Source organism: Camelus ferus, chromosome 7, assembly GCF_009834535.1.
Source record: "Camelus ferus isolate YT-003-E chromosome 7, BCGSAC_Cfer_1.0, whole genome shotgun sequence".
In the NCBI taxonomy this organism is placed as follows: domain Eukaryota; kingdom Metazoa; phylum Chordata; class Mammalia; order Artiodactyla; family Camelidae; genus Camelus; species Camelus ferus.
In genome coordinates this window covers 14,392,668-14,632,548 of record NC_045702.1, presented here as the reverse complement: position 1 = coordinate 14,632,548, position 239,881 = coordinate 14,392,668, and the positions used below count along the sequence as shown (strand labels likewise).

At 37.2% G+C, this 239,881-nt stretch overlaps 1 protein-coding gene and 1 long non-coding RNA gene across 2 annotated transcripts; both read right to left on the bottom strand.

Moving 5' to 3' along the window:
* Window positions 1-18,403: 18,403 nt before the first annotated feature.
* Window positions 18,404-26,405, bottom strand: LOC116665097. The gene is made up of 3 exons (XR_004321673.1): window positions 26,345-26,405; window positions 22,472-22,504; window positions 18,404-18,417 (listed from the first exon to the last, which is right to left on the bottom strand). It is a non-coding gene; the product is annotated as an uncharacterized LOC116665097 (long non-coding RNA).
* Window positions 26,406-105,800: 79,395 nt separating this feature from the next.
* Window positions 105,801-235,846, bottom strand: CHRM2 (cholinergic receptor muscarinic 2). The gene is made up of 2 exons (XM_032483431.1): window positions 235,732-235,846; window positions 105,801-111,194 (listed from the first exon to the last, which is right to left on the bottom strand). The coding sequence occupies exons 1-2, from the start codon at window positions 235,744-235,746 to the stop codon at window positions 109,746-109,748; spliced, it is 1,464 nt and encodes a 487-aa protein (XP_032339322.1). The 5' UTR covers window positions 235,747-235,846; the 3' UTR covers window positions 105,801-109,745.
* Between the last annotated feature and the right edge of the window lie 4,035 nt (window positions 235,847-239,881).

Sequence of the window (239,881 nt, the reverse complement as noted above, 5' to 3'; positions counted from 1 at the left end):
TCCCAATCATACTGAGTTTTATGAAATTTGCCCTAGTGTTCTTTAAGCCTTGAGGAAGTCAGCTGTGTTTCCTTAAACGACCTTAAACTGAAGACAAGCTCTCCTTCCAATCATCAAAAACAATCCTTCACTGACCAGAACATGTCCTTATTCAGCTCAGTGATTGCATCCTCCGCACTTGGACTCGGGTAGACTTTCTGATTTATCCTGAACGGGTGCATACTATCACACTCTATTCCGGGAATGACATTGTAATGTCTTGTTGACTTTGCAGAAGTCCAAACAGATTTTAATGCTCTGAATAGTTAACCGTTGTGTGGGTGGAAGGATGTGGGCATAAAAAAAATCATAATTTCATTTGTGGGTCCTTGACCATAAGAAGCCTTATTTGAGGAAAGAGAGGCTACAGTCATTTTCCCACTAAGAAGACAGATACTTCTTTAGGATTAAGAGAGACACACTATTTTCCATAATGTGTAACTCTTGACTCCATACTTCTGAAAGTCTTAATTGTTTTACAACTTCTTTAAATGAAAAAACAGAGGTAAATATGCTGTAGGAGGTACTGGATGAGACAATAGAAAATACTGTTCTTGAGTTGCTTTAAAATAGTTCCAAAACATAAACATTTGAATTTTATTAACCTTTGGTCATGGGATTTTCTAATGGAGGGAGGCAAAGGGTTTCTTCTCATTAATCTTCTTCAGAAGTAATAAGGCAGATCAACATCCTTGGCTGTGGGATATCAAAGGATTCAATCCCTCCCGCCCCCTTTTTTTGGCTGGCTTCCTTTTAATTTAATTAGTTTTAATCCTTAAGTTTTAAAAAGTGGAATCAATCAGAAGGCGAGAGTGTAGGAGAATGTTCCTACACTTCTTATGTAAACTCAAACTTTAGATTCTTCTTTGGAGTAAAACATGCTTCTCACTGTCTACAATCTTATTTCTGAGTTGCAAAAATTATCTCCATGTCTTCCCCTGTATTACTGTTCTTCTGTACCCCCCTGTTTTATCTGGGCTGCTGCAATCAGACAGTGAGAGACACTTTTCTCTTGCATCTGAAAACCTAAGCAGCAGCGTTTTCAATCACTTTTTAAAGAAGATAGTCTTGGGATACATTTACATAAGGAGTAAGGCGCACAGTGTTGTTCTGAGCATTCAGCAAGTAACGCCTACCTCAAAACTATGTGGACTCTAATTCCCCTAGAAATAAAAGAAAAACATATCATGGTCTTAGAAATCCACCCCTCCCCCACTGTTTCTGTTCTTCCCAACCTTTCACTTTTCCAAATAAGACACCAAAAGGAACGTCAGTGCTCAGTCCTATTAGGGTCACAAGTAAAATCATGGAATTCAAGAATATTTCAACACAAAGGGATGCAGACCAACATGTATTTGTTGTTTGTTGTTTTTTTCTTTAATTTAAAAAGAAAAATGAAGAACAAATAGCTCTCAATATCAATTTCTGTGTTGTAATTTTTTTAAAGGACAAAACTTTAACCATCAAAACACTGTTTGATGCATTTATTATGTATATAGCCATTACAATTACTGTGTTAAGTTATTTGTGGTGTTGGCTAAGGAGGTTACATACCTAGATTATCGCCATGTATTTTCTTTTTTTCTTTGGAAACGTGCATGGAAGTCATACCATCTACATTGGAGAATGACAACGTGGAAAATCCTTAGATCATATCCCTAAGGGAATGGAGGGGTGCCCTAGAGAGTATACAGATAGAGTGACTGAATCCACACACTCAACGTGGTCTTAGTGGAGATACAAATGTTACATAAAATACACTAATCACAGAGAATCAGTTTTTTCCTCTGTCTTTTGATTGTCAGATCCATCAAATACAGGACAAAGAAATCTTCAAGTATCTTAGTTTATGAGATTCTTGGAGAATTACATGAAAACCTCAGTTACTATAAGTGATCAACAGACTAAGATACATGCAATAAGTGATATAAATTTTAGACTTTTAAGTCCAAAAGTTGTATACTTTTAAGGTGGTCATAGCTAATAATTAAAATTCTTACCAATTTATTTAAAGATATGCCAGTCTACTGTCTTGTAGCAAGGAGGAAGGGGGAGTTACTAGGGATCTGTTCCGAGATGTGGTCAGGGGAGAGAGTGGGCAAGCTGTATATAACTGTTCTGATCAAGAATTTCTGAAATCTCTGAATTCCTTCCCTCTTTATTAAGCTAAATGATATCTGGCCATCTAAGGGAGGGGCCAGCATTCGGTTTAGGTTTGTATTAATTAAATTAGTCAACTTAATCAGTCCTGGAAAATTGAATTCAGACTTTCTGGTGAATGTATCCTTATCAAGAAATTTGACCGTATCCAAAATAGGATTCTGTTCTCCTAGAAAGTGCATCTCTGAAGTCTGTTTGAACAAATGTTATTCCATGATAATTATATTGATTAATAGAGACGAATTAATCTCTAAAATTTCTTTTAATATATTTCCCCTTCCAAATTCTGATTATACATGCCACCCCACAGTCTCTGTCTAGTTTAAATTCATTAACTAATTTATGCTTTCCTGCATTCAGAATGTTTTATTAGGTGCTCAGCATGTTGCAGTGCTAGGGATTCAGTAAAGAACAAAGTGACCCCCCCAAAACCCCTGTTTTCATGGAATTTACACTCTTGCTGAGGACACAGATAATGAACATAATGAATAATGTTTTGGTTACATTTCATTGCATAACAGGCCACCTTGTGGCTTAAAACAGCAATTATTTTATTATCTCATGACTCACCTGGGCTGACTGGACTCACCTGGTTGGTCCTTTTGCTCCATGAGATGGTAGCTTGAAGGGCTGGGATGTCCAGCATGGCTCACTCACACGCCTGACGTCCTAGCGGAAATAGCTGGAAAACTGGACTCAGGTGGGGCAGTGGAGGGCTAGGCCTCTCAATTTCTCCGTGTAGTCTCAAGGACTCTCTCCTCCCACGTGGCCATGTCTCTCTGTACAGAGTCTGCTCAGCAGAGTAACCATCCTTTCCACAGGACAGCACAGAGGTCTCCAAAGCAAGAAGTTGGACGCCACCACACCCTCTGCAGGCGTAAGCCTGGAACTGGCTCAGCATCTTTTCTGCCACATTCTCATGGTTAAAATGAGTCGCAGGGCCAGCCTGACTGTAGAGGAGGGACCTACCACGAAGGAGTGAAGGGCTCACTGGGGCCCCTGTCTGGGGACAAAGTACACAAAAAAGTAAAATATATATTAGATGGCGGTAAGGACAATAGAGAAAAATAAAACACTGAAGGGCAATATAATCTTAGGCAAGGGTTGCAATTTTAAGTACAATGGCCGGAGAAAGCCTCCTGGAGAAGCTGACATTCAAGCCAGCAGAAGTTTGAAGGAGATGAGGGAGCAAGTCAGGCGGGTATCGGGAGGGAGAGCATCACAGGCAGGGGGAGCAGGACGGGCAGCGGGCTCAGGAGCTCTGAGGTGGGAGCTTCCAGCGTAGCCCAGGAACAGCAGGGAGCCTGTGAATGAAGTAAGCAGAGGACGAGGGGCAAGAGATGGTCAGGGTAACGGGAAATGAGGTCAGTACCAGTGCAGTTTGGTGCCAGAGGAATCATTTTCTCTCTCCTGTGGGAGACTCTGCTTCCTCAGTCAAGAGGGGCAGGCGGGGATGCCGGCAGGAGCTGCGGTGGTTCAGGTGTCTTCAGGTTCTCCAGATGCTCACCAGCACAACTGCTGAACAGCTCATAGCCCGATATTTCCCTCAAGATTCATGTAAGATACGTGGCAACATTCTCACTTGACCTGATCTAATTTAACAGGCTGAATGATCAATCCATCTCTGTGTTTGGTTTTCATCTGTCTCAGTCCCATGACAGCTATAAAAAGAAATGCTTGGGGCATGGTGACAAGCAGACTGGATTTTAGCCCATGCCTCAAAGTGAAAATGTTAACATTTGAGCTCCTAATTCCCTCAGTTTCACTTATCCAGGTTTGTTACAAAAGCCAACAGTTCCTAGAAGTTTCACCCAGTGTCCCAGGCAGCCCAGTCAATGACCTTATTTACCAGTTCCCACTATATATCATGGACTTTTAATTTCCCATCTTAGAATTTTAATGTCAATCCCATTGCTTTTTATGACATTTTAGCTTGATAATTAATTCTACAGACACCAGTCATCTGTGGGAGTCTGTGCCCTATCCCATACCTAACAGCCGCCCCTATGCTTTTGTGCTCATTTCTGCATCATTTGGTGTTCTTTGATTGCAAGCAATAGAAACTACTGTTCTTAAGCCGAAGCATGTGTGTGTGCAAAGGAATTTCTTGAAAGGATATTGAGTAGCTCCAAGAATTGAGTGGAAGAGTCAAGGGAAGGATAGAGTATCAGTGGAGCATTAAGGTCAGTGGAACATTCACCCAAGAATTCCTCACATGACTCAGTTCCAGTCATTTTTGGTCCTTCTCTGTCCTTGTATTCTTGGGCCATTCCTCCTGGGAAAGAAACTCTGGGTGGCCTAACTTGGGCCACATGGCGTTCCTCTTGTCAAAAGTCCATGGTCTTCGGATCAGCCGCCCATCCAGCATCATACGGAAATGAAGTAGAGCAATTCTTCAAAGAAAGGCACACTTGTCAGAAGTAAAAAGGAAATATTAAAAAGGAAGCATTAAAATAATGAATATTTAAAGTATTTATTTTAATGATGTTTAGTATTAAAAATAAAGAATACTAGGAATAAGCATTGACATGGGTTGGAACCATATTGCACAGAAATTTGAATGCAAAGAAAAGGAGCTTGTTTAGGTGACAAGAGTTGTTGGTATTTTTTAGTTAAGAGACTGAAGTGAGAAAAAGTGTTTACACTTGAAGAATTTTTGTCTGTCACCTGGAAGTGGTTTTTAAGATAAATTTGGATAGTGAAGCACTTAAGAAGGGGAGGCAATTTAGGAAGTTGTTGGAATTTTCCAACTGAGAAATAATGAAGGCCATTTGGATCTATCAAACATTTTGCCTCTGGCCACCTGGTCATTTTTTCCCTCTGGATTGTTTCTTTTTCTAATCTTCTATCACTGTCGCCTTATTATTTTCTTGGTGATTCAAGGAGATCTGACTTAGTAACACATTCTGCTTCATGCTTTGGGAGCCTGATGTCACCTAGAGCAGATGCTTCTGAGAGTGAAGCTGATTTGGAGAGCTGACCAGTTGTCATAAACTTCCTGGTTCTCTGCCTTCACTGCCCTCTGTTTCTGTTAGTGTAAATGAGGTCACCTTGCCAGGCAGACTTACTCCCAATGTGGGCTTTGTGAACCTCCTCTCCTTAGTTATTCAAGATGATCTGATCCATATTTTAATGTATATAGTACCTGCTGCCAATTCCCTGGGCTACATTTCAGCAAACATTTCACCTTTTTTCTGGACGTCTCTGATGCTAGGCTCTGGCCAATCTGTGGCTATGTCTATACCTTCTGGATACTGAGTGCTAATTTCTGTCTGCTGGGTTGGACTTTCCTTCTACCATCTGCAACTTTGTCTCCTCCCCCATCCCTTCCTTTCCTTCCTTTCAGTAGCTCTCATCCATGTGTGGAGGGCTCTGCTATTATATTTAAGCCCTTCTGAATCTCCCCACCTGCTTGAAGTTACTCCTTCATCTCCAGGTGTGTGCTGAGATAGGGAATTCATTTAAATGGAAAGAGAAATGGACAGAAGAGAGAGTAAAGACAACAATACAAAAGGGTGGTGTAGAAATTATTTATCTTATCCACAATAATATGGATTCCCCTAGTTATCAATTACATAAGAATTCTAGAGAGAGCTAATAGACGGAGTTGTTTACCTGGAGACTGTTGGAGAACGAATGTTAGAGAAAGGGCCGGGAAACGCTAAAACCAAAATACTAATTCTAATGTAGAGATTCTTAACATTTTTTATTGCATGAGCTCCTTTGGCAGCTCCTTCTGGAGAAGCCTATGGATCCCTTCACAAAATCGTGTTTTTAAATGTTTAGAATAAATTGTATAGGATTATAAATGACTCCAATTATATTGAAATGCAGTTGTTACTATACTAAGAAAATTTTTGGATGCAGAAATATTTTGCTTCACTATTTACCCGTTAAATAAGAAGATCTAGAGTTAAGTCTAGTAACTACTGAAAGTGGTGGTAATATACATGATATTTGCAGGTATCTGTGACAACTGGAATGTGATGAGACTGTCTATGATCTCTATTTGCGACAAAGTTCACAAATCCTGCTTATACTCTTGTGGTTTGTTGCCCACATTTGCAATGGAAGAAAATGTTAAATTTTAGCTTGGTTAGAGATGAGTGAAAATAAACGTGATTTGTTTTTCTGTTTTAGTCCTGGACCCCCAAATTAATTTCAGGCACTGGTTAGTTAAGAACCCTATTGCAATGGAAGTCAGTCATAGGGAAGACAAGAGTGTTGTGCTGCACTCCGTGGTGGACCCATTCACTATTTCATCAGACTGGGATCTGCCTTTCCCGCCGAACACTAGGCTGCCCTTCCTGCCAAGTCCCAAACACCCCTCTCTTTTTTCTCCTTTGTTGCTGTTATCTCCTCTGTTTGGAATGCTAGTTCTCCTTACATCAGTGTCACCACAGTCTCCTCCCCCAATTCTTACCTAGCTTCCTTCTTACTCATTATTCTCACACTCATATGTTGCCTTATTCATTAATTCAAACAACAGTTTTTAAGTGCTACAAAAAAACACATGTTACATCTCTGTCCTGACTAGATTTCAAAATCTGTTCCCTGCCTAACAATTCTTATATTTTTACCATCTCATTGCTTAATACTCACTTCTAGTAATGTTTCTCATGCTCAACCTTTTTTAAATAGATAATTACAATTATATGTTATGCATATTTGCAAATATGATAATTTCTTCTGGGTGGATAATATTAATAGCAATTTTCCTTTTCTACAGATCAAATCCTATTATGGATTTGAAAATGTAGAACCCTTTGAAAGCAATATTAATAATAATAATTTAGTTTTATGAGTGCCTGCTATGTTTAAGATATTGTTGTATGTGCTTATTGTGGATTGTCTCTTTAATTCTCATAACAATTCTGAGAGATAAGAGCTATTGATAGCTTAATTTTATAAAGAAACTAAGATGCAGAGAGGTTAAATAGCTTGCCCAAGGACACAGTTTGAAGAACAGAAAGTGTATCAATAGTTGTCTTACCCACTTTTTCCACCCACCAGTATGTGAAATGAAAATTATATAAATTCAAAGTTGTATGAATATGCATCATAATATTTAGCTACATTTAAATAATGACCACTGGACTCCATTCTGCTATTTTAATATAAATTACTGCTGGAGTTAGTAGGTTGAGTAACAGCTGTAAAAAACAAGGAGATGAATCTCCGAATGCCTTCCTGCAGGTGAAGTGTTCAAATACTGACCTTCAGTTGTACCTGGGGAGTAACGTATACATTAATGTACATTATACACTAATAGCAGCTATAAGTTTTGGGGCATTGTGTTTTCTATTGTAATTTCTCTTGTGTTGAGAGTTTGTACTTTGTTATAAACAAATTTTTGCACTCTTTTTCTAAATATGAAGGAATTGTCTTCACTTCGATAATAGGCAAAATCCTGAAATTTTGCTTACAATAAAGTAAAGACGATTGTTTTATCAGGTTAATTCAGGGATGATATATGGGGAAACAAGATCAAGAAAAACAATCTAAAGAATTACACACATGTTATAAACATTTGCTAGATTCTTTGTGGTAGCTCTACTCTTATTTCTTTTTTTTTAAATGAATAACAAAATGAAAATATATTAGAAAAATACTAGTAACTCCCCAATATTTTCTTGAGGTAATTAATGTTAACATTTTAATATGTATTCCTCCAAAATATTCTGTGTACATGTATATGCAAAAGCTCTGAAATATTTAGCCAGATCAGAGGGGAATAATACATTCTGGAGGGGACAGCCAAGTCATACTTACAGGGATTGATTCACATTCTAGATGTGAGTTCACCTTCTCTGCACTCTCATCACGCAAGAACTCAGAGTTCCAGACTTACTGACAACCCTCAGAATGTGGCCTCATACAAGGGACCCATTTTACAGGGAAAAAAAGGCATTACAATAGGCAAGTGACCACAGGATCTGCCAGTCCTAACATATACAGCGTCATCTGAAGCTGCTGGCCCTATAAAACTTTAGAATGACTTCTTAAAAGCTCAGTAACATGTGAGCTTGGGAACAGACCTGTGGAGTTTGGGCACTGAATTCTATGACATGTAAGGTGCCAGGTTTAGCAGTGGTTCACAGATGGAGTTGGTTAATATTCACAGGGATGATGAGGCCCCCAGGTAAGGGAGACCAGGTGTTGATGCTTAAAAGCCAGCAGCCAGGAGGCTGTAATTATATTAATGACTAGCCAAGCCTGAGTGGCAGCCAATTGGGCTTTACCTTCAGGGAGTTTTGGAGATGTTTAAGGGAGTCTGGTGTTCCTAGAGGCACGATGATACGGCAACAAGGCTGATGCTGAACATCTACAACCAGGAAAAGGTAAGAACGGAGGAGCAGGAGACTGAGGGCATTTGCCCCCAAAGTAATTATGATTTCTTGTTCAGTTACTAAGTCCGAGCTAGTTTTTGTATTCAGAACCCAATTACTGAAAAGATGTCCAGGTCGTGAAAGTAGAGACTGCCAACATTGTGGCAAGAAAACACTGTAATAATTTATACAGTTCTTCCCCAAAGGGAAATATGGACACTTACATAAGGTTAAGACTTTACACTGGGGAAAGGAGACTAACTAGACCTTTTGAGAAGTACTGACAAAGTTTCTGACTTGGTGTTGATACTGAAAGACCCAAATCATCATCATTCGACACCCTTACCTCTGGCTTGAATGGTTCTTAAGGAAACAAGTCAAAAATGGTGCCCTGGATAAAGTTCAGGTCACAGTGAGCCCATTCTACCCACAGACCCACAAAGTGGTCATTTTTCCAGTCCCAGAATTGGTGTATTTAGCAATAGGAATAATCCCCATGTTGGGTCATTGGCCTTGAGTAAAGGAGATCATAGGATATCTCTTATGCATCCCAATGCAGCCAATATAGTTGCTCAGAAACAGTATCTCATCTTTAAGGAAACTAGTAGAGATTAGTGACACTACTATAAAGTTAAAGGATGCAGGGGAAAGTGGTCCTGAACTTCTCTGTCTTTGACATCATGGCCCCTGAAGTAACTGATGAAATTTTGAAAAATGACTGTAGACTACATCAAGCTTAACCAAGCAGAAGTCCCAACTGAAGCTGCTGAGTCAGATCTGGTATGATTGTTAGAGAAGACTGATGATGCCTGTGGTGTATTGTAGGCAGCCATGGATTTGGAAAATGTGTTCTTTTTGATTCCAGTTGGAAAAGAGAATTAGAAACAGTTTGCCTTTGTGGAACAGACACTTCTTTTATAGTTTTGCCTCAGGACAGTATTAACTCCCACATCCTCTGTTGTAATGCAGTCTGAAGAGATCTGAGCTACATGGACATCCAGCAAAACAGCAAACCAATCTATCCTGCAAATCGGCAGGATGAACAAGAGGTGGCTAGTATGTGGGAGACCCTGGTAAGACACTTATGCTCCGTAGAGTGGATGATAAGCCCTATGAACATTCAGGGAACTGGCACTTCAGCGATGTCTTTAGGGGTCCTTGGGTAAGGGGCTCACCGAGCTATCTAGCACTCTAAAGTAAAAGGCAAATTACTGCAGCTTGCCTCTGCCACCACAAAGGATGCACAGGGCCTGGTAGACCTCTCTGGGTTACATCAAAGTGATTATTCTGGCCTATGTTATTCGTTCTCTCATTATAAATTAATACGAGGTGGGGGAACTGTTTATAATATGGACTTCTCGCTGTTTATACTGTACTGTCTTGTTTAGTGTTGCTAATAAACGTGCAGTTCTCAAAAGGAAGTCACATGGAGACCACACATGCCACGACCAGCCATTGCTGCTCTGGCCCATCTACCAGGTGATACCAGGACTGTCAATACTGTGTGGATCTTAATTAGGAAAGGGCTCAGCGACATGTCCAGGCTGTGGTGCAAGCAGCCCTGAAGCTTGGGTGTTGCGATTTAGCAGACCCCTTGGCATTGCCTGTGTGTCAGTGGTGGGAAAGGATGCAGTGGGCAGCTAAAGCGAACCCCGGGGAGAGAATTATAAGACAAGCCCCTGGAATTCTGAAGCAAGCAAACTCTTGCAGATTTGTACAAAATGTACATCCCCACTGGCAGAGTGTGGGAATTTCCATTACTCCTTATTTTTATCAGTGCTTGGTGTTGTCAAATTTCTCAGTTTTCTTAAGAAATGACTTTAAACTTGACTAATTTTTATACGATTTCATACCATTTCACATGGGAAAAAAATGGAAAAAAAGCCTTATTTCCTGACATCATTGCCTATTGTAGATGGCATTTTCTTTAATCAGGTAGACTCAGAGTAGCTGGGATCCAAAGTTCCTTCCACTCAAAATAGTAATTTCTAAAAAATCAGGGAAAATAAATCTTAATAATATGGAAGGAAGGAAGCTTCAGGTATTTTCATGATCTTTACACTAGTTGATACTTTACAATCATTTCTTTTTCTGTACATTCCTCAAAACACATGATAGCATTCCAATTCTTGACATTAAGCCCTTAGGTAGTAAAACTGGAAAAAAAGAAAAAGATATATAAGTAAATACATACATATGAACCTACATAACTACATAAATAAATAATAATGACAAATAAATTTAGGTAGCTGAGTTTGACACATTCAGGACCGTTGATGATTACCTTTCCAGTGCTGTTGCATTTGGCTTTGTTTATGAGATATTTAAGCCTGGAGGATGCTAGAACATCTGAGAAAAAAATGAAAATTCCATTCAAATATTAGATGGAATCATAGATGAATGATCATATTCCCTGCTTTTCCTCCCAACGTCTGTTTTTATATTTAACATCCACTTTCTGTGGCTGAGATTCTTTAACTTAGCAAGAAATTTTCTTCTCTGAAATAGTGATGCTAGTCATTCGCCTGGGCTCTGCCAAACCAGGTTTAAGGCGCTCACAGCTACGGTCTATGTGATGAATAAGGTAAGTTTAGCCTGAAGAAATAGATATGAATCTCTACATAAAAGAGAAAATTAATCCCATGTCAATATGATTGTTCTAGCCTGAGATATTATTATTTTTCTCATTATAAATTAACACTAGGGTGGGAAAATTGTTAATAATATAGGTCTCTCACTTTTTATACTCTGTCTTTTGTTTAGTGTTGGTAATAAGTGTGTGGTTCTCAAAAGGAAGCCACATTATTTCCAAGGATCATAAAGATGTTTTTTTCTGATGCTTCAATGGCCAGCTGCCATGAACTCTGCTTCATAATTCCTAATTATGTTTCTCTTTTCAGAATTGTCTTTAATTTATATTTCAATTTCTGATCAATTATGTAGCTATTTTTATCTATTATCAATAGTTGGAGTCTCCAAAGAGGAAATCTACAAGAATTTGAAAACATATTTTAAAAAGAAATGGATTATCTTCTGAAAATGAATCTAAGAAGTCAATGTTTACTAGGTCACATGCAAAGAAAAGTTAAAAACAGTGGCTGTTAGATCAAGGAACTGAGTGGTGCAAGATTAATGTCACCGAGTTATCACAAAAGGATGTATTGATAGGAACTAGGAATCTGGGGGTGGGGAGGGTAATGAGAAAGGATGGTCAGCCTGGGGAAAGGGGAGTCGCAGTAGCCTGTATTGCAGTGCCATTATGAGCATGCCCAGAAGAGGGAGAACCTTAAGTAAAAACACCCTATTAGGCCCCAAACCACTGCCTTGACAGAACTGATCTGAGAAAATACCTGTACCCCACTTATGTCTACATGTAGGAAAAAAAACCATGCCATGTCAAAATGAGCAATGCAGCCTGAGATAGTTATTTTTATCAGTATCAGTTAATACATAATAGATTATGATTTTACATTTCAGCTCTAAAGCATGGTTAATGTGAGTCTATTCTGCCATGCGTGTCCAATATTAGTACACTGGTAATTCAATCTTTGAGTCAGTTGGGGTCAGTCTCAGAACCATGAAATACTACTCAATGTGATGCTGTCCTACGAGATAATTTCTAGTGTGTAGCTTGCCTTTTCCAAGTGATACTTCTGTTTCATGTGACTGTTTTTGAAATTTCTACTGTTGATATGTCATTAGAATTACTAGAGTAGAAGGTACTCTGTATTAAATTATTTAAAATATCGTCAACTTCATAGTAATGCAATATACATTCATAGTAATGTGTTCTTCTTTACTCTGGTATCTATTGGGATGAATAGAGTTAAACCTAAGTTAGGAAACACCTCAAAATTAAAATTACCAGGAACTCTCGTTCCCAACCAGTGGACTGCAAAACAAACTTTAATAATCTCCTGAAAGAAGTCTCTTCTCACATTTTATGAGGGTGGAGAAAAGACAGACTTGAAGATGGTACAAAGGGAGAGGAGAGCCCTCATATATCAAGAAAAATCTTCAAGGCTAGAATGACACTTCTTACAGTATTTATATGAGCTGTATAAAGACTTACAGAAAATGTGTGTGTAGACTATGTCATTATCAAAGTGTCTGGCCATGTTCTGGCTAGCTAAGAAGCCAATTTGAGAAGGAAAATTTAATAGGGCAGAGATGGATAACATGCAGCAAAGGGACATTTATTTTCTTTCTGTCATCCTGTTGCATGATGGGCTCAGTTTTAATGATACTCCAATATACCCTAAGCACACTATTATTAAGGAAAAAAATATTTGGCAATGTGGAAAATATATGAGAGATGTGCTCTTTCTATCAATAGCTTGACTAATTGGATAGAATCCACAGCAAAGTGAATTTGCCCTCTGGGTCTTCCAGCAAAATCTCTCATATCGTTTTCCTATCCCTCAACTCAAATAGAACAGTCTTGTCTTAAGTGTATTTATTTAAATTATTGTTTTTTTCAAATAAATACCCAAACATATTGCCAAATGCGTGTGAATGTGCGCCTACCACCCCTGTTCCACACATAACCCACCTTTGGCTGCCTCAGAGGGCAAAGCATGACCGGTGCTGCTGTGTTAGTCAGCTTGGGCTGCTATGACCAAGACCGAGTGGCTTAAACAGCATTTATTTCTCACAGTTTTGTAGGCTGGGAAGTCCGAGATCAAGGTGCCAGTGGATTTAGTGTCTGGTGAGGGCCCTTTTCCTGGTTTGCAGATGTCCATCTGCTTGCTGTATCCTCACATGGCAGGGAGAGAGGAAGGAGGGAGGGAAGGAGGGGTTGGGGAGGGGAGGGAGAGGAGGGGAGAAGGGGAGAGAGAAAGAGAGAAAGAGAGAGAACTGTAGTTTTTTTCCTCTTTTTTCTCTTGAGGACACTAATCCCATCATCATGGGGACTCCATCCTCATGAGCTCATCTGAACCTGATTACCTCCCAAAGGCCCAATTACCCCATAATTCCACTGGGGTTAGGCTTCCAACATGTATTTCAGGGGGGATGCAAATGCAGTCTGTAACAGCTGCTGTAGATTAATCTCTACCTAATGGTAACTATAATAAATGGTATGTATTTATATATTAATAAATGGTATATTTGATATCAAAGCACCACACAACAGTGCAGATCAGAAATCAGATCCTTCATACATACTCAACACCGAGAAAAATCCTAAGGACCTCTCTGATGAGTTTTAAATCAATACACATGGAGTTACATTAAAGCAGCTACAGAAATAATGGAATTATTCTAGTAAGAGGTTTAATTAGATATGCAAAAAAAACCCCAAAGATTTATGAGAACATGAGGAAACCTTCATAGAGTTGAGTGTCACCAAGTCTAGAACTGAGAATGTTCGTTTATCAGCAGTGCTGGAAACCTCAGAAGCAGCAGGTCAACCCTAGCGCTCCACAATGAATGTGAAGTCAGGTCAAGTCCGACTGTCTCTGCTATCCATCCTAACATCTTCCAGGATGCTCAATATTCTGTTTGTGCTGTCCATGATCACATCAGCAGGGCCTCCAAAAGTTCTGCAGTGCCCAAGAAGTTGCTGAGTTTACAGGCTCAGCGTGCAACCCCCCACTCAAAACCTGGAGACATAATTTGTCCACTGATTAAATAGCTTTTCTACCAGGGTGGGGTTTTACTATATCATTAATACACCTCATCTACGACTGGTCTTTAATTTCAAGGGCAGGTTGTTTTGAGCTCCACCATATCATTACTATGAGAGGTACTTCTAAACCAAGATAGCCAACAATGGTGCCTGCCCTGTCGTGTTTAGTTTAAACCCTCTGTTCCACTTGGTAATTACAGTGAATTCAGTTGGTCCTCTGTTTAAGGGACCTAGAGCTTTCTAATTACACAAATTAAGTAAAATTGTAGTAGGCTATTCATTTATATCAGTTCTAGGGAAACCAGGAGCCACTAGCTAATACCAATGATTTTTGCCAGTGAAACCATTCCTATGACTGATTTTGGCTCTGCCTCTCATTCCAGTATGCACACATTTCCCGTCTTTGGTGACTTAGTGCCACCACGTGGCCTATGACACTCAGGAATACCATCATCATTATTAAATCAGGCAACCCAGTTTGATAGCAGCGCTTCCCAGCATCAAACCTGGCCTACAAAGAAGAGCCACCGTAAGACATCAGGGCTCCTCTCACTAATGAATTTTGCACACCCCTAGTGAGGGAAGTAACCTCCGCACCTCCTAGGGGATGTATTTAAGGAGTGAGTAAGCAAGTCTTACACCGCTCTAGCATTCCAGTCTTCCTAAACCTTTGGACACCTTTCTTTACAGCATGCCAAGGAGGGTCTAGCAAGCACCTCATCTCCACTCTGTGTAGATCACTTTTGGGTCCAGGTTTTAGTCAGTGGAGCAAACTGCTAGGGCCCTCTGGCCACCTTTGCCAATGTTTTGAATACAGTGTTGTGTCTTAATTCACCAATAGCAATATTTAGATCCAATCCAACAGTATATTCCTTCCACTCTCGGCAGACACCTTAGGACCCACTCCCAGGTATGTTTCCAAGATTTCTAATGGCATAAACTGGCAAATCTTTGCAATTCTTTGTGTGTGTATTACACCTCCTCAGAGGTTACACTTTGTGCTTTACTGGAGTCTGGTCACAGGAATAGAAACAATGAGGAGTGTGGGGGGTGTTCCTAAGGAGGACCAGTAGTTCCCTAAACTGACAAAATTACATAATTACTCTGAAATTTTATCAGAGTAGGCCATTACATGGTCTCCTGGCAAGAAGAGACTAACTCTCCTGACTGGACGTAAAAGGCTGCTTTATGAGTAAAGGATACTTTGCAGAACATAGAAAAAGTCTCCCAGGTTTATCAGAATCAGCCCATATGTCCTCATTCCAACTTTTAGAGAACTCTCCTTCACACTTAATAACCTAACTTTAACATAAGGGACCAAGAGATACTAGGAATTCAATTTGTGTTATAATTAATCCCCTTTCAGGATTAAATACCAAGTTTGTTTTTCAGAATTCTATGCCCTGAAGCTACAGGAAATAAGGCAGCTTTTTAAAGGTAAATAATAAAATTATTCTGGTCCTTAACTAGCATCTCTGATGGGGCATTTTCTTTCCCAAGGTTCTCCAACTAACAAGGAAACAACCAACCAATGAACCTCATTATAGTTATTTTTTTCTAACACGTTCTACGGCAGCAGCTGTATTGACCTACCAAAGTTGTGCCCCTTCTATAGGCACTTGATTCTAAATGTCTACAGGCAATAATTTAAGTACCCAGTGCTGTCCCATGTCGTGGACTATCAATATCTCTCTAAGCAGAACATCACAACAGCACAACAACAGGTACAGATAACACAGAATCAATTCAGAGAACCCCTCCTTGAGGTTCTGCTCCTCTAGAACCACTTCCAGCACCAATTTCTGAAGTCACGGTTTTTATCAGAGAAGCCATTTTTACTCATGACATAGAACAAGAGATTTACTTTATATATTATATATATAAATATATAGGGATATATTAGCCCCTGCCCAATTCTGGGGTCTGTGGACAAATCTATGTAAACTGTTGCCTCTGAAGCTGGGTTGGGCTTGAAGTCTTTATGAAGCCAGAGAGCAGAGAAAACTGTAACTTGTGGAAACAAACCAGAATCCATAACACAAACTGGAAACAGAGTCTGTTTCTGACCTACCTGGATGATGCTGGAGGCCTGCAGGAAAGCTGGCATCTTTTACAAGGAAGCTGCTTGTGACCTAGGCCAGGACTTGAGATGTGCTGGGAGTCGGAGAGGCTGGGTTAGATGCTGCCCCAGGCCAACCACTGAATCAGCAGCTGAGTGACCACACACGGGTGCCATGTTACCTTGAGTTCTGTGCCCACTATCGGAGCATAAGATGTCTGCTTCTTCTCTTCCACCTTCTAAATCTTGAACCCATTTCTCCTGTGACCGAGTACAATCTAGAAATTCAAAAACTTGTCATTAAACAACTTTTGAACAAAAAGATAAAAATGTCAGCAATTTAATTTTTTGGAAAAATAATGGTAGTGAAAATCAGATAATGAACATATCAGAATCCATAGGATACTCTTAAAGCAATAATCAAAGGAAATACATAGCATTGAAAATTTATTTCAATAAAAGTAAAAAAAAAGAAATTATTTTAATCATCAATATAAAAAAAGGAGAAAAGAGAGGGGGGAGGATATAGCTCAGTGGCAGGGAACATGCTTACCATGTACAAGGTCCTAGGTTCAATCCCCAGTACCTCCATTAAAAAAATAAATAATTACTTCCCCCCTATAAAACAAACAAACAAAACAAAAAGCAAATTTAAAAAGTGGAAAAGAACAATGAAACCAAAAGAAAGCACAAAGAAGGAAAAATTAAAGATAAAAAAAAAGTATTGAACAGAAAAACTTTAAATCAAATTAATAAATCAAAATCCTGGAAGGTGGGAAGGAAGCAACACAGACCAAACACTAACTAGTGATCAAACTTAAATATGGAGAAAGCACACATTTATAAAATAAGAAATGACAAAGGGGAGAAAATCCACTTCCATCATGGCTGAATTAGTTTACGTGAGACCAGCTCTCATCAGACAACAACTATAAAGGCTTGGTCAAGGCATAAAATACAATTATTTGAAGGCACTTGAGAGAGAATGTAAGCATAGTGATTTGGGAGGGGTGTTAACACTTGGAAGAAGAGAAAGGCACAGGTTAATCTTCCCACTTATTATGGATTTCAGCCTTAGGGCAGGTCACGGTCTTCACCACCCAGGACGGCAAAGTCGCTGCTAGAAAATGTACATCCATTTTCATCTAGAGAGTTCAGAGAAACCACAGCCAACAGATGATGACGGAGGAATTTCAGAAGCAGAGAGAGGGAATCCCAAGCTTTGCGGAAATCTCTGCCCAAATCTCTGGCTGACACTTGGGTCATATATGTGTCAGGTAGACTCACAGCAGTCTACCAAAAAAAGTTTAAAAAAAAAAACAAAACTATATTGCAATGTCAATGCAATTCAAGCAAGATAATTGGCTGCTGAAGCTAAAAACAGAACAAAACAAAACAAAACACCTCACTGGGAGACTGCAGCAGAATCCAATCATAATATTCACAGTGTCCAGGAAAAAAATTTTACATTAGTTGCTATTCAAAGAATGGGGGTGGGTGGGAAGTATGACTCATTCTCAAAAGAAAAGACCATTGACAGAAAACAATACCAAGATGACCCAGATTTGGGAATTAGCAGCAGACAAATTTTAAAGCAATTATAACTAAATTTATGGTTATTTTAAAAAATGCTTGAAATGAAATAGAATGTGGAAAATAATCAAATAACTAAAAAATACAATCACTGAAAAAAATTATCATATGGGATTAACAGAAAAATGGAGATAACATGCCTGAGAGATGGCATTGAAGACAGAGCAAAGATAATGATGTAATCTGAAGAATTGAGGAAAATAAACCATTGAAAACAAATAACAGCCTCAATAACTTGCAGGGCAACATTGAAAGTTCTAACACATGTGTAATTAAAGTTCCAGAAAGAAGAGAGGGAAGAAAAAAATTAATTGCCATAAACGGAATATGAACTGATAATATTAAAAAAAAAAATCTAAGAGTCCTAGTTGGTGCTAGTGCAAATGCATTATCTGCATCAAGGTGATGAAATTCCACTGCCTTTACCTTGTCCAGACAAAACCTGAATAATGCGTAATGTTCTTGGCAGCACATTTTGAGGAAGTATTTCTACTACTTTTAATTTGTCTGCAGTTTTGAGTTTATAAAAGCAACATAGGGTACTGGGAAGTCATGACTCGTCTTTTAAGAAGCAATATTCAGACTTCTCTCTTTCTCGTATTCTGGACCTAAAAGTGGGAAGACAGAAAATGAGAGAGAAGACTGATTAGCACGGACAAGAGCTTGAGTTTGCTGGGGGTTGAGGTGTGTGTCAGTGAAGCTCTGAGACAGGGTTACTGGGTGAGGAAAGCTCCTCATGAATTTTCAGGATGGAATTATTCCTGCAGGTACCCCTCACTGAAGTGATTTGCTTGAAAATCTCATCCACTCATTGTGTCATTTGGGAAGCCACTTGTTTAGACACCTTCCCTGTGTGTGTGGTGGGTTCCCCTACTCATCTTTTCCACTTTCTGTCTTCCCCATCTCATGTGACAAACGATACTGTTTATCAGCATAGACAACATTCTTCTAGATACAGCTTCACGACCCCACCTTATACTTTAACATCTGAACATTTCTGGCTAAGGTTCTCTTTCCTACTATCTTTGGTGCTATCCTACTTTCTCTAAAGGATTTGTATTCTTTGTTCTTCAACTTGTAACAGAAGATTTGCATTTTTGTTCTAGTGGTTACTATTCTATTCTTTTTAATGCCTTTCTCTTTTTTTTTTGACAATTACTATTTTTAAGGATTGAATTTCTCATTTTAGATGATTTATGTTGACTTTAAATGCTATTATATCTTAACTTAGTCTGTATTATAACTATATTACAGTATTCTTTTGCTTCATGCTTGTTTGTTTTTCTCTGAGACCTTTTTTCTCCCCCCGTAGGTATGTGTTGCCTATTTGTTTTCTGATTATTTTTATTAATAACATGTGGGTTTATTTGTTCTTTTCTTTTTATGTTCCTGGCACTGTTGTGGTTTTTAAAGATTCCTAGTTTAATGGCACTGTCATCTTTTAGTTTAACCAAGTCCTGATCCTTTTTGAATATTTAACTTTTGAGTTGGTGGGAAAGTGTGTGTATGCCCTTCAGCCATTTTGTACTCTTGTTTCTCCACACTCAAAATTTATTTCTTTTACTTCTTTTCAACTTTTTCAGTTGGAGATGCTTTTAAGTCTCTTCCTTGTAAACTGTGTTCTGTGCTACAGAACAATAAAAAAAAATCTATTTGGTGTGGAATTCCTCTTACTCCACTTTAGGCTGGTCAATAATTCCCTATTTTCTCTTCCCTGAAGCGTTTCTCAGCCTGGCTTTAGGGCCACAAGCCTTGAACATTCTCTTGATCCAATTATGCTGAGGAATTTTATCATGTAGTTTTCGTTTTCATTTTCTTTTTACTGTTTTTCGATGAAATATTGGGAGGTAGCAGGGACCTAAGCAGCCACCAATGTCCCCAGGTGCCCAGAAGTTTTCGATTTAAAAACAAACAAATAAAAACAACCTTTATGTTATATTAAAGAAATGGAAACTGTGGAGTTAGGTTCCTGTGAACTTCTGCTCGCAATAGTTTCATCAACCAATCAATAAACAACCTTGTTTTACGCATGTTACTGTTTAAAGACGCCATACTTAATATAGACTGTTGATTCATTAACACTGAACTCATGGTCAACTGCACTATCACTCAAGCTCGAACAAAGCTTATCTAACACATGTATTTACTCTAAGTCACATCACACATTCTCATGCTTCGGAACACTAGAGACAGCACTACATTTTAAACAACCAAATCACCAACAAAAACACAAAAATGTGGAAAACATGGCATTAAATAGACTGTTAAAAGGATGCTTGTTTACAGTATGAGAGCTGACAAGTGAAGGCAGAGTGTCACCTTGTTCAAACTCAGCTGGGGATGTGCCTGTTGGGCACCCACATTTTTCTCCACACTGTGTGTGCATGTCTGTGATTGACCACGAAAATGCTGTGATTATTTATTTTGGGGTTTATAAATACATTTTATCAAGTAGGCAGATTTGCCAATATAGCATCCACAAGTAATGAGGATCATTATATATGTGCTTAGTTTGCCATATAAATTAGAAATCCTTGAGCAATAGAAAATGAGTCTTCACTTAAATAATTTTTTGAATTCTTAGTAAGTATATTTTTCTTTTTGGTCTTAACCTGTGGTCTTTAAATCTAACTGCAAGTTGGATTATCCTAGAAAGGAAAACAAGCAAATATTCAAACCAGAAAAAAATTATATCTCTGAACAATTGATTCAGAACAGTATGGCACTGGGCCAGGAATTAGTAGTTGTAAATGAAATTTTGTTACCTGAGAACCATAATTTTAGAATAAATGAGATTTTGTGCCATTCATGGATGTTGGGTGGACATACTGATTGTGAAAGCATCTAACCATATTGGCACACACTTTAACCAGTAAAGCAGATATAAACTCATCATGATAGTCCAAGAACCTCACCCTACCCATATCTACTGTGTATTCAAGATAAAACATGTAATTTTTTCAAGGAACACTTGTCCCATATGTTTACTTTGTTCTATCCCAGTCCACAAAGCAGAGTTAGAAGAATAAATATGATATGACAGCCTGTCCCTGGAGAAACCAATGAAGTGCATATCGTGAAGTGAGTGTCAGACCTCACAGTGACTTTAGCTGCAGGATTTAAATCCTTCCATTGTTCCTACCCAACTCTTCCTGATATGTTCCACTCTCATCTAGTGGTTACTTACTATGATCCTGTATTGAGTATGTGTACCCCTTTCTTGTCAGGGTTCCTGGACTAGCCTGCATCATGTAGTTTCCCTTTCCTGAAGCAGAAAATGATACTAACATAGGAATAGGGTTATAGAAAGGGAAGAGTGAGGGAATGGAGAAAAATTTGTTGACTTGACAACTTCATCTTTGTGGGATACATATATACTATAAAGTGATATTTGTTACCATGACTCATGTAATTTGGAAATAACTTGTTCCTCAACAATATATGCAAACAATGATAATGTCTTCTTTCTTTTTTCGTGTGAAGTCAATTCAATTATTTCACAAGATAAGGAGCATTTGTTCTGAGCCTTGGTGAGGCTTCATTTTGGATTATTAAGACAGTTCATTTTTTTGTAACGTCAAGTAAAAGTATTTCCTTTGTACTGTCTTCAGTGGATTTGGGAATAGTGCCACTAGACAACATGGCTTAGTATCCCAGCTTCTTCAAGTCTTGTGTGGCTTTCAACTTAGCCTCAGTGACCCTAAGTTTTCCTATCAGCAAAATAGTGACAATAATATAACCTCTCTCAAAGAGATGCTGTGAAATAATCTATGAAAGGTAGTTAGCACTATTTGTGACTCCTAGTAGGTACTTAAAAAGCGTTAGCATTGTTATTATTAATAGCTCTTTCATGTTCTTCCAAATTTCAACAGTGACAGAAGTGATGTTCTTAGTGTCAGTTATCTGGTAATCTTCTGGGTAAAGAACACTTTATGTGTGTGAGACTCCCCTATGGAAGCAGAGACTATTTTGTTTCTTGCTTTATCTCTAACATCTAGTATGTATGAAATAGGGAAACATATTGTAAATGGCTAAGGAGAGTAGTGGTTGGATCAGTTCTGCTAAAATTTTATATTTTCATATTAACCACTGCAGAGAGAACATGGGTTGAACAAGAGTGGACTGAGGGTTGCCAAATGCATTCCAGCTCCTCTTTTTCTCTAGTAAATGGTCAAAAGTACACCATCTACCGAACTCAATTCTGCAGGCTGTTTCAAATGAACGTGTTTTACTTTTTTAGAAGCTTTTGTTTCATCCTAAGATAGCATATGTAGCTTAGGCAAAGCTCCATTTGTTTCAAAATGTGGAAAAGTTGTATTTAAGTAATGGAGGAAAATGCTGATGGCTCTCCAATCTAAAGAACATCCAATGTATGCAATTTTATAATTACCTTCAGGAAAATAGAGTAGGGTGCAGAAATTCTGTATAATTTTGATAGTTATAAGTCAGCCTCTTAGACTTGATGGTCAACTGGCTGGTTTTCTTGTTATGCTCATGTTCTGATTACATAACTGAATGTGCCCTACTTTGAACCACTCTGGAATATCGCTGAAGGTGGCAGCCCTCAGTGCAACTCTTGTTCAACCCAAGCTCTCTCTGAGGCTCTCCAGTAATCATGCCTCTTTCGCATCAATTTCTTTAGGCAGCATGGTATTCTCCTACCTGGAAGTCACTCCTTCCTCGTAGGTAAAGGACCTGGAGAGGAAGGAAAAAGAAAGAAAGAAAAAAAACAGTAAAACATCAGTCAGTCCATATTTATTGAATTAATTTATCTGTAGAGAGGATCGAAAATCAATTAGAAAGTTGTCCCCACGTCATCCTGATGATCAGTTATGACCCAGAGGCTCTTGTTTGGGACTGCTCTAAAATGTTTCCATGCCGTAGCCACACTGAGGTTTCCAACTCTTCCCAAGAATTCAGATTCTGGAGTCGATCTGATAACTGTGCTGAAGAATTCAGAGATGTCTAAGAACACTCAGTGCTTAGTAAACATCACCTACCTTCTTCCAGACAGGCTCAGTCCAGTACAAATACAACGTGAGCCACAAATACAAGGAATGTGTAATTTTAAATTTTAATGTGTAACCGCCTTTAAAAAAGTAAAAAGTGAAACTAACGTTGACAATATACTTTATTTAACCCAAGATACCCCAAATTATGATCATTTTCATATGAAATAAGTATAAGCAATTTTTGTTCTCTTTTTTCATATTCAGTCTTTGAAATCTTGCGTGTGTTTTACACTTTCTGCAGATTTCGATTCGAACTGTAACATTAAAGTTTTCACTGTGCAACGTCAGCCTCCATCCTCAAAATTTGAATTGCGCTAGAAAAATATTCCACAGAGAAATAAAAATCAAGACCAAAGCCCAGTAATGTACATAAGAAACGTCTGAGTGTGTTCAGGTATCCCCGCTGCTTTCCTGCAAGTGTCATACAGCTTGAAATACCTGCACCTCAGCCACAGGTGTGGAGTCCAAGCTGAAAACCTCAGCCATTTGGCAGGGAGTCTGGCAAGTCGACAGCTGCTTTATTACTGGGGCTTGAAACTGACGCCAATAAACTTCTAGCACATAAGGGACCTGAAGTCCGGTTTGCGGAGACAAGGTCACCATCATGTGGAACCTGACGGAACTGCAGTGAGATTCACGTCCCCATTGCAGGGGGAGACTCAAATGACCAAGATATCAGTGCATCCCACGGGGAGGAAACTTCAGGAATGCCTGCTCAAGGAACCTAAGAAATGTTCGAGAAACCTTGAGAAGATCCAGAGAAGGTTCAGAGAAGACCAATTACTGCTTCAAAAGAAATAAAGATCGAAAGAACTAGATACGTGATCAAAATCAATGAGATTGTAATAAAACGTAAAATAGACCCTGTGCCTGCTAAAAGCAGGGTTCACGTGGTAAAGACTGAAGTATAGTACTGGGTAAAACTCACTTTTGAACAGGAAGCTTTTTGGCAATCTTTATTATAAGAGGAGATAGAGATTTTAAGTAAGTGCTGTGAGATGAGTTTCCCAAGCCAGCAGTCAGTCAACAGGAAGATATGAAATGACGAGATGTCTACTTCCAATTGGAAAATTGCTTTGGCCATATTAAGGGACTTAGCCTATTTCTAAGACAATGCTATACCTAGTCAATCTTCCAGTTTCAAAACACTGTAACCGGGTATATAGTATTTTAAGAGAGTTTCAAAATATTCCAACCACCTAAGATGTAGGCACATGTAATTGTGAAGTTAATGGAATGACCAGGATGTGTGTTGAGGAAAATGAGAGACAATGGTATTACATCCAACAACATGGTACTGCAAGTAATGTCATCTTGTGTTTGCACCATTATCTTCCACTGAAAGATCCGTGTTCTCTTTTTTCAGAAAGAACCTCCAAGCACAGAGATATTTGTTCCCTGGAAAATTCCGGGACATATTACAAACCTTATGCTTCCTGAGCAGATAGAAAGGATTTTGTGATTACCGGGAGCCAGTGTGGATTCACTAACTAAGGGTATGTCAGAACAAATTACCCTGTTTTGATAGGGTTGACATGTAGGGTATAATGACTTCTATGTGGCATTTAAACAAAGGTTACTCTTGTTTCCTGTTAATAACATAGTAAAATACAGTCTGGATTATTGTCCTGCAAACTATTGCACAGTTTCTCCCAGAGATGCTTACTTTTTTCTATACTTTGGGACATTTCTAATAGAATATTGATAAATATTTATCTTGTCCTTTTAATATTTTAGCCATAATGTGAGGAAATGCTTAGAAAATAACAGCTATCAAACTTTCAGGTGATATCACTTTTGGGGGCTAGCTAATATGATTGATGTCAGAATCAGGTTTTAAAATGACTGTGGCAGGTCTAATCCAAAATGGTGAAATTTAACAAAGATAAATGATCTTGTATTTTAGTCAAAACAGTAAATTTTACAGCTGGATTGGGAAGACCTTTCTTTGAAATAATTTGCATAAAAATTATCTAGAAGTTTTGTTTACTAAAAAATAAATGTAGGTTTGGTAACACTCACACAAATTCATTTTACTACAATGGAACTGCTAGGTGGGCCCGAATCAAATTTGGCTTAGTCCCTGCACTCTGGCCTAGTCAGATAATGTCTGAGACTTGTGTTTATTTTTGTGCTGCATTTTGAGAGAGACATTGATAAGTTAAATGGTATATGGAGAAAGGATTTTGAGACGGTAAGTGCTAAAGAAGCCACTTTTTATAAGATTCATTTTGAGGAGCTGTAGTACAGCAGAGTGGTTAAGCTCGCAGATTATGGAATCAAAGAGAACTGAGTTCAAGTCCCAGAATAGCCACTGACCCTGGCATTCTGATTTTGGACAAGTTATTTAGTTTATTTGAGCTTCAGTTTCTGTATATGTAAATTGCTTATGATAATAATGAAAAAGAGTATAGATGCTAGCAGAAGTTAGATTTTAAAGAGGGGATACACAGAAGGAGACATATTCCATTTATCTTTGCAAGGTAAAATCCACAGAAGAAAGGGAATGTTAATACATTCTAATAATCTAAATTTGTTAATTAAATTACCCAATAATTTAAATTACCCAGATTGCCTTTACAGGTAATGAGCTCTTCGTTGTTTTTTTTTAAAATGGTAGTATTGGGGATTGAATCCAGGACCTTGTACATACTAAGCATGAGCTCTACCACTGAGCAATTTCTCTCCCTCTAAGATCTTTGTTCTTGAAGCTATTCAAAAAAGTCCAAATTACCAGCTCTCAGGGGACGTCTGCTGTCAGTTGGAGGTTTGACTCTTTGTATGGCCACTAATTCTCATCCATATAACTATGTCATTCACTCTTTCAGCAAGTAGTTATTATCACCGGGCACTGAACAACCAACAGACAGGCAGGCATCCTGCCTCTGAGCCTCTGAGTCTAATGGAAACAGACACACATGCTCAATCACATTGCAACGGGTTAAGGGAATAGCGTGGAGCAGTACAGCTAAGTAGATACAGTTCACCTGTCTGGTAAGATTATTTTTTTAGCCCCATTGCTCATCTTCTTATTTGAAATGCCACCCTTTGGAATTAAAACACCAGAATAACTTAAAGGTTTTTTTTTATTGGTCTGCAACAAATTCTCTTTTCCAAAACCTAACTCCGGCTTTCTATACATTTCTCTCTTCCCCAAACCCTTCCTGACTCTCCCGCTGTAAGATTTTTCATCTCATCTTTCCAGTGAAGGAAAGGGGACATGCTGCACGCTTTTTCCCACACTGTCTTCCTCTTCTCAGAGACTTTATTTTTAAAAATAGATCAAATCTCACCATTTGCTGAGCAGTGGCCAATAGTCACGACGGACCTGTGCCTAAGGTCCCAAATCATTTCTATTGACAACCATTTCTTCCAATAATTAAAAGTCTCCATTTTTGACTGGACTAGAGGGTTTTATAATTGCTTTGGTTCTTTGGAAAAACAGAGTCATCATAGTTTTCTGACTTTATTCCCCAGATCTTTGGATAACTGGCCATATCCTTTCCCTCCAACTGCTGCTTACCTTGGCTTTCAGTACTGTGGGCAGCACAAAGACGTCCCATTTTGAAAGGGATAGAGGAAAAATATCTGTTCCTAGGGTCCCAGCATCCTGCATCAAATCTGAAGGAAGAGAAGGACACCTGTGTGGAGAGCCAATAGGATAGCTGTGGACTTAGGGTGTGGCTGCTTAAAACACAGCTTTTCCCTAAGTCCCATCACGTCTCAAACCATCGGAGCCTTGTTTTCCCACTTCCTCCTCTGACTGCTGAATCCATCCCACATTCAGTGCACAAACTGATTAGGTAATGAAGACATATAATCAATGACAAGCCTGGCAGGAAGGCATCCTACCCAGAGTCATCTGATCCCTGAGGAGAGAGGATGTGCTGAGGTTGAGGGACCGGCCGGAAAGAAACAATTCTCTTGAGAATGACACAGTTCAGGACATTTTTCTCCTCAGGCAGGTCACATTTGAATCCTTGAAGTATTGCCAGAGTTACTTAGCAGAAATTTAATTTCTAAGTGTTTTGTTGTTATTCTGTTCAAATCTTGCTTTAATTTCTAGTTTTATTATCTAGTTAGGAAAGCTTATGGTATGATAATTTCTGCTTTTTGAAATTTACTGAGGCTTTTTTTTAGGAAGTTTATGATCAGTCTTTGTCAACATACTGAAAACTTTTAAATGAAAATATACTTTAATTTTGAGTATAAAGTATGACTAAAGGGAATGAGTGGTGAGAAAAGGTATTGGATAATTCAAATAATGGCTAAAACAAAAACTGTCACCCGTTTTCAATAATTCTATAGGCACATTGACCTGGATAAAAAAAGCATAAGCCTGGGGTGGCTATCCTGCAGCCCTTTGACGTCCTGAATTCCCTTTTTTTTTTCCCTGATAAATTTTCTGTTAAATTACCTGGGTTTCTAAATACACAATTTTATCATCTTCAAACGGCTACTGAATTTCTTTTCTGCTTTTGGACCTCATTATTGCAAAAGGTAGTCTAAGTACAGGCAGATTTTGTTCTTTTGAACAGAACCAGCTTTTATATTTTTAACATTTTGGTTTAGTTTTTTTTTTTTTTAACCCTGAATACCTATAGAAATTTCTCTTTCGCCCTTAAAATAGTAGGGAGAAAAGTTGTGTGGATTTAAGGGTGGATTTATTTTCATTTAATTGTCTGGCACGTGGTTGATCCAATTCTATCCTCCTGCTCATGTTTTTCTAATTGTTTGTTAGATTTTCCACTAAAGACATTGTTCGTTATGGTTTTTGTTATTGTTGTTTCAGATCTAATTATTCTGTTGCTCATCCAGGAACAGATGTTATTCTTAGTTTGTTATCTCCATTATTTCCTCTCATTATCTATTGAAGTCTTCATTGTTTTCTTATCTTGTCCTTTCTTTCTGCCTTATGGAAAACTTCTCAAGTTTGCTATGTCACTGATTCAATTTTCTACAATGCCAATTCTGCTCATCATTGCTGCCAAAAAAGATGAATACTCTTCTTTTCAGTTGTACTTTTAGTTTTCATGAAATTATTTCTTATCCCACTCATCTCTAATACATTGTACCTTGTTTTGTCTTTAAACTAACCTATGCTCTTTTTCTGTTTTTTATTTTGCTTGTTTAATAGAAGCAATTTTTTTTTAAATCAGAGAATTAAAAACTGATTTCTAACTGTTTGGTTTTTTATGGCTATACATACATTTTAGAGGATGTTCATTCTCTAAATTTAAGTTGAAATTTTCCCTTTTCTTAACATAGATGTTTTTATTCAATTTATGTATAGTTATTGGTTTAAAATTTTTACATTTCCTTTTCTAAGTGTAAGAATTGTTTTCCCAACATGATTTTTTTCAGGAGAGAAATGTTTTATCTCTACCTTATCTCCAAATATTAAATCCTTATTTGGGCTTACAGCTGGGAGCAAGGAGTTTTAAACTCTGTTCCAAGCACCTGGCAGAATTTCATAATAATAAGAGCTAACATATAACATTAACTAACTATAACGTTAACCATACACTAGGCACTGTTTCAAGAGCTTAGCATATTCCATTCACTTGCTCCTCCCCAATGCCCTATGTGGTAGATACTATTATTATCCCTATTTTACAGATGAGGAAATTGCAGAACAAGGAGGTTAAGTAACCCTTGGAGATCAGTCAGTTGGTAAGTGGGAGAGCCAGGCTCTGAAGCCAGGCTGTTTGAGCTTAGACTCCACCTCCTCCTATTCTTACCTGAGATAAGCTTGTCCTCTTTTGTTGGTTTTCTCTCCACATCACAAGTTCATGAACTTTTTGGATCTCAGTCATCATAATGGGAAAAAAAACCCCACTTACCCATATGCAGACAATATCTGCATACAATTTCATAAATCTTATGTACAGCGGATCTCTGGACCCTCTAAGTTTACAGTCCCTGCTCCAAACTGATCAAGTACAAAGTAGACTCTCTCTGGGACATACTGATGCCAGGGCTGTTCCTGACATGTTTGATGGGCATTCAAAATGTGTCATCTACCTTCCCCTGACATCTTGCTTAATTGTTTCTTGGAAATTGTGTCCACTAGCTGAAAGACAAATCTTGGTGGGATAAGGTGGGGAATAGCATTCCAAAAGCATAAACCAAGCCCTCACATAATAAGGAAATTTCTGATTAACTTTCTAGGGATTACTGTTCATGGGGACAAGCAAGGTGGCAGAGTTTGGTCAGGAAGTCTTGTATTCTTTCTAGTAATTTAGTGGCAGTTTGTCACAGACTGTAATTTTCATTAACTACAAGAACAGTGGGGAAATTTTGCAGTTTCAGTTTTATTGTGCCATGAACTTGTATACTGTTTCTGTGATCTCACACACATATTAGTGGAAATGAGGGACTAATTTCCAAAATATACAAATAGCTCATACAGCTTAATATATATAAAAAAAGAAAAAGAAACAACCCAATCAAAAAATGGGCAGAAGATCCAAACAGACATTTCTTCAAATAAGACATCCAGATGGCCAAAATGCGCATGAAAAGATGCTCAATATTGCTAATTATTAGAGAAATGCAAATCAAAACTACAATGAGGTATCATCTCACACCAGTCAGAATGGCCATCATTTAAAAAGTCTACAAATAATAAATGCTGGAGTGTGTGAGGAGAAAAAGGAACCCTCCTACATTGTTGTTGGGAATGTAAATTGGTGAAGCCACTATGGAGGTCAGTATGAAGATTCCTTAAAAAACTAAAAATAGACTTACCATATGATCCAGCAATCCCACTCTTGAGCATATATTCAGAGCAAACTATAATTTGAAAAGATACATGCACCCCAATGTTCATAGTAGCACTATTCACAACAGCCAAGACATGGAAACAACTTAAATGTCCATTGACAGATGAATGGATAAAGAATATGTGATATATATACACAATGGAATATTGCTAGCTGTAAAAAAGAATGAAAAAATGTCATTTGCAGCAACATGGATGGACCTAAGTGAAGTAAGTCATACAGGGAAAGACAAATATAATATCACTATATATGTGGAGTCTAAAATATGATACAAATTCTATTTACAAACCAAAAACAGACCCATGGGCATAGAAAACAAACTATGGTCACCAAAGGGGAAAGGGCAAGGAGGGATAAATTAGGGTTTGGGGATTAACAGACACACATTATTATATATAAAACAGGTAAACAACAAAAATTCTACTGTATAGCACAGTGAACTCTATTCAATGTCTTGTAGTAACATATAATGGAAAAGAATCTGAAAAGAAAAAATATATGTGTATGCATTTGTGTAACTGAATCACTTTGCTGTACACCTGAAACTAACATTATAAATCAACTATACTTCAATAAAAAATTAAAGTTTTTTAAAAAGCCAATAAATATTGGTTAAACGATTATGCTTTTTCATTGTGGAGGCTGATGTCAGTTTTTGCTGCATCTGGTTAAGTAAATCATGCCACACCCATGGTAGCTGCTCATTTATCTTGCAACCAGAAATAACATGGACAAAGTATTTGTATGTCACCACATTACAAGCTTTGCACTCACCAGGGTGGAGGGTAAAAATTACTCTGCAAGCATTTTCTTCTCCTGTGCACTAAGCAAAGGACCTTATGTGGCAATACAGTTGTTCTGCAATAGAATCATAAAATCATAAAATTTTAGAATGAGTGTGAATCTAAAAGATGGTATATGACTGTCTCACTAAGGTTTTTTATTTCAGTATAAATGAAAGATCAGAACATTAAATGCTGGCATCAAAAGGGGAAATAGATTGCAAAATACCATTTAGTATCACAACTAGACTGTTAGAAAAATATCAGATAATCTAAATATATATTTATTCCTATATGTCTCAATTTATTTATTTATATTTAGTCTTAAAAATAATTTGATATGTATGTTCGTGTTAACATGAGAACTGTAGACTATTTCAAACTATGAATTTTCTTGATTATATTTAAAAATGGATACAGACCTTACAGGAATAGTATATCCTATTTACCATCAAAATATCTAAGGGTGTCATTTCTTTTAATTTTAATTAATAGAATATCAAATTTTCAAACTGAAACTTCTGAATTAAAGACAGTTGCTTTATAATAGCACCAAAATGTTTGATTCTACAGAAGAACTGGTGACTTTCACAGCTCTCCCTGAGGAATAATGCTTTTTCCAAGTAAACCTTGGCAGGTAAGCAAATTAAAATAAAAACAATTGTAATTAAAGACAGGTAAACCCATAGTCTTGATTTTGGCTTTGTTTCTGCATATTACTCCATATTAACAGTTGCTCTCATCTACTTTCTATAAAATGAATGAAAAAATATCTAGCATATGGAGAGAGAGAAAAACAGAAAAAGGAGCAATTAGGCATCCCACATTAAAAGGGAATTCAGCCTCATCTTTGTTTCTGTCCATTAAAGAAATTCCTTCTTGTCACCATTTTCAAAGTACTGATGGACAAAGGAACGAGGCAGTTCAGACAGACCTGAAAAAAGTTTTTGTTGTTTTGCTATCTCCTTCTATTGAGGTTACTGCCATTCTTAATTACGTTGTAGCAAAATGGCAGAAGCCAGTGATAGTTCAAAGCAGCCTTAGTTGACCTAGTGGTTGGTATTTAGTACTTGGCCTAAGACTCGCCTATGAACAGGCCAAAGATTAAATAAAGCTCCAAAAAAATGGCCAAATTGGTCCTTGACGAAGTTCTTAGTAACTTTAGTTTTTGAACCATTATCTACCTACCTGTCTATCATACCTCTTTATTAAATATTATTAATAAGACTAACACTTATTGAGTTTTATGAGCCTTTGTATTTTTATATAGAATATAGATTTTTGATACTGCTATCAAATATATTTTAACCTGCAGAGTTTACTAATACTTAATGAACCCAAAGCATCTTGGTTAACATTATTTTCTTGTGTATTATCTTATTTATCAGATAACTACACGCACGTGACCTTTTCTTCTCAGATAAAAACAGCTTCATTTTTTTATTATAATACATGTTTGTTATATAAAAATACAGATATAAAATAAAATATAGCTGAAGCCCAACGACCAGTTATATTTCTTTCATGTTCAAATTGGACACGGTTTTAAAATTTTATTTATTTTTAACATTCATCAGATTTGTTTATTTAATTCAGGTAGCATTGATTTATAATATTATGTAAGTTTCATGTGTACAAATTTTATTTCTGCTTCTGTATATCCTACATTATGCTCACTACTAAAAATTTACTTTTCATCCACCACCATATAGTTGGTCCCCTTTACCCATTTTGCCCTCCCTCTCAACCCTCCCCCTCTGGTAACCACTACTGTGTTCTCTGTATCTAGCTGTTTGTTTTGGTTTGGTCGTTTTATTTGTTTGTTTATTAGCTTTTTATATTCCACATATGAGTGATATCATACAATGTTTGTCTCTTCATCTGACTTTTTTCACTTAGTATAATATCTCCAAGGTCCATCAATAGGCCCTTTGGACTCTAGGGTCCAACACAGAAATACACTGATTTTAAAAAACAGCCTATATATGGCCATATTATATATAATCAGGCTCATAATAGTGGACATTCAATTGTTTCTAGTCTTTGTAATATAAATAACACTGATTAATTCTTTGTATATTTATTATTTTGTATATTTGCATGCTATCCAGTCATCAGTTTAGGAAATATTCCTGGGTGTGGCTGCTGAGTCAAGGATACGTACAATTAGAACTTTGACAAATGTCTCCAAAATACTTTCCAGAAGTTTAAACATATTTACACTTCCACTAAAAATACCAGTGCACATATTCTTTCATATACTCTTCAAAACAGACAGTTAGTCTTTTTAATCTTTGTGAATCAGATGGGTGAAAAGTAATACTTTTTTTCAAATTTTTTCAATTTTGTTTATATATATATGTTTTACTATGTATTACTGTTTTACTGCCAGTTTCTGGGTCTATGACAACATGAGTCATAAAGACGCTGGGAGGATAAGAAGGAGAGAGAAGGTGTCTTCTTGTATTTTACCCATTTCCTTCGGGATATTCTCTCTTTTTTGGTTCTTACTGAACTGTAGGAATTTTGTATAAATAGGTAGTTAACCTCTTTTGAGTCATTATTATAATTATTAAGCACACAGACTTTGTAATCAGTGCAAGCTTAGTGTAAACTCCAGTTCCTAGAATTACTAGCTCTGCGACTTAGAGCAAGATTACTGAGTGTCACGACTCCTTCACGTCACTCTTTCTGTAAAATAGGAGTACAGAGTTGTCATTATTAAAGTAAATGATGTATTCAGATGCTGAAAGATCACTTGGCAATTGATAAAATAATATCAGATACCAATATCCTTACTACTAAAATATGTTACAGATACTTATTTCCATTTTATCAGTTGTACCTTAAACTTCTTAAGCTGTTTTATGTCATACAGAATTTGTTATTCTTTTAAAAGCCAGCTAAATGTTCAACAATTTTCTTACTTTTGGTATCATGTTCTAGAAGGGATTATTCTCAATATCTAGTAAGATAATCATTACCTATATTTTCTTCTAAAGCCACTATGGTTTGATTTTTGCATTTTGAGTCACGTGGAATTTAATTTGCTATTAGAAGTAAGATAAAACTATAGTTTGAATTTTTTGCCAGAATGACTAGTTAGTTGCCCAAGCTGCTATTGGAGAATCAATTTTTATTATCTTTTTATAGTTAAATAATACTTTTATACTAAATTATTTTTAAGCCGATTTCTGGACTCACTACTGATCAGTTTATTTATTTCTGTTTAATCGCTGTATAGTCTGCATCTCACTCTACTGTTCTTCCTCATCTAATCCCCCTTCACACGTCCATATATTCCACAGCTGTACCAGAGTCTAGTTTCCCAGGTAAGTCTCTCTATATGTCTCACTCTCACCCTAATACTGTCATTCTACTTACCTTAAGAGCTTTTTACACCCTCCAACACACACATACTCATCACGTAGCTCTTTCACAGCATCATGACCTCAGGTCATCTGCTCCTTCCACTAAGCAGTCTTTCTTTAGACTCTTGTCACATTTTGAGATTCCCGCTTCCATATTGCCATGGAACTAAGCCTGAATTTCCATCAGGGTAGTTTTCACACGGTTAATTGTTGATTGACTTGTATGCCTCTTCCTCTAGAAAGCACCCAGAGACTATGCCTTATTCAACTTACATCCCCGGCACCTGGAGCATAGTAGGTGTGCAATAAATATTCTTAAGTGAATGAGTAAGTGATTTTATTAAATGTTGTAAAACGTTCAGAGAAAGGAAAACACATTGTTCCCTTGAATAATTCAGAACCATTTCAACCAAAGGCCTGAGCCAAATGGTAAATTATGGAAACCAGAGAAGTAAGCAAAAGCTGTGCTTCTGCTAATGTCTGATACAGTTGGAGGAGGGAAGTGAGTGATTTCATGGCCTAAAGTAACCTTTTTCTAATGGGGAAAAATATTTCAAGAGGTATGCCTGGCTGGGGGATGGAGGTGGTGGAAACAAGGTGCATTTAACGATTTTAATTTGCTTTTTCATCTTTGTTATTGGCCCCGAAAACAGAATTCAGATTTTGGAGCAGAAAATAGCAGTTTGATGGAAAGTTTCTTCCATTAGGGAGCACAAAGGGTTTGGGACTTGAGAGGCAGAAGAATGGGCATTACAAAATAGAATGGCTCAAATCTGGCCCTGGCTACAGGGACTGGGGAGGTTGAGGCTTGGAAGATATTTGTGGCATAATCATTGATTAGAATAGTGAAGCTTTTACACACACACACAAAAAATCCCCAAGACATAAAAACCAAAAGGTTGTGTCTCAGAGCATTCACAGTTGCATCCCCAAATGATTTGACTCTGAGAACACACTGCTTTTATTCAACAAATACTTACTAAGTCCATACTCTATGCTTGAGACTGTTCTAAACTGTGAAAATTACAGCAAGGAGTGCGGCAACGTCCACGCCCTCATTCAGAGTGCTGTGTGTTCAGTCTGGTGAGGAGGAATAGGGGTCAACGATGGTCAAAATTAACCTAAGCTTAGGTGGAGGGAATTAATGTGTACTTGTTTATACTCCTTTCCTTGGTCTTTGTTTCTATCCATTGACAAAGAAGTTACTAAATTATTTTTATTTTAATTATCACTTATTTTTCCAAAAAAAATCTTCTTTCCTTTGTATGTGCCCATCCAGTCGTGTACATGCCCATGGGCTAGCAGTGGCTACTGGTTCGGCATGGATGGCAGCTCAGAGGGAGCGGAAGTCTCTAAAGTGGTTCTTGAAGCCTGGTATCGATGAGGACCAGCTGTGGAGTTTTACAAAAGGGCCTCTCCTCTGGGTATTATGACACAGTAGGTCTACATGGAATTACGTGGTTCTAGGGGCACCCCAAGCTGGGAGCCGCTATTCTATGAGACTGAACACACATATTAGTGATTGCAACTGACATCAGTATTTACAAATTAAAGTGGTGGTGTGTGAACAAATGGCTTTTTCTTCCTCAAATGGTTTTTCCATAGATACTAAAATGTTGATTGCTTCAGTGAAGTCGCACTTTCTATGAGAGGCTGAGGGAAGAATTCCTGTTTTACTGTTGGTGGTAGCCCTATTCCACACATAGGGACTGTGTGAAGCACTTATGAGAGAATTTTTGCTTTTATATAACCTTTTCATTGACTAGATAGTAATTTTTATCATCGCCAGCTCGTAACAGATTATCATCCCCAAATAGGCATACGATAACTGGCATCCAGTTCAGGGGCTAAATTTTAATGTCGGCTCCATAAGGGACAGATGCAAGCGGTATGCTGAGTTTTATATGTGTTCCTTTCTCCGCTGATTAAAAAAGCCATTAAATCACTAACTCACTAATGGACATATAAATCTTGCCAATGATTTTTCCCTGAACATATATATACCCTTAAATTTGGCTGGTTGGAAAAATCTCTCTCTCAGTTTCACACACACACACACACACACACACACACACACACACAGTATGCTCACACATACTCATATAGGTACACAAATAACCTCTCTTTGGACTTTTGTTGGACTCCTCTCTTTGTAAAACAATCAGGATGACAACTGAACAAAGAGTTTGAAAGAAATATTTTTCTCCCTCCTCTCCTCTCTGGCTGCCTCCCAACAAACTAAGCTATGCAGTTCTGGATTCTGTCTGACACATCTTAACGACTGACATTTAGCAGATGCTTCTCCAAGAAATGGGGGAGGGCGAAGGTGAAGCAGGGGTGTGATAGAAGTAATTAGACTAACGATGTCTCAATTATCAAGATGTTCCTGCAGTGTCCCCTTCTGTTAGCAAATCTGGAACAGGAAGGCTCTCTTCAGGGAAGGAAAGGTTGAGTAAAAAGATGTATTGATTTGTGTCTACAATAGGATAAAGCAGAAAGTTTAAAGAAGTTGTGAAGTGTATATCCCTTTTTAAGGATTATCTTTTGCAATCAACGCACCCCCCCATTTTGGCTTATTTTAGATAGTAATTTCTGTTACTTGCACCAGAGAGTTCTACTAGAAAAAAAACTTATTTTTTTCCCAATTAGGGCAATCAACTTGTCAAAGCAAACCATAACAAGAAGGTTGTTTTGAGACTTCAAGTTTGGAAAAAATAAAAGTATGTCCATGAAATAATAAAATATTCTCTTTGAAAGTACCATAAACCATTAGTGCCTATTGCTAATGAAATGAATTGCATGGTATTGAGAGAATAGTTGTTAAAGCTCTGGTGATACTCCTTCCTCCTGGGGATGTAAGTACCAAAGGTATTGATGTTTTTAAGGTAATAATTTGGCGCTTCATTATCTTTGGGCAGTACTATAGGCAGAATGAAATTTTCTAATTTTCAATGACTTTTTTTTTCAGCATTTTTTTCCCCAGCATTTTTCATCAGTGTCCAAACAGAACTATTGTGATTTCCATGACTGCAGATTATTTTATGTTATTCTCATTTGGTGTGTATTTGATTTTTGGTGCCTTAATTTCAGAAGTAAACTCTCTCTTAGAAAACCCACTGCAGGACATGTTACAGACGCTGCTGTGCCTGGTTGTACAGCGTCGATTTTGTTCGCTTCAGAGCCTGACTTTTCCTGACCTCACCCTGAGATTATGTGCCCGATTCCATTTACAGTTCCGTAATCGCATAACTACTGACTATAATGAGTATCACTCCAGCAATCTGGTCTGGCAATGCCACAGTGGAAAACATTGAGGAGTCTGGATTTGCTGCATGAAGTCATTAGTGACCTCTGTTTTTCTGGCATTTGAAGATCAAAATGCCTCTTGGGACAGATGATTCCTCCTGCTGTGAAACTGAGGGCCCAGGCAGGCATGGAATTAGTGTAATTCCACATGAATGGAAACATACATAGTTTAATTAATAATATTTTCAGGTAAACTATTTAAAGACAGTAGTAAGATAAGTTTCTATAGCAATATATTTTCTTTGTATGTTTTTTTTTAAATCATGTGTTGACCATAGAGGTTAGCAGAATTCTAAGTTGCCCCCCAAATTTTCACCCCTGGTGTACATGCCCTGTACAAACCTCTCCTCTTTAGTGTGGTTGGGAACAGGGACCATGACAGGATATCAGCCCAGTGATCAGGTCACTAATCAGTTGACTTTGAGTTAATCAGAAAAGAGTATCCTGGATGGGCCTGACCTGATGAGGTGGCCCCTTTACAAGAGAATCAGATGCTGAATCCCTCTCTTGCTGGTTTGGAAGAAAGTAAGCAAGCAAGCTGTGAGCTGCCTGTGGAGGAGGGCCACGTGGCGAAGAGCTGAGAGCAGCCCCCCGACAGCCAGCAAGAAATGGGGCCTTCAGCCCTGCACGAAACCGGATTCTGCCAACAAGCTGAATAAGCTTGGAAGAGCACCTCAAACTCTAGATGAGCCTGCAGCCTTGCCAGCACCTTGGTTCAGCCCTGCGAGACCCTGAGCAGAGAACCCAGTTCTGCCACGCTCAGCCTTCTGACCTTCAGAACGTGTGAGATAATAAATTGGTGTGGTTTTACACCACTAAGTGTGTGGTAATTTGTTACCCAGCAACAGAAAACAGACACAACCACTCTTCATAAGTGGGCATTACAGACCCTGAAGGACATGCTTATTGTAAACTCAGATTTCTTTGGAAAACAATGAGAAACCCATGTTAAGTGGTTTCAGCAGAGTGGAGCGGAGCCTGCCTGGGATCCCTGGTGAGCCTGAACACAGGCGTGCTGCCTGGCAGGACCAAGTGAGCCCTCCCGAAACAGAGCTTCTCACACGGCGTTTGAAGAGGGGTCCTTTCCCCCTCGACTCCATTCTGTTGTGGGCTGATCTTTTTGTAAAATACAATAAACATAAATGAGTAGGAAAATGGATCTCTTTTGAAAGGACAGACAAAACACAGGCCCCAGTTTTCTATTATTTAACAGACATAAAATTACTCTGTCAAATTGCCACGAAACGTTCCAACTGCTTTCAATTTTGGTGCCTGTCACATTGCGAACCAGTTACAAACCGCAGACCAGCACCAGGATGGGAACAATGTTCTGAGGGGTGCTGCTCTGACAGACCTCGAATGCTCCAAATATCCTCTGCTTCTGTGCCTAGAAGGGACGTCCACAGTTCAGCCCAGATACCTTGCCCTGTTCAGATAGGGCTGTGCCTGGTAATAGATGGGTATTATCCAGCTAGTTGGTTACTTTTTAGTTTAGTGTAGATAGTCCCCCTGAACTTGTAATAAAAGAAATACATATTGTAACTCTAGCTCCACTATTTAAAAGCCATGGATCTTGCAAGTTACTTATGCTTGAGAGACTTCATTTCTCTTATTTGTAAAAATGGCAATAGTATTAGTAATCTATCTCATATGGTTGTGAAGATTAATGAGGTAACATGCAAGTATGTGTTTTGTAAGCTGTTAAGAACTCTACATATGAAGGAATTAATAGTATTTCCTGTTCATAAATTCTCCCTCCCTAACTCATTCCGGCATGCCTGTACAGAGGAGAGGGAATGAGAAAAATCTGATCATGTGTTCCAAACAACTGGATTTTACTGGTACTATCAGTTTCTGGGAATGCCTGGGAACTGATGTGTGTGTAAATTGCAGATACAGAAAGGATCTCTTTGTTACATTCATTACAGGCTCCTCTGCACATCTTGTTTATGTGTAGTGTGCTCTTATTTAAAAACATAAGCAGCAACAGTGGTCATTGAATTCCGCCCTCTAATCATAGTGTCCATTGTGCAGTTTTTCTCAGGGGTATGTGAGGCAGGAGTGATACTATCCCGTCTAGTACCACCTGGGAGCTCTGTGGAATCATAACAGCACAACTTCCAGGCATGGAATAGGGGACGGAAGGCAGCAGCCTCAGGCTTTACAACAGGAATCCAGTCCCAAAGCAGAGCATTGCTCACTGAGACAGACGGCTCAAGAATGTGTTTATTTTAGACATAAGTAGAATAACAATTTTAGATCACTGCAAGGATTTTCCTTTACTCTTAAAAGGTTAAAATATCCCCCTCTGTGTTTCTCTCCTACCTTCTCCCTTTAAAGAGTTTAAAATAGATTTACTGTATGATAGTCTCATTTCATTTTGGGATTAAAAGGCAGGAGCACTACTGTGGCCTCCAGTTGGTTATTTTGCCCCTTGATAGAAAACAAATTATTCCTTTAAATATATTTTCCACTATCCACTGCATATGTTTTTCATTTTTATGAGTAAAACCACACACAAAAAATTCCCTCAGAGAGGAGGCCGACTCTCTTGTGACTGACACGCTGTAAATCACTTTGTGTATTTATTACAGCCTTGTGCCTTCCGTATTACCCAAACACTGTCTCACAGAATCTTTCTGAAAACGGAGTATGTTTTGGATATGGGGGAGACCAAGAAGTAATATATTTTATCAAATGAGAAAGCACATTCCTTAGATACAGAGGCTGCAATTTGTGGGTGAGTTCCAGTTCAACAAACAAGCCCAGTAGGCACGTTCCTGAGCAAAGACCAGTGGAACGTTCCCTATTGGTCAGGGGCACTGAACTTCAGCTGCTGACAGTGACCTCAATTAAGAACATACCTGTGAGGCATTCCAAGGTGTCTATGCACGATTTGGGGATTGACCTTCCTCTCACGTCAGTGGAGCCTCCACTCCAACAGTTGAGCCCCGTAAATCCATCACCCCTCACATCGTCCTCCTTGGAACAGGGGGCTGTGTCAGGACTTGGGACTCCCTGCTGTGTGACACAAGGAGCTAAGTGACAAGCTTCAAGTCCTCCACTATTCTAGAAAGTGTAGTGGGATTGTGTGCAAAGATTTGAAATTTAAAAGTACCAAGTTCCTGAAATTCAATAAAATATTTTTTATTAATTTTAATTAAAAAAAAAAAAAGAACATACCCGGAGGAACCATCCCTTTAAATTACATTGATAGCCAGTGGAGCCTGTAATAGGATTAAGTGTGAACAGATTCATAAAAATAACAAAATAGGAAACATATTAATGATAAGAACAATGGATGATGGCATTTTAAGGTAGGTTTTGGTTACATCATAGAGTGAGGGGGGAGAAAAAAGAACTCAGCGATTCTCTGAGTTTTCAAAGCTTTTCTGAACTTTATACAATTCCTCAAATCAGAACCTCTCTTCCTGTCCTAATTCATATTCTGTTTTATTCAGAGTTTCATCTTACTCAGGTGCATTATGGGACAACCATAATTAGAGGTATAATTTAACTCTTCTACACCCAGTTTGATAAGGGCTCTTAGCCCTGTTGCCTAAAATGTGTTCATTTGGATTCTGGTACAGTATTAATTCCTATATTTATAGTAATATTAACAACCAGGACATACCTTCACCAAGCACTCTCTGCAGGTTTTAGAAAGGTCTTCCAAACAATCCATCTTGTCAGTGTATGATGTCTGCCACCACTATGAGGTCGGGACTAGGCTGATTAAGAAGCCAAGGACATGCAAGATTCTAGCCACATCCTTAAATCAGCTGCAACTGTCTTCTGCCATCCATGGAACTGAATCAGGGGATAAGCAGATGAGAACATATAACAGGGTTTTACAAAGTGGCACCAAGAAAGGTTACAACATAGGGTAGAGGCAAAAATTGGAAGTAAGAAAGATACCTGGTTTGGACATGGGTGGCTTGAGAATTCAGCTGAAGGATTATTTTAATTGCACTGTTTGTCCTGGCTCTCCTCCCCTCATTCTATAAACCTATCACCTGTTTTCTGGAACGAAGACTTCCTGGGCCAGCAGGACCTATGTGAGTTCAGGGATGGTGGGACATGTGATCAAAGTTAGAGACTGTGGGCAGAAACTTGGAAGGAATTATCTGCAAATACTGTGTCTATCCAGGCGCACTTTCTCAGGGTTAATCCCTGTAAAAGCATCCTCTCTATTTTTGTCTGATTCTGAAGATTCCAGTAATTCATTGATTTCTTAGTCCCCCATTCCTCTATTTTTGTAGACATCACTTTCTGATTTTTGGTTTGGTCTTATTTGCTTTCCTCCATTCTCAGGTTAGTTTTCTCCCTGGCTCTTATATCATTTGCTCTGATTTCCTTGTTTTTATTTTTTATTTTTGTGCCCTGTAACTACTCTTGACTCTCCTCATCTGTGTGGCATTAATGAGACCAGCTGGTCCTTCTGGTAGCGCCTCATGCTGACACCTCTTTGTGGTCTCACCTACAACTGGGTAAAAATAGCCACAGCTTCTGCCACCTTTAGTTCCAACAAGACTTCAGATTCTGCCTGAGGACACTATCACGTAATAGTGATAAGACATTCTTGCTAATCATTTTGTTGAGGCAGTGTAAATAAAGGGTATCCAACTCCCCAGGACAAAGGCAGTTTGAAGTAACCAGGGGCATTTGTTCATGGAGTGGAAGAAATAAAATAATTAGGAGGAAAGTTTTGGAGTATGTATAGAAATGGGTTATTATGATACTGTTGGTGCACACAAATTTATAACATTGTGAAAGGTCTTAAAACAACAAAATATGATGAATTGTTGACAGAACAATGCCACTGAAGAAAATAGGATGAAAATTATTAGGAAGAAGCTGACAGGACACCTATTTGTCTTGATGAAAGGAATAGCATGATTTGTGTTGTTTTTAAACGGAATCGTTTTTTTTTTTTTTTTCGCATGTGGTTGTGAAGTCTCTTACAATAGAAATATATAGGAGTTGACCAGATAATAATTAGAAGCAGTGTAAAAGAACATTCTGCATGAGGTATTTTATTACATGACTTCTCCCCAGCTTCGTCGACACATCATTAATATAAGATAAAGTTCATCCATTTTAAGTGAACAGTTGGATGAATTTTGGTAATGGAATACTGCCCTACAGTAAGAACCAAAATCATAACAACATAATAACTTTCATAGGTTTTTCATAGATGCTCTTTATCAGGTTGCAGAAATTTCCTTCTAATCCTGATTTGCTAAGATTTTTTTAAAAAAAGAAATGGAAGTTGAATTTGGTCAAATCCATTTCTGCATTGGATTGAGATTATCATATATTTTCTTCTTTTTTTGTTTATTAGTATGGTGTGTTGCATTGATGGATCCTTTGAATGATAAGCCATTCTTGCATTCCCAGGATAAGTTTCATTTGCTCGTGAGGTATTATCTTTTTTGTACATTGCTAGATTGAATTTACTAAAATTTTGTTTGCATTTATGCTCATAAGGGATATTTATCTGTACTTTTAAAAATATCTTTGTCTGGCTTTGGTATCAAAGTAATATTGGTTTTGTAGAATGAGTTGGGAGATAGTAAAGACTGAATGTTTGTGTCCCCTCTGCAAATTTGTATGTTGAAGCCCTAACACCCAGTGTGATAGTATTTGAAGACGGGGCTTTTAGGAGGTAATTAAGGCTAGATGAGGTCATGAGAGTGGGGCCCCCACGATGAGATAAGTGCACTTATAAGAAGAGACACCAGAGATCTCGCTGAAGTCTCTCTATTTCTCTCTCTCTCTCTTCCTTCTGCCACCCCCATGCTTGCACAAAGAAGAGGTTATGTGAGCACACTGTGAGATTGTGGCCACCTACAAGTCAAGAGAAGAAGCCTCAGAATGAAATCTACCCTGCTGGAACCTTGATCTTGGATTTCCCAGGCTCCAGAACTGCAAGAAACAAATTTCTTCTGTTTAAGCCAGTCAGCTTGTGGTATTTTGTTATGGAAGCCAGAGCAGTCTAAGACAGGGGACATTTTGTCCACTTCAGTTTTCTAGAAGAGTTTGTACAGTATGAGCATTATTTACTCTTGAAATGATTGGTTGACTTCTCCAGTAAGGCTACCTAGGACTGGCGTTTCCTTGTAAGGAAGTTTTTAACTACAAATTTAACTTGTTTATGAGATATCAGATATTCATATTGTTTATTTATGAGTGAGCACTGATATACTGTGTCTTTCAAAGAGTTTGCCCATTCACCTAAGTGGTTGAATTTACTGTCTTTAAGTTTTAAAGAGATAGTACTTCACTATCATTCTTATAATGCCTGTAGAATCTTCAGTGATGTCACCTCTCATTTATTATATATTTTTAAAATTGAGATATAATTGACATATAACACTTTATTAGTTACAAATGTATAACATAATAAGTTGATATTTGTGTGCTTTGAGAAATGATCACCACAATAAGTCTAGTTAACATCTGTCACCTTACGTAGTTACAAAATTTTCTTTTTTATTTATTATGCTTATAACTTATGTTTTCTCATGGTTAGTGGTTTATCAGATTTATTACTCTCTCTAAGAAGTAGCTTTGGCTTCACTGACTTTCTTGTTTTTCTGCTTTCTATTTTGTTGCTTGTCACTCTGGCCTTTATTATTTCTTTTCTACTACTCATTTGGGTTTAGTTTGCTCTCCCCTTTCCAGTTTCTTAAAAGGATGTTGAGACAATTGATTTAATAGCTTTTTGTCCTGATGGAATACATGTTTTAGTGCCACAAATCCTCTCCCTACCAGAACTGCTTTAGCAACATCCCAGAAATTTTGGTATGTTGTGTTTTACTTTTCATTAAAAATATTTTCCAAATCTTCTTTTGATTTCTTGTTTTATCCATGACTTATTTAGGTTCCAAAATCTGGGTATTTTAAGGTATCTTTCTGTAAGTGATTTCTAATTTAATTTCCTTGCTATCAGAGAACATACATTGTATGAATTGAATATTTAAAAATTTATTCTGATTTGTTTTATCTTTGTTCCTCTGAATGTAGGTGTATCTTCTCTGGCTGCTTTGTAGAATTTTATTTATCACCAGTTTTGAGCAGTTTTTGTATATGTCTTCTTAAATTTCTTGTTTGTTGAGTTTCTTGGATCTGTGAGTTTATAGCTTTCATTAAATTTTGGAAAATTTCAGCTATTATTCCCTTCAATAGTTTGTTCTGTCCCTTTCTCCTTCTCTGCTCTTTTATGGGCATTATTTACAGGTGTATTAGGTTTCTTAAAGTTGTCCCATAGCACAGCTCATTGAGACGCTGCTCATTTTCCCTGGTTCTCTTTTATGTCTTTGTTTTATTTGAAGAGCTTCTATTGCTATGCCTCCAAATTCATTAATATTTCGTTTGGCAAGATCCAATCTTCTTTTAATTTTATCTAGTGCATTTTCACCTCGTACAGTGTAGTTTTCATTCCCAGCGATCTGATTTGGGTCTTGTGGCGTCTTCCATTCCACTACTTAGCTTTGAACACGTTGTTTTCATCTCGAGTTGTAGTGGTAATAATTGGTATAATATATCCTTGTCTGCTAATTCTAACATCTGTCTCAATTCTAGGTAGGTTTCAATTAACTGATTTATATCCTTGCTATGGGTCTTATTTCCTTGTTTCTTTTCATGCCTGGTGATTTTTGATTGGATGAAACACATGATGAATTTTACCTCATTGGGTGCTAGTTAGTTTTGTGTTTCTGTAAAGAGCATTTAGTTTGGCTCTGGAATGCAGTTACTTGGAGATAGTTTGATCCTACTGATTGCAGCTTTTAAGATTTGTTAGGTGAGACCAGAGCAGTGCTCAGGCTAATTAAATCCTCATTAGTGAGAAAAGAGCTTCTGTGTATTCTGTACAATGGCTCATAAATCATCAGAATCTCCAGGGGGAACTAAGCATGGTTCCCTGCCCTGTGTGAGCACTGAATACTGTTACCTCTTATCCTTTACGTGGTTTTAAGTGATTTTTTCTTTGGCCTCAGTTAGTCCCCTCACGTGCGTGAGCCAATCAGTATTCAGTCGAATAATCAAGGGAGGCCCTTGGTAAATCTGCAGTGTTCCCTCTGTGTCCTTCTCTGTTCTCTGCTACTCTGTCCTGCAAATTCTCTTGGACTCTGAGTTCTGTCTGCTCAACACAAGGAAAAAAGATGTAGAGAGAAATGGTATGAGGTCACAAATAAACAGAGCTTCAGAGGTATTATTCTAATGTGTAAATATTTTATTTATTTATTTAAAACTTTTTTTATTGAGTTATAGTCATTTTACAATGTTGTGTCAAATTCCACTGTAGAGCACAATTTTTCAGTTATACATGAACATACATATATTCGTTGTCACATTTTTTTTTTGCTGTGAGCTACCACAAGATCTTGTATATATTTCCCTGTGCTATACAGTATAATCTTGTTTATCTATTCTACAATTTTGAAATCCCAGTCTCTCTGTTCCCACCCCCCCACCCCCTTGGCAACCACAAGTTTGTATTCTATGTCTGTGAGTCTATTTGTTTTGTATTTATGCTTTTGTATGTATTTGTTTGTTTGTTTTTCAGATTCCACATATGAGCGATCTCATATGGTATTTTTCTTTCTCTTTCTGGCTTACTTCACTTAGAATGACATTCTCCAGGGACATCCATGTTGCTGCAAATGGCATTATGTTGCCAGTTTTTATGGCTGCATAGTATTCCATTGTATAAATACACCACATCTTCTTTATTCAGTCATCTGTTGATGGACATTTAAGCTGTTTCCATGTCTTGGCTATTGCAAATAGTGCTGCTATGAACATTGGGGTGAAGGTGTCATTTTGAAGTAGGGTTCCTTCTGGATATATGCCCAGGAGTAGGATTCCTGGGTCATATGGTAAGTCTATTCTGAGTCTTTTGAGGAATCTCCAAACTGTTTTCCACAGTGGCTGCACTAAACTGCATTCCCACCAGCAATGTAGGAGGGTTCTCTTTTCTCCACAGCCTCTCCAGCATTTGTCATTTGTGGGTGTTTGAATGATGGCCATCCTGACTGGTGTGAGGTGATACCTTATTGTAGTTTTGATTTTCATTTCTCTGATAATTAGTGATGTTGAGCATTTTTTCATGTGCCTATTGATCATTTGTATTTCTTCCTTGGAGAATTCCTTTTTTAGGTCTTCTGCCCATTTTTGGATTGGGTTGTTTGTTTGGTGAGAGTTTTTATCATAAATGGGTGTTGAATTTTACAAAATGCATTTTCTGCATCTTTTGAGATGATATGGTTTTTGTCCTTGATCTTGTTGATATGATGTATTACATTGATTGATTTGTGTATGTTGAACCATCCTTGTGTCCCTGGGATGAACCCCACTTGATCATGATGTATAATCTTTTTTATGTGCTGTTGGATTCTATTTGCTAATATTTTGGTAAGGATATTTGCATCTGTGTTGATCACTGATATTAGTCTGTAATTCTCTTTTTTGGTAGTGTCTTTGCCTGGTGTTGGTATTAATGTGTAAATATTTTAATTAAGCATTTGTTGGCATTATTTTCCACACAGAAGGAATCAAAAACATGACTTGTAATTTGAATATGAAAGAAACTTTCTTATCTTGGTGAAAAAAGGTACCAGGATATTTACAATGTAGTAATAGCACAGAATAAAGAAGCATTATACTTGATTTCTAATGTGTTCATCTTTTGAGAATCCCTTTCTTTGGGAGGGGGTGGAGCTTAGTTTCCTCAGCTCTAAATTTGGGGTGAGATGAATAGAAGGGATCAACCTGATGGTTTATTATAGTAGCCTAAAAAATCCCTGTTTGCTATAATTCTTAGATAATATAAATTGCATTGCAATATATTGATAATCATTTTTATTTCTCCTAATGATGCCAATTGACAGTGTACAAGATTTTAAAATATTTGGTACAAACAAGGGAACCTGCATTGTTTGATTATGAGATGCAATGGCTCAAGCAGCTTAAACTAAGCCATAATGATACCTAATCAGCAGAGCTGGAGGTAAACCACTGGTGAGACTGTGTAGGCAGTGTGATAGACCTTCTTCTCTTCGTGTTTAAGTTCTGAGTCAACATAAATATGAGGAAGAAGAGCCAAAAGTGGAAAATACTCCTGATTATAGGGGCACCTTGATATTATAGCAATAGGCTCCTGTGGTGCTTTCCCAGGGTCCAAATTAATCATGCCCCTTCTATTTTCAATTAAAATTCATTGTTAACTTAGCTCTAAAGATCCTGGATATAAAGTGACAGGAAAAACAATAAGCCCAACTTAAATGTTTGTGAAACAAACACTTGTATTTAAATGTTCAGTCAAAACATGATTTATTTCTAAACAGTTTTTTTGGCAAGTGGTGTTGGGAAGGTTGGACAGCCGCATGTAAATTAGTGAAGTTAAAACACTCCCTCACACTGTACACAAAATAAACTCAAAATAGCTTAAAGACTTAAACGTAAGACAGGACACCATAAATCTCCTAGAAGAGAAGACAGGCAAAGCATTCTCTGACGTAAATCTCAGCAATGCTTTCCTAGGGCAGTCTACCCAGGCAATAGAAGTAAAAGCAAAAATAAACAAATGGACCTAATTAAACTGATAAACTTTTGCACAGCAAAAGAAACCATAAATAAAATGAAAAGACAACCCACAGACTGGGAGAAAATATTTGCAAACAGTGTGACTGACAAGGGCTTAATTTCCAGAACATACAAACAGCTCATACAACTCAACAACAACAACAAAAAACCCAATCAAAAAATGGGCAGAATATCTAAACAGACATTTCTTCAATAGAGACATTCAGATGGCCATAAGGTATAGGAAAACATGATCAATATTGCTAATTATTAGAGAAATGCAAATCAAAACTACAATAAGGTGTCACCTCATACTAGTCAGAATGGCCATCCTTAATGAGTCCACAGACAATAAATGCTGGAGAGGGTGTGGAGAAAAGGGAATCCTCCTACACTGTTGGTAGGAGTTTAGTGTGGTGTGGCCAATATGAAAAACAGTATGGAGATTTCTTAAAATACTACATATAGACTTATCATATGATCCAGCAACCCCACTCCTGAGTATATATCCAGAGAAAACTACAATTCAAAGAATCCATACACTCCAGTGTTTATAGCAGCACAATTGAAAGAGAAAAATAAATGAATTTACAGATGCATATTCTAATACCATATGTAAATTCAACACTATTTGGAGATTACTTTTTATCACAAGGAAGGGTTGCTAAGAAAGATTATCCTAAATCCACGTAAGGCAAAAGAATGACAGCATGACCTTCATTGTCATGCTGTGCTAATAAGCCTGCCTAAGGATCTACTGACCCCAGGGACATGTGCCTTTGTTTGATTTACCAGTGATTAGCAGCAGACGTTTTATAGCTCTTTAAAGCTGGATGTTAATTTGTAGGAAACTAATTATATGCAAATAGTTTTCTCCAGAAAAGAAGACAAATCTAAAGGGTATACATTTTCCCTCTGTAAGATGAGTCAATTTTGGATTTAGTTTAGTAATTTTATTCCAGCATTATTTATTTATTTTTTCATCTCTCTCTCTCTCTCTCTCTCTAAATAGATAGATAGATAGATGGGTAGATAAATTGATCGATAATCTTCTTGACTTATTTTTGTTTCCTATATCCTTTTACCAACTTTTTAAAATTCTAAAATCTATTTAACTATATCCTTATTGATGGAAATTTTTTTTCCCCTGGAGCTTTGAAAGCTACATTTTTATCTCTGATTTGAGAGTTTGCATGTGTTACTAAGTTATTTTTTCCAGCAATGATTTGTTTCTTAATTTTTAACTTTTTTCTTTAATTTTAATATCTTAAGCAAATTATTCTAATTTGTGAAAAACTGCTGGTCCATACTTTTCTGATGCCTATAATATCCTTCATTTTGGGAGCTGGGGCGTTAATATTCCAGTCTTCCCTTTTAACCTGAGTCTGATGGGCACAAGATAATCCATTTTTTGACTTTTACTCACTTCTGAATGGAGACTGTTCTTTATGGAGGGTGGATCTAGAAGCTTAGTGGTAGAGAGCAGGGAGCCCTGGGTGTCTCAGCACCCACACTCACTCTCATTCTCATGCTGAGACGCATGCCCTGCTCCAGGCTGACAAGAATTCCTGCTGGCTTGTGGTGAAGCCACTCCTGTAAGAGGTATTCCATGCAATGATTTCGCATTGCTTTTCCATCTATTGACCAAGGTGCTGATCCTTCCATCAGCCCTGGATGATTTTCACTGTGCTCAGCAGCTCATCACTGTGCTTTATATGCATGTGTTGTTTCCTGACTTGACTTTTTTGAAGCTGTAGCCTCTGACCTGGTGACCAGCTTTTTCCCCTACAGGCAGATGCTTCCAGCTGATTCTGAGCCAAACACAATTTGAGGCTTCTTCCTTCCATGCCTCCTTGTCTTATATTTTTCACTTTACCTCTTTTAAAGGAAAGAAAAAATGCAAGATTTTGGATTGCTGTTTGTTTTCGTTTTTTAGAAATGCCATTTCATGTGGTCTTGAGCCAAAGGAAAAAAATGTCAGCTTGATTCCCCTTGCTTCCAGATTTTTGAGCAGTGATTTTCCTTGGAATTTAGCACTTTTAGGAGTTTAATCATGTGAGTCTAGCAGAGCTGATCAGATTTGGTAATGCCAACCCATGCTACAAATCTCACACAAGATATAAAAGCATAATGCTGATTTACTAAATTTCACTGAGAATTATGATCATAAAGGGACAGACTGTTCACATCTTTCTAGTGCATTTCTTTTTCCTTGAGAGCAAGCTACATAGAAAGATAACTTATTCAAAGATAATTTGGTGAGCATGAGTTGGAGTAAAATGACTTGGTATGATGTAGAGAATGTTCAGTGGAATCAGTCCTAAAGGTTTGATGCTTCCATCTCTGTAATAGGACCCCATCTATCAGAAAGACCTGGTGCTCATACTAGCCTGAGGGGTCCAGCATGGTTAGAGCTGAAACAATCCCAGCCAACACTTGCATCCAGTTTTTTCCCTCGTACTTCTTCATGTGAAATAAAAAATTTTACATTGATACACCTAGCAGATAGCATAATAATTTCTTATATTCTTTTCTTCCTTCTTCCAGGCATGTGGTAATACTGTACCTTCTGATCCTGTTGATCTTAGACATGAGTATATTATTTGCTTTGGTGAATTAGTAGAGATTGGAAGCCATGAAGAGTCAGCACACAGTTTGCAACATTCCTCTTAACCTGCCAGGGTGATTAGTGAGGACTTCATGGTCCTGTGTCTCCAAGTGAGGATGATTTGGAGGAGTTTCAACCAACCCCAAATCATTAGCATGAAATAAAACTTTGTTATTTTACACCCCCCAGATTTAGGTATTGTTTGTTACCATGGTATTTTTGGCTTCCTGGATCCAGTTCCAACATGTGTGTCCCCTCTGACGACCAATAAGCTCTTCTCCTGGACCCAGCTGGATAGCCTACAATTTGACTCAGTTTTGACACTGTCTACCTAGAGATAGCATCAGAACCAACAGATTAAGGGCTCAGTCCCACAAGACTCCCCCTTTCCTCAATAAAGACTCCAGTCACAAGCCCAGAACCTGTGCTTCTGACCAACTGGCTATAGACTGGAGGTTCTCAAGATCCCCTCTTTGGGTTTGATTAATTTGCTAGAGCAGCTCACAGACGTCAGAGAAACATTTTACTTACTAGATTGTAGCTTATTATTAAAGGATGTAACTCAGGAAGAAGTGCATAAAACAAGGAATAGGGAAAGGGCACGGAGCTCCCATAACCTTTCTCGGCATGCCATTCTCTCCAAATCTCCACGTGTTTACCAACCCAAAAGCTCTCTGATCCTTCTCCTTTGGGGTTTATATGGAGGCTGGATTACATAGGCATAATTGATCCAATCACTGGCCATTGGCAACTGAACTCAATCTCCTGCTCCTCTCTCCTCCCTGGAGGTCAGGGTGTGTGGGTGTGTGTGTGGTGGTGGTGGTGGCAGGTGGGGAGAGGGGGAGGGGGAGGGCAGCTTTTAGTCTCCAATCATCTAATCACAGGGTTCTGGCAACCAGTTTTTGTCCAAAAGTCACCTCATTAACATAACAAGAGACACCTTTATCACTCTCCTCCCAGGAAACTCAAAGGGTTTTAGGAGCTCTGTGCCAAGAACAGTGGACAAAGGCCAGATACATATTTCCTATTATAAATCATAATATCACACATGGCAAAATCAGGCTCATGATGACTGATACAGATCCTGGTACCTTGATAGAGGGGGTGCTATCAAACAACCTTAAATACATGGTATTGGTCTAATGAGTTATATGCTTGATAGTGAGGACAATTTTTATTATAGACCGGAGAAGAGAGAGTCTTTATTATTATGTACTAAATACTTGGTAAAAGCTACAACTACAGTAATCGAGGCATTCATACAGGTGTCAGGTACCCACAGCTAAGCGGAGAAAGTGAGAGAGGCAAGGAGAAGAAACAACAAAGGAATATTCAAAGTGAGAATAGTGACTCAAAAGAAACTTGGGTGTGGTCATTGCTCATAGAGCTGATTGCAATAACACAGAGAAGTCAAAAATATGTTTTAGAAAATTGTTGATTGTCAAAAGAATCAACAGCATGGACTAAAATAAACCATGGCTGTTTGATACTTAAAAAGATCCCAGGGCTCCTGACCATCTATAAACAAGAAGTGAGCTGAGAGTGTTGCTAGGTTCTAGGAAGAACATCTTGCTGATGTCCACTTCAGATACAGCCATGGAGAATAACATAATTTAAAAAGTGGGGAGAGGGGGAAGAAAAAGAAGAATTATCCAGGGATGAAATTGGACAAGTTAGCTATCCCAAGGAGGAGAACCATTGCCTATTCAAGAATCACTCCCCACCAACTTTTGGGGATGGATTCCTCAGTATGTCTTTTGGAAATTTTTTCAGAATTGCTATAGACAAGTCTACGTTATCTGGGACCAATGTATGCTGAGTGATTCCAATTTTTCCTCTGCCAGAATGTGGACTGCAGTGTTCTGTCCTGATTCCATTACTGCATATTGGGTTTTGGAGAAGTTCATAGGCCTTCAAATCACAAAGAGCCACACTCAGACCTATTATCAAGATATTGCACAACATCACCATATTCCCTAGATATTCTGGGTTGTGGAATTGACGTCACGATTAGAAAAGACTTTTGTATTAATTCTCTTGGGTGGGAGAGAGTGCACATTTTTGTATGTGAGTAGGTGAGAAACTAAATTTTTTTTACTGCAAGTGTGAACTATGGTAGTACCAATCTTTTAGTTATTCCCCTTCTGCAAACCTGAGAGGACTGCAATTGCCTAATCCCTCAAAGAGGGCCATGCTATTTGACCTGGTTTTGGCTAAGGAAATAGGAGTAACTATGATTTGTCTGACTTCCAGAAAAAAATCTTTAATAGTCAGTGCATGCTTTGTTATGTCTCTCTCTCTCTCTGGTTACTGGCAATGTTCCAGATGGTGAAAGCTCTGTCATCCTGAGTCCCTGTGTGACTGATGTGAGATGAGTGTAGCATGAGCAATAAATAAAACTATAATGCTTTAGCCACTAAAATTTTGGAAGTATTTTTACTGTGGTGCAGCATAATTCATTCTGACTCATACAACCCCAAACTAGATCAAATCAAATAAAAATTATAGCCCATTTTCCTCATGAAGGAAGAGTTAGGATCCTAAACAAAATATTAACAAAGGAAACTCAGTACGCTCAAAAAATGCATCTCAAACAAGTTAGACATATCCAAGGAATGCAAGGGTGGGCTTAACAGAAAATGTGTTAGTTTAACTCATTGCACGAACAGATTATAGAAAAAGCCATATATGCTCATGTCAATAGATACAGAAAAAAATTTTGACAAAATTCAAAACCGATTTAATAAGCAAAAAATAGAAGAAGACTTATTGTACTTGATACAAGATTTAACAACAAATCCCCAAAATATGCACAGTTATAAATGGGTAAATGTTCAAATTGTCCCCTTTAGTTTTAGGGACAGGACAGGGATTCCCACTTTTACTACTTCTATTTAGCACTACAATAGAAGCCCAAGACTGGGATAAAATAAGTGAATTAGGGTGTAAAGATTGGAAAGGAATAAATAAAAGTCTTATTATGTTATTGTTTTCATAGGAAATTTTGAAGTACCTAGATACAATCAACAGAACTTGAGCAAGGTTGCTAGAAGTAAGATTAAATGCACAAATACCAATTCAAGTCTAGTCACCAGAAACAAACAATTAGAAAGCATAACTTAACAAATAAAAAAGATGCTACCTTTTATAATAGCAATAAAAACTATAAACTATCTAGAAATGAATCCAACATATGATGTTCAAATTGTGCCTGTTAAAATTATGAAACTTTGCCAAAGAACGTTAAAAATACTTATATCAAAGAAAAGATAGCATATGTTAACGGATAAGAAAAGTTGGTATTGTAATGATGGTAGTTCTTCTCAAAATTATCTACAGAGCAGAACTTAACTTCTCTACAAAGGTATATATATAGTTATGGATAATATAGCATGAAGGTACATTTTGATGTGCCCTAAAGTTAATAGCCTTGTGAAAAGAGGGATGTCTCTACATGGAGCTATCTGGAGATGGAAAGATGGAATCATCTCCTATTTAAAAGCTGTAGTTTCATCCTCATCGATGAAGTGAACTCATGCAAGACAGACAGACTGGTTCCCATGGCACCCATAAACACCACTATGTGTTGTATTAAATACAACTCCAATTAAAATCACAGGATACTTTTGTAAAAATTGACCATTTGATTATAAAATGTTTACAGGTGCACAAAGGACTTAGACAGTCAAAATAATCTGAAAAAGTGTAAAGAGGGGAAGAATTGCCCTGATAAATATTAAGCAATTTCTTATCAATATGTACAATTACTTGAATAAGTCTCAAACATCATGCTCAGTTAAGAAGCTAGACACAAAACAGTTTAAACAGTTTCCATTTATATGAAATAGCTGAAAAGACAAAACTCCTTTTTTTTTTTCTGGGTAGAAAGCTGATTAGTGGTTTCCCTAGGCTGTTAGAGGGGATGGGTGTGACTTAAGGGAGTAAGAAGAAATGTCTTGGAAGCTCAGTTCATTTGATTTTTAAATAATTTAACTTTAAAACTATTAAGGCAGGAGTAGTTTTTAAATCTGGATATCACAAATAACTTGTGACTCTGGACCTATGTTAAAAAATAATAGCAATTAACAATTATTGATTGCTTAATATTTAACAGGCACTGAGCTAAATGACCTGTATAACTTTATTTTGTCCTCATAATAACCTTTGGGGTTTAGTTAGTACTATTATCCCTACTTTACATTTAAGGAAATTGTGGCTCATCAATATTAAATAGCTTGGCCAAGGTCCCTTAGCTAGTAAACATAAGAGCCAATAGTCAGTTCCACATCTGTATGGTTTCAGAAAGCCTGATTTTAGTTAATTGCCATCTCCCTGGTCTTCAGAGGTTTAACACTGATTATCTTATTTCCTTACACAGTCCTCAAAGAAGCACACTAGGTTATGTTATTTTTTATATACACACCCATTCAATAAAAGATACTGTGAGTGTCTTAAGAAATCATGGAAAGGAAAGGAGAATATATAAAAATAGCAATTATATGAGGATGCTGCATATATGTTATTTTATGTTTCTATATTTTATAACATTTGTAGCAATATTGCTGTATTACTTCTATGTTTTTTGTAAAAGCCCCACAAGATTGGGTACTGGTTACACCTATCTCAGCATATTCTTCCTGTATCTATTCTAAAACCTACACTTCTTGGTCCCATAATAGAAATTTGATGTGAAAAGCACAAGCCAGGAAAATGTACTCAAAATACCAAGCCCAGAGAGGTAGCATTCCACTTGAAAGTAGCTCAGCAATTAATTACATTGTATCAATGAATGGGGATAATCCAGTACCAACAGCTTCCTGTTCCTAACTTGCATGTTTGCCCTTATATTTACCATCTACTCATCATCAAAGTTTGCTCAAAGTTTATAGATTACATTTTTGGTTGCAAACAACATTTCTATGCACTGACAAGTCTTCCACCTTCACATTATCAATCCATAGTCAAATCTGACTCAAATCTGACTCAAAATCTGACTCAAAACTCACCTCCTTCCAAAAGATTTTTCCAATTAACTTCTCCCTTCTGAATATTTTATTCTGCATAGTCCAGGATTTAAGAAATAATCCTTAATTTAAGCTATAACTTTTTGACAGCCTTCTGCATGTGATGTCATTGTTTTTATGTTCTTTGAGAGTTTGCTGTTAACATTCGTCACTATTATCTGTACCATTAGAATTCAATAAACAACTTAATCATTGCATAAATAGCATCTATCTATCTACCTACCTACCTATCTACATATACTTACCTTATTTGGAAGAAGCAAATGCAACATTTTTGTCTTCTGTGTCCCTGAAATGTATGAAATTAAACCATATTTTTTTGCTAAACTTAGACTATGCCCATATAGTTAGATTCTTTCTGCAACATTGTCTAATTTTCACTTTTATTTTGTCACCTCTTGATCTGTGATGTGTGGTTGGGTGTTGCTTTCTTAAATCCCAATTCACAACAGAAAGTATTGCTTCACCGCACTGCCAAATGCCTCAGTGTCTCAATACCATTATAAATATTTCAGAATTTCCTATGTGGACACACACTCTTACTCCTTGTCTTATTTTAGTAACCTCCAAAATGTCTGCATGGTTCTCTCTGGGGCAATTTTTCTCCCATTTTCAATTTTCTTTCCTACTGTATACCTACATATTATGAGATTTTTTTTCCCTCAGAAAATTGCTTCTGTGTAGAAGATCTTGCTATCTTGGGTAAAATGGTCAGAAAGTACAAACTGCAATCTGGTCCTTTCTAAGGGGAGATCTAATTACCCAGCTGGCACTGGAGAATACAAACATTTTCACTCTGGACAGTGTTTATCTGGTTTTTTTTTTTTTTTTTTTTTGCAAGTACATCACTTTGGAAAACTACTTGCTCAGCTAATCTGTAACTGTCAGGGAAATGTAATTTTTCCCTTCTCCAGACCAATAACAGGCACCTGGTAAGACTGCCTTACGCACCCATGCATTCAAGCCTAACTGTTTCCATGGAAACCTAAAAAACCTAGCGTGCAAGGTTCCCAACATCCTGCCACATTTCCTTTTCTGTATGCTGCTCTATCTCTCCATTTCTTTAGTGCGCTTGCATGAGATTACAGTGCTTTTGCGACTGCTCTGTAATAGACTTATTTCCCTTTCTTGCCCCATCAATGATTCATTCTTGCCATGTTAAAGGGCAGATATTGGGTCTTACACAGATGTGTAGCCTCCTCAGAAGTTAGTCCAGTGCCTTAGACTTAACGGGCACTCAAAGCATATTTGTTGAATTGCACTGGATTAAGAGCTTATTGTCTTAGTGAGTTTTACATTTGTGATATCTAAAACATGCTCATTAAGTGCTTCCTCAGCAGAGTAATTGGAAAGATAAAAAGAGCTTGCTGACTGAATACAGAGTTTAAATCACCAATTTATATATTTCCAAACTAAACATGAATTTTCAGGCCTCTCTCATGTCTTAAAACTTTCTAAAGTGTAGAAAATTTAGAACGAAAGTGAATTAGTATTTATTGAGCAAATATTAAATATAAAGCATTTTAATTTTTATTTCCCTGTGAATTCAATATTATCACCTATAGGATCTGAGTATTAAAACCTTAGGAGGTACTATATATGCAATTTGGATTATAATTTACTTACTTAACCTTATGATCTCCCTAAACACCCATGCTGGCACAGAATTTGTGATCAAGCATTTGTAAATGGTTGGGGATAAGGACATTAGAAAAAAAATTAGCCCAAACTTAGTATATAAACTCATTATATGAAAAGATAAAACATGCTAAAAAGATATTCTTAAAGACTTATTGAAAAAAATTACTAATGGCAGAAGCTATAAAATGAAAACTGGGACATTCAGGAGAGATTACCTTAAATTTGAGGTACACCAACATATGCGAATAATAAATACTACTGTGTAGTGGTAAACAGCAACACACAAGAATGCGTATAATATTGGCAAAGGCTGATCGGGGTCAAAGTGTTCTAAATCTCTGTATTTATGACACAAGGCCCCAAGCAATTATAGTAACATTTAAAAAGGGAACCAAACGTGAAATATTGTGACCCCACTGTGCTAGAAGAGACCATGTTGGGAGTTCCACCTACACTTAGTAACAAGCCACCTCCTCCCCTAGAGGAGACCTAGGGGAGGGTAAAGGCTTACATTCCACTCAGGGGCAACAAGGCTGCCTCCCCCGTGGAGTGCCAGCAGAGACCACACGCAGAGGCTGTACTTTCACCCCATCCATGGTAACGAGGCATCCTTCTCCTTCTCTGAGGGAAGGGTACCACAGGAAACCTACTGGAGAGTCAAGACTTTCATCACTGCTCAGCAGTGGTAAGAGCACCCCTATGGTGTTAGTAGAGGTAAGGTGGGGAAGTGTTCCCTTCTAGGCAAGTTGGTATCAGTGGGAGTCTAGGGTGGAGCCCAGACTCCAACCCCTACCTAGCAGTTCCAAGGAGTCCCTCTATCTCAGGTGTCAACAGAGGCTGAAAGGAAAAACTGGACTTCTGTCCCCACCTGACAGTAATGAGATGGTGCCTCCCTTCAACCACAGGAGCATTGTTAGGGGAAGCATGTTAAAACAGAAGATTTCAATAAAATCCAGAATCTTATAACATAATAGACAACATATCCAGATGTCAGCTGAAAATCACTTGTTATATCAAAAGCCAAGATGATCTCAAATTGAATGAAAAAGGTACTGAGACGATAGAAATGTTAGATCTATCTAATGAGGATTTTAAAGCCGCCATCATAGAAATGTTTCAACAAGCAACTATAAACATGTCTGAAACAAAAAGAAAGTCTTAGCAAAGAAACAGAAGGTGCAAAGGAACACTAAGTGGAAATGTTATAAAGAAAAGTACCTGAAATTAAAAACTGATCATACCAAATATTGGTTAAAAAGGAAATTTGTTGGCCAAATAAGGAAACAGAAAACCCAAAACTCTAACACACTGCCTATGGAATATAAGATGGTACACCCACTTTGGACAAATGAAATAAAAACATACATCCATACAGAAACGTTTGAACATGAATGTTCCTAGCAGCTTTATTTGAACTAGGTAATACTGGAAACGATACAAATGTTCATCAACATATGAATGCATAAACGAATTGTATGTCCCTCCATTCAGTGGAATACTGCTCAGCAATAAAGATGAACTACTGATGTACACAACATGATGGATGTACGTTAAGATAATTATGTGGAGTGAAAGAAACTTGACAAAACTACATACTGTACTGTTCCCATTTATATAAAATCCAGAACATGCAACTTAATATCCAAGGACGAAAAATAGATCAGTGGCTTCCTAGGGTGGCGGAATGGGAGGGATGAGAGGAAGGGATTAAAAAGTGACAAGAGGACAGGCTCTGGGCATCCACATTAGTTGTCCATGGACCACTTGTGCAGCCCTCTGGGAAGGGTGAGGGGGTTACTGGCCTGACTGACTGAGCACGGGTGTCACACGGGTCCCTGCGAAACTCCCTGTGCTACTGGTCGGGCTGCGTGGCTGCTCTGTGCCCTTGGTTGCCAAGGGCCTCTTCCCGGGTCACTTCTGGGGCAGGAGCTGGACTAGGGTGGACACTGGGCTCCCATGTGGCCCTCTTGGCGCATGTGTGACCCCCTGGCCAGCAGGATGTGGGATGTGGTGACTATGCAGGGCTGCCCCGGCCTGTGAGGTCTGCCAGGCCTTAGTGAAACACAGCTCTAGGATAAACGGAAGGTTAGCACTACAAAAACTGCATCTGGTTTCATGAAGTATTTATCATTCACATCATCCTACCTTAAAAGCTACGAAGACTACAATTCAGCATATCATTTCAGAAGTTCTGGTCTCTAACTAGCCTTCCTTTACATAAATGGACACTTTCTCCAATTAAATATAGCTACTAGCTTCGTAGAAATTGTTGGCCAGCAAGATTAGCTACAAGACCTAAAACTTCAGTGTGTCATACTAGGATCTGCTGTTGGGGGTGGCCATACAGCCAGTAAGACTTTTGATCAGTAGAAATATGACCTGTGATCTTAGTGACTATAAATGGGTTGTGCCTGACATTGTGTGGGAGATGGATGAGTACACTGACCTAGAGGACATTAGAAAAGCCCCTCCTAATAAGAAGACCTTGCAACCAACTTTGTTGTTTGTCAAAGTTGTTGGCACCCAACTTTGACAAGATTGTTGAAAGCCAAGCTTATTGAAGGACTTTTCCACTACAGATTCACCTGGGAAAACGGCATTGAGAGCAACAGATCATGGATGTGAAAGTGACAAGCATTGTAAGAAGAGTCTGCTTGGTGAGCTCATTCTCTTACAACAGTAAAATCAAGAACATGGAGAGGAAGTGTGCAGAGCCACTGGCCAGTACAGCATGAGTGATGCCCAACAGAAGCACATGGTGTCAGGAAAAGAGAAAATTGGCCAACTTAGAGAAGAACTTCAAGAAGTACAGAGAATCTTGAAACGATTAGAAAAGGGGAACAAATAACCGAGAAAGTATTTCAGAAAGATGATAAGGGCACCCATCATAGGAAGCTTAAGAAACCTTTGATTGACATGTATTCTGAAGTGCTTTATGTTCTGTCTGATTATGATGCCAGTTATAATACACAGCATCCTCTGCCAAGGATTGTTGAGATTGGACTCAGGTGGCTGGGGAGGGAGGATCAGTTGAATCCAGAAATTCTGGCTGTTGTAAGCTCTATGCCCACCGGGTACCCCACTAAGTTTGGCATCAATATGGTACCTCCCTGGAATAGGGGGCCACCAGGCTGCCCAAGGAGGGGTAAACTGGCCCAGGTCAGAAACATGGCAGGTCAAAACTCCCAGGCGAATCAGTGGTGGGACTGCACCTGTAAATAGCCACTTTGCTCCAGCCTGAATTAAAAAAAAAAGTGGCATGAGGAAATTTTGGGAGTGTGGATATAGTCACTGTCTTGATTGTGGTAATGGATTCATGGGTGTTTATATAGCTCAAAATATTGAACTGTAACTTTAAATATGTGCCGTTTCGTATATGTCAATTTTACCATAATAAGGCTGTCAGAAATTTTTATTTATATGACTATGTGAAAGTCTGAATTTTTCAACTTAACTAATTTTCAGTGATACTCATTTCTATTCTCTCCTTCATATAACTTATTTAAATGATGTCTGAAGGGACCTTAATTTGAAATTATTTCATTGTTTAAAGACTTATCTGCCACCTAATAGAAATCTTCAGTTGGTCAGACTATGATGTCAAAGGGCAGATTACTTTACTTTTGTCAACAATGGAAACAAATAATCAATCAGCTGTACACATCAGGATTATAACCAGAAACATGCTTCACCAAGAAATACACTTAGCATGGTAGATCTGAAGTACTGAATCACTGCACATGAGACTTACCAGAGGAACCAAGAGAAACTGAGCCCATGGAACCGCACAATTTAGATGTTAGGGTACACAATTTTACCGGCTGCGATTTTAGGATTCAAGTCAATAGTGCTTCACTGGAAACTCCAGACGTTAAATGTCAAAGGGCAACTCAGAGATACCGAGTTAGTTATATGCACATTAATAATTTACTTAATACATGAAGGAGAACATTAGGCTGCTGTCAGTCAGCAAAGGCAAAAGCAGATACAGATGGATAAAGAGAAAGAGGGGAAGGAAAGCTTGGAAGAATGAGTTTTGTTTTTATGTATTGGCAGCTAGCAAAGAGGCCAGTTGTGGCAGAATGCGCTGGAGCAGCCCAGTGAGGTCATCCAAACAAGTCATTTCAGTTCTTCGTGGATTCTTCAGGAAGGCTTGAGAGTTTAGTTGGAGCACAGAGAAGATGAGTGGAGATATGGTTTGGTTTCAAGAGGAGAGCCATTTTTTTCCCTCCTAAATTCTATTTAATCAATGAATATAGGATAGAATTGTCATCTGAAGGTTGTGTTATGAGGTGAATGCCATGAGTGACGTGTAGAAAGAAATCTGATTTAAAAAAAGGAATCTTACAAAGCTGAAAAGCAGGCTCATTATAGAAATATGGTAGGATTATAGAAATTTTCCAAATAAAGAAGTGTTATTTTTTAAATCCAAGTAAAACTTCGTTTTCTTTATCCTTAATTTTACTGTGACATCTGTATTTTCCCCACGTAGGTTAATTTTAGGTGTGATTTTAAAAATCCCAAATATAAACAATGTGAATTTCACTCTTCACAATGTTTCAATTCTGGTGGCAAGACTTTTGTCCACTTCTCTTGATACTGACTCTTTTAATAAATGTTGTATTATCATGATTTATTCCCCCCCCTTTTTTTTTTTAAGTAAAACTGTATTTAACAATGTATTGCAGGTAATTGGTAAACAAATTTTAACTGGACTAAAATGTGTGCAAAAAATGTAAGTCTCCTTCCCATCTTTGTGCTTCAGTTCTACCCACTGTACGAGTTTTTTGCTATCCTTCCCCAGAGAAGCTGGGGGCATATTTGTACCTGGACACTTGTCTGTGTGCGTGAATACAAGTACTCTCATTATAACACAAATTATAGCATACTGTGTATAACACTTGGCATCTTGCACTATTCATTTAAAAATATATGTAAACCCTCAGCATGGTGAATAGAACACAAAACTCCATCCAGTAAAATTCAGGATTGCGTTAATAATGGGGTCAATAAAATGACTGGGGTGAGATTATCCAGATAAGCCTTCAGGCAGCCTTCAAGGGCTTAATCTTTCCTGGTCTCAGCTGAAGTTTGCCCTGGTGGCAAATAGTTTTCTGTTTCTACTTAAGTATCTAGTTTAAACTCTGACCCCTATTGCTGGCTAAACTACTCAGTAAAGCGGCAGGGATTCCAGGACTCTGGCTGAGGTTTTGTCAAGAGAGGATTGGCCAAGCAAACCTAGGAGCTATAGGTACCCGCCCTCTGCTTCCCAAATTGGAATTGTCTGCTGTTTTGCAACCAGGCCTTACTTTCTTCTCACATCTTTTTTCCCTAAGATAAGGACTTTAGTCCACCCACATTGGGCTGGCGGGAAGCCAAGCGCTAATAGCCAATCGAGTTACATCCAAATTATGTTTTCCCAGGGCTGTTTATACTGTCGTTACTCCTGGTTTATCAAGGTTATTATTTCATATCAGTGAATATAGATACACCTCATTCTTTTTAATGCCGCATAAAAATTCTTCACTGTGTCCATACAGCATGGGCAGACCTCCAGATAAGTTTGTTTTACTTTCCAAATGACATTTCTGAGTCTGATCAATAATGTAGAAGCTATTTAATGGTGCCAAACTTCTCCAGGGCAGGTCTGGGCTTTTAATATGCTATGTGTTTCGCTGCTAGAAATTTATGGATGAGTTTCTCTAGTGTTTAAAGTATCTATAGTCTGCATTTTGTCAATATTTACAGTTATTTTCCTCTGTCTTCCCGTCCTATCTAGACTGGTTTTCCTGTAGCCTCATTGTATACCTGCCACCATCTCCTGCCATCTCTCTGCATCACCCTCCTGAACTGGATTCATTCTTTCCTGCACCCCATTTCTCTGACTTTTCTGGTTTGGTAAATGCAGCCTCCAGCATCTTCCTAAGGAAAGATTTATTGGAAGATAATTTTATAAACACCTAAGTGTCTTAAAATATCTTGATTCTCTCCTCACACTTGATTAGTTGTTTGATAAGGCATAGGAATCTAGGTTGAGAGTAGTTTCCTTAAGATATGGACCTACTATTTGTTGTCAGCTGTGGCCAGTTGTCATGTTTATTTTATATTTTTATATTTTTCATTATCTTTTTAATTCCATTGTTACTTTCACCAAAGCACTACCTGTGCATAATAAAGTATATAAGTTCATGAGTCTCATGATGCAAAGGAGTATTTCCCTACTCCGTTTCTGCCCCACTAACCAGTTCCTATTCTCCACAGTCAACTGCTTTCAATTCTTTTTGTTTTTCCTTCGGGTACTTAGAGTGACATTCCCTACACTGAGTGGGCTCAGGCGTCGTTTGTGTCCATGAGGACCAGAGAAAGCAGTTCAGTTAAGGCTGCTACAGTCACTGCAACCCTGTCAGGACTTGCCAAGACAGTGAACGTCAATGACTCCTAATTAAAAAGAAAAAAAAAAAACAAAAAACAAAAAACAGCTTCTACATAGATATTAGTTGGTGGAGAAATAGATGAGGCAAAGTAACACAAATATGACTACACTGATTTATTTAAACACACAGGGAAGTGAGCTAGGGAAACAACAGACTGGAGCATGCTAGAAATAGTCACATTTGCATGCTTGCTATCTTTACTGAAAACAACAGCAGCAGAAACAAAGAGCTCTCCTTCTTCCCACAGACCCTGTATTGACTCCCCTTTAATTGTCACTACTACCTGAATGGCCTCGTGGTCCTGCCCACATTCATGACTCAGTTAGGTTTATTAATTCTCCTTCGTGTAATACCAGGTCAATTTCATCCTTTTTTTTTTTTTTTTTTTTTTGGTGTGTGCCAACTGGTTTTCTTCCAGTCTCGTGCAAACCAAATTATACTTCAAAAATCCAAATTATACAGAGCACCACATATTTATCTTCTGTGATGTCCTCTAGACACCAGTTGGTTTTAAATTGTCCTGTATCTTCTTTTCACTGCTATTACCTTGTGTGTATGTACAAATCTTTCCCTCCTTCTTTGTTTTATGGTCAATTTTACCAATTTATCATTGTATATCCAACATTTATACTGATATGTCCTATTTTCAGGTTTAGACATTATCTCTTAATGTCTTAATATGAAAAATGAGTATTTAGAATATATATATTCAGAATATAATGAACAGACCCTTTGGTTAAATCAACATTCGTTATTTATATTTGAATAACAAGTGGCTTTCAGTTCTCTGGTCAGTCTTATATCTTTTTTCAGTTTTCCTTTCCATCTTCCAAAAGGACACAGAGTTCTTGCAGGGATGCAGAACTATAACTAGGAATAGGAATAGGCCTTTTAATACAGATTAGTTCTTGTACAATGACAAAAGCAGGCGAAAGTGTCTATGGAAAGTGTTGCCTCTGTATCTCTGGTGGTGCTGAACTTCTGTCGGTCAGAAGGACTAGCAGTTGGGAAGAAAAACTGAATGAGAAGCAGAAAACAGCAGGACAAACTAGAACCCAAAGGGGAAAGGTGTACCCTGACTAATTACCTCCAGTCTCCATGACCCATCCCCTGCAGAAAAGCTGCACCTTTGTCATGAACTGCACTTGTGCCTAGCGCAGGACTTGGCGAGTTTGAAGAAAAACCTGGCAGAAACTGGAGGGTCTATGGCCTGGCTACCAAGAATAGCCAACAGATCAGTGACAACATTTGTGAGCTGCATTTGGTGAAATGGCAACTCTAACCAAGGATAAGAGAGGAAAGGGAATTCTGGGAAAAATAATTCCAAATTAGACTAAGTGGATGACCATAAGGTACTTATAGGATCAAGCTAAGATATCCAAACAATTGAATTGCAAGAGAGAGAACAGAGAAAATCAGGAGGAGAAAATTATTTGGTTTATAGAGAGCAGGAAAAATGGACTGCACTGATGTTCAAGACCTCAATTCCTCTGCAAAGACAAGGAGCTTTGAGTAAAAGAATTAGTCTAACCCAGTAAGTTCCCAATTAGTCTAACCTCAAAAAGTTCAAAGAGCCCTACCTTCTGCCAGCTTCTCTCTTAAGTCAGAAGACATGTCCTTCTAATGTGGATATTTCCCTTCAAGAAGACAGACACCATAAAAACAAAGCCAGTTTAAGAGTCAGTCACCTTATGAGTGGTTCCAACCATGTAATACTAGGCAACAGCAATTAAACACAGAAATAGAGAAAACCTGGACAAGTCTCTAGCTGAGAGCTGCGTATGAGCCATTTCAGACCCTTCCTGCCATACTTTTGCTCTCAATCTTAGTATTACAATCTTATGAACCAACTGCTCTTCACGAGCCTCAGTATGTCTAGGGATTCCTGTCACCTGCTGAATTCCATGTATTTCACAGCAAGCATCTGGTTTTGATTCTGATGTTATTGAAGCACACTCTTATTCAGTGGTATTTTTTCAGGTTAACTTCACAATTAGTCTCCTTCTAAAGGCCACTTGGAACCCCATCCCCATGGCCAGTGAGCAAATCCCCTTCCAATTCTCAGAGAAAGTGATGATAAGTCTACTTCAGGAACCAACCCCTTGGCTCATTACTAGAATTTTATGTGAACTCTTTATACTGAGAGTTGTATGTCAGAACTTAGGATATGCAACTCCTAAGTTTGTTGCCTGAATCCTAGGAGAATGCCATGTAAGTTAATGGCTACTAAATGCTGGCCCCTTGGTCAAAGAAGATAGCCTGGGTTTGAAGGGAAATGAGATGAATAAGGACATTTAATTAATTTGCCATAAAATTAAATTAATCTAATTTAAAGATTCTGAAGTCATACTTTTCTCTCTTTTTTTTTTTTTGTAAAATTTTACTTTATTTTATGAAATGATAGAAGTAGTTCTTGGTTGTTTTATTTGAAATGACCTTATTTGGCCAAACAAAAATCCAACTGCCAAAAGAGAAAAATAAACATCACATGCCATTTTTCAAATATTGAATTCTAAACCCTGGTGACAATTGACTACCTCACCATGACAGGAAGAGCCACCCCTCCCAGTATATTACATTTCAGAGCTGACTGTATTTCTTTCCAAAACTACACAAACTAATCCTAAGTATAAGTCAGAGTCTGAAATGTAATTGATTAGAAAGGTGTGTATAAAACAACCAGGATTCCGAGGAGACCTTATTTTATAGCTTAAACATTTCTGTAAAAGTTTCTACCTTGAGTAACAACTTGAATTTTTGTCTCACTAGCTACAGGTATGACACATGAGGAGAGCCCCACAGAAGTCCAGCTGCTCTGGCCTGGCTCTGCCTCTTCCCCATCCTCATTCTCCATCAGTCTGTACTGTCTTCGTGAAGCAACAGCGGCATGGGATTCCATTCATGTTCCTGAATTTACCAAGTTCTGTCCCAACCCAGGGGCTTCATAGTGCTGTTCAGTTTGCTCGAACCATATTTTGTGTTCAAAATTATGTACTCACTTTTTAGCAGTTTGCCTCTTTTATAATAGGCATATCATAAATGCTTCTTAAATGAATAAATCACTGTGTGGTATTTGTCAATATACAAGCTAGGCAACTGATAAGAGGAAGAGTAAGGATGGTGTTTCAGCAGAGGAAAATAGAGAGGAAAGTATAGGACAATTTCCCTATGCAAATAAAGAGGCAAGGTATTACTGACTTTCGACTGAAATAGCTGTTGCTATGTATAGACAACTTGAAGATATCCAGCAGATGGACTATTTCTTCCATATTTACCTATTCTGCCCAGAACCCTTTTAGCTGCTTGGAATTTCTTTGAAGAATTCCAGTTTTCCAGCAATGATTTTCCAAGCCCACAGTTTCTGCTAACACAAATTATAAATACTTTAATGCCAGGCTCTAATCCTGCGCTAGATGACGATTTTGCATCTCTAATTCTGAGTCAGATGGAGGCATTTCACACGCCTGTGTGGCAGCAGTGGGTGTCCAAGCTGTTGCGTTTGCTGATCCTTCAGCATTTATCGTCTTATGGAAATTTTGAAAAAGCATAAAAATGCTGAAAAAGCTAACCTTTAGGTCTAGCATGATGGTTTCTAACCCCAGAACTGACAATCATTCATGGGAAAGATTACAGTATGAATAGCTAGAGGCTTTAAAAAGACTTGAAACTTGATGAGTCCCTAAGCATTTTTCCTGGTTTCATGATGAGAAAGACAAGAGGGCACGTTTCTAGGAGAAATTTCACAGCACCCCTAAAGTGCCAACACTTTAATTAGAACAATATTTCAAGTGTCAGTGGATAAGACTACTAAATCAAGCAAAGGGATAAGCTGCTGGAGGTGAGAAAGTCCTTGAAGGCACTTTAAGCTCAGTGGAGAATGAATAAATGTGTAATATACATCACAGAGGAGAATAATAATTAAATATAATTTATATCTCTAGACCTCAATATAATCAAATGTCATCTTACTTTTCTCACTAGTGGACTTCTGTTTTCAATGACTGCCTTGACAATGCATTACATTTCTTCACAGACAGTGGATTGCTTAGCTTATTTCTTCTTTACATTACTGTTTCCTCCATTGTACCTTATCCTGAATTTAGATCTAGTCCATAGACATGGCACAGATATGCCATTTGCTCTATCTGGAATATTCTTTCTTCTTTCTCTACTGCTCCTTCATCAGATTTAATCTTACATGTTCTTTGGGACTCAGCTTGAATCTCCTCCACAAAGTCTTTTTATGACACTGGAATTTTCCTCACTCAAAATGCCATAACCCTCAACTTTCTTCCTATCCCACCACTTGGTCTCTCTGTTTATTTCTGAGTTTCTACCAGGAAGCCATAAACCTCTATATTGTCATAGATAAAAGCTTAAACTCCAGAGTCAAAATAAAATTGTATTGTCATTTTTGCAGCTAACTAGCTCTGTGACTTGAAAAGTGAGCTAACCTTCCTATGTATCATTTTTTCATCTGTTAAATGGAAATGATAATTGTGATGGTTTCATAGGCTTTCCATAATGCTAAAATGAGGGTAATGCATTTAAAGTGCTTGGTTGAGTAAATGGCTCAAAGTGTTTTTACCATTTTTGTTAGTATCATTATTTTCCATGATAACAAGAATTGTGTTTTAGATCTAGTTCCTGGTTCATAGTAAAGGCTGAAAATATTTAGTAAATGCATAAGAAACATTTCTTTTTTCTCTTCCTGTTCAGTAACCAAGAAAAATTCATGTTCAATTAAAAAATATCTAAAAGCAAAAAATAAAATCCTTCCCTTCTGATCCTAGTAAACATGAGAGTAAAATGGGTAGTATCTTTAGAGAGAGATGTGTGCAAGTTAAATAGATGTATCTTGCATTAATGTCAATGCAACAAAGACTATTCTCATAAAAATTTGTAACAAGGATCCCTGGTGGCAGAGGTCATTACAGCATAATATCTATGTTTGGTTTGAATTACTGGCACTTTCTAAAATATCACATATACCCACATTCAAATACACAGATAGCCTTCCAAAGTATTCAATATTTTAGATTTTTCATTTTCTGCTTTTGTTGCACAAATGAATTATCTCTCTTTACAATGAGAATCTGCCTGTCCCAGATGGGCAAGAAATCTAGAAGTTCTGAGTCATTACCTTAGAGCTTGTTTGTAAATCAGTGATTGCTGTCCTAGTTTGGATACTGCTATGGAAGAGTCACACCTATTTGGAAGGGAATTGTTTCCCAGCAAAAGAGGGGGGGAAAAAAAGGAAAATAAGACTTATTATAGCATTTCTTGTTAACAGTATTTTGTATTTCCTATCGCTTATTGCATTGAGTCTCAAATTCACTACTTGGCTTACAAAGTCTTATTGACAATGAAAATTATTATGTCTTGCATTTACATACTGCTTTGTAACTTACAAAGTGTTTTAACAGCAGGCAGTTCATTTTCTCCTGGCATTTCCAGTCTGGATGGAGACAAACCAGCACAGACCCACAAACAGCACAGACCCGCAAACCCTGTGTATATCACTGGCCCTTCCAGAATGGCTTGGATGTATCACAGTGGGGCCCAGTCAGGCTATGAAAATGTTCGTAAGTTGTTAAGGAGAATGTGTTGCTCACTATAACCAGGAATGCCCTATTTTGGAAGACTCGATGAAGAAACTTCCTAGTGTCATACTTTAGGGAGTAACTGCTTCTCTTAAGCAATTTAATCACATGGACATTGTGCACTACAGAACTGATCAGATGTTTTTCTATGTGTTAAATGATAAAATGATTAAATCCGGTTTTGTTGAAAACCAGTAGCAAGGACATAGAGCTTATATTAGCTTCATTCTTGGTTACTTTATATGTCTTTGTTCTTTTTTTTTTTCTCATCTATTTCAAATTTATGGTATTTTGCCATTTATGTGTCACTATGAACTGCTTTAAATAAAGTAGGACATACATTATTAAAGTGTTTTCACATATAATATTCTATTTGATTTTCATCAAATAACCATATTACTAACCCAATTTTATCTATTCATCCATGTTTTTCACTATTTCCCCTGCAAACAGACATTTTCTACAAAGTTGAAGGCTGCCGGAGAACTGTGAGTGGGATTCTGTGCTCTGCAGCCTGGATTTGGCTTTGTGTAATAGATCCCAAAGTAGGCTTATGCAAGCTGGCAGCCCAGAATCTAAGCAGGAGCCTGTCTCTCCAGCACTGATTAATTCCTCTGTCTAAAAGCCATGTGTTCACTGTGGATGATAAGCTTGTTTCACAAACATAAAATAACCACACTGAGTAAGTTTGGCATTAGTTCTGCTCAAATCCCAGCGAGGAGGATATTTGCCAAATGGAAAAAGAAAATTCTTGCCAATTTAGGCATGAATGAAGTGTTTGAGGCATCTGTAGACTCTTACATACTAAATAGAGAAAACATACATTTATAAAGCTGATATGAAATTTATTCAACCAAACTGGTTGCACCGAGGAATCCCAGATTCTAGGCTTAGGAAATGGTATAGACCTGTCCTTAGGAGCAGACACATATAAATACAAGTAAATATAAAATCACTAAGAGGTCAAAGCACTGCTATTGTGTTAATTCCGCTCTAAATATTTGTATACGAAGATAGATAGGGATACTATTTTGCAGTGTATTAAAATGCGGTATCTGTGAATTTGATTATAGAAGCCTGAAAATTTCCAGATCAATTTTCTTCTCCTCCATAAGAAAAATTCTACCACTTTATTTTTTTAAAAAGATTTATTTTCCTATTTCTGGAAGAGAAAGATGAAGTGAGACCACGTGTATATGACCCAGTTATAAAAACAGAGATTAGAGCTGGAAGGACACTTTGTGGTTATTTACTGCATCTTCTCACCTGATGCAGAAAGTCCTACTGCTGTGTCTCTGACACAGGGTCTCATGGAAAACCCCAGCCCTGAGAGACTCAGCACACCCCCGGGAGCACCACCATCAGGAGGAAGGAGGCTGGCTCTCCCCTACACTATCATCGATAAGCTCTTTTGTTTACATGTATGGAGGTTCTTACCCTGTCACTTCTGTATATTCTTGCCCTTTGTAGCATCCTAGGACCTGCATATCCTTTCTGCTATGTGACAACCCTTAAAATAAAGGGAAGAGCTTTAACAGCTGCTTCATTATGATCCTACGATAAACCCATGTGCTTTTCCTTATCTTTCTACAGGTAGTGTGGATTCCAGAGCCTTCATCAGTGTGGCTGCTCTTCTCTGAAGAGAATCAACCTGTTCATATTTCCCCTAAAATGTAATCTGCCTGGTGAGGATGGATCAGTGGGACTATGACTTCCTGTCATTAAGTTAACACAATGTTTCTGTTGACTTGGCCTAAGACTGCCTTGCTTTTTAATAGCCTTATCAACATCCTCTGCTTTTGTGGGAATTAAGAGTTACAAAACCTTTCTAAAATGTCTAAAATGTTCCATATAAATATGCTTACCCCATTATAATTATTTTTTACCAAATACTGGATGGGAAGATTTCATGCTAAATCTAATAAAAAAGTTTTAGAACTACCTGTAAACCAACCCAAAAACGTGCTTGATTTTGAACTACAGATTAATTATCCAAGTTTTGTAGATACATCTTACTTTGAATTATCTTTGTGTGCCTGTATAAGTGTGGGTTAATTCCTGGGCTCTTTGTTTTGTTCTATTGATATATGTGTCTGTTTTTGTGCCAGTACCATACTGTTTGATTACTGTAACTTTTATAGAATGGTTTGAAGCATGATACTTCCTGTTTTGCTCTTCTTTCTTAAGACTGTTTTGGCTATTCAGGGTCTTTTCTATTTCCATACAAATTTTAGAATTATTTGAATTTAGAATTTAGAATTAATGAAAAAAGCCATTAGTATGTTGATGAGAATTGCCCTGAATCCGTAGATTGCTTTGGGTAGTATGGTCATTTTAACAATATTAATTCTTCCAAACCATGAGCCCAATATATCTTTCCACTGTTTATGTCATCATCAATCTCTTTCATCAGTGTCTTATAGTTTTCTGAGCACAGGTCTCTTATCTGTAAGATACGTATCTTTTCAGATTCATCAGTAGGTACTTCTTGCTAACTTCAGAGAAATAGAAACCAACCAAATCTTCCTGGTTCCTTGTTCCCATTCAGACTGATCACAAAGAATCTCTCATTGTATTTCTGAAAAAATACAAATTTCTAACAATTCCATGGTTTTGAGGGGGGCCCAGAACTGAGTAGAAGAACTCTTGTTTACACCTTCAACCTTCATACTGATTTTGGGAAACCTAAAGGAACTGTCGTACGCTGAGCCATCTGGCACTCTTACACTTGACATCTCACGCTTCTTGGTAGATGCAGGGCAGCTCTGTTCCCTTCAGTCTCTTCAGTATCTTCAAAATCCAGGCAAAGGTTTTTTTTTGTTCCAGAATTCCCTCAGTCTTTCAAAGAAAAGTATTGGCTTTTCCAACAAGTTGAACATGTGCTCTTTCACAATTATTTATTTTTTCTGCATTTCATGTTGGTCTCCATTCTTATACTCAGTCTTGAATATTTTTGTTCTCTCTCTTTGTCTATCTCTTTCTCTCTCCAGTTCCTTCTCCTTCTCTCTCTTCCTTACTCAGATTTATTGAATTTTGATAATGACAGTGATTTAGAAAGGTATTTATCTGGGTTTGAAGGGGCCTGGAGATCAGTTTTTCCTCCTCCTAGCACTTGTCTCTCAGGCAATTATAGGGATAAAGCACAGAAGCATCTAGGATTGTGTGCAGTTGAACACATCAGTTTTCAATGCTTATGAACTTAGGGCACACGCTCAAAATTACAGGCATAGTCTGTCTAGCCCAACATTATTCATATTGGTTTTATTCTGCCTAATTTTCAAGAACATACATGAATAAAAAGTATTTTCTTTAATTAAAAAAAGTTGATTCAGTTGTATTTTTGAACAGCCACAGCCTACCTTTCTACACAGTGAATTCCTTATTCCATTATTATTTATTTTAGTTCAATATTTGATAGGCTGTGTCCCTCCTTCTCACTGCCTCATTTCCCACAGATAGGAATATAAGGGAGGGTGTATCTGTGAACATCCTTCTGGGTTGTGCCCAGAGAGATGTAGAGAATTGTAAAAAGTCTGTAGACTCCATCTAATTTTTCTCTGACACCTAGTGCTGTGGAAAAAAGGTCTGATTCACACTCAGAGCTCTCTGGTATTGCTCCTCAGCTTAGACCCTAACAAATCTAGTGAACAATAAAGAGAAAAGACACAAAAATACTGATTATTAGACAAGAAAAGAGACATAGCCATAGATACAGAAGTTATAGGTTTAGTTGCATGTGAAAATACTGTAGGCAACTCTAGTGCAACATGTGTGGAAACCTAAAGGAAATGCTTTCCTAGGAAATTGTCATTTGGCATAATTGATACAGGTAGAAACAGGAAACTTAAATAAAGTTCATATGAGAGATTGGAAAGGAGATTGTAATTAGGATATCTGCACAAAGATAGACTCCCTGCCAGGACTATCTCCTGCTTGTGGAAAGTGGACATTATTTACACAGAATCATACTGCAATAGAGCTCAATGCTTATGTACAATGAGACCCTTTGAAATGGAACACCTAGGGCTTCAGAAACCTGATATCCCTCTGTGTGCATTAGCCACAGAGATATTTGAATAAAGAAAGCAATTGAGATAACCAAAATTAAAGGTCTTTTAATCCCTTAGTTTAAGTAAAAAGCAAGAAAGTAAGCTAATTATTTCATTTTTTGGAATTTTCAAGGAAAAAGAGAAAATTAGGAGTGTTTACAGTTTGGAATTGGTAAGAAATTATTACTTGTTTTCTCTAGGAGTTTTTTTCTGTATATTTTTGTTTTTTAAGTTAAGTAATGTTAAATTCACTTTTAAAAATAAATGTTAACAAATACACTTTAAGATGATTTTGCACATTCCCCAAAGTAGTGATTTCCTTTGGACAAACTACACCACTTTGTTTAAAGGGTTGCACAGAAGGAGATCGAAACAGAGGACTTGGATTTGTAGAGCTACAAATTTCCATGTTAAGCTAAGTGAAGGTACATGGTAGAGAAGCCCAGGACATCCTTCAATTGTCCCTTAATAGGAAAATAGTCTTATCTCAGTTGCTATTTTTGCAATCCAACCTCTGGACCAATCATGAAATGCTTGACGTTATCTCAATGAGGCTACTAAATCATCTCTGCCTGGACAGTCCTGCAGAAGCACCCCTGTCTGGAGCCATCTGGAACCACAATACCCGTCCAGACCAGATCTGGGCTCTGATTTGGGCAGTATGAATTTAATGCTAGTTTGCTCAGGAACACCCACCCAACAGGGCTGCTTACAGCTTCGCCCATGCTGGCCTCCTCTTGTTTTTCTCATGCAGTTAATGTCTGAGGTATCAATGCAGAAACAGATACCATTTATAATAATACAAAATTTACAAAACATCTACGAATTAACTTAGCAAAAATCTGTAGAATTTGATAAATCAATCAAAAATAGTAGAAGATATACAAGATAACTTGATTGCATATAATAAAATAAAGAACTTTCAATGGGAAACCTTACCATTGTAAAGATAAAATTTAGACTTAGATTTATATACACATTTATGTAATCCTAATCAAAACATATATAGGCTTTGGGGAAGGTTATTTTTGCAAAATGAGATTCCATATTATGATTAAACTGAAATGAATGAAAGTAATCATGAAAATTTTGAACAAAAAGAATGAAGAAGGACATACCCTACCAAGCATTGACATATATTGCTACAATAAATAAAATCACATGGTATAAGAGAAGACAGGTTAATGGAGCAAATACAGAGGGAAAAAAATGCATTATGGTGCATTCTTAGTGGACACTTTCCATCTGGAAACACATCTTCCAACTCAGGGAAAGTTTCCTGAATTATTTTGTTAATAATTTTCTCTTTCACTTTTTTTTTTCTACTCAGTTTGGAAATGCTTTTAGTCATGCATTGGATCTCCTAGAATCTTTCTCTAAGTTTCTTATATTATCTCTTAGTTTCCTACTAAGCTTCCCCTGCCCCTCCCTTCTGTTTTCTAAATGATCACCTCAACTATACTTTCCACATCTTTTACTGACTTTTGAATATTTGCTATTATGCATTTAGTTTTTAGAGAGCTACTATATGATTTTTTCTCAATATTTGTCAATGTTTGTAAAAGCCTTCTCATTAGGTTTTTTATCTTACTGTCTTTCTTATGATGCCAATTATAGCTTCTTTCTTTCAGAATTCTCTTCTTAGATCTGCTTAACCACCTTAATCAAGTGATCTAATTTAGCATCATTAATTATTCTTATTGGTGGGCCAATCTAAATTTATATGCTCTTTTAATGTGATACAATAAAAACATAAAATATAATCTATAGAGTGGACCTATTTTGGGGAAATACAAGAAATAGGGAAATACGTTGAATGAGATTGTGATGAAATAGTCAAATCTAAACTGTAGGATGTTCTATCTGCAAGACAACTGATCTGAACTCCTCAAAATACTAATGTCATGAAAAACAAAAGACAGCGAAACTGTTCTATAGCAAAGAGTTTAAGAGATGCAAACAAAATGCAATTCATGAAATGAAGGAATCACTTGTCAATCACATATTATCCCAAATCACTTGTGGGATAATATGGAAGATTAATGATATAGAATTATTATTAATTTTCTTAGATATGAAAATGACATTACATAGTGAAAGCCCTTATTTTTAGGAGATACATGCTGAATTATTTAGGTGTGAAATTCAGCATCTGAGAAGGGTGGGGGGAGAGAGAGAGAGAAATCAAACACAAATGTGGTAAAATATTCACTGCACTATTTATTCCACTTTTCTTTAGGTTTGACACTGCCAGATAAAAGTTGAGGAAAGGTGTTCTTTTCCTGCAGAGTCTGTTTCTTCTAAGTCATCTTTTTTTTTTTTTTTTCCTGTCTGTTTCCTATCATTCATGTTTAGAGGACTTCATTAGATGGCAGGTAATCCTTGGTTGTCTGCTCATGTTTAAGAGTACAATATTAAAATGCTGGCCGTAAACTGCATGCAGTGGGGCTTGTTTACTATGGTTTACCTGTTACATTATCTGTTTGGGCTGTTTTTTTGTGGATAACCCTAATATAAATATTGTTTTGTATTTCCTCATGGTTCATCAGATTCTCTAGAAAAGAGTTTCTCAGTGTCTTATCTGGAGTGTTTAGGCTGGGGTTCTAGTAGGAAAACAAACAAACAAAAAAGCCAGGAACCTCATCATTCATTTTATATACCTAAACTTATCTCTCCATGTTCACTTTGGCACATATCCCAACTACATCTGTCCCCCGATCTCTCCAGTGCAGAAGTCCTTCAATTATCCTCCTCACAACACAAATCTCAAGTAAGGAAGAGTCCAATATCCGCTTAAGTATGGCAGGAAGTAGTTGATGGGATATGATAGACTTTGACACAAGCTTTGTGCTTTAATTGATTTTCACTTCTATTCAAAGGTAGCTGGCATTGTTAATTCCTATGCTTGCCTGGGACTCCCCATTGCCTGTCTAGGATTCTGCTCTCTTGTATTTGCTAAATCAGTTACCACCCACCCATCTGCCTTCAGTTCCAAAAGTTTGTTGCATTTGCCACTTTTCCAGCTTTTTTTTGTTCTTGTAGATTCCTCATGGCTTTTTAAAAAAATCCCTTCAGTCTCCATCTTAGTGGGATTTTGGGAGTAAGCAAGGGAATATATACATGTATAATCCATCATTTGCAACCAACTTTTCTAAGAATATATAACTGATAAAGAAAAGTGTTAAATATACATTGCTATTAAAATGTCTTTCTATTTTTAGGAGCTAGTACTCAATAAACCCAGTCTTATCAGGTTAACTTATATATAAGTAGAAAGAGTATTGAAAGGACATATATCAAAATTATACTGATAAAAATTGCTGGAGTAGGACTTCAGGTTAATTTTGTTTTGTTTCTCTGATTATCTCTATTGCTATTTTTATAGTGACAAATATTAATTTTTTTAAGTGAAAAACACATGTAAAAGCCACATCATTAAAAATAGCAAATCACCCACACTTTAAATTGATTTCCTATTAGATAGCTAGAGTGCCAGAATTAAAAGACTTACTAAGAATAGCAAATAGAATTCATATAATTTCAAATAACGTTCTTAGTTTTAACTACTAATATGCTATTCTTGAATGACAAGTCCCTTTCTTGCTGGGGAAGTTACGGTATGACTGCAGTAGAGAACTAATAACTCTGTTCCAGGAATGAATTACCATCCCCAACCATGATAACAATCCAGAAGTCTAGTCTAACTAGGAAGGCTGGCTTACTGTCCCTTCTTTTAATGGGCAATGAGCTTTTTGTATTATGCAAACCGGAGCTTCCAAACTATGGCTGCCAGGCAGATGGGATGAAAGCAGTGTCAGCTTAAGTCCATCAGGCATAGAGAAATCTGATTTTGAATATATCTCCATCCATAATGAATTCAGCAGCACACTGGGAAGGAGGAAAGAAATCATGAGACCTTTGTTTAAAAGCTTTCAGAGGGCTTGATGGCACCCAGGTCTACTGTTCGATTGTCTGCCAACAAGAGGCCAATCCCAGGGGGCTGCAAATTCATTTTCATTTGCCTTCTCTCCTATGCAGAGACAGGCAGAAAGGAACTGCAGTTTCAAGAATTTGCTACTGTATTCCATTATTTCAAGTCTAGATCAAAATATGATAATGATATGACACATGGTGAATTGTAAATTTCCACGAGGAAAAGGTGCCTGGAAACAGCTTTCAGATAGCCAGGAACTTAGATGGTGAAGACCTACGTCAAGATCTACTTTGCTTCCTACCGATGGCCCTTCAGAGTTAAGGTCAGATATCCTTCTAGAGCTCCAGTTTCTGATGATCTGATCTCAAGTAAGGGAGAGACCCCCGACTCAGACTTTTTAGCTTGGCATCAACTTTCTGCTGAAGCCTCTTCACAAGTACCTGACCACTTCTTGTCCCATATTTTCTTCAAGGTTACTAATCTTTTAGTTTCCATTCTCCCACTGTGGTTCCCAGTCCAAGCTACTATTCTCTTACACTTTGGAAGTCTTACATGCATTCCACCTACCTATTGCTCTTTTGGCTGCCTTCTCTGAACATAGTCCTAGAGCTGTGTTGCTCACTGAACCACTGTTAAGAGTGACACTCTCTGCCAACAGCTTTCTAATCAAGTCCAGAGTCCTAGTTCTTGTGCATTCCATGTAAATCTTCCTGTATAAACTCAGAAGAGAGAAAGTATCTCTTTCCTTAGTACAGATAACAGGGAACAATTTTTCTTGTACTTGTACTTCTCTTGATTATAGGTTTTTTAATCACTCAGCTTCTAGAAGGTGGTCCTTATAGACTGTATCCAATCTCTCTCCAGTTTGGAGTAGGATTCAGGCCACAAGCTGAACCTATTGGAGAAACACTCCATGCAGATTCATGAGACCTCAACTTAATTAAGTTACGAGATGAGCTGTTCTCCACAGCTTGTTCTTAAGCAAGGCTATGTAGGATCAGGATTACATGGTCCTAGTGTACCTGGAACAAAACCCTGAAACTCCATGGACTCTTACAAACTTTCTATGTCTTTGAATCTATTCCTTACCCAGGCAGCAAAGATGGATATTTAATAGTGTCAGACATCTGATCTACAAGATCATAGGAATCAAATCTAAAAATATAAATAGATAGATAGGAAGCTGCACACAGCACATAAAACAAATTTCACAGATTGAATTAAGTCAAGTTAATTTCCTATTAACACAATGACAAAAAATAACCCTCAGAAAAACAGAACTATATACTACATACATTGCTTTCAAACAAAAATTACTAGACATGCCAAAAAAAAAAAAAACTGGCATTTGTGACTCATACTTCAGATTTGGAGATAGAATTTCTCATAACATAGGGAACTAATATCTTCTTGAATTACTTGGAAGAAATTAAATGTGTATTTTTTGGTTTTCCTTTATTCTCTAAATTATTTCTGATTCCCCCAAGTGTTTTTTTCCTTATTTACTTAGCTTTGTTTTTCTATTCCATGTTTCTGGCTTTACTTTAATATCTGGAATTCCTTATCATCCATTAATGTTCAAATGAGGCCATGAAACACAGACCATTGGCTCTCCAACCGAGACTCTGCTCTTTCCGCCCTTCCTACCATCCTCTTATCTATACTTATTGATTAATAAGTCCATAAGAGTCTTTCTTGACTTCACGCTTATAATGATACTAGTCAGGGCTAAGGTCTGATGTTCATCCCCCCGCCGCCTCAATTCACATAGTGTAATCCTGTTGCCCAATGTGATGGTATTAGGAGGTGGGGCTTTGGGGATAACTAGATCACAAAGGCACAAAGGCAGAGCCCTCACAAATGGGTGTAATACCCTTATAAAAATAGGCTGGAGAAAGCCACCTTGCCCCTTCTGCCATGTAGACCCAATGAGAAGTCTGCAGTGTGCAACTTAGAAGAGGGCCTTCCCCAGAACTAGACCAAGCTGGCAGCCTAATCTTGACCTTCAAGCCCCCAGAACCACAAGAAATAAATTTCTGTTGTTTATAAGCCACCAAATCTGTGATGTTTTGCTATAGTAGCCTGAATGGAATAAGACAGTCAGGTAATACTTAAATGTTGGGCAGAGCTGGGAAATTTTTCCAGATTCTCAGATAACAGAGAAATTGCAGTGTTAAAGACCCTGGCATCTCAAACCTAAAATGGATTATCAGAGAGAAATTTTTTTCAGTCCTACAACTTTGGGCGGATCCATACTTCTACCATTTTAGGAAGATAAAAATCTCTTCTCTTTTGAAAGATACTTAATTTAAGAATTAGTAGGAATAAATGGATTTTTCCTGCAAAAGAGATTAATTTTTAAATGGCTAAACTAAAACAATATACGATATTTAGACAATTTATATTGGGGAAAAAAATCGCATTTTCCAGTAAGTCAACCAATGAATTATTCTGAATATATCCCATATATCTTCCTTCAGTGTATATGTTTAATATAGTCAAACTTTTAAAATGGAGGAAATATCTAGGTGAGTGATTCTCCAAAAGTGTTTGCAGAATAGCAATCCCAGAACATAATCCTTGAAGGAAAGAATTTCCTAAGTAATTTACTTTGTTTTCCTCATGGGACTCACAGTGCAAACTAGCACACCCTAAGAAGCCATCAGTAAACAAACTTGTATCACTTTTAAAGTCCTTTCCAAATGGTTTGCCATAATAATCGTTTTCACATGAAAACCAGTGAATATTTTTTAGGACCATAATATTAAATAGAAAATATTTTGGGAAATGCATATCTAAGTTCATGCTCTATGTTGTAAACTAGAAATCTATGGAAACATGAAAGAAAGCACAGTCATTAATTATGGTACACTTTCATCAAAACAGAAGTTTTTTTTGAATTTATGCTGTTCTAGTCAAATCATGTGGGAAAAGATCATCAAAGGTTTGAGGCAAAGTTTTTTGTACTCAGACCCTTAACAACTCAGGCCCTTCCTCCTATCATTTAAAAAAAATAGAAACTATAAATAATATTTGAAAATCCCCAAGAGACAACAATTTTTTTGCCAAAATACATAAGCAAATGGACCCTTACTTTTTTAGGAGATAAATATTTTGCTGTCAAAATATATCTAAAACATTGCTGTTTTGTAAGTCACAGACATGTTTCGTTAAAATACGTCTGAATAAACATGTCTAAAAAATTATAAAAATGAAAACATGGCATTGAACAGGACAGTTGGGGGAAATCCTTGTTTGAGCAGATCCTGGCAATTCTAGTCTTAGCACAGGAAAGGAGTCTGTAGAGTTGGAGACAGAATTAAAATCAAAATGTCCCTTGATGTTTGCACCTATTTTTAAGAGACAAGACCATCATTTTCAAAAGGATCTTACTCAGAATTCTAATATTTAAAACGAATCAAAGTTGTGCTGGAAGTGATTAGAGTTAAGTACCCTCCAGGCTGCCTTGGTTCTAACAGCTCCTGCTTCACCCTATGCAATGGTTCAACAGAATCATGTAGAGAGAACTTTTTAAAATATAGAATTCTATGCCTCTTAGAAAATGGCCTTAGATGTCTGAAGGAAAACACTAATAATGTTTAGTGTAGCCTGATCTAATTTCAGAAGTCCCCTTTTGTTCAAACGCTTCCAGTATTTGGACCCTCACCTCCTAAAATAATATGATTCTAAGATGTGTCTTTTAGTGTTTTCTCCTAACTTGCATAGCTGTGGGTTTCACTGCCATTATCCTTGCAGTGTCTTCTGGGAGGGCTACCTTTTAATGCCAGATTTCTGTACCACCAAGGTGGATTATGTGCTTTATGGTGTCATTATGAACGACACCTGTGATTCACGAGGGAAAAAAGAAGATAGCTGTACTGAGGACTACTGGATTCTAGGCTCACCTTCAAGAAATCTTTTACTGGTTTCTCTGCCAGAATAAAATTTAATCATCCCTCTTTTTCTGTTTTATCCTGTTGTAAGTAATGAGCTGCATTTTTCTTTTATGCTGATGCACATGAGGTGTGATGCTTGGTATCCCCAGTTGGTCGGGGGCATTCTTGAATATAGAAGTGGACTTTCTACTTCTTTTACTTGTTTCAGAGCACAGAATAGAAAATTAACAGCAATACTAACTGACAAAGAATTAGAACTAATCTAGTATTATAAGTGGTTTCAATAATAGAAAGATGATCATACAGCAGAAACCAAAGTAATAGAAAGGTTTAAGATCTAAGAAAATCATTTTTTAAATGAAAATGTTCCTGTCAATTAATTTGGAACATCAAATTCTATTCCAAAGGCACTAGGAAATTTAACTCAATAGGGGAGGCTCCTGGAAAATCCTTTTGAAAAGTCATCAAGCCCCTCCGTTTTATTTTGATTATTTTGTGTTCTTATTTATCAGGATTTCGCTAAAGCAAAGCCTATCTTTTCAGTGCAACAAAAAGGAAATAAATAGAAAAAAAAAAAGGACTAGAAATGGATTGTTCTTTCTGGTAACAGCTTAATGAGATTAGAGATTCTCTTGTTTTGTTTTCAATGAGGGCATTTTGATTCTGGACTAAAGGATTCTTCATGACACTGTCTTCTCAGCATGAGAAGATGAATCACCTTCATAAGAGAGAGTGTGTGTGTGTGTGTGTGTGTGTGTGTGTGTGTGTGTAAACTGTTCCTGTTTGTCATGCCACAGTAAATAGTTTAAAACCATAAAGTCCTGGAAGCAATTCCAGTAAATAATTAGAAAGTGCTTGTGTTTGCCCTTCAGGGAACAAGGATTTATAGAGCACCTATAGACTCACTGCAGACCAAGTCGAATTAAAAATCTGGTATTCAAAAAAATTCTTCCTTGCATTCAGAGTTTTATATGTCCAAGATTACAATTCTCCTCCTGTGAGAAATGACTAAGCATTCAAGTTCTATCCTATTCATTTTGTTTGCATGCTTTTGTGTGTCCTATTCACTCTTGTAGACTCAGTTTTGTTGCTTGCAGCCTTTTTTGAATTTTCTAGGCAGACTTACCTCCATTGTCACAGTTACACCAATCTGTTATAACCGCTTTCAACAGAGCATTTCGTATCACATTGTAGCAATTTGGCTTTTTCTGAACAACTGAGACAACTGAACAAAGATGACTGAATAATTTAAACTGTTCATCACACTTGCGATTTGTCACATATCAAACAAACTGGCATTTTTTTTATCTTTGGACATCTCGTCTTCCCTAAGAGCTTGTATATCACATTCCTACTCAATCAATTTCCCATGTGATGCTATTGGCAAGAGGAAAGGTGGGCACAGCAGCTCTAGAGGAAAGGAAAATCACTCCTCCTTTGTGTGATTCTAACCGTTGAATTGCTGTGGACATTTAATGAATTTCCCTGTCAGAACAGTTGCACTGGAACTGAATGCTTCACAAGTCTTGCCTTTGTTTCCCTTTTCTTGAAAGTATTTCCATTGTTACTATGTCAGGATTTAATGATCAAGATTTAACACCAATTTCTTGGTATTGAGTCCTACTCACTGTTGGAGTATTAGCTCCAAATGCTCGTGACTAAAACTAACCTGTACTCAAATCTGCCAAGACTCTGGGAAAGTCCTTAACTAGAAGCAGCTGCTGTTGTCAAGCACTTTAGGCTTTTGATGCAAACAAACAAAAAAGGGACACATGATTTTAAAAAACCTAATCACTAAAAAGTGGTACTCTTGAGAGAGGACGTAAGAGGTGGGGTAAAAAACTCAGCTGCCAGCTGTTAGGTGCTCCAGAAATTGGATAATGTCCATCAACTCTGAGAACCACTGAAAGTGCCAAAAAATGTCATTCACACATACATTTTTCTAGGGGTATATGATTGAGTATCACTTGCAAGCAAAGCTGGTAGGCAGAATCCATTATGTGTCTGGCAAAAACCACAGAAGTCATAATTTCTTTATTAAATCAATAATAAAATTATCTAAAAAAAGAAAGCAAAGATCTTAAAAATTACTAAGTACCTAGCACTCGTTTAAGAAACAGAATTTACGTCTCACAATTACAGTGGGTCTTATTTCTACCTTACTGTGTAGAACTGAGAATTTTTATAGTTCTTCGAAAGGCAGGATTTAGACATATATGCTGAGTAAAAAAGAAAACAGTTTTTAAAAACTCACCACAGTGTCACTCCAGTAATAAAGAGCATTCCTAGTGTTCTGATCTGAGCTTCTAAAGACCATACTCCAATAAAAGAAATCAGAGCTTCTCACAAAAATGGATGATCCTAGGACTGGGGCACGGAAAACACAAGATGAGCCTAGAGATTGTTGTTAATGCTAGAAAGTAAAAAAAAAAAAAAAAAAACTCAAACAAAACAAAACAAACATGATGCAGTTTATCACACTGACATAAGAGCCAACTTCATAGTATTTCCAGTGGCCCAAGTTGAAACAACAAAAGAAATAATAATAATAATAATAATAGTATTGTATTATATCCCAAATAATAAAATAAATACTCATGAGTCCATACAGATAAAAATAAACAATGGAAGAAATAAATAAGTGGTGGAGAAGGAACAAATGATCCTTACAGAAGAATTCCAAATAATAGTCAATTTCCCTCCTTTTAAGTATGGACTGGACTTAGTGACTCACTTCCAAAAAATAAGAGTGTGGAAAGGAAAAAAGAAAGTAACTTAATAATGGAGAAACCTGACAGACACCACCTTAACCAAGAGATCAAGTTAACATAATCAGTGATCAGCCATGTTGCCATATATCCTATGATTTAATGCAATGAGAGGATACCTCACCGCTGTGGTGTTCTTTCCCTAGATCCACAGACCTTTGTCTAATTATGAGAGAGTATTAAGCAAGGCAAAACTGAGGATATTCTACCAAAGATTTTATAAGTTCTCTTCAAAGGTGTCAAAATCATGTAAAACAAGAAAAGGCAGAAAGTCTCACAGAGGAGGCTAAGAAGACATGTTGACTAAATGCAAAGGGCTACCCTGGACTCTATCCTGGAACAGAAGAGGGAAACGAGTGGAGAAGTTGGAGAAGCCCAAATTAGGTCTGAAGTCTAAGTGACAGCTTCCGATCAATGTTAAGTGTGAGTTCTGACAAATAAATTATGGTTAAGTAAGATGTTAACATTAGGGGAAGCTGGGTATATGAAGGGTATATGGGAATTCTCTATGCTATCTTTGTAAATTTCTGTTAATCTAAAATTATTCCCAAATAAAAAAGTTAAAAAAAAAAAACCCAAACCAAAAAACTTAAGACAGTATCCTTGAACAGACTGCATTTTTGGTGCCTATGTTAGAATAAGTGCTTTCCCTGTAAAGTAGGGAAGTATTTGCTCCATCCAGTAACTCTACTCCTGTTCTCCCCACATGCTGCAAGACTTGCATTCCAAGGACAAGACTGGTGTTTATGTTCTCAAAAAGGTTCACAGATGTAATTAGGTCTGCAGGGCTGAACCCATAAACACAGCTAATGGTTCTCAACTCTTACTGTTCATCAGGCATCTTGGGTGCTTAAAAGTACAAAGGCTTGGATCACATTCTCACATTGTTCTGATGTGACACCAAGGTATCAGTATTACTTTAAGATCTTTATAGGGGACTTTATTATGTAGTCAGGTTTGGAACTCACTGTATCTAATCTATTAAGGCAGATAGGAATTGGATTTTCAAAAAGATGAATAAATGTCATCTTAAATTCCTAAAAGAGCCATTGGTTTAATATCAAGGACAAAAAAGCCAAACATGCTTGTTCTACTAATAGACTAATTATTCACATATTACAACTGCAAGATAGATATAAGAAGTAGCAGGAATATCAGGATTCAATGCAGAATTGTTTTCACAGATTGATGCCGGTTTTTCCACTTTGGATTATAAAGCAAGGGGAGCAGTGAGTCAAGGTAGGATGGAGGAGATGCGTGAAATGAGGATCTGTCACTTATTTTGCCCAAGGCTCCCTTATTAGCCTCATCCAATCAGAATAGCAGTCTTTCCTTTATGGCTGCTACCCATTCAGATTAGTATTCAAAGATTGCATTGTTATTGGTAAGTGACTTTCATAGCAGATCAGATACCATGCATACTAATTCTGAATGAAAAAATTTGCACTTGAGCTTTTACCATTTCCAGGTGACTTCATGGTCCCTCTGAATACCAAGGATGAGAGAGGCGGGTAGAGAGAGAGAGGGAAGCAGTTTGGTGTCTGTAGCAGGGTCAAGTAGAACAGAAATCTTATATGCAACACTCCCCATTCCTGAACTCGGATGTCAGCTTTACTGAATTTTTAAATAGGAAGGCAACTTTGCTTTCCCTGTATTTTGCAACTGATAATTTATTCACTTGTTTACCAGGGATTGGGAATTCTTAGTGCTCAGAAAGGTAGTTTCTACCACTGACTTGATGACTTGATCCTAGAGCTTGATGACAGGGTCTTTTTTTAAAACTTATTTTGAATTATTGTATTACATGCATTTCATAACTATCCAACAAATATTTCTTGAGCACCTGCTATGTGCCAGGCCCTATTCTAAGTTTAGGGTGTTCAGAAATATGCTGAATAGGCAAATTGTTTTGATAATCAGTAGATATTTATATTTATAACTAAATCAAACTGGAACATTCAATTCACATAATGGTTATCAATAATTTCAGAGGTACTGTCTAAATTTTTGTCATAGGATGACTGTTTAAATGATCTCTTTCTGTTTAAAGGTTTTCACATAGAAGAATATTTATCAGTTTACTCATTCATTTATTCATTCTTTCCTTCACAGATAACTTGTGTTCATCAAATATTTCTGCAGCTTCTGCCAGAGGAATGAAAGTTTTGTGAGAGCCTGGATAATGTTACATTTTTCTTTCTATCAAATGCATGTCACAATGCCCTATATATTATGAGATGCTGAATAAATGTGAGGAGATAGAACATTTGCTATACACTGGATTAACAAACATGAAGGCAGGCTCCAGATCTCTATCAGCTGTTTGGGCTTCTTGCCTTAGCTAATTGATTTTTGATGGTGTGCTTTTAATGTTTGTTTTTTGAATCTCACCTCCACGACGGGTATTTGCATTTCCCTCCAATTTTATTAAGTTTTTCTGCAGTAGTATCTCCAACTACCCCTCCAAGAAATTCTCCCAAATCCTGTGAATGATAAAAATTATTGAGATAGTTTTAGTGGGAATTTAAAACAAATTATTTATAGTTTAATATTATGAGTCTAATGATACATTATATTTTTTGTTTATCATTGCCATTGTTATTTTTTCCCTGAGATTTTAATGAAAAAATCATCTTTATCTGGGTTGAAATGAATATTTCTTACATGTATGCTCAGAAAGGAAATATGAAAAGTCCTGAGCTATAAGAAGTAATCCTATTAATAACTGGCTTTTTCCAGAGTTTAAAGGTAAGGAACAGTGTCTTTGGCCTTTATGGAAAAATAAAGGGAAGGAGGCATTTAACCCAATTTTAAATTACAGCATCATTACCCTGATTTTGTTCCTTAAAAATTACAGCTATTTAAAATTAATTTGAAGAGTTTAAAATTAAGTTGAAGAGTTTACTATCAGATTCTAAATAAAATGCTTAAAATGCAGAGTTATCCCATTATAGCTGAGGGCCTTTATTTGAAACACTTAATTTGAATTTTCATCCAGAGAACACGGAAATCTGTAGGAAAAGGAGCTTTCCTTTACAGATTATACAGACTCAGGTCCACTTTTAGATGATATATTTAGAGTGTGGAGGAAAGACAAAATTAGATATTTCTTATTGTTTCCATATTTCACAGTAAAATTTTGAAGGAAATATTTAATAGTACTTGCTACTTTTCTGTTTGAAGTAATTCTTTAAAGTCACAGTGACTTTGAGAGGCAAATCTGCTCAAAAGGTGTTGAGGCTTATTTATAATTATATCCAAATATAATTGAAGTTTTCATGTTTAATTATGGAATTTTCTCTCCAGAGGATTATGCTTCTGAATTATCACTGAAGACTGAGACTTTGAGGTTATTTGGATAAAACTGTATGCTATATTCTTTACAAAAGTGGTAGAGAGGATTCTGATGTGAATGATGTATCTTTCCAGTTGTCCAAATTCAGCAACTCACTGAATTCAGCAAATTCACTGAAAACTGTGGGTTCTAACTAGCTGAAGTGATGAAATTAATTGGGTGGACAGTAGTCTTAAGAGCCACAAAGTAGTGAAACAGAAGATAGTGCCTGAAAATGCAGTTGAGTATCTCCCTGGCAGTTAGACATTTGCATATAGATGGTGCCTTCTAAATGTCCTTAGTCTGGCACACTTGACTACCCACACTTTTAGTCAAAAAAGAAAGAAATCTAGGAAAAAGGCAACTAGGAACAATCCCCTGATTCAGAACTCAAATTCTAGGCTGTTTTTTTTCTGTAGAATATTTCATGTGGCAAATGCTTTTGAGGGAAACTGTGCATCATAGGAGATGGTAGTTTTGATCCTTCATCCACAGCTTCTTCAGAAACTTTATATTGCTCATCTCTGTAGCCCACAAGTCTTGCCTCTTCCTCTTGCATATACCTGTGAGATATGAGTCCTTATAATAAGTTCTCTGCAAGCTGGCTTGTGGGGGTTTCTGCTTCTTGCAAATAAATGATAACCTTGATGGAAGAACTTTTCACATAGTGAGGTTTGGGGAAGTCATTCTGGCTCATACATGATATAACTTAAATTTTGTACTAACTAGAACAGACTGTTTTGTGGCCTGTCAAACACACATTGTACGTCTGCTTTAACCAGCAGAGGGTGCTTTGTCCAGAAATAAAGAATGTCCATTTTGAAGTTGGAGATTAACATCTCCCTTCCTGGGATGTCAGTGCTAGCACTCCTTTGATGACAAGGTTCCCTGCCCTGGCACCAAGGTCATGTTGACTTGTCGTGTGCGTCTTTTTGTTGAAACTTTGAAAGAATATACTCTGTCATATTTGATGATCTTTGTTCTGACAAGGTATAAAACTGTGCTTGAAAACTATACTTCTTTGGAACAGTTCCTCAGAGCTATGTGACAGGCATCCCCTGGGCTACAGTCCTCAGTTTGGCTAGAATTAAACACTTTTCCATTCTTATTATAGTTTGGTTACTGATTATTTCCTTTGAAAGTCTATGACTTTAAAGATAATGTTCTACTCTGCAACCTGTCCTTATTTAACCAGAGGGTGTGAACAACTTTCTATGTCAAAGAAATCACCCAGGTTTTAATGGGATAGCATCCCCTTTTATGCATGCATTGTAATTGATTTTCATTAATATGTTCTCTATGATTTAATATTTTAAATTCAAAGCTATGTTCCTGAGAAACACAAGAAAAATACTAACTGGAGCAAAGAAAATAAAAGGCAATCACAATTCAACCACCAGTGTCCATTATTAACATGTTAGTATATTTACACTCCAATTGTTATTATTGTTTTAATATTTTAAATTCCTCAAGTAATATTTTTTCTGTTTAAAAATTAAATCGTTACCAAGACTCTTAGCTTCCTGTGACAAACACTCCCAATTCTGATTTTTCAGTCCTCGGAATGAAGCTATTGTTAGTTTGTTGTGTAATCTTCCAAAATGTTTCCCATACATTTACATACATATTTATGTACTAGTGAAAAGTGTAAAACATCATTTTATCTGTGTGTCTGTGTTAACTTATACTTGTAAATACAGGATTTATTCTCCTTGAATATTATTTTACAACTTGCATTTTTCATATATATTTATTTAGTTCATTTCTTTAAATACCTGCATAGCATTTCATACCTACATAGTAAATTTTGCCTCCCCTGTCATTAGAAATTTAGATCTTTTAAAATGTTCACAAACAACACAGTAATGAAATTTCTTGTATATGCCTCTGTTTGAGCATATACAAGTATTGGCCTCTGGTGGTACTCAGAAGTGGGTGGTAAAGTAAATACATTTTCACTTTCAATAACCATTGTTTAAGTGCTTTCTCATGTAGCTACAAGGTACATCTCCCAGCAGTGAACCAGTGTACCAGTTTTCCTATATCCCATCAACACTTTAGAGTTTTAACTTTTACCAATTAAAAAAAGATCAAGTGTTGTGCTTTTTATTTCCCTGATTGTTATAGAGGTTGAATGCCTTTTCATAAGTGTCTTGGTCATAGTATTTATTTTTATCCTGAGTTGAGTAATCTACTTAATCATTTGTGTTTTTCTTAATAATTATTAAAGTTTTTAAATACTCTGAATTCTGATCCTTGGCATTTACACTTGTTGTAAATTTATTCTTCCAATCTGGGGATTACTATCAGTTTTTTCTTTACGTGGCTCACCCTCCAGTCTTTTTGCTTATGAATTGTGCTTTTGGCATCTGTTTACGAAGTCATTAATGTCATAGTCTATATTTTTTCTACCAATTTTATGAATAGTTTATTATTATTTAAATGTGTATTCCACATGTAATTTTTTATGCTCAAAGTAAGGAACAATTTTTTTTCCGTATTTCATTATTGAAAAGTCTTCTTTCACTTATGATTTAATACGCTTTTCCTGTCACTTATTATATTGTATATACACAGATCTGTTTCTGGATTCTCTGCTATACTCAAATGATTAATCTGTTTTTTAAAAATATATGTATGTATGTGTGTATATGTATATATCGCAACATTTTAATCTGACTTTATAATAAATCTTGAGATTGGGTAAAGCATGTGTGTCAGAGAATGGCCAGTTTCTTACTGATCTGAATCCCAGGAACACTGGAAACTAAGTTTCCAAGTTCCTAATGGAGTTTGATTATGGCCATTTGACCACTTTGGGTAAGAATGTGGGAATAGTAACGAACATCCCCAGGTGATTCTTCTGCATTAAGTTTTGAGGAACTCTGGTATCTCCCTTTTCAAGGCCAAATTCTTCTGCCAGCTTCCTGACTCCTCTCTTTCTCTCTTTCCACCATCCATATGCCAGAAAATTTAAGATTCTGACTTGGTGATATGACAAAATTAGAAAGAGCCTGGATGCCTGAGTCAGTATTTGGAAGCAAACTGACCCAGAGAAATGCCGAACCTCCAAGTGCTCTCTTAAACCACTGAGATTTGCAGCAATCAATGTTACCAATACAGAGATTTGTATCCTGGAGTTCAGCCATAATAACAATATAAAAAAATTTATTGAGTGGCTACAAAACTGGTATCAGGGGCTGAAAAGAGGGAAGTTAATGTTAAACAATAATAAAATGAAAGCTCGCAGTAACTTGTGAGGCAGAAGACATACCTTTTTGGCTCACAGCTCTAGGGGAAATCTGGAAAGAGTTAACCGTGTGTTGGCAGTTAGTGAGGTATTTCAAGAAGGGGTTGAGTTTAAAACTAATTAGCCAATGTGTAAACGAAAATGAAAGGAAAAGAGAGTAGAGGTTCAGAACTTTGCAGTTTGAAAAGCTGAGTGCTTTTATAGCCCCAGATGAAAAGACTTTTTTAAAAAGAAGCTTTGAGTGGTGAAACCCCAGTAAAATGTCTCACCTGCAATAAAGTGACTCAGGACAAAGATAAGATGTGATCTTTTCACCTATTTTCCAGGGAACTTAATATTAGATGCAACTTAATGGAGAGAGAAAGTAACATTAGTGAGAATAGAATACAAAAAAAGAAACAATACAGATTTGTTTTGTATGTCTCACAAAGGATGTTTCTGTGACATAGAAATGACTATTCTGAAGAGTAGAAGACTTCAAAATGTGTGAAGAAATTTTGTCTCCACAAAGACTGAGTGTGGGCAAAATTTCTTTGTTCAAAGCAACATACAAAAATTGACAAAAAAATGTAAGCTCCCTATGTTGGCAGGAGACAGGAGCATCTGCACTTTACATGAGGCCAAGTCAGTAATAGAGAAGAATACACATTCCTGAAGATGGAACCAGTAGCCTCGTAAAACAATGCCTAGGGGAATTTCTCCCTTAGAATAGAATCCGGGAACCACCCCCTCTCCCAGATCAGGGAGCCTTTGTGCTGTGCGAGGGGACAGCAGCATTGCTGTGGGCCAGGGACCTCCTATTCACCTCCATTCTGAATGGGAATGTTACTGTGGTTATCCTGTCCCTAGGCCACCATTGCACATGTGGTGTGTGTGGCAGAGAAAGGAATTAAATTAGTGTGTGTCCAGATAACTTGAATAATTTTTGAGTTCATACATAGGTTGTCAGACAAAGGAAGGACTATTTATCACACAGAGATTTTTGTTGCTGAGCTGGATGTATTGAAGGGATAGTTGTCCTGCTTGAGGAAGAGGTTGGCAGATTTTAAGGAAGGAAGAGAAAGTGAAATGAATATTTGGTGATCAGATGGTCAAAAAGATAGACTGTGGAGGAGATGCCTAGATGCTTACCACTGATTTTCCTCTTTTTGAGAGAAGAAAATTTACAAGTTTTATCTATCTATCTATCTATCTATCTATCTATCTATCTATCTATCTATCCATCCATATACATATCCCATTATAGGCATTTTCATAGGTATATAGTAATAATTAAGTGTGGTTTTAATTTCTTTCCCTAATGACTAATTATGTCAACAATTTTCATGTGTTTATTTGCTTTCTGTATATCCTCTTTAGTGAAATGTCTGTTCATGTACTATTCCTATTTTCTAATTGGGTTCCTTGATCCAGTGTTGAGTTTTGAAAGTTCCTCATATATTCCACATACTATTCCTTTATTAGATACATGGTTTGCAAATATTTTCTCCTAGTCTGCAGCCTGTCTGTTCATTTTCAGAGTCTTTCAGAGAGCAACAGTTTTTAATCTCGATGAAGTCCAATTTATCATTTTTCCTTTTGTGTGTCATGCTTTTGGTGTCAAATATAAGAACATTTTGTCAAGACCTAGAACCAAAGACATTTCTCCTGTGTGTGTTTTTACAAGTTTTGGAGTTTTACGTTTTACATATAAGTTTGTGATGCAATTGAATTACATTTTGTCCAAGGTATAAGATTTAGCTTGAGGCTTTTGGGTGTTTTTGTTTGTATGTTTGTTTGTTTTGCTCATAGATGTCCAATTGCTCCAGGAGTATTTGGTGAAAAGGCTATTTTTCTTCTTTGAGTTGCTTTTGTACTTTCATCAAAATCAGTTGGGTTTATTTGTATGGGTAAATTTCTGGGTTCTCTGTTCTGTTCCACTGACCTATGTCAGTACCACACAGCTTGATAACTGTGTCTATGTAAATTCTCAAATCAACTAGACTAATTCCTTTCAATTTATTTTTCTTTTTAAAAACTATCTTAGTTATTCTAATTTCTTTGCAGTTCCCTATACTTTTAGAATAATCTTGTTCATATCTAAAAGAAAATCTTGCTGAGATTTTGATAGGAATTATGTTAAGTATGTATATAACTTGGGAAGAATTGACATCTTTACTATGTTTAGTTTTCTATTACGTGAACACAGTATGCTTCTGTATTAATTTAGGTCTTCAAATTTTTTTCTTTTATTGGCATTGTTTAATTTTCACCTTATATTTTGTACATGTTTTCTTAGATTTACACCTATGTATCTGATTTTTTGGGGGGTAATTGTAAAAGATACTGTATTTTTTAAAAATTTTGTAGTCCTCATGCTCATTTTTTTTTTTATGACTTTTGTATGTTTATCTTGTATCCTGTGAACTTGCTGAACTCACTTGTTAGTGCTAAGAGTTTTTGGTGAATTATTTGGGATTTTCTACACAGACAGTCATGTTACTTGCAGATAGGGATGGCTTTATTTCTTCCCTTAGGATCTGTGTGCTTCTTCTTTCCCTTTCTTACCTTATTGCGCTGGATGGTACTTCCAGCATTATATGAACACATGGAGGGACGATCTTATATTGTTCTTGATCTTAAGAGGAAATCATTCAGTCCTTTGACATTAAGAATAATGCTGACAAATAGTTTTTGAAGATCCCGCTTATCAATGAGAAGTTCTCTATTCCTATTTTTCTGAGATTTTTTAAAAAAAATCATGAATGGGTGTTGAATTTTGTCAAATACTTTTCTGCATCATATAGTTATGTGATTTCTCTTCTTCAGCTTGTTAATATGGTAGATTACATTGATTTTCAAATGCTGATTCAGTATCTTGCATCGCTGGAATAAAGCACAATTGATCATGATGTATAATTCTTCTTATACTACTGAATTTTATGTACTCATTCTTCCAAGGATTTCTACATCTATATTCATGATGGGTATTGATCTACAGTCTTCTTTTTTGTGCTTTGTCTATTTTTTGTGATACTAATTTCATAGAATGAGTTGGGAAGTTTTCCCATCTCTTCTTTTTTCTGGTAAAGATTGTATATAATTGGTGTTAATTCTTTTTTAAATGTTTGGCAGAATTTTATAGTGAAACCATCTGGGCTTTCTTTCTCATTGTTTTTGTTTGTTTGTGTGTTTCTTTCTTTTGATATTTAAAAATTATTAATTCAATTTCATTAATAGTTACAGTTTCTCAGATTATCTATTTCATTTTGGATGAACTGTAGTTGGGTTTTTCAAGGAGGTGATCTACTTCATCTAAGTTATCAAATTTATGTATGTAGAGTTGTTTGCAGCATTCACTAATTATCCTTTGGATGTCTGTAGATCTGTGGTGATAGATCCTGTTTAACTTCTTACTGGTAATTTGTGTCTTTTCTCTTTTTTTTCTTTGTCCGTTTTACTAAATATTTATCAATTTTATTGGTGTTTCCAAACAACCAATTCTTTGCTTCATTGATTCTCTCTATTGGGGAAGTAATTGCTTATTTTGGGGATTTTATTGTAAATTGTCAAATTTCCCATGAAAGCAAAAATTTACTAACCAGCTCACCAGCATTCTGGAAATAAATGCTTTTGTTGAGACTAGATGTTATCTTTTTTAAATTTTGATAATATTCTCTATAAAATGGCATCAAATTATTGTTATAATTTGTATTTTAATTAATAATGAAGATAAAAACTTTAATGTATTTAAAAACTGATTTGTTTCTAATTGTTAAAGATTGCCTTTTCATGGGATTTTTTTTTGCCAAACTTCTGTGAAGCTCATCTTTTAACTATTGCCTTTTCAAAGCTATTTATATATTAAGGATATTTATATTTTTCTGTTATATATTAAAAATAATTCCCAGTTTGTTTTAAAGCTTTGTGGAAGAGAATTTTGTAACATAGATTTTCTTTTCTAATTTTAAAAGACAAATATGAAAATCTTTTCCTTTGGGATTTCTGCTTTGGATATCAAAGCCCTAAGTTTCTAAAGCTTCTTTCTCAGATATGTAAGATGAAAAAGGGGACAGCTAATAATAGCCACTAATTTCACAGGGCATTCTGTAATTGACAGTGTCTATAAAGAGCTTTATCTTTTCTTCAGAGAAAAGGGCATTATAATGTGTTTTTATCCTCTAATGTTTGAGCATTTCTAACCAAATGGAGTAAGATTAAAAACATAAACCAGACGTATTATTATGTTTGATTCAGAAGGGAACATATTAAAAGTGATACTTTTTTTAGCCTTGACAAGGAGGCCAGAATATTTAAGATTGTCTCATAGATTATTTTGTATCTAAATAATATAAGAGACGTCTCCAAACTTAGGGAAAAATTCTCAGATACTCCAAAATATTAAGATTATTGGCTCTGTCTGCAGATGAAGGGAGTAACTATACCCTGCCTAGTATAAGAACTAGTTCAGTTGCCTATATAATGCGGTAACTCCAAATTCTCAAAAAAAGTATTCCAGTGGTTCCTTCTAATGGTTCCATTGGTCTGTTCAATATTCCAATCAAAACAGCTGATAATATGAATTTTAGATTACCAGTAAATAGTTTAGGAAGATTTGAGTAATGGTTCATTTGTTCTTTAATTTTATTTATTGTTATTGTTTGTATAGAGCTAATGTATTCTTTGGCTTCTGTTTTAGAGAAGATATGTTAATCTTATGAGGTTTCAGGTTACAGTGGTGAATGAATATTTCCAAATAGTCCATAAGTAATCACTGAAACTTTGAAATTTTCTTTGTGTATATAGTTCCTTAAGGATTGTTCACAGGAAAAACATTTCATTTCTTTTAGGTAATATATTTCTGGTGCAAGCTAAAGATGGTTGACGCCACCATGATTCATGATTCATGATTACATTTTAGATGTTTCTGTGAAAATCAGATATTCGTAAGAAAGAACATTAATGACATTAGAAAGTAGCACTTTGAATCACTTCTTTGTTCAAGGCAGAAATCCCCTCACTGGTCTCTGTGTCCACCACCACCCATTGTCCATACCACTACAAGAGTGGGATTTTAAAATATCAGATCTGATCATATGCCATCCCTCTTCATAACCCATTAACAGCTTGGGACAAAGTTGAAATCTTCACTATGATCTGACCTAGGTCTCCACAGACAAGGGCCTCTGTGGACCATTTCCCAGACTTCTGTCTACTCACTGAATTTCAGACACACCGATTCCACAATGGAGAGGCCTTTTGTCTCTTCCCTGTGTAGTCCTGCACCTAGTGCATAGTCAGGCATAGAATTTCCACTCAATAGGTATTTGCTGAATCACTGATTTTATGAACAGACAGAAGAATTAATAATAATTGGCTCCTGATTTGTTTGGCCAATCCATCAAATTAGATCATAGTTCTAAAAAAAAAAAAAATTGGATGCCAAATGATTCTCTTATTTCTAGTCCCTGTTTTAATATTCTGCCTTTTGAATCCATTGCCTAAGAACTGGAATCTTAAATTACTTTTTTATGGATTTCATTGAAATGAAAGACATTCGCTCTGCTTCTACTGTAATGAACATACTTTGCTTATCACTTAGGGATACAGTAGGGAATAGACAGTGCATCAGAAATAGGTACTTTGAGGAAAGTTTAATAAAGGTACTATTTGCAAAGATGAAGGCAGTAGTTAAGAAATTCAACAAAGAGTAGGTCTAGGCCCTGGGGCTAGTAATGGTGAAGTGTCATTCCCACCCCTAGTCCTGAATGCCAAGGAAGGAGTAACTTATTGATCCCAAAGAGGTCACCTAAACAGGCCTCTTATAGAAAGACACGGTCAAGTTATGGTGGGCTAAAAGGGAGAGAGCCCAGGGAAATAAGTATTATGATCTCATTTTCCTCCTATCCTCTGACATCTTGCAAGGTCCCTTAGATGACTCCAACTAGACACTAGAGGGCAAAAGAGTATGTTAACACAGTGCATACAGATCAGCTTCCCAGAATCCAGAGTGGGATGGAGAAGAGAGTGGATCAGGGAGGGTTAAAGAAAAATATCTGACATGCTCCGCCCCGCTACTTGGTGTCAGGCCAGGCGTCCAGGTGTCAGGACTCTCCCTAATGACCGATGGTAACGTTCCTCTTTTATTGTGCTTCCGGTGCTAGGGCAACCTCTCACCTGACAGATCTCCACTTGCTGCTCCCTTCAACTGCCTGCTCTAGCTGTATGCCGTCATTTAATGGGCTCTCTAGATAGTTTGCTACAGTTCTTACCTCAAACCTATCTCTTCAATCTGACTTTTCCTTGCAAGTATGACTTGACTTTAAATTGAAAAACTGTTTCTAACTCTTGAGACACTTAATGTAAGAATATGATTAGAACTCTCAGGAGTGAATAAGGGAAACGGAAAACTAAAGTCTCAGCTTTCATAGTCAGTAACTTAACTTGAAAACCTCAAGCAGCTTCATAAGAATTTATCCAGAATATTTCTAAAGATGACTATGATTTTTTTCACCCTCTTCCCCTCACCAAAAATTTAAAAAAAATAGTTCAAAGATTAAAAAAAGGAAAGACTTCCATTTTAGAAAGTTGGATTCTAGTTAGGAAAATAGGTAACAGATCTTGGTGATTCTTGAAGTATCTTGAAAAGCAAATGTGTCAGTCTCTTGAATGGGTATGTTATTTTGAAATAAGTTTTAAAAATTTAATCATTGGAATCTATAGCTGGCCCCACCAGCACCATTTAGGGACTGACTGGTCTGCACTGACATGACCTCAAGTAGCATTTGCTTATCTTGTGACAATATCCTGAAACTCCAGATTCACACTTGAGAGTAGCCCCTAAAAGACTTTCCTTACAAACTTGAACTTGTTAGGGAAGGGGAACACAATATCCTCTACTGTAAGCACATATGAAACCTATCTGTTGTCGATCAATTTTCTACTGCTTGAGTGTTACTATATATAAACTAGATAAACAACAGGTTTCTACTGTATAGCACACGGAACTGTATTCAATATTTTGTAGTAACCTATGATGAAAAAGAATATGAAAATAAATATATATGTATATGTATGCCTGAACTATTGTGCTGTACCCCAGAAACTGACACAACATTGTAAACTGACTGTACTTCAATAAAATTTTTTTTAATGTGAAAGAGCAGTCTGTTTCCTTATTTACAGGTGATCAGATTGGTGTAGGCCAAATCTTTTAACTTCATACGTCACATATTCTTCATTTTAAAAAGGCTATAATAATGACCACCGCTAAGAGTTAGGTATAGGGAATAGCTTGGATAAAATACAGTTCACTGAAAACGTCACTAGGCATTTTGTGAAGGGGCATTTGTTCTACTAGTGATGGTTTCACTGTTTTGCTTGAGGTTAGCAGGAACTGTTCTGTTTGACGATGAATGTCAGAGCATCTGCAGGGGGAATAAGGGTCTTCCAATATTGTATGTATATTTTTTTCTTTCCTGTAGAATTTATCTGTATTTTTAATTTTCAGTAATGACATACAGGATTCCTAAAAATAGATTTACTCTGCCAGATATGTAGCTTGGTCATAAAGTGCTTATCTTCCACTGCTAAGTACAGCTAGGAGATAAAATCACATCTTGGTTAAAATAGGAGACGGTGCATTGCTTTGCTTTTCCTTGTTTATGGTGAAAAGCAAGTTTATCTTCATTCCTCATTCTTTTTAGTTTGTTTAGTTGAAACACTCATGCTTTCATTGATATTTTTTAATGTTACTTAGATTTTGCCTCTATTGTATTTTTAGGCAGAAAAGACGGATAAATGAATTTACTCTGAGGGGCATGCATTCCATTTAATTTCCTAAAGATATCTTTCAACTTAACACACAAAATAAGATTCTACACAGCATGAATTCTCTGCAACGCCTACCTAGTGGTATGCCCACTCTAATCCCAGACATACACAGATCAATCTCAAATCCTCAAATCAGATGAGCTCTTGGCAGCTGCTTAAAGCATCACAGACGGCAGATACCAACATTCAACGCCTAGCATCAATTCTAATCTTCTATAAAACATTTCTGATGTTATTTTGTTTAATCTTTAAAATGTAGTATTTTGGCTAAACCAAACAAATGAGATTTCCTGAGGTATTACAGCTAGGAAATGGTATCACCAGACCCAGAAGCCATTCTCCAACAGCTGCCCTAGTGCTCCTTCCACTCCACTAAAATAAAGGATGACCATATAATCCATTATCCAAACCAATACTTTACGGGGTGGAGGGACAAGAGGCATAATCAACTGCATCATGCTAGCTGACATGCATCAGGACCAGACCCAGGAAACCCGGTCACGTAGCTCCTATGTGTGTCCTGCTTGTGATACACCATTTGCAGGGTTTGAGTCCTGGCTGAACCACATACCAGCTGGGACCCTGGGCAATTACACGATCTCAAGAACTTCCAACTCCCCATCTATAAAATGGGCACAGTAACAACTTCTCATGTGATTATGGACAGATCCAAGTAATAAAAATGCCTGGCATATAAGATGAGTTATATCTGTGTAAGATACCGATAATTTTATTGCTGCGATATGTATGATTATTTAAGTTAAAAAAACTAAAGAATTTGAGCCACAGCCTGAAGGAAAGAATAATTGCCTTCTGGGTGGTTCGAAGTTAATTCACTATTCTGAAAAAGTGATCCTGAGGGTTCAGAAGTCTCACTTGTTTTACTAAAGCACAAGGTAAGTTGATGGGACACTGGGCACTCTGCAAAGTACAGTCTAAAAAGTCCTCAAATCTTTAGTCTCTAATACACTTTTCTACTGTAATAAGTGTCACAAATATACAGCTTTTATTGAGTGTCCCTCCTTGTTGGGCACTGTGCTAGGAACTTTTTAAATTCTACATAGTTACTTCCAGTCCTCAGAATACTGTTTATATAAACATATGTAATTTATAGCATTACTCTGTACATATAAATATGGTTAATATTTATATATGAAGACATTAAATGCCTTCCTCAAGGTCAAATAACTAGTAAATGGAGAAAGAGAGAGAGAATAGTGACCACGTATCAGGTACTGTCTCAGGTAGACAAATGCAAACATGGTCTTTGTAACTGTAAAGTCTACAAGCAGAGACAAAAATTTATTCACATAATTCTACAAACACAAATAGTGCTATGGGAACTCTAGTGAAGGACTTGATAGAGTAGAAAATCAGGAGAGACCCTCTTTAAGATGTCAAACTTGATTTGAGTTTTAAAGAATTATTATGCGTTAACCAGGTAATGAAAGGTGAGCTTTCAAGAAAGTTGTACCAGGTTCATGCGCAAAGGTCCTGTGGCAGGAGAAGGTGTGATGAGGGCAACTGTGACATGTGGCAATGTGGCAAAAGCAATGAAATCACATGGGAGTGTGGTGAAAGGTGAGGATGGAGAGGAGGGAAGGACTTGGATATAGGAATCTGGACATTTTCAAAAAAGAACTCACTAACAGCTTTTCAGTAAGGGAGTGGCATATTCAGATTTGCCTTCTGAAAAGGTCACTCTAGCTGCAAGACAGATAGGATGGTATCAGAGTTGACATGGCAAGATCAGTTAGGCTGCTTACTATGTTGTACCATTAATGCGAATGGAAGAAGCTGAGGGATAATTTGATAGATTTGATATTTATGAGGTAAAATTGGGAGGATTTGAAGTGTGATTGGGGTGAAAGTCAAGGATGATGACTTGGTTTCCATTTTGTGCACCAAGTAGATGGTTGGCTAAGAAATAGCAGAATAGGTCCAGTGTTATGGGAGAACTCATGAATGCAAGTTTGGACATGGAGAGTTTGAGGTATGTCTGACATATCTAAGAGGGGTTCTGAGATAGATGGACAACAGCATATACAGGTTTGGTATTCAGCAGAGAAGACTGGTGTGGTGATAATATTTATGTCTTATTACATTTAAGGTGATAATAAAAGCTGAAGTTATGGATGAGATTGTGTTGGGAGAGAATAATAAGATAAGAGAGAACCAAATATGTATGAAGCCTTGAGGAACTGGAACTGCCCATTGCTGGGAAAGCTGAAGCTGAGTCTTAATGACCATCAGGGAGGCTTTAGAGAATTTCTGCTGTTAGATGGAGGTGAGAATAGGTGGCAAAAGACATTTTGACCAATGCTGAGAATCAAAGAATCTAAGTTTACTTTTAAACTTAAGTATGCAAATGTCTGAATGGATCCTTTCCTGGGGCCAGAGTCAACAACACCTCATTGGCAAGGATATAGTCGTCTCTAAGGCCATTCACCATGTTACTTCTTGTATATACTTGAGAACATTTCACATTAGTTTGTGTGGGATTTGACTTGCTTCTCCTTGTTTGGAAAGAGGAAATGAATTCCAGACCAATGCCTCAAAGTCAATCATTCGGGCAAAGCACACAAAAAGAGGAAAGCTTTCCTATGCACCTAGCCCACGGAGTACTTCTAGAAACCTGAGCAAATCTGGAGTCCCTCTAAGCAATATTTTAGATGTTTGAGACATGGCAAGCAGAGGATAGAAAGAGTGCTCTGGAGACTGAGAAAGCAAAATGGAAAATTTCAAGGGTAGAGCTAGAGCTCACACTAATTTGTATTGAAATTACTGCTTTATCAAGTGAGGACCTTGCACTAGTTGGTAGACTTTTCTTAAAGAGTACCAAGGAGTACCTAGAATCTGACTTCCAGAATGCCCGCAAGTGTGTTCTAAACACGATGAATCATATGAAAAAATATTTTGTTGTTGAAACTTCTGACTGGTATAACGCTCCATTTAGGAATACAGCTTGGCCAGAACACATTCAAGGACACGGCATGTAATTGTTATCCTCTTCCAACTATTTCTGGGATCTGGCACCACTGTTTCCTCATTGCTGAATTTGGGAGTTGGAACGTCTTTGCACAGATGCCTCATCGACACTTAAGCCAACACTCCTGTGGTACGTTGAATATTTTCCATCGGTGCATGCCTCACTCCTTATATTTGTGAATCACTTTCTACTAAATTCCTACTACCATCTCTTTAAACATGCTCTTTTCCTTTTATAAATAAAATGTGTAATACATAAATGATTATACAGAACTATATAAACATATGTAATTTATAGCAATACTATATATATGGTTAAAAATATACCTACCAAAATTACACTCAATTTATAGACTATAAAATTTTTTCTTTAAGAATATACAATCTTCAATTATTTTAGTGTGTGCATTGCCTTTATTAAATAATCTCATTGTGGGATTTGGAATTCACATATGTTTAAATAACTGTCTTACAGGATTTTTAAAAGACTAAGATTCTATACCATGTCTGTATTTCTCTCTAATGAATGCTGTATTTCTTACTCTTAAATGAAAAAGCAAAGCAGTGGAAACAAGAAAGATACCAGGCAGGTTTTTAGGAATCATTCACGCTAATGGAACCACATAATCCTAATCTGCCTGTTACATGAACTAACCCGTGCATGGCCAAAGAAGACCTTGCGTCTGTTAAAACTGGCTTTCTTATAGATATGAGGACAGTGAGCATAAGCTTTAGCTCCCTTTTCATCATTTCTGAGACATTCAATAATTTTGTGCTTCCTCAGTCCTCTGAAGCTTGTGATAGTGCGAAGCTTCTCACACACTCTTGTGCCCAATAAAAGGCTTCGCAGCCTTTGTCTTCCGGATTTAGGTGCAATATTTAATCATGACAAATTCCCAGCTGATGGTCGTGCCTGCTCGTGTCCCCACAGGGCCTTGTTTCAAATAGCACATTGGCATGTCCAGAGCTCTTAGCTGGGTGACTGAGGGCCGGTGTCCACCACCTTGTAAGCAGCTGTGAGAGGGCCCTGAAGACCACAGAGGGAATCGGTGCCATGTTGCTCAGAAGTAATTACAAATGGAAGCCATTGTCTACACAGCGTTTTTTATTTTTTCCATTACAGCCTTTCATCCGTATTTTTGTTCTGTTGTTTTATTTTGATATTTAAAGCATATGTGTCATTATCAGCAGTTTTTAAAAAATTCTTTTTTTGCTTTCTGGAGTAGCAATGCCGACTACAACAAAAATCAAAAACAAGCTCTGGGGAAACAGTAGTTTTTGTGTTTGCCTTCCAAAGCATCTCTAAGCGTTAGTAAAGACCTTAGCAAAAATACTAAAGGAGGATGAAGGAAGTAAACACACAAAAAATTTACAAAGGACTTGGAAAAAGAAAAGAAGTTCTATTAAACAAGTATTGCTATTCCTTTGAGAAAGCTTAGGGGTAAGATTTTTTCCCCTCACTGGGATTTCTTATTTTTATTGCTCCTGGTTCATTCTTAATTTTATTCCTTATGGTTATTTTTTCTGCTTAAGCAAAAAAGTTGTTCTGATTATTACTTCTATGTAGGGTTGAGAGAAAGTAAAATGGCTTTAGTCAGCCTTTTAATATCTGGCCTTTGAATGACCTCCTGTACTTCTTTATTAATAAACAGAAATAGTGAGAATCCCAAGAAAAGCAAAAATAATCTGGTTGATAATCTTACTTTTTCTGTGAGATGAGACTTGCATTCTTTCTTGTTTATTTTTCAGAATACCAGACATTTTGACTATTTGACCATCTGTTACATATTCCGAGTAAATATCACTCCTAAGTTCTTATAACATTCAGAGGTAAAAAGAGCTATAAACGTAAAAAAATGTCTGAGAGGTTTCAGAAGATATATGCTGAGAAATTATCATTTTTTTCTTATACTTAGCTCTGTAGATAGTCACGTTGATATTAAAAGCATCATATTGTACAGTTGTAGACTGTTTGAGGGCACCAATCATAAAGTATGTATTTGTAGTTGGGTCTTCTGGAGTTATGACGTATCTCAGGCATGTTTTCTCACCACGACCCCATGTACTCACTAGCATCACACTGAAGAGATGGCTTTCAGGTGGTTGGGATGTGATAGACACAAAGCTAAGACTAGCATGATCCTAATGACTATGAGAAAATTCTGCAGGTTACTGGCCATAGCACAGAGGAGACAGTAGACCTTTTTCTTCAATACTATTTGGCTGACCTGAGGGTTCAATGTCTTCTCTGGCAGAGTTTCAAATATTTTTGGAAGTAGTAGAAAGGTTATGACTCTGGACACTGTCAAGATATATGAGGTGAAACTTGTGTGTTTACATGCATGTGTGCATTTGCATCTGCATATGTCTATCAGTGTGCATGTGTGTTTGTGTGCCTAAGTGTGGTTGCGTATGTGTATTAAGAAGAGATTGAAGAATTACTTCTAAATTGCAAATTAATTACCATTAATTCTAAACAATGAAATAAGGGGATGATTTATTCTGCACATTCATGAGAAGAATGTGTTTGCATACATGACCTATGTACATCATATAAAGTGTACATCTAATGTGTCTTTTATTGGAGATAACACAGAATTCAAGCATCTGTTGTATTTACCTTTAAACTTTGATATGCTAATTGATCTTTAAGTAAATGTATCATTGTGGTTATTTTTAAACTCTGATGTTAAAATCATGGCAGTCAAAGTTTCCCAAGAGACAGAAAATATGAAGAGTCTATTTGTAAGTAAGCAACAGAATTTATGTCTTAGAAAAACTTTGCTTTGCTGTGGATAGTGTTTTAAATGTAAATTTTTTGCCATAAATAATAAATGCCTTGCTGATTATTATAATGCTTTGGTAAAAATTTTCATTAGACTATCAGAGTCAGTTGTTATGAAGTATGGTCCACATTGGGGTCGCTTGGGAATTTATTAGAAACACAGATTCTCAGATCACACCTCAGACCTACTAATAGGACCCAGCAGCCTGCCAGTGACTCAATCACAGGCTAAAGTTTGAGAACTGCTGAGATGTAAATGATGTGGTCCGAGTAAAGACACAGCATCACAAAGGTTAAAGACTCGCTCTACAGACAAAGGCAGTAAGGAGAGCAAGACTTACTATGTTGAAGAAAATAAGGGTAAAGTGAATTGTAACTTTTGTTTTTTTTTTTATACAAGTAGTCCAACTATTATCCAGATTTAGATCAGCCACCTCTGCAGCGCACTACAATTCTTTCTGGACACAGACGCAATTTATTCACTAACACCATCCCTTATCTTCCAACACTAGCTTGAAAAGGATACTCATTAAAAAAAAAATCTTTTGGTGTAACTTCCAAACATATCCACATTTCAGTAAACGTATAGTTTGAGGATTCAGATGAACTGCTGGGTAAATGGTGCAAATACAGACGATGGGTACCTTTTTTTCCCTTTTCAGGTTCCCATGATTCACTGTGCGCATGTGTGTGCACGAATATGTGAGTGTGAAGAAGCCAAAGAATAGATATTCTAGAATGTCACCTACTTAATAAATATCTATCTATATTCCACAACTTACCACATTGTGCTTCTTCCATTTTTGGTTGAAAAAGACTGATAACATGTTATAAAGTGGAAAATCCTTCCATTGTGATGGCCAGATGTTTTTCTTGTCTCAGTACTTTCAACCACCTAGTCAAGAATAGCATTTGACAATTCATCAACACAGTATGCAATTCAAATTCTAAAATATGAAATGAGAACATTTCACTGGAACAACAATAAATTAATAAGAATTGATAAAAAACGCAACTTTTTTCTTTCACTTTTTTCCTAGAAGTGATTTTGGTTCAGATAAGGGACAGCAGTTCCCAAGAGTGGATTGTGGCACAAAAGGTAAAATTTCAGAAGTGGGTAGACATCTGATAATGTCATAAAATTCAAAGAAAACTAGAGTTCACTGAAAAGCATCTCTCCCACTGCATGCCTTGGTATCTAAAGACTAATAGGAATCTTCCAAATGTTCAGTGTTTATGATTTTTCTATTAAAATGCAAGCGTGTCTTGGGACTGCATGTCCAGTATCAGCTAATATCATAACAGTATTTGCTAAGTAAAAGTCTCGTACTAATGGGCCAAAGAGAATGCTCTGGGGGAGGGTAGTTGAGTGGGCAACAGGGGCATGAATTGCTATGGAGAAAATGTAGGACCCTCAGAAACAGATCATCTATTTCATAATTTCTTGGAGAAACTCACAATATCATACTACACTAACATTTTTTTGGCACTTATGTATGGAATGCTGTATTGCCCCAAACTGAAAAGGGTGGTTTATACATACAGTGCTTGTACAATTTTTCCTTGCTTTTCAGAGTGTAAAACATTCTGAAGGTCATCCTTTCCTCCCAGTATGATTATTTTTTATTTCACAAAAATCAGTTAATTTGGAGGAGAGCGAAGCTGTATGTCAATGAACTGGTTGCGATCTCATCAGGCAATCAGACGTGAGATCAACACAGCTGTTGGAACAGAAACAGCCAGGAAGATTCTGGTTAGAAGTCTGTCAGGAGCACAGAGGCCAAAAGCATTGTTGTCATGTGGGGTGACACCAGCAAAGATTTATTAATAGATTCCTCCAAGAGATATTTAAAATCAGTACCATGTTTTCAAAGATTATGAAACAGTGTAACAGTAATACAGGTAGGGTTTTGGTTCTTCTTAAATGTCTTTCTTCAAAAGCAAATACTACTTTCTTTTAAAATTGGGCATATAAAATCTAATTTTGTTACTCTGAAGCAACATATACCATATTACATATTCAGATTTTGTGTATAATATATTTATTTGCATACAGAAATATGTATTTCTATTATACATTTTATTACTTTATTTATAGAATATGTATATTAAGCATACAGCATATTCCAGGAAGATACATTAAATATGCACACAGTTCATGCTGTAGCGTGCACCCTTTTAAGAGAAGCATATTTAAAGAGGCATGGTATTGTATATACATGCTGAAAATACACTTTGCACAATTCATCCAGCTTTGGGTGCTTCCCTAATCTATTTGCAACACCAGTGATGTGGTTGTTGAAAGGGATGCTATCAAACTGGGGAAAAGGCAACTACCAGTGAACTAAGTGGGAGAAAACAAAAGTAGATTGCATCTCTAAGTATATGTTGCCGTCATTTTGAACTCCTATATCCCGCGATGTCAGACCTTCAGGATCAAAACAATAGTGAATGGACAAAGAGCAGGAGTATGTGGGACTTCCAGCTTCGACATTCAAACCAGAAAGTTTATCCTATATGAATTACTCTATAGATGACTCTGTCCTACCATTTGGGAGCTGGTGTTAAATTAATGGTGGGGCAATCATTTCCTTTTTTAAGAAATGAACTGCCTTTTTCACATTCTTAAACTCCTCTTCTTATAAGACCATTCTGGGATATTTACATTATTGCTATGAGGAAAGAAGAAATTCTGGACAGATATTCACCTTTCCGGTGAAAATAAAAGGAGATGAATCATATTGTTTCTGAAAGAGGCTCTTAATGTTTCTGACAGGAAAAATAGCAGCTCCAATAGAATGTGACCATATCAACTGCAACCATTTTAATGGCCAACTACTGCAACTTCAATTGACTGGACTCTGTGGCAGTCATAATTGGACATTAAGATGCTGGAAACAATGTGCTATGGGCCCGGTCTGGTGATTTTGGACATGTAGACGTGTCCTCTGTTCCTTATCTGTGAATTACAAATATACCAGACTCTATGGATGACAGTCTGTCTGATACATGACTGGTGAGCATTACCTTCTTCAAACAGGTGAACAATTGGCATTGATATTCTAATACTGATACAGGGTTATTTTCCCACTTACATAAAGCAAGCTCTAGAATCACTTTGGCACTGCTGACATTCTGACCCAAATAATTCTTAGCTGTGGGGTCTACCCTGGGCATTGTTAGCTGTTTAGCAGCAACCTCGGCCCCTAGTCACTAGATGGCAATAGCCCTCCCTCGAATTGAGACAACCAAAAGTGTGTCCATATATTGTTAAATGTCCCCCGGGAGGCAAAAATCGTCCCTGGTTGAGAGCCACTGAAATAGACAAATCCGGCAATAGTTAGTTAATACAAGCCTTTGCATACAGTTTCAATATCTTTCTAATCATTTACTATTTTCAGTGTTCTATTTTTCTGATTCCGGTTAACAAAGCTTCCATGTTGTGTCAGTCTATGGTCAATTCCTTTCTTTAATTTTAATGGCTTCTCTTTCAATAAGGTTATGGTGCATATGGTGAGGATCAAGAATAGAAGGAAGGAAGGAAAAGATGTAACGGCAATGGAGAGAAAGAGGCAGTTTGATTCACGGTCAGTTGGATTGTTAGAGCAGACAGAAAAAGACCTGAATCCAGAATCCCGAATTCTTGACTACAAAGAGTTCATCCCAGCTAGAGCTGAATCTACACCCTAATAGTACAAGAAGTTAATAAGCAGAATATTTAGCCAGTCAATTGTTTCGTTTATAGGAAACCAAATAGCCCATCGGCTTGATATCCCTTTTACTCAACTGATATGTTGACTTGAATAAAACAAAAATAAATATGGATTTAAAATGCAAAAGTTTACATTAAGGTAATTGTAGAGTAAAGGTAGAATAAACAAATCTGTATGGACTGATGCTATATGCTTATAGATAGAAGATTTGGTTAGGGGAGCGACTGAAGTTATCGAAACATAAAGGTATTTTTATAAAGGATAAGTTACATACAAATATTGTTGGCAATTTGCTTCTTAGCAATTGTCCTTTTTTGTTGTTATATACCTTGTGCTTTATTTATTAGCTCTCAGAATTGTTGAGATGCCATCAGTGAGGCAAGTCGCACAAAATAGCTCTAAAGTGCTAAGTCTCAATATTGACAAATTCATTGTGCAAAGCACATGGATATTCCTGGTCAAAATCCCATAAAGCCCGTTATCTACAGTGCAAAACATGAAGGTTGAAGAGGGTTTTATAAATCTGATTTCTATTGATTGGGCCATCTTTAGAAAATCTGATTGGAAGACTACAGCAAATACGGTAATGAAAAAAAGTTGAGGGATAAAAATAACTAAATGGGAATCAATATAATTGCATATTTATTTGAGGTACAATTAAAAAGTCTCTACATAGACAAGATTCTATATGAAGCCACTATTGGGTAATGGTTCCTGATACAACTTTTCTATGACTTATAATTAAAGAAATAATGAGAAGTGGCACAGGGAACACCACTATATTCTTTCAGATTCTGCTGAGTTCAACTGGCCTGTTTAGTTATCCATTACATTTCTGTCCTAAAGATTACTATACCTCTACTGATGGAACTTTAAAGTTAAAAAATTTTAGGGAGGATTGACGATTTGGGGAATATGAAACATGTGGTTTCAGTAAATGTTTTTGAAATTTTTTTTCCCTCCATAGGTCATAGAATGGTTATAAACCTTACTTGACTATGAATTGAACATCATCCTCTAGCCAGCACTGAAGAGAAGGTCTTATTCTCTTGGGACTGACCCAGACGTCACTGGTGCCCCGTCAGTATGTTAATCCTATTTAAGATTCCAGATGAATAAAGCAGCATCTTCTCCCTGCTGACAAAGGCCAGGAGTTCATGTTTTACAAGTTAGCATTTCATACATGGGTCAGGCAGATTCAGGTTGAAACAGGATGCCCTTTCAACCTTCTGTTTTCTTACCTCAAAATTCACCTGGTCTCAGTAAACTTTCTCCAACTAGAATGACTATTATTTAATTTGATGAAAACTTAATTTAAAAAATGACTTTGGTTTCTCATATGTTTATAAATTAGGTAGCTATTCCATTAAAATAAGAGGCTAGTTTAGTAGAAAACAAGATTGGCTAAAATATTTCACATGAAGGATTATAAGTGAACTAAATCCTTATAGGATTTTACACCCCTAAAGAACGCAAAGGACGTGGTGGGCAGGGGGGAAATGCCCCTTTCATGGTGTCTCTGGTTGTTTTTAGTGAAAGCCCTGCAGCTTTCGCCTTTGCACAGTGTAAAACGGGGAAGTACAGAAACCAATGTCATAACGAGAAAAATAATGATGTGACCTAGTTTTTTTTTTTGTTTGTTTTTGTTTGTTTGCTCTATTTTGATGGTGGGAAAAGGGAAAGGTAGAAACGATAAGCATTTATTATGTTGCGATTCTCCACACAAAACCATAACAAAAGAATAATATATGCTTAACACTTTGGAGGTCATTTCTACATCCTTTTTTTGATCTTCTTTCTTCACTTCCCCGTTGTATAATGGCTTTCTTTATGTTTAAGTCTCCAGGTTAGTTTGTAACTGTGGCATTTCATCCTCATATGGACACATGGGAACAAAAAAATTTTTTAAAAGGAGCGAGGTTATTATTCTTTTTGTGCAGAGATAAAATTATAGATTCAGAAGCCCTTCTTCAAGAGAGTACAGGAAAACGTAGATCATTCCTTAAATCCACAATTCCAACATATCTCTTTTATGGTCTCATTGCTCCTAAACTGACAGAGTTTATAAGATGCAAGTTTCTCAAACTGGAGCGTAGGCACGGTAAGAGTGTCACTGCTGGGCTCCTTAATTGCACATTCCATAATAAGACTATAAAGTGCAATGGCAGAGACTTTAAAACTAGGAGTTTTTTTTAACCTTCTTCTTATCCCCAAGCTCCCTTTGGCCACCTTCCTTCTTTACCAAGATGTTTTACCTTGTAGCGCCTATGTTCTTATAATGACACATGAGAAGGTGCTTAAAGGTCTTCTTGAAGGTGGCATTACAAAGTGCATAGCAGGCAGGGTTGATAGTGCTGTTGATGTAACAGAGCCAGTAACCAATTGTCCACACTGTGTTGGGGATGCAGGGTGCACAGAAGGTGTTAATGAGCACCATGACATTGTATGGGGCCCACGTGATGATGAAAGCCAACAGAATAGCCAAGATCGTCCTGGTCACTTTCTTTTCCCGAGAGGGAGGAGGCTTCTTTTTTGCAGGCTGCTTGGTCATCTTCACAATCTTGCGAGCAACAATGTTCTGTTTTTCTTCTCCATTCTGACCTGAAGAACCAACTAGCTCCACGGTGGTATTAGTGGGGGTACATGAGTCACCTTTTTGGGTCTTAGTGACAATTTTGATGCATGTTTGCTTTGAGTTCTCATCTTTGGAATGGCCCAGGGAAGTGGAAACTGTGTTTTCATCCTGGGTTATTTCATCATCTCTCATATTAGAGGCGACAGCACTGACTGAAGTAGAATCATTGGAGCTCTCCTTCTCCTCTCCCTGGACACAGTTTTCAGTCACAGCATCTCTGGGAGCTTTGCCATTCTGGATTTTGTTGTGCTCCAGGCCATCATCACTGCCAGGCACATTGTTGTTGTTTGGCTTCACTATCTTTCCTTGTACCAGACTTGGAGAAACTGGATCTTGGTTGGCCACAGGCTCCTTCTTGTCCTTCTTTATCCTGCTCTTACTGGCTCGGGATATGTGCCAGTATAACACAGTCATGATGATCACAGGCAAGTAGAAGGCTGCAATGGCAGTGCCAAAGGTGACAGCAGCGTTGGAAAAAAACTGAATGTAGCATTCCCCATCCTCCACAGTTCTCACCCCTACAATGAACTGCCAGAAGAGAATGGCTGGGGCCCAGAGGATGAAGGACAGGACCCACGCAGCTGCAATCATCATACCTGCCATTTTTGTGGTCCGCTTGACGGGGTAGGTGAGCGGTTTCGTGACACAGAAGTACCTGTCAAAGCTGATGATGAGCAGATTCATTACTGAGGCATTGCTGACCACATAGTCCAGGGCTAGCCAAAGGTCACACACCACAGGTCCCAAAGGCCAGTAGCCAATCACAGTGTAAAGGGTGTACAAGTTCATGGAGAAAACACCAATGATGAGGTCAGCACAGGCCAAGCTGAACAAAAAGTAATTGTTGACAGTCTGGAGGTGGCGGTTGACTTTAATAGAGACCATGACCAGAATGTTCCCAATAATGGTCACCAAACTGAGGGATCCAGCCACAAGGACAATAAAAACCACTTCGAATGTCTTATAAGGACTGGTCAGAGCCAGGCCATTGTTAGAGGAGTTTGTTGAGTTATTCATTTTGTGTTCTCTAATCAGTAGCCAAGTAGCCAAATACACATTTAAAACCTGCAGGGAAATAGAATAAAATGAACAAATACATAATATAAACATTGCTTTAAAATATATCAAATTTCTTTCTTTTGAACCACATTTTTTCTCCAAAATCTTCCTTCTTTCCCTTACATGTTTATTGTGTCTACCTGCCCAAATTCCCCATATAAAAGGCAAAGACTTTAAATGGAAGATTCAAAAGATCCTTCCAGGCTGGGAATGTATTTGAAGTCTGGTGACATTTTGAATGTGTCCATATCTAGAACTGAATATCTATCTATCGATCTATCTATCATCAATCAATTTAACTGGGCATAATATTAATGAATTGAACTAAATAAACCAAAATTATATACAAACTTTCCAAAGCATCATGGGGTTTCTGGTAAAGACATAAAAATTAATAAACCAATAGGAGAACAAAATTATGGGAGAAAGCATAAAAAGTGTGTGACTTTTATAGTCAATAGAATCTTTCTGCCTGGTTGCTTTAGTCTTTTTCATAATAATACTGATATTTATAATAATAAAGGCAAGATAATAATAATGATACTTTATTAGCCAATACATTCCCCTCAATGAGTTATTTTTTCTGATCTCCATTTTACACTTGCAGTTAGTGTCAAATAATTAGCACATTCCATGTAGTTAGAAATATTCCATAGCCTGGAAAAGAAGTTATTTACTAAATGCATATTGACATGATTACATCAATTTTATGAAAATTTTTTTCAAATCACTACCAAATCTATTATCTTACTTATCTTCCTGCCAAATCTTTGGTACAGTCAGGCTAGAATTTATATTTGTTTGGCAGAATGAGAATCTGAAGCCCAGAAAGATTAAGTAATTTATATAAGGTCACATATCAAGTCAATGGTAGAGACTAGAGACTGTTCAATCATTCACTCATTCATTTTGTCCTCACAAACTTATTAAGTAACTCTGAATTAGGCATTGTGATCTACTCTGGGTATTCCGTGATGATTAAGACAAGGTTCCTGCCTGTGAGAGGCATGTGCTCTAGTGGCAGCAATTGGGTGGTAAGGAAGTAACTATTAAACCCCATTTACTTTCTGCTGCTCAACCAAGTTGTGTTTAAGTAAACACATGCTAAACATTTTTCAGATAATATCGCCAAAGCCTGGTGACAACTGAGTGATCTTTCATAAGGGACATAGGAAAGAAAGTTGAGAATTCATCCAATAAGCTATGACACATTTCTGGGAGCACGACTTCTGAAGGAAAAAGTAGCCCAAGTTGACAAAAAATGAATGACGGCTGTCTGTATCAGAAAGCAAGCATCATTGAGAAGTTATTTGTTGGCATTTTGAAATTCAGTAATCTCTGTTCATTCAGGTCCCACTAATTACAAAGAAATACATATGGGCCAGGAGTCTTCCCTTGAAATGCACATGGAAGATGATTTGCTCAGTGCCTTTACAGTACAAATAGCATTTAAACCAAATGGGTTATTTTGCTTAGAAAGCAAGTTATCTTAAAGCATTTTTAAAAAGCAGTAACTTAGGAGGAATTTGGCCTTAATAAATAAGACCCAAAAATCATAAGCCGTAAGAAAAATATATGTAAGCACTATGGTAATTATTTGAGATTTTTGCAGAAAAAAAGTAAAAATAAAAATTGGGAAACAATATTTGTAAAGCACACAATAAAAAGTTAGCTAATGTCTTTAATATAAAAAACTTTGAAAAGAAACGAGGAAAGATTAAAAGACTAACAGTCTAGAACATTGACATACTAGTCAGAGCAAAAGCAAATTAAATGTTAACTTTTAACATATGAAAAGATATGCAACCTCACAATTTAAAAATGCAAACATGTTGTCATTAGTTGGGATACAAGAAGTAGTTTAGTCATTCCAAGACCTACTATCTTAGTCCTAAGTCATCATCCTAAGGCACCTTGAGACAAGTCACCCAAAGATGAATATAATCTAGACTGAGAAAAAAATAAATGCAGACACAAACAATGGAAATCATTTCTCCATCCACAGTTGTTAAAATTATTGGACATTATTAGTTGGACTTTCAAGTTTCCTTGGAGGGCAACTTATCTATATCTATAAAAATATATATACATTTATAAAAATTTTCAATGAAGAAACACTTGTCTCAGGAATACTATGGGGTAGGAATTTAGATTTCAGCTATCTTTATAAAAATGTATAAAGAGGTCTACTAAAGGATGTTCATTCAAAATATTATAGCTAAATAAAACCACCTGGAAATCTTAAAGCAATTCATTGACAGAGGTCTTGTCATAAATTTCTTAAGGAAGATATAAGGAAATTGAATTTGGTCTGGAGTCATGGAGAAAGTCATGGAGAAACTTTGAAGAGTTCAATAAAGAAAGGAATTTTGATAGAATGGAATTTACCATATTTTCTTCAAAGTTCTCCATATTCTATTTTACCCATCTTTGTGAATCATATTACCATCAAGTTAAAATTGTGAGCCATCTCCTGGCCTCCTGCCTCTCCCACACTTCCTGCAGCCAATGCCTAACATGACCTGTCAACTCTACCTCTTAAATATCTTTTGAATTTACATCTTGCTCCTATTTGTCACTCCCATTTCCTTATGTTACCTACCTACTTGTATCCTTGACATAAAATTTATAATCTTGCCCCCTTGCATCTTTCCAGAAGTATCTCAGAATTTCCCTAAGTATTCAACATTCAAGGCAATTACATGCTGTTCTCCAAACACAACACTGTATGTTACGACTTCTTGCCCTTTTTCATCTATCCTTGTCTCCCACCTTAAAAGCACCTCCTTCACATCCCCTCATCCTTACATCCTCACATTTCTCAACTGCCTGCCTCCTGTTCAGCTTTCAGGCATCATCAGCTTTATGAAACCCTTTTGATAGCTCTTGGCCTAGCTGCTTTGTTGTTGTTGTTCCAGCTTTGCTTCCATTCCTGCTTCCACGCCTCATATTTTATTCTCTTCTGTTCTTATTTGCTTGTTTGTTTAGGTTAGAGTTATTTGAATGTCAAATGGAAAGTCGAGTTAGTCATATTCCTCAGAATATGATTCTATACCCAACACCCTTATCAGTCTCTGCAATGTCCTTCTCTTATTTTTATATTACCAATATTTTCCTTCTCTTCATTTCTAACTCTCACACTCCATCACCCCTTCTCTCCTTAAAACTTGTTCAAATTGCTTATACTTATTCTTTGGCTAGATGTGTAACTCTGGAAAAGATACATTTTTTTTCTTATGATCTTAATTTACTAAATGATACTGTTAGATCTCTACTGATAGATATTGTTCTTCTGTTTCCTTTTATTTTTCACTCAATATCATGTTTTTATATTGCTGCAGCTATTTAAAATGTACTGCTTCTGATTCCATAGTGAGCAAATCATAACACCCTTTCTTACACATTTCTCTAGTGATGAGCACACAAGTTGCCTCAAGCTGCTTGAAATGGTGCTCAAATTAAAATTTTCCTTTTGTGTCATGGACTTGAGTTACACATTTCCCTACCACATAAGCCCAAGAGTGAGATCACTGGATCAAGGCATCATTGTAAGCCACCTCTGACTGCTGCCTTATTTTCTTGGATAGCTGTAGCAGACCCTGCTCTGATCAGGGAAGTCCTGTTTCTTAATAGGCTTTAGACAATTGTTATTATTCAACTTCCCACATTTACCAGTTCTAGAGAGACAACATGCATCTTTTTGTTTTAATTTGTGTTTCTCTGATTACTGGAGAGTCTGAGCACTTATTTTCATATAGTTAGTAGCCTTTCAGGTTTCCATTTTTTGTAGATCTCCTGTTCAGACCTTTGACCCATAGGACACTGATTGATACACTAAGTTTCTTCCTTCTTCACTAGCAAAACAGTGAATTTTGACTTAGTCTTTGTAGTTCTACCAGCCAGCCTAGTGTCTCAAATATAATTGGTGCCCAAAAGATGTTTGTTGAATCAACAAAGGATGAACAATTAATATTATTAATTCAAACTCTATTTACCTAATCAGTGGAATTGTTTCAATAGTACTGCTTTGGGCCATTATTCATACAATTGTTTATTCATGTAATTTATTTGAACAAAATAATTTCACTAACCCAATCATTATTCTAATGATTCCTTATCAGCTAATGTAGCAATAAGATCAGAATTCTGACTTCCTTGTAAGTTTGCCTTTGTCTATTCATTAGATAAATTCATGGGTATTTTTGGAACTGAGATATATATATATTAGTTTCAAAAATGTTCATTTTAATAAATTTGATTGAAAAATACAAAACATTTATTTTCCTAATGTTCTTTTCAACATTTTTATCTTCATGTTCATTTTACTAAAATATAGGGCTATACTTAGTTTAAAAAATATTTTTGGTGACTTCCTCTGGAGAATAATATACAAATATAGCCTTTAAGTTAAAAAATAAACTAGCTTGATCTCTTATTTTATAGATTAAGACACTGTAACAGTTAGTAAGGGATTTTTGTCCATGGTCATCTGGTTCTTGCCATAACTTGTGCTAATAACGAGAACTATTATTATTCTAAAACTTTCTAACATAAAGCTGCATGATTCTCATGCTGCCTTTTTCATATTATTTATTTGGTAGTTTGTTCTCTCCCTTCCTCCTCTTCCTTCTTTACCATGAGCATGCTCTACATTTTTAACCTAAAAAAAAAAAAAAAAACTAAAAAATCCCCATAATCTTAGGACTCTAAACATACGTTATCTCATTTAATATTAACAATTCCTATAAAATATACAGAACAGGTCCTATCATTTCTGTTATCTGAAGACGTAAGCTGAGGATATAAGAAGAGATTAAGCAGACGGTCATTGGTATCAAGGCCAGTAAGTAAATGTCTGCAACTCAAACTAATGTCTTCAGTTAGATACTCTTTCTGTTTCTCTTCCCATTACCTGTACTTTATCCAACAGAGGTTGTCAGCTAAGACAGATTCCATTTTGGGGGTCCTGGAATGCTTACCCAGGACACTATAAATTTATATAGTGTTAACATACTTAGCTGCTATCATATCCTCTAAACCTTCAGAGTTATAATATTTGCTTGTTTATACTAATGCTATATGTAAAAATGGAAAACATTTCACTTAGAAGCGAGCACAAGTATTTGAAGGATGGCATTCCTTTCGCCCCATGAGAGGCATAAGCTAAGTAAGGACTGTTTCTCTTCTATGAAAACAGCTTTCTTCCATCAACCTCTAGCCACCTCTGCTGCTTACATTTCTGTAAAAGTTTTTACCTCTGATACAGCATCACAGGATTTTATTAAAGCAATAATTGTGACATCATTGATGAAACAGCATAATCACAACAGACTAAACAATGACCTTTAAAGGACTCAACATCTTAATATGGCAAGTGTATAATAATCCATTTGGTACAATGTTAGTTTATGACTAAGTCCTGAAAGTACTAGGGAAACTTATGAGAAAAAAACTGTCCTTAGCTTCTTCACTACTTGAGTGTCTATATACAGCAGTGAGGAATGTATTGTGGTTTATTATTATCCTGGCAAAGTTGTGGGTGCTAATCTATGCTTTTAATTATTAACTGTATGGGTCTGGTCATGTTGCTTACCTTCCATAAACCTTACTTTTCTTTTTTTCTCAAACAGGAGTAGTAGCAACCCTATTTTTCTTCTAGCATTGTGGTAAGAATAAAAGTGAGATAGTGTCTCTGAACCATGTTAATAAATGGTTAAGCATTAATTAGATACTATTAATATTTATAATTATTAAATGGATATAAATTGATCACATTTCTTAATAGTTAACAGGAAATTGTGGGTGTGTACATGAAACAAATTACAAGTGAGGAAATGTGGAGTGTGGTGGTACTGATAATACTAAACTATCATTATCAATGATATTAAGTTATTAATAATATCAAATTATCAATGATAATAATAATATTAATAATAATTAAGATGTATTGAGCATGATTACTCTTCAGAGCAACTCCTGAAGTGATTATTACTATTATTATATGCTGTTTTATAAATATGGAACTAAAGGTCAAATAATCAAGGTATTTGTGATTCAAACCCAGAGTACCTGATTCTGGACTCCGTGACAAGTATTCAATGTTTGTCTGAGGAACAGTCTTACCTAGCAGCCAGTGTGAGCCCCTCAAATTTATTCCTTTGATCTACGTGACTAACCCAAGTTGGGTCCTTGAATTAGACAACAGAAAATCACTGTATCCAGGCCAGTATTGTGATTTTGGACAAGAAATATTTACAGTAAGATAAAGAGTTAATAAGTGAAGTTTTGCACATGAAAATATGGGACATTTAAAATTTAAAACATTTTTATAAAAGCAATCATCATAAAAACATATCACCATGTAAACTGATCTATAACTTTCCACAAAAGTTTTCATGTCACTTACACAGAAGTTCTAATATTGGCAGTAACTGATCTTTTTGAAGTGTTACAGACAAAATGCTAATTTTAATGATTAAAAACTTTTTTCTGATATATATTTGGATACAAAGTGAAAACTTAATAAAAATAAATGAGATTTTATCCACACACTGCCCAAGTCAGGCAAGATGTGTGATATATAATGATTACTTTCATAGGTGCATCTGTAACATAATAAGCTAATAATAAATTTATCAATATGTGAGTAATCTAAGTGCTGGAATTTTCTGCACATTATTTAATTCTCACAATGCTCTGAAGACAATAATCATTTTTCCAGCTTTACCTATGATAATGATCAGAGAACTGGCAAGTACAAGGGCTGTGGTCCAAATTTAGGTATCTGACTCCTATGGTCACATTCTTTCTACTATGCCACATCATGAAACAAAACATGACTTACTAAAAAAACTTTCTAGCAGAATTTAAAAAGTCAGAAAAAAGGGAACCTATGATTGACAACAAGTGGAATCCAGGGAAAGAAGATATTTGATTGCACGGAGAAAAAAATGTTACAATGAATATATGTATGTTCATGTATAACTGAAAAACTGTGCTCTACACTAGAATTTGATACAACATTGTAAAATGATTATAAATCAATAAAAAATGTTAGAAAAAATGAAGATATGTGATTGCATAAAATATTTACAACAAGAAATCAAGAGGAATTCACATAAACTTAAAATTTACGATCGCTTATATTTATTTAACTTTCGTTTTTAAAATTTAATCTTAGTGTATATACTATTTATAGGTTTATAATTTCTACAGCTATTTAAATACATTACCACAAATGGCAAAGTTTTCTGGGTTTTCTTTGTCCCTCTCTTTCAGACATGATCTCTAAGAAGCAGTCTAATCACTGAGCAAACACTAGGGATAAAATCATCAGCCTCACTAGTGTTGCCTGAAATTCCCTCAATGGATAGAGTGATAAGGTCCATTTTGGCCTTTTAAATTGTATACATAAGGGCTAAACACCGCAGTCTGTCCTGAGATAATTAAAAGTATATTTCAACAATGTTATGCCTAGATATCTAGCTTTCAGTACAAAATAACTACTATTATAAAAAACATGAAGAATATAAGGATGATACAATAAAACGTCAGACCATCATTAGAAACAAGACTATACTAGGAACAAAGAACTTAGTAGATGACAATCTAGGAGACTCACCCATTATCTCTTCTCTGCCTCAAGGATGAAATAATCAATTTACACCATTGTCATCAATTGGAAAGCGAATGAAGCTGATTTATTTTAAATTTTATATTATATATTTCTAAATGAATATAATATATTATATGATAATCTGATGAATGAGATTCTAACTAAAATGTCCCTGACATGGGAGAGATGACCACTGAGGTATATAGTCTCTACTCTGTTTTAGATTTTCTAAATATTTAATTAATCCCACTCATTTACAAATGGCATGGTATAGGTGTTTAATCAGCTTTGAGATTATTCCTATATCAGTAATCAATCACTCCTGCCATCAATGATGCTGGGAAAAAAAAAGGAAGAAAGAAAAGAGAATTGGGAAGAGACTTTTTAAGTCTTGGGAAATAAAGTCCTCTTTCTCTAAACAAAGATTTCAATGTACAGAGTGTTGGTATTGATGCAGTAGATGATACAGATTTCTTATACTGTGCTAACCCTTACAAATCTTACATATCTTTCAATTTTGCTTAAAGGTAAAGAGTTCTGTCCTGGGGCTCAGAGATGGTGCAGCTCTGATTTCTCAAGATACTGACTTTCCACACTTTGGCACTTTTTCAGCATCTGGCAGAAATGAAATAAATTTCCACTTCTTTTTCTTTAATCAGGTTGTCTTTCTATCCAGGTGACACATTTTAAGTCATTATTCTTGTGGAGAGCCTTTTCATGAGCTCCTGAATCACACTACATGAGCAGCTATGGTAGACATGGTGGCCACAGGGAGCAATGGCAGTCCTGCTAGGAAACTAGAGCTTTCTGTTTCTTTCTTCATTCAAAAACACCTTATTGAATTTCTGTTATGAACAGATCTTCGTATGCCTCCAAGGGCTGTGGAGGATGGAAGTAAGTAATGAGTGACCAAAAAATAGAACACATTCTTATCCACAAAGAGTTTATACTCTAGGGGACACACAAGTTGCTGATGAAATATCCAGGTACTTAAAACAACACTGGGTCAATACAATGACATGGACCACGGCTAAAAATCCATGTAGATATAGGTTGCTCATATTGAGATGAAAAAATATAGAAAACACAGAAAAAGACTTAGCCATCGACTCACCTACAATGAGATTTTAATTATATCTGAAAAGATGTGTTGAAAGTATTCTGGAAACAGTATGTAGTTTTTCTCATTTAGCAAATTGCAGCATAGTACTGCAGACTTTATTGTATATGCATTACATAAAATACTTGAAAAAAGAAAGCCTCACTTAAAACATTGCATTTATAGAGCCATACCCTTAAGGTTTGTGCACTTCACTGTATGTAAGTTGCACTTTTGTTAAAAAAAAAAAAAAAAGGAAAAAATATAAAAGAAAATGGTAAATAACAGCGAAAGTAGCTGAAACAACAATTTGATCCCCACATTAGTACAAGAGAATTCATTAATTTTTCCAATGTGAAAACCTTAAAGAATTTCCAAGCCCTTAATACGATGTAAACATGCTTGCAGTTTTGTCTGCCTGTCAAACATAATACTATTCTTAGGGATGCTGGGACGAACTTTCACTCCATGTTTGTCAAGCTCTCTCTTCCCTTCTTCAAAACACATCCTAAACAGCACTTACTCTAGAAAAATGTCATGCTTAAGAGGGAAAGAGACCCGACAATGATTTAACTAGTACCCTTGTCCTCATGTCTATGTCTCTGTCTCCTTTTAGTTTTTTGCTTTTGCTTTTTTTATTTTTAAACACACTACACCTCCTGCCAAAGGGAAAAGTGGTCTGGACAATTATAAACAAAGCACAATCCAGAATAAAACCAGTCTTTTGACTTTTTAAAAAGAATTTCCATCTGAATAAGCACTGCGTCACCCTTCCTTTTCTGTACCAGGAATTTGACAGAACGGCAATATTGACGATCAACATGGTTTACTAAACGGGGCTGACAAAGCAGTGTGTTCTAGAGCGGACAGCAGCAAAAAGCCGAGAAAGCCCTCTGCCTAACGGTGGTTATGTCCTCACGAGGAAGAGGAGTGAAAGGAAATTGGAAGCAATCCTCAAAGAGCTACTGAAAGTTGGCATGTGATTAGGCAGCTGTATTTGAATTGATGCCTGTGTCTTTCTCACTGTCTTGAGAAGTTGGAAAATTTGTATAGTCGGCTTTTTGTATTTTGTTTTGTTTTTTTCCTAAAGTTGGCAGGCTGCTGGTTTAATAACTCTAAATTAGTTAATTCATCGCTTGAATGAAACATCTGAATCAGATTTGCGGAGGGATGGAGGCTTGTTATGACTCTGAGAGAAAATTCTAGAATGAACACTATTGTTCTAGAGAAGTTGAGCAATTCTAAACAATGCATCCCTCTGGAAATCCTTCTCAATGGTGCACGTGCCTTCTTTCGAAAGCTGAGACTGAGCTACAAGCACACGGCAACATGGAGCTTAGTAGTATCAAGGACAGCTTTGAAGAGATAAATGAAAATTAGTTCAGGCTAAAAAAAGTAAGTTAATAGTTTCCTTTGAAGAGTAGACTGGAATTGTTAGGAAAAAATGGGATCAGAAGTTGTAAAAAGATTAGGAGTACAGGAGGAAGTGAAATTTCTTCTGACTGTAAAGAAAATACAAACTTAGATGACACATTTGTAACAGATAAGTAGAGTAACAGCCACTTGGTTGTATTTAGGAATCTATTTTAAGCAAGCAAGTCTCTGCTTAAGGTTGAGAAAATGGCTATGGAGCAAAAAAAAGTTAATCAATGCATGTGTTGATCTTTTCATAAAATACACAAGTGAAAAGAGTAACAGTAAGTGGATTGTGTTTTATAGGAATAATTTTCTCGGTTATAACCTCTGAAAATACGTGTCAGCTTAACAGACACATCATTCTTCTGGTAGTTATTCCTAGAATAGGTATAGAGTCCAAATGCAGAAATTCACTTCCATGAGGTTGAATCTTGGGTCCTTTAACTTTTCAATGACAGAAATGACACAGATCTCATATACTTATGATTCATACCAGATTCAATGAAGCTATAAAAATAAAGTAGTAACGAAGTGTAGGGAGTAATGGGCAGCGACTATTTTTATTGTTTCCAATCGAAAGACAAAATGATTGTTTCCTCAGAGTCTGATTGCAGCCTATTTCTAGAATGGAGCAAAATGACCACAGTGTTATCCCACTAAAATGTGAAAAATGAGAGCAAGGAGAAGATTAAAGTCTTTACTAAATGATCTAATGGCAATTGAGATGAGGAAACATAAAAAGCTACATCAACTCAGCAAAGATTTCTGTATCCAAAGCACTAATTTAGAGTTAAAATAAAGCAAGCTGGTTGAAGAGAATGAACTTTATGTGCTAAATCAGGACAGTCAACTCTCCTACCTGCTTGAAATAAAACCATTTTCTTGGTGATAACCACAGGGGACTCAGGACATAATTTAACAGATGTGATATATGTCTTATAGGTCATCACATGCCTCCCTAGCCCTCTCTTCCTCCAATTCCCCTCCCCTTTCCTCTCCCAACACCACCAGTTCAAACCCACCTAAATATTTAAACATCCCAACTCCTCCTCACCTACAGAGTCTCCTCCAAACACTATGAAAAATCAGATCTCTCATTCAGACTGAGCTAGACTTATAGGCCTTTAACTTTACCTTTCCCTAGGAGGCAGGTTCCATGTTGGCCAAGCCCAGTATGAAGGCTGTTTCAAAAATGACACTTCCTTGCTCAAACTATACCATCTTGGCTAGTAATTATCCCCAACACAATTTATATGCCTTCATGCCCACCATGTCACCTACTAAAAAAGTAACTAAACATTGAGCAGTTCTCATTATAGAGGTATTTAAAGGCAATGTCCAGACCTAAATAATGCATGAGAAGGGAAAAGCTTCAAGTAGATAGACTGTAAATGGATTGAGACTTGTGCACAAATCTGCTGGACAGGACACTTTGTCTTTTAAGCACAGCTGTACCATCAGCAGAACAGTTTTAGTTTGTACTGTCTGCTGGGACAGGAATACACGTAGCTGGACCTCTAAGAGAACACATTAGAAGAGGATTCTGCAAGTAATTAACTAATCTCTGAAACAATATAAAATGAAAAGGAATAGGAAGCCAACAGAATTTGCCCTGGATTCCTTCACTTAACCACTGTGTGCAAGTGTGTGCCCGCTGCCCCTGCATTAGCCAAAGAAGAAGGGATAATGACTCCTTGCAGAAGAAAAGAAAGAATGTCTCTGCTTTTAAAAAGGTAGTAGTCTGCAGAAAATTTCTCATAAAGTATCACTTCCTCTTGAAGGAGAGGGCAGCAAAGACCCACCAGGCCTGGATATTCTTCCAAGAGATGTGCCAGCAGAAAGGCTGGCCTCCTGGCCAAAGGGCAGGTGGTCTAGCTTTTCTTTCTGTAACTTTGATACACAGATAACTACGATGAGTTTCTGGATGCAGGAGATAAAGCTCTGGAGTTAAACCTGAGACTGAAACCTATCTCTGCTTGTTTCCAACTGTTTGAACTTAAATCTGCTGACCCCCTTTCCATATCTAAAAGAATGGAAAATAAAATTTACCATTTAGGGTTGTTTTTAAAAAAAAATACACAAGGCTCCTGGCAGGTGCTTATAAAGTGATCACTATTATTAAGTTCATTGTCATTTAACAAGCATTTCTAACCAACAAGTAGAGCTTAAAAAAGAAAAAGAAACAAAGAAAGAAAAGGGAATGAAACGTGCATTCTGTACTTATCCCAAGAAAATAAGAAAGTTATTTGCAGCAATTTTTATATCATATGAGTCTGTTCTATGCCACTTCTATTACTTGCTTCCATTCATCTTAAGGATTCAGGGAATTCCGTGATTATTCTATGGTATCCTGATTCTTACATGGAGACGGTAGGAATCTACAAACAGAACTTCAAGAAACTTGAATCTAAAAATGAATAACTTACTCTCTTCCTAACCAAAAGGTCCAAAGGCCTTGGACAAGTAAACTTCCATTTAAAATACCTGCTGTAGAAACAAACTCATAGACATAGAATACAAACATGTGGTTGCCAAGGGGGAGGGAGGTGGGAAGGGATAGTTGGGAGTTCAAAAACTGTAGATACTGACAGGAATATGTAGAATAGATAAACAAGATTATACTGTATAGCACAGGGAAATATATACAAGATCTTGTGGTAGCTTGCAGTGAAAAAAAAATGTGACAATGGATATATGTATGTTCATGTATAACTGAAAAATCATGCTCTACACTGGAATTTGACACAACACTGTAAAATGACTATAACTCAATAAAAAATGTTTAAAATAAAATAAAATAAAATACCTGAAAAAAATGTTTAAAATAAAATAAAATAAAATACCTGCTGTAGATCCAAGAAAGACTATTTAGCAATTTTATACCACATATTTGAGCTGAAAGCAGATCAGTTTACTTTGGAGGAGAATATGATCTTCTGGGGGGGACTAAGAAAAATTTCTGCCTCTACCCTAATTTAGAACAAATAAGAAAACTAAGAGATTTGTTGTTGAAAATGTAGAAATAGCAAGATTCCATTCTAAGTCAAATTGTGAATGCTTAGAGCAACGTGGTCACATGATCTGTGAATATGCATACAATTAATCTGTGACTTACACTTACCATATTACTCTAAATGCTGTTTTTTTTTTAAAAAAAGAACTATTTTTAAAACTTCATTTTAGCAGTTCTGCTAATTGAAAGTGAGTATCTTATAACAACAACAACAAAATAGAGCATTCATTCTGCCAAATGCTAGTTTTCTTGAGTGAGTTTTTTCCAGGCCTTTTCTTTTTCACCCATGCTATTTCTCGTGACTTCTTCAATCCCTTTATCCAAATACTTTTCTGCTACATATTTATTCACTGTCCCTCATCCATACTGTCTTCAAGTGAGTGTGGCATGTAAGAGATGGCATCGATTGTCTGAGGAACAGCCACAAGAGGCCAGTTTCCCAATCCCTAATGTCCTGTTACTCTTCTGCCATGACTGGCTAGAAGTAAGAAACTTTATTTATGACACGGTGACTACAAAACATTTATCTATTCCACAGACAGCAGACATAGCCTAATCATCTTAGAACCCAGAGGTCACGACTAGGTTAGAGCTGACCTCCAGTAGCAAAGTGAACGATTAGGACCTCCTGCACTGATGTCTTTTGAAGATCAGATGCCCCCTTGCAATCCGCCAAGCTGGCCAACTCCAGCGTGCCACGGTGCACTTTCCCATCCTAAGCCTGGACATGAGGTCTCCACTCTGGTTCATGCGTGGCTATTGGAGTGGGAGCATTAAGTCCAAGTGTTCCAAGGAAAGACTCATTTGTAGGCAGCCTCTTTCTGTTCTTCACAATAAAACATCTTCAGTTCTGTGTCTGCATTTAGGAATGTAACTTGTGAGCAGCCTGCCTTTGGCTCTTCCCTTGTTTGGTTGCTTTCAAAGCCCACTGTAAAGCTGAAAGGTGACAGCTTGACCCACTTTGCTTGTGTTTCTTTTTTTTTTTTCTTTTTGGTATTGTTATTAAAATAACAATGACTCTGTGCACAAAGCAGAAAGTCACAGTGGTATAGCCCTGTCTAAGGGAGGGAACAGAAACTAGTCAAATTACAAAAATACCAAAAACAGGCATGATGGGGGGCACGGACTATGAAATGGGTGATTTTTCATTACATTTGGCAAAATGTCCAGTACATCCTCAGGTTTTCAAACTGTGTTTTAAGGTAAAGATTGGGAACCACTTGAATAAAGTTTAATTTCTGTTCATAATTCCAAGTTTTATAACCAGGTTTTTAACAGCCAACCTATAAAGCTAGCTCCTTTATTCTTACTATGAACTTCATGCTCTTAAACAAAAACAAACTTTTAAATGGCTACTTTGAAAGACTCAATGGATTTATAGAACCCAAACAGTATTTTCATATGTTGAGGTTAAATGAATTAGAAAAATAAGAATTATTTTCAAGAAAATGGAGGTAAAATGGAAATTTTATGACTACAAAAGCCAAAGAATAAGAATTCAAGAAATGTAGTTTTGTATGTGGTCAGGTTTTGGATGAATAACAGAGCAACAAGGTGGACAGACAGACCCCTATTTTATAACTCGAGGAGAAAGCAAAGTGAAAAACAAAAAGATGATCTGAAGGAAAGATAGGTTAGGGAGGACTTCGAAAATATTTGGTTTAGTTGCTTTTTAAAAAAAATAAAAATAAAAAGGATGACAAGCTGAAAAGAAGAAAACCCTGGTAATTGCATATCTAAACAATTAAGAGCAATCAGTATCATCGCTGAGGCAAGAGCTTAAGGAAGCAGAAAAGAATAATATATGGATGACATGAAGAGAGGATGGCCCCAGAGTTAATCTTGCAAACAGGAGGGGAGGGGTTAAGGGTAAGAGTAGATTCAATTTGTTTTGGGGATGTGGACGAATAGGGGGTTTGGGAAGGTTCCTAAGGGCATCTATTGGTATGAGAAATGTAGGTTATAGCAGAGGACTTAAGGAGTATGTAGACTGAGAAATGGGGACTCCAAGGCACTGAAGACCACAACTTAAAGTCAGATTTAATAAACTATAGATAACATCAATCAAGCTGGTATCGAGTGTGATCTCATTGACCAGGATCTCTAACTGGATTTCAGTTTCAAATCAGTTTTTCTCATTGCCTGAATGGTTGTCTCCATTTCAAGAATTAAATGAGATGATACAAGGGAATTTAAACCAGGCCTCCCAGTCCAGGTTTCTCAAGATTTATCCATAGGCTTAAGTAAAAGCTTAAAGTTGGCTCTGGCTAGGTTGGGAGTAGAGATGGAAAGAGAGTTACATAGGCTTAAGTAAAAGCTTAAAGTTGGCTCTGGCTAGGTTGGGAGTAGAGATGGAAAGAGAGTTACTTTCACAGTTTGTAACATTGTCAACTGTGCCACAGGTCTGTTGGAACTGTTGCTTAGCTACTGTCTATTATTTAGAAAGTATATTCTTGAATTTCTTAAGCTCACATGAATTGCACAGAGTTCCTCTACTTATCCCATATGATGACAATTTTCATGAAGTCACAACCGCTCCCAAATAATCACCATTTATTACTGAACTCTACAAATTTATAATAAATAAAATTTCCAATAATTGCTTCCTGTTCTCCTACATGAAGCAGAAACTGATCCTAAGCTGACAGAAAGAAGCAGTGTACATACTGCTTGGGCAGTATGTGGTATGTGTTCTCTTTACATATCCTGTTACAAAGAGCAAACTGCATCAGATTATGAACACACAGAGCAAAAAGGTGTCATGTATGACTCCTGTTTAGCTGTTAATACATTTTTGAAGGATGATAAATAGAAAATGGCATTATTAATAATAATTGAAAACGCTTTCCATTTTTATGTTATAGGATTAAAAATAAATACATGAAAATGAAAAGAGGAATATAAATATAAAAGTGTTGACAGGACAAGTTTAATGACTACATTAAACAAACCTATAATGTAAAATAGGCCTTAGCTCAAAATTACCAATTTTTCTGAGTGAAAGTTTTCTTCTGATTTTAGGATTTGACACTCCCTGATATTGGCAGCTGAATGAATCTGAGGATACCTCCCTGCTGCCTTTACTTTTGCACAAAACCCCACCTATTTTGCTCTCTTCCAGCTGTCTCGTGACTGGTCCTATTGTCTTCTCTTTCTGAGACACTGTGTGTGTGTGTGTTTTCTTTTTAAATTTAGGAACTTGGGGGTTTTACCTGGAAAGGGTTTTATTTTGAATCTGTTTCATCTGAGAAGAAACATGTTCAATTATGCAAGATGGCTTCTTCAGGAATTCAAGGCAACTAACAGTAGACACATAATCACCCCACCACTGCGTTTCTCACATTGATCTCTTTGTTTTTAAACAGCAGTGTTCGTCTAAACTCAAGCAAAGAGCAGGGGTCTGTGATGTTAAAATATCTACAATCTCTGGATAAAGAAGTTGTGGTATATTTACACAACGGAATACTACTCAGCCATAAAAAATAATAAAATAATGCCATTTGCAGAAACATGGATGGCCCTGGAGAATGTCATTCTAAGTGAAGTAAACCAGAAAGAGAATGAAAAATACCATATATCACTCATATGTGGAATCTAAAAGAGAAAAAAAAAAGGACAAACGAACTTATTTACAAAACAAAAACAGACTCACAGACATAGAAGACAAACTTATGGTCACCGGGGGGCAAGGAGGGGGAAGGGATAAATCAGGAGTTTGAGATTTGCAGATGTTGACTGGTATATATAAAAATAGATAAACAAGTTTATACAGTATAGCACAGGGAACTATATTGGATATCTTGTAGTAGCTTATGGTGAAAAAGAATATGAAAACGAATATATGTATATTCATGTATGACTGTAGTATTGTGCTGCATACCAGAAATTGACACAACATTGTAAATTGACTATGCTTCAATAAAAAAAAAAAAGAAATAACCCAGATAAATCCTAGCACATGGGTGCTCAACAATGCTAATTCTGTGTTTCACCATATTAACTCCTTTGGTATCCAGTAAATTTCTTTTAGGATACAGAATATTCTTAATAAATATTTGGGAAATCAAAAAAAAATCTGCAGTCTCAATCAAGAGATGGTATTTACCTCCCTGAGTTTGATTTTTGTTCTCTGTGGCAGTGAGGACCTTCAACTCCAATGTCTCTTTCAGCTTAAAAGCATTCTAGGATTCTAATTTTACTTTAATTCTCATATGATCCTATGATGCTGACTGGGAGGTCAGAAATGACCATCACTGACTTCAGCCTTAGATCTATATTTTCCTGACTGCTGCACCGCACGTACCTTCAGAGAGAAAACGGCTCCATCTGTCTTGAATTTATACTATAGGGCTTTGCTGTACTTACTGAAGAGGCCACTGCTCTGTGTCAGCTGGTTTTCTTTGTCACTATCACTATGCTTCCCACCCCCAATATCCTGGTACATTTCAGCTTCCCTCTGTGACCTTTCATCCATGCAAGCTGGAAAATTAGATTCAAATTGCTATCTGTATCTTCATTTCGCCCTTGATATTGAAAATGTACAAGCATGAACTAATTCTCTCAATCTAGCTCCATATTTACCTACCAACTCATTAAAAAGTGACTTCAGCACTGGAGCAAGAGATCATGCATCTGAGAAGGAAAGCAATTTACTTGGCAAGTTCATTTGTGTATTCTCTCCAATGTCAGAGCAAAGGTTTGTCCTTGGGATAGGGGTGTTTACTCAACCAGTCTGAGCCCTCGGGCTGTCTGATTCCTCAATTAACTGACACCTCTGTGCTGGTGATTTCATCTTAGACTTATTTAGTGAACAGGCTAGAAATAGTTGTCCAGTGGCTTACATGCTGGCTTTATAGCACCACTATAATCACTCCCTAAGTATCCCTGCAACAAAGGAGGGAAGTAAAAGGAAGGTTCCTGGAGAGGGTGTGTTTGAGATATGCAATAATCTGCAAAGGGTAAGCAAGGCTATTTTGACAATATCCATTGGAGGCCTAAAATCTAAACAAAATTACAAAATCAGACAAGAATCAATTGGCTCTTATATTATGTTTTGTATCACAGAGCAGAATTCAGTGCCAAGGATTTCTGCATTGTCTCAACTAAAAATTGTGTCTCTGTTTTTCACTTAAAAAATACATGAGATTTATGTATGGTATAATTTTTGCTCTGCTTACAGACTTCCCTCTGCCTTTGGACATCACAAAATTAAAATTTATTGTGTACTTTCTTTATTATTTTTAAATTAGTACACTTGAAAAGTAAATGAAAAAAATGATTTTGAATTATTCATACCTGACTCATGAGAGTTACTATCCTCCAACTTGACCATTCAACAAATAATTCTCTTTTATCAAAATTCAAAGGATAAAATAGTGAATAATATTGACATGTTTCCTGTTGTCAAAGACCTTATACAATGGTCGGAGGCACCTGTGAACTTCTATTTCTACTGAAATTTTGTTGTGTGTCTTCCTACATACACCTACGTGAGCATGCAATAAATACACTCACCTATATACACATGTAAGCTTTAAAAGTTTTAGCTCACATAGTATACATCAAGTCACAGTCTCAGTGGGGCCAGATGGGGAACTGAAAGAGCGAGGGAATCAGGCTGCATGACTGGAAGCCTTGGAGAGATGGAGCAGAAGAGACCCTGAGTAGCTGGCAGCTACTCCACTGTCCAGCCCCAGCTCAGGTGGGAATATGATGGTCACAAAGCTGTCAGATGTTCAGAACTGTGAAGATTCACTGGACATCCAATTTGTATATGTGTTCTCCCAATTTGTTAAGTCTTGGCTCAAGGTTATAAAATACTGACATGCAAGCAAAATAAGTCCGAGTGTAGACAGATTTGGCCTCGAGGGCCCTACTTTAGGACCTTTGACATCTACTGGCTGATAACATGTTCAAATAAAGATAATCATGGACATTAGATAATCTTCTAATGCATCATTTTGGTGGGTACACGATATTTAGTTTTGTGGTCATATTATGATTTAATTAATCAATCCTCTTTTTGTGACCCCCCTAGGTCTTTTTTCATTTTATACTCTGACATACAATGGTACAGTGAACTTCCATGCACATTTTTTTTTTCCTTTTATAGATCACTAATTGTTTTCTTAGGATAGACTCCTGAAAATTGGATCATTGGCCAAAATGATCTACACTTGCTGTTTTGGATAGTAAAATCCCACCAGCAATTGATGATAATGTTATTTTCCTACAGCTGTTAAAAAAAATTATTAAAAATAACTTTGTAAATGAGATAAATAAAAATATCCTATCAGTTTGAGGTTTTAGCCATTATTTTATTGATTTGTGAAGTTTTGTATTTTTCGTATTATTGTTCATTGGCATTTTTATTTGCCCTTTATACAGGGGAATTTTTGAACATGCATTATACTTATTAATATTTAAATTTAAGGTATTATTCAAACATTGAGATTTTCGCCACTCCAAATAAGTAAATATTTAAGATAAGTTCCTTTAGCAATTTCACATATTTTATACTTGAAATTGCAATTTATATGGACTGTATTTTAGAATGAGGTATGAAGGGATCTAATATTGATTTTCTTTTCCAAATAGTTTAATAATCACCCTGGGAACATTTATTAAATAACTTACACTTTCTCCACAAATCTGAGTATCTAATGCTACCATCTACTAAATATTTTCACAAACTTAGGTCTATTTCTGGGCTTTTCATTCTATTCCATTGTTTTATCCAATTTACCCTTGTATCAGAACATTACCTTTCCTATTTTAATTCTGTAATATGTTTAAAAGTTCTAATTATAAATGTCATTTACTAGTGTACTGTTTTAAATTACATTTACTATATTTCTAAGCTGTTTTTATATAAACTTTAGAGTATTTTATAGACTCCTTTTCCTTATGAAATTTTTATTGGACTGTTATAAATTAATTTGGGAAAAATTAACAACTGTTTAGTATTAAGTCTTTCCATCCCGTTCAATCAAGTTTTCTCTTTTGTCTCTCTGTGATGTCTTGTAGTTTTCTTCATATATACTTAACATGAAACATATTTGTATGTATATTGCTAATATTGAACTTACTTATTTTTAGTTGCACAATGAATGTTTTTTGTCTAGCCCCATTCTTAAGTTAGTTTTTATCAAATAATCTAAAAATCTTTTCCAAAATATTTAGTATATTTGCTTTAACCACATATAACTTGAAAAATAAGCTAATAATGATGACGATTATTTGAGTAAAGACAGTAAAGCCAAATATGCCTCTATGTTGGAAGGGAGAAGGCACTTTGGAAAGTGACTATTGTATAATGACATAAATGCCTCTGTATTAAATAAGGAATTGATGTGGCTTATATGGTGTGGACCAGCAAGGCTGAAATAGTACTTTTTAAGCCAAAGATATAATATTTATTTAACTGCAATGCAAGAGAACCTCACAAATAACTTTCATATGGAATAACCACTAAATGTCAGTAAATGCAGACACAAAACACATTACTGCCTCTTCTGAGTTACCATTGATGTTTGAGCTCTGACACTGTTGACTACAAAAATGACAAGTTTATTTTTGCTTTAGAATGTTCCTTCATTCTCCCCAAGCTCTGTCACATTGTGATGGGGAGGTCAGGGAAGGGTTGGAGCCCGGCAGCAGGTACACTCAGAGGGGCAGGGAGAGCATTTGGAACAGCAAGGTCTTGATTTCACCTTTCATGATTGAGTCTTCTGCATTTACGTGGCACTGCCACAATCAAAGAAGCAAGTAACCTTTAAACAAAACAGTGGAAACGTAATCACACCCATTTTTTTAGCATTGTGTTTATGAGCTAATTGAATTTTTCACTTTTCAGTTGGTGGCTGTGGCTTCTATGTGGACTGACTTTGTGAGCTCTTTCTCCTTTTGGAAAAAAAAATCAGCTATAGAAAGCATCTGGGGTCTGTCTTTTCTTCCATCTTACTTACTGCTTCTGCTTTTGGATTCTATTTCCTTAACCACAGAACTTTGGAGTAAGAATTCCATGGCTAACGTATGTGAGAGCTTTCCTTTACTGATGAAATACGGTCAAAACCTAGCATCTACACCACTCCTATGCTCTTCTTAGGTGGGCTTATTCTGGGGACAAGCGGAAAGGCACTGTGCTAGCATTGGCTGCTTTCCTGTCGATGGCTGTCCCTAGCACTTCTCCACTTGCCTGCCGAGGGGCTGTGACTTCACCTTTGAGGGAGTTTGTGTGTGTGCACAGCCTCACTTCTCTCTCCACTCTCCCCAGGGAGCTGATGCTGAGAAGAGCTGGTATTTTTTTTTTGAATAAGTAAAAAGAATAGGCCCGATGTCAAGGGCAGTACTATTGTTATCCTCTCTTTTATACATAAGAAAACTAGGCACATACAGATGGGTAAGTTTCCCAGTGTCAGCTCGTGGTGGTGCTCAGACTTGAAGCCAAGGGGGTCTGAGAGCAAAACTTTTGTTGTTGTTCTTGATCATGCAAGCTGACCACACTCACTGTCAGATCAGAAACATGTCATCGCTCTCTCCCTCTCCCTCTCTGTTTGTTTGAAGATACTTATAACTTGCTTCTATAAATAAAACACCACTCAGTGAACTGGGCTCACCACAAGCTCATCAATATCTAACAAAACTATGATGATTACTTTTTTGTGTCAGCTTGGGGAGGCCTCAGAACCCAGTTATTTAACCAAACACAAATCCAGGTGCTGCTGCTGTGAAGGTATTATGTACACGTGGCTGACATCTATAGTCAGTTAAATTTAACTACAGGATATTGCTCTCAACAACGCAAGCAGGTCTCATCCAACCAGTTGAAGCCTTAAAAGCAATAACTGAGGGTTCTTGGAGAGGAAGAAATTTGGCCTCAAAACTGCAGCATCAACTCCTGTCTGAGTTTCCAGCCTGCTGGCCTGCTCTACTGATTTCATACTTGCTGGTCCCCATACCTGCATGAGTCAATTCTGCAAAATAAATCTAGACAGATAGATAGACAGACAGACAGACAGAGATGTACAGTACATCTTTGTTATTCTTGCTAGTTATATTCTATAAAGTTCACTTGAATACTAAATTAGTGAATACTGAACCTTGCTCCTGGGAGAAGTACTCACAGCCAACAGCACTGCAATTTATGTCCGAACAATGCTTACCTAACAAATGTATTTTCTCCATAAGGCACATGACTGCTTTCTTGTACTTGGGATTATTAGACAGCACTTTGGCACTATGCTTGAGGATCATTTTAAGCAGCAAAATCACCACAAAAAGCACAGAAAAGAGAAAAATGTGACACTAAGTGGACCAAGTAAAGGACAGAAGAAGACAGAGCATCACCTTCTTTGGTCACAGCTGGGAACATGTATGTCAGGTTAACTCAAATTTTTCACTGCTCTATTCATGTCTGGAAATGCCATGAGAGCACCACAAGCATTGATTTGAGGGTTATAAAGAAATTTTAGCAAGTAGGTGAATTCACAAATATGAAATCCATACTTAATGCTGTGTGTGTCTATCTCCTCTTGGCTCTGTTTCTCTGAGGAACTCTGATGCAATGACGATATGAACACAACCTCAAACGAAGTAACATTCTTCTTAATTATGAATAATAGAGTATAGAAAATGATACTGAAGCCTTGTGAAAACAATTAATATTATGCCCAATCCAACAGTAAAATTTATTAGAAATAATTTGAAAATTTGCAAATGTGCACCTGAATTAAGGAAATGCAGAGAGAGATTAAGCCTGTATTTATTACACTTCAACCTATTGTACGGGGAAAACATTTCAAATTATTGGTGAGGTGCAAGTTCAAAATCTTAGTTGTTAGGCTGCCTTTAATCACCGAGTCTACTGAATCCACGTACACTGCCTTGCCTATGGACACCACACATACTGACAAACTGATTTACATTGCTTCTTTCACTCCTCTTAGTTTTGTTATCAGCTATGAGCATCACATGTAAGGTAAGCATCCGCTGACTCAGAGAAGGTTTTTTGTGCTTTCTATGTGTGGTTGCATATGTATTATTATTATACATCAATCAGAACTTAAACATACATATTGCTATATATTTGTGATCTACCACCTCTGGAGCCAACAGTAGAATTTTTTAAAGCGTTACTTTCTCCGTGTCTCCCCCTGCTCTTCATTCCTTCCTCTCTGCCTCTTCCTTATGAGTGCGGCAGCCTCTGCCACGTGTCCCTCTGGGTTCCTCCTCCCCCACAAGTCCCTTTTTCCTTTAGTGCCGAAATGAAGCTTATCTCTTTAGCAGTCAACAGATAAGGGTCAAAAGCCTATGTACTGACCAGAAGAGAGGTTTGCTTGTTGATATCAGGCAGAATATCTAAATTCAGAAAAATTTGACCTATTAAGCAATATGCTTAACATAGTGTATGGACCCTTTTCCTGATACGTGGAATCAACTTGACTTGGAAGAGCAGATACACCTTAACGCATAACTTGTCTCTTGCCTGTGGTTAGTTTCTTTAGGGTGAGGTTAATAAAGTATCCTAATATGGCAACCTAGATTAATTGCTATTTCTAAAATAAGAAGAGTATCTTATGTTAAAATTGTCTACATTGTCTAACATATCTACATTGCCAAAGGGTTATTGTGACTTTATGCACCTTAAAATTGTGTCTATACAATGTGTTAATGTTAGCAACTGTGATTTGCTTTCATGATAAAATGTATTTGCCAAGTTCCCCTCACATGGCATCACTGAAAATTGATTATGCATATAATTATATCAGGCATACATGGCAGAGGAAAAGTTTCCATCAGAGAAAAAGAAAACCAGGAGAAGACTGTTAGTCTGTGTAAATATCTTTGAAACTGTGAATCCCCTCTAGAGTTCTAGATGGCAGCAACGGAAAGCTAACTGAAGCCTGGCGATGTTCTGAAATGGAATAATTATGGTTACCCATCTCAACAATTTTCTGTAAGAACTAAATTTGAGCATGATAATGTGGTAGGGAGCAGTCTGAGAAAATTTACAGAGGCAAGAAATTGCAGTGCATGTAAGTTCATTGGTGCTGGAAGTGCAAAATTGAATCTGGGAAGGTGAAAAGAGGTGGCTGAGAGTTAGAAGGAAATTAAATTATGGAACACTCATGTGTCCTGCGTAAGAATCTCAGACTTTATGCTGTAGTGTATGGAGACCTGATGAGAGGTTCTAAAAAAAAAAGAAGTATAATGAATACATTTGTATTTTAAGCAATTCTACAAGACCATTAAGCAGGGGATGCATTTGAAGGGACAAGAACCCAAGCAGGGAGAACAGTACTCAGGTCACAGCAAGAATCCATGACAAAGAACAGACCCAGGGCAGAAATGGTAGAGATGGAAAAGAGATACTAGGTTTTTCAATGTATGACTGAACGTAGGGGATGAAGGAGAAAAAGTCAAAGATAACATACACATTTTTATCATCAGTGTGAACTTGAAATAGCAGAGGGACTTGAACTCCTTACAAAAGGCTAATGAGACTACTGTGGAGATCACTGATGTGTATCTTTAGCTGTGAGCTTGCAGGACAAGGTAGATTTTATTCTCATTATGTAAAATGCTTCTCAATTAAGCATCTGGCTCTGCATAGGTCTGCATTTACCATGTATCCCGCTGAGACAGTAACAGCCCTTAGATCCTGACGGCCTATGTTTGAATTCTACTTCAGACATCAATCACTGTTTGACCTTGAATAAGTTAAGTAACTACATTTCCTTCATGTCTTTCAACATTAAATAAAAGTAAAGAAGATATTAAATGGGAGGAGATAGATGAAGGCAATATTCATAAGTAAATATCATTTATTACAGCATGGATTTTCCAGTAATGCGTATAGAAATAAATAAGTAAAATATGCAGTCAGTGTAGCATTGTGGTCAAGGGAACGAGTTCTAAAATCAGACTAATGAGGACTAGATCCTGATTCTATCATTTCCTGACTTCGTGACTTTCAATATTGCAAAGCATCCCTGTGTCTTAATTTCCTCTTTTATAAAATGGAAAAAGTGGTACCAAGCTAATAGATTTGATAGAAATACTATGTGAAATGATAGATGTAAAGCATTTTGAATATTTCATTAAGCAATATGCATTGCATAAGTGTTAATTACTATGATGAATGAATATATAGATTTGTGTCTATATATAACATATATGTAGGTATATAAGTAATATATTTGTGAATTTATCTTTAAAGTGTGATATACATACACATATTCCTTCTCATTCTAGAAGGGAAAAAACTAATATAAAACTAATCTATCTGCTTTTTATTCCCTACCTATTTGCTTGTGAAAAAAATATAATGAAATAAAAATGTTGAAACTCTTGGGATCAGTAAAGAGTGTTATACACCGTCCCTGAAAGAGAGAGGGACCTACTGAAGCCTGAATGTGTTTAAGAGAATACTTATGTGGCCCCTGAAAGGGCTATTTGTTTATGACTGAAAAAAGGAGGGATGCAAATTTAAGAGGCTGATCTCCTGTAAACAATCATCGGTAGCCCTAATTGATGCATCCTCGCCTGTGTCCAGTTTCTTCATTTGCCCTATCTACGGTCCATGGGTTTGGCTGTGGTCACTGTGCAGTGCAGTGGCAGATGTGTCCACCTGAGTGGCTTTGAAGTCTGTTTCTTCAACTGCTAGGACCATGCTAGGTGAACATTGGCTGTGCAATGAATGGTGCAAATTAATCAGATAACTAGAAGGGAGATTGGGCATAGCTTTGAAAGAAATTTTCTCCAGGCCCATCTTCTGGCTTCTAATTCAGCATGGCACAGGGGCAGGGGGTAGTCTCTGGTTTCAAAGCGTGCAAATGTAGGGCAACAATGGGTAAGCTATGAGATGGCCCCTGTCAGAGAAGAAAGGAGCAGAAGCCCAGGGATGAAGGGGTTTAGAAAGAGTCTGAAGCAAGAGAGGAAACCTCTGGATGGTTGTCTGCAGCAAAAAAAAAAAAAAAAAAAAAAGGTTCTGAATGTGGGCATCTGCTGTTTTAACACAGTCCCCCGGTGCTAGTCTGGAGCAAGGCTACAGAGGAAAGGGTGCTGTGAACCTGGACTTCAGGAAAAGGAGGAAAGGAGAAAGGAGAAGATGAAAAATAAAGGAAAAAAAGAGAAAGACTGCTTGGAGGGAGAAAGAAACTGTCAAGGACATTGAAGATGCATTTACTTGAGTAGAAAAGCAGACCATTTTTGTGTGGTTTGTTCTGGTTTTATCTGTTTGTTTGGTTTAGCTCAATACCAGGGTATGGGATATTTTGCACAGGATTAGAGTTAGAATTTAAGTCAATAAGTGAAAGAATGAATGAATGTCCTAATAAACAAATTGAATCAAATACAGGATGTGTGTATTTCATATACAATCAGAGTGACTTTGAACAACATAAAATCTCTACTGACTCGACAACTGGAAAGGGTCCCTATAGATAAAGAAGACCCAGGTAAGGTTTATATTATGCAGATGCTCCTGACTGAACCTGATCGAGAACGGACCCACCCCAGGGCTTGAGGGAAGCATTGTTTGACATTTTCTTAGCTGAATGTTTTTGGACATTCAGACAAATTTTTAACATGATAAACACTGTCAAAATTAGAATCAGGCAAATCATGGAAGGGCAAAAATAGCTGATCCTAACTGGCCAAAGATATCCTAATGGATGAACCAAAGACATAAGAAGGAAGGAAGTCTGTATCTGGCAGTCAGCTGAGCAATTCACAATGAATTGAACTAACCTGTTTCCAGGACCTTGCAGCTCACTGGAGTGAGAGCTTGTAGCTTACACTCTGTTGATAATAGGACTGCATCCATATGCACATTGCTTCGACTTTTTTAGAGAATGAATGGCAGACTGGAAAGTATCAATATAAATAATTTAGTCTCTGAGGAAAAAAATTGAGTACCTAGAGGAGTAAAATGAGCAGGATATTCTATACTTATTTTTTTAAATTGCCCCAATAAGAAAGTGCTTTGGTACTTTCACAGACATGAACTGGACTTAAGAAACAGTTATGGGGTGGGTTCAGGGTGTGCTGAAAAGGGTGATCATCTCCATTTCCTTCACTGCCTAAATGAGTCATGAATTAGCTGATTGTATTTTCACTTATTTTTAGAATTGTGGAGGGATAGGCCACTTGTATTTGTTGAGGATTCATTTACATAAAAGAGAAGAAAAACGAGGTATCATCATCTATTCTTAAGATCCCCCTCCCCTCTAACGGTTTGTACTATGGAAAAGCTATAGATTTTGTTAAATCACTGGTTAAAAATCTTCCGTTGTCATATAAATATGGAAAATACTGATGTAACCTTACTTGTTCTTCATCCAATGACATTTGTAGAGTAATTGAGTCCCATATAACTCAGCAAGTCTACTTTAATATCGGCCATTTCTGGTGGAATACTACATAAGGAATTTAAGGAAATGCTCATATTACAACAATTCCTGAATGTAAGATAAACAAATTAGGTTACACTGGAACTACCTCAAAGATGTTGATTTAGGTTCTTCCTTGGAAACATTCTAGGAAGACTGAAATGTAATCCTGTCTGAGATTGGCACAAATATTGGTACAAATTAATATCATGACTCAGGATATTGCAGGTATTAGAGGTGGCTTTCAAACTTAATTCTAGCAATCCCTGAAATCCTAGTAGCGGGTCAAAAATAATATGGTTGAAATGCACATGTTCACCTGTGGATTTCACCTCAACAACTCAAGAATAACAGTGTTCTTGTTTGTCTTTTTGAGATGAATGTATTGAGATATATCTATGTGAAATATACATCAGTGTTCGTGTGTGTGACAATGTTGTTTCGTTTGGTTCAGAAAATAAAGCATCAAGATTATAGAGACAGGGGAATGATCTTTTCAATGAAGTTCCATTGAAACTAGACCCCGAAGAATGGTTAGAAACTGACTAGTCAGAGAGAAGACAGGATATATTATGAAAAGGGAACCATATGTACAAAACCTGAAGGCTGGGCTAAGGGCTAAGCATGTTTGAGGATACTTGGGGAATCTCCATGCTGACCCTTGGAAAGCATAACAAGGAACAGTGGGATACAAAGTATGATATGAGAGAGAATATTTTCAAGGTTAGGAGTTTAGATTTGGGAAGATCTTAGATTTTGAATAAAGGAGGGAGGGAGTGACATTACTGCCTTATGAATGATAAATATTAGCATTATTAATACCAATGAAATTAATCATAGCTAACACTTAGTGCTTATTCTTCTAAGCACCTAATTAACTTAATATTGATCATGCTCAATAACGTAGGTAATATTATTATCATCCCTGCTTTCCAGATTTGTAAACTGAGAAAGTGGCCAGGAAAACGTGCCCAAGTAACATCTGAGAGAGCAGGTTTGTGAGCCGGGCACAGGCTGGCATCTTAACTTTTGCATGAAGCCTATTATTTGTTAAGACAAAGTGAAAGGGAAAAGAAAAGCTGAGAAACTATGTGGGAGTCTACTGTCATGTAGGTCTGAGATTCTGAGGTGCTGAACATTAGTGACTGCAGAGGAGGTCTCTACATGAGCCTTTGGATTTACTTTTACTTAGAGGTAGATGTCCATTCAAGTGAAATCTGAGCTTATTTAAAGAGAGAGACTTGTATTCCCCATTGCAGTGGTGGGTCTCACAACGAGGCCTGAATCCACTTGGTCCCTGGAACAACACCCCTCATTCTCCGACTGCATCCACTAGCACTAGTTTCTTTCCCTCAAGGATGGTCATTTTCTTAATCCCATTCATAGAGTTTTGTTCCTGGAAATGTTGCAGTCTATTGACAATGTAACTGGTGTAGTTACTTCTCCATGAAAATGAATAAAGTTCCTATTGTACTATGTGTACTACTATTGGCTCTTCAGGGAAAAACAAAAAACAAAAAACTTTAAGTAGCTCAGCATCATTGTGGGAGACAGAACATCTGTTTGCTCTGGAATCCAAAAGAAGCTCTGCACATGGCTTCCCTCTAAAGCATATTCGTGAGCAAGTGTGGAATAAATTATCCCAAGGGCTTTCTTGTCCACATGACGAAGAGTTTAATGTCCCCTAGAATCAATTCCATCATTTTAATGGTTACGTGATACCCATTCGCTCTGGGATAAATTTCTAGTGGTAAAGGGAAGCTGTGGTTTACTCTGATTCCCTAAATCTCTCTGCTTAGGATCTTATTACATCTCTTCCTGATCAGCCAAACCTGCCTGGGGATATGCTTCTCTGAAAAAAATTTTTTGTTTGTTTTTGTTTTTCCCACTCATCTATTTACCAAATGTTTCTCATTTCCCACATACTGGGTCTTATGAGAGGCACTAGGTTTACAATAGGGAACAAGGCACAACCAATTTCTTCAAATGAAAAAAGAGGTAAAAGAGTTGTAAATGCTAATGTCGAGCTAGTTCACAGTACTAGGAATGATCAGAGGCAGGGCACCCCATGCAGTCTTGAGGTAACAGGAAAGGCTTCCTACAGGAAACTACTTTTAAGCTAGGAGGTGAAAAGGTCTCATTCAACATACAAGCAGGGCAGGGGAGTGGGCGGATTACTAATGATAGACTGTCATTCTAGGGAGAAGGGACAGTGTGCACAAATGCAAAGATGTAAAAGAATTATTGGAATTTTCAGGAAACTTCAACTATTTCCATTCAAATGCCCCATAAGTTTATTGATTCATTTAGCATAGTGCTCCCAAACCATGCTCTAAGGCATAAACTTGCCGCGCGCGCGCACACACACACACACACACACACACAGCAAGATGTTAATACGTATCCAATGAAAATATACATTCTCTGGTCAAATAATTTGGAGAAATATTGAAATGAGCTACATTAATGGTTTCTTGACTGCAGCATTTTAAATTAAGCACTGTAAGTAATGACTCAAGAAAATACTTGGGAGTGTGACTTTGCCCACCTTATTTGACAATGAAATGGTTTATTCTAAAGAATGTCCTTTAACAACTCACGGAGCTAGTCTATGGAGCCACCTCTGTAAGTGCTGGTCTACCATCATGATAAAGGTGTTGGAAACCCTGATTTTCCTGATCTACTCAAAGTATGGTTAGAGAAGGGAATAAATCACCCTACTCTATTTTCTTGTTTTGTTTCTGTCAGTTGGCTCGTGTATTATGGGCACTAATCTTACATGTTTTTTTCCCCAACTTGCAAAAATGAAGCCCATAGGAAGAGATAAAAATAAATAGAAATATTATAGCACTCCTAGCAATGTAGCAAATATCTGCTCCCTGATATTATAGATCTTATTTGAAGGCAGTGAAAAAATGACATTTTAATATTTGAGAATGCCAGTGGGACTATTTTACTGTTGAATTTTGTTTTTGTTTTATTGGGGGCATTGCAGATTAGTTTTTCCCAATCTAAAAAGTAAAATCTTACTCTGCCTTCTTCCCCATCGTCTGTGAAAATAACTTCTAGTTAGCTCTTTTCTTCTTCCTTTTTTCCTGCTCTGTTTTTCTCTACTGGGATCTGTGATACAGAATGTATGTATTTCTCCACTTAGAAATAGAATTTTATTTGGGAAAGGGCTATAAGCCATGTCTAAACCCATTTACCCTACTTTTTCAGGGTAAGGAGCAGGGGGAGAGCTAATTCTGTGGGGGTCAAGTGACCCTCCAGAAACAAGCAGACACAAGAAACAAGCAGGAAACAAAAAAGTTCTAAGTCACTTAAGGAAATTACTTTTCTTACAGAGGACTTTGTGTACCACTTCTCTGATATCAACTTACATCCTGACACCTTCTGCAAGAAGTCTTCTTCAATTATTGCTTACTCCTATAAGCTTTAAAGTACTTATCTTTGAAACCGCATAGTTCAGTAACTAATTATATACTGTCTTGCATTGTTCAGTCCTGGGAACAAGCCAGAAACCTGGAAATCATCCTTAAATCTTTCCACATTTAAATTTTTTAAAGTTCTTAAGATACTATCTCCATTCTATTTTGCACATTAGTCACCACTTTTGCATTATTACCATCACTACATGAGTTCAGAGTCTCACCAGATCTCACCCTCAAAAGGCCACCCAACTGGTCTCCTGCTTTCAGTCTTACTCAAATATATCCTCTACTCTGACCTCTCAATGATCTTTCTAACTTAATAATGCCACTCTGCTGTTGAAAATTACTCAACAGAGAATAAAACCCCAACATAGAATGGACTACAAGACCTTTCATGCAATGGCTTCTGCCTGATCACCAAGACTTGTCTCAAGACAGTACTATATCCTCCCACACTACATACTCTTACATAGTGTATAGTGCACAATGGCAACACTAAGTTAGATGCAGTGATTGTAATAAGGCAGACACACTCAAGCCAGTGTGTTTTCATGCATTCTGTTCCTTCTATTTGAATGTCTCATTGCTTTAATCGTCCCTCCAAGTACTGGCTAAAATGTTCCCTCTTCAAATAAAGCCTTCCTTGACCACACCAGTGAAATTTAGATATTTTTTCCCTCTGATTTCCAGTACACTTTATGTATTTCCACTCTAACAAAACTCTTGTTATGCAATGGTGTTTGCAACTCCATGTTCTCGTTAGAGCTTGGGAATAAGCACTGTATCTCCTCTTAGCACAGTGTCTAGGACATAAAAAGTATTCAATATATATTTATGGAATAAGTGAATATGATATCTTTTGACTTAAAATACACTGACCTGAAAACAAAGATCAGGATAATCTTCTCAGTGACAGAATCAGTATTGAGTGTTGGGGAGAAGCTTATTAAGTACATTCTGATAAATAGACTGATTTATTCAAGTGACATAAACATAAGACACTCTCCAATTTTATTTCTTATGTTTATCATAGTATCTCCTATAAAGAAAATTAACAACAACAATAAAGATAGACTGGAGCTGAGACATTAGAATGACCACATAACAAAGTGTTTTATTCTCAAGAAAGGTAATTTAACTATTTTCCATTCTTGAGAATCAGACAAATAGTATATTGATTATAAGTTATTTGCTGTCACATTAGACTATTAAACTTTTGTTACATATTTTTTCTCTGTTATTCCATAATGGGATCAAATAGTCCCAAGAACTACTTGGCTCTTTAGAAAAAAAGACCAAGAAATAGATACCACAATCATCACCATCATCATCACCTACCACCACCATCATTACCTACCACTACCACCACCACTATCCCCACCATTACCTACCGCCATCACAACCACCACTACACCTTCACCAACAATTCAAATACTGGCCATAAGCATATGTTAAAGTACAGCCTAGTTCATTCAAAGCTGAGTTCCATTTGGAAGAACTATCAGCCATAATTTCTTTCTTTTTTCTTTCCCAAGAAATTAAATCTGAGAAAATGCTAGAGGGAATGGAATCACTGGCCTGGAAAAGCAAAGTTCTTGGCAAGCAGCAGACCGTTATGTCACTGACAGAAGGAGAGAGAATAAATAATGGAAGCGCCACAGGCCATTGTTTCTGGAAACAAGATATATAAAGTAATAGACGCTGTTATCCTCCAGCTTGGACAAAACAAGGCAGAGATTCAAAGAAGGAGGACAGATGAGACAGGTTTAAAATGAACACAGATACCAGAAACTCCTCCAAGGCAGAAGGTAGAAGAAGCATTTAAGAAATAAATAAGGATTTTACTCTCACATAAAAAAAATAAATCCTTTGGTTTTGTTTCAACTGTAAGTGGATTTACGTGCTTTTGAAAGATGGCCTTTATTGAACTTTAGCAGAGAAGCCAGGGTAAAAAAAAGAGTCATGCAGCCATTTCCCTAAGCAGCTGCATTTCCATTCCTCCAAGGCTTAGTATGCGTAATGTCCAAATATCAGATCAATCAGTAACAAAACAGTCAAACCATTTTGCCCTTTTTAGAATCATGTAAACAAAGCAGCAGTTTTCAAATAGTTAAACATAGAGTTCACAGATTTTAACCACTCTTTCCTCCCTTTAGAGATTAACACCAAAAATACAGACGCAAGTAGTGGATTAAAAAAAAAGAAGAAAGAAAAGAAAAAAGAAAGACTCTGAAGCTTGTAAGGAACACAAAACTCTTAGTTTGTCCTTTGTTTCTAATGCAGAATTTTACCAAACTCATAAAAGAAAGATAGCAATCAGCAATTGCTTTTTTAAAAAGTAAATCTACCCTCTTTCCTTTTACATGTTTTTCTTCCTGAGTCTTTTTATAACCATCCTTTTTCTGTTATATTTTCCCCAAACTCCTTCAGTGTATCTTTAAGCTATCCACCTAAACTCATTGAAGTAGGGTGGTCTAAACTGTGGGATATAGTTGAACAAGTACAGGGAGAGGGTAGAGTGAATCTAAGTCCCAATCTACGTTGGCTACTCTCTGTGTGACTCAGGAGCAAACATTTTAGCTTCTGTGAACTTCTGCTCCATCACCTAGAACGGTCAACAAGTTGATCAAGATGATCTCTGAGATTCGGTCCTTATTCTAATGTTTCTGGTCACTGTGCTGGCAGATTTCAGCAACTGTCCTGAGAATTACTTCACTCACCATCCAATCTATTTTTTTCAGTGCTTACTATTGCCAGATGCTGGGCTAAATTTAAGATTAATTAAGGGGATGGAGAAGACAAAGAATTAATTTATTTTGCCCAAATTTTCCAACTTATTTTCCTAAGATGTTTTGAAATTCGAGGAAGTTAAAAGAACATTGTATTCACCTTACATCTCTGTCTCACAGTGAAACTTGAAGGAAAAAATGGTGACCCTAGGCTTATGGCACAAGCAACATCTCTGAGAGTCAGTGGTGAGGCAGGTGAGTGAGACAGTCTAACTGTGTAAAGTTACAAAGAAAAAGGTGAAAAGAGAAATGCTCTTTTTCCTCTAAATATTGACATGGACATTTTCAGAGGGGTAAAAAATCTCGAGAACCAGATCACATGATAGAGAATCATATTTAGCTTACTAGTACAAAGTAGGTGGTCATTAAATGCTGTTGAATGAATGACTGAAGGTGAATCAAGCCCAAAATTATTTTTTTGAGACCGAAGTGCTCAGTACAAAGAGCTCTAAGACATGGTCTGGGCATTAAGGAAGAACTCCATGTAGTTGTGGAAGAATTATCTGTCCCTGCCCCGTGTAGTCATGTGCAAGTTAAATAAAATATGGAATTGAAAGAGTTTATGAGAATAATAGAAGAAATATAACATGCTAGGGATGAGTAGGGTTTGAAGAATCGAAGAGGGGTATATTTTGCATGAAATACATGAAAGCAGAAGATATCATGAAGAAAGAGTGAATGAACAGATTTAGTTGAAGAAGAGGAAGTATGTAAAGGAGTACAGAGAAATAAAACTAAATGTATGGTTTGGAACCAAACCATAAAGACACACTTTGTTTATGGACAGAGTGCTTGTGTGTCCCTCAAATGTATGCACTGAAGCCCCAGCCACCAAAGGGATGGTATTTGTGATGCAGTCTTTGGGAGGTAATGAGGGTTAGCTTTGGTCATGAGAGTGAGACCCTCATGATGGTACTTAGTGCCCTTATAGGAAGAGATAACAAAGAACTCTCTTTCTCTCTTCCACATGAGGACACTGTGAGAAAGCTGCTGTTAGCAGCCTCCTGACTGGGTCAGCACCTTGATCTTGGACCTCCTAGCCTCCAGAATTGTGAGGAAAAAAATTATATCATTTAAGCCACCCAGTGTATGGTAATTTGTTATGGCAGCCCAAGTTGAATAATGTATGCTTTATCCCATAGCTACTGGGAAACATTGGTTTTGAAACAGTAGTTTTGGGAAGATAAGCAATCATTAAAGTAGCATTTTGAAATATTAATGTGCTGGAAGGGTGCATGTTAGTTTATGGGAAATGAAGAGGTCCCAAACAGGAGGAAGATAAATTGGTGGCACTGCCCAGTGAGAAGGCTCTTATAATAATGAAGTGGGATGATGTCATATTTGTGGGAACCAGGACATGAAAGGAAACACTGGGCAGAGGATAAGCATTCAAGTAAGGCCTACTGAAAACAATGCTTAAAACCTGGTAGATGGTTTGGGGATGAGGCTTTTGAAATCAAGTGGAAAATCTGAAGTGGGATACTTTCAGGGTCTGGAGGTGAGCAGGGCACCTGGTCAAAATTGAATAAGCAGTAAAGGATTTGGAGGCACGTGGAAATCAGAGTGCAAGGTAAGGTCAGATGATTAGGAATCAGATGACTCCAGGTAAGAGAAACAAACGTTAATCTAGAGCCAGATAGAATATACGGAACCCAAAGAAACAGGCAATTTGGGATCAGAAAGTTAGGAGGTAGTATTAGCTAAATAAATGTTTTATTTTAAAAATACTCACTGTAAGTCATTCCTCAGTCTTTGTTTAAACATTTCTAATGCTGGAAAGCTTTCAACTTTGAAAACAGCTCATTGTACTTTCTTACAGATCTAGTTATTAAGAAGCTATTCTTTATTCTGAAATGAAGTCCACCACCTTGCCCTTCAAAAAAAGAAAACGGATTCTACATCTATTTTCTGCAGATATTTAAATTATGTTTAATTTCTACATAATATCTCCTCAAATAATTGACGATGATTATTGCTGCCTCTTTCTAAGCAAAAGATATCTATTACCTTCAAGCATTCCTCATATAACTTTGTTTCTATATTACTACATAGAACTGGGTATAACATTCAAATAGGCAAGTGAGTGAAAATATTACTGCTCTTTCCTTGAGCACAATATTTCCATTAATGCCTATATGATCATTGAACACATTTGGTGTTACTGGTTTATGCTAATGGATATTGGATCACAACAGAGAATTGAACATAGCGTTTACCCTTCTTACTTCTCAAACTCCCATAACGTGACATAAGTGTGTGTGTGTGTGTGTGTGTGTGTGTGAATCCACAACAGAGCTAGAAAGCTATAATTTATTTCATCATTTTACAAAACTCTTAAAAGATGGAAATATTTCTGATCATATTTTGAAAGAAAGGAAATCGCAGTGTAGTTCTAGGGGAACTCTAAGTGTATAGCGTGGACACAGTGAGTGAGAACGGGCCAAGGAACATCTAATAGAAATTACAGAACTAGAGAACAGAAATAACATAAGGGAGGAAATATAAGAAAGGAAGATTTATAGATGTCAATAAAGCTCCCATCTTCAAGTTGGACAGGCTTAATGTGTGCTGAGAAGGCTATATTTGCAGTTAACTTAAAAAAGGTCCAGATTTTCTTTATAAAAATTATTAACCAGATCAACTTCCCTGTACTTGGATAGTTGATATTTTGAACTCCTTCAAAATTTAATTCTGGTTTAATTTGTTTATTGTTTCATAAGGTCAAAATTTTTCTAAATTCTTACTCTAATATGATATTCATTTTTCCTCCCATATTTGCATTATTCATAAATTTGCTTATCACACCCACTTTGTCATCAATGCATTGATAAAATGCTAATAGGCAAAACCTTGCAACAGTCTACTTTGGGTAAGTTAGCCTTTATGGTCCTTTCAAGAAGTAATTAATTCCTCTTCTCTGGATAAAATTGCTCAATCAGTTTTGAGCTACACTTTATCCTCCTTACCTGCTATAGTCTTGCCCAAACACAGATCCTGAAAAATACTGCCAAACGGCTAGTTATAATCAAAATGTGCAAGACATATGACATTCTTCTGTTGTATCAGTTCAGAAACCTTGATAAGTTTTTACTTATACAGTGCTATGAATTCATGATTGTTTCCAGTCATCCTGAGACCCTAATTTTCAATCTGTGCCTAAGCCATCAGTCTAAATAAAAAGTTTGCTCATGACTAATATCAAGTTCACCAGTATGTAGGTTTTTAAATTATTCTTTTTCTGCTTTGTGAAACATTAAGTCAACATTCCATCCTTCCTGTGTTATGACCCTTCTTTCATCCTACAGCATTTTTAAGAGCTTCTGACACTGATTCCACAAGCACATCCATAAATCGTTTTAATATCTATATTTATTTCCTGCTCAAAATATAATTAAAATAGTAGTTCCCATGTCCTTGGATATTTATAGTTTATGTGAAAAAAGCAAGGCATGGATTAGTTGTGTATGCTGCCATTTGTGTAAAAAGCACAGGCAATTTTTATGCAAATTCCAGAATTTGTGAAGAATTATGTACAGAATTAATTACATTCATTGGCTCTCTGGGAGGAAACTGAGAGAACAAGAGGGTAGAGGACAAGAGCAGGAAAAACGCTATACGACTATATCTACCCTTTTGATTTCTATCACATCTATTCTTTACTCAAAGGGATTTTAAACATTGAAAAAAAAATATAGCTACTCTCGGGTTTTTGGATTTTGAGGCCCAATAAAACTTAAAAACAGGAACTAACCTATAATATTGCTAACTTTTTGTTTCATTCTATAAAGAACATTGCATCTGACTTACATTATATGACATAATAATCACATAGACACTGCTTTTTATTTTATTATATAAAGACATTACAACTAACTTACATCTACCATCACTACCATCTCATTAAAAGAAAAACAAAATATGTGAAACATGCAAAGGCAAATGAGGAAAATAATACCAGAATAAAGGACACTCTTTTAAATTAGAGTGTTATTAAAAATTCAACTAACTTGTTTTAATTATTATTATTATTATCATTTTACAGAAGACAAATATTTAGGAGCCTGTAATTTAAACCACCAAGACTCTTCTATGGTAACTTTTCCTTTTTTGGCTTCAATTGTTATTCTGCCCTTTCTAGTTTACAGTATATTCTCCATCAGAGAAAAGTGGAAGCAGAGCAGTATTTTCTGAGTTCCATTTCCCTGCGGGACTCTGTTAAAGTTACACTATACTCTAAAAGGCAGAGGACCCAGAGTTTTCTTAGAACTCTTTCTCCAAATAAAGGTTTGTGGTTATTTTTGCCACATATTTCAGTCTCTCTCTCTTTTTTTTTAATAATGTATCTTAGCTCTTTAGGTATTTTTCCTCCAAATGTTATTCCTACCATTCCAACATGTCATTCTTTTGTATTTATTTTTGTCTATATGCTTCACATCCCAATTTGTATATGTATCCCCTTAATACATGAACTCATCATAATAAGGACCTCTGTAGCTGGCCACAGGGAGGCTGGTTTAGAGAACTGTGATATCAACTCAGGTGAAACCTCTTTTTTAAATTTATTTTTGTGTCTATAGGAGCTTCACTTTCTTCTTCATCATGACTGTCTTAATTGTAAGTGTTGTTCCCATTTTATTTTTTTGGAGCCTTCCATTTATCTTGAGCTATTTTTTTCTTTTAGAGCACCTGAACATAAAATTTTACTTACATCTCCTCTTCACTTCTGAATTTTTTTTTGCAAAATGTTAATTATTATTATGCACAATAAAATGGGATGGCTACTCTCTCTGACAATTTATTTTGGCTTTTATTTTGCCTATCAATTTGCTTTTTTCAATGAGAAGTAAATGCACAGTAGCCATTTCATTTACTGCTTCCTCAATTTTGGGATATGGAATTGACAGTAGAACAAGACATTGCCTTTCATATTGTTTCTATTTAGCAAAATTGACTCCTAATCAATATGTAGGTATTTGAATGCTCCCATCCTTAATACATGTTTCTGCATCAGCTTGGATATCTGGATTAAGAAAGCATTTTGACCAGGCAGTCTGCATAAGTTAAACACTATTGCTTCCATTTCTCTATTATTTATAATTTAAAAGCTCATCACAATACTTCTCTATATTTATATATAGATTTCTATACTTTAAAATAATTTTCTTTTTTGGAGACCTACTTGAAATATAACATTATATTAGTTTCAAGTGTATAACATACTGATTCAATATTTGTATGTATTTTAATATAATTCTTGACACAGAAATTCCACATATATGTAATATAACATATGTTTTATTTAAACAAAGCATAACTTCTGTGGCATTGTGTCAGCTATAAGTCCTACTCTACAAGTTTTTCAATATCTAGAAAACTCTAAAATACTCAGAAAATGATTTGTTCAAATTATCCTTAAAAGTTTCTGAAGGGAAATGAGCTTAATTCCTTTCAAGGTAAGCAGAAAGTTGAGGTTACTTTTGGTTACTTTTAATAAACTGTTATCAATTATTTTATTACATGTCATTGTTCCATTGATCAGAAAGGAGAAGTAAGATAACAGAATAGATGTCACAGAGAGAAGAGGGACTGAGTACCTTGCTGCCTGTGCTACAGACCCCTATGGACGGCATACTCTGCCTATACTCTGTGAAGGCAGGGGCAACTCTGTCTTAATGGACCTTTCAGCTGCTTTTTTCCTAACTGCAAAGGAAAATGAGGTAGAAATCCAGTATTTCCTGTGGGAGACCGAACAAAGAAAGAAGAAAGCATTTTGACCACGCTCACTAGTCTTCTAACATTTTCTAACATTTTTCTTGCAGGCAGACAGTTGAAAATTGTTTTGCACTTAAACTGCCAAGGCCAACTGAGGACCATAACACAAAGGGCCCCGGCAGCCTTCTATGGGCTTACAGAGGTCACAGAATATTAAGATTTGGGTTCGTCTTCATTGCCTACAAAAATCTATAGGAGACTAAGAGTTAAAATCTGCATTAGAAAAAGATGAAGTAGAAGTGTTCTGCTAAATAGCAATAAATAAATGTATTTTATATAAAGGCTCTTAATGTGTTCCTAATTCTCTTTAAAATATACATTGATAGATTAAATATACTCATTTCTTAGAGATTGCAATTAACTTATACTGACAAATTATTTGAAAATTATATTCTCATGAAAATATTATACTGTCAGCATCTACTTTCTTTCACTAGATACACTTGAGAAAGAATTATCTGTTTAGCTATGTTGTGGCTAATACGTATGGCCCAGCAGTGAATAGCCAAACTTTCAAAATAAGAATATTCTGCAAATAAAATCGATTTCAGTGATCAAATGTCATATGGACTCAGCCAAACAGTGCAGTAGACAAATGGGAAGTGCAATCAAAATACATTAGTGTCATTAAAAGAGCAGGCTGTTTCTTTTACATCATTCAGAACCAAGTCAGAAATCTTTGATAACTTCTGCTATGGCAGGAGTCTGTCTCAGTCTATACATATAGGCTGGTAGTTCTCAATTCCAGAAGCAAATTAGAATCACTTGGAGAAGTTTTTAAATTAATGCTTTTGCCCAGGTTCCACCCAAGTGGTTTTGATTTAATTGTTCAGGCATGAGATGCCAGGCATTAGTATTAGGTGATTGTAATGTGAAATCAGGGCTAAGATCCCTGGTTAGTGAAACCATGCCTCTAGGTGGGAACAGATGAACCACAGCTGATACATCTGCACTAGATCAGTGGGGAAGTATGTCTTGAACAAAGAATAATTGATGTCATACATTAATTTCAGTATACTTTTTCTTCTATTTTCATCCTTGAAAATAGAACATCTTAAAAGGGAACCATCCTACACTATTGGTGGGAATGTAAACTGATGCAGCCACTAGGGAAAACAGTGTGGAGGTTCCTCAAAAAACTAAAAATAGAGTTACCATATGATCCAGCAATCCGACTCCTGGGCATATATCTGGAGAAAACTCTAACTCGAAAAGATACATGCACTCCAATTTTCATAGCAGAAATATTTGCAATAGCCAAGACATTGAAGCAACCTAAATGCCCATCAACAGATGACTGGCTAAGGAAGCTGTGGTATATGTATATATATACACATACATACATACACACACACACAAATGGAATACTACTCAGCCATAAAAAATTTGCAGCAACATGGATGGATCTAGAGATTATCATACTAAGTGAAATAAGTCAGACAGAGAAAGACAAATATCACAGGATATCACTTATATGTAGAATCTAAAATACGATACAAATTAACTTATTTACAAAGTAGAAACAGACTCACAGACACAGAAAACAAACTTATGGTTACCCCAGGGGAGAGGAGATGAGGGATCAATTAGGAATTTGGGATTAGCAGATACAAACTACAATGTACAGAACAGATAAACAAAAAGGTCCTACTGTATAGCACAGTGAACTATATTCAATAGCTTGTAATAAACTATAATGGAAAAGGATATGAAGAAGAATATATATATAAATTGAATCACTTTGCTGCAGAAAATAACACACTATAAATTAACTATACTTTAATAAAAAAAAATAGCAGTAGCACACACACACAAAGAAAAACTGGTTAAAACAAAACAAAACATAGTGTTTTATATCTTGGAACATGCAGTAAATTAACTTCTTCCTGAGCTCCCATGAACACCTTTTTCTGGCGAATCACTCCCACTGCAATGTAACCAATGTTTCCCATGAATTCCAAGTCCTTCTAGGATAGGGATTGTATGCTGTTTAACTCTGTTTCTTCATTGCTCATCACCATGCATGGTGCTTATGAGATGCTTGTTTGATACATTATTTAATGGAAAATAAAAAGGGACTGGGCAAGCATTCCGGCATTCCAGGGTCTCCATTACTCTGGCTGTCCTCACTTTATCTCTTTTCTCTTTTCTTCTGGTCTAAACTTTCTGCCCTCTTCCCTTCTGTTTCTTTTTTGTTTTGCTCTACTTGAACTCTTAGACAGTGTTTCACCTCAAAAGTAATTCCCTTCCCCGCCCCGCCCAATGCACACTTCTGCTCCCTTCTCTCATTCTTCAATGTAGTATCACAAATTCAGTCCTACTAAGTGGGTAGCATTCTCTCTGTGAATAATAACGTAAGTGCTTAATCATAACTGCATCAAGCCTATATTGAAATTTCTACCTTCAGTTTACTTGCAAATGGGTAAGTTCTTTGAAAATAAGGACTATATCTTACATTCACCATCATTCCTACTACAGCACTGAGCATATTTTAAGCCCTTAATAAATACTGGCTGACTTTCAGGGGTTTATTTTTCTGTGAGTGAACTCTGAGTCACTTTGAGGTGGTTTCTCCATAGTACAGAAAGTGCTTTGCATAAATGTACATTTTCATTAGACATTTACTGGCTCTTGTAACAGAGATGTTTTTTATTCCCAATACAATTCCACTCTCTAGCAGGTGAAGCGTATCTTTTAAGTGTGTACTTTTTTGACAAACTGATTCTAGGTAAATGAAATTCTCACTCTTTTCAAAAATTATATTTCTCCTTTAACTTTGAGTTGAAAGGATGTTTTCATATTTGAATATGAAAAGTCTAACAGATGACATCAGAGACCAGTGCATAGCTTTCTGTTCTTATTTAGAGTTTACCTAATTTTCTCCCCCTCCCACCCCCTACTACCCATTCAGTTGATAATAATATTGTTACCCCAGAGTTATAAAAATTTGACTATATGCCCCTCAGTGTAGTCCGTCCCAGGACTTCCAGCTGTTCCATTACCTTTTACAGATTCTTGAAAAGATGACTGAGAAGCCATTTTGAAGTGTGTGCCCTGGACCCTAAACTGCTTCTGGGATTAGAACCCATGGGAGGTGAACAATGGTGACCAAGTCCTCATGCCAGCTGCCCCTCATTCTCTTCCCCTCTGTAACGCTCTTCTCTCTTCTCCACATGTAAATGGCCAGCTCTTCTCCTGTGAGTTCCCATCCTCTTCCTTCGCTCATAGTCCTCTCCTACCTTCCTCATCTTTCCTTTTCTGGACCCCTTTCCCTACCTCTTTCTTCTAACAGAATTTATCTAGGTATCTCTTTTAGTTAAAAAGAAAAGTTTGAGAATTTACTCATCAATAAATTTACGTAAGTTATAAATAAATGAATAAATGTACATCTACTCCTGTCTTAAATTTTACATTAAAATATACCCCAAAGTACAAATTTTAAAGAATGAGAAAAAAATAAAATAAGTATCTTAAAATACTACTTTTTATTTATTAATTGAAAAGGAACTTTTTTGCTTTCATTTAAAATGTACAATTAAAAATATTTTTATTGGGAGCAATTTGGTTGATGACACATCAGCATAAAATTCTCTTGGGGTAACATTTTAGAATACAGTAATTTAAAGGCTTTGTTTTAAGCTTAGTTTATTTCTATACTTCTAAGATTGGTTTATTGAGTCTAACACAGTGAGCTATAAACATGAAATTATAAATATTTTATTACTATTAGCTCAACCATGCTTGGTCAAGTCACTCTTTAAGGTTATCTGAGGAATATCCCACCCGTTTTCAGTGACTGTAATTTAGTCCACTCCAGTTTAAGACACCCCGTGTCACCAGGGAATAATCCTGTGGTTCCTGAGTGGGGTTGGATCCTGATCTGTTTGTGACTCCTCCTCCTACTTGAGCACTCTGGAATGAGTGAGGGTGGTGTTCTGGCTCTGGGACACTGTTTCCCTCTGTGCCCAGGGTCTAACTCCTCTGGCGCTGGAGTCAGGAAAAGGGATGAGGGCAGGAGGAGCTCGTCTTGCAGTTTGTTACACCTGCACTTGTAGGGGTGGGTCCTAGTTGCAGGCTCGTTCCCTGGGCTTGTGGCAACGTCTGTCAGAGCGGCAGTCTCTATGTGGATGACACGGGTGGTTTTCCAGGTGAGTGAGCTTTATTCCAGCCCTCTCTATCTCCTAACAGCCAGTTACAGAGAAGTAGTTTTGTCTGTCTTGGGCCACTAGCAAGAGCTCCCTCCTTCCACCCCCTCTCAGGTTGGGGCACAGCTGCTTGGTGGCCTGGCTCCAGGACAGCCGCTGAGCTCCTGTCCTTCCCCCACTGCGATCTGTTCTGCTTCCCCTGGAGCCTCAGGAACCCCTGGGATACTATCTGTACTACATGAGGCTGTGAGAGACGGGTGGAGTAGTCCCCCACCCTTAATTTTATCCTCAACGCAAGCTCTAGTCCCTTATCACCCACTTCAGAAATCTCCAGAATGGAAAAATGAGGGTGCTGGTTTCTGTCTCCGTGTTTAAGCACATCTTCCACATTCTGGGGACACTGTGAAGCTCTTCTAACAGCTCTCGCACCGATGTCTGTCTCTCCCCTTTGACGGAGCTCAGAACGGGCCTGCTGGATTGGCAATCCTGGAACCTGATGTCAGGACCTGCTTCTCTCAGGCATTCTTACCTCAGTAAACAAATTTCTTGTTACTCCCTCACCCAAATCATTTATCTTGGGCAAAAGGGCACAGCCCCCTTTAAAATGTATACTTCGGGATTTATTTTAATATAAAAATTAGTTCAGTTGTAGATGCACATTTATTCATTTATAAGTTGTACAAACTTATGGTGGATAAATTCTCCATTTCTTTTTTAAGCTGAAGGATGTGTACAGAGAACACTGTTAGAGGTAAGAGGGAGGGAAAGGAGTCTGGGAAAGGATGGTAAGAGGAAGATAGAAGGAAGAGAATATGAAGAGAAGGAAGAGGTAAGAACCTCAGAGGAAGAGCTGGTCAGTCACATGTGGAGAAGAGAGGTGAAGGGTAAACAAGCAAGGAGGACCACTTGGGTCACCGTGGTTCACCTGCCATCAGAAGAGGTTCAGGATCTCAGGGGCTCGAACATAAGAAACAGTCTCTCAGCCTCCTTTTCCAGACATCTTTCAAAGGCAAGGGAATGACTGGTGGGCCTCAGACTGTACTGAGAGGCATGCAGTCAAATTCTTAAAACTCTGTAATAATAATTTACTGTCAACTGAAGAAGCGTTAAAGACAGAGCTGGTGGCCCATTTCCTTCCAGCGTTCGTTATAGGACTATTGCATATATCTGTGTCTCTTCCAAACCCCAGCACTTCCTTACTCTTCTCAATTCCAGTGGATGACCTTGTTCTTCTTCTTACAGTGAAAAAACAGAGGTAAATGAAAGAAAATGTCCACTTGTCCCCATTCTGCCACTGACAGAGCTGCAAGCACCATGGTCAAGAACTCTGCCCAAGCTGCTACTACCAAGGGTGACATCTCTGCATCCCAGCTGGGGACATCTACCTTGTTCCCTGGATTTCACCTTCTCTCATCTACTCCAAGATGTCTCTCCACTAATCTTCCCCTCCCCTTCTCACCTGGCTATTCCCATCAGCATGCAAATGTGCTCTTAACTAATAATCTGCCAAATTCTCATAAGAAATTTAGAAGAATTATTTAAAATACCAGTGTAACCAGCTTCAAAATGTGTCCCCAAATTGAAAAGACTGCATAATGTCAAGCAGCCACAGGGAATGATTATTGTTTTTCCAAATTTGGTGATCTAGCAGCAAATATTCAGTCATTAAACTTCTAGCTTGGTCCATAAAGTATCAAACATTAATTTGATTTTCTTAGTGAACTGATAAACATTTTTCCTGAATTGATAAAATTTTATGGCTAATGAGAGATGTGGCTTCATTAAACTTTTTATATTTTAGTCTAGAAATGAAAATTTCTTATGAAGTAATCAAAGTCACTAAGAGGTCATAACATTTTAAAATTGACTTTAGAATTCTATAAAACACGTCTTATATTCAGTAAAACAAAAAAACAACTTTTCAACTGACTGAGAGGTGACTAGACACTAGAAGTTTAATAGAATATTGAGCACACAGTCCTGGTGTATGTCTTGTGGTTTTCTCAGATATCTTTATATCTATATATCTGATATATGTTCCCATGTATTTTGTTATTTGTCAGCGATCCTGATTCACTTCTCAGGTGTCACTAGGCAGTAGTCCAAAAAAAATCCAATATTTTCATAATATTAAGGATGTAACTGATGTAGTTGCATAGCAAATAATTATACTCATCTTCTTTCTCTGACTTACGTGCTTGTCAGCTTGTTTAGAGACACCATTAGAGGATGATTCTGGTTCACTTGCAGGATCATCTACTCAGTAGACTCAATAGTAAGTCAACAACCTTGAAATCAGAACACTGAATACTTTGCCAATAATGAAACTACCTGGCTCGTTCCTTAACAGAGATATTTTAGAGGGAAAAAACACAGTGACAGCTTTTATATTGATAGGAGTGGGCTGCCTCCAAAAGAGGTGCTGGACAGGCACAGAAACGGCCGTTCAAAACCCTGGCTTCCTGCCCTGGGTGACCTCCTGACTTACTGTGTTGCCTACCTGGCACAAATTGAAGTGGAGTTCTGGCACTTGGTCTAGAGGGCTAGCCAAGATGGTTGTCAACCCAGGCCAAAATACCTCCAAAATACCTACTTTTTCCATTAGGCATACTTGAGGAGACTCGAAGGGAGAAGAGTCTCCCCAGATTTCTTGAGCAGTGGGTCACAGGGCTAACCGCACACCACCTCAAATGTAACCTCCAAGCACTGTATGGCCAGTGTTTGCTGAGGGGTCATCGTTCTACTGTTTGCACACATCTTGTGGGACAAGGGATACAATAACAATAAATGCAGAAGCAAAAAATACCCCTAAACTTCTTATGGTCCCACTGCCCCTCTCTGTTCCCTGTCTACATTGATTTGACATTTCAGTTTACATTAAGCAACTCTCTTGGCAACTGACTGTATAGCCACAGGCAAAGGGATTGGAGCTGAGGCTCCTGTGTCAGTAGTCCCCATTAATTTAATAAAAAAGGACAATACGAGGATGCTCTCACAACAGAGAAGTATACTAGTAATTTTCAAATCTTCTGGACAGAAGGGGAATGGGAATGTGGGTAGAGGCTTCCTGTCTCCTTTTACAACCGATAAGTCCCACTTCAATCTCTTTTATATATATTAGTGTTCCATCATGGAGAAGTTTGAAGCCAGATCTTTTTCCAATCTGGGCTTCCTGTTACTATCTATACCCATTAATCTTAGGTCAGAGTGAAGCAGCTTTTCTAGATGACTAAGAGTTGGCATTTCCCCTTAAACAGTACATTTATATTAAGGATCATCTGGAAAATAGTTCAAACAGAAAAGAAGTAGTATATAAAAAAGAATGCATAAAAACCAAGGGAGAATTAAAACAAAAAAGCCACCGACTAAGAATCCTTTCTCTTTTTTTCTCTAGTAAAGGCCATATGCTATATTCTATGCCATTCCAGAATCCTGAAATAGATTCCATCCTTTCACAGGATCACCCTCCTTGTTCAAAATTCTTTTTAAATTCTACTCTCTATGATGACAATTATAGTATCTCTCCTTTTCCCACCAAAAGTCTACCCAGGGTAGACTGAAAATTTTAACATTTTTCCTTTTGAGTTATTTCTAACACCAAGAATGGTACAAGGTTGTGAAAAGACACTCAACAAATATCAGTGGATGTATTATCACCATTCACTCAAGTAAAGTAAAATATATAACAAAGAAATTAAAATAAAAACTCATTATATATGCCGACAACAGTGTAGTTAGTGTTCATATGGTGATTTATAACACTTTGCGTAGGTAACATATGTGGAATGTGCCAAGTTGATTCAAGCATCAAGAGAACAGTCCTTACTAATTGTTATCAACTTAGTTTTATGATAGTGTTTTAAAAAAGAACTAGCAACAAAGGGCAATTCCCCACACTTCAGTGTGTGAGAGTAGTTAATCCAAAATTGTACAAAACCAACTGCTCAAACCAATGACCTTACTTTCTAGGACTCCCACAGACTGACAGGATCAAATGTGTCTCTTTAAGAACATGAAAAGAAAAAGACCAAGACACTCTTTGTGGGGATGAAATGGTGAACTAAGCCATGTCCTATCATGGCTGTGGATATAAAGGTCATAGTTGGCATTTGATGAATAATATGCTGCTAATGCACATAGTAGGATGTATCCCATTTTATTCTGATACTGAATTTGAGACTCTGCCATTGGGGAAATAATAAGGAGTCAAGCAGGAGAGGCTGAAGGCAGGGATAGTCCAAGGAAGAAAACATGTACCAAGTTGAAACATCAAAGGAATAGTTATGACAAGTGCCATTTTCACTCACATCATTATTATTTGGATCTGCAACATAATTTATAAGAACTGAATTAATTATTGCATTGATGTAGATAGAATATAAAATATCTTGGCTGGTGCTGGAGGCTGTCAGGACACATTTTAGAATTTGGTCATGAGAAATTGAGAGGAAATGTGAATGCTTTTCTCAAAAATGTGTTGCCCAGTATTAAAGAAAACACAAATGCTTAAAACTCTTTTATGACTAAATGGAAGTTGAGATTACTGGAGCAATAAGGGAAACTGTGAAAATGGTTTATTCTGCAGTTCTACCTGTGAAAATAATTAACATCCAACTAAATGAAAATTATCACAGAGATCAAGACCTGTTCCATTTAAATTAATGTGCCATGAAGCGGAGAAAACAATTGAAGCAGCCACTGAGAAATGTTATCAGTGAAAACGGAGTCTAAGCATTTCTTTCCATAACACATGGCACATGTCAAAAATTTTATAATGAAGCTTATTATCCAGATTCAAATATGCAATGGCTTATTGTTATGAGTCAGAATTAAAAAAATATTTTTGCTTATGTTTCTGTCCATTAAGGGATCATTCTATTTCTTCCCATGGCTATAATTTAGCCATTATATATTCTTGAACGGAGGAAATACTCATGGATAAGGAGAAGGGAAGAGGGCAATATGTCAAGAACACCAAGAGAGAACTCCCTTGGGGTTTCCAATGAGCTTCTCTCCTCAGCCACTTTCCTTTCTTATTCTGCACACCATCCCCAACTTCAACTAGCAATTTATACTTCTGTCCTAGAACTTCTATTCTGAGCCTCAGGTTCATATATCCTACCACCTACAACACAGATACTAAAGGAAGCTGGGAAAAGAAAGTTTAGTACCAGCAGTACCAACCAGCAGGGGTCATTAATATCCTTAAGCCTGAAAGGGAAAGAGAGGAAAGAGATTCCTGAAACCAGGGTGTAATTCTGGTGAGAGCTGCCGGACAAGTACTTCAGTCTTCAGTAGAGGGACAGAGTAATCTATGGTGACCTGGCAGAAGGAGAGATAAGGTAGTAAGTAATTACCCTCATCTAACTATCCTCTTGCTTTATGATCTTCTGGTGCCTCCCACTGGTTGAACCCAACTGGCAGGTAAAGGGCAAGAGAACCCATGGATGGAGTCCATTGGGTCAGCTTCCTGGGACACTAAGCAGGATGAAAGAGTGGATAGTGAAATATATCCAAGCACAACTACCTTTTAAAAGGTCTTTCATGGTTTTCATATGGTCTTCTATGTTGTTTGTAGCTCCATGAATTTATTGTTCCCAGGGGATAAATAATCAGAAAAGGGACACAGATAGGGAACCCACTGAATATGAAGAGAAAAACACAAGAAGGTTAGCCAAAAGAAATCAAATAAGCTGAAGTAATAAACGTAGACAAGAAGATGCAAGTTCATGGGACCTTATGGAAAGACTGGTAATATGGAGAAAGAGGCTGGCAGAATTGAGGAATGATTTACATTCTTTTGATTCTATAAGTAAGATGAACAGCAAGCAAAAGAAAGTATGGTGAAAAATCTAAGATTTCACACAAAACTAAACATATGTACCTGGTTTGTTTGCAAACAGGTTGCAAACAGGTCAGCAACTTTGAACAATGACACTGTAGAGGAAAATATATGCGTGTGTAATAAAGTAAATAACAGGAGACACAAACTGGTTGACCTTGGATAATTTCCTTCTCCATTTGGTATCTTATCAAGGTGCCACTCAGTCTGTGTTACTACAAAGGAGGAACACACAGTTTTGACTGGTGTCAGTAGCTAAGCTCTGGAGGCTCTCCTCATGTTAAAAAGGCCATCTCTTCACCGAGATTCATTTCTTGTTATGCAGTTGACTAGTTCAGCTTTGGCCCAAGCTCCCCTCTCATCATCGTGGTAAGAGGATAGAGGGATGCTGGATAGGAAAACAGCAGAACTTGTCTGTCTGAGGCAGACAAGTCTTCCTGCCTCCACTACAGGCCTCAGTGTGGATGGACCTATGGGGAGGGGCAGGCAGGGAGGGGTTCAGCCCTGAGCTCACAGGCACCACCTTCCTGGTGCTGCTGTGCCTTCTCTTGGCTTGCTCTGCCTGGAAAAGTGGGCTCATTTTTCAGGGCATACAATGGATGCTCTAGCACAGAATTAAAAATTTTGGTTCACATGTCTGTTTCTGCCACTGCCTATAAGCTCTCTGAGGGCAAGAATTGTATCTGTCCTCTGTATTTTCACTACCTATCGGGCGAATGCACATACCAGGTATTCAATGAATGTTTTTTGAATGAATTATCATACATGTATCATTAAATGTCCCACTTTATGTGAGGTTCCTAAAGGTAGGTAAAATATATTAAACCATTCATATAGCCAAGATAATTTGTGATCTTGGAGAATCCCAGAAAACAAGTGCACCAGAAAAGCTATCTCTATACTGAATTCATTTTGGTAAGTGACCCCATGAGGCATCTGCAAGGTCCATTGGTCAATACCATGAAGTCAAAGGTACTGATACTGACAACTAACCTAGGGGAAAGTGGGCACCTAGATATTCGGTCTCTGAATATTCAAAAAAAAAAAAAAAAAAAAAAAGAGAGAGAGAGAGAAAGAAAAGAAAAAAGAAGCCAGTTTACAAGGCTGTCAGAGGATGTCTAAGAGGGAGTTTCCTAGAGTAAAAACTCTGGTCATAATGAGTAGAGGATACCGGTCTAGCAATCAGATGGCCAGAGTTTAAGGATTTAAGAATTTAAGCAGGCAGAACAGTGTCCCTGGCCCTCAGTTCCTCTTCTGTAAAATGGCAAGTTTGGATGATAAGATCGTCATTAACAGCTTAATTAAGTCTCTAAATCAATAAAGTGAATATGGGAATAATAGTAAAAAGAAGTAAGGAGGAAAAAAAACAAGGGAATTAAGAGGGAAATTCATTTAAAATATTGCTTCTGAAAGAATATTTTGCAATATGTAATGATAGAATGTAGTGTAGTTACAAATACTATATTTTATATTGTCATATTAGAAACAAACAACTATTTGTCCTATACCAAATATTGGAAAGAGATGTTGGGTGTCTTCAAAGGCCTTTTCTCTTTCCACATCCCCACAGGCCCTCCCATCTACTTATGCCCTTGTCATGACAATCAGCCCACTGGCTATAGGGTTCATCTCACAGAACCAGCCAGTGACCCACGTTCTGCTCCCACCCACCCTGAAGATCTATGGTTTCAGTTCAGTGTTTTAAGGGGTTAGGAAGCCAGATTCTGTGCATCTGAGGAGGGGAGCAATCTGAGTTGCATACAAACAGCTTCATATTTTCTCCTCAATCTGAGAGCTTCTGAAGAAGGAAGAGAAAGTAAAGAGCAAGCAAGAAAGATGAAGTGGCAGAACCTGGGATACTGAGAGCAGAAGAGCTAAGAATGCATAGAGACCATAGGATGCCTGCTATTCAATTAGGAAAATACGATTTCCCTCCAGTTCAACTCAGCATATTGTTCAAGGGAAGTGATTCAGGACTTAAAATGATAAATGATGGGGGTGGGAAGACGGGAGAGAATGAATGAATCGATGAATGAGTGAATTCACTAAGGTGTTTCCTTTGTGCTGTATTCTTCCCTTCCCTATCCCAATTTATTATTTGAGGGAAATAATTAGGAAATGACAGAAAATCATTTCCCCCTGTCTTCTTATATGCCAATCCCCTACTCCTTCTTTTCTCATATGCAGAGGGGGAAGAATAACGAATTATCAAGTGCATTATAAATACCAAGAAACAAAGGGGAAGGAAGCTGCAGTAATAAAACCTAAATCTGATCAGCCAGCCAGCCTCTCTAGCAAGTCACATTTTATTATTTTCTGCTCCAACTGTCATTCCTCTAATGCCTGTCATATATCTTACACAAGGTTTCAGATCATATCCACATTGACCCCCATCTTTCTCCAGACTGGGAGTTCTGTGCTAGCGGTTGCTTTACAACAAATTCCATGTATCATCAAAATTGACAGGGTTCCCTTGTAATTGATGTGCCTGGCACATATTGTTACATTTCTGTTGGAAAAACAAAGCTGAAGTAACAAGAACCATCCTAGCTGGATGTCCCACACAGCCCCATGCAAATGGCCTCACCCAGGTGCCCCTTCTCTTTGAGGAGGAGGAATCTCAGTGGAAAGGAGGCCATTACATAGTGTAAAAGTACTGGAATCATTCAGTCCTAGCTCAGGCTTGTCTACCAATTTACTGTGTGGCTTTGTACCCCTCTCTTCCTCTTCTTGATGCAAACTCAACATTTCTAACATGGGAGGGTCACAGTAGAAAAGGGCAATCACCCCATTAGAAAAATGAGCAAAAGTTATCAACAGACATTTCACAGAATAGGAAACCATCATGACTAATAAACGAATAAAGAGATGCTCAGCCTCATTAGTAATCAGAGAAACACAAGACCAGACCACCATGAGATACCATTTTACTCCCAGAATTACGGGCAACGTCAAAGAAATAGGACAACACCACATGATGAAAAGAATGGGAGTGAGCATAATCCCTTCTGCATTGCTGGGGAAATTTTCCCCTCTGGAAAACAATTTGGTCTTATCTCACAAAGTTAAATATTTCTACTTTCTGCATAGTAAAGGTTTATACTGTAGAAACAAGATTACATTTAAAGTCAGTGAATAAATGGGTAGTTTATTTACCTGGATATAAGGGTACAGAAAAGAGTGGACGGAAGGAAGAATGAAGGAACTGATAAATGTGTGCACAGTTTTATATGTTTATTTCAGACTGTTTTTATAGACATCTCACTTGATTTAAAAAGTTTAAAAAGGTCAGTGTTAGACAAAATTGACAGTATTGTTATATTTTTGAGGTAAAGAATCAGACTTAGAAATTAATTTACTTACTAGGGAAAGTATGGATCCAGAGCTGGATGTCAATTCTTCTAAACTGGTACAAGAGAACCAAAGTTCAGACAAGCCTGGGTTTGGATTTCTGAACTAAGCACTCGCTGGTGTTAATAACCATGGAAGAAGTATTCTACTTCTCTGAGTTTCTATGTCTTCATCTCTTAAAAAATGAGGATAATTATGCCTACAGTCTCGAGTTTTTATGAAGATTAAATGAAATTTATCTATAGTGGGATAAATACTACCTGGCTTCTCTACCTTCTGTAACACAGGCTTTTTTGCAACGAGACACAGACAACAAATGCTGCCTTGCTGGGGATGCCACACATTGTCTCTGTGTGACTACGCACAGACACATCTTGAAATCATTGTTTCAGTTGACCAACACTGTCCTGTCACTTGATGTCCTTCATCACTGTCCCAGATCCTCCCCCTCAGATTACTGCCTTCTTTCACTCCACCTCAGTTGCCTTCCAGGCTTGCCCTCCCTTCCCTTCCTGCTCTGAACCTCTGTAGATCAACTGTGAACTGACATGCCTTTACTTTCCATCTCCAAAGATGCCGCCTCCCTGGATTACCCACTGGAAACCGCTCATTTCCTCACTCTCTGCACACCACGGGGCTTGTGGTAGGAGCGTCTTCTCACTTTCTTCTACTGTTCAAACCCTTTCCTCTTAACCAAATAAAAACAATTTGACATTCTTGCCATTTAATCCTACCTCCTCTGCCACTTCGCCAGACCCATGCTCACCCAATCACCTTTTCAGGAGATTTTGGCTCTGGACTTACATTTTTCTGCATTTCTGATCCCACAAATCACTTGCGTGATTTAAATGTCTACATAGTTAACCCAATGAATGTCCTAGACTAACTTTTTTTTTTTTTTTGAGATCTTTAACTCCACTTGCCCTCACTTCCACTCCATTTCAGTGATCCATTCCCAAGAGCACAAGTCTGACTCAGTTCTAAATCAGTATTCCATCTTTGAAATATTAAATATTTCACTGACTATAAGATAGTTTTCTTGCTCTCTACTTTTCTTACTAACAATATACTATCTTCTTAACTATAGAAAGACCTCCTATTAGGCCCTCTACTTTCCTTCTAGTTAGTAATTTTAATCCTGACCTAATTTTCTCATTTCCATCCCATTTAGACAATACTCCACAGTCCTTTATTTTGCTCATTGTTGGACCTGGATCACTTGCTCCTTGCTGTTCTTAGAACCCTTCTTGTGAACTGTGCAATTCCAGTTGCTCCAGTGGCAGAGTTAACTATTGCCCGAGGACTGGAACCATGATTAAGACAAGATCCCAGCTTCACCAGTGTCCTCCTTAGCTATCTCTCCAGCCAAACTCCCTCAACAGCTGTTTCAAATCTTCACCACTCTACTCAAGGTTCCCCAGCTCTCACAGTTGTCTCCTGTCTCTTACATTATCAGGAATTGCAGCTATCAAGAGAGAAAGCCCTAACTAACCACCCTTGCCACCTACTGACTTCTCAGATGTACCCAATCCTTTCTCCTGACTCTGGAGGGCGAAGTCCCTTAGCTGCATTTAACCCCACCACCAGGCTCCATTAACTCCAGCCTCCTCAAGGTCCTTAATCTCTGTTTCTTAATCTGTAAATTGTAAACAGTAATAATATTATTGGGGGAAGTCATTTTCTTTAAAGAAGCAGAGTTTTTCAGCAGCAATCCCACACAGGTAGAATCCTTATCAGGTTAAGAGGTACATGGCATAATTGAAGACGCCTCCTGGGCAGATGGCCAAACCAGCAATGATGAAAAAGCTATTAACAAATTTTCCATGGAGAAGACTGTGTTTTTACTTAAGTAATTATCACTTTACTGGATGTCTACACTGAGCTTTGTTATTATCAAAGTAGGAAAAAACTCAAATACCTGAGTTATTGTATTGTTTTTTCCTCAACTTCATGTTCTGACTATTTATAATATTATTTCTATCCTTCTAATTCTACCCCCTTCCCTAGACACTAAGAAAATGGAAGAATTTAAGAAAAATGGATACACTTTTTTCTAGATTTAATGTCTTTAAATTTTTTCTTCCTCAGCCACCTCTGCATCTGAAAAAAAATCATCCTAAATTGTTTTATATATAGTTGATAATTTCATGGCGTTCCAGGTACTTGCTGGCCTTAGACGTACGACTGGCCAAATCTTTCCTCAATCTGCTGAGGCAATGATGGTTTGATCCAATTTATCACTGAGGAGGAGAAACTAAAACAATTTGGCTAAAATGGAGGTTTTTATCTGGGGAGACATTTCAGTAGAATGAATCCAGTGATTGAATCTTTTGCTACCCTGGGCATACAGTCCACCTTGGAAAGTAACCATAATAATTCCACCAGTCCCATTCTCAGTGTCTGTAACTAAGAACTGTAGAAGCTGACAGGGTGAACCAGAGGGACTCTGCAGAGTCAAGAGTTGGCCTGTGAGGTCTTTCCTTTCTTGAAAAAAAAATGCTTCCTCTAGAAATATTTTCATACCTTTCTGACTTTAATTTGGATACAGATCATTATGTGAGTATCTTAAAATTGCTATGCCTCTGCACATTCAAGTGATTTATAAATATATTTACCAATAAGTGGTGTCATTCTACTTGTAGTAACTTTGAATGTAATACAGCACAGAAAACAGAGGTACCAAGCTAAAATACACACACTCTATATTGAGAATGGATAAAAACAAAAGACTCCTAACCCCCAAATCTCCATTTCCTCCACTGTGCTTTCAGTCACAAAAAATCCAACAACAGGAGTACAATTTATTATCACAAAAATAAACATATGCTGGACATAGTATTTTTCTTCTGAAAGATGGCAACTTACACCAGTAAAAGTTTTTTAGATTGCAAATCTTCTGAGGGAAGAGCTATGTCTTACACATCCTTGTGTCTCTTACTGCTCTGCACAATGCCTGATTTGTAGGTACTCCATAAATGCTTTGAAAATTCATATATAAATGATTTAGTATAATTTTATCAATTTATATCATGGATTTTGATATTGCTTTCAATACCAAAGTCTCCGAAGTTCTTCTGATTATGTGATACAAATAGTTTGCATTCATACATTACTTTTTATTTTCAGGATATTTTCACAAGCATTGGATAACTTGATTTACAGAGTAACTCTTGAGATAGGTTACTATTCCCACTTGCTAGCTGAGGCAACGGATTCTAACAGTTGAATGATTTGCATAATGTTGATTTAGTTAGGAGCAAAGCTGGGACAAGAATCTCTGCCTCCAAGTTCCCAGTCTGGTTCTCTTTGCATTTCAACATACAGCTATTTTTCATTCCACACAATATAATCTAGAAGTGTAATCTTGGATAGTTAACCTTTCTAATCTTTGTCTTCTTCACTAACAGCTGAGTAGTAATACCTACCTTAACAAGTTGTGAAAATTATGTGACAAACTATAGGACATGCTTAGCAATTGGTCAGTGCAGAGTAAGTGTTCAGTGAATGATTGCTAAACTGTAATAGTTAATATTAGTAACTATTAGATGAGATGAGATGAGAAAGTCTCCAGGAAGATTTTTCATGCTATACATACGACTGATGACAAGTCAAGTTTTGATCTTTTTCCTCCTGTGATTCCTTTTCTTCTAGTTGACTTGTTTCTTACTCAGCCCTCCTTAGTCACTCATATACCATTTGTGGCACCTTCCACCCTATGCATCATTCTCTTTGTGCTTATCTACACCTATATATCCAGGCCTGGATGTAAACCCTCAGTGGCCTGGTGGATGCAGCTGCTTCTCTCCCAGCTTTCTTCATTCCCTACTGACAGAGGCACCTGTTTCCATGTAGAAAACCAATTTGGAAGGTCATGTCAGTCCCATTACCGTGGCTGTGTTTGGCAAGTGCACATTCTCATATCTGAGAGTACTTCTACGTGTATTATATCTGAGAACACTTCTACTTGCCACAGAGCTGTGCATGATTTCAATTTGATTCTGTCCTTATGTTTGAATATGTGTCCAGCTATCCCCTTTTGTGTATATAGGAAGTTAATGTCTATATGTATTAAACTCTGTGAAAGAAGTCCATTAGCCCATGTGTTTGTATTAATAAGTATGCACATTCTCTTCTTTTGTGATATTTAGAGATACTTTGTAGTCTCCATAATATACTTTGTATTCTTTGTTCCACTCTCCTGCTGAGCTCTTATGAAAACAGTACATATCAATTTAAAACATGATCACTTTATCTTTTTAAAACACGATCCTACCTTGAAAAGTTTGTTAGTTCTTGTCCCCATTTTTTTTGGTGTTTGCAAGAACCTCTTTTTATCTTCCTCTAAAATGTTCCCAGAAGATAATACCTAAGTTAAGGAATTACCAATCCAGGAACAGATTTTTGGTCAATGAAATATTAGCTTGGTGTCTATTACCAGCCTAATAGGAACAATATGCTTCATAGATGCATAATTTAACATAATTGGAGAATTATGCAGTCACTATAGCACATAAATTATAGATTTGTTTATATATATTATATATAATATATATTAACAAAAGTACTATTCCAGTAACAAAAAACTATGTTGCTACGGTGCTTTTTATTTTCAATTTTGCAGAGAAAACAGAATCTGTAAGCTAAATTGTTCCCCCTAATAACTAAAGAAACAAATCAGAAAGAAAACATTGTATCAGGAATAGTTGAAGGCATGGATAGAACAGAAGGAGCACAAGAGGAGAGATAACATGTCTAAGAGGTGATAGAATTGTTCTGCACAGCACTGGAGACAACCTCAGTAATGGTTAAATGTCACCAGGAGACAGATGACAGCTAAAAATAAGAAAGATCCCTGATGTTGGGTGTGCTCCTGTAATGGGATGGGCTGCGCTGCAAAATGGAGCCTCTGTCCATGGGAAGTGTCCACAGGAAGGCTAAACGGCTGTCTGTTACAGGAGCTGGAGACAGAGCTCCTGTGTGAGCCAGACTTGGTGACCTCCAAGTTCCCTTCCAACCCTCAGAGGCCATGATTAAAATGGAAATTTGAATACACTGTATCTCCTAGTATGGAATGAGGACTCTGACAGTGAGAGGTTAGACAATGACGTGAAGGACAAAGAGAGAAAAGAAGAAGAAAAGAAAACAAAAGAAAAAAACCTCCAGTGCACTGTCTGTGGCTGCCCCAGTGAGAGTCCCTGCAAACCAGCAAAGTATGAGAAAAATAAAAAAAGATAAAGAGATTTGGGAAAAACTAAATTATTTCTCTGCATTCCACTTCTTTACAGAGGATGAGGAGCAAACGTCCTGCCCTGGGGTTACTCTTCCCCGACAGTGAAGGTGAGCCTCTGTCAAGGAGTGATGTGTTAAATGAAAGGGGTAAGGGACAAGGGAACTAAAAATGCCAGACATCACAGAGACAGGAGGCGAATTCTGAGAGAATAAGAGAGCAGTACTTTGGGCTTCCCAGGAAAAATGTGTTTTATCTTTCAAAATAGGCACCTTGAAAGCTGCGTCCTGCAGGGGGGCCCTGTCTGTTACTGGGTGTTAGTAATAGGACTGATGCTGCCTTTCCAGGACAGTGGTCAGGAGCGCTTCCTAAGGGATGGAGAAGGATGAGCTTCTGGAAACTGCACAAAAGCCTGCTTCTCCCATTGCCAAAGCAGAAGTGAAGAAAATGCTTGCTATGGTTTGCTTGGATGGAGGCCTTCTTGCGAAAGAAGCCAGCTGCCTCAGAAGTTCGGGACCTTTGGTGAGATAACAGTGGATCCCAATGAGCAAAATACAGCAGACCTTCAATATTGCATTTTTTTCTGTCTTTATCCTACTAGGTTAATGTGTGAAGAACTACACTAGGTGTTCAAATGACTGCTACTAAGAATAACTGGACTCCTTGTACCCCACCTCCTCTAGAGGCTCCACTCAGCCTAAATATTTTCAGTTCATCATTTCAATAAAACCTCACAAGCATCAAGAAGTAAGATAAAATGGTCTCTGTTAGGCCTAGGAAATGGAGGCTCAGAGAGGTATATTTATTAGCCCAAAGTCACACAGCTAGAAATGGACAGAACCAAGGTGGTAAGCCTGGACTATTTTACTCCAGAACCCGCCCTTTTCTCTCTAAGCCAAGGATGTATTTTGGCAACTATGCAGAAGCATTCACCACTACTAGGATACTTCTTCGTCCTTACACTGGGCTCATAGTTAACAACAACCAATAAAAAATAAAATGAAAAAAAGGTATAAAAATCTCAGTGACTATAACATGGCATTTCACCCGACTTTGCCTGGAGTTGCACTATATATTTTTAGCAAATCAGTCAAAGAAAACTAGAGGAAGACACTAGTGATAGGTTGTAAAAAGACAAACATTTTAAGCCATGAAAAAACCATAGAGGAAACTTAAATACACATTACTAAGTGAAAGAAGCTAATCTGAAAAGACTGTACACTATATGATTCCAACCATATGACATTCTAGAAAAGGCAACACAATGGAGACAGTAAAAAGATCAGTGCTTTCCAGGGGTAGGGGTGGAGGAATGGGTAGACGGACAGAGCACAGATGATATTTTGAGCAGTGAAAATACTCTGCAAGATACAATAATGATAGATACATGTCATTATTTGTTTGTCCAAATCTATAAAATGTACAAGAGTGAAACTTAATATCCTAATATAAACTATGGACTTTCAGTGATTATGATGTGTCAGTGTAAGTTCATTAGTTATAACCAGTGCAACACTCCTGAGAGGAATGGTAATGACAGGGGAAACTGCATGTGAAGGGTCAGGGAACATATGGGAAATCTCTGTATCTTCCTCTCAATTTGCTGTGAACCTAAAACTCCTACAAAACATAAAGTTTTTTAAATTGGCCACGGGGGACAGTGAAAACAAACTTCTCTAGAGGAGGGCGTGGAAGAAATGTATGTGGAAAATCTACCATCCTGTCCAGGACAAGGTGGTTTGCTTTGCTTGAGTTATTATCACTGTTTTGAATGTCTTATTCACAATAATAGCATAGTTACCTGGCTATTCATCCCTCCCTGGTCTCTTAACTAGCTGTAGTTCTTGATAAATTATGTACCTGTTTAGAGCTTAATTTTCCTCATATGATGATGAAGGACAGGGCAACACTATGTCTAAGATAACTTTTGTTCCTACGAGTTAATGATTCTGGATATTGGTTGCAGGCAGGTCATGAAATCTTTTGAATGCCAAGTTAAGGTATCTGGACTTTATCCTGCCTACCATGGAAGAAGTACTGAAGGGTTTTAAGTTGGAGGCTGATATAATAGTGGTAGTATTTTTGGAAGATTAATCTCATAACAGGATGCAGGATGAATTGTACTAAGAAAAGCTTAGTGGTACGAAGTTCAGATAAGAGGTTAATGCAGTAAACCCAGGCCTGAGCAGATAAGGAGATGTCCTAGAGCCCTGTCCTTGAGTCTTTATGTAGGACTGTATTATTAGCCTGGCAGGGTAAAACCCCCGTTCCACTTGACAGTCCTTCAAATGTTAGGGGACAATATACTTCTACTCGGTCCCTTGTGGTCCAGGTTAAACTTCCTAAGTTGTGTCAGCTGATCCTCAAATAAGCATTACTTAATGGATATTTCAAAGTCAAGCAAACATCTACCACTTATTGGTTGCGTTACATAATCTTTCTAACTCACAGCTTTTGCATATGCATTACGAAAATAACAGTACCTAACTAACTCCCAGGGTTTTTGAAAAATAATTAAGTAAAAATGCTTTAGCTTATGGTTGAAAGTTTAATAAATGTTCAAAAAATACTACATCTTACTTGCCTCCTCTGGAAATATTCCCAGGTTATAAGTACCTTTCTTGGTTTGTGATTCAGAATTAACAGTGATAATCGTATCGGTTAACTGACTCTGTGACCGCCCATTTTGAGCACCTGGGCTATGCTATTAAATCTCGTAACTCTCTAAGCCATGTACTGTTGGTAATCCATCTTACAGTTGAGGGAACTTGTGCCTTAGCACAAGACAATTAAGTAACTTTCCCAAAGTTATACAACTGGAATGCAGTCACAAAGCCAGGGTTTAGCCAGGCAGTCTAGTTCCAGACTCTATGTCTTTAACCACTAAATAAGGCTCCCTCTTGAGGAGGGGTCTGCCAAAGAGAGTGGTACTGTTAACTGCTTCCTGATCACTCACTACCTCTGATCGTGTTCAGGCTTTATAGAATCTCAATAACACCACAGATACACTGATTTTTGTCATCAGATTGACTCTTTCATATAATCTGCTATATCTTCTTCCTATTTGGTTTGTTTTTCAAACTTGTGCATAAAATTGTAGTTACTCTCTTAAATACTATCCATCAGTTTTGGCTCATTATTTAAATCTACTGATGATACTTAGATATCTAAATCTTAAAATTATTCTGTTCAGCTATTATTATTCACAATGTTCAACTTTTTTCCTAGGCTTTATCTGAGCCATTAATAAATGCATTACAAAGCATAAGAGTCAGGTGCGGAACAAAACACAACTGGGGACGGGTTTGGAAACAAACACTGATATGCAGAAAACATTCACTGGACATAATTTTGTAACTGGCTGTGAAGTCACGTAAATAAATCCTCTTGAATTTCACAATACTTAATTTTCATTACAAGTACAGAGTCTCCTATAGGAATTCATCAAATGCTAACTTAAATTATACTAAAATGTGAGTTTTATTCCTTCCATGGTTCCAGTTGTGTGACCTTTCCTTAATTCATTTAATTTAAATGTATCTCTGTAACCTCACTTGAAAAATGTAGGTGGTAAGTCCTGCTATACTTATTTTGCTCATTGTTTTTTTTGTTAGAGTCAAATGAAAGAACATCTAACATTACTTACTTGATATTTCAAACCCATAATAAGATTTTAATAGTAGTAACATTTACATAGAATGCTAACATACAAAAAGTCCTTTTGTGTACTCTTTTCTCATTTGATCTTCACAACAACCTATTAGTTGGGTAGAGGAAATACTATTATCCTTACTTTGCAGATACAGACATATTGAAGCTTAAGAAGTTAATTTCCCAAACCCACCTAACTCGAAAGGGGCATGACTAGAACTTGAGCTCAGGTCTGTTTAACTCAAGTACACTTTACTGTCTTAAAAGCCAGTAAAGCCCTGAATGAAATTCCAAGTTCAGTAAGCTCCACACCTGTATAATAAGCCCATAAAAGAAGAGATAAGCTAGTCACTCTTTCTGAAAGAGAACAGAACCACTTCTCCTGGAGTCACGGGACTGACTTGTCTTGTCTGGTAAGACGGCCTGTGTGGCAGTTTCCTTGCTGCTGCCTCCTCATGGGGACAAGCAGGTTGATGTTTGATGTCTGTGACCGCTAAGTGAGGCCAAAATAAGGAGATAACTTGATGATGAAGTTGTGAGAGGGCACAAGCAAAGAAGTTTTCCTAAACCAAAACCATTGTCTCTAGTGATCCTGGACTTAACAGCTGGAATTATTTAAACACTAAATCTCTCCACTGGTGCTCTTCTTTTTTTATTTTTCACTTTTTATTTTTTGGGGGGAGGTAGTTAAGTTTACTTATTTATTTATTATTTTTAGAGGAAGTACTGGGGATTGAACCCAGGACCTTGTGTATGCTAAACATGCACTCTACTACTTGAGCTACACACCCTCCCCCTCCAGCGTTCTTCTTTTACAAGCTTCTGTCGCCATTAGCCAAAGGCCCGAGAACACATCTACCCCGAGGGACAAGTGACCTTCCAAGCAGCAGACTCCTCCAAAGGGGTGTGCAGAGACAGTGCTCAGATCCTGACAAGAAGCAGAAGCAGGAGCCGGGCCACCTAACTCCATTCCACTCAGATGGCCATTTCCCACCTGCAGAAGTGCCTTCCATGTTCTCATAAAGAGTGAGACCCAGCGATCCAGCTACATTCATAGCCTCGCCCATGACAGTGTCGATGCTTTTGCACTCACCATTATGAAGCCATCAGGCTCAATTCCTCTTTATTTCTGGGACAAACTCTCAATAAGGGAACAACCACAGGAGATCCCATTGCACTTCATACAAGAAATGTCATCAACCATGTGTTTGGTGATGAAAGAAAACAGGATCTACTCTCCTTGCTAAGTGATATGCAATGTTCATGTTTGATGTCAAGTGTGATTTCAAGACCTGATTCTCTGCCTTTTCAACCCCATATTGTATACTTATGTCAATCAAAAGAAAATTCTTCATGTGTCTCCATTTGGATAAGTGCCTATGGCTCATTTTCTCATCAACCTACTTGAAAACCTGATTTTACTGAACCAGATGTTGTGTTTAACACCAATGGATGTGGCAAGGTTTTTGACAATGGCACAAATGTCAATTCAAAATGCTTAGACTCTACTCTGGGAGGTAGAATTCAGTGCAATGACAATCATTGCCTTGTCTCTTATTTTTAGCTTATTAAATAAAAAGGGCTGCCAGGTTGCAAATGTACTATAATGTAGTGAATTCACACGTAAGATGGATCATAGAAAAATCATTAACATTCAAAAAAAATCATTGAGAAAGGAAAGAGTTTCACTAAATTCTGAAATTAACTCTTCATTCATTTTGGCTTCTTGCTCATATACAGAATTAAAGTGAGAAAAAAAAATTTTTAAAAAGCCAAAATTCTCTGTAATTCTAAAGTTATTCTAACTGTCCTGAGTCAGTGGGGACAAAAACTTCATTTATGTAGCCATTGGGAACTATAATCACTCTCTTTATATATATATATATATATATATATATATATATATATATATATATATATATATATATATATATATATATCACTGAATAAATCAGAAAAAAATGATTAAAACCCACCAATTTTCATTCTAGTCAAAACCTCTGTCTTTGGGCCTAGAGACAATAAGAAAAGCTGAAGTACGTTAGTGTTCAGAATGTAACGAAGTGTACTAGTTTAAATCACTGGGCCTGTAAGAAACTCCATTCATGTTGACTGGTTTCATAGACATGGTTTGCTCTTGGGACTTGAAGGCATGTATGACCTTGATCTGTTTGAAATAGAGCAGATTGTAGGACAGCAGTAACACAAAGTCTCCCGCTGTATCCAGATACCTCGATTTGGAGCCTTTTCAACTTATAAAGAAAGCAAGTCGAGACATAAAGAGGTAATATGGAAGAAAACGCCAGATGTATTATTAGAACCTGTATAAGAGTGTTGTAGATATCTGAAAATTATAATTGACTGATTACAAGGTAGCACAAGGTAATTATAGAAAAATTAGAAAATGCAAAGAAGCAAAACAAAATGCTAACTGTACTTAAGGCCCGTATTACTTTAGTTCTTAATTTTTATGTATGTACAAAACACAGGCACACACACACATACACAAACACACACACACGTCAAGATATTAAAGCATTAGTTATGACTGATTTATATCTGTGATGACTGATTTATAGTTTGAATTATGTTGTTCATTTTAAGGCAATTTTTACATTAAAATTTAACAAAACTATTAGGAGGTGCATATTAATCACCTATTACAACCAGCAACAATACAATGTATTGTGACATTCGCAGTTTCCACCTTTTTTTCTGGTTATGGGAAATTTAGAGACTAGATGGCATTTAAAATATTCCCCTTTCTCCAGTCATCTCCATTTAAGAACATACACATCTTAATCTCAAGTATGCCATGGGTAAAGACACCATTCAGCAATAGCAATCACTTGCTCGATATTTAGGAGAATACACCACATTGGAAAGGATATTATTTTATATGTGTTGATATAATAAAGAGTTATTTATATCATGGGTTGATGATGGAAAATCCTCACCCTATCCAAACACAGATTTGATTCTTGAAACCAATTTTTTTTTTGTCAAGAGTTTTATAGAAATAAGACAGCCAGTATGAAGGTGCAATATACACTTAAACACCACCCTCCTAGTGGAAGAAAAGGAGTGGTAAGGCAGCAACAATCGTAGGGTAAATATTTTTAATGTAAATATCACTTACATTTAGTGTTAATGGTGGAAGCTCTGGCTTTGAGTTAGATCCATTTTGCTTTCTTTGGAAAGACAGTTTCCAAAGGACTAATGCTTAGGTGAAGAGGAAATGAGCTATTTCCTGTACTAATCTAGCTAAATCCACCAGATTCTCTGAGGATATGAACACTTACATGGATACATGAGCCAATCTCAAAGTGACAGTGCTTCTTTTTGATAAAAATAACAATAGATGTCATGAGCTTGAAGATGCATCCTTGCCTTCAATTTAACTTTACCTAATAAAAGTAAAAGAGAATTGAAGAGTGGGGTCACCTATATGGGGATTATATTGGATTTTCTATGTTAAAAAAATGTATTATTTGTATATAATGACAATTTTAACTACTCCTTCTAAATCATATTTTTCTAATTTCTGTTTCCTTGTTCAATATGCTGGTCATGACCTCAATACATTGTTGGAGCGATCATAATGATGGCATCTAGTTTCATTTCTGATATTCTAAAACACATCTAGTGTTAAGTATGTCATTTCTGAAATAGAATGTCACCAGATAGCTGGCTCACTGAGTTTTATCTCTTTTACTAGACTTCAAGCTCTTCAAAAACAACTGCTATTTCTGTGTTCTTAGTTCTACCTTGCATAGCATCAGGGGAAGAAATTTACAGAATCAAGCATGACCGCTAAGCCAGTGATGTCCAGTAGTAATGATGATGTCTCCAATCTAGATCATGGGTAACCAGTATCAGTGGTGCCTCTAGTGTTGACAGAACGATGGCTGTTCAATTCTTCCTATTAATGGATTCAGTAAAGTAATACAAGGCCAAAACAGTTGACTTCAACTTTACATCAACACAATTTTTTCAAAACTTCAAATCTGTTCATTTGTATTTCTTTAAGAAATAAATGTAGGAATAACACCGGATAAAGAATTATAATAAAAGGATTCTTGTTCAGCAATGATTAACTAATAAACATCTTTTCTCACTTTAGGTATTGTAGTAAGTGTGAGGGACGTGATGAATCATAAACCAAGTCTTACTCATATGGAATTTACTATTCACTTAGGATATGTTCCTCAGACTTGACTGCATACTAAAATCACCTAGAGAACTTTTAAAATATTTTGATGCCCAGTCTGTACTTCATACCAATGAAACCATAAGCTCTGAGGGTGAGACCTAGGGAGTATTTTTTTTTTTTTTGAAGCTCCTCAATGACTTCAATGTGCAGGCAAGGATGAGAACCACTGAGCTGGAGAGTCTGGCATACGACACTTTCCAAGCCTAGGCTATACAACTTACATGCTAGCAGGATGATACAGATAAGAAATGAAGGCTTGGATCTTGAGAAAATAGGATGGATGGTGTGTCATATCTAAGAAACCAACTCTAATCCAAGGTCACAAAAATGTAGTCCTATTGATCTATTTGTTTATCTTTGAAGCAAGACGTTTATAAGTTGTTAAGAAAAGTAATGCAGTCTTCAAAGGATCAGGTCAAGGAGGCAAGTCTGGACAGTGTAAGTCAGGTCTACAAAGTCAAAGGGGGAAAACAGGAGTGTCCAGGAGTTTACACTATAGAGGAAACAGGAAGTCATTTTCAAAAAGATCTTTGGTTTTCATGTCTTAGTACAATATGGTTCTCTGAATGATCTACAATCAACTGTCACTGATCGTAATTATCTGTCCCTTTAGAATGTACCTCATTCAGCCTCCTCTCTGATGGTACCCAAAGGCATCTTTACAGCTCCAGGAGATTCATACCATTTCTATTTGCTGCCTTAAGCTGCTCCTGCAGCTTTGATGCTTGGAGCTTGCCACTTTAGGAATCAAAATCTTTATCACTTAACTGCTATACTTAGTGCATTATCTCTCCCTGGGTTTCAGCTGTTTCTGCTGTGTATTTGCTGGAACAAAATTCCTTTCTGTCTTTGTGCCCAAAGTAGTTCAACTGAATTGAAAGCTAAAGTATTGTCACTTTCCAACATACTTAAATTCTCTTATCAGAAAAGACATTTTTAATTTTCTATTTGTTATTTATATCAACTTCCAAAAAGGTTCTGAAGATATTTATAAACATTAACCATGCAGATATCTAAGCCACTGAAACCAAGAACAAATTAAAATAACTTTAGTAATGTAAATAAAGAGGTAATTGCACCAGAAAATTTAAGATAAGATAATTCCTGTGACTGAACAGCCTACTAAATCCCAAGACTCCTGCAGATAAAACAAAGTGAGAATATGGGATAAAGACCTTTCTGAACACTATTTTCTATTGTGTAAACAATGATAATTTGAGTTGAAGAATTAATATATCAACCAAGAAAAACTCCTAGAAGGGTGTTTCTCAAATTTTAGTGTGTGAACAAATCAGCTGAGAATCTTATATAAATGTAGATTATGATTCAGAAGTTCTGGGGCCTAAGCACCTGCATTTCCAACTAGATCCCAGACAAAGTTGAATCACAATAAACTCTTTTTGGAAACTTTACTGCTGGCACTCCTATATGGAAATTCATCAAACAACAACTGCAAAACATGTTTTTCCTTTTTAAATACCAAAATAAAATGATAGCACTGCAGTTAAAGATGAAGTAAAGAAAGCAACTAGCAAATAATCTGGAATATTAATTACTGAATTAATAATGCCTCTTCTCACTCAAAATGCATTTCAGACTCTCAACATACATTCAATATACAGTTTTTAAGTATGTTTAGTACAAAAAAGAATAGGCAATGGGAATACCACATTAAAAAGTCACATCAGCTCAAACAGTAGATTGCAGCTCCACTTACCAGCCAGTGTAGTAGACAAGGAGGAAAGGTGCGGTGATTTGAAAACCTAACCAATCAGAAGTATCTTCTACATTGACAAAATAAAGTTCTCAATTAGCCATAATATGCAGTGTTGTCACTGAATGGTGGGCCACTACTTATTTGTTGAATAAATAAATCAATGCAAAGTATAAAACATATAGTTCAGAAAAATCTATAAACCAGTCTACAGTTATATTCTTTTAAATCTATGGTATATGAACAGAAATAACATTTAAGAAATTAAAATTTAGCTAGATTATCACTGTTGCAGGTGCCCATTCACTATCATCAACCTTTCTTTATTCCTTTGTTCTGTTACTTATATGTAGCAGACACTGAGCTTTCTTTGTAGAATAAAACTTGACAATCTCTGTCATTTAATGGAGTGTTCACTCCATTTATATTTAGTATAATGATTAACAGACTTGATATCAATTTTTCCATTTATTATTATTATTTATTCTCCTATGTGGTTTCTTCTTTATCCTTTCTTATTTTTGCTGACTTAATGGATATTTTACTCATTCTATTTATGTCTTTGTTAATATGGAGGTTCATTACCTCTCTCTAATTAGCAATCTTCTTTTTCCTTGATAAAAAGACACATATTTTCCACTATTTGAAACAGAATACCAAATATTCCATTCCTCCTCCAACTTGCTCTGTTCCTCAGTTCCACAATTAATTATTTAACCTTCTCTATGAGTACCTTTCTTCTCTCTATGATTCAGGGCTTCCTTGTTCAACTAACTCATAGGTTATCATCTCCTATCCACTTAGAAGCTCTGGTCTGAGAAAGGTAAGTCTCAGAGTTGTAAGAAGGAGACAGGAAATAGAAAAAACAGTAGTGGTCAAAATGAGACTCCCTCTTCTTGCCAGGGCCTGAATTTCCTGAAAGAACCTAGAATCTGATAGAGTTGAGAACCCTGGAACGTGGTGGTGAAGAGGTGGCTACTCTTTATCTATTTCTTCCAGCTTCCCTCGGGTTAGCAGTGAAAACAGGAGTGGGCTGAGGTAGAACACATAACCTCCTTCTCAGATAAATAGCTGTGACAAAAATTAAGAGGAATGATACACCTTTCTTCATGCTCTATTCAGAAAAACTACTGTGTCTCTGGAGGCAAAGAGAGAGTTCCAGTGCTTTTAATTTGGTCCAAAATTAAGAAGTTTGAAGTCTTCATACTGTTTTCTATAGTGGCTGCAACAATTAACATTCCCACCAAAAATAGTGCACAGGGCTTCCTTTCCTCTACAGGCTCACAGACATTTGTTACCTCTTGTCTTTTTGATAATAACCATTCTAACAAGTGTGAAGTGATATATTATTGTGGTTTTGATTTTCATCACAATAAATCTGAAAAAATTAACAAATTAATTAGTAAATTTGAAGCTGTTTCCACAGAACAAGTTGGTAGGGGGGAAAAAAGTAAAATTACCAAAGGTTCTATACTTCTATTGATTCTGGAAAAAAGATATGTGATATAATAAGAAATGCAGTTTCGGTTTTTGTTCTGGTTCCTAGCACAAGAACTTCTACAAACCTTGGAATTTTCTAAGTAATATAGGTGACGGGAACATCTATTGTTCTAATGAGGCAACTCCTGGTGAGTCCCTAGATAGCTTCAGGCAGGGGGTTGGTATCCAGGAAGACCAAATGTTGATGAGAAGCTTGGAACATTCAGCCCTACCCCACAACCTCCAGAGAGAGGAGAGGGACTGGAAATTGAGTTATTATTCCACCATGCCTATGTGATGAAACCACCATCGAACAACTCTAAATGACAAAGTATGAGCAGCTTCAGAAGCAGTGAATGCATCCACATGCTGAGAGGGTTGCATGTTTCGACTCTTTGGGAACAGAAGCTTCTGTGCTTAGGATCCTTCTGGACCTCATCTTATGTACCTCTTCATCAGGCTGTTCATTCCTATCCTTTATAACATGCTTTATCATAAGCCAGTAATAGTAGGTAGAGTCTCTCCCTGAGTTCTAATTATTATTGAACAAATTATTATTGAACCTGAGAAAGAGGTCATGGGAACCCTGATTTATAGCCAGCTGGTCAGAAGTACAGGAGGCCCAGGGCTTGTGACTGACGTCTTAAAGTGGAGGAAGTCTTGTGAGACTGAGCCCCTAACCTGTGAGGTCTGCACTAACTCTGGATAGTTAGTGTCAGAATTGAATTGACTTGTGGGACACCCATTTGGTATCCAGAGAGTTGGAGAATTGTTTGGCATTGGGGAAAATCCCACACACACTTGGAGTCCTAAGTGTTAGGAGTAAAAACGGCTCATAAAATAGAAAGAGGTGTCCTTCACCTCATCCTATATTCCATGTCCACAACAGAATCTAAGGGGAGGGGAAGTTCTTTTCCTTGTGGTCCTGGGTCAGACACAGCTGATAATCAACACCAGTGTTTACGGTGTTCTACTCTCTCAAGAAATACATCCACATACATCTGTACTCCATCCTCACAGCAGCTCTTTGAGATGGGTGCTATTTTTGTTTCCATTTGCATCTCAAATTACATAATCTTATTCTCAGAGGTTACATGACTTACCCCTGAAACGGAAGCCAGTAAGTGGTTTTAGCTGGCATTCAAACAAAATATCTGATTCAAAATCATGGGTTCTTTCCAATATATAACATTGTCACGAATGGTATAGCTGCAGCCACTTTGCTACACAGTCTTGAAATCATGAGTGAATTCTTCTCTGAAGAATATTTACTAAATAATATCATTTAGAAAGAAATAGCAGCTGGAATAGCTTGCACTGCTAACTCAATCAGTCCCATTATTTACAATGAATACAAGTAAAGTGGGTGAATATTGGAAACATTGTCTCTTCTGATGTTTTGAAGAATTATGAAGCACATGACCATGCTCTAGGATCAACACAGGATGGGATGCGCAAACTTCCCTCCTTAACATCCAGAAAATAATCACTACAATCTATTGAACATCTACCACTTTCCGGTCTCCAGGCTAGATACTTTACATATTTCACTTACTTTAAATTCCAACAAAGGTATTATTATCCCTCACCTACTCTTGGGAACCATAATGCTCAGAGAGAGTAAATGAATGATCCAAGGTCACACAGCCAGCCAACCAGGATTTGATCCCAGGTTTAACAACAATGATAGCAACTGGTAGCAACTTTTTTTTTCCTCCTTCTCCTTTCTTTGGCTAATGTTTTCTTGTTCTCACACATTTGCTTCTTCCTTTCTTGATTTGTTCTATGGTGCAAGGTTCTGTCAACCAACAGTATAGAACAAGAAATGGTTTTGTTTCTGGGAAAAGACCTGGGATACAAAATGTAAAGCCAGATTTCTACTTAGATGAATAGGAATCCTTTGTACCACAGACACTGTAGCATATCAGAGAAATACTGCAACATTTATAATTCTGTTTTCAGGGTCTATACCATGAACCAACTTTCTAGGATTAATCAATTTAAAGAAAGATCCTTGTGACATGATGAAATTCTCTGCACAGAATTTAAAAATTTCCACTCCTATACTTGTATTTAAATTTTCTACTAGTGATGAGAATGACAATGAGAGTGTACCTGACTCCTCTGAGAAACAGAACTCTATTGATCTTGTTTCCACACTGAATTCAAATAGCTTGTCACTTCAGTGAAAACATTATTTTGGAAATGCTGTCCAATGATGAGGCATTACAGGGTTGCTTATTCTGTAATTTGTATATTCTGGCATAAGTACTTCCTAAAGGCCTTAATGCTTCCTTGAGGAGTCTTTAAGGCTATTATTTCTTCAGTAATATTTATCTTCATTTTTTAAGCTGTATTATCTAAGGACCCATCAACAGATGGTGATGATGATCACTTCTGGTGCTAAAAGAAACCCTAGCACTTAAAACACTGTAACATTTCCCCCACATACACCCATTTTACAAAAGGAAACTGAGGCTCAGAAGTTCAATGACTTGTCCAGGATCATACAGTCACATAATTTGCTAGTAGCCCACCTACGACTGTAATCCAGGTGTTTTGGCTCCTGGTCCAGAGCACTTTCTGATGCACCACCCATTCCTCCGTCTGAATTATAAGTAAAATAATAATAATGAGAATAAAAATGACAGCTAATTTTGAGTGCTTGCTGTGTATATAGTCACTGTTTTAAGACCTTTACACAATGTAGCCTATTTAATCCTTACTACCAACACTGTAAAGTGGGTACTGCTTATTATTATCGTTTTACTGATGAAGTAGTTGATAAACTTGCTCAAGACTGTATTCCTTAAGAGCCAAAATTTGAACTCGTGCCTTCTGACGTCAGAAACTGCCCTCCTATGACACTATTAACATGTTCAAAGATGTGAACCAATTAGTGACTTTCAGGCAAATAGAAAATGTATGTTGTTGTCACTTGGAGGGTAGAGACGGCAGCAGCAAGGTGATCCACTGAATCTGCTAGTTTAGGCGGCATGGCTTGGTTTTCTAAGTTTATCCCTGGGTATAAATAGAATTTCATCAATTACGTCTCCATACATCTGACAGCTGCAGCAGGAACACCATCAGGAGGCATTGCAAATGCTATAACCGCCTTGTTCCTGATGCTCTCAGCAGAGCACAAACTAAAGTCTGCAGAGCAATGGAGGCAGATACAACAGACTCCTGGGACTCCATTCTTTTCCGCAAATAGCTAATCTCTTTTGTAACCTCCATTCCCACCACTTCCTTTGATATGTTTCATGCTACAACTTTCATAAGCAATTTGAACTCCACTGCCTCAGTTGAGACATGGAATAATGGGGCTCCTTGTTTAACTGAACTACCTTAATACCTAGTTAGAAAAACTCAAAAGTGCAAAGTCCAAGATCTAACAGTTACAAAGACAGAGTTACGTGATGGGATAGAAAGCATGAATTTTCACACTGGGGACAGATACTGCACAGCACTCCATGCCAGGTGCTGACCCAAAGTATATACGAGTTTACCTGTCCGTGAGCAGAAGTCTATTCTTGCCTGACACTTAGTAGGTGGTCAAAAGTATGCACTGAATAAATTAACGACTTGACTTGTAAGTAGGGGCTAGAAGAACTAGATCAAAGACTAGAATAGGAATTTTAAAATTGCAGACAGTTTCCTCCCAAGAGGCAAATAGAAGGTGTAACCACATCTGGCAAGCGTCAGTATGGAGGAAGTCCATAAAGGTTTTAAGTCACGATAAGGAAATACTCAATGTCAGGCATGCAATCAAGAGAGGAAAAGGAGATGCAATGAGCCAAAGACAAGGAGACCTTAAAGTGAAGCAAGAGCTGTCTTAGATAAAAAGCCCTGAATATTTTTGTGGCTACAGGAAGTAGGAATGATTAGCTTCCTGATGCCCAGTCAATGGAGGATTCCTGCCATACTTAGGACATGCTGGGGGGTCATAAAAGGCTATTTCTCAGAACACCCCTACTTCCTCTCAAGGATCTACAAACAGTGAACTTTTTTGAAGCTGTTTATGCTTTCTGATTGTTCCACTCTCAGGGGGAAAAAAAATAAAAGAGTCATCAATGAAGGTACTCACTGAGAAGTTAAATCTTTCACTTATCACTTAAATGTTCTGTGACTTTGAGAACATAACTTTACTGAGCCTTAAATTCCTCTAGGTAATTTGGGGCTAATAACACCTAAGTAGTTAGACATAATTTATAAATAGGACCTAGCTCAGCTAACGGAGATAAAGAAATACTTGAATTTTTTTTTTGACCAGAAACCCAATATCAGATGCAGCTATGTTAAGATCAACACATAGACCTCATTAATAAAAAATGGAGTTCAGATCATGAAAAATAGCCTTGTGGTGGGTAGTCTTCATTCCTCAGAACACTTCTGGACTGTTATGTTCCATTCAGCCTGTTACATTTTAAGAGGGACATTAACAAGTTGCTGTGTATTAGTGACTTGAAGGAAGAGATCATGTCTTATGCATTTTTATATTCCTTATAGTTTCACACACAATACCCTACATTTAATGAAAGCTTGATCAGTGCTAACTGAATGGATGAGTGAATGAATGATTATAAAACCACAACAGAGTAGGCAGGAGGGCAGAAGCTGGTTTTGGAGAATATGTGAAATATTAATACTTTTTCTCAAATACCCTGCATTGCTCCAGAAGGTGGAATCACACCAAATGGATGGAAGCTATGAAAAACAAAATTGGCTTTCCATAAAAATGAAGCCTCCTAAGAATTAGAGCTGTCTGGAGCTCAATGTGAGCAGAGATGAAACTGCATTGGAGGTGTCAAACATGGTGTGAATGACAAGAGGTCAGAGTTGGCTGCGGGGATTTCCACATCGTGTGGGGAGTCCACTAATATAACTGTTTGGGTGAATACCACTCATAAATCTATGCGATTATATTGCAATACCTGTGTATGATGACTTACAGTAACTAGACTTAAAGAGATGTTCATTTCATAATGTATAAAAATATTGATCACTGTTATACACCTAAAACTAATATCTTATTGTAAGTCAATTATACTTCAATAAAAAAGTCCTAAACAGTTAAAAAAAATCGATGATGTTATGATAACTAATCCTGATGTGTACAAGTAATTGTAAACTTGGAATCTCTTGCTGGAGTATCAGTGGGGCAGAATTTGAAAAGATCTTAGAAATAATGTGTATACACCACACACCCACACACTTTCCCCTTAGGAACCTTGTATTCAGGTTAACAGATGGGAAATTATTTGTAACCTACCTATTTGCAGGATATGAGGCTACAAAAAGTTGCAATTCTTTTTATTGTGTTTCCTAAATTAATTAAAATGAAAGCCTTTTTTAGTAAAAATACTAAAGAGTAATTTGCAACAGTTAGGAAACTGTCATTAGGATACATGGTATAAGCACATGATCACTGATATACTGGCATTTAGGTCCTACTGTGTAGCTTTGTGGGTCCCTTAATACAATTCAAGTCTCTTTGTGTTGACTCTATATTCATGACCAGTTCTTTCCAAGAAGTCACTCATCACTCACTGCAGAACTTTGGCTGAATGTAATTAAAAAACAGATTAGATTGAAACAACTCATCAATTGCTTGACTGACAAGGTATTTTCACACCTGACTCAACCAATCAGTGTAGACATAGCAAGGAACACGTGCTTGGGATAGAGTGAAGAGCTTACAGTCCATGCTACAACCATTGTGATCACAATAACTCAGATTCTGGCTTGGAAATGTCACATCTTTACTGACCATGATCAAAAAAATGGTAACTTGCTCGACTGTTTTTAAAAATCATTTATGACCTCTGTTTGTGTAAGAAGCATTAGTTATTTTCTCTATGGTTGCCAGATATGTGGGTAGATCACTTAAAGAAAACATCTTACATAAAATCTGGCATCAGATTTGCAATAATGACCTAAAAGTCCTCTGCTCTACTAAATCTACAAAATGACATTGTGATTAAAATTTATTAAAGGATTAGTATTTTCCAGGCATTTAGTATATGATAGTTCATTTAATGATTCGATCATAACAATTCTCCTCTTAACACATATCTTATTACATTCTCCATTCATTAGATAAGTACGTTGAGGCTCAGAGGATTTGGCAAGTCTAGGAGAAAGCTGTTTTCTCTCATCCCTTTGAAAAGTGTATTTTTTTTCTAAAAAACAAACTGAAAAACAAACCCCACATGATCTTCTGTCAGGCTGTTTATCTCAGTATAAAATGCAAGGGAAAAGGAAACAACAACTCAACATACAGGGCCTTTGGTAATGAGACCAGAGTGCCCGTAAAACTCTAACTGCTCTCAGTTGCAGAAGAGGAAGTCAAGGATTGCATCTCAGAAGAATGACATCAAAATCAACAATTGAAAGATAAATTGCCATCATCCAAACCTGTCAGAGGGAGTAGCGGGGAGTAGGCAGGATACAAAGAGAAGCCAGAACATGATGGCCTTAGAGTTCAAAGAGGACAGGAATGTGAAGAAATGTATCTGGGGAGAGTGTGCAGATGCAGAGAGGATGGAAAGACATAAATTGGGGTAATAAGCCATGGCAGAAGATCCCACAGGATGCTGCATGTTACATAAAGGAGCTTTGGCTTTTTACTAAGAAGTACCGGAAGAGCATCTTTAAACCAGTAGACAGATTTGCATTGTCAAGTGGTCACACTAGTTAGTATGTGAAGAAGAGCAGGGCTGGAGAGGTGGCTGGTTTAAAAAAAAAAAAGTTTTCGCAATAACCTAGAGGAAATGTGAAATGGGGCTGGATTCAGGTGGTGGCCATGCCACATGCAGACAGACTTGAGAAAACTGTGTATATGAGGTAGAATTAATAGGATTTCTGATTGGTGAGATGTGCTACAGGAAAGAAAGCAGAGACAATGATGACACCAGAGTTGCTGCTTGAGCAAATGAGGTTTTGGAGAGTAAAGAACAGATCATGCTGATCCAGAAAAAAGACCTGTGAGCATCTCCGAGAGCCTGGTAAAGGCTGCACACCATGACTTTGTAGTGGCCCCAATCTTCATGGAAGGGACGTTTCTAAAACACAACATGGAGGGCAGAATATAGCGTCAGAGAAGGCAGACATATTTTACTAGGAAAGGGGATTTTCTGAATGAAAGTGACTAAAAGGCAGTGGGAAAAGTGATTTTAAGTAATGACAAGACTATTGGAGTAATAGGTTGTGGAATTTAAACTAGTTACAGGAAGAAATGAAGAGAGAAGGAATCAGACAATGTGGTTAAGTTAGAGGGGCAATGTTGTTAAAGGTCCTTACAATATGGAGGCTTGCAAAGGACTGGAATGAGGGCTATAAGGTTAAGAAGTTGTAGAAAGAGAGTGGAATGCTTGCATTTAGGATTTTAAGAGGTCATGAAGCTGTTCCAGATGAGGACAATCTTCTGGGTTTGGATAACTGAGATGGGCGAAGGCAAACCTTATTACAGACAATGAGGAGAAGGGAATGAGAGACTCTTTGCAGATGGATGGACACTAAAGCCACCGAGGATGACAGGAAGACCTGGAGTGGAGATAAAGGATGTAAGCCAGGTTCTGAAGGGTCACTGAAGGACACAGGATGACCTGGAAATTGGTAGGTAAGATGTCAGTTAAGATCAGGAGGTTTTCAGGGAAGGAGCTGTGGGGAAGGAAATGTGTTCATGACCAAAAAGAGACATGATGGAGGAGATGGTGGAAAGTTTTGGCAAAAGTGGGTGGATGAGACATTTGTGTCTGGGAAGAAGAAACACTGAGTGAGTGCCATGAGTTTGAGGGCTCAGTGAAAGCTGAGTCAGGAAAATGTATTCCAGCTTGGGCTTTGAGAAGCAATCATAGGGACCTAAGGTGTGGTAGATTTAAGGTGACTATAATTTCCCCAAAATGATTAATATGCAGATATAGTTTATACATGCTCAGGGTTTAGGGTGTGAAGGGAGTGTGTCCCAGTCTACAGGGGCAAATGGTAATAGAGCAGTAGCTTCTGAGGAGTGGAACCTACCCCGGAAATGTCCTAGGCTGAAGTCTTGAAATGCTATGTAGAGCCTCACAGATGTGGTCAATATGGATTTATGATGTGTAGCTGGTGAGCTCTGCCTATCACAATGATTATGAACGTTCTATATTCTCAAGTTTTGCAAATGGATGTAAAATCTCATTTAAGTCCAAAGTCTGAGTCACTTGCAAACATTGGTGGTCAACCATTTAATCACTTTGTTTGCTCTCCCAATTTATTTTACTAATAACTATAAAAGGAAGGAACTGAGGTGCAAAAGGTTTCAGTATCTCAGCTAACAGTATACAGTTATTTAGCTAAGAGTATACATTGACAGAAGCAAGAACTGACAAGGGCCTGATAAAATGGGAAAAGATGAAAAACATCCATAAAAATTAGTCACAAAGTACACAACTATCAGAATAGCTGGGGTCATTTAGTCAGGGGCAAAGTGCCCCTATATGTCTCTGAATCCCCTGGATTGCATTGCATTCACTGATTCTATAGGCATGTATGAAGTATTAGGAAACCCAGGTATTGAGGAACACTGTGCACTAAATATCTAGACAAATCAGCAACCCAAAGACTGATGACTGCTGTGACTGAAGTATATGTAGGACACAAAAGGACTGAAAGAGTCAAAGTAATAGTAGAAGAGGGCAGTGGATCAGGAAAAGCCTAGTTCAGGAGGTGAAACAAAACAGAATCATGAAAGTTGAGTGGGTGATCAATAGCTAGAAATGGAGAGACAGGGCTTTCTGGAAAAGTGGGTCATCAGCGGCACAGAGCTGTGCAACACTGTGGTCCATCGAGGGAACAGTACATTGTTTCATAGGGTTGCAGAATTAAGGGTGGGGAGAGCGAGAGAACAAACTGGAGAGGTAAGAAGAGACATGACTTTGAAGAATTTATTAGAATATGGACTTATCCCACAGGTAATGGAGATTATTGAAGAATTATAAGCAGGAGGATGACCTGAGTAAATTTGCAAGTTAGAAAAAGCACAGTAGCTTCATTCTGAATATGAATGTGAGATCTGAAATAATTATTAATATTAACTGATATTTCTAATAATGATCTTTAATTAAGGTGAACCATATTCATCAGAGCCTTAGAATATAGGGGAATGTATAACATTTAAATAACTGTTTCTACCCAACTGAAAGTTTTAATAAAAGCATCTTGATCCTACAATGATCCTATTTCAAAATTTTAAGTTTAAAGGAGCATACTACCATTGTTTGGAAATTCACTTACAGAAACATCTTTCTTCCCCAGTAATGCCGGACAAATGATTATTTTCATACAGTGCTTTGAACTGAGAACAGGCAAACTGAAATGTTATGACATGTCCTAGGGGTCTTCAAAAGGTTGTCCATTCAGCATAATATAGAGGAAATGGCCAACTGCTTTCTGCCGCATTGCACTTTAGAAATAGCTAGTTGCACAAAAGTTACAAATGTTCATTGCCTGGGAAAAGTATTTGGACCATTAGTAATAGCTATTTCTCCAGATATACCCAGATTTCCACTTTGTAAGAAGCCATTCAGCATGATTTTCTCATATTCATAACTCATTATGCAATGACATTGGGGGACCACAGTGTGCAGCGCTTCCCAAGAGGAACCACCACCACCAATGAAAACTATTTATCATCCATCATTAAAGACGCAGCAATGAAGTGGGCTGTGAGTGTTGCTAGGATACCTTCCCTATGGTATCTGCTTTAAGCTGTGAGTTTCCCACTGACCGGGAATGAAACACAGGGTCACGAAGTTCCCACAGAAAGATATATCACTGGACTCCTGGAAATTTCTCTGTAACACCAGCCTTGAGAATCAACCTTCTTGCTGACATCAAAACTCACTTCAGGGGAAGATATTCGTCACATGATTACAAACTCCACTTTATGAGCATGAAAGTTTAAAGATAGCAACAGTGAGATGGATAAACATGGGGGTATAAATTCTAAAAGGTAGTATATAAATCTCAGAATTTCAGTATAATCTTCAAATTTAAAAACCTAACATTTCACTACTTTTTATTATTTAAAAGAATGAAACAAAACACTAGTTGTTTAGTAGGCTAGTAATTTCTAGTAGGTTAAAATTTTATCAAAGATCTATGTGTTTAATAGAGGGCATACTGCATGAGCTGAAGTAGTGAATTTCAACTCTCCTGGGGTGTTAGTAATTATTATTTAATTCATTTGCTTGTAAAGCCCTCCAAAACACTTAAGGGCATAATGCTTTTAGGTGAACAGTGTCCAGCGTCAGTGGTTTATAATTCGGTTGGAAAGACAAAGCATTTTATTCCCCAAGCACATGTTGGATCTTTCTGTCTCCTGTTTCCTTCATTCATTCTTCCCATTCTTAAAAGCTTTCTCTTCTTTCTTAGCAGAAATCAGAAGAATTTAGAAATTCTTCTAAAAGAAAGACCTTATATGCTATACATCCACTTCTAGTGAATTTTCAAGTTAATTACCTCTGCTCCATAATGGCTTATCCATTAAGTAGATTATACCCATGTTTAAGACTCCAGGAAAAGAAACCAAAATGTCCTTATCCAATAGTACCCCAGCTGCTTTTTTTTTTTTTTTCAGGCTGGATCTCACCTACTCCCTAAGGCTAATAACCCTGATCTTATTGGCTGATTTAGTTATTATGAAGGGAGAAAGGTCCTAAGTGGGAAATGAGATGGAATTTTAAAAAATCCTTTATCACAGCTTTTCTGACACTGTTCCTGTATTTTCTAGGAAGATGGTGACACTGATTCACAATTGGGGTTTATCCTTAAGGCTGTATATTAGCTGTGGTGAAAGCTATCAGCAGTCCACCACCCATGCTTGTTTATTTCTCTCTATGAAAGATAGCGAACTGTGCAAAATAGCTGTGAGGATTTGGTAATGCATCGTGGAGCCACAGAGGACATAACCAACTAATCTCCCAGGACTCCTATATGATTCTGAGCCTGTGGACAGCCAGCAGTCAGCCTCTCCTTTCAGTGGGTCAAACAGTAGTATGTTCTCACATTCTTATGAGCCAAAAGAAGACAAAGAGACACATGAAGTTGGTTATTCACACATTGCTTCTCCACATCAGAATACAGGAAAGAATAAGGAAATTAAGAATATGGTGACTAATGCTGAACAAGAAAAAGATTTGAACATCCAAAGAAGGAAAACAGGATAAAATGGATATAAGAAAAGAGGAAGACAAGACGATAAGTAGACAAGCCTAAAAAAATACAAAAGAAAACAAAGAAAAATGAGGAAAGTTAAAAATAGTGAATGTGATTGAGTTGTATGTAGAAGCCTTTTAATTCTAAAGCTAATTTAGTTAAAAAAAAAGAACTTTTAAATTCATAATATACCTATTTCTGAAAAAGACTTGGTGAGGTTTTATGATAAACCAAAGACATACTGCAGAAACAGCAATACAAAAAAAAAAAGAGGCAGAAGTGATACATAATAAAGGAGACTTCTAAAATGGAAATCAAAACTTGGCTCTCAACTTGAGCTTTCTCAAGAAGAAACTACACACATGTCTGTACACATTTTTTTTTTTTTTCACTCACAGAGAGGAACAGAGAGCGGGAACAATACAGTGAATTGTCAATTTCCCTTAACCCTGAATTGCAATAGGAATCTAACTTGTGTGTCTTTATATGAAGATCCGTACATAACACAATAAATATCATAATATAGTACATAGCATTTTTGGTGGTGGTTTACAAAAACATAGGTACATTAAATGCTGCAATATTAAAAGTGAGGAAAAGTTTAAAAAATGAGCATCTAAGGAGAAAGAGGATAAAGGGAAAAATGTGAGGAAAAAACAATCTTTAACGTGAGATGTGCATACTGAGGAAGAACATAAAAATATGAAGGAAAATATTATGAGAACTCTAAATGTTGCAATACCCACTCAAAGGAAAGAGCAGAAAGAGAATAGGCATAAATTAAATCTTTAACTAAATTAAGTAATATGTATCTGCAGAATCTGCAGAAAGGGCACCTTTCAGGTAAGGTAAGACTCTAAATATCTGGGAAAAAATTTTTTTCTTCAATGAAGTCCAGGGCAGACCCACTGTAGAGTCAATTCTCCTCTACAGAGAACAGCAGAGTATCTAAAACGAGGATCAGAAAACAGGTGAAGAAACACAAGCAAAAGGCTAATAAAATGTGTTCTTGCTTCATCTATTCTTCCTAAGACAAAATTTCACTTCAAAGTGGTGCAGCTGTTTCTCAAATTGAGATTCTAAAGAAGGCAAATCAGATTTAATTTATGTGCTTACACTACTCCCAATAATAATAATTCTGATATGAAAACGAAGATGGCAATTACAGAGATGATGGAAGAGGAAAGTTAGAACAACATTCTTCCTAAAAAGAGGTACATAACGCAGACGAAACAGTGAAAATAATACAGCAATAGTTCTTGTAAATAGGACATACCTCACTGGTTAGATCATCCACTACCGTATTATTTTTTTTAGATTTTTACTCAATTAATTCAATAATGATATAAAAACACCTACAACAGCCAGGCTTGGAGGTGGACAGAACTTATAGAAAGATGAATATGAGACAGTCATTAGAATACATCTGATTCTTCCTGCCTTCTATTTCTAAGTAAGAAAATGTGATTCTCCAATACATATTTTAGACTATCTCTCAGGACCAAAAAGAGAGAGAGAGAGAGAGAGAAAGAGAATTTCTTCTTTCCAAAATGTCTCCTGATTTGGAAAACATAATTGTTTGTGCTTGCCATGTTTTCTGTTGTTTGGTATCATGCTGTACTGAATTCACTGAGGCTAGTCATTGGCAGCGTAGATGAGAATTCTGTCACAAAGAATAATAGTGGGTATATCTGTCAGCCTTCCTCCCTGAGCTCCTGAGAATTTTGCATTTCACTACCAACTCTTTCTCAGTCTATCAGTTGTGACCACCATTTGGAACTTGCTGACATATCTGAAGAAGAAATTCCAGTTAAACAGTTGTGAGATTCCTCAAACTCCTTATAAAGAAAAACATGTTCCAGTCCTTCAAAAGTCATTGGGTTTCTTAGAAATATACACACGTGACATAGGTGTGATCGATATGCCCGAATTACTGATCACTTCAGTTTAAAACCTATCAGTCAATACAGGGAAGGTAAATTAGTCACGTCAATGATTCATTATAGTCTCAGTGCTTGAAAATTAATCAGACTTTTCTCAGTGAATTATTCAGTAAATTAATCTATGGTGTGCATGCATAGCCTTAATTAATTAATCCTGTTGAACCTAAGATTGATAATGCATGAATGTACTTTGTGACTTTAAGCAAGTAATACAACTTTACTAAGGCATTTCTCCTTGTATTCTGCTTTTCCAAAGTATCAAAATGAGCCTGGCAATAACTATACATCTCTCTTCCCAACATAACTCTTTTCTCCCCAAGTGTATTTCTTATAGGCATGATGTGAGCATTGTAGTACAAGTCTGTAAGTTAATTAATGATTCCTAACTCTTAAAAGGTCTGTTAAGTCATGCTCTGGATTTAGTATGGACACTTTGGTGGTATATTAACCCCTCCCTCTAGTCCACTAAGGTATCAAATAAAAGCTTAATTCTTTCTGTTCTGAAAAGAAATCAGTGATTATCTAAAAAGAATTGAAATCACTCAAGGACTTAATTTGCCATTCACTCAGCAGTGTCTACTTCATTACAATAACAAACGTTTGGATGTAACTTATAGTTCCACCAAACCTGTCATTTGTGTTATCTCTTTTGTTCCCCTACAGTCGTTCTGTATGGGAGATAAGGTAGGTTTGCTTAATATTTCTATTTCACAAATGAGGAAACTGAGGCTCAAAAGCCCACTGCTTATGAAAGCCATCCAACACACCATCAAGGCAGCACTTGAATCAGCAAACACCATTTTCCTTCTCCTGTGTAATTCTGCTTCTTTTTCTATCTGTATTTTAAAGGAGCTTGTTCTGATTCCTTTCATGGGCTGCTCCAGGTGCAGGTCATGATGTTCCCACATGATCCTACTCTTACACATGGAAGAGGTGAAGTCATTCCCAGGTGGAGACCCAATATGAAAGCCTTCTAGCACCCTCCAAAGAGCCCTGCTCTGCCTTTCTGAAAAAGAAACAGTCTGACAGTGTTTATTCTTTTACTAACCACTATAATATGCAGTAACAAATGAAAGCAGTAATTGTTCTTCCTCCAAATATAACCTTTCCTTAGATGCTGTTTTATGAATCCTTTGCAATCAACTGAAAGTTAGATGAGTCTGAGGTTGCCACTTCAGCGACTGCATAATCAGTGGAGAAAAATTGCATGAACTAGGAATGAGACCAACAATTGGAACAATAATGAAATGAAATAAAAGGAAGCAGAGGTAAGCAATTTCATGTGTATTTTTGGAATCCTGATGCAAGATAAGAGACCGAGTTAGGCATGAGAGAGAAGAAGTTCAAGTCAGGTTTCATTTGTATTGCTTGTGTGATCTTTTGCCGTAATGCAGGACACTTTCCATTCAAAATATCAAAATGGCAGTTGAAGAATGATCATAAAATGAATGAGCAGGGCACCGTTCTTGGCACAATGTGCTACCAATACAGACAGAAATAGCTCTTGCATTCAGACATGAGTTTTGGGAAATAAACCTAAAGTGGGCAGTAGGCTGTAATGGATTCCAGATCTGCTATCTACAGGTTTTTTCATTTCTCTGGACTTCAGCTTCATTACCTTAAAAAAAAAAATAACGCCCACTTCAAAGCATTGTTTTGAAAATTAAATGTCACTAAAGTGATAAGAACTTAATACACACATAGACATGGTAGTTGCTTATTAGGCCTCCAGCAAAGTTACATTGTATTACAGGTCTCCAGTCTCGGAGAGCAGAGGCAGTTCAGCTCTATCTGCTGTGAGCGTAAACTGAGAAGGAGTATCTCCACAAAAACAGACAAATGTGCCCTGAAGACCTCCTCCAGAAACCGAGGTTGCCTCAGCAAGATTTCCAAAGATTATATATTTATTTTTTTCTTTGGAAAAGGATTCATTTAAACAACTCCTTCTTATAGAAATAGAAGACTGATATTCTGCCACATTGAACAATAAATGGGCTAATCCATAATTTATTTTTATTCTTTCAGTCAGAAAGGTGCCAGCCACAATGAAGGTGCTCAAAAACATTTATCATACAAATTTATAGTTAATCTTTTATATTATGAAAGTATTTGGATAGATATTGAATACTCATTAAGGTAGACATTTTGTGAGGATTTTAATGTATTAAATTAATTACAAATATATGTATTATAAGTTAATATATAAAAATCGACTTTCCATTTGCATTCTAGGTTTTCTCTTTTCTTTCTACTTAATAGTAATGAACTAAATAAAGCTATAATAACAACAGTACAATAACTTATTGAGGCTTATCATGTGCCAAGCATCGCAGCAAGCTCTTTGGCAGGTCCATCTCACTTATCCCGCATAACAAGCCTCTGAGATAGGTATCCTTACTACCCCATTTCACACAGGCAAAGATAAATTTATGTTACGTATGTTGGTATTAAATTTATTTAATGTCAATAAGCAGCTTTGCAGTAGTAATGGCAAATATTTATCTGTTTTAATTATCTTTTTAAAATTAATGTGGTATTCTCATGAGATAACTCAGACTCTAGTCTTATTTCTCATTAAAAATAACAATACTTTGATTGGTAGAGGTTTTACCACCTTATAAGCTATGGAAAGAATCAGAAGTTCTGGGTTCAAGTCTTATCTTGGCTATTTATTGATGAGAAAGAGATTTACATGTACTTAATAGTTGTTCCCCCAGTGTACAGTGACAGTACTGGTAAGTGTGATGAAGAGAGTGCACTGAAGGAAGAGAAGAGAGCATGGGGTCTGAGATCCTTCAGGAGCAGGGTTTATTATCTTTATATCTCTCAAAGCAATATTTTTCCCTGCTGTGGTATGCATGGGTCAGTGAAGGGACATTCCCTTGAGCATACTTGGAAATTAACAAGCAATAAAAATAACTCCACTTCTTTTTCTTTCACTCAGCTGAGTACACTACACTGCAAGTGATTAAATAGATCTATTATCATTTATTAAAGAAGGAAACCATTCACATATTTTTGTCCCTTAAATATTAGTGTCCATAAATTGCTTGTGAAACGTCAAAAATTTGATGGAAACACAACAGGGAATCTAAGCTAACTTGTGGTATGTTCTCAATAAATATTTGTTGAATTGAATATATTTAGAAGGTGGAAATAAGCCAAACAATAACTATTTTATTATTTGAAAGCATCCAATATTAAAGAAGTAAATACTTAAACTACACAAAAAAAAATCACAATGTTATTAAGGGAGGACAGGTCAGAAACATTTAATTATCTTTTTCTGATGTTAAAGTCTTTTGCTACATAAAATGCCTCTCATAGAAAGGTATAAAAATCAAAATCTATGTATTAAGTCACTTTTTTATTGCCCAAGACAAATTATAACAGAAATTATTCTAAAGAAAATGAGAAATCACCGTTGACCCATTATTCTTATTTTACTTTTTGAAAGCACTGTCTAGAGGGATAGATATTTAATATGTAAGAACAAAACGGAAGAATTTTATGGGTCGCCATTGGAAAATTCAGAAGTATCTACTGGAAAAGCAGATGACTCTGTCTACAGGATATCTAAAAAGCTGCCATAAGACTTATTCTAATCTATATTGATAAGAATCTCATCATCTGTGTAGATGAGAAAAGCAAAAAAAAAGTTCACCTGAATCATAATACTACATACTTTTTTATGTAGTAAATGTTACATTTTCACTTCTGTTATTGGTTTTGCTGCTATTATGTTTAAGAAACTATCAATCTAAGATACTACATTAGGTATATTACTAGGTATTACATATCCAAGTATGATGTTAGCTATGTGAAGTGACAAAACATTAATTTTTAATCCATGCCATTGCTAAAACCCAACATTCCATTTGCTGGATAAAAACAATTCACTTCTCAAATGAATAATTTAGCATCATTGTGCAATAAGGTTGCTGGTTCTGTTACTCTTAAACTAAGGCCATCCATTTGGATGGGATCGATCAGAAATAGCTAAAGTTTTCTCTGGAAGCGACAAAAATCATAAAATACCAGCTCTACTACTCAGGAATAGAATTTGTAACTAAATTATTAAGCAAAAACAAAACTTAATTAAAAACACACCATTTGTAATGACAACTGAGTGACTATAATTTGAATGATTTAATTTGGCATCCTCTCTTACACCACACCCCACACACAGACACACAGACACACACACACACATGCACATCACTTAACTTTAACCACACAAAAACCTAAGAATAATACAGTCAGGAGCTCAGAACTACTCATCACTAGCAAAACATCAGTAGCATAGAAAAATAGTAACAATAATAAAAGAGCCAGATCCAAGTTTTCAGTGATGGCAGCATGCTGTTGAAAGGTGAGAGGAGAGAGTGGTGGCAGGTATAGCGGCATAAGTATTCACACACCTCCAATCATGTTCCTTTTTATGTCCTCCTTTAGTAAACACGAAAGGCTTTATTCTGGAAATCTCAGTGATGAAAAGAGATCTGCAGTCTTCACTTCTCACAAAGGTGACAGGTGTAGCAGCAAAGCCAAAAGAGCATTTGGTGCTTTCATATAAGGACCTTAAAGTTCTGAAAGATGATTCAAATCCTGTCTGATTTTGATATAATTACTTGGCTTTAATTCAAACTCTCAGAAAATAAGGAAGAATTAAGGCCATGTGTACCTAGAATGCTACTGCAAGAGTCAGTATGTATGTGTTTAATGTGCTAATCAAAATCACAGCTAATTAATGTTTACTGAGTAGTTGTTAAGCTATGACACTATATGCAGAACTGGGCAATACTTTAAATATGAAGAACAAAATGATTAGAGAGGGAGCTCTTTGTCTGCTTGAATCACCTAAATATTCTGAATGCAATGTTGTCTTTGCTCTTTCCTACATACCTGCTACCCTAGCCCTGGGCCCAACCCAACCCCTCAACTAGGCACACACTGCTCCTCACCTAACTCGTCTTGGAGTTATGGTTGTATGCCTGTGTATACAATTTTATCTTGAAGGGAAAACTTACTCATCTGATAGCACTTCTTTCACCTGTTGTTGGTTACACTCTGCAAATGACCTAGTACAAGATGATTTCAGTATCTTAAAAGTCATCCTCTCCCCAACAAAAATGGTTGTGTATTCCTGCATATTTGTATAGATTTGTGTCAATTATCTGGGAAATAGCTATTAATGTGCATGTGAATTAACAAAATAAGCGCATCTGAAGGTTTACACTTGGTAGATTTGTGTATGAGACTCTCGGTAGACAGGCCTGAAGAGCATGAGTTTCAAGAATGTGTTTCTTCTGCATGTGTATGTATATGTGTACATTCGTGTGTATGCATAGATATACATGGAGAAGATCTCTTGAGATGCAGTTTGGCATACTTATCAACCTGAACTCTGTAGCTAAATTTTTTGCATTCAAATCCCAGGGACATTTATAAACCATGTGGCGTTGAGTAAGTTATTTGACCTCTCTTTGCTTTGGTTTTCTCATCTACAAAGTGGGAATAAAACTTTACCTACCTCATAGAGTTGTATAAGGACCAAGTACAATAATCTTTTAAAAAGTCTTAGCGCTGGCACATGGTAATCAGTAAATATTATTGTCTATTGTTATTTCCTCCCCTCCCAGAAAGGACACATGCTCTGATAAACATACATTTTCTTGCCATGTATGTGTCAGAGAACAAGACAGTCTATGCCTTGTGTACATTTATTATTTTCTCCTTTTCTCCCTTTCATAAATGTTGACACCTTCCTCGACATTAAAGTAACAGTAGCAAGAATAGCTGGAAGCAATTATTGAGCCCAGAGTATTCCCTGAGTCAATGAGATGAAAGTTCAGGGAGGATCATGTCTGCTCCTCACTGATCAGCATATTAAACACATTAGCACACAGTTAGCACACACAAGAATAAAGTGGGAAATCTAGGCAAAGGCTTGTCGAGTCCTTGGGAAAACAAACAAGAAAACTCGTAATTCAAACTAATTTTAAAACGTCCCTGTTGTTCAATATCAGTATAATCGGTTCTCGTGTTTCAGATTCTGCGTATATTAAGGCAATCTCACCACCTATTAGAGGTGCACACTTATCTTTTATCCTCCAAGTTTACTCTCACATGTACTTCACCTCTTCCTTTCACTGACATATGCAGATTTGCAGATAGTGAAAATAGATTTTTTGCTTATGTTTTTACGAGATATTCATCAACAAAACAACTTAGATTTGCAGGTAAACATATTGATCCTGACAGAAATTCAACTTTGATGAGCTTGTTCATTTTTGAAAAAAAAAACAACTGATCATTCAAAATTTAGTCAGTACACATAAGCATGCCACTGTGGTCAAAGAAAAGAGAGGAGATGAAAATTCTTAGTCAGAAGGCTCGATTCCACCTAACGTATGAGGGTAAAAGTCCTTACCTCTGCTACCCAGCTGCTTCAGTTTTCCAATTTAGAGGACTGTAAAATCGTTACTACAGTCTGTATTTAAAAAAAAATGTACAAAGGCTCTCACAATACAATCTGAAAATAAATTTATTTATGAATAAACACAATTACTTATGCCCTCTCTTACTTTGCCTTTAGTCCAAAAATGCTAAAGCACTGAAGCAGTGTTGCACCACACTTTTGAATAAGCACCTTGAAACTGTGCCCTCTCGATTTTTAGATGTTTGATCTTGAGCAGATTCCTAAAGGCTCCATTATCATGCCCCTAAAAGAAGAAGGATCTGTAATCTCAGAGTTGTTCTGAGAGTTAAAGGAGACAGCGGGTATAAAGAGCTTCAGGCATGTACTCAGTCCTCAAGCATTTGGCAGCTATTATTTTTCCTATTCTTGATGCCTGAGATGCTCTTTTCCTACTTTCCAAGTAGGAAACTGATATTCATACTTCAAAGGTAAACTCAAGCGATCCCTTTGTACACCTTCTGTGACATCTCCAAGGAAGTCAAGCAGAGTTTTCCTTCAGAGAAATAGGGGAGCATCACTATGGAAAGGCAGAGTGATATTGGTGGAAGGAACAAGAAAAACTAGGTAAGAGGGGGACTCGGCCCTGCCTGGTGAGCTCTCCTTTGTCTTTCCTGAATCCCCAATGGCACCTTCACAGTCTGACGAGATAGAACTTCTGGGATGGAAAACAAGGCGTTTACAAAACCCCCCAAAAATGTAGGACTGAGAGATTTTTGTTGGAAAATTTGGATCTTCCCCTCTCTCTTTTATTCTTTGTCCTGGCAATGCCTATTTTGTAGGTATTTTTGGTTGAGACAGAGTCTAAAACACAAGCATGTGACAAAGCTAGCTCTAGGCTCAAGGAAGAGGCACAATGGGGCGCTCTGAATTTCATTTTAAAAATGAACTCTTCCCTGGAGATGAAAAAATCAGGGATTTAGAGTGAAAAGTAGAAATATAAATAATGTACTAGACCATCCCTGATTTTGTGTTTCTTAAGTTTGAATATTAAACAAAGTGATGAGTTTAAACTATTTCACACAAACATCTCTCCAGTCAAGTGACAGGTTCTCAGGTTCTATTAAGGCAAACCATCCCAGTTCTCCCAGAGAAGAGAAGCAACTGTTGCTCCTTCCTTCACATTCATGGACTGGTTAAGAGGCACTTTCAGTCTTGAGGGATAGAAAGTTTCCGATTTGAGATTTTTATATTCATCTACGATATTCATATGTGAAGGCAATAGAAAGATATATATAGATGAGCATTGACTCAAGAAATAGTAAGTTCATTAAAACAAAACTAAATATTTAAAATTTTTCAAGAGATTGAATCAGAGTAAAGAATTTAGAGACAGATAGGTCCTGCTATATGGACTTGTAATCATAGAAACCAATGAAACAAGGAGTTGTAAGGTAATGGTTACACAGTGCAAGGCAACTGATTGAAAATACTGGAATTAAAGAAAACATGTACAGATGTATATGCAAAGTAATCAAAACACAAAAATTTAGTGGCAATAATTTCACTCTAATCCTCACATTGTATCACAAAAGATCTGAAACTGAGTGCGAAATAAGCAAAGATTAATTCAAAATATATTACATTTTATTCTTGGCTTTGATAATTACCGCAAAAATAATGATAAAATATAGTTTTTCAAAGTAAAACTAAGAGCTGATTAAAATTTGAAAATAGATACAAACTCTTAAAATCACTATGTTGAGTGAGAAAGTTCAGAAAGCAAAAGATAGAGAAGAAATGAAACATAAAGGAGGTATAAAATTAAAGTAGAAAATGAAAAAAGAGAAAACATGACAGGATAAACCACCAATTTAAAAGCAAATACTCAAGGATCGAAAAATAAATAAAATCTAATTATACACTACTTAAAAAAACTGACCTGAACAAAATGGGGCAGAGAATTTGAAAATAAAAGTATGACAACTCTTTCTCAAAGTAAAAAAAAAAAGTGGGCAGCAGTATGTTTCGTATAAACTAGAATTACAAGCAAAATGTTTTAAACAGAACAGAGAAAGTAGTAATAATTATGTATAAAATTCAAAATATGAAAAAAAAACCTATTAGAATTTGACCAAAATACAATAGGTGCAAGAAATGAAAATACAAATACAGATCAGGTAAAATTTTTTAAAAAGTAAGAACAAAAGGAAGGGGCAGGGTGTAGCTCAAGAGGTAGAGTGCATGCTTAGCATGTGTGAGGTCCTGGGTTAAATCCCCAGTACCTCCTCTAAGAATGAATAAATAAGTTAACCTAATTACTTCCCCCTACAAAAAAAAATTTTAAACAGTAAGAACAAAAGGAAATGAATAATATAATGAATATGGAGAATGAATTAATGAAACATATGTGTATGTGTGTGTGTATAACTAATACTCTTCATTAAAGGTACAATCTTTTTTTCAATTATTCAAATAATTCAAAACCAAAAAACAGAAAATTTCAGAAAATAGATATTATAAGGCTATTTCTGATCAAAATGCAATAAAATTAGAAATGTATAAGAAAATTAAAAAAAACCCCAAAGCAACAAATAGTCAACACTTTAGATATTAAAAATTAAAGCCATTATTGAGTTGAAGGAAAAACCAAAGCACAATTTTCAACAAAGACTACTATTGGTGTTGAACATTTGGTTTTGCTGTCATTGTACTATACATCTACAAATATATTGTTTTATTTAGTCTTGCTAAGCACTCTAAGATAAGTACTTTCACTATAAAATACAACTGAAGACACTTAATGAGTTAAGTTCCTTTTGCAGTATGTGCAGCAATCGAACCCAAGCCTGCCTCCTTCTAGGCTGATATTCTTATTAACTAGACTGTATTTTAAACTTTTAGATGAGACCAAAGCAATTATTAGAGACAAATCAATAGTTATAAATGATCTCAATACTAAACAAGAAGGATTTTTTTAAAAGAAGGAACTAAGTGTTCAAAGTCAAGAAGTTATAAAATGAAGGAAAACAGAAATCCTTATGGAATTAAAAGTAGTTAACAGAAATAAGAGATAAACTGTAAAATCAATAGAATTAAGAAAATTAAAAGTCACAAAACTCTAGCAAACCTTACCAAAAAAGCATGAGAAAAACACAACTAAAATTATAAAAAGAAAAAGAAAATTCAAAACAGATTTTGAGAATAGTTAAGTTTAACAGAATCATATGTACAATTATCTGATAAAAATTGTATGTATTTTCATTAAATAGATAATCACTAGGGAATCAATAATTTACTAAAATTAATGAATGGAGATACATAAAATGAATAGGCAAATGTCTTAGAAAAATGTTATAATCAATATTTTAAATTTTTGTAAAAAATAATTTGGGCTTTTTACAAGTGGGTCATCTGAACATTTGAAGAATTGATAATCTTCATGATCTATAAATTCTTCACTGGCTTAGGAGAAAAGGAGAAGCCACTAATTAATTTTAAATAATCAATATGACTAATATAAATATGAGTCAAATATAACTCAAAAAAGTTTTTAAAATTTTAAATAAATCTGTTATAAGTGTAAATGTACAAATTTTTAGTAAAATAGTAGCAAATCTAATTCAACAATACATTAAAAGAATAATATATTATGACAATTAAATGTATTGAATTTGGAAATGTGTTAATATTAGGAAAACTAAAATTTGATACATCACATAATAGTCCCAATAAGAATATATTTATATATATATAACAACCCCCATGCATTAAAAACAAAATATTGATAAAGGTAAATTCCTTAATTTCATGTATAACACCTACCTAAACCAAACTCCAGTATCATATGACTGGTAAAAGACCAATAGAATTCTTATTAAAATATAACCAGAATCAATGTTTCAACATCATTATTATGTTATAACAATAATACAGTTATATTGACAGCTTTATAACATTAATATAAAACATCTACCCAATCCAAAAAGATGTTAAATAAAAACAAGATATATATTTATTGCAAAGCTAGGAACATTTTTTCATTATTTATGAATAATATACTTAAATACCAATTAAGTCCAATAAACTCAAATTTTAGAAAAAAATGCAGTTTTATATGCTCAGCTCACCTTTTACTAAAATTCCTTATACACAAAGTTTAAACCCACAAATAAATATTTTACTTATACCCTTGCTATTTTTAATTAGCTTTCATAAAGATACATTGTTTTATGCTGATTTCCATCCCAATAGAGTACACTGTGACACCACAGCTTTAATAATATCCACAAAAAATAGCATATATTTTGATGCAGAGGTTGGAACTTTGTTCCCATCTTTGAAAAAGGAAAGAGTAAACTTTCTTTTTAAAGATTTGCATACACATTATGGAAGACAGCAATTTAATTCCTGAGAAGATGGGGTTAGAAGTGTCCGCTGCTTGTGAACAGCTCAACAGCATGGAGTCCTCCAGGTTGGTGCTATCTCTAAACGTGACCCACCTGGAGATCCATGGTGTCGAACAATGAACTTTCCAAACCAGCAAGGACTCCATAAAGTGAGGGAGCTCCTCTTCACCACCGTTGGTTGGAGAACACACAGCCTTCATCTACACTAGCCCAAATTAGTTTTTGTCTTTTGTCTTCTATGTCAGAAATTGCTCCATCCATTTTCCATTTCTGGCCCATTTTTAAGTTCCTGGCCATGATTTATACCTCCCAGGCTCCAGACTGATCCTGAGCTTGGACATTTTGCTTTTGATAAATAAAAATGAACAAAGAAACTAGCAAAAAAAAAAAAAAATGCAGGTTGTGTCCACCTCATCAAAAAGATCCAGAGAGTACAAAATCGTGGTTGCCATAAGTCAAACACATTACATTGTACTTGGTGGCCAAATATATATATCTTGCTGTGGACTTTCAACGTTCAACGACTATGCTTTTGATTGTAGTTGTTATCTGTACTTAACACAGCAGGGAAAGTATGCCCAGGTAAGCCATGTGTAAACTCTGACATAGGGTTGGAACCGCAACCAGCTTTTAAGGGCCTAGTGGTCTATGATTTGTCCTTTCACACTCAGGGGTGTCCCAACTCCCCCTCCCTCTAAGATGCTCCATTCTCCCTGTGATCTGCTCTGAGAGCCCCTAGAGCTGCATTTCATGGTATCCTTGAAGTCCTTCTCTGCCCTGCTTACTTCTTCTGTCTTCCTCAGCTCCTCACAGATGGGGATACCAGCTGCTCCCGAGCCCTGCAGTTACATCTTCTCCAAACAGAGCCACTGTCCCTAGGCTGGCCTGAGATGTACAAGAAAGTGCCTGCATATGTGGCATGAGTTCACAGGACCAGGGGAGGACTGTGTTAAACACCTGTGTGCCATCTGCTTCCGACTTTCAGAGGCATTTAACTGAGGCTATGTCGGCTATATTTCATTTGGAGAAATAAAAATTCAAACGTACGTACCCTTTGAAGACACTAGAGGCTAACCTCTCACTTCTCACTCTACAGCTTCTTATGAAGTTGTATCTAAATGTAAGCTCTTCTGAAATTTGTAGCGAATTATTATTTCTGAAAATGACTTAATGACTAGCAACTGACTACAAAATAGATGGCTAGAAAAATAAATGGATAGATATAGACAGTGGAGCTTAAAAGAAAAATCATAGTATGAATGTTAGTATTAAGTGACTATTTTCATATTTTGTCCTAGGAGTAGGCTTTGATGGTGCAGAGAGGACTCTGGAACCTGTTGAATGCCATGAAAAGAGCAATGATTTGGTAAGGGGCGGCTGAAGTCTTATAAACAGCTCTTCATTTATCTAATCAAGTTTAACTAAGAATATCATTTCATTACAGGAGGAGAGAATGATCACATCTGCTGACAGTTCTTCCTATCTGGCTATTTAATGGATTGATAAAATCAGACATATGCCCACACTCCTGTGTCAGAAAATCTGGATTTCAGTCTCATCTTAGGGCTCTAACTATTTATAACCAGCAGCATCTTAGCAAGTCAATTACTCCTGATTCCATGCTTTTCCATGTATTATTTGGAAAACAGTAACAGGTATTTTCATGAGATATAAATAAGGTAAGTGATAAAGCTTACACATTTAAGAAATTTTTAATGTTATTATTTTAGTGAATGCAACAGATCAAGAAGCTAAAAGGCTTGGCCCTTAGAACAAATGGGATCAAACAGTATTTGTATGTCTCTAATAATAGTAATGGAAAAGGGGAAACATGACAGAAGACAGTGGCCAAAGAGGGTTCATCAAGATCCAAAGATCACTGATACTCATATTACTATATTATGGGCTCCTGTGAGCAGCTGCTGGTCTGTTTGATTCATTCTAGCACAGGGCCCAGCACATAATAGATGCTACGTAAATATCTGCTGGATGAAGAAATATACAATTTTCTTTCTGTTTGGCCAGAATCTAGTGTATCTGTTTTCAAATCTACCTAGATGGCAAAACCACAATATTGGTGGCAAGTGCCTGTGTGTCTTAATTGCCTCAATCCATTTCCATCTTGAGTACAGATGCAAATCCACTGTACCTTTCTATTTTTCCAAGAAGTAGGCTTGGAAGTAGGCAGGGATCACCACTCTGTGTCCTTAATTTTGTGCAGTTCATAATTATTTGGATCCTGAAAGGACACTTTCTCTTCCCCAGCACATTCCTATTTATATAGAGTGCCTACACTCCAGGGGTTGCACAAGACAATCCACTAGCTTGCAGGAAAAATTTACCTTTATCTCAGCCTCTTAAAAAATCATGCATACATACAATAATATACATATCCTATCTGTCTATGTAATTTATAAATATTCATATATTGGTCAGGGCTCAAAATATTGTTGTGATTTGATGTATGTAGCTGATAGTCTCAGTCCCCACCCATCTCACTCACATTTTTCAGGGCCCTCCTACTGATCTCCATATACCTGTATCTGCTTCTCTGTGTCCAAGAGCTTTCTCAGGAGCCTTGGATGTCTGCTCTACCCACCCCTTGTGGCAAACTGGAAAACAGTCCCTAGGAGCAGCCTTCAACTAATGGTTAGTTCAGCCATTGGTATATAAATATCCCAGCTCCCTCTATTTTCAGGCAAGATAAGTATGAGGCTACAGATTTTGCACCATTTCTCATAATTTCCCATGTGTTCAAGCTCCGGTCACCCTCTGGGGTGCCCCAGCTAAATGGAAAACCTTTTATTGGCTGCCTCTCCTTCCCTGTTTCACATCCCCTCTTCTCTACATAGCTCCCTGCACTTCTCAACCAGAAGTAGGGTCTTGTTTCTAGGAGAACCCAAAACTAAAGCAGGTGTGTATACAAAATCTCTCAGAGGCTGTTGGTCCAAACTATGGACCCATTTTTTTTTTCAAGACAATCTGCTCACAATCACTGACAGAGCAAAATCAGTTCTATTTTACTTCTCTCCATGGCACAGTATAGCTGCAATGTGGTATAAAACAAAACAAAACAAAACAAAAAGGAAGGAGGTTTGGCAGCAAAACATTTCGGTTAGTCTTAAGACTTATTTAAGGGTCCCTGTTTCCTTTCACTAGTATCTCCAATGTCCACACTGGGCTGCTTTTAGGTTCTAAGCAGAGGGACAGAGAAGATACCACACTTGGGCAATGATGGTGTCAGAAATAACCCTGTTTTTATTTTGGTGGAATTACTTTCCTCCTGTTACTTCATGCAAACAAAATCATGGCTCACTAGGTCTCTGTGTTTATTTTTACTTCCTTAAACAGTCTTTAAAAAGCATTAAAACAAAAGGAAAACAAAAGGAAAAATAATGACAGTACTAAACACTAAGAACTCCTGCTTAGAGATTATTCTTCTCATTCAGATACTTTTCAGTATTTATCTTCCCTCCAGAATTTGCTAATATTTGCATGAAAACATGCTTTTTAAGCTGTGAATTGCACGCATATCTACTGTTTCTTATCTAATGCATAATACTCTCTTTCCTTCCAAATATTAACTCTGAAGATTTTGACGTTCTCAAAAACAGTTATTTGAGTTCAAGGAACTGTAAAACAAGAGATGGATTACTACATTTCATATTTTACAGTGCAAAACATACATTAGAGAGGGGCATACAGAATTTAATGTTCTGTGTATACACCTGCCGCATTGTTTCTAAAGAGAGTAGTGAAATACTTTTCAAGCTTCTTATATTAATGCCTCTTAATTTCTTAATTTGGTTGAATGACATATTCTGGCTCCCAGTGACATGAATTAGATGCTTAAACGTCACACTTATTAACCAACAGATATGCAAAGATGTGCCATACTTAGAAAAATATTAATATCATTTATCTCATTTGGTTAGTAGCTGGAGATCAGGCAGATTAGTAAGAATCCTCTGATATCCCCACACAAAAACCCACTGAGTCTAGAATTAGTGGCTTAGATTCTTCTAGGGGTGAAGCGAATTACTGACATTAAAAAGTTAAGGAGTCATTGGCAGTTTATGCTGCAACAAAAAATTCTCTCAGGTGCTCAACTGTGGGGTCATTTTTAGTTTGCCAAATGACGGAATTTCAATACAGAATCAGCTTTTCTTTTTAAATAATGAATAAGAGCAACACATGTGTAAGAACCTCTTAAAATAAAATTGTTCATTTTTCAGAGCAACAGTCTATGCCCACTAGCCTAGTGTTAAAATTATACAGATTATAAAGTATGAGAGATTACTAGAAATATATTCGATACTGAAATTCAGAATTGCATGCTATTCCTTACTGGTAAGCTTTCTGAGAATAAAACATGATATTTTGATGTAGCACAACAAATTTACCATGAACCATAAATCAGGTCACTCAACTTTAGCACATAAAATTTGCTCAACATATAAATTAACACTTGATTATTAATTCTTTAGACTTTTCTATTCTTTTTAACTGTTTTATGTCTGTTCTTATGTTAGCAACCAGCTTTGAAGCTCTTTGAAGTCTTTCATTGCTGTGTCCATCTTGGTAATTAACAGTGTTAGGTTTCTTTAACAAATAAAAACAGTGTTCATTTTAGCCTTTTAATTTATTACTTTGTATAGACATGTCATAGCTTCAATTTCTCTACCTTCAGGATCTACTTCACTCAATATAATTTGAATAAATCCTTTATCCTACTTTCTATTTACTATGTGTCAAGATATGTCTCATCCTTTCTAATCAACTACTTCTTTCTCTGACCTTAAAAGTGAATTAGTCACTGGAATAGTCTCATCCTTTCTCTAACAGGGTCACGAAAGGCCTCCACATAATCTATTAATGAACACACATACACACAATTGAATATTCAATTCACAGTCTTAGGGATTTAACAATGTGAAAGAATTAACTTCATGAAAGATAAAATCAAACATCTCTTCTACTAACTGTATTTAGTGCTGGTCAATGGAGACAACTTGTCATCAAATAAAGAGTATTTTCTAGATTTAACGCTGCACTGAAAACATTTAACACTTATAAATTTTTGTTTTTATTTCTATAAGCACATGATGCTAACATAAGTTTATCAAATAAGCATTCCAAAAAATCATTTGTATGGACTATGAGAAATACATAAACTTTAAGCAAGATATTTCATAACCTACAATGTTAATTCTAACATTCTGTTCCTCTATTAAGTTTGTTTTCAACTCTTCAGGTGAAGTATCTGAAGACCAGAAATAAGATCACTAAGAATTTATTCCCTTCACAATGCGGCCATTGTTGGCATCAATAGCAATCCTGACATATCTGAGAGGAATGTATATTCTAGCATGAGCCAGCTTTTGTAATTCTACTACAGAAATGGGCACAAAGATTAGAATGGATGTTGCTTTTAACAGAGATGGCATTTAGAATTTATTTTCTTTTGGCCAGCATTCTTATTTTTCAAAAAATCTGATAAAAACACATTGAAGGGAGATATAAATGAAGGATAAAAGTGGGGAGAAATACTGATTAAGTTTACGCAAAAGTAAAGATGAAGATATGAAGATCTGCAAATATGAACTCTCTTCGGTGAAATACCACAAAAACCATGTCTGTTTTTACTTTTCATCACTATTATTACTATAAATGGCTCTAACAGAGGTGCAGCCATGACCCTTTAATTATACTCTGAGTTACACCTGGGTATTCAGAAGGAAAACACAGAAAACAAAAGCTGGGAAATAAATAAAAGAGAAACTGATTTCAATTAAGAAAAATGACTTAAAACTACTTTCCAGTTCGGGAGCTCATTTACTACGTATCTGCCTTTCTTTTGAGTTTGGGAACAAATGTGAATCGGAAGTAAACTGTGTATCTATGTATATACAGTGCAATAGCAGTTTGCCATGAATATGCTAGTAAATACCAAATATGGACCTTCAGTCCAGATCTCTCTACTTACTTGTATACCCAATAGCTTACCCTAACACACCTTTAAGTATGCACTGCTTTCCTCAAACTAAGATGTTCAAAACTAAAATAATCACCCTTAGAGACTGGCCCCTGTTCTACCAGCCCCCTTGCCTACCCTAGACCCCCAACTGCTCTTCAGACCTCGCTTTTCTGGCCAACCTACTGCTACCACCAACACCACCACCACTTACCCCATCACCCAGGCCAATCTACCCTGTCTCTTTAGTTAATTTTTCCAATCCACCCACTCTTTGCATTGACTTAATTTGGGGACCATCACCCTTTCTTACCTTGGTTACTTATCTGTCTTCCCTCTTTTCAGTCTTATTTCTAAATCACTTTGTATTCTTCAATCACAGTCATTTTTCTTAAATGCCAATCAATCATTTCTTTCCCTTGATTAGCCCTTTAATGATGCCTCACTTCCCTAAACTCAGCCTTGTTACGGCAATATTAAAGACACTTGACAATGTGTCATTGCCAACCTTTGCAGGCACATTCTACCAGTCACTCCCCATCACTCTGTAGTCTAGTCATTCTGGACTACTTTAACTTAACAAACACACCATTTTCTCTCCTCTGGTGATTCTTTAACTTCATCTGAGATTCCATAACCCTAAAGATGTTCTTGTGTATTTTTTATTTTTAGCTAGAACCATTCTGGATACACATATGAGTGCACACATTAATGAATACATACGCATACACACACACAAACACACAAGGCAGAATTTATCAACTCTAAAAGCATCAGGGCCTTGTATCTCTTTGGGTTGTATGGGCTTATGACTTACTGAATAACCTTCCAGCCTGGAGAGCACCACATTCTACCTAGAAGAATAATCCCTCCTAGGGAGAAACTTAATGTTGCCTTTAGACACACTGACAGATTTCATTATAATGCTTTCCTATACCTAGACTAGACTAGGGAATTCAGAGAATTCATGAGACTTGAGAAAAGCAACACTTAATTCAACCTCTCATAATCGTTGAGAATTCATGTTCCATCTCTCAGAGAATTATGGGGCAGGGCCTTTCTTTGTAATAGAAAACTGAGACTGACTTTCTCAATGTCTCTGATGAATATCATCTCAGGCATTTCAGAGGTCACCTAGTTCATACCTCTCACTTTCAAATGAGGAGACTGAAGCCCAGATGAATATGACCCTCTCTCTCAGCAGTTCTATTCCTGCTGGTTTTTTTTCCTTTTAGGAAGATTTATAGGTAATTTTCCCATTGCTCATATGTTTTCATTTCCCTCTTGCATTATCTGTGAAGAAATAGGTGAGTCTTCATTATACTGTTGAAGCCCTGGACAAAGCATGGAATAGGTAACAGAAATTTTATATTCAAGACAGTCCACCAAAGATGTCCTCCAACCTGTCACAAATCACACATTCCCTCCAGCTCCCTGACAGGTGTATCAGATTAACTGATTCACTGATGGTCTATAGCTTCATGACTTGCATGGCTAGAAACAGAACTTTGTATTCCTAAAACTGCTGGAATCCAACCCATGTTTTATATGATAGTGACTATGTGTTTATTGCCATTAAAATTTTTTTTGAACATCAAATACGTTGACAAATTGTTCACAGGTGCTTGAACATCTCACTGGATTCTTTTTTAAAGATGTGAAAGAGGTTTACAAGTGTTTTTCATTAAACAAAGCAAAGCTGTGGCAAGACAGAATCACATAAATAAGAGTATGCATCAGTGAAAGGGCATATTAATCTATCAAGTACAATTTAGCATTTGAGCCCTTTGCCACAAAAAGCAAAAAGTAATTTACCAAAGGAATATTATTTTAGGGGCTATGGGCAGGGTGAGAAGGGTACAGAAGCAGGGAAGTTTAAACTGGGTGAATCTTGCTATTGCAACCATGGAAGATAGAGGGTAACTGGCAAATGAAGAATGAAACTCCAACCGTTTACTGACAGAGTTATTAAATTTAATTTCAGAGAATCCATGCTAAGAAGTGTAAACTGAGTCACAGATAGAAACAGCATGCTCAGAAGAGCAGAAAGGTCAGAAAATGTTCATAGGACCTGTCTATCAGTTCTGCATTTTAAATATAATTCCTGGACTACTGGAGCGATGGGACTGGAATAAGGGGAAAAAAGCTGGAGTTCCAAGTGTTTACCAGAAAGAAAAACTGGGGGACTGACTTGCTAAAAACTGGAGGATTTCAAATTATATTTTATTTTAAGAGGATTCTGCAAAGTTGTTAGGGCTTAGATTCTTATTATACATGCTCAAAAGATATATTGTAGAGCACATATAAATTATATCAAACTAGAAAAATGAGACCTATTTTAAGCACATAGCTTTATATTTCTACCCACAGGCCCATTGTGAAGATCAAATAAGAATAATATTGTGACAATATTTTGCATAATTCTATAACATTGGGAAAATATTATTTCAAGGAATATTTCAATCCATAAAGATAAGCTATTCTGCCCTAGTTTCCTCTGCTTATCCTAGAACAATTTTCCTATGCTGAGGATATGAGGAGATACCTAGATATTCCAAACCACTATGAATTATGGAATACTGGCTTGGGGGAAAATTTTTTTAAATAAGCTGAAATGCAAAAGTAAAGCTTTCAGTGTGTTAGTTTCATTTTGTCCCTACTTGACAACAATGACTATTGGACCCTAGTGAAGAAATACTCGCCCTTTCTGAAGAATTATTCAGAATTGATGGATGGCCATAGTTAAGTATTGGACGTTTACAGAATATATAATAGCTTATGTATAGTTTGTAGTTTAAAAACATTAAGACATTTTTCCAATTGAAAAATAAATGCATAAACATTGCTAAAATTAAAATATAACTCCAAAAAATATAAAATGAAAGTCTACTATGTTTTTCTGAGAGATAACCAATATTACATTTTCTGTATGTCCTTTGGGATTATTTTTATTCATATATTGCCCTTTATATATTTATTATGATGACCATGATGTTATCATTTATCATTCTATATAGAGAGGATATTTTGAGATCAGATACTTCTGTTTTCATAATTATAAAATACTTCGTACTTGCCTATGATTTTGCATAATGATTCATATGAAGGGATGTCGCCTCCAAGCTGAGTGTAGTTCAGTGATGATAGAACCAAGCAGAGCCAAGAGGGCTTTTTGATGGAGAAGACTATGCCTTTTGGTGGAAGGAAGGTAGAAGGAATTGGTCAAGACTCAAGAGCACAGGGAGCATATAGCCAGAAAAAAAAGAAAAATTCTAGACAGAGAAATAAAACAGGAGCAGAACAAAATATGAGTATTTATGGAGAAGAGTGTTGCAGGCCCAGTAAGCAATTACAATCACTTTGCTGTACTCCCAAGAGTTCCTTTCTTCCCCACCTACCATCTTGCTTCTTTTCAGGGAGGATGGAGCTTTCAGGTCAACACAACCCCTCAGTCCATTCCCTGTCTGCCTCTGGTAGGAAACTAGTCGATCAGCATAAGCACAATTTGGAAATTAAGCTGAGGTGGTCATATTATCAAGTAAAGGCTTCTTTGAAATGTCCACACCTTATCCTATGAAAGACTTCATGATCAGAGAGATCCACACACCTGGCTTCAAGGTAGGCTCCATGAACCATGATTTTTCAATGGTCTCAATAAGCTTGACTGTGAGGCACAAACTCTTGATGAAGCTAAAACCCTATCAGGGAGCAACCTAGGAAGAAGGAATTTAGCCCTGGTAATCTTGTCCTAAGTGGTGACTCCATGGCCTAAACCGTGAACCACTAGTACAGGGAAAGAAAGAGTTGCACAATTATCTTGACTCTATGTCATTATGATTAACCAATGGTATTATTTTAATTAAGGCAATTGATGGTTTCAGAAGTGCTGGGACATAATGGAAGGATGGCATTTGCTTTCTGCCTTCTCAGAAAATTCTTTGATGCAAGTCTTTGCAACACTCCTCTCCAGTCTAAAAGCATCAGCCCTTTCACAGAAATGGACATAGCATGTTCAAGAAACTGGAAGATGAATCAGTGTGGCTAAAACCTGATTGGAGCAGACAGCAGCTCAAGATGAGACTGGAGAGTTCTAGATCGTGCACTGAAGACCATGATAAGGAGTGTAAGGAGGGAAAGGAGGGAAGTATTAAAAATGAGGCATCACAAACACCCCCTCAGCCAGGTGATCCAATGTCATCAATGGTAAGTCATGTGATAGCAGGTACCCTTGATCATTTGTGGTCTTCCTCCCCAGAAAACCACAGCCTTAATCTAACCTTGAGAAAAACACCAGACAAACCAAAATTGAGCAACATTCTATAAAATACATAACCAAGACTCTTCAAAGCTGTCAAAGTCATCAAAAGTGAGGAAAGACAAATTATTACAGTGTCAAGGATTCTAAGGAGAGAGACATGATAACTAAGTATATTGTGCCATCTGGAAGGGATCTCAGAACATAAAAAGAATGCTGTGTGAAAACTAAGGAAACACTAATAATATGGACTTCAGTTAACAGTAGTGTATCAATACTGGTCTACTAGTTGTGTCAAATGTATCACACTAATGTAAAATCTTAACAAGGAAAACTAGGTGAGGGATACATGGGAACTCTGTATACTATTTTTGTAACTTTTCTGTTTGCTTTGAAACTATACTAAAATGTTTAAAGTTTATTTTAAAAAAGTAAGTACTGAATATCTAGACACTAAAATTAGTTAATGGTAGTGCCATTTCCTGAAATGAAAACGACAAGGAAACAGAGTGGACAAATGCAGGAGGAAGGTGAAACACGTTTCAGGAGGTAGCAACATTTCCTTAAGTTGGAGATGTTAATGAAACATCCAAAGAGAGATGCCAGGGAGGTGGTAATGGATGTTTAGACAACATCTAAAAAGGAAATGAGAAAGTAGAATGGTGGTTGCCAGGAGCTGGTTGAGAGTACAGAATCATGGATAGAGAGTTTCAGTCTGGGAGGGTAAAAAAATTTCTGGAGATGGATAATGGTAATGGTTGTAGTAACGATGTGAATGTACTTTATGCCACTGAACTGCAAACAGTCTTATGGTTACCAAAGGGGAAAGGTGGGGGAGCAATAAATTAGGAATTTAGGATTAACAGATACACAGTGCTATATATAAAACAGATAAACAAAAGGACCTACCATATAGCATAGGAAACCACATTCAATATCTTGTAATTATGTATAATAGAAAAGAATCTGAAATAGAATATATATATATATATATATATATATATATATATATATATGCATATATACACCCCCACACACACACATATAACTGAATCACTTTTTGGTACACCTGAAACATTGTAAATCAATTACACAGTCAATAAAATTTTTTTTAAAATAGTTAAAATGGTAAATTTTATAATATGTATATTTTACTGTAATTTAAAAAAAGTAAAATGACTCTGGGTGGCAGGAACACAAGTACTTATTTCATTATCCCTTTATGTATCACAAATCTAATGAAGAACACCAAAGTACACACGGAAAGTGCTGAAGAGAACAGTGAAGATTGAGGAGGCACCTATTCTAGGTGGAAGGTCAAGCAGAGTGTCTCTGAAGTGGTAATTTCAGTTCCTTCATCTTTATCTATGTGTCCTTCCCAGAACCTCTTTTCAACACTGTTGGCCCTTCTAGGACCACTTCTCAAAGACACTGGCTTGCATTTGAATCCTAGCTCCAGCTCTTATTGGCACTGTGACCTTGTTTATATTATTCAACCTTTCTAAACCTCTTTTTCCTTATCTGTAAAATAGAGATAATATTTATCTTGAAATTTGGTGAAGACTAAATAAGGTTCTACATATACACATATTTAACAACTGGATCTTAAGATGTACTCAATAAAGGGCAGCTTTAATATAAACAGTGTCTTTGAATAGAGACATCTGTCACAGTCTACTTCAAGTGGGCACAGCAAGTGAACCCTCTTCGGGCTGGAAGGATCTATTACTCATAAGAGCAGAATCCACGGTTTCTGGCTACCAGGACGAAGGCAGTCTTCTGGGGCATTTCCCTAGAAAACCACAATAAGGAGACTATTTCTATTCATGATCTTTCTGCTTTTGAGTCATAAGTTCTCACTACTGCAGAACATGGCAATTTTTCTATTGAGTACTAACATTCTTTTGGGATTCTGCAAAGGAAATCTACTTAATTTGAAAGGTAGCCAATAATCACAAAACACTCTGTTCAGAATCTTTTTTCTCAGACTATATGATGAATATGATTGGCTATTCTTAGTCACGCTCCCACAGAAGTACACTGCCTTGTACCAGAGGTAGTGACCTGAAAGACCACTGAGCTGATATCATGGTTCTTGATTCCATGTGACCACATCTTTCCTTAGATTACATTTCAGTTATGTCCTTCCCAATCTATGTCAGTAAGATACAAGTTGGCATTTCCAGAAATCATATTTAAGTAACTCTCCCCAATGTTAGGGATATATTATCTCAGTTTTGAAAGAATTTTCTTGAAAATCTGACAATAACTTTAACTTATGACTTTCAGGGTAAAAAAAAAAAAAAGGAAAAAGAAAACCTACAGGACAATTAATTGTGAGGTTCACGCTGAACTATGTTAGAAAACAACTGGGAATAGCTGGATATGATAAGTTAAGCTAAGGCAGGGAAAATTCTTTTTTATAGGGTAATGCTAGTCAATTGAGAAAGTATCCAAGATCTCATGTTTACTTTGTTTGTGAAATATCTCTGGGTCCAAAAGGAGTAAGTCAGTCTAACAAGAAACATAAATTTAAAGTATGTTCAATGTAGAAAAAATAGCAACCCTGTAATAGTACTATATAGGTAAACCAAATAAATATTGTTGGAGGTTTTATGTGAATCTAAATTATTGTAAATAGCAATAATAATTTTAGTGTACTTCATTTGTTTTACATCTTAAGTGTTTATAAAAGGCTTCCACATTTATTTATTTTGATTCTTAAATAATGTTATGAAGTCAGAAGTACAGGTATTGATAATATCCATTATAGAAATGAAGAGGCTGCAGAACTGGATGATGTCCTGAGAGTCAAATTTTTGGAAAAAGATACATTGTACTTGAGTTGGAAAAACTGATTTATTTCCTGCTTCTGTCATATACTTAAAGTTAAATCTCTTAAATACTCATAATCCTCACCTGGAAATCAGTAATAACACCTACTTCACAGGATTATATAGGTAGCAATAGGAACAAAAATAAATATGAAGGCAGTAAGGGTTATTCTCTTCTTTAGCTCAAGACAACTAGGCATGCTCCAAAGTCGTCACCTCTGCATAAGAAGGAAGGGTTCCCCAGTGCACTCAAAGCTACCTTCAAAGGGCTGGCATTTGGTGATAGCTGGGCATTCCATCTCACACCACCAGCTTGACTTCTCAGAACACATCTACCCATCAGTAGTGAACATTGTAACAATATTCAAGAGCAGTACTTCTGAAGGAAATGAGGACAGACAAATTGGGCCATGAGACAGAAAAGTTCCTTTTTGAATAGGTGATCACTTTTAATTGGAGTAATCACACCAGCATTTCTTTGAAGCTCCCAAGTCACTTTATTAACAAGAATAACTATTCTTATGATTTTCCCTTTGGGGGAAATAAAAGAAGACTCTAGCCCCAAGTTAAACTAAGGAGAACAGTGAGGCATAGGGCTTGTCAAAAAACAAACTGAGCAGGAAATGCTAATCCCTCATTTCTCAAAATTCATTCCCTAGCAGAGAGACCTTTTGCCCTGAAGATTGAAGCCTGATGATTGGTGTGACTTGAAAAATGTTATTCCTACTCATTTATGTAATTTCTTTCTGAAACCCTTCTAAAATATTTCTCACTGAATTCTCATAGCTTCCAACACCACAAGTCAACTGTTCACCTTAGGCTGAAGTCAGGATTAAATCAGGAAGGTTCTCAGAGTTTCTCGCATCTCTCTGCTCCCCAGTGCAGACACGGGCATAATGTGCACATTTATTAGACGTCTCAGGAAGGGGGGCAGCTCCTATTCATTTTAAGACAGTAAGGCCTTTCTTAGGTTTCACTTTAGGGGCCCATGGACTAAGCTATGATTTGATGTACTAGTCCTTTGTGGGTAATGACAGCACATAGGTAGCATTCCATTGTTTAAATACAGCAGGGAAAAGCAACAGATCCAGCAACAGATCTTCCTTGCTAGGAAGAAAAAGAGGACAAGGATTGTTAATCTTAATCTGTCCCTGATGTAATTGTAGTATATGAGAGACTCCTAGAGAGCTCTCCTTAGAGCTCCCAGGGGAAACTTTATGCTCCACCCAGAGGATTCAGAAATCCTACAGGTAGCTTTACTTCAGATCTGCCTTCCCAAAAACTCTCCAGCTAGCTTTGTCTCAGTGAATCCAGGGAGGCCATCAAAACACCTCCCATGACAGAGAAGTTTCCCTCTCCACAGCTATTTCTTCAACTGTAACATGGAGCCAGTCAGATTATGAGATATTTCTAGGTAAAATTTAAAATGTATATATCCAAAGTGTCTCTCAAAGGGGAGCTGCTTCACGGAGATCAAGCATCAGAGATTTCTTCCTCCTTCCCACTCAGTGGACACTAGGTTTCCACAGGTGGGAGAGAGAATCATTCCTGTGAGGCAGGGTTAGTGAGGTCTTGAGTTTCACAGTTAGTTGATTCAAAGGTTTGGACCCATGATTCTTAATTTACTTCTCTGTAACCCATTTAGAGGATTTATCACCAGTGAGTTTCCAGCTGAATTCCATTGCACAGTCAAGAATACTTCTGCATAAGTAAAACAAAATGACAACCTACAGAATGGGAGAAAATTTTTGCAAATGAAACTGACAAAGGCTTGATCTCCAGAATATATAAGCAGCTCCTATGACTTAATAAGAAAAAAACAAACAACCCAATCCAAAAATGGGCAGAAGACCTAAACAAGCAATTCTCCAAGGAAGAAATACAAATGATCAATAGGCACATGAAAAAATGCTCAATATCACTAATTATCAGAGAAATGAAAATCAAAACTATAATGAGGTATCACCTCACACCAGTCAGAATGGCCATCATTCAAAAGTCCACAAATGACAAATGCTGGAGAGGCTGTGGAGAAAAGGGAACCCTTCTACACTGCTGGTGGGAATGCAGTTTGGTGCAGCCACTGTGGAAAACAGTATGGAGATTCCTCAAAAGACTCGGAATAGACTTACCATATGACCCAGGAATCCTGCTCCTGGGCATATATCCAGAAGGAACCCTACTTCAAAATGACACCTGCACCCCAATGTTCATAGCAGCACTATTTACAATAGCCAAGGCATGGAAACAGCCTAAATGTCCATCAACAGATGACTGAATAAAGAAGATGTGATATATTTATACAATGGTATACTATTTAGCCATAAAAACCAACAACACAACGCCATTTGCAGCAATATGGATGTTCCTGGAGAATATCATTCTAAGTGAAGTAAGCCAGAAAGAGAAAGAAAAATACCATTTGAGATCGCTCATATGCAGAATCTAAAAAATAAATAAATACAAAATAGAAACAGACTCACAGACATAGAATACAAACTTGTGGTTGCCAGGGGAACAGGGGGTGGGAAGGGACTGGGATTTCAAAATGTAGAATAGATAAACAAGATTGTACTGGATAGCACAGGGAAATACACACGGGATCTTGTGGTGGCTCACAGTGAAAGAGAATGTGACAATGAACATATGTATGTTCATGTATAACTGAAAAATTGTGCTCTAAACTGGAATTTGACACAACATTGTAAAATGACTTATAACTCAATAAAAAAAAATGTTAAAAAAAAAAGAACACTTCTGGCATAGTGGGTTTTCTGAGGAAGGATGGAAAACAACCAGCTAGGAGTTGGGCATTCTGAATTCTTGCCTAAGCTGTATCAGCCTGCACAAGTCATCTAAGATCACTAATTCTGAATTTTCTCAATTTGTTATTACTCTCTCTTTGGAAATTGTATGAAAATGAATGATGTGATGGATCTGATAATTCATTGTAAATTGTAGAGTTATTTTTTTTAAACAAAGTATTATTTATTTTAAATAATCATTAAATAACCCACAAATATGACTTTAAGAGAGCAGGGATCAGACACAAGATGAAGAGATGGATTTGTGTTTTGAAACCCAAACTGAGATACTTGATATGCTAGGTATATCTCATGAGACAATGGAACACAGAGAACAATTAGAACTATCACAAAAAATCAAGTTTTCTTAACCCAAACTATATGATGTTGGGGTATTATGCTTCACCCGTTTTACCTTAGTTCCAACTAAGCAGAAGTAGTTACACTTTGAGAAGCAATACAAGCACCTGCAAAGCTTCTTCTAAAAGCCAATTCTGAAAACTTTTTTGTAAAGTGCCAGATAGTAAGTATTACAGACATGGAAAGTCGCATCTGGTTTCTGTTGCTCATGTTTCTTTTTCTTTCTTTCTTTTTTTTAAACAATCCTTTAACAATCCAAAAAACGTCCTTGGCTAGAGGCCATATAGAAACAGATAGAAGTCTGTACCTGACTCCAAACCCTGCTCTAAAACCATGCAATGATGAGCTTTGGGCACTCTAGAGCAATATGCAAATATAAGGGGTTATTTGCTCAGATCCACTTAATTTTTTTTCTGAGCTGTCAATGTGTACTTTACATATTTTGACACTTTTTCTTTATTCTGTTGTGACAGCCATTGCTTGATAAGTTGAAGTACAGTTATTCTCTTCAACTCTTTCATGCACATATTTAGAATAGTTATATATAAATTTGTATCTTCAAAATGCCTTATATAACAAGTACTCAATTACAATGTTTGTTGTTGAAGCCACCTAGTCTATGACATATGTTTGTTATGGGAGTCCAAGCTGACTAAGACATTCCCCACCAATCCAGTAAAAAGCCTCTCACTCTTTAAATGCTCTGTTAAACCAAGCTTTAGCTGGCTTAGCCCCACCCTTCTCCTCTGTTATTGCAGGAGTCCTAATACCTTTGTCAGAGAGTCCATATATTGTGTGTTATCATTGTTTATTCCTCACCTCATCTCCAAGGACAGATTGCAAGGGCTGGGATTATAGCTTTTCATCTTTGTATCCTAGATGTTTAACAGACTACCTAGATTTACCTACTTTTGCAGTAGTAAATGTTGAAGAATAAAGGAATAAATAAGCATTTCCAGGGTATCAATATCTGTCCCTTACAAAGCACTTACATGTGCTTTCTATCTACTAACTGACTGAATATTTAAGGGAGATACAAAAGTAAGCTTTAAATACAGAATGAGAATGAGAATGATACTGACATGGGTGATAGATTTTTTTCTTCGGTTTTAAATACGGATTATGTCCTCTTTATATGAATATATATATGGAATTTGAGCTCTTCTTCTGGGAGGGGTGGTGTTGAAAGGAGTTCCTAGTCCTGTTCATCTTCGTGAGCAAGCTGTGTTCCAGCCCTCTCTGAAATCCACAGGGGTTCCACAGACAAAGAAGGTGGAAAACACTGGAGTCCAATTTGTTTCACCATTTCCTCCATCATTAAGGAAGTGTAATCTGCCAAAGAAGGAGTATCATCCCTGTCCAAATCTTTTCCCTTTGAACCTTTATGTCAATGAATGAAACATTTTCTAAAAAGGTGGAGGCAAATTAGCTTTCAGCCTCCTCAAACACAGTTTCTCTGAAAATAAGTTTCCATCTGTCTTCTGGTCATTACTTACTGGTACCAACTAATGGCACCAGCTTATTGATAAGCTTGAGAGCTCACATTGGAGGAACATAAAACAAACAAACAAACAAAGCGATTTCCTGAGATTTTTGTTGAAATGTTTCCATTTTAACTTTAGGTCTTTGTCATGTGGAATTCTCCTTTAGTGAGGCAAGATAAGCAGCTTTATTTCCTGGCAAAACACTCTTTTGATTTTGCCACTCAGTAACCTCTGAAGAGAATACAGTATTTACAAACAAGGCTCTGGCATGTTCTATATTTTCTTGTCCTCTCACAGTTCCAAACGTCTCTTAAAATAGCTTTGCAAGTGCCTTCCCAACATTCCCCAGGAGCACACCACGTCCCAGTGTAAGTGACAGTGGCCTGAGAGAGCATTCTGTCACCTCATTGTGAATTTCTTTGGACCATGAAATAAATACCCAATGTCTCAGACAATACCAATTCTCAACTCAACTCCAATCGCATCTCTTCTCCACTTTCCTCTGATGTAAAACAAAACAAAAAGGCCACCAAGAAATGGGCATTTCATTTTGAAAATTTTTGTGGCAAAGCTGATTACATTTATGGTTATCAGGACTTTAGGGTGAAGTAATCTGCTATTTGGAAGAAAAGTATATGGACAGAATTAGGAGAGATGACATCAAGCTATAGCTTTCCAATTTGCCTCTTTTTCTTACTCTAAAGATACTGCATGGAATATTTTTGCCAATTTGGCAATAGATGTGACAACTGAGTTTCCTAATGGACTCATGAAATGGGGAAACAGAATAAAGAGGTGGACTTTGATGTCATTTCTAAAAGGCTTCATCCATTGTATTTCCCCCTGCTTTTTAAAAGTTGTTATACATCTCCAGGAGATAAATGTATTGTGCAATTTGTTTTCAATTTTTTTTTTATTATGTGAAGTTAAAAGGTTGAGTTGATACCTTTTGATGAGCATCAATATTAAGATATATTTATAGGTCCAAATAGATAACTGCAATGATTAATGAAAACTCTAATAATTTACAGGCAATTTCAGTACCAAAAATGAATAGATGAGATCTCTAAAGCTTCTGGAAAGTAGGAAAGTAGATATTTTCAAGATTGGAGTAGCTCCCAGAGTTGATTCTCAGCAGGAACTTAGAAGAATGACATAATGGCCAATCCATATTATGATAGGCTGGCCCCCATGTCGTATCTGACATTAAAATTTTGACAATCAATCACTTTTGTTTAAGCCTCAGCATTTCCAACAAAATCTTACCACTAAATCGTAAGATTCCCTTTGTAAAACATCACAGAAACAGAAGAGGGGAGGTGGAAAAAGAATCAAAAGTCCCACACAAATAAGAAAGAATAGCAAGGGCGTTGTATAGCTCAGAGCTTTCTCAGAAGGCGTTAAACTCTAAGATTTAAATTAATCACACGGTACCTTTCATTGGGGGTAGTCACGGTGAAACTGAAAATTGATTAGATATCAGGATGTTCAAGTCCCAAATCCTGGCTCTATCACTTTAAATCACTGTCACTCACAGGACAACCCACTAGTGTTTCTTGCTCACAGCCACCTTAACTGTAAAATAAAGGTATAGGACCAGATGATGCTGAACATTTCACTAAATTCTTGACTCTATGAAACTGAAGGAACTAAAGGCAAACAGACAATGGTACAATGGTCTCCAAAATGTATATTTTTAACCACTACTTTATACTGCCCACCAGTGGAGTACACCTTTTGGGGGATACTGGAGCCTCACAACAGGGAGAGATGTCCAAGCCTTTTCCTACTAAGCTCTCCAGTTGGTGGTGAAGGCCAGTGGAAGATTCCGGCTGCCAGGGAGCACAGTTCTGTTCTCATTGCCGAGGCTGCAGCAGTGCTGTGTTATGACAGAGTGCTAAGCGTGAGCAAGAGATGGGGTGAAAGTGGGCCTTTGGGTCTAGCAGCTCCCCTTCCCCTATTAATATTCCTGTGCTGTGATAGAGAAGGGTCAGGTAGGAGGGAGAGTGGGGGCATAAGCAATGTGATTTGCACAAATAGGTATTAAGCCAGTATTTGTGGAATCAATGAATAAAGGAACAAATAAACAAATACTCGAATTCTAAGCATAAGACCACGGCTATATAGTACAGCCAGGTATCCAGAATGGTACTCCATTTCATGATGTATATTGGTCTCCATCTTTGGTCATATATCTTATAGATGGAGTCAAGCAAAAAGGGTCAGTAGTATCGTAAGTCCACCTTACTGTAAAAAAAAAAGCAGTGTGCTTAAATCATATGTGATCTGTGCTAGCTAGAATTTATTTTAATGTATGTCATATCTAATAACCAACAAGGTGGACCCTTTTAAAAGTTCATGTGCTAATTATTAATCAGATTCAGCTTAAATAAAGTAATAATACCACTATATACCTACAAAGGTAGCCCACGGAAAATTGTGCTCAGGCTTAGATGAAGTGTTGGTTTCAAAAGTGGGAAAATTTGTCACAAGAGATTTATTTTTGAGCTATTTCAGAAAATAGTGACTTGCTATTATGAAACCAACAGAAGCAGCAGATTAGGGTAGTAATAAACTTTGGATTTTTAGCAGACTAGTAGCATAAAATCATCATTAAAAAATATTCACTGAATTCTGCTATGCGCCAAGCATAGAGCCAGGCATGATATTCGATGCTGAGAAGAACTTTAAAAGCCACAAAATACAAACCCTGCCTTGATGGAGCACGTCTCTTCTAACAAAACCAGAGACTAACATGACAACTTCATTCACTGTGTGAAGGAGTTCAACAGAAGGTACATGTGTAAGCCAGAAGAGAGGGCCAAAGCAAAAACAATAAAAATCAAATTTAAAAAGACTCTTAGGACTTGTCTTCTCAAATAAAATAAGATGCTCTGTCTGCTATTGGTAAAACAAATTAAGTTTATGTTCCATTTAGGGGTCAGTAGAAGTATCTTGGGTAAGTTTTGGGGTTTTTTTCTTAGATTCATTATATGAGTGTGACTGCTGAGGCTTGGAAGATCAACTGGGAAAGATAAATGGAAAAGAAGCAGATCAGTGATGCCCTTTCTTCCCTCTTCTCATCCTTCAGACTCAAAGGAGCAGAAGAGTTGTCAACACTGGGTACACAAACCATTTAAAACTTTCAATAGAGAGGTAAAAGGTTTTGTTGCCTGAATTAAAAAAAATATCTTGTGAAAAATATACTAATGGGACAATAAAAATAGTTAAATAAGAACCACAAGATGCTAAGTAATGATGGTCTTTTCTCACTAAATGCTGAAATAGGAATTGGATGAGTTAAAGGAGGAGGAAAGCAATAAAATTAATATATTCAGAACATGAGTTCTGTGGCCATTGTTGGAAAGTTTCAGAATTTTAAAACATGGAAATGTAAGGTGAGGGAAAACCCCATACAAGAATAAAATAATGTAATATATGTGGTGAAATAAAAAAACATTCTCTAATGCTTAGCTAAAATTCATCTTCCAAGAAAAGGGAAAACACATACAGATTTAATAAAAATACCAAAGAAAACCTAATGCGATGCAGTATTATTCAGCACTAAAAAGAAATGAGCCGTCAGGCTAAGAAAAGACATGGAGGAAACTTAGATATATACTACTAAGTGAAAGAAGTCAATCTGAAGAGGCTCCATACTGTATGATTCCAACTATATGACATTCGGGAAAAGGCAACACAATGGAGACAGTTAAAGGATCAGCGGTTGCCAAAGGTTAGGAGGGGAGGAGATATAAATGGGGAGCACACAGAGGATCTTTCAGGGGAATGAAACTCCTCTTTCTGATACTACAGTAGTGGATACATAGTATTATATATTTGTCAAACTTCTTAGAATATACCACACCAAGAGTGAACCATAATGTAAACTAGGAATTTCAGGTAACTATGACATGGTAATGTAAGTTCCTCCATTGTTCATCCATTGTAACAAACGTACCTCTGTAGTGCCTGATGTTGCTTGTGGGAGAAGCTGTCAGTATATGGGGGAGAGGGGTATACGGTAAGTTTCTGAGCTTTCTTCTCAGTTTTGCTGTGAACCTAAAACTGCTCTAAAAAAATTAATTAATTAAAAAAAAAACTAGAGCATGAAGAAAAGTTATCTTACAATAATTATGCAGAATAATGAAAAATCAGTTTGAATTTTAGATAACTGATGTATTGACATCATTTCATTTTCAATCATATTGGAAAAGTAAAATAAGAGCACATGGAAGTTTGGGAGAAAAGTAGTCAAATACTGGCTGCAAGTGGGAATGAATAAGTTACACTAATTTAATTAAAAGAAGCCAACAGGGTTAATGACCTTTAGAAAATCTGACCAGCATATGGCACAGAGATTTCAAATAATCTGCAATTCCTAAGTCTTAGGGAAATCAGCTAACGGATCCACAGTCACCATCAATTATTTCTGAAAGTGAATCTCACACTAAGAGGTGCCAAAATATAGGAACTGGAGGAATATCTATTATGGGAGAAGAGACCAAGGCTGCCAATTATAGCCTACATTCTAGATTCAATATCTACTGAAATAATGGGACTAAATCAGAGGGCAAATGTAATAAACCTTATGCACTGAAAAAGCTGCAGAAAAGCAGGAGCAATTAAGTAGCTGAGAACTGAGAAACTGAAGAAAGATGCAAGAGGAATGGATCATGAGAACCTGCATTGTGATAAAGAAGCTAAAATAAGCCAGTGAACATCAAAGGGGAGACATTTGTCAACCTCGTTCTTCCATGAAAACGTCTCCTGGGATTCAATCTGAACACTTAAATGATAGAAAGATGTCATTTTATTTCATTTGAATATAGAAACTTGCTGGAAAATAAATATGACCTCCTTTCAATTATCATTCTTTGAAAATAAAAAAGTAATTTGAATTTTGAGTAAGTTACAGAAGCCAAGGAGTCTCTTTTTAAATGGGGGGATTTTAAAGAGGAATGCTAAGGATGTGAATTTCTTGAAGAATGTGTTATGCAACAAACTTTGAGGGAGAAGAACAATTATCACTTTAATTAATTAGGGCCCTGTTGTTGCTCCCTTGTGAAAGATAATCCTTGATTAAAAGTGTCAGTGTGTAAAAATATGGACTGATATTGAAGTGTAAGAGTGTGAAATTTCAATTAATTGTAAAAAATTAGCTGATATTATCATTTACCAATAGACACTGATGATTTTCGGAGACTTGGGACACACAAACAAATAGAGTTGATAGTGGACATGTAAACAGAAACAGAATTAATCCACTGATGGTTCATCCCTCGGAATAATTAGCTCTGTTGGCCTTTTGTTTTATATCTGCAATGCAAAGGTTAATGTTAAGTCACAGCAATTGTTCTGCAGAGGGAGAAAGTAGCACAATATGAAACAGAAGATCAAATAATAATATTTCAGTAACGCATATTGTTTTCATAGCCAACAGAAATGTTCCAACATACATACATTTTATAAATATTCATGAAATCATATTTTATGCCTTAGAAATTCCATACCTGGAACCCTTGCTGAGACTCTTCTCCTCTGTGCCTAGAAAGAGCTCCCAGGGGGCTATGAAGGAGAAAGTATCTTCCAGCAACAGCCTATTATTAGACTAAGCCAGGAGGTGAGTAGCCAAGACAGATTCTAAATCTACTCAAGGCTGATTCCTCCAGTATAAACTCCATTATCATGACTCCACTTTCTGAGCTCAAAGTGTGATGTGCCTCTATTTCTTTTTCTTTCCTCTCTCTTTTTCCTTGGCTTTATCAGAATTAGATGACAAATAATATAATGAGATATTCTTTTAAAGAAATGGCTTCTGGTACAGTAACACAAAACAAAAAAAAAATTTTTTTAAACTTATCTTTGACTTGAGACCTGAGACTGATGCCCAAAGCAATTAATTCACTCATAGACCTAGAATAAGCTATTTAGAGTCCACCGGCACCAATTTCTGTGCTTAGATAAAATAACCACCAATCACAATGATTAGCATGAGGTACAGGAATAGTGTATGTAAAGAAATGACACAGGTCCTAAAAATTGGTAGACACTCGGGAAAAGAGCAGCTGTGATTCCATTGTTTTTACTGTCATTATTATTGTCACAGAAGAGTATCTCACCCAAAATTCTGGTATTTTCCCTAACATGGAAGTATACAGTCATGGACTATATCCAGTCATGTTCACTTTAAAATAAGTGCAAAATTGTGACTCCTTGTTTACCTTTGAATGACACCCATCAGCCAGAGACAACAGAAGTCAAACCCACATCATTCACTATGCTCCCTGACTTTGGTACTCCCAACACACATTAGAAAGGAGGAGAAAAAGCCTATAATATTTAGGCTTACATGTGAGGACATAACTGCCCACCCCACTGATAAAATCTGATAGAAAAGTAATTTTGAGGATGAAGCAAGAAAGCAGCAGGCAGATCAGGGAAACACTTTGGCTTTGGGGCTGCTCTTTATCTTCTCCCTAAAATGAAACTAAATGCCCTGGTGCTCTCCAAAGAACACAATTAAGTAAAGTTTTTCTATCATTTCCTATTTTCATGCTGGTCATACGGTAGAAGACTCTTCCCTCTGTAACAGGGCAGAGGAGGGCATAGTGTATTAGAAAATCTTCATCATGTTCAACAATAGGAAACTGTGTGAAATTTATGTTCTTCCCTTACTAATCAAATTATTCCATTCTTAGCTTCTATAAGGAGTATGAAAAATTTGCCTTTAGGTAATTCTTTAGCTTCCCGTCTCACTCCTTTCTAAAGAGCTTCTTAGCAGTTACTTAAATAATCAAGAAATAATAGGTTTGTCTCCTTACATAGTTCATCGTGTTTACTGGTTTGGCATAGTTGGGGAGGTAAGGGAGAGTTTGTTTCATTAAAATGGAAGACTCATCTTTGTGACCAAGGGTGAGCAATAACATCAGGAAAAATCGTTATAACTTTCCTTTTCCTAGAGGAGGTATTATATTGTATCAGTTTGTTACTGGAGATCATCACGGGGCACCAACTTTGCAACAGTTAACAGTGAAATGCATCCCCATTAACATTTATGACAATTTCCCCACTCTCCTCCAATAGAGCTGGGAGAGAAGAAGAGGAAGAGCGCCAGGTGCTTCGTCCATCTAGATCAGTTGTGAAAACCTAGACAGAACCAGACAGGAGAGTGCACAGAGGAACTTCGGAACCACAAAGATATCTTCCCAAGAAGACATCAGAGAAAATGAAAAATTGTAGTCAGGGAAAATGAAATAAGGCATAGAAAAGAAATCAAGTGCTTATTTCTTAAATATAGCAAGGACTGATTTAACTCTAAGGACATGAGGTATGTACAGGGGACTGTACCCCAACTAAACAAACAGGTACAGGTGTCACATGACATGAAAGAGAAGCATCCTTATCTACGGATGTCCTCCTGAATTGTGACTCATCACCTGTAATTGAAAAATCAGTTTCTGACCACAACTAAGCTCTCAGTCTTGATGGTCCACACAAAGCGGAAAACTGGTATGATGATGTCAGTAGCAACATTTAGGTTGAGTATTGAACATTTGTTCCTCTCCAATGCCCTTTGGATGCCATTTCTTCAATCTGTTATTATTTAAAATGTGGTCCTGTGATTACCTACCTTTGTATCACCTCAGGTGATACAGGAGAAGCATAAACAGATTCCTGTGTCTGACTGCAAACCTGCTGACTCAAAATCTTTGCAAGAGGAATAGAGTATTTCAAGGATTCATCCTGTGAATGAACCTCTTTTAAAAGACTTCTTAAAATTCAGTAATGATTCAAATAATTCAGAACCTGGTTATTTAAAGCACCATACCTGATGATTGTGGATGTTGACTATGGAAAAGTGGATTCATTTCTGCCATGAGATTAACATTCAAGGGTGTATAGGGTCTCAGCTTCAGAAAGAGAAGTCCTGCTTTTCTGAACCCAGTAAATACAGTTAACTTCAAAATACTGCCTTGCTACCACATTTTTCTATTTATTTTCACTGATCTTAAAAATATAGATCTTCAGTTTTAATTTTTGTTGTACACTAGCCATGGGCTGGAAATCTGACTTGAAACTAGTATTTGACCGATGTAGATGCCTGTAGCTTCCTTGATGCAATAAAATGGAATTGGGGGATAGGCATATTTATAGAGCTACATATAATCTATGCTAAACATTGGGGAAAAAATAAAGCTCTGTATTTCTAACATATTCGAAATGTATGTTGCTGTCATTTATACAAATACAGCCTCTGTTCTCATCTCAGACATCATCAGCATCCCTAACGAGTTCCAGTCGGTGCCCTACTACCAGCACCAGGTAAAAAGCATTCAACTTGCCTGGCACTCTTACAAATTAACCCTTTTGTAAATATTCATTTTGATATCCAAAAAACAATTCAGCCAACCCCATAGAGCTCTTTGAAGTGAAAAACCCAGGTTTTCACCTTCCAAATAACTTTTTCTAGGAATATTAAATGCCCCAAATGACATTATTATTATATTGACTATGTGTATCAACATAACAAACACATACCTAAGTATGTAGAATGTGTCAGGCAATGTACCTGGCTGTGGGAAATTAAATGAGATACAGGATGTAAAATATTCAGCAAAATACCAGGCACATCAGAGCTTTTCTTACCTATTATTATTGGTTTGGGGGAATGACCAGAATAAGAGTGATGTTTAGCACTGCTTATTAGCATTTTATACTAATAATAAAACAGATGAAGACAAAGGGGAAGAAGAGGAGGAGGAGAATACAGGGAAAAATATATTGGCCAATATTTATTTAGCATGTACTCTGTGCTAGTCATTAAACTAAGCTATTTATATGTATTAGCTCCTTCTGCAGTGGAGGAATAAAGAAATAGGGCTTGGCATAAAGGCTTTGATCAGTTATGGAAGATCTCATGTGGGAAGAGTTTATCCTAGACAGTTGAGAAACAGTGACAAATTTTTAACGGGAGAATGATATGTTCAGATTTGCATTTTAGAAAGGTTATTCTGGCAGTGTGAGGCATGAATTGTACTAGGGAAAGACTGGAGGTGGGAGACCAGCTAGAAACACAAGACTCTGGTGATAGTTCATGTGAGAGATGCTAAAGGTTTATAAAAGATGTGTGGATGGAGAGAAAGGGATGAATTCCAGACAAATCTCAGAGACAGGTTTGACTTGATTTCACTGTGAGATGGTCAAAGGAGAACTGGAGTGAGGAAGAAAGAAGACATGTTTATAGCATATCAATCTCACTTCTAACTTATCATATAATTTGTTAGTAATAATGTGAAGATCGATGCTAATATTCACACAATAAAATACAGTAAAACTTCCAAGTTTCTCACATAACAAAACAACAAATTATACATACAAATTATTATTATTATTATATATGCTATCCAGCAAGAACAATGTTCTCATTCTAAAGTTGATTTCCATTTTGAAATTTTAAAGACATAACATATCAAACATTCCATTAGCTTCTTCTTCCAGAGATATCTCAGTGTCTCCCATAACAAAAGTCTCTGTCTCCCATAGGAAGATTTTCACAATGATGCTAAACACATAAGAGCTTAAGTATTTCTCATTTCCCATAATTTTCTAGAATTCTTCACAGCAAACAGCACTTAATATGTTCAGGCAATGAATATTTTCTACTAATTTCTTTACTTAAAATATACCAAGTAAGAGTCTTTTTTGCTTTTGTACACCCCAAATTATCACTGAAATTGAGATTCTCTCAAAGTTTTAAAAACTGTGTTCATGCCCTATCCACAGCAGTGTGCTTCCTGCTATTGAACACCAGAGGGCACCATTCAGTGGCAGCCTGGATTTGGGAAAGGGGGGAAAGGGAAGGAAAGAATTCCATTGCTAATGAAAAAACTGATTTTTTTAGTGTGTACCCTTATCTGCCATGAAACATTACCATGGTAACAGCACTAGTTAAGATGATTGCATATTTAGGTCACAGTATAAAAGAAGGAGCTTGAACATGTGTGAAGAAAAAGGGAAATGAAGTAAAGTAAGACAAGAATATATCAAGTGTAGAAGGAGGCAACCCACCAGAACCTACCTCACACTTTGCTAACTGCAGGTTGCAAAGTCACATCATGCCTGTCAAAGCAAAGGTGAATGATAAATTCTAACTAAAATCAAAAGTCACCATTCAAACTCAGAAGCTCAACCACCAGCAATCTTAATAAAGAAAAAGGAACTCACTTGAAGAGACAGCCAGCCGAGAAGCTGGGATGTGTGTGTTCTGGGGCGGTTCTTGGTTAGCTGCATCACAGGAAAACCTCTTCATCCACATCAACACTTAACATGAGTTAAACTGGATAATAGCAAAATTCTCCTTCATTCTTTCACACCAGACAGAGGAAAATGGTGTCGCTATAGGTGAAGATAACACCAGCCAAAATATCAGGTAATTTCTTTGGTGCCCTTGTCTTCCTCTGCCAGAGGCAATCACTGATTAATCAGAACAAGCATGTTGTGCCAACTAAGAAGCTACTTGGCACTGAATCTTCCTTGCTTAGGGTTTAGGGGATACAAACAGGAACATGCAGAGTTGAATTAAAAGAATGGCGAAAATATTGTTGAACTCTGAACACCACCGTTGTGATTTCCCCAAACTGGGAAAATGTGTGCTGCAACTATTCATCAGCACAGCATAAGACAAAGACTGGAGTCCAACAGGCTTACATGTGAATCCAGGGGTTGCAACTTACTTACTAGCTGTGTGATCCTGGGCCATTACCTGACCCCTCTAATGCTGGTTTCCTCATCTGTAAAATGAGGACAATAACACTTACTTCATAGGGTTGCTGCAATGATAAAATGAGAAAACTGATTCAACTATTTGCTTATTCAACAAATATTTAATAAAACCTTAGGATGTGCCAGACACTATCTTAAACAGTGGGGATAAAGCCCTGACAGAACAGATGATATAATACATGTAAGGTGCTTAGGACAGTCTCAGGGATTTAGAACACACCTGATGACAATGCTTTTCCAAGCAAAAATGACCTGCTTCCTTTGCTCCACACAAAACACATGCTACCACCAGCACTATCACCATGTGGCCCAGCTGAGCTTTGGGGTGTGCAGTCAGTACACTTGTTCTGATATCCCTGAAGGAGAAAAGTCCCAGCATCTGCTCAATGAACCAAAGGTAGACAAAATGGGGACAGGTGACAGAGAAAGAAAGCCAAGTGTTAACAGTCACAAGGAGGACACTGACAGTGTTTGATACAGAGGAGTCCTCTGAGGAAAAATACACAGGTCCACATCATAAATGCCAAGCCTACTCAAATACAAGGTTAAATAAAGAAAACCAGGTCCCTCAAGGAAACTGTGTGACAAAATATTTCTGTCAGTTTCTTGATCCTACTGAGTAAGTGAAAAAGGATTAAGATAAGAGTAACAGTGAGGTTTGAGTAGTCATACCCATTGCATTCTCTCACAGGCATACCCCGAAAGACAGCATTGGTGATAGAGGTTCATTACGATGGCTGTTGATGGCATATCCACAGATTCTCGAGCTCATTTTTTCTCCCATTTTCCTCTTCAGTTCCTTTATTCTGTTGCCCCCTCTCCATCCTCTCTTGTACTTGCTTTAACTTTGTTCACTGCTGTGGGTCAGACATGTGCCTCCTGACCATGCGCATCCTCCCCCAATGAAATGGGTACCATGCCTTCCCTGCCTTCCCTGTGAGCCCACAGCCTTCAGTCTACTGTTCTCGTCAAACCTCTGAGGCTTCCCCTCTCTCCTCCTGTGCACTGCCACCCCCTTTCCCCTGGGATGGCTACCCCGAAATCAGAATTGTAAAAGTGCCATTGAATGTACATCCAAGTGGCTAATGTTGGAGGTTATCTGGGCAAAGGTGATAGGATCACATTTGGAGCAATGTGGTTTTTAAATGTGAAGATAGCACTCTCTGTGCCCCCAAATTGATAGACTGTGGGGACTCATTCCAAAGAGACTTTTACCTGTGTCTAACTGCTAGTCTCTTCCACATCCACCCCTTTTGTCAGCTGAGAGCTGCAAACATGTTCTGTGGATTCTCTTGAATTTGAACTATGATAGGGATATTTAAGTCTACCCATTTTCTCGCTCTAATGCCCCTCCAGACACTCTCAGACATGCTTACACAAACAAGCACATCTTTCTTTTGTAGGAAGTCTGAATGTCTGTCAGGAAGGGCACCCTGAATTTTTGGATCCCAGGACTTTACCCAACTCCCACCCCATCTCATTCACAGAGTTTTAAAACAGTAAACTGAGTGGGCTGGAATTTCCATGGCTTTTTAGGGTTAAGTTTTACTACTCAGTTTTAATTGGCTTAACTGTTCAGCCTAGTAAAGCATATAGAGTCAACAGAAGTTGCTCATCCTCCTGCCACAACTGGAACACATCACTAATAGTAAAGACAATGAAAATTCATCTGGCATTAATTTATTACTTCTTGAAACCTTAGCTGCCAAACCCTGCAAAGCTGCAACATTGCTGGCACACCCATATGACAAGAATCTCAAAAGTCCACTTTGTGAATTGCAGACTAGGACAGTTCTCAGTGTGAATCAACCGGTTTACTCTTATGATCATCCATGCCCTTGCCTTTATCCCTCCAGGACGACACACACATGCCCAAATGCTGTATCTTAAGGCTATCACCACCCTTACTATTTACTTACCAATGAAAATGCACTCTCTGTATATCCCTGCCATATGTTGTCAATGTAATTTGTGTATATATACAGATTGCCAACAAAACACCATGGGCGCCTTTGCCTCATAAGGCCGGGTTGAGTATCAAGAGTTTATGAGTAGCCTCGCTTTCAGAGCTGTTCTCAATACCAGGAAACCCAGATGGCCTGGAGCAAAGTGAGGTGCTGCTCCACTCCAGGACCCAGCCATCTAGGCTTCCCTGGAGAAGGCTGAGACCTGGTGGGGTGGAGGCTGAGGATTTGCACGCTGCAGCCTCAGGGTCCCTTAATGCTCTGCACAGCCGAGACAGAGCGCTGGGGGTCTTTTCTTCCCAGAACCTACCCCCACCCCATCCTCAACCCCAAATCGAGTTTTCCCCAAGCCTTTCTTGTGGCCCCACCGTTTATCTCTGGAGTCTGGGCTGGCTCCCCTCTCTTCCAGCCCAGTCCTCTGCGGAGCTGAGGCTACGGCCAGGGCATCGCTCCCTTTTGCTCTGTCCCTGATCCCAGCAGTGGAAGTGCCTTGGCCGCAGGCTCCCGGCACAGTGGAGCTGGGGCTGCAGGCAGGAGCAAGAGCCAGTGTGCGGGAGAGCCTGGGGACGTGTGTTTGTATCGCTGGCTGCGTGCACTAGGGGACTCGCAAACTACAGGAACCCACTGCCATCCAGCGCTAAGAAAAAAAGCAAGAAAAGCAAAACAAAGTTTAAAAAAAAAAAAAGAAAGAAAAAAGAAAAGAAAAGCTAAGATACGAGGGAAATAGGAAGTCAATGCAGGGGATTTGGGGGCTTGAAGGACCGCGAGGCGCTGGGCTCCTGCTGGGCTCGCTGCACCTGGGCTGGCTGACTTGGAGCCCTCGGTGGCCTCGGTCACAGGCTGGCAGTCAACTGACTAAGGACACGGGAGGGCAGTCCAGTGAGGTGTCAGCAGGGAGCTCTGCTTGCCTTAGGCATATACCTTCATTTTTCTGCTCTCTTCCCACCTCTCCGTCCCGGTGACTCACCATAGATATTTCCATACAGGCAAAACTGGTTTCACGGAGTTGGACTGGTGAGCTCCTCGGCGGACTTTCCCTTGGGCTACTGAGTGGCTCACAGAATGAGCAGGAGGGTAGAGAAAGGAATGGGGATGTTGGAAGGGCACTGAGGCAGTGGGTGTGTGTTGCTTTCTGAGTCGTGAGTCGTGATTCTGGGGAATCTTGACCTGTTAGGCGCTCTCGTGGGCGAGCAGCCTCCTGCCCCTGGAGGGGCGCCCCAAGGTACTGGGCAGAGCGCACAGGTGGAATTTCTGCGTGATCTCCCCTGCGCGGACTTGACCACACATCGCGGGTTTTGAGAGCTACAAGTTAGCGGCGATCGCCCAGGTCCGCAAATGCGGACCGCGAGGGATATTGCGGGTTCACGGGTTCCCGATCTATAACCCTGAACCCCACGGGGTGGCCCAGAACCCATCGTGAGGTGGCTGACGGCAAAGCCCAGGCATGATCCGGGACCTCGCGCGCTCTGGGCTGAGACCCTGTCCTAAAATCAAGGCGGACAGCCGACGTCGTGAGAGGGCCGAAATAGGATGGGGTTGCAGAAGGCTTCCCTCTCTTTTGTCCTGGGACCCTCTACTCATTCTTATTCTCTTGCCCCTGGGCTGTGCCCCTCCGACCTCAGCAGCAAGCCTCTCTCCAGCGACCCGACGCGGGCGCCCGAAGGGCTGTTTGGAAGGCGAAACTGGAGGAAGGTACAGAGCCGAGGGAGCCTAGTGTCCACCTCAAACGCCTGGAAGACCCCAGGCAGGAAGGAGTGTGAGAGGCAAGAGAGGACGAAGCTCCCCTTGTCTTTTCCGCTACGGCTTCTCGGGGAGGGGGAGAGGGTCGGTGACAGTGGAGGGGATGGCGGGCTGGAAGAGAGAGCGCTGCCCTGGCCGGCGCGGACCCCAGGTTGCCTTCGCCACATTCTGCCGGACTCAGTGACCCGCGGAATCGCGTCCCCGCCCTGCGCTCTACCTTCTTTGCCCCTGCCTTCCAGACCCGCCATCGCTGCCCTCAGTTCTCGGAGCCCCAGGAGCCAAAGTTTCCATTTAAGGATCTGCACTTGTGGAGGAATCCTTCGATTTCTTTACCCTCGATCCCTTCGCGCCTGTTCCTGGGGACTGGGAAGGACCCTGCAGTACCAGGATCCTCGGAGCCGGCAAGCGGAGAGCTTTGCAGCACGGTGTCCTTACCTGCGGCCGGTTTAGCTCCAGTTGCCTCCCCGGGCTGCAATATCCTTGGTGTGCGCTGGCAGGAGCGTGGAGCCCTTCTCCGTTTCAGGGCTGACCTGCTGGGGAGCCAGCTCCTCGCGGCTCAGAGTCTGAGGCCAGCCGCCGGCTTGCTTTCCCCCTTGATCTTGCAAACGAAAAGGAAAAGATTAGTTGGTGCCGCGACACTTGGAGGGGTGGGGCGGGGGAGGCGGGGAGAGAGAGGACCCAAAAGCTTGGGCGAGGGCTGCGGGGCTCGGGCGCGCGCGAGCAGAGTCGCGCACCCCACACCGGTCCCAGTCACTTAGCGAGTCCGGAAACCCTTAGCGGTGTGGACTGGAGTTAAACCCACGCTGCCCCCGTCCTCCACACCAAACCACCAAAGGAGAAGCAAAAAGGGCTCTCAAACCTGGCTTTCACGAAGATGTGTCTGGAGAGCAAAATCGAACCGAGACGTAGCTGTACCGGCGAGCTGGGCGGGATTCATTTCTTCATCAAAGTGCTGGGGGAAGTAGTAATTAGTGTAGAGGCAACTAATTACTAATTAGTTCGGTGCCTCTGGCGATTTCCTAGTGGGATCTGTGGTTTTAAGTCTCTGGCCAACCAGCTGACTGGCATGTATGTGCATTCGTGTGTGTATGCGTGTTGGCGCGCGCGCGTGCGCGCGTGTGTGTGTGCGAGCGGGTCTCTGCGCCCGGGCACCTTTGGTACACAGACAGGAGTGCGTGTCGGTGTTCGTGCGCCTGTGTTCGATTAGCTGCAATGGGCGGACAATTTCTGGAGAGAACATTTACAATTTTCTTTCACTATGACAGGATTAGTTGCTGTTTAAGGCGCTCCTCCAATGAAATCTTCTCTGCTCTCTGATTTGGCAGTTCTTCTGAGCAAATATGACAGCCTTTTCCCCAGGCTCCTCTCCGCTCCTTTTCAGGTCCATCCCCAGAGCCAAGCTCTCCATCTGCAATTTTTACATCAGAACCTTTACAGTTACCACCACCACCCAGTCCCGTTCCTGCAAGTATATGATTGCTATTAGGGTAACATGACACACTGAGAAGAACCCAGTGTTGCTTTTTGATTGCCGAAGATGCTTAAGACCCGTTTTTCCAGGTGGGAAAATGTTAGAATAAATCCACTATGCTTTGTAAACATATAATCGTGTTGAACTACGAACGGATTGTTTATCTCTTTGGGACGTTGGCAAATGTATTAGAGGGGGCGATAATTTTTTTTTCTTTCTTGTTTTATACAGAGCCAATGCCCATGTTTTCTTTGACTAACAGTCATTAGATTACAAAATATTTATGGTGCTTTATGGAATTTGGGATCTTTATGAAAAAAATTAGGATACAAACTTACTGTGTTCAAATCAGTTTTAAATCTTTTTTTTTAAATTTTATTTTAATGAGAAAAGCCATTCCAGTAAGAATACTCATTATTTTTAGGCACTAATCCCAATTGATAAAGTTTCAGCAATATGATTCTAAAGTATAACTGAGGACAAGACTTGCTTTTGTGAAAGTATGTGTATATGAAGACAACATCTGTATATGATATAAGGCTGCATTTTCTCTCATCCAAATTTGTCAAATTAGGTGAAAAAAGTTGAAAACTTAAATTGAGTAACACAGAATTAGATACATCAATTTTTGGATCACAAATACAAACAGCAAGTTAAAGACACATTGGTCTGATATATCCAATTAAGTTTAGTTCAATTCTCAATGCCCAGGCCTTTGCTAGTTGTCTTCTAATACTGTGTTGAATAAAAGTGTCAAGAGTGGACGTCCTCATCTTGTTACTGATCTTAACTTTCAGCCTTTCATCATTGAGTATGATGTTAGCTGTGGAATTAAAACATATGACTTTTAAGAGTTCTTAATTAAGAGTTCTTAATTTTGATAAAGTCCAGTTTATCTTGCTGTTTTTGTTGTTGATCATCCTTATGGTGTCATATCTCTGAGTATCAGTATGTAGAATGGTGGCAGTTCCTTCCTCTGCTAGTGCGAGGATTAAATGGGACAATGCATATAAAGCATAGGTGTTCATTCGTGGTAGTTCTCTTTCCTTTCCCTTGTCCAATTCAGTGGAATCAAAAAGGAACCAAAAATGGCATACAGAATAACAAAAGCCACTGTCCCTGTCCTTTATAAGCTCCTGATCTTTTTGGCATAGAAAGGCACTCAGGTGACAATCAAGATGAATAATTATGCAGCAATATAAAGTCACTGATAAATGAAATTTCCATAAGAGTCTGCCCTTTCTCTTAACTCATAGCTATGACCAAGCAGGATGTCACACAACCTTCTTTTGCTTGATTGAAATCATCCTGAAATAATGCATTATGTACTGTGGCTATGCCTTCACCCTCCACACCCCCAGATCCCACTATCACTGGGATATTGTAAGACACTTGTTGGAAAATCAAGACAGCTCTGCCCAGTCTTGATCTCAATCTCCCCCACCATTTGGTCCATTACATTAAATATCTGATTTTGTCATTTCTTCTCTCTTAGATGAACTTTTGAAAATGAATTCACATTTTCCTTTCTTATTGCATTATTTCTGTGTGTTAAGTCAGCCTTCATAAACCATGGAGTTGCTTGAATCTTTTTGAAAATTCCCACACACACACACACACACACACACACACACACACTCCCCAAGGGAGAGAAGGAAAAGGAATCCCTGGCCAGCGATACAGAAGAAGAAACCCCAGTGATACACTGCTGTTTTGTTCTTTCATATCATTAAAGCTTTCTTACAAACAGGGCTACACATTTCCAAAAAGAACAATAAAGAAACAATATGCTGTACACCAGAAATTGATGTATTATAAACTGACTATACTACAATTAAAAAATTTAGATCATGTGACAATGAATATATGTATGTTCATGTATAACTAAAAAATTGTTCTCTACACT